We start from the raw sequence: 284,466 nt of genomic DNA, 5'->3' as shown, positions 1-284,466 counted from the left end.
GTCCCCACTGCCCATTCCTCTATACCACGGGGTGTCCCCACTGCCCATTCCTCTATACCACGGGGTGTCCCCACTGCCCATTCCTCTATACCACGGGGTGTCCCCACTGCCCATTCCTCTATACCACGGGATGTCCCCACTGCCTTCTCCTCTATGCCACGGGGTGTCCCCACTGCCCATTCCTCTATACCACGGGGTGTCCCCACTGCCCTTTCCTCTATACCACGGGGTGTCCCCCACTGCCTTCTCCTCTATACCACGGGGTGTCCCCACTGCCCATTCCTCTATACCACGGGATGTCCCCACTGCCTTCTCCTCTATACCACGGGGTGTCCCCACTGCCCTCTCCTCTATACCACAGGGTGTCCCCACTGCCCATTCCTCTATGCCACGGGGTGTCCCTACTGCCCTTTCCTCTATACCACGGGGTGTCCCCACTGCCTTCTCCTCTATACCACGGGGTGTCCCCACTGCCTGTTCCTCTATACCACGGGGTGTCCCCACTGCCCGTTCCTCTATACCATGGGGTGTCCCCACTGCCCATTCCTCTATACCACGGGGTGTCCCCACTGCCTTCTCCTCTATACCACGGGGTGTCCCCACTGCCTTCTCCTCTATACCACGGGGTGTCCCCACTGCCTTCTCCTCTATACCACGGGGTGTCCCCACTGCCCATTCCTCTATACCACGGGGTGTCCCTACTGCCCATTCCTCTGTACCACGGGGTGTCCCCACTGCCTTCTCCTCTATACCACGGGGTGTCCCCACCGCCTGTTCCTCTATACCGCGGGGTGTCCCCCACTCCCGTTCCTCCGGACCTTGGGGTCCCCCCCCCGTTCTTTCCAGACAGACCTGGGTTTCCTTCCACAGGACACAAGCATGTGCTTAATTTTACTTTTATTTGGACAATACTTTAGAAACACAAACCCCTCACCTGCCAGCTTCTCTTGGGGAGAACAGATCATTCTGATTGGAGTGGAGGCTGCTGTGCCCGCTCTCTGAGGAGGACGCACTGTGCGCCTCCGTTCCGGATCTGAGTGCTCTGAAGCCTCTGGGGAGGAGGACCTATGAAATATTCAGAACTGAAGTGCATAAGACAGAGAGGAGAAGGCCCATCTCACGACTCCTCCTTGGGACATTTGTTCAGTGAACCCGACGCTGAGTGTGGAGGTCGTGTTTGGTGCTGCAGTGTCCCTGATGGAGCGCGGCCTAGCCATGCCCGGCGCTGGCTCTCATGATACTGCATGCCACCCCTGCAGCTGGCCCCTGTGCAGCACAGCCCGGTGGAGGAGGCTGAACCCAGAGCAGCTCAGAGCCCACCCACCCCTCATTATTGAAGCCGAGTGTCAGTTAGGGGAAGGCATCATGCTACTTCCTTAAATGAGGCCAGCAAACTGTGCTGAAGCTGTGCCCTCCCTTCTGTAACCGGGCTGCACCTGTGGCTCTAGAGCCAACCCTCAGATAGCTGCCTTCCAGCAAGAGTGTCTAACTGCCCACCCCAGGCCATGCAAGCACTGCTGTCCTTCAGGCTCCCTGGGGAGGGCCTGGTACCGTGTCCTGTCCGGAGGACCTGTATCTCTCAGGACCTCTTCCTCGTCCTTCTGGATGTCTTGGAGTGGGTTGTAAAGCATCAGTGTGCTGCCAGTGGGAATGTTTCATGGATGGAGAGGCTGCTATTGGAGAATGCTTGTCTCTCAGTCAACAGGGCGTGCGTACCTGCAGACCCTCCCTCCTCCAGTGGCTGGAGTCCAGTGGGTAACACTGGTGTGGAGGGTGTGCCAGGTTTGCCTTTTGGCCCCCAACATCCCTTAGTCAATTTCAAATTCAGGGCCAGGACTAGAGCATGCAGGATGTAAAGAGCTATTTGCTGAAGGGTGCGACTTTACTCGGGATCCCTGCTGCTCTCCACCCCTGGGCCTTGGTGCTCCACTGACCTGGCCACAACCCAGCCATGTCCTTGTCCCTACACACACCCTTGTCAGTCTGTGTAAACTTAGGCATCCTGAGCAGCGACTTCTCGCTGTGATTCTAGCTTACGTCTCCCTGGTGAGCTATGATGTCATGCATCTTTTATACGCTCATTGGCCGTCTTGATGGTCCCTCTTGTGAAGTGCCTGCCCAAGTCTTTGCTGTTTTGTTGGTTTCTTTCATCTTTTCCTTTTTGTTTTCTTTCTGATACTGGGCTTGACTTTGGAGCCTTGTGTTTTCACTCGGCTTTTGCACTCACAGCTGGCACTCTACCACTTGAGCCAGCCTCTACTTCTGGCTTTTTTCTGGTTATTTGGAGATAAGCGTCACTTGGATTTGTCTGCCTGAGCTGGCTTTGAACTATGATCTTCAGGTGTCAGCCTCCTGAGTAACTAGGGATAGGCCTAAGACCCCTGGTGCCCGGCTGTCTTTATCATCATTTGCAGTTCTTTATTTTGGATAGAGGTTTGTTACAGATATCTCCAGCCCACAGCTTGATAACTACATTTGTCAGTGGTGATTATTATTATTTTTTGTTGGTCGTGGGGCTTGAACTCAGGGCCTGGGCACTGTCGCTGAGTGTTTTTGCTCAAGGATAGTGCTCTACCACTGAAGCCACAGTGCCACTTCTGGTTTTCTGGTGGTTAATTGGAGGTAGGAGTCTCATGGACTTTGCTTCTGGGTCTGGCTTCAAACTTGGATCCTCAGATCTCAGCCTCCCCAGTACCTAGGATTATAGGAGTGAGCCACTAGTGCTCAGCTAGTGGTATTTTTCGATCATCAGTTTTAGCACACATGTAAACCGTCATTTTGATACAGCCCAATGTATCAATTCAAAAAACTGTATTATTAGTATCATTTTATCCTGCACAAAGAAATCTCCACCAATGCTGAGCTCAGAAGACTTTCTCCTATGCTGCTTCTGAGGACTTGGGTTTGTGTACCTCCGCCCACGCTTTCAAATCTACGATGCTTCAGATCATCCTTTGATGTGCACTAAGGGCCTTGGCTCTCGCTCTCCTGCTTAACGTCAGCTGCTGCAGCAGCTGGTCAAAGGCCCCTGCTTTTTCCTGTTGAGTGACCGAGACTGTGCCCGTGCAGGGGCCGCTGTGGCTGCCTCAGAGCAGACATGCTGTCAGCTGCAGGTTTCCTAGAGAGACCCTGTGTCGGTGCGGGAAACTGCAGCTTTCGGTCTGCTGAGAACTTTTGGCACCAACAGATTAAACTTCGTAAAGTTTTCTGTCAATTTAGTTGACCGTTGTGGTTTCTCTTCTTTATTATGTCTGACATTGAGAGGTTGTCCATATGTTAAAACGTTCCATTCGTTCCTGGGAATGATGTATCCTTGCTGGCATTGTATTGAGGATTCCTGCGCAGAGTAGGTGATCAGCTCCAGCTGGTGGGTTTGGGGAGAAGGAGTGGTCGTGGACTCTGTCTGCTTTCTGAGTGAACATGGGCAGTGGTATGTAGAGCCTATCTTCATGGTAAGATTCCTTTTTTTATTTATCTTTTGTGCTATTCCTGGGGCTTGAACTCAGGGCCTGGACATTATCCCTTAGCTTTTTTGCTCAAGGCTGGTCCTCTATCACCTGAGCCACAGCTCCACTTCCCACTTTTTTAGTAATTAATTGGAGATAATGTTGTAAGGTAAATCATCCCAGAAGCCACATTTTGAAATATAGAATATTGGAGTCTTTACTATACAGTTAATAGGCTGCAGGCTGCCCATTGTTACAAAGGCCTGCAGCCCCTAAATACACATAACACAGCTAGGAAACATGCTACAGAGGAAAGAGAGAACAAAAACAATACCAACAAGCCAATTCAGCTTCAATGGAGAGCTGAGCTGGGACGCCATGATGACTGGAGACGAGCCAGGAGACAGGACACAGGACACGATCACAGAGACACATGTGGCATGGCCCTGGCGGCCAGGCTGGTCCGGGCCTAAATAGGTCCACGCAGGGGGCAGATCCTCAGGAAATTCCCAGTCCCAGGCACTGGACTGACAGAGTCAGTAACCTATCAGCCAAGTGCCCGTCCCTTGGGCACTCCTATTGCCTGGGAGGCAGGTCGTGGGCAGGGGTTTTCTTCCTCCAGCATGAAGACAAGACGCCAGACCCTCCCATCCATCATGTGGCCAGTATAGCACCGGCCAGACCTGACCTCCTTACTTCAATAAGAGTCTCATGGGGCCGGGCACTGGTGGCTCACACCTATAATCCTAGCTACTCAGGAGGCTGAGATCTGAGGATCGAGGTTCAAAGCCAGCCCGGGCAGGAAAGTCCGTGAGACTCTTATCTCCAATAAACCACTAGAAAACCGGAAGTGGTGCTGTGGCTCAAGTGGAGCGCTCGCCTTGAGCTGAGGAGCTGAGGGACAGAGCCCAGACCCAGAGTTCAAGCCCACGACCGACCAAAAAAAAAAAAAAGAATCTCATGGACTTTCCTGCTCAGGCTAGCTTTGAACAGTAAGCCTCAGTCTTGAGCCTTCTGAGTAGCTAGGACTATAGGTGTGAGCCCTTGGCTTCCGGCTCAAGATTTCCTTTCTGTAGCACCCAGGACCTTTCAGGCTTCTGCTGTCTCCAGGTCGCATGGCTTGTGTTCCTGGCAAAGTAGGTCCATTTTGTGTGTGACTGTGTTGGCTATGAGATCCTCGCCATGGTGCTCCAGTGCTCACACACCCGCAGGGATGGCCAGCGTCTCTCCGATAACAGCAGTACCTTGGGGTTTTCCCCTCTGTGCTGTTAGTCATCTCAAGAACCAAGTTTGGGTGTGGGTGACTCTGTCCATTGACCTTAGCCCACCCACCCGTTTCCTCCTGTTCCATTTTCCCTGGGCCTCACTCCACATCTTTCAGCCCTTCGAAGGGGTCCCATTCCTCTGACTCCCCTCCCAGACCCTTGTCACCTTACTGCCTCTTCACTCCACAAGTGATCTACAGTTGCCTCTGCACTCTTTTGGGATATGAAGGCTCCTGCCAGACCCCAGAAGAGGAGCCCAGAGCAGTCAGCAGTCCAAGTGTGTACTCAGGAGCAAATCAGCGGTGATGCTACATATTTGAAGTCAGGAGCCACACAGAAACAGCACAGTGCACAGCATTTCTGGGGAAGAGGGTGGACTTGCTGGTGCTGGTGACCCATCTGGGGGATGGAGATGGAGCGGGGAGGGGGGGCTGGTGCTGGTGACCCATCTGGGGGACGGAGATGGAGCGGGGAGGGGGGGCTGGTGCTGGTTACCCATCTGGGGGATGGGGACAGGGATGTGGAGGGGGCAGAAGCCTGTGTAGACTGGCAACACTGCAGCTTCTCTCAGACAACTTCCCACTGAGGGATCTAACGTCAAGCCGGAGGTGACTCACCGTCAGTCTGACAGGATCTGGCTCCTGAAACCCCAGGGTGAAAATGAACAGGGCATGAGTCAGGAATCTTCAGAACAGCAGGCCGCTCTGCCGTCTGGGTGCCCTCTGGGGCGTCCAGGGTGCAGGTGGTGGCACTGTGCAGATTCCATGGGCTTCTGCTCGGAGAAGGAGCAGATGCATTTTTTCCTCACTCACCTGGACAGACCTCCCCAGGTCCCCGCTTGGTGTGTGCGTGGGATGGGGAGACATGGGACCAGCTCCAAATGTGGAAATAGCAGGGTTTCTCCATAGCCATCCCAGCACGAGAAGTCCCAGACCTGCCCCAGCTTCCATGCGCATACCGGCAGGCTAGCGTGGCGCAGGCCTGTGATACATGGCACACGCCACACCTCCTAAGACCAGCAGAGTCTGGTGGGACAGGGGCTGGACAGTCTACCAGACCTACTGGGGTATTTATGGGTTCCTTCTTGTCACTCTCCCTGTATGTCACGCACAGGACAGGCCCTGGCCTTCAGATCCCAGAGAAAGGCAGGTGAGAAAGTATCAAGCAGGAGAGAATGGTAAAGATCCCGGCTGTGGAGGCAGGTGGCTGCACCCTCTGGAGTGGCTGCATGCTGGCCCCGCAGGAGCTGTGGTCCAGGAAGGCTGCCCGGCGCAGATCCCTGCTCGGCCTGGCCATCCACTCCACAGCAATGCTCTGCTCTGCTCTGTGATGGCTTTGCTTCCCTCCATATTTGTGTCTCTCAGGAAGAGATAGAAACTAAGGCTCAGTGAGTGAGTCCCTGGGTCAGGCAGCTGGAGGCAAAGCTGAGGGCAGACTCACCCCTCACCAGGGCACGCCTTGCCTTGGGAGAGGGCCCATGTGCTGGAGAGCAGGACAGACTGGAACGCACGGCAGTCATCTGACGGGATAATGTCACCTGACCTGGGATGCTGTCCTGTGACCCTAAGCAAAACAACGTAGTTATGCTCATGAAGTGAAGATTGTCCCGGGGTGGGCATCAGCTAGGTGGCCCTGGGCCCCGGGGCTCAGGGGCCTCATCGCACAACCCAGCTCTTCGTCCTTTAACTTTTCACATAAGCAGGTCACTCGGAGGGGGCCAGATTTCCAGGTCTCCGGAAATAAATATCTTTTCTTAGTAAAATCACTCTTGGGGTAGTGTATGAGCTGGACAGCTTAACGAGAAAAATAAGCTTAAGCCAAATACTTGGGTTTCAAATGACAGGCAGCAAGAAGCACAGTGTTTCATGTTCCTAGGAGTGAGGACTTTAATCTGAAGCTCTCCCTGTGCTGAGACATAAACTCCCAGAAAGGATCAGCCTCTTCATCCCTGTCAAAATCATCTGCAGATTTTTTCCCTTGAACATTTTAATGCTAGTTTTGTCCCAAGATGAGTGTCATCTTTTTTTATCGTGAGTGGAACACAGGGTGGCAGGCATTCAGAGGTTAGCAGGCTCTGATGATGGAGATCTGGGGTGGAGGGAATCTAGAAAGGAGTCACGGGTGTCTCAGGACTGTGGGGCTGTGATACTGAGCAGCTAATCTCAGGCTTATGGAGGCTTGTCCTGGCTCCACATGGTTAAGACCACTCTGACAGTGCTTAAAGCAGCAGGGACACAGCCAGCGCTGTGCTGCTTGTGTGTGTGTGTGTGTGTGTGTGTATTTAGTAAGTTGTGGTCTCTTGGAGGCTAGGCCCTCACCAGGTGACCTGGAATGATCAGGGGCCCTTGTAGGTGATGATGGGGGGGGGGCAAAGGAGGGGTTCCGCAGTCTAGCAGCATCCCTTCCTCAGGAGTCAAGGTCAAGAACCTCAGGTGTTACCGACTGATTCTCCTTTACACCGCAGGACCACAGGCCTGTGGGATGGGCTGGGCATCGGGCCGCTTGTCTCCTGTGGAGACAGAGACATGCTGGCACTGTCTGTGTGAACCGGGCCGCCCACTGGCTCTCCCGACAGCCCAGGGCACCCAGTTACTAGGGATGTGTTTTTCTTTCTGGTTTTGGAAGCCAGAGGAGCTGTTTTTAAATGCCATCCATGGAGTCCCTTTATGGGCAAAGCTTTGTTTCAGCTCCCCAGTGCTGACTCGGTTTCTAGTCTTCTTGTTTCGGTCCTGAGATTGGCCTGGCCCAGCCAAGCAGCGCTGGTCATCTCACCTCTGACCCTGCGCTGGGGCAGGGGGAGCGCTGAGAGCCTGCCCTCTGCACGGCCTCTCCAGCCTCGCAGTGCACATCAGTTCCCCAAGAGAAAGTGCAGCACCCATGTCTTTTTTAGCCAGGCCTCTGGGTCAGGACATCACCCTGCCATGGCCTGAGGGGAGCATTTACAGAAGCCCATCAGAGGGAGGGGGAAGCTCAGGCCTGGTGTCTTTAGGGGAGGATAGCAAATTCTGGAATGAAGTACGGGCAGGAAACAGCATCCTCACTTAAAAATCCAAGCTGCCACACTGACATCTTGGTGACTTGTTTCCTCACCTCCACAGCGCAAGGCTGACGGGCTGACGTGCAGGGGACATGGCTGAATGCTGGCCAGCTCGAGCAGTTCTACCTGGTGAAATAGCGGCATTCCCATGGTCATGACCATGTGCCAGAAACTGGCGAGTCCTGTCTGTGCACTGGATCCTCCCAGCAGCCCTGCGAGAAGACGGCTCCTTTGCCTGTTGGTCAGTTGAGGGGCTGAGGCAGAGCTGCTTCGTGTGCTGCTCAGGAGAATGGAGGTACTCATCTGCAGTCCCTGGCCACAGGCTCCAGAGGCCTGTTGGTCGTTTGTGTGTTTAACCTCAAACAATGAGGAGAAATACGGCCAAAGTGCCTGGCATGCATGGATAGACGTGCCCCAGCAAGAACCCCTTTGTACTTTAATGCATGCTAATAAACATTTATTTAAAATAATTTAAAATCCTTTAGCCTGATAGTCTTTAAACTCTCTTGATTAGCCAGCCCATAGCTGGAAAGCATCTGAACAAATTCCCCCATTTAATAGAAAATATTAAGTATACTGCTAAACATGCATAATGAAAAAGGATAAGATAAAGTGAAATAAACAATATTTCAAAAGGATTCATCTACTTTTAAAAGCACTGTGCAATAACTTAGGTGCAGGGCTCGAGCCTAGGCCCCGCTAGTCAGGAGGTAGAGATTGGAGAATGGTAGTTGGGAGCCAGCCCCAGCAAAAAGAAATTGTAGAGACTTTGTCTCAACCAACGATTGGGTGAGGTAGTAAGTACCTGTTGTCCCATCTTCACGGGGAGCACGGTGGCTGGGCACAGTCATGTGCATCTGCTTTCCCGGGGACCCAGGGAAGTACAGGCAGGAGACAACCCAGCCTGCTGGCCTGGGCATAAAGTGAGACCCTATCTTGAAAATGGGGTCAGAGGCATGGCTTAAGTGGAAGAATGCCTCTCTAGCAAGCACACAGCCCTGAGTTCAGTTCCCAGCACTGCAAACAAAGCAAAAGAAAAGACACTGTGCAACCAATTTAACACTATTACTAACCTAAGTTAGCAGTTTTAGTACTATTTAGGGAGGCTAGTGTGAATGGATATGCTCTATTATTTTAAACACCTCAGTTTAGTACATTGTGAAACTTGAGATTTCAAGGGTCTTGTCTGAGACAGTTGTTTCAATAGCTGCTGTCATAACTAAAAAGAATACCTCGGAAAAATGCAGATTCAAATTTTTAAAAGTGTTGGCTGCACTTGCCAAACCATGGTATTCTTTACTCCGTTCATCCATCAATTATGTAAAGGCTGTCACTGACATTTGGCTGGCAAATTTCCATCTTCCCCAACCCCAGTTACTATGCCACCAACTATTTGGATAGAATGAATTAGTGTATTTTTAACAAATGGATTTAAAACTCACTGAAAACTTTGATTTGAAGACCTTTTCCTAACAGATTGGAAAAGTGTTTGCATATTTTTAAAATGAGTGTTTTTATAGGTGACAGAGTTAACAGAGCTCCTGACATGACAAACAGCTCCACATGCCTGTTGTCAGGATACTGCTTGTATTTTTTGCTTCTTCTCAGGCCAGTTATTTTTCAGAGTGTTAAAAACTACATTTTACCTAAAAGACACAGATTATGTAAGATCTCTGCTTTTTGTTAAAAGTGCTGATGGCATTGGCTGCTCAGGCTGATGAGAATCGTGATTGTGTTAAAAGTGCTAGTCTGAAAATGCACTCCTATAATCCCAGCTGCTAAGGAGGCTGAGGCAGGAGGATCACAAGTTGGATGCTAGTCCACAGGATCTTTCTGGCAAGCTAAGCAAGACCTAAGCAAGGCTAAGGATGTGGCTCAAGTGGTAGAGCACTTGCCTACAGGGAGCGAGCCCTGGATTCCACCCTAGTATTACAGACCAGGCGCAAGCTGCCAGGCACCTTAGGGTATTGTTTCTGTCCTGGCATCTGATGGCCTGATAACCCTGACAAGTGCTGTTCTGTTGCTGTTGGACTGTGGGGTTGTGTGTGCGTGTGTACTCTGTGCTGCGGGGCTGTGTGTGCATGTGTAGTCAGTGTGCTGCGGGGTTGTGTGTGCGTGTGTACTCTGTGCTGTGAGGTTGTGTGTGCGTGTGTACTCTGTGCTGCGGGGTTGTGTGTGCGTGTGTACTCTGTGCTGCGGGGTTGTGTGTGCGTGTGTACACTGTGCTGCGGGGTTGTGTGTGCGTGTGTACTCTGTGCTGCGGGGTTGTGTGTGCGTGTGTACTCTGTGCTGCAGGGTTGTGTGTGCGTGTGTACTCAGTGTGCTGCGTGGATGTGTGTGCGTGTGTACTCTGTGCTGCGGGGTTGTGTGTGCGTGTGTACTCAGTGTGCTGCGGGGTTGTGTGTGCGTGTGTACTCTGTGCTGCGGGGTTGTGTGTGCGTGTGTACTCTGTGCTGCAGGGTTGTGTGTGCGTGTGTACTCAGTGTGCTGCGGGGTTGTGTGTGCGTGTGTTCTCAGTGTGCTGCGGGGTAGTGTGTGCGTGTGTACTCTGTGCTGCGGGGTTGTGTGTGCGTGTGTACTCTGTGCTGCGGGGTTGTGTGTGCGTGTGTACTCTGTGCTGCGGGGTTGTGTGTGCGTGTGTACTCTGTGCTGCGGGGTTGTGTGTGCGTGTGTACTCTGTGCTGCGGGGTTGTGTGTGCGTGTGTACTCTGTGCTGCGGGGTTGTGTGTGCGTGTGTACTCTGTGCTGCGGGGTTGTGTGTGCGTGTGTACTCAGTGTGCTGCGGGGTTGTGTGTGCGTGTGTACTCTGTGCTGCGGGGTTGTGTGTGCGTGTGTACTCAGTGCTGCGGGGTTGTGTGTGCGTGTGTACTCTGTGCTGCGGGGTTGTGTGTGCGTGTGTACTCTGTGCTGCGGGGTTGTGTGTGCGTGTGTACTCAGTGTGCTGCGTGGTTGTGTGTGCGTGTGTACTCTGTGCTGCAGGGTTGTGTGTGCGTGTGTACTCAGTGTGCTGCGTGGATGTGTGTGCGTGTGTACTCTGTGCTGCGGGGTTGTGTGTGCGTGTGTACTCAGTGTGCTGCAGGGTTGTGTGTGCGTGTGTACTCTGTGCTGCGGGGTTGTGTGTGCGTGTGTACTCTGTGCTGCGGGGTTGTGTGTGCGTGTGTACTCAGTGTGCTGCGGGGTTGTGTGTGCGTGTGTTCTCAGTGTGCTGCGGGGTTGTGTGTGCATGTGTACTCTGTGCTGCGGGGTTGTGTGTGCGTGTGTACTCAGTGCTGCGGGGTTGTGTGTGCGTGTGTAGTCAGTGTGCTGCGGGGTTGTGTGTGCGTGTATACTCTGTGCTGCAGGGTTGTGTGTGCGTGTGTACTCTGTGCTGCGGGGTTGTGTGTGCGTGTGTACTCTGTGCTGCAGGGTTGTGTGTGTGTGTACTCTGTGCTGCGGGGTTGTGTGTGCGTGTGTACTCTGTGCTGCAGGGTTGTGTGCGTGTGTACTCTGTGCTGCGGGGTTGTGTGTGCGTGTGTACTCAGTGTGCTGCAGGGTTGTGTGTGCATGTGTACTCTGTGCTGCAGGGTTGTGTGTGCGTGTGTACTCAGTGTGCTGCGGGGTTGTGTGTGCGTGTGTACTCTGTGCTGCGGGGTTGTGTGTGCGTGTGTACTCAGTGCTGCGGGGTTGTGTGTGCGTGTGTACTCTGTGCTGCGGGGTTGTGTGTGCGTGTGTACTCTGTGCTGCGGGGTTGTGTGTGCGTGTGTACTCAGTGTGCTGCAGGGTTGTGTGTGCGTGTGTACTCTGTGCTGCAGGGTTGTGTGTGCGTGTGTACTCAGTGTGCTGCGGGGTTGTGTGTGCGTGTGTACTCTGTGCTGCGGGGTTGTGTGTGCGTGTGTACTCAGTGCTGCGGGGTTGTGTGTGCGTGTGAACTCTGTGCTGCGGGGTTGTGTGTGCGTGTGTACTCAGTGTGCTGCGGGGTTGTGTGTGCGTGTGTACTCTGTGCTGCGGGGTTGTGTGTGCGTGTGTACTCAGTGCTGCGGGGTTGTGTGTGCGTGTGTACTCAGTGCTGCGGGGTTGTGTGTGCGTGTGTACTCTGTGCTGCGAGGTTGTGTGTGCGTGTGTACTCTGTGCTGCGGGGTTGTGTGTGCGTGTGTACTCAGTGTGCTGCGTCGTTGTGTGTGCGTGTGTACTCTGTGCTGCGGGGTTGTGTGTGCGTGTGTACTCAGTGTGCTGCGGGGTTGTGTGTGCGTGTGTACTCTGTGCTGCGGGGTTGTGTGTGCGTGTGTACTCTGTGCTGCGGGGTTGTGTGTGCGTGTGTTCTCAGTGTGCTGCGGGGTTGTGTGTGCGTGTGTACTCAGTGTGCTGCGGGGTTGTGTGTGCGTGTGTTCTCAGTGTGCTGCGGGGTTGTGTGTGCATGTGTACTCTGTGCTGCGGGGTTGTGTGTGCGTGTGTACTCAGTGCTGCGGGGTTGTGTGTGCGTGTGTAGTCAGTGTGCTGCGGGGTTGTGTGTGCGTGTATACTCTGTGCTGCAGGGTTGTGTGTGCGTGTGTACTCTGTGCTGCGGGGTTGTGTGTGCGTGTGTACTCTGTGCTGCAGGGTTGTGTGTGTGTGTACTCTGTGCTGCGGGGTTGTGTGTGCGTGTGTACTCAGTGTGCTGCAGGGTGGTGTGCGTGTGTACTCTGTGCTGCGGGGTTGTGTGTGCGTGTGTACTCAGTGTGCTGCAGGGTTGTGTGTGCATGTGTACTCTGTGCTGCAGGGTTGTGTGTGCGTGTGTACTCAGTGTGCTGCGGGGTTGTGTGTGCGTGTGTACTCTGTGCTGCGGGGTTGTGTGTGCGTGTGTACTCTGTGCTGCGGGGTTGTGTGTGCGTGTGTACTCTGTGCTGCGGGGTTGTGTGTGCGTGTGTACTCTGTGCTGCGGGGTTGTGTGTGCGTGTGTACTCAGTGTGCTGCAGGGTTGTGTGTGCGTGTGTACTCTGTGCTGCAGGGTTGTGTGTGCGTGTGTACTCAGTGTGCTGCGGGGTTGTGTGTGCGTGTGTACTCTGTGCTGCGGGGTTGTGTGTGCGTGTGTACTCAGTGCTGCGGGGTTGTGTGTGCGTGTGAACTCTGTGCTGCGGGGTTGTGTGTGCGTGTGTACTCAGTGTGCTGCGGGGTTGTGTGTGCGTGTGTACTCTGTGCTGCGGGGTTGTGTGTGCGTGTGTACTCAGTGCTGCGGGGTTGTGTGTGCGTGTGTACTCAGTGCTGCGGGGTTGTGTGTGCGTGTGTACTCTGTGCTGCGAGGTTGTGTGTGCGTGTGTACTCTGTGCTGCGGGGTTGTGTGTGCGTGTGTACTCAGTGTGCTGCGTCGTTGTGTGTGCGTGTGTACTCTGTGCTGCGGGGTTGTGTGTGCGTGTGTACTCAGTGTGCTGCGGGGTTGTGTGTGCGTGTGTACTCTGTGCTGCGGGGTTGTGTGTGCGTGTGTACTCAGTGTGCTGCGGGGTTGTGTGTACGTGTGTACTCTGTGCTGCGGGGTTGTGTGTGCGTGTGTACTCAGTGCTGCGGGGTTGTGTGTGCGTGTGAACTCTGTGCTGCGGGGTTGTGTGTGCGTGTGTACTCAGTGTGCTGCGGGGTTGTGTGTGCGTGTGTACTCTGTGCTGCAGGGTTGTGTGTGCGTGTGTACTCAGTGTGCTGCGTGGATGTGTGTGCGTGTGTACTCTGTGCTGCGGGGTTGTGTGTGCGTGTGTACTCAGTGTGCTGCAGGGTTGTGTGTGCGTGTGTACTCTGTGCTGCGGGGTTGTGTGTGCGTGTGTACTCTGTGCTGCGGGGTTGTGTGTGCGTGTGTACTCAGTGTGCTGCGGGGTTGTGTGTGCGTGTGTTCTCAGTGTGCTGCGGGGTTGTGTGTGCATGTGTACTCTGTGCTGCGGGGTTGTGTGTGCGTGTGTGCTCAGTGCTGCGGGGTTGTGTGTGCGTGTGTAGTCAGTGTGCTGCGGGGTTGTGTGTGCGTGTATACTCTGTGCTGCAGGGTTGTGTGTGCGTGTGTACTCTGTGCTGCGGGGTTGTGTGTGCGTGTGTACTCTGTGCTGCAGGGTTGTGTGTGTGTGTACTCTGTGCTGCGGGGTTGTGTGTGCGTGTGTACTCTGTGCTGCAGGGTTGTGTGCGTGTGTACTCTGTGCTGCGGGGTTGTGTGTGCGTGTGTACTCAGTGTGCTGCAGGGTTGTGTGTGCATGTGTACTCTGTGCTGCGGGGTTGTGTGTGCGTGTGTACTCAGTGTGCTGCGGGGTTGTGTGTGCGTGTGTACTCTGTGCTGCGGGGTTGTGTGTGCGTGTGTACTCAGTGCTGCGGGGTTGTGTGTGCGTGTGTACTCTGTGCTGCGGGGTTGTGTGTGCGTGTGTACTCTGTGCTGCGGGGTTGTGTGTGCGTGTGTACTCAGTGTGCTGCAGGGTTGTGTGTGCGTGTGTACTCTGTGCTGCAGGGTTGTGTGTGCGTGTGTACTCAGTGTGCTGCGGGGTTGTGTGTGCGTGTGTACTCTGTGCTGCGGGGTTGTGTGTGCGTGTGTACTCAGTGCTGCGGGGTTGTGTGTGCGTGTGAACTCTGTGCTGCGGGGTTGTGTGTGCGTGTGTACTCAGTGTGCTGCGGGGTTGTGTGTGCGTGTGTACTCTGTGCTGCGGGGTTGTGTGTGCGTGTGTACTCAGTGCTGCGGGGTTGTGTGTGCGTGTTTACTCAGTGCTGCGGGGTTGTGTGTGCGTGTGTACTCTGTGCTGCGGGGTTGTGTGTGCGTGTGTACTCTGTGCTGCGGGGTTGTGTGTGCGTGTGTACTCAGTGTGCTGCGGGGTTGTGTGTGCGTGTGTACTCTGTGCTGCGGGGTTGTGTGTGCGTGTGTACTCAGTGTGCTGCGGGGTTGTGTGTGCGTGTGTACTCTGTGCTGCGGGGTTGTGTGTGCGTGTGTACTCTGTGCTGCGGGGTTGTGTGTGCGTGTGTTCTCAGTGTGCTGCGGGGTTGTGTGTGCATGTGTACTCTGTGCTGCGGGGTTGTGTGTGCGTGTGTACTCAGTGCTGCGGGGTTGTGTGTGCGTGTGTAGTCAGTGTGCTGCGGGGTTGTGTGTGCGTGTATACTCTGTGCTGCAGGGTTGTGTGTGCGTGTGTACTCTGTGCTGCGGGGTTGTGTGTGCGTGTGTACTCTGTGCTGCAGGGTTGTGTGTGTGTGTCCTCTGTGCTGCGGGCTTGTGTGTGCGTGTGTACTCAGTGTGCTGCAGGGTGGTGTGCGTGTGTACTCTGTGCTGCGGGGTTGTGTGTGCGTGTGTACTCAGTGTGCTGCAGGGTTGTGTGTGCATGTGTACTCTGTGCTGCAGGGTTGTGTGTGCGTGTGTACTCAGTGTGCTGCGGGGTTGTGTGTGCGTGTGTACTCTGTGCTGCGGGGTTGTGTGTGCGTGTGTACTCAGTGCTGCGGGGTTGTGTGTGCGTGTGTACTCTGTGCTGCGGGGTTGTGTGTGCGTGTGTACTCTGTGCTGCGGGGTTGTGTGTGCGTGTGTACTCAGTGTGCTGCAGGGTTGTGTGTGCGTGTGTACTCTGTGCTGCAGGGTTGTGTGTGCGTGTGTACTCAGTGTGCTGCGGGGTTGTGTGTGCGTGTGTACTCTGTGCTGCGGGGTTGTGTGTGCGTGTGTACTCAGTGCTGCGGGGTTGTGTGTGCGTGTGAACTCTGTGCTGCGGGGTTGTGTGTGCGTGTGTACTCAGTGTGCTGCGGGGTTGTGTGTGCGTGTGTACTCTGTGCTGCGGGGTTGTGTGTGCGTGTGTACTCAGTGCTGCGGGGTTGTGTGTGCGTGTGTACTCAGTGCTGCGGGGTTGTGTGTGCGTGTGTACTCTGTGCTGCGAGGTTGTGTGTGCGTGTGTACTCTGTGCTGCGGGGTTGTGTGTGCGTGTGTACTCAGTGTGCTGCGTCGTTGTGTGTGCGTGTGTACTCTGTGCTGCGGGGTTGTGTGTGCGTGTGTACTCAGTGTGCTGCGGGGTTGTGTGTGCGTGTGTACTCTGTGCTGCGGGGTTGTGTGTGCGTGTGTACTCTGTGCTGCGGGGTTGTGTGTGCGTGTGTTCTCAGTGTGCTGCGGGGTTGTGTGTGCATGTGTACTCTGTGCTGCGGGGTTGTGTGTGCGTGTGTACTCAGTGCTGCGGGGTTGTGTGTGCGTGTGTAGTCAGTGTGCTGCGGGGTTGTGTGTGCGTGTATACTCTGTGCTGCAGGGTTGTGTGTGCGTGTGTACTCTGTGCTGCGGGGTTGTGTGTGCGTGTGTACTCTGTGCTGCAGGGTTGTGTGTGTGTGTACTCTGTGCTGCGGGGTTGTGTGTGCGTGTGTACTCAGTGTGCTGCAGGGTGGTGTGCGTGTGTACTCTGTGCTGCGGGGTTGTGTGTGCGTGTGTACTCAGTGTGCTGCAGGGTTGTGTGTGCATGTGTACTCTGTGCTGCAGGGTTGTGTGTGCGTGTGTACTCAGTGTGCTGCGGGGTTGTGTGTGCGTGTGTACTCTGTGCTGCGGGGTTGTGTGTGCGTGTGTACTCTGTGCTGCGGGGTTGTGTGTGCGTGTGTACTCAGTGTGCTGCAGGGTTGTGTGTGCGTGTGTACTCTGTGCTGCAGGGTTGTGTGTGCGTGTGTACTCAGTGTGCTGCGGGGTTGTGTGTACGTGTGTACTCTGTGCTGCGGGGTTGTGTGTGCGTGTGTACTCAGTGCTGCGGGGTTGTGTGTGCGTGTGAACTCTGTGCTGCGGGGTTGTGTGTGCGTGTGTACTCAGTGTGCTGCGGGGTTGTGTGTGCGTGTGTACTCTGTGCTGCGGGGTTGTGTGTGCGTGTGTACTCAGTGCTGCGGGGTTGTGTGTGCGTGTGTACTCAGTGCTGCGGGGTTGTGTGTGCGTGTGTACTCTGTGCTGCGGGGTTGTGTGTGCGTGTGTACTCAGTGTGCTGCGTGGTTGTGTGTGCGTGTGTACTCTGTGCTGCAGGGTTGTGTGTGCGTGTGTACTCAGTGTGCTGCGTGGATGTGTGTGCGTGTGTACTCTGTGCTGCGGGGTTGTGTGTGCGTGTGTACTCAGTGTGCTGCAGGGTTGTGTGTGCGTGTGTACTCTGTGCTGCGGGGTTGTGTGTGCGTGTGTACTCTGTGCTGCGGGGTTGTGTGTGCGTGTGTACTCAGTGTGCTGCGGGGTTGTGTGTGCGTGTGTTCTCAGTGTGCTGCGGGGTTGTGTGTGCATGTGTACTCTGTGCTGCGGGGTTGTGTGTGCGTGTGTACTCAGTGCTGCGGGGTTGTGTGTGCGTGTGTAGTCAGTGTGCTGCGGGGTTGTGTGTGCGTGTATACTCTGTGCTGCAGGGTTGTGTGTGCGTGTGTACTCTGTGCTGCGGGGTTGTGTGTGCGTGTGTACTCTGTGCTGCAGGGTTGTGTGTGTGTGTACTCTGTGCTGCGGGGTTGTGTGTGCGTGTGTACTCTGTGCTGCAGGGTTGTGTGCGTGTGTACTCTGTGCTGCGGGGTTGTGTGTGCGTGTGTACTCAGTGTGCTGCAGGGTTGTGTGTGCATGTGTACTCTGTGCTGCAGGGTTGTGTGTGCGTGTGTACTCAGTGTGCTGCGGGGTTGTGTGTGCGTGTGTACTCTGTGCTGCGGGGTTGTGTGTGCGTGTGTACTCAGTGCTGCGGGGTTGTGTGTGCGTGTGTACTCTGTGCTGCGGGGTTGTGTGTGCGTGTGTACTCTGTGCTGCGGGGTTGTGTGTGCGTGTGTACTCAGTGTGCTGCGGGGTTGTGTGTGCGTGTGTACTCTGTGCTGCAGGGTTGTGTGTGCGTGTGTACTCAGTGTGCTGCGGGGTTGTGTGTGCGTGTGTACTCTGTGCTGCGGGGTTGTGTGTGCGTGTGTACTCAGTGCTGCGGGGTTGTGTGTGCGTGTGAACTCTGTGCTGCGGGGTTGTGTGTGCGTGTGTACTCAGTGTGCTGCGGGGTTGTGTGTGCGTGTGTACTCTGTGCTGCGGGGTTGTGTGTGCGTGTGTACTCAGTGCTGCGGGATTGTGTGTGCGTGTGTACTCAGTGCTGCGGGGTTGTGTGTGCGTGTGTACTCTGTGCTGCGGGGTTGTGTGTGCGTGTGTACTCTGTGCTGCGGGGTTGTGTGTGCGTGTGTACTCAGTGTGCTGCGGGGTTGTGTGTGCGTGTGTACTCTGTGCTGCGGGGTTGTGTGTGCGTGTGTACTCAGTGTGCTGCGGGGTTGTGTGTGCGTGTGTACTCTGTGCTGCGGGGTTGTGTGTGCGTGTGTACTCTGTGCTGCGGGGTTGTGTGTGCGTGTGTTCTCAGTGTGCTGCGGGGTTGTGTGTGCATGTGTACTCTGTGCTGCGGGGTTGTGTGTGCGTGTGTACTCAGTGCTGCGGGGTTGTGTGTGCGTGTGTAGTCAGTGTGCTGCGGGGTTGTGTGTGCGTGTATACTCTGTGCTGCAGGGTTGTGTGTGCGTGTGTACTCTGTGCTGCGGGGTTGTGTGTGCGTGTGTACTCTGTGCTGCAGGGTTGTGTGTGTGTGTACTCTGTGCTGCGGGCTTGTGTGTGCGTGTGTACTCAGTGTGCTGCAGGGTGGTGTGCGTGTGTACTCTGTGCTGCGGGGTTGTGTGTGCGTGTGTACTCAGTGTGGTGCAGCGTTGTGTGTGCATGTGTACTCTGTGCTGCAGGGTTGTGTGTGCGTGTGTACTCAGTGTGCTGCGGGGTTGTGTGTGCGTGTGTACTCTGTGCTGCGGGGTTGTGTGTGCGTGTGTACTCTGTGCTGCGGGGTTGTGTGTGCGTGTGTACTCAGTGTGCTGCAGGGTTGTGTGTGCGTGTGTACTCTGTGCTGCAGGGTTGTGTGTGCGTGTGTACTCAGTGTGCTGCGGGGTTGTGTGTACGTGTGTACTCTGTGCTGCGGGGTTGTGTGTGCGTGTGTACTCAGTGCTGCGGGGTTGTGTGTGCGTGTGAACTCTGTGCTGCGGGGTTGTGTGTGCGTGTGTACTCAGTGTGCTGCGGGGTTGTGTGTGCGTGTGTACTCTGTGCTGCGGGGTTGTGTGTGCGTGTGTACTCAGTGCTGCGGGGTTGTGTGTGCGTGTGTACTCTGTGCTGCGGGGTTGTGTGTGCGTGTGTACTCTGTGCTGCGGGGTTGTGTGTGCGTGTGTACTCAGTGTGCTGCGGGGTTGTGTGTGCGTGTGTACTCTGTGCTGCGGGGTTGTGTGTGCGTGTGTACTCAGTGTGCTGCGGGGTTGTGTGTGCGTGTGTACTCTGTGCTGCGGGGTTGTGTGTGCGTGTGTACTCTGTGCTGCGGGGTTGTGTGTGCGTGTGTTCTCAGTGTGCTGCGGGGTTGTGTGTGCATGTGTACTCTGTGCTGCGGGGTTGTGTGTGCGTGTGTACTCAGTGCTGCGGGGTTGTGTGTGCGTGTGTAGTCAGTGTGCTGCGGGGTTGTGTGTGCGTGTATACTCTGTGCTGCAGGGTTGTGTGTGCGTGTGTACTCTGTGCTGCGGGGTTGTGTGTGCGTGTGTACTCTGTGCTGCAGGGTTGTGTGTGTGTGTACTCTGTGCTGCGGGCTTGTGTGTGCGTGTGTACTCAGTGTGCTGCAGGGTGGTGTGCGTGTGTACTCTGTGCTGCGGGGTTGTGTGTGCGTGTGTACTCAGTGTGGTGCAGGGTTGTGTGTGCATGTGTACTCTGTGCTGCAGGGTTGTGTGTGCGTGTGTACTCAGTGTGCTGCGGGGTTGTGTGTGCGTGTGTACTCTGTGCTGCGGGGTTGTGTGTGCGTGTGTACTCTGTGCTGCGGGGTTGTGTGTGCGTGTGTACTCAGTGTGCTGCAGGGTTGTGTGTGCGTGTGTACTCTGTGCTGCAGGGTTGTGTGTGCGTGTGTACTCAGTGTGCTGCGGGGTTGTGTGTACGTGTGTACTCTGTGCTGCGGGGTTGTGTGTGCGTGTGTACTCAGTGCTGCGGGGTTGTGTGTGCGTGTGAACTCTGTGCTGCGGGGTTGTGTGTGCGTGTGTACTCAGTGTGCTGCGGGGTTGTGTGTGCGTGTGTACTCTGTGCTGCGGTGTTGTGTGTGCGTGTGTACTCAGTGCTGCGGGGTTGTGTGTGCGTGTGTACTCAGTGCTGCGGGGTTGTGTGTGCGTGTGTACTCTGTGCTGCGGGGTTGTGTGTGCGTGTGTACTCAGTGTGCTGCGTGGTTGTGTGTGCGTGTGTACTCTGTGCTGCAGGGTTGTGTGTGCGTGTGTACTCAGTGTGCTGCGTGGATGTGTGTGCGTGTGTACTCTGTGCTGCGGGGTTGTGTGTGCGTGTGTACTCAGTGTGCTGCAGGGTTGTGTGTGCGTGTGTACTCTGTGCTGCGGGGTTGTGTGTGCGTGTGTACTCTGTGCTGCGGGGTTGTGTGTGCGTGTGTACTCAGTGTGCTGCGGGGTTGTGTGTGCGTGTGTTCTCAGTGTGCTGCGGGGTTGTGTGTGCATGTGTACTCTGTGCTGCGGGGTTGTGTGTGCGTGTGTACTCAGTGCTGCGGGGTTGTGTGTGCGTGTGTAGTCAGTGTGCTGCGGGGTTGTGTGTGCGTGTATACTCTGTGCTGCAGGGTTGTGTGTGCGTGTGTACTCTGTGCTGCGGGGTTGTGTGTGCGTGTGTACTCTGTGCTGCAGGGTTGTGTGTGTGTGTACTCTGTGCTGCGGGGTTGTGTGTGCGTGTGTACTCTGTGCTGCAGGGTTGTGTGCGTGTGTACTCTGTGCTGCGGGGTTGTGTGTGCGTGTGTACTCAGTGTGCTGCAGGGTTGTGTGTGCATGTGTACTCTGTGCTGCAGGGTTGTGTGTGCGTGTGTACTCAGTGTGCTGCGGGGTTGTGTGTGCGTGTGTACTCTGTGCTGCGGGGTTGTGTGTGCGTGTGTACTCAGTGCTGCGGGGTTGTGTGTGCGTGTGTACTCTGTGCTGCGGGGTTGTGTGTGCGTGTGTACTCTGTGCTGCGGGGTTGTGTGTGCGTGTGTACTCAGTGTGCTGCAGGGTTGTGTGTGCGTGTGTACTCTGTGCTGCGGGGTTGTGTGTGCGTGTGTACTCAGTGTGCTGCGGGGTTGTGTGTGCGTGTGTACTCTGTGCTGCGGGGTTGTGTGTGCGTGTGTACTCAGTGCTGCGGGGTTGTGTGTGCGTGTGAACTCTGTGCTGCGGGGTTGTGTGTGCGTGTGTACTCAGTGTGCTGCGGGGTTGTGTGTGCGTGTGTACTCTGTGCTGCGGGGTTGTGTGTGCGTGTGTACTCAGTGTGCTGCGGGGTTGTGTGTGCGTGTGTACTCTGTGCTGCGGGGTTGTGTGTGCGTGTGTACTCTGTGCTGCGGGGTTGTGTGTGCGTGTGTTCTCAGTGTGCTGCGGGGTTGTGTGTGCATGTGTACTCTGTGCTGCGGGGTTGTGTGTGCGTGTGTACTCAGTGCTGCGGGGTTGTGTGTGCGTGTGTAGTCAGTGTGCTGCGGGGTTGTGTGTGCGTGTATACTCTGTGCTGCAGGGTTGTGTGTGCGTGTGTACTCTGTGCTGCGGGGTTGTGTGTGCGTGTGTACTCTGTGCTGCAGGGTTGTGTGTGTGTGTACTCTGTGCTGCGGGCTTCTGTGTGCGTGTGTACTCAGTGTGCTGCAGGGTGGTGTGCGTGTGTACTCTGTGCTGCGGGGTTGTGTGTGCGTGTGTACTCAGTGTGCTGCAGGGTTGTGTGTGCATGTGTACTCTGTGCTGCAGGGTTGTGTGTGCGTGTGTACTCAGTGTGCTGCGGGGTTGTGTGTGCGTGTGTACTCTGTGCTGCGGGGTTGTGTGTGCGTGTGTACTCAGTGCTGCGGGGTTGTGTGTGCGTGTGTACTCTGTGCTGCGGGGTTGTGTGTGCGTGTGTACTCTGTGCTGCGGGGTTGTGTGTGCGTGTGTACTCAGTGTGCTGCAGGGTTGTGTGTGCGTGTGTACTCTGTGCTGCGGGGTTGTGTGTGCGTGTGTACTCAGTGTGCTGCGGGGTTGTGTGTGCGTGTGTACTCTGTGCTGCGGGGTTGTGTGTGCGTGTGTACTCAGTGCTGCGGGGTTGTGTGTGCGTGTGAACTCTGTGCTGCGGGGTTGTGTGTGCGTGTGTACTCAGTGTGCTGCGGGGTTGTGTGTGCGTGTGTACTCTGTGCTGCGGGGTTGTGTGTGCGTGTGTACTCAGTGCTGCGGGGTTGTGTGTGCGTGTGTACTCAGTGCTGCGGGGTTGTGTGTGCGTGTGTACTCTGTGCTGCGGGGTTGTGTGTGCGTGTGTACTCAGTGTGCTGCGGGGTTGTGTGTGCGTGTGTACTCTGTGCTGCGGGGTTGTGTGTGCGTGTGTACTCAGTGTGCTGCGGGGTTGTGTGTGCGTGTGTACTCTGTGCTGCGGGGTTGTGTGTGCGTGTGTACTCAGTGCTGCGGGGTTGTGTGTGCGTGTGAACTCTGTGCTGCGGGGTTGTGTGTGCGTGTGTACTCAGTGTGCTGCGGGGTTGTGTGTGCGTGTGTACTCTGTGCTGCGGGGTTGTGTGTGCGTGTGTACTCAGTGCTGCGGGGTTGTGTGTGCGTGTGTACTCAGTGCTGCGGGGTTGTGTGTGCGTGTGTACTCAGTGTGCTGCGGGGTTGTGTGTGCGTGTGTACTCTGTGCTGCAGGGTTGTGTGTGCGTGTGTACTCAGTGTGCTGCGTGGATGTGTGTGCGTGTGTACTCTGTGCTGCGGGGTTGTGTGTGCGTGTGTACTCAGTGTGCTGCAGGGTTGTGTGTGCGTGTGTACTCTGTGCTGCGGGGTTGTGTGTGCGTGTGTACTCTGTGCTGCGGGGTTGTGTGTGCGTGTGTACTCAGTGTGCTGCGGGGTTGTGTGTGCGTGTGTTCTCAGTGTGCTGCGGGGTTGTGTGTGCATGTGTACTCTGTGCTGCGGGGTTGTGTGTGCGTGTGTGCTCAGTGCTGCGGGGTTGTGTGTGCGTGTGTAGTCAGTGTGCTGCGGGGTTGTGTGTGCGTGTATACTCTGTGCTGCAGGGTTGTGTGTGCGTGTGTACTCTGTGCTGCGGGGTTGTGTGTGCGTGTGTACTCTGTGCTGCAGTGTTGTGTGTGTGTGTACTGTGTGCTGCGGGGTTGTGTGTGCGTGTGTACTCTGTGCTGCAGGGTTGTGTGCGTGTGTACTCTGTGCTGCGGGGTTGTGTGTGCGTGTGTACTCAGTGTGCTGCAGGGTTGTGTGTGCATGTGTACTCTGTGCTGCGGGGTTGTGTGTGCGTGTGTACTCAGTGTGCTGCGGGGTTGTGTGTGCGTGTGTACTCTGTGCTGCGGGGTTGTGTGTGCGTGTGTACTCAGTGCTGCGGGGTTGTGTGTGCGTGTGTACTCTGTGCTGCGGGGTTGTGTGTGCGTGTGTACTCTGTGCTGCGGGGTTGTGTGTGCGTGTGTACTCAGTGTGCTGCAGGGTTGTGTGTGCGTGTGTACTCTGTGCTGCAGGGTTGTGTGTGCGTGTGTACTCAGTGTGCTGCGGGGTTGTGTGTGCGTGTGTACTCTGTGCTGCGGGGTTGTGTGTGCGTGTGTACTCAGTGCTGCGGGGTTGTGTGTGCGTGTGAACTCTGTGCTGCGGGGTTGTGTGTGCGTGTGTACTCAGTGTGCTGCGGGGTTGTGTGTGCGTGTGTACTCTGTGCTGCGGGGTTGTGTGTGCGTGTGTACTCAGTGCTGCGGGGTTGTGTGTGCGTGTTTACTCAGTGCTGCGGGGTTGTGTGTGCGTGTGTACTCTGTGCTGCGGGGTTGTGTGTGCGTGTGTACTCTGTGCTGCGGGGTTGTGTGTGCGTGTGTACTCAGTGTGCTGCGGGGTTGTGTGTGCGTGTGTACTCTGTGCTGCGGGGTTGTGTGTGCGTGTGTACTCAGTGTGCTGCGGGGTTGTGTGTGCGTGTGTACTCTGTGCTGCGGGGTTGTGTGTGCGTGTGTACTCTGTGCTGCGGGGTTGTGTGTGCGTGTGTTCTCAGTGTGCTGCGGGGTTGTGTGTGCATGTGTACTCTGTGCTGCGGGGTTGTGTGTGCGTGTGTACTCAGTGCTGCGGGGTTGTGTGTGCGTGTGTAGTCAGTGTGCTGCGGGGTTGTGTGTGCGTGTATACTCTGTGCTGCAGGGTTGTGTGTGCGTGTGTACTCTGTGCTGCGGGGTTGTGTGTGCGTGTGTACTCTGTGCTGCAGGGTTGTGTGTGTGTGTCCTCTGTGCTGCGGGCTTGTGTGTGCGTGTGTACTCAGTGTGCTGCAGGGTGGTGTGCGTGTGTACTCTGTGCTGCGGGGTTGTGTGTGCGTGTGTACTCAGTGTGCTGCAGGGTTGTGTGTGCATGTGTACTCTGTGCTGCAGGGTTGTGTGTGCGTGTGTACTCAGTGTGCTGCGGGGTTGTGTGTGCGTGTGTACTCTGTGCTGCGGGGTTGTGTGTGCGTGTGTACTCAGTGCTGCGGGGTTGTGTGTGCGTGTGTACTCTGTGCTGCGGGGTTGTGTGTGCGTGTGTACTCTGTGCTGCGGGGTTGTGTGTGCGTGTGTACTCAGTGTGCTGCAGGGTTGTGTGTGCGTGTGTACTCTGTGCTGCAGGGTTGTGTGTGCGTGTGTACTCAGTGTGCTGCGGGGTTGTGTGTGCGTGTGTACTCTGTGCTGCGGGGTTGTGTGTGCGTGTGTACTCAGTGCTGCGGGGTTGTGTGTGCGTGTGAACTCTGTGCTGCGGGGTTGTGTGTGCGTGTGTACTCAGTGTGCTGCGGGGTTGTGTGTGCGTGTGTACTCTGTGCTGCGGGGTTGTGTGTGCGTGTGTACTCAGTGCTGCGGGGTTGTGTGTGCGTGTGTACTCAGTGCTGCGGGGTTGTGTGTGCGTGTGTACTCTGTGCTGCGAGGTTGTGTGTGCGTGTGTACTCTGTGCTGCGGGGTTGTGTGTGCGTGTGTACTCAGTGTGCTGCGTCGTTGTGTGTGCGTGTGTACTCTGTGCTGCGGGGTTGTGTGTGCGTGTGTACTCAGTGTGCTGCGGGGTTGTGTGTGCGTGTGTACTCTGTGCTGCGGGGTTGTGTGTGCGTGTGTACTCTGTGCTGCGGGGTTGTGTGTGCGTGTGTTCTCAGTGTGCTGCGGGGTTGTGTGTGCATGTGTACTCTGTGCTGCGGGGTTGTGTGTGCGTGTGTACTCAGTGCTGCGGGGTTGTGTGTGCGTGTGTAGTCAGTGTGCTGCGGGGTTGTGTGTGCGTGTATACTCTGTGCTGCAGGGTTGTGTGTGCGTGTGTACTCTGTGCTGCGGGGTTGTGTGTGCGTGTGTACTCTGTGCTGCAGGGTTGTGTGTGTGTGTACTCTGTGCTGCGGGGTTGTGTGTGCGTGTGTACTCAGTGTGCTGCAGGGTGGTGTGCGTGTGTACTCTGTGCTGCGGGGTTGTGTGTGCGTGTGTACTCAGTGTGCTGCAGGGTTGTGTGTGCATGTGTACTCTGTGCTGCAGGGTTGTGTGTGCGTGTGTACTCAGTGTGCTGCGGGGTTGTGTGTGCGTGTGTACTCTGTGCTGCGGGGTTGTGTGTGCGTGTGTACTCTGTGCTGCGGGGTTGTGTGTGCGTGTGTACTCAGTGTGCTGCAGGGTTGTGTGTGCGTGTGTACTCTGTGCTGCAGGGTTGTGTGTGCGTGTGTACTCAGTGTGCTGCGGGGTTGTGTGTACGTGTGTACTCTGTGCTGCGGGGTTGTGTGTGCGTGTGTACTCAGTGCTGCGGGGTTGTGTGTGCGTGTGAACTCTGTGCTGCGGGGTTGTGTGTGCGTGTGTACTCAGTGTGCTGCGGGGTTGTGTGTGCGTGTGTACTCTGTGCTGCGGGGTTGTGTGTGCGTGTGTACTCAGTGTGCTGCGGGGTTGTGTGTGCGTGTGTACTCAGTGCTGCGGGGTTGTGTGTGCGTGTGTACTCTGTGCTGCGGGGTTGTGTGTGCGTGTGTACTCAGTGTGCTGCGTGGTTGTGTGTGCGTGTGTACTCTGTGCTGCAGGGTTGTGTGTGCGTGTGTACTCAGTGTGCTGCGTGGATGTGTGTGCGTGTGTACTCTGTGCTGCGGGGTTGTGTGTGCGTGTGTACTCAGTGTGCTGCAGGGTTGTGTGTGCGTGTGTACTCTGTGCTGCGGGGTTGTGTGTGCGTGTGTACTCTGTGCTGCGGGGTTGTGTGTGCGTGTGTACTCAGTGTGCTGCGGGGTTGTGTGTGCGTGTGTTCTCAGTGTGCTGCGGGGTTGTGTGTGCATGTGTACTCTGTGCTGCGGGGTTGTGTGTGCGTGTGTACTCAGTGCTGCGGGGTTGTGTGTGCGTGTGTAGTCAGTGTGCTGCGGGGTTGTGTGTGCGTGTATACTCTGTGCTGCAGGGTTGTGTGTGCGTGTGTACTCTGTGCTGCGGGGTTGTGTGTGCGTGTGTACTCTGTGCTGCAGGGTTGTGTGTGTGTGTACTCTGTGCTGCGGGGTTGTGTGTGCGTGTGTACTCTGTGCTGCAGGGTTGTGTGCGTGTGTACTCTGTGCTGCGGGGTTGTGTGTGCGTGTGTACTCAGTGTGCTGCAGGGTTGTGTGTGCATGTGTACTCTGTGCTGCAGGGTTGTGTGTGCGTGTGTACTCAGTGTGCTGCGGGGTTGTGTGTGCGTGTGTACTCTGTGCTGCGGGGTTGTGTGTGCGTGTGTACTCAGTGCTGCGGGGTTGTGTGTGCGTGTGTACTCTGTGCTGCGGGGTTGTGTGTGCGTGTGTACTCTGTGCTGCGGGGTTGTGTGTGCGTGTGTACTCAGTGTGCTGCAGGGTTGTGTGTGCGTGTGTACTCTGTGCTGCAGGGTTGTGTGTGCGTGTGTACTCAGTGTGCTGCGGGGTTGTGTGTGCGTGTGTACTCTGTGCTGCGGGGTTGTGTGTGCGTGTGTACTCAGTGCTGCGGGGTTGTGTGTGCGTGTGAACTCTGTGCTGCGGGGTTGTGTGTGCGTGTGTACTCAGTGTGCTGCGGGGTTGTGTGTGCGTGTGTACTCTGTGCTGCGGGGTTGTGTGTGCGTGTGTACTCAGTGCTGCGGGGTTGTGTGTGCGTGTGTACTCAGTGCTGCGGGGTTGTGTGTGCGTGTGTACTCTGTGCTGCGGGGTTGTGTGTGCGTGTGTACTCTGTGCTGCGGGGTTGTGTGTGCGTGTGTACTCAGTGTGCTGCGGGGTTGTGTGTGCGTGTGTACTCTGTGCTGCGGGGTTGTGTGTGCGTGTGTACTCAGTGTGCTGCGGGGTTGTGTGTGCGTGTGTACTCTGTGCTGCGGGGTTGTGTGTGCGTGTGTACTCTGTGCTGCGGGGTTGTGTGTGCGTGTGTTCTCAGTGTGCTGCGGGGTTGTGTGTGCATGTGTACTCTGTGCTGCGGGGTTGTGTGTGCGTGTGTACTCAGTGCTGCGGGGTTGTGTGTGCGTGTGTAGTCAGTGTGCTGCGGGGTTGTGTGTGCGTGTATACTCTGTGCTGCAGGGTTGTGTGTGCGTGTGTACTCTGTGCTGCGGGGTTGTGTGTGCGTGTGTACTCTATGCTGCAGGGTTGTGTGTGTGTGTACTCTGTGCTGCGGGCTTGTGTGTGCGTGTGTACTCAGTGTGCTGCAGGGTGGTGTGCGTGTGTACTCTGTGCTGCGGGGTTGTGTGTGCGTGTGTACTCAGTGTGGTGCAGCGTTGTGTGTGCATGTGTACTCTGTGCTGCAGGGTTGTGTGTGCGTGTGTACTCAGTGTGCTGCGGGGTTGTGTGTGCGTGTGTACTCTGTGCTGCGGGGTTGTGTGTGCGTGTGTACTCTGTGCTGCGGGGTTGTGTGTGCGTGTGTACTCAGTGTGCTGCAGGGTTGTGTGTGCGTGTGTACTCTGTGCTGCAGGGTTGTGTGTGCGTGTGTACTCAGTGTGCTGCGGGGTTGTGTGTACGTGTGTACTCTGTGCTGCGGGGTTGTGTGTGCGTGTGTACTCAGTGCTGCGGGGTTGTGTGTGCGTGTGAACTCTGTGCTGCGGGGTTGTGTGTGCGTGTGTACTCAGTGTGCTGCGGGGTTGTGTGTGCGTGTGTACTCTGTGCTGCGGGGTTGTGTGTGCGTGTGTACTCAGTGCTGCGGGGTTGTGTGTGCGTGTGTACTCTGTGCTGCGGGGTTGTGTGTGCGTGTGTACTCTGTGCTGCGGGGTTGTGTGTGCGTGTGTACTCAGTGTGCTGCGGGGTTGTGTGTGCGTGTGTACTCTGTGCTGCGGGGTTGTGTGTGCGTGTGTACTCAGTGTGCTGCGGGGTTGTGTGTGCGTGTGTACTCTGTGCTGCGGGGTTGTGTGTGCGTGTGTACTCTGTGCTGCGGGGTTGTGTGTGCGTGTGTTCTCAGTGTGCTGCGGGGTTGTGTGTGCATGTGTACTCTGTGCTGCGGGGTTGTGTGTGCGTGTGTACTCAGTGCTGCGGGGTTGTGTGTGCGTGTGTAGTCAGTGTGCTGCGGGGTTGTGTGTGCGTGTATACTCTGTGCTGCAGGGTTGTGTGTGCGTGTGTACTCTGTGCTGCGGGGTTGTGTGTGCGTGTGTACTCTGTGCTGCAGGGTTGTGTGTGTGTGTACTCTGTGCTGCGGGCTTGTGTGTGCGTGTGTACTCAGTGTGCTGCAGGGTGGTGTGCGTGTGTACTCTGTGCTGCGGGGTTGTGTGTGCGTGTGTACTCATTGTGGTGCAGGGTTGTGTGTGCATGTGTACTCTGTGCTGCAGGGTTGTGTGTGCGTGTGTACTCAGTGTGCTGCGGGGTTGTGTGTGCGTGTGTACTCTGTGCTGCGGGGTTGTGTGTGCGTGTGTACTCTGTGCTGCGGGGTTGTGTGTGCGTGTGTACTCAGTGTGCTGCAGGGTTGTGTGTGCGTGTGTACTCTGTGCTGCAGGGTTGTGTGTGCGTGTGTACTCAGTGTGCTGCGGGGTTGTGTGTACGTGTGTACTCTGTGCTGCGGGGTTGTGTGTGCGTGTGTACTCAGTGCTGCGGGGTTGTGTGTGCGTGTGAACTCTGTGCTGCGGGGTTGTGTGTGCGTGTGTACTCAGTGTGCTGCGGGGTTGTGTGTGCGTGTGTACTCTGTGCTGCGGGGTTGTGTGTGCGTGTGTACTCAGTGCTGCGGGGTTGTGTGTGCGTGTGTACTCAGTGCTGCGGGGTTGTGTGTGCGTGTGTACTCTGTGCTGCGGGGTTGTGTGTGCGTGTGTACTCAGTGTGCTGCGTGGTTGTGTGTGCGTGTGTACTCTGTGCTGCAGGGTTGTGTGTGCGTGTGTACTCAGTGTGCTGCGTGGATGTGTGTGCGTGTGTACTCTGTGCTGCGGGGTTGTGTGTGCGTGTGTACTCAGTGTGCTGCAGGGTTGTGTGTGCGTGTGTACTCTGTGCTGCGGGGTTGTGTGTGCGTGTGTACTCTGTGCTGCGGGGTTGTGTGTGCGTGTGTACTCAGTGTGCTGCGGGGTTGTGTGTGCGTGTGTTCTCAGTGTGCTGCGGGGTTGTGTGTGCATGTGTACTCTGTGCTGCGGGGTTGTGTGTGCGTGTGTACTCAGTGCTGCGGGGTTGTGTGTGCGTGTGTAGTCAGTGTGCTGCGGGGTTGTGTGTGCGTGTATACTCTGTGCTGCAGGGTTGTGTGTGCGTGTGTACTCTGTGCTGCGGGGTTGTGTGTGCGTGTGTACTCTGTGCTGCAGGGTTGTGTGTGTGTGTACTCTGTGCTGCGGGGTTGTGTGTGCGTGTGTACTCTGTGCTGCAGGGTTGTGTGCGTGTGTACTCTGTGCTGCGGGGTTGTGTGTGCGTGTGTACTCAGTGTGCTGCAGGGTTGTGTGTGCATGTGTACTCTGTGCTGCAGGGTTGTGTGTGCGTGTGTACTCAGTGTGCTGCGGGGTTGTGTGTGCGTGTGTACTCTGTGCTGCGGGGTTGTGTGTGCGTGTGTACTCAGTGCTGCGGGGTTGTGTGTGCGTGTGTACTCTGTGCTGCGGGGTTGTGTGTGCGTGTGTACTCTGTGCTGCGGGGTTGTGTGTGCGTGTGTACTCAGTGTGCTGCAGGGTTGTGTGTGCGTGTGTACTCTGTGCTGCGGGGTTGTGTGTGCGTGTGTACTCAGTGTGCTGCGGGGTTGTGTGTGCGTGTGTACTCTGTGCTGCGGGGTTGTGTGTGCGTGTGTACTCAGTGCTGCGGGGTTGTGTGTGCGTGTGAACTCTGTGCTGCGGGGTTGTGTGTGCGTGTGTACTCAGTGTGCTGCGGGGTTGTGTGTGCGTGTGTACTCTGTGCTGCGGGGTTGTGTGTGCGTGTGTACTCAGTGTGCTGCGGGGTTGTGTGTGCGTGTGTACTCTGTGCTGCGGGGTTGTGTGTGCGTGTGTACTCTGTGCTGCGGGGTTGTGTGTGCGTGTGTTCTCAGTGTGCTGCGGGGTTGTGTGTGCATGTGTACTCTGTGCTGCGGGGTTGTGTGTGCGTGTGTACTCAGTGCTGCGGGGTTGTGTGTGCGTGTGTAGTCAGTGTGCTGCGGGGTTGTGTGTGCGTGTATACTCTGTGCTGCAGGGTTGTGTGTGCGTGTGTACTCTGTGCTGCGGGGTTGTGTGTGCGTGTGTACTCTGTGCTGCAGGGTTGTGTGTGTGTGTACTCTGTGCTGCGGGCTTCTGTGTGCGTGTGTACTCAGTGTGCTGCAGGGTGGTGTGCGTGTGTACTCTGTGCTGCGGGGTTGTGTGTGCGTGTGTACTCAGTGTGCTGCAGGGTTGTGTGTGCATGTGTACTCTGTGCTGCAGGGTTGTGTGTGCGTGTGTACTCAGTGTGCTGCGGGGTTGTGTGTGCGTGTGTACTCTGTGCTGCGGGGTTGTGTGTGCGTGTGTACTCAGTGCTGCGGGGTTGTGTGTGCGTGTGTACTCTGTGCTGCGGGGTTGTGTGTGCGTGTGTACTCTGTGCTGCGGGGTTGTGTGTGCGTGTGTACTCAGTGTGCTGCAGGGTTGTGTGTGCGTGTGTACTCTGTGCTGCGGGGTTGTGTGTGCGTGTGTACTCAGTGTGCTGCGGGGTTGTGTGTGCGTGTGTACTCTGTGCTGCGGGGTTGTGTGTGCGTGTGTACTCAGTGCTGCGGGGTTGTGTGTGCGTGTGAACTCTGTGCTGCGGGGTTGTGTGTGCGTGTGTACTCAGTGTGCTGCGGGGTTGTGTGTGCGTGTGTACTCTGTGCTGCGGGGTTGTGTGTGCGTGTGTACTCAGTGCTGCGGGGTTGTGTGTGCGTGTGTACTCAGTGCTGCGGGGTTGTGTGTGCGTGTGTACTCTGTGCTGCGGGGTTGTGTGTGCGTGTGTACTCAGTGTGCTGCGTCGTTGTGTGTGCGTGTGTACTCTGTGCTGCGGGGTTGTGTGTGCGTGTGTACTCAGTGTGCTGCGGGGTTGTGTGTGCGTGTGTACTCTGTGCTGCGGGGTTGTGTGTGCGTGTGTACTCAGTGCTGCGGGGTTGTGTGTGCGTGTGAACTCTGTGCTGCGGGGTTGTGTGTGCGTGTGTACTCAGTGTGCTGCGGGGTTGTGTGTGCGTGTGTACTCTGTGCTGCGGGGTTGTGTGTGCGTGTGTACTCAGTGCTGCGGGGTTGTGTGTGCGTGTGTACTCAGTGCTGCGGGGTTGTGTGTGCGTGTGTACTCTGTGCTGCGGGGTTGTGTGTGCGTGTGTACTCAGTGTGCTGCGGGGTTGTGTGTGCGTGTGTACTCTGTGCTGCGGGGTTGTGTGTGCGTGTGTACTCAGTGTGCTGCGGGGTTGTGTGTGCGTGTGTACTCTGTGCTGCGGGGTTGTGTGTGCGTGTGTTCTCCGTGTGCTGCGGGGTTGTGTGTGCGTGTGTACTCTGTGCTGCGGGGTTGTGTGTGCGTGTGTACTCTGTGCTGCAGGGTTGTGTGTGCGTGTGTACTCAGTGTGCTGCGGGGTTGTATGTGCGTGTGTAGTCAGTGTGCTGCGGGGTTGTGTGTGCGTGTGTACTCAGTGTGCTGCAGGGTTGTGTGTGCGTGTGTACTCAGTGTGCTGCGGGGTTGTATGTGCGTGTGTACTCAGTGTGCTACGGGGTTGTGTGTGCGTGTGTACTCTGTACTCCGGGGTTGTGTGTGCATGTGCAGTCAGTGTGCTGCGGGGTTGTGTGTGCGTGTGTACTCTGTGCTGCGGGGTTGTGTGTGCGTGTGTACTCAGTGTGCTGCGGGGTTGTGTGTGCATGTGCAGTCATTGTGCTGCGGGGTTGTGTGTACGCGTGTACTCAGTGCTGCGGGGTTGTGTGGGCATGTGCAGTCATTGTGCTAAGGGCTGTATGTGCGTGTGTACTCTGTGCTGCGGGGTTGTGTGTGCGTGTGTACTCAGTGTGCTGCGGCATTGTGTGTGCGTGTGGACACAGTGTTGCTGTGAGGTTGTGTGTGCGTGTGTACTCTGTGCTGCGGGGTTGTGTGTGCATGTGCAGTCATTGTGCTAAGGGCTGTATGTGCGTGTGTACTCTGTGCTGCGGGGTTGTGTGTGCGTGTGTACTCTGTGCTGCGGGGTTGTGTGTGCGTGTGTACTCTGTGCTGCGGGGTTGTGTGTGCGTGTGTACTCTGTGCTGCGGGGTTGTGTGTGCATGTGCAGTCATTGTGCTGCGGGGTTGTGTGTGCGTGTGTACTCTGTGCTGCGGGGTTGTGTGTGCGTGTGTACTCTGTGCTGCAGGGTTGTGTGTGCGTGTGTACTCTGTGCTGCAGGGTTGTGTGTGCGTGTGTACTCTGTGCTGCGGGGTTGTGTGTGCGTGTGTACTCTGTGCTGCGGGGTTGTGTGTGCATGTGCAGTCATTGTGCTGCGGGGTTGTGTGTGCGTGTGTACTCTGTGCTGCGGGGTTGTGTGTGCGTGTGTACTCTGTGCTGCGGGGTTGTGTGTGCGTGTGTACTCAGTGTGCTGCAGGGTTGTATGTGCGTGTGTACTCTGTGCTGCAGGGTTGTGTGTGCGTGTGTACTCTGTGCTGCGGGGTTGTGTGTGCATGTGCAGTCATTGTGCTGCAGGGTTGTGTGTGCGTGTGTACTCTGTGCTGCGGGGTTGTGTGTGCGTGTGTACTCTGTGCTGCGGGGTTGTGTGTACGTGTGTACTCTGTGCTGCGGGGTTGTGTGTGCGTGTGTACTCTGTGCTGCGGGGTTGTGTGTGCATGTGCAGTCATTGTGCTGCGGGGTTGTGTGTGCGTGTGTTCTCAGTGTGCTGCGGGGTTGTATGTGCGCGTGTACTCAGTGTGCTGCGGGGTTGTGTGTGCGTGTGTACTCTGTGCTGCGGGGTTGTGTGTACGTGTGTACTGTGTGCTGCGGGGTTGTATGTGCGTGTGTACTCAGTGTGCTGCGGGGTTGTGTGTGCGTGTGTACTTGGTGTGCAGTGGGTGTGTCTTCTACAGTCCCTTATTTACTTGGTGAGGGAAAGCTACTCAGAGCAGAATAGCAGTCTGTAAGTCCTCAGCACACACACTTGAGGGAGGCCCTCGGGGCCTCTACCCACACTCTGCCTCTTCCATAGGATAGGAAGTCTGTGGGGCTAAGAGGGTGTCCCACATCCTTCCCATGTGAACCCAGCCTGGGCCTCTGGACCTGGAATTCCTCACAGACTTCTGAAGGTCATGTGCAAAGCCTTGTCCCCAGGGCAGTCACCTTCCATGCACCTCATGACTATGGCTGGCCAAAAGGGGGCCGAAGAGGAGCGATGGGGATGGGAGGGCGAGGAGAGGAAGGACAGAGCTCATGTGGGACCAAGACCACCCCGGAGCGACACTGGCCCAGAGTGAGAGTGAGAGGGAGCTGGGGGTGGGGAGAGAGTGCACAGCCAGCCCCTCCACAGCTAGGAAGCCTGCTCATCCCCATGCCATGGTGGACGGCGTGGGTCTGCACACCGCTGTGGGCCTGTGGGGCTCATGGCTGAGGCCTCTCCTGGGACACATGTCCTCACCTGCACAGCAAAGCTCTGGGCCAGCTGTACACTGTCTGTCTGCTCACTGTCATTCTGTCTCTCCCTGTCTGCTCTGCCATGATCCAAGATCATGAAAACACTCAGCACACTGCTGGCTCTGGAGCCACGTCTGCTCTGTGGTCTCCACTCCGTCCCCCGCAGGCGGGGCCACTCCCCTTTCAGTCCTCGGTTCAGAGACGGCAGCAGATTTTCAGCCTCCGTGAAATGACAGTTTAGCTGGGTACACTTTCAGCTGGGCAGAAATTCAACCTCTGATGAATTATAGTTTCTCTGGGTATAAATCCAGCCAGCCACCTGATGGTTTGGCTGGGAACAAACCCTGAAGAGACTTATTTTCCTTTGAAACTAACAGATATTATTTTCTTCTCAGATGCTCTGCTGCACTTTTGTTTTTGGCTTCCTGGGGTTTTGAACTCTGGACCTCATGCTTGCTAAGCCGCTGCTCTACCACTTGAGATACCCTCTACTCCTATTTTTTCCCCCCGCTTATTTTTGAGATAGGGTCTTGCTTCCTGCTGGGAGCGTGCCTGAGCTTTGATCTGGATGCTTTGGGACTCTATTCTTGCTGTAATCCCTGTTTCCCTCTGTGGGGAGGTAATCTCCCGGATTTTTCTGCCAGGGCTGGGCTAGAACTATGATCCTTTCAGCCTCTCAGGTACCTAGGAACACAGGCATCAGCCATTGCACTCAGCTATGGAAGGACAAGGGGCCTTATGAACTGTTCTGCCTGGGATGTCCCGGAACTGTGATTCTCTTCTCAGCCTTCCAAGTACAAACAGTGTGTGGCATGAGCATTACATGCATGAGCAGCTGTGCCCAGCTCTGCATCTTTATGGATCTCACATTTGTTCACTTAAGCATCTACTTTTTCTCTCTAGATATTTTTAAAGTTGCTTTTCTATTTTGAGATTCTGTATTTTAGTTTGCTCAAGTCTGAACAAAAGTCTTGTCTTTCTCAATTTTCAATTATTTTCAGTTATGAGTTGAATTCTGCCTCTTACCTACCTCCCCAATTCCTGTGTTGAAATTCTAACTCCCGAACCTCAGAGTGTGTCTTTGTGGAGATAGGGCCCTTGAAAAGGTAATTAGTTTAAAATGAGGTTGTAGAAGTGGGTCCTAATTCAACATGACTGGTGTCCTTATGAAAGGAGGAGATCAGGACACAAACCACGGAGGGAGACCTGTGTGGGGACAGAGAAAATACATGGATTCCGTGAGGCTGAGGAAAGAAGCCACAAAGGAGCCGGTTCTTGACCTTGACTTCCAGAACCTAGGACTATGAAAGAATAAATTTGGTTCATTATCCACTGGTCTGTTTTGCTCTATGATGGCAACCTGAGAATACTTTTTTTTCCAACCTGAAAAGTTCCGAGTCATTACCTGTTTGAGCATTGTCTCTCATTCTCCTCTTGCTGCCTGCTCTGCTTTGAATATGTGTTATCTCTACATTATTAAAGGTGAAGGGTCAATTATACAAGTGGGATTGGTGCCTTTAGAAACCACCAGTAAGACACCCTTCTGTCTTCTGCCATGTGAGGACACAGCAACAAGATGCCATCTTGGGACAGAGACGGAATCTGCCAGCATGTCGATTGTGAATTTCCAGCCTCCAAAACCATGACCAATAAATTCAAGCTGCTTATAATTTCCTACTCTCAGCTACTTAGTTACAGTAGCAGAAACAGACTAACACTTTGCCTATGTTTTCTTCGTGGTCTGCATTTATTTTTGTGGTATTGGGGCTTGAACTCAGGACTTTGTGACTGCTAGGAAGGGCTGTACCACTACCTTAAATATATTTTTAATCTTTATGTGCTGTTCTCTAAATACTTTCATCATTATATTTTAGTTTGTTAATTTTTCTTTCCACTCATCTATTTTTACTTCTTCCTTGTTTCTGTGATTAGATTTTTCATATCTGGAGTTTCTAAACTATCTGCTTTTTAAAAATTATTCGTGCTGCCTTCCATTTTTCCATTGTTTTTATGCCTTTTTTCTGGTTTAATTATTCGTGTTGCCTCCCGTTTTTCCATTGTTTTTATGCCTTTTTCTGGTTTAATTATTCGTGTTGCCTTCCGTTTTTCCATTGTTTTTATGCCTTTTTCTGGTTTAATTATTCGTGTTGCCTTCCGTTTTTCCATTGTTTTTATGCCTTTTTCTGGTTTAATTATTTGTGCTGCCTTCCGTTTTTCCATTGTTTTTATGCCTTTTTTCTGGTTTAATTATTCGTGTTGCCTTCCGTTTTTCCATTGTTTTTATGCCTTTTTCTGGTTTAATTATTCGTGTTGCCTTCCGTTTTTCCATTGTTTTTATGCCTTTTTCTGGTTTAATTATTCGTGTTGCCTCCCATTTTTCCATTGTTTTTATGCCTTTTTTCTGGTTTTGGGGCCTGGCCCTGTTGCTCCTTCTGCCTGCCCATGCTTTCTGATGTTCGCTTTCCCTGGCATGGACTGAACACATTCAGTAGGAGCTCATCCTTCAGCCTGCAGAAACGCCCTTACAGGAAACATGTGCCTCTTTCTTCCCAGACGCTCTCTTCACATGAAGCAATTTTTTAGTTTAATTTTTTAGCTGAAATCCACACACTAAGAATGAGTAGAAATTCTTCCTTCCACCATTACATGTCTCACTCTCAGAGATTTCAGTTCCTTTGGGAGTCTTTGTTTTCCTATTTAGATCCCTAGACAGAGGGAAAACTTCCTTGCTGATTTCTCAGAAAAGTGGATAGCATCCATCTAGTCTTTAAACGGATGAGACAGCCCTTGAGGGTCTTGGCCTTCCCCAGGCTTGTCCAGGGAGGGCTGACCCAGGGTCCTATCTGATATTCCACTTCACACTGTCCCACCTGGCCCAACCCTCAGAGAACTATAGGCCCTCTGCTCCTCCCAGATCCACTCCCTGGTCAACTCTGGTATTGACTTCTCAGTCAATTTCCACTCTCGTAAAAACTGCCTCCTTCCCTCCCTCCCTCCCTCTCTTTCTTTCTCCCTTTCGTTCCCCCCCCCCCATCTTTCACCTGTTTAACTACAACTTTATTATTAATGCCCTTTATTCTTAGCCCAGGTTCTGTGCAAGCTGATTGCTCAGCTTCAAGATTTGTCTTCAGAGGCTTGGTGCAGCTTCTGCAACCGAAGAGCTCAGAGGATGGAATCATTCTACTTCCTGTTGCTCACTAACCACAGCTCCCCTCGCCCTGGCATTTAACCCCCCACACCTCCAGATTGCACCCTGTGTCTTAGGCGTTTTCCGAAGCATCACATCCCTCGCAGACAACAAGGTTCCACGGGGTTTGGACTGGCCAGGCTCAGCACCATGACAGTGGGAATGCTGATCTGAACGGAGGGGCACGCAGACTCTTTGTGAGCCAAGGCAGTTCCTGGATTCCTAGCGTGGGGGCCAGGGCAGAGTTTGGGTCCCCTTCCTCATTTAATTTACATTTTAACAATGTATTTCTCGTCATTTACACTCTTTGATTTTTACCTTAAGCCAGAGGTCCTTGTTTGCAAAAATGACTAAATGAACATGTATCCATTTCACAGTCCAATAAAACAGGAAGGCAGCGCAGTCACTAAATGACTTGGACACCAGGAAAACTAGTGATGGGCTGGCCAAGCTTTTTCTGCCAACCTCTCTTTTTCACAAAGGAAATCTTCTAAGCAGTCTTGCTCATTTAAATTGTGCAGTAGAGATGATTGTGACAATGGAAGGTTAAAGTGACTAATATAAAACAAGAAGCAGTTGAATGTAAAAGTCAATTTTAAAACCTTAATTGTATGTATGCATGAAGATCTCTCCTGTCTGCCTGCCTGTCCCCAGGACTTGGAAGCTTTGAGCTTCTCCACCAGTCTCTTCCCTCCTGCAGCCCAGCGGGGTTTGGAAGGGTGGAAGCTCACAACCAAAACGAAGAGTTGTTCTAATTTTAGAGTCTTAATGGTGCCCAGGGGGAGGGGTTCTGGCTGCCACTGCGCTGAAAGTCTTCCCAAAATAAAAGTTCAGGTGACCCGTGCGCTTCAGTTGCTTGTGTGACGTGCATTCAGACGTGGCTTTCCTCTGTTTACACAGAACATCAGAAACCTAGTGTAAGCCAAAGATGAAAGCTGAGCTGCTCCGATGGCAGCTGGGGAGCAAGCTCCTCCCCAAGAAGGGTGAGAATGGCCCTGCCTTGAGGGTGCTGTCCTCCCTGCTCTCTGCCTTTCGTCTTTTGTTGTCTTCTTCTATCATTCTCCTGTATCTGTCTGTGTGTCTGTGTCTGTCTGTCCTTCTCTGTCTTACCTTTCATCACGTCTAACATCCATCTGTATCATCTACCTTTCATTATCTCTCTGTCCCTTTCTATCTCTTTCTCTGCTGGCAGTGATAGGGACTCCAAGGCCAGACAGATCGGAGTTTTAGAGGTGCCACTTCAAGGCAGGCCTATGACTCACTTGCTTCTTGATGGGAGGGATGAGAACTTGTATGCAGTGGCCCTAATCAACTGCGCATGATGGGGTAAAAGGAGGAACAGAGCCATTATCAATGGGGCATGATGGGATAAATGCAGGACCAGGGCCATTGTCACCTGGGCATGATGGAGGTAAATGCAGGACTTGAGCCAGTCTCCACAACCAGATATTGGAAGCCCTACCAGAGTCCCTGCTTGGCTGGTCCATACTGGAATCCTTTTTACATCCAAGATATTTTGTGTTGTGGGATTTCACTCATGGTTTGAACCCAAGTTAGTGACATCTAGTTTGATAGCACAAATATCTGTCCACTCTTCCCACTTCAGAGCCACCTGCAGATAGGAAAGCAGGTGATGGACCTGTGGTCCCTGGTACTGTTGGTTTCCAGCAGTCAGATGGGGAGGCATTGGGAGGTGTGGCCTGGACAGGGTGTGGATGCTGAAGTCTGAGGAGATGCAGAGTGTGGTCTGGGAGAAGTTGCGGCGCTGAGTTGGCAGGCTCTGGGTTTAGGAGGCAGGGCAGAGGGGCACTGGCTACCGGGCCAGCTCTAAGTGAAGAGTGTGTGTGTGAAGACTGGATCTCCTGGAGTCCTTGGTCTTTCCACGGCATTCCTGCCATCACCCCAGCAGGCCTCGCTCGGTGCAGCGCTGCTGTCTCAGTGCAGGGGTCAGTCAGTCCCTCTCCCAGGACAATGGGGCTGTGAGTCTGGTGAGCAGGAGCTGCCCGTTAGGCAGGGCAACGGGGGATGGGGTGGCGCAAGGGACCTTTAGTGGCCTCATTCCATAAAGGCTCACCACACCCAACACAGGCCAGGTAAGTTAGGTCAGGTGCATATGATTCTGATGTCAAGAAGGAGAAAAGTAGACCTGAGCTTCATGCTTTGTGTTTCTGTATTTTTCTTGGGCATCCAATGGGGGCATTGGCTTCTTGTCCTCTGGCGTCCACTCCAGCTCGCTGGCTCTACAGTCTTAAGCACAGCAGGCCCACTGCAGGGAGCCTTTCCAGAGATGCTAGTGTCCAAGGGAAGGGAAGAAGTACTGGGAACAGCAGCTAGGTGTCCACTGGAGGTGTGGTCTTCTGAGAGGGGCTTCTCAGGGTGGTTCCCGAGGCCAGGAGTTCTTACCAGGCAGAGGTTCAGCCTGGAGGTGGAGTCCAGCTGGAGAACCGACTCCCCTTGTGGGCAGCCTGATCCCAAAGGCTTGCAGAGGAGGCAGGGAGAATGGAAGCCAGCAGCCTGGTGCAGGGAGGGGAAGTGGGGGAGGGCGGTCATCTATCTCAGAGGACTTGACATTAATTACCACCCTGGCTGCCTGTATGCAACTATTTTCCCAGCACTCTTAGCCATCTAATGTGGAGCTAAAGGAGGCTCCCGCCCCTTCCCCTCCAGATGTCCCGGCCTGCGGAAATGCAGCCACTTCCCAGCTCCCTGTGCAGGGATGTGTGTGACAGTCAGGAGGGCCAAGTGCTTGGAGACTTCCCAGGGCTTGGTCTGACATCATTCCAAGCAAATGATAATTACAAGGCTCCTTCCCTTCCCACTCCCCAACCCCCCACAAGACACATGGAGATATTTATAAATGCAAGCCCCTGGTGCCCTTCTCCTGGGAAGGCCAGTGCTGCTGGTGCTGCCAGCGCTAATGGAAGGAAGGCAGGAAGCCACACAGATGGATCAGCAGGAGCTTCACTGGGGAGGCCACTGCAGCCCCAGCAGCCGCGGCCTGGGGTGGCGGGGTGCCTGCCCTGGGCTCGCAGGGATCTGCTGAGAAGCAATGACATGTGAACACACTGGGATTGTCTTGTGTGTCAAGGGCGGGGCTGAGAGATGAACCTCTTCTCCCCCCCCCCCTTTCCTTTGCAGGGCTGGCAGGAACTAGAAATAATTGAAAGTTGTTAGGGTCCAACATGCTGTCCTGAAAACACTATTATTACTCTCCTAATGACTAAGTGTGTCTTCCAGGAGCAGATGCAGGCAGCCCAGAGGCCACAGGCTGGCATCGAGGCGGAGCCAGAGGAGGCTGGCAGCCTGTAATCTAGGATCTGGAGGGCGCTTCCCCAGACCCCTCCACAGCTCCGGCCTTCAGGGCTCCGCCCTGGGTCCCTCCAGACCCTTTGCCCTCAGTTGAAGCCGCAGACAATGTTGTGATCCGTTCAGACACGGACTCAGCCCCTGCCTGTGGGCCAAATCCTGCAGCAGGATGCACCTCCCTGCAGCAGGATGCACCTCCCTGCAGATCCCCGGCCGGTGTCTCTCCCGGAACTGCCAGTGGCAGTGCCTCCTCCAGGCCTCCCTCCCAGGGCACAGGGTCCCGGCTGGGATTCTGCCGCGTCCTGCCCGTGGCCTGCCCTGGGGCGGCAGCTCCTCGCCAAACGCCCCCCTTCCCTTCCTAAAGCCTGCTTCCGAATTTCACAGGTGGCACTTGAAGCACGCGAGTTTGCACGTCTCCTGACCCAGCTGACCGGTGACGCTGCCGGCCTTCCCTGCGGAGTCTAGAACTTTCTCCTGTGGGACCCAGGGACGCGGCCATCTGCTTGCCTTGGGGACTGTGGGAGGCCTCCAGGCCTCCGTCTCCGCGGCGGGCATGGGGGTGACTGGGGTGCCGGGACAGGACCCCGCCCGCCAGGAGGGGCCCGCCCGGCCGCCCGAAGGCGCGTCACCCCGTCACGGCGCCGGGGCGGGCACGGAGGAATCGGGCTGCCGAGCTGGCGCCTGCCGGTCCCGGTCGGCGGAGAGCCCGCTCGGGGCCTCGGGGCCACCTGCGGAGGCCAAGGCTGCCCTGGGGGCCCCCCCGGCCCGGCCCCGCGCCCGGAGCCACGCCGGCGCAGGCCGGGCGCCGTCGGCGGAGGCGGGGCCGGCCGGGGAAGGCCGCGGCGCCGTCCGCAGGTGCCCGGGGCCCACCGAGCAGGCCAGGCGCGCCATCTCGGCCCCGTCCCGCAGGCGGAGTGGCCGGGCCGGGCGGGGCGAGGGCGGCGCGGGGACCGGTCAGCCCGGGACCCCAGGCCCTTCGTCCCAAAGCCCGGTTCCCCGCCTCCCCCGTAGGAGGGCTCCGTGTCCCCCTCACACAGCCACGCCCGCGGCCCCGCCGTCGCTGCCCGCCCTCCGCTCCACCCTGGGCCGGCTTTTGGCTCCTCCCTACCCAGGTCCCGCCCCAGCTCTGGCTCTGCCCCGACCAGTGGCTAGCGTCCCCGGAGCCCCGCCTCCCCGGAGCCCCGCCTCCCCGGAGCCCCGCCTCCCGGAGCCCCGCCTCCCGAGGCCCCGCCCCCGTCTGTGGTAAGCCTTCCCGGAGCCCCGCCTCCCACAGCCCTGCACAAACCTGTGGCTAGCGTCCCCGGAGCCTCGCCTCCCGCGGCCCCGCCTCCCCGCCCTTCGATGCTTATTGGCTTTCTACCCAGAGCCTCCAGGCTCTGATTTGTCGCGTCGATTGCCGTCACGCCATTCAATTGGCCCGCGGTGCCCGCTTTTGAGGGCCCTGCCCCCGGGAGGGGGTGTGGCCAGGGGCAGCGGGCCGGGCGCGATTGGTTTGAGCCGCGGAGGGGGCGGGCCCGCGCCGCGCGCAACGCTCCAGCTGGAGCGCTCGGAGCCTCCGCCACCGCCTCGGCCGAGAGACGCGGTGGCCGCGCTCGCCTCAGGGTCCGCGAGACGCCGGGCCGCCGCCTCTGCCCCGCCCGGCGCTCCGCATCCCCCCCCGGCCGCCCGGCCCTGGCCACCCGCTCGGGAGCTCGCGGTCCGAGGCGGGGCAGGTGAGTGAGAGGCGGCGGGGAGGGTCGGAGTGAGGCCCCGGGGTGGCCGAGCCCGCGAGGGGCCGGGGACGGCGCGGCTCGCCGCGGCCAACTTCTCGGGCTGGGTGCGGCGGAGGTCTCGTCCGCGCGGGGGTCCCGGCCGAGGACCGGGCCGGGCCGGGGTCTGAGAGGGACCGCGCGGGGTCCCGGACCCGCACCGGGGCGGCCCAAGCCCAGCCGGGGCCGGGGAACCGGGCGCGCGGGCTCCGGGAGTTGTCTGCGGGACGCGAGCGCCGCCGACCGCGGGTCCGCTCGGGACGCGGCGGCTGCTCCCAGACCTCCCCTGAGGGGAGCACCGGCGGGGAGGACGGGCGGGCGGGGAGGACGGGCGGGAGGACGGGCGGGCGGGGAGGACGGGCGGGCGGGGAGGACGGGCGGGAGGACGGGCGGGCGGGGAGGACGGGCGGGCGGGGAGGACGGGCGGGGAGGACGGGCGGGCGGGGAGGACGGGCGGGCGGGGAGGACGGGCGGGCGGGGAGGACGGGCGGGGAGGACGAGCGGGGAGGACGGGCGGACGGACGGGGAGGGCGGGCGGGGAGGACGAGCAGGGAGGACGAGCGGGGAGGACGGACGGACGGACGGGGAGGACGGGCGGGGAGGACGGACGGACGGGGAGGACGGACGGACGGGGAGGACGGACGGACGGGGAGGACCGGCGGGGAGGACGGGCGGGCGGGGGAGGACGGACGGGGAGGACGGACGGGGAGGACGGACGGGGAGGACGGGCGGGGGAGGACGAGCGGGGAGGACGGGCGGGGGAGGACGGGCGGGGAGGACGGGCAGGCGGGAGCACCGGCGGGGAGGACGGGCGGGCGGGGAGGACGGGCGGGCGGGAGCACCGGCGGGGAGGACGGGCGGGCGGGGAGGACGGGCGGGCGGGAGCACCGGCGGGGAGGACGGACGAGGAGGACAGGAGGGGAGGACGGGCGGGAGGACGGGCGGGCGGGAGCACCGGCGGGGAGGACGGACGGGCGGGGAGGACAGGAGGGGAGGACGGGCGGGAGGACGGGAGGGCGGGGAGCACCGGCGGGGAGGACCGGCTCGGAGGACGGGCGCGGGGAGGACGGGCGCGGCGGGGCCTGCAGCCCGGGAGTCTGGCTCCTCGCCCCGCTTCCCTGCCCCGCTGACGTCGGAGCCGGAGCCGGCGCGGGGTGGGCGCGGGGAGGGCGCGGGGTGGGCGCGGGGTGGGCGCGGGGTGGGCGCGGGGTGGGCGCGGGGTGGGCGCGGGGAGGGCGCGGGGTGGGGCGCGGGGAGGGCGCGGGGTGGGCGCGGGGTGGGCGCGGGGTGGGCGCGGGGAGGGCGCGGGGTGGGCGCGGGGTGGGCGCGGGGTGGGCGCGGGGAGGGCGCGGGGAGGGCGCGGGGTGGGCGCGGGGTGGGCGCGGGGGTGGGCGCGGGGAGGGCGCGGGGTGGGCGCGGGGAGGGCGCGGGGTGGGCGCGGGGTGGGCGCGGGGAGGGCGCGGGGTGGGGCGCGGGGAGGGCGCGGGGTGGGCGCGGGGTGGGCGCGGGGTGGGCGCGGGGAGGGCGCGGGGAGGGCGCGGGGAGGGCGCGGGGTGGGCGCGGGGAGGGCGCGGGGAGGGCGCGGGGAGGGCGCGGGGTGGGCGCGGGGTGGGCGCGGGGAGGGCGCGGGGTGGGCGCGGGGTGGGCGCGGGGTGGGCGCGGGGAGGGCGCGGGGTGGGGCGCGGGGAGGGCGCGGGGTGGGCGCGGGGTGGGCGCGGGGAGGGCGCGGGGTGGGCGCGGGGTGGGCGCGGGGTGGGCGCGGGGAGGGCGCGGGGAGGGCGCGGGGTGGGCGCGGGGAGGGCGCGGGGTGGGCGCGGGGTGGGGCGCGGGGAGGGCGGGTGGGGAGGACCGGCGCGGGGAGGACGGGCGCGGGGTGGGCGCGGGGTGGGCGCGGGGAGGACGGGCGCGGGGAGGACGGGCGGGGAGGACCGGCGCGGGGTGGGGCGCGGGGTGGGCGCGGGGTGGGCGCGGGGTGGGCGCGGGGTGGGGCGCGGGGTGGGGCGCGGGGAGGGCGGGTGGGGAGGACCGGCGCGGGGAGGACGGGCGCGGGGTGGGCGCGGGGTGGGCGCGGGGAGGGCGGGTGGGAAGGACGGCGCGGGGTGGGGCGCGGGGTGGGCGCGGGGTGGGCGGGTGGGGAGGACGGGCGCGGGGAGGACGGGCGCGGGGAGGACGGGCGCGGGGAGGACGGGCGGGGAGGACCGGCGCGGGGTGGGGCGCGGGGTGGGCGCGGGGAGGACGGGCGGGGAGGACCGGCGCGGGGTGGGGCGCGGGGTGGGCGCGGGGAGGACGGGCGGGGAGGACCGGCGCGGGGTGGGGCGCGGGGTGGGCGCGGGGTGGGCGGGTGGGGAGGACGGGCGCGGGGAGGACGGGCGCGGGGAGGACGGGCGCGAGGAGGACGGGCGGGGAGGACCAGCGCGGGGTGGGCGCGGGGAGGGCGGGTGGGGAGGACGGGCGCGGGGAGGACGGGCGCGGGGAGGACGGGCGGGGAGGACGGGCGGGGAGGACCGGCGCGGGGTGGGCGCGGGGTGGGCGCGGGGAGGACGGGCGCGGGGAGGACGGGCGGGGAGGACCGGCGCGGGGTGGGCGCGGGGTGGGCGCGGGGAGGGCGGGTGGGGAGGACGGGCGCGGCGGGGCCTGCAGCCTGGGAGTCTGGCTCCTCGCCCTGCTTCCCTGCCCCGCCGACGTCGGGGCCGGAGCCGGCGCGGGGACCGGCGGCGACCTGGGCGCGGGTCCCCGCACGGCGTGCTGCGCTCCGGGCGGCGGTGCCCGCGGCCCGCGCCGCCGTCCCGCGCGTCCCCCGCGGGACCGGCCCTCCGCGCCTCGGTGGAGCCGGCCCGGCCCGAGGGGCCCGCGGGCTCCCGCCCCCGCCGCCCTGGCCGGCCGCCGCCCGGTGTCGGGCGGGATGGCCCGGGAGAGCCGCCGCGGCCGGCCTCGCGAGGGTGGGACGGGAGGCAGGGCACTTTTACTTTGAAGACAAGATCTCTGTGGTCTCGGCTGGTCTTGAACCCGCAGCCCTGCCTGTGCCCTGGGGCTGGGCCGCGGTCCCGGGGAGCCGGGCTGTCCGCGCCCCGCCGACGGCTAGCTCTGCGGCCGCTCCCCCCGGCCGAGCGGCTGCCGGCAGGCCCCCTGTCCATGGTGCTGATCTGGGATCGCCTGTTGTTCCCCCTCCCAAACTTCCTTTCCAGCGGGAGAGTAGTTTTTGGAGCATGTTTTAAAATCAGTTACAGTATTTATGGATTTTTTGCCAGTCCTGGGCCTGGGCGCTGTCCCTCATCTTCAGCTCAAGGCTAGCGCTCTTCCACTTGAGCCACAGCGCCACTTCTGGTTTTCTGGTGGTTTATTGGAGATCAGAGTCTCACGGACTTTCCTGCTTAGGCTGGTTTTGAACCGCGATCCTCAGATTAGCCTTCCGGAGTAGCTAAGATTATAGCCAAGGTTTGTGGAACTTGAATGAGAGTATATTTTTAAAACCAAACTGTTTATTGACTGATGGTGTTGGAGTTTGAACTCTGGGCCTTGCATTTACTAGGCAGTTGCTCTGCCACTTGAGCTACACTTCCAGCCTTTTAATTGCTTTTTCTTTTGGTCAGTCATGGGTCTTGAACTCTGGGCCTGGGCACATCAGCTCTTCAGCTCAAGGCGAGTGCTCTTCTACTTGAGCCACAGCACCACTTCTGGTTTTCTGGTGGTTTATTGGAGATAAGACTCTCATGGAGTTTGCTGCTTGGGCTGGCTTTGAACCAGGATCCTCAGATCTCAGCCTCCTGAGTAGCTAGGATGACAGGCGTGAGCCACCATGCTCAGCCAGCCTTTTACTTTCTAGTTTTTTTTTTTTTTTTTTTTTGTTTGTTTGTTTTTTAAGCAAGAGTCCCGTAGGACCATGTTCCTCCTGCGTATGTCTCCTGGGCTGTGGTTTTACTTGTCCAGATGTGGCATTGCTAACTTTTTGCCTTGGATGGCTTTGAACCACAACCTTTCTTATTTCTGCTTCCTGAGTAGTTGGGACTACAGATGTGAGCTGCGGTTCCAGACCTGATATCTCTTTTAAAAAATACTCAGATAATTGTGCTGACTCAGTATGGCCTTGTGGGCCTTATCCCACTTTTTTTTTTCTTTGTCTTTCTTCTCTCCAGATAGAGGTTTTGGTAGAATATGGACATCAAGTAACTAACATTGAAAGTAAATGAGATTCTGTTTTACAATAACTAACCTCTACCTAAAAGGAACCATTTATTCAATATGTACATGTATCTGTGTGTGGAGGATGTTCCTAAAACAATGTTTGTTCCTAAACAGTGCCAGCTGCAGCACTCTTCCACCCGCAGGCTCTCCTAGAGAGGGCTGAGAATGCAGTGGGTTTTGTAAGTTGCTAGGCATTCCTTATTCCTCTCGTGTGAGAGCAGCAGCTCCTCTCTCATGTACAATTTTGAGACATGTAAATCATTTTAGATAGATCCTTTATTTCTCCTGAGGTTAATTTTGTCAGTTACTCTAGATTTGCCTCACAGGTTAGCAATAAAAAAGTAATGATGGTTGTCATTTGTGTACAGAGATGCTTCCACATGATAGTAAATTGTGTATGAGGCTGAGTGGATAGTTGGGATATTTTATTTATTTTGTCTTCTTGACTGAGTGACTTCTTTCACCCATTTGTTGTACAGGGTTACTTGTGGCATGTCAAGAAAGCTTCTCTCCTCAGCCAATCTTTAGTGATATCTGAGTGCCTGCTCTTTGCTCTGTACCACAGTCTCTCAGCAAGTGAGGTTGAGTTCTTGTCACTGAAAGACTTGTCAGCTCAGGTTGAGGAAGGGGTGTATGGATATTGTTGTGGTAGTATACAGAGAAAGCCAGCTAGTGTGTGAGTATAGGTGGTCTGTTAGGCTAGGACTCAGAAATCTTAAGAGAGGAGAGAGCCTTTGTTCTGAGTTTATAGGATGAGTTAATTGGGCACAGCTGGGTATAATTTGATGAACAAAGATGAGAAGGTTGGTGGATTGGAGTGTATTGGTATGAAGATTGGAGGTGTCAGGACCTGTATGGATGCTGTAGGAGAGTGGAAAGGGATGTTTTGTAAGTAGAAGGATCATTTCCCAAGGTTTTCCATATCTTGAAGAGAGGCAACAGGTGAAACAAAGATTTCTCATCAGCTAATTTCAAATAGGAAGATGATCATCAGTTATCTGAGTGGGTTCAAATTCATCACAAGTTTCCTTAAAGATGGAGGAGAGTGAAGCACAGTGACATGAAGATTCTAGCTGCCGTGGCTAACTTTGAAAATGAAGGCAGTCTCTGGCTAAGGAATTTGGGCAGCCCCTGGAAAAGGCAAGAAGATGGGACTTCCTCTAGAGTCTCCAGAAAGGAATTCAGTCATTGCCTGGTGAGACACCTGTCTGACCATTGACCTCCAGAACTGTAAGATAATTAAGGGTGGTGTGTGAAGACTACAGAGCAATAGCAAGCTGGTGCAGGTTGGGACTCTGCTCTATGCAGCCTTAGCTGAAAGTTTAAAGAAGAAATTACACAACCAGGTTGCCTTTAGAAGAGAAAGGATCCAGTTGTTCTGGGTTTCCCCCAGGAATGGTTCTGAAATCCAGTCCCAGCTCCTGGGCACGACAGTATCTGATGCCGTCTTAAAGTGACCTGCATCTCACTTTGTCTCCCCAGTCCCCCTCTTCCCTACCCCTGTTGTTTGCCATCTTCCATTGGCTCACCTTTCCTTGGTTCTGGCCACCCAAAAGAGAGTGGGCCAGGAGCACGCTACCAAGGCTGTGCAATTACAACTGTCCAACAGTCTGATTCTTCACATTCTACCAATTCTTTGTATCTTTAGGTGTTTTAGTTGCTGTCAACAGACATGAAATTTCTCACTGTTTTAATGGTATTTCCTTGATTACTAGTGAGTTTAAGGATTTTTATCCATTTTGGCTGCTTGGGTTTCCTCTCCTATAACTTATGATTTTATATTGTTTGTACAGTGATATTCTGAGTTATTCTTTTAAATATCTCCTTAAAAGTTATTTACATTATTGGATTCTATTTGTGTCTCATTCTTTATTCTGTTAAAGATGCTGTTTTGTTGAAAAGATGCTTAATTTTAATGTCAAATTTATCAGTCTTTTCCTTATGGTTCGTGATATGAAGTCTTATTTAAGAAATCTTGTGTTACTTTAAGGTCATATGATATTGTCCTCTTTTTAAAAAGTCCATTTGCCTTTACGAGTTCTACTTGGAACTTGTTTTTGTATGGGGTATGAAGTAGAGATCCAATTTTAGAATTTTCTACATGCCAGTCCAGTTGTGTCATTACCATGATCGGTCCTACCCCTTCCTAGTGATCTGCAGTGACTACTTCTGAAGATACCAAATGGCCCAAACGGTGTGGAGCAGTTCCATATTTCTCTGTGTCCATAATGATGAATTAATTTCCTTTTTTGTAGTCCTTAAATCATTTATTTAATTTTTGGTCTTACTTTACCTGGACTACTAGACAAAGAAAATTTAATAGAAATTGAATAAGATTTTCCCTGCAGTATTTTTTTTTTTCACTTTAAAGTAGTTGTATTAAAGCCTTAACTCTGCTTTGGTGTTTTCCCATAGTTTAAGGGTGGTCTCATCTACTATCACTGTGACAGGGCCATTTTAAGAAAAGCCAGCTGGGTGTGACAGCGTGCAGGCGCACGCTGTGACCCCAGCACTCAGAAGGCTGAGGCGGGGGGATTGTGAATTGGGGCCAGCCCTGGCTATGAAAGACCTGTCTCAGAAAAACAGAATGAAACAAGGCAAACTCCATAGATACATTTTGATTTTTGTCAAATGCGTTTCTATTTAGATAATTTATGTTCCTTTTTTTTTTTTTTTGTTGGTTGTGGGGTTTGAACTCTGGGCTTGGGCGCTGTCCCTGAGCTCTTCAGCCCAAAGTGAGCAATCTACCACCTGAGCCACAGCCACTTCTGGTTTTCTGGTTTATTGGAGATTAGAATCTCACAGGCTTTCCTGCCCCGTCTGGCTTTGAACTGTGATCTTCAGATCACAGCCTCCTGAGCAGCTAGGGTGACTGGTGTGACCCACTGGTGCCTGGCTCTGTTTCCTTTTTTTTTTTGTTTTTTTGTCTTTTCAAACTGTGACAAAGATTTAATATTTTATTCCTTTTTTTTTCAGTTGTTGGCCTTGAACTCAGGGCCTGGACACTGTCCAGACTCAAGGCTAGCACTGTACCACATTGAGCCACAGCTCCATATTTTGGTAGTTTTTTGGTAGTTAATTGGAGATAAGAGTCTCATGGACTTTCCTGTTCAGGATGGCTTCAAACCATGATCTCAGATCTCAGTCTCCTGAGCAGCTAGGATTATAGTGTGAGCCACTGGCACCTGGCTGCATACCCAGATTTTTATTGGTTGAGATGGAAATTTCCTGAACTTTTTACTGAGGCTAGCCTCACAGCCTTCTAGTAGCTAGTGAGCCACTACACCCAGCTGCAGAATTCCTTCTTAAATGATCCGTGTTGCTCCCTTTTAGAACATGGAGCATTTGGAGAAGCAGTTACCTACTTTGGAGAGGTTGATGGCCCATCTGCTCACATATCACTGGTTGTTTTCAGATGAGTTCAGAGGTAGAATCGTCCATGTGGGCAAACTGAACATTGGTAAATATTGGCACTACTCATCCACTGGGAAGGAATTGATCTCAATGATTAGAGTGGGCTCAGACCTACCTGGGCTTAGACATAGGCTTTTCAGGTCTGTTTGTTGGCTATCAAGGGACCAGTTAGCAAGTCAGTATAGAGACAATAATTTGTTTTTGTTGTGAACAAAGTCTCTACCTGAGTTAGTGTTGCATCACTACGATAAAATATTTTATAGAAGCTAATTATGAAGTAAATGAAGAGGCACAGTTCCCTGTGTTGGGGCCTCTGGTTACAGGGGGCATGTGGCAAGAGTACATGTCCAAGTGCCCATGTTTTCAGCTAAGTCAGACCCAGCTTCTCCCAGGAGGTCCCGCCTCCCACAGCCCCTCCTAAGACCACGGCCCTGGTCACCAAGCCTTCACATTTGGACCTTTGCAGGACACCCATGCAAACCACAGCATCCTTCTTTCTCTCTCAGAATCCACCTCGGGAATTCTGCCCTCTGCTCCTATTTCACAAAAAACTTTCCCGTTTTCTTTCCTCACTAAAAATTTACCTGCATCTTAACCTTCCTTCAATGCTGATGTAGGTCCCACCCCAGCACTGCAATCTCTGTTAAGTTTGACCTTTAGCAAGATCTCCTTTCATTTCTTCCTACAGTACGGTCCTACCTGCAAGGCAGAAAGCAGCTTGTTTTGCTTGTGAGTGGTTGATTGATCAGAAGTCTTCAGATGCAAGTACACACTTCCCTCCTCTGCCTAGGCTCTGTGCTATAAGCTAGATATTGTGGACAACTCTGCTAAACCAGGCCCACCACGGTCCTCATCTCACAGTATTCATGACTCTGCAGAATCTCCTGTGGGTAGAACCTGTGTCAGGGTGGGGACTGTCCTGTCTTCAGGCTGTATAAGGCCCAGAAAGTCATTTGAACTGGCTTTGCCAAGGATGCTGCAGGCAGCACTCGGAGTTCAACAAGTCTAGGAGTAAACACCAATACTAGCTAGCCTCACATGCCAAATGGCCCTTGGCAGAGAAAGGTTCCCCAGTCTTGTTAGCAAAGTGACAGAATCACTTTCATGTTTGTAACAGAAATAGCAAATAGCATTTAAAAATTACTGAACTCGATTAGTAGTTATGTAACACAAATTAAAACAACGCGATACTATTTTCCGACTTACCAAAGTAATGCAGTGTTTTGTGTAGAAAAATTGGAGCAGACAGAGAAGTAGAAAGAAGACAAGTACAATTTAAAATCTTACCTCACAAAGGTATTTAGCTTTTTCTGTACATGTGTGTATACACATACACAATATACATATCTAAAAGATGGCATTCAATGAGACATTTTGTGAACAATTTTTTAACTTTGGGTTTGGGTTATAGCTCAGTGGTAGTTTGTTTAGTATTCATAGGTTCTGAGTTCAGTTCCTAGCAATAATTAAATAAATTAAAAGTAAAATTTTTATTAAATGATGAGCTTTTCTATCTGTCTTAATGCATTCTTCTCAAGTATGATTTTGAGTGTCTGTATAATATCCCAATTCACCAAACCACTTCCAGATAATTGGACTGTTCTAAAATGTTTACTATTATAACACTTTGGTCAATATTCTAGAAGCATCACACATGTATATTGCTGATTACTTCTAAAGGTTACATTTCTGAAGGCAGGACTATTAAGTCCAATCCTGAAAAATGTTCTTAAGCTTTTTGATGCTTAGCTGTCCAGCTCCCAACATTTCTAACACTTAACGTAAAACTTAGATGCCTGTTTCTGTTACTTGCCCGGTTGGGATAGGACAGGACTATTGATTTTTGAGCATTTAGGCTCCTGTTTTCTTAACCATTTGCAAAGTGCTCTTAAATTATTCATTGAAGGGCAATAGGGATTCTATTTATAGAATCTTTGTGTATGAGATCATTCCCTTAATGTTTAGGAAAAAGCTTACAAATTGTAGGCTGTGATCACTTCCTTATCTTTGTAAAATTTCTTCCTATTCTATCTACCCTTTCTTTGTTTTTGGTCAGTGAATTAGACACTAAGACACAGAAGGGTTGTGTACTTACTCAGACAAAATGGCTGTGTTATCAAGAGACCTCTTTTTATTAGCTTACATTAGATATAGTCTTTCTTTAAAATATTTCTCCTAGCCCTAAAGTAATGAGTGTTTATTTAGACAATTAGTAAAATATTGATTATCACCCAAATCAGAAATGTCTTGATAATAATACCACTCACCAATGACAACTGCAGAGACTTAAGTTGGCCATTCTTACAATGCATGGCTGAATTCCCAGGACTGATATTTGAGATTTTTTTGCATTCACATTTATGAGTAAAATTAGCTTATAATTTTCCTTTCTTGTACTTGTTTTTTTCTAATCTGACATTGTTTACTAATTGTAGCTTTTTTCTTTTTTTACTCTGCACACTCAAGATGACCTATTTCATGGTAGATAATACTTTATCCTACATTTTGATTTATTTCCATTATTGTTTAATGTGTTGTCTAATTTCTGTTATCATTTTTCCTTTGATTTTCATATGTAATTTAGAAGAATACTTAAAAAACTCCAGACACATGCATATTTTCTTATGATCTTACTGGTTTCTAGCATAATTACTTGCCAAAAGATCTTACTTTCAGTGATTTTTACTTCTTTGAAACTTGCTGTCCATTTTCTAGATGGTTTCAAAGTACAATATAATCTATTTAGTTAATTTGATAAGCATGTGACTCACATCTGTTTTCTTAAATTAGTTTAAGACTGGTTGTTATGCCCATTAAAAGACAATTATACCATTTCCTTGTGACTATGAATTGTCTTGTTTCTCCCAGTGTTTCTCTCAATTTTTATTCTGTGGTTCAAGGTCATGTTTCTAGGGGCATGCGAATTTTGAATTGAGTCTTCTTGATGAGCTGAGTCTTCCATTAGTGAGTCTTACCTCCATTGTTGTGTCTCACTTCTGTGGTGGGTATGTCTGCTGTTCATATAGCCAGCTCAGAGTATTTGGGGTCAATATTTGCAAAATGTCTTTTGTCATTTACTTTCAGCTTTACAGTGGTCTTATACTTTAGATAGCTATCTTGCAAGGAAGGAGCATATTAGATTTTAAAAATGTAGTGTGGCATTTTTTGTCCTTTTTTGGATCATTCGGCTTGTTTGCCTTAAATACAGTTACTGATGTTTTGGGTCTAAATTCGCAGTCCCATACGTATCTCTCGTCTCACATTTCTGTGTTTTTATCCTTTTTCTTTTCTTACATATTTTAAACTGATACTTTTTTTAAAAAAGCATTCAAATTTCCAACCTCTCCAGTAGAACAGAAGTTATGCTCTATATTTCTTTTACTGGTTATCATGAAATTATATAGTGTTATTAACTTATCTAGATAATGCAATCTAACCTTAATTTCATTCTGTAAAGTCAGAAACCAGTTTTTAGACTTGGTTCATGTCTTATAGCTATATATGTGCTTATTGTTGTATAATGTATTTCCTTACTTAAAACACTCAGTGAAATAATATCAACAGTCTTTTTTTTTTTTTTTGGCTCAACAGTCTTATAACACTAGTAATATTGGTACTAACAGTATTGTATTAGCAATGATATTAATATTCATAGTCATTTTATTTATATTTATTTCATTTTTATCCTTTCTTTGCTTTTCATTGTTTTCTGACATTTCTGACTTTTATTCTGGGGTCATTTCCCTTGTGCCCAGAGGGCCCTTTTATATTTTTAGAAATTCTCTTATTTCAGTTCACTTGGTACAAGACACTATTTCTATTCCTAAAAATATTTTTATTTCACCTTTAAACTTTTCTCCAATTAATTAAATTTTTGGATATAAACATATCACAAAATTAATCTTTATTGAAATGATATGATATTTAAACAACTGATAGCCTTTTTGGAAATAAAATGTTTGATGTACAACCTTGAAAAAGGTAACTTACTGCAAAATTCACCCTCTTAAAGTTTTTAGTGATTTTAGTATACTTACAGGGTTGTTCAACCATCATCACTACCTAAATACAGAACACTTTCATCATCTTAAAAACAAAGCTCATATACATTAGCAGTGACTTCTTGTTCTTCATTCCTCAGTTCTTGGCAGTCATTAATCTACTTTCCGTCTCTAAGAATTTGCCCAATATGGGTATTTGGCCTGAACAGAATCATGCCACATGGCTTTCTGTGTCTGGCTTCTTTCATATAACATAAAAATCTAAGTTCCAGCCATGTTGTAATGTGTCAGTATTTCTTTTTATGCCTGAGTAAAAGTAGTCCATTGGCTAGATAGATGACATTTTGTATATTCATTTATCAGTAGGTGAACATTTGGGTTATTTTCACTTCCCTTGGCTATTATGAGAAATGTGCTATGAATATATGTTTCATTTCTTTTGGTTTGTACTTAGGGGTAGCACTGTTAGGACATACAACTAGTCATTGTTTAACTTTTTAATTAACTGCCAAAGTATTTCTAAAGATTCCATGACATTTAAATTCCTACCAGCAACTTCTCTGTATCCTTTCTACAACTCCTTGTTTTCCACTTTTTTTTCCAGGTTTTAAAATTATAGCTATCTTAGTGGGTAGAAAGCAATATCTCCTGTGTTGATTAGTATGTTGCTAGTGACTAGCAACATGGAACATCTTTTATGTATTTATTGGACATTTGTATATCCTCTTTGGAGAAATAACTATTCAAATTCATTGCCTGCTACAAAATTGGAGCATTTGACTTCATTGAGTTGTAAGAATTCTTTATATGTTCCACTAGTCATTTACCAGATATATGGTTTACAAATAATTTTCCCTCCAACTGTGAGTAGTCTTTTCTCCTTTCCTATCCCTTGCCCCTTCCCCTTCCCTTTCCCTTTCCTTTTCTCTTCCTTCCTGTTCTTTGTGGTACAGAAGACTGATCCCAGAGCCTAGTGTATGTTAGGTAAGAGCTCTACGCTTGAACCATTCTCTGGGCCCTTTTATTCTGTATATATTTTTAATTTTTGGTTGTTATTATAAAGGTGATGTACAGAGAGATTACAGTTACATAAGTCAGGTAATGAATGTATTTCTTTTTGGACAATATCAGCCTTTCCATTGCTCTCTCTCAGCTTTTCCCTCTTGTTCCTACCCACAACTTGTATAATATATTTTCAACATCCTCTCTAGTAAATAACACTGCTGGTTTTGTTCACCCTTGTCTCTGCATTTCTGTGCTATTACCTTCCTGCTATTACCGTCCCAAAGATAGATAAATGAACAAACAAGATACAAAGAAAATACAACTAAAACAGCAACAAAGGAAAAAAACCTCTTGTTTCCATTTCTTGGAGTTCATTTTGGCAAATATCATTTTATATAATCAGACTGTATTTTGTGTTTGAGATAAGGTCTTGCTAACTTTGCCCAGGTTGGCCTGGAACTGTCGGTTGGCCTGGAACTGTCGGTTGGCCTAACCCAGTCTTCTGAGTAGCTGGTATTGCAGGTTACTTTCTTGATAGTATCCTTTGACACACTAAAGGTTTTAATTTTGATGAAGCCCAGCTTACTTAAGTTTTCTTTTGCTGCCTGTCTTTAAGTATTTAATATACTATTGAGCGGGGCACCAGTGGCTTATGCCTATAATTCTAGCTACTCAGGAGACTTAGATCTGAGGATTGTGTTTCAAAGTCAGGAAAGTCAGTGAGACTCATATAGTTAACCACAAAAAGCTGAAAGTGGAGCTGTAGCTCAAGTGATAGAGCAGTAGCCTTGAGCACAAAAGCTCAGGGACAGTGTTTAGGCCCAGAATTCAAGCTCTGGGACAGGCAAAAAATGAAAATAAAAATAAGGTACTATTGGTGGGCTGAAGGCATAGTGTAGTGGGTCCATGGGAGGTGATTAAGCCTTGAAGGCATTACCGATTTTCTTCCCAGAGCGCTCTCTCACACTTGCTGAAAGCACTTCAAGAACAGGTTGCTATCAGATCTCTGGACGTCTTCCTGAATCGCCCTTGCCTCACTACTCATGCATGTCTTCTGCATGTGTTCATTTCTTCTTCTGCTTCTCTACTGTGCTGGGAGCCCTAGCCAGGATACCGCCTTTTGCTTTTTGGGCTCTCTAGCCACTAGAATCTTTTTTTCTTTTAAATTAAATTTAGTTTTTTTTTTTTTTTTTTTTTATTGTGAAAATACTGTACAGAGGGGTTACAATTACACGGGCAAGGTAATGAGTACATTTCTTTTTTCTTTTTTTTTTTAACTGTAATTTTTTTTGTCTTTTCTTTTTTGGTACTGGGGATCTAACCCAGGACATTGCACTTGCTAGGCAAGCGCTTTGCCACTGAGCTACATCCCAGCCCATGAGTACATTTCTTATCAAGCATTGTTGCCTCCTCCTTTGTTTCCTCTTCCCATCACTTCCCATCTCCCGCCCCGGCCAAAGTTGTAAAGTTCATTTTTCTACATAACAACTTGTACATCTCATTGTTGCAATGGGTCCACCATCCCCGCCACAAATTATACCTACATCAAATACGGTGAAAGCAGGGGTTATACCGTGGGGGAGGGACATACAAAACTAGCCACTAGAATCTTGAACCAAATGACTCTCTTTATATGTTATCTAGGCCTAGGTCTTTTTTTTATTTTTAAATTTTTATTTTTTCCTTTTTTACTAGCAACATAAGTTGTGTTTTTCCAGGCCAGTACACGAGATTTATTAGTTATAAGTCCTTTTTTTTTGTAGATTCCTGATGATTTTTAACTCTTTAGATGTGGCTTACTTTTTTTTTTTAACATTTAAAGAAGATTATTTAAAATCATTATTTCATATACCAAACATTGTAACTTCCTTAGGAACAATTTGTTTTGATTCCCCTCCCCTCACCCCCCGTTGTTGAAAACTCTACATGTAAAATAATCTAAGTAGAAAGTCTGGATTTCAGATTCTTCTCCTTTTCTTGTAATTCTTTTGTTGTAGTCACTGCTTGTTAGAGTAGTTTTTGTTTGTATAGTAACCTTCCTAAACAATTCTATAAAGTCCATTCTTTGCCATACATGTCTGTTGACATCTCTACTTGCTGGCATAGTGGTCAGCCAATCATTCGATGGGGGTTTCCTTGGATGCCAGGCATCAATAAGTCCTTTACTCTTTCACAGAGGGTCTGTGTGTGTTTGGATATGCTTTAACCCTTAACCTACCAGTTTACAACTCTGACTTAGCCCTCTCTTCCTGCTTGTGCAGTCTCCCAGTCAGCCCAGGGTGAGAGTGCTCTCAACTTTTTCTCTGAGCAGTCTCATAACTTTGAACTCGTATGTATGCAATGCGCCTTTTAGATTTCCATGAATCTATCAGATTTCCAAATTTCATTCTTAGGAGGTTTCTCTCCTAAGCTTTTGGGTTAGTCTGTCATTTGCTCTCACTGTTGTTCAGTGTCTCTGCTAGTCACAGAATTAAGCAGTTGCCTCTAATCATTTTGACAGAAATGTCTTAGGAAAGTACTTTTCACGTTGGGCGAGCTTTGAGTCAGGCCTAACAAAGTCAGCCATATAAGTGCAAACTTTGAGTTGTCCCACATGACAGTTCTCTGGGAGTAAGGCTGGAAGGAGTGTCAACTTGTTCTGTTCCTGGGATGGCTTTTAGGCTGTTGGTTTTTAAGACTACTGTGGAATAGAGAGGTTGGGTGGGGAGAGTAAGAATAATAAGGAAAATTAAAACACTATAGATAATCCCTGGATATGCAACTATCTTTAACGCATGCTTCTCAGACTGTACAAAGCTTTCAGTCGTAGAGGAGGCATTTTAGTTGAGGAGTCCTGAGGCTGCTAGCTGAGTAGAACAAAGCTGTGGCACCCGGAAGGACTAGCTTGGTGGCTTCCCAGGACTCCTGCAGCTTCCGGGTTTCAGTGCAAAGGGAAGGATGGCTTCTCCTCATCTGGTTCACAGTCGGCATCTGTGTCAGGGAGAGAGAGAAGCCCTGTAGTGGTGTGACAGACCGAGCCATTCTTCAGCTGAGTCTTCACGGGCCTTTTTGTGTGTACACTTTGAGCCTTATGTCTTATTGTTGGGGTGCAGAAGGTGACTTGTCCTACTTGGTGAAGTCCATATGTCTACTTTCTCTAGATTCTTTATCGCTCTCGAGTTGTTTTTTCCCCTGTAAGCTTACATATTTATTTGATGCTCTGCTGAGCCGTGTGAATAACAGTCCTCTGACAGCTGGCACTCCTTTGTCTCTTCTTCCTGAGCTGGAGGTTGGATGTGCACTTGGATGCCCTCCTGTGACTGGGGTAACAGTTTCAAGTGCTTTACAGTACAGGAAGTAGGTCTTCCTCATTGCCAGCTGCCTGACAATGATTTCTATCCTGGTATCACCCCTCTTCAAAGAATCCACTCCTGTATTAATTCATCTCTGTTGAAATATGTATTTAATCATAGAAAAGTTTAAAAAAAAGAAATTTTCTGACCTGAAGTCTTTCTTTGGGAATTAATCTGACCCATTTTTTTTTTTTAAGTTTCTCTCTGCTTCGCCACTGCCTGGAAATGAAGCTGTATTTTCATGACAGTTTTCTGGGAAGGTCTTACAAAAGCAAGCATGGAAATCCATCTTTACATTTTTTGTTGTTGTTGTTGGTTGTAGGGCCTGAACTCTGGGCCTGGGCACTGTCCCTCAGCTCTTCAGCTCAAGGCTCGTTACTGCTCTATCACTTGAGCCATAGCATCACTTCCGGCTTTTTCTTTATGTGGTGCTGAGGAATCGAACCCAGGGCCTCATGCATGCAAGGCAAGCGCTCTACCACTGAGCCACCTTCCCAGCCCTATTTTTTTAAAACTAGGTTCATAGTTGAAAATTAAGCCTATCTTTTATAAGAAGAAGAAATGAAGAGGATGAGGCGGAGGAAGGGCCCTCGAGACTTCACTTTTCTCGGAATAAGGTAGAAGTAAATAAGATAAATGAAGTAGATGAAGAATCAGTTTTGTATCCAAGGTGCAGTGCTGAGGACAGCTTGGGGAGCCCCATGTCTGCCTGCATGGCTGGTGCTGGGCCCCTTGCTTTGCATCTGTTTCTTCTCTGAAGAAAGGCAGCTGGGAGCGTCTGGCTTGGGCTTCTCCCGGGCTGCTGTGGGAGTGAAGTAAGATGAGTAATGTGCAAACATGTTTAGAGCTGAAGCTCTCTGGGTAGATAAAGCATTATTATTTCATCCTGCAGTACTTTTAGGTATAAATAATTTATTTAGCTCACTAAGTTCATCCTCTGAGGACAGATGCTCCTACAATCAGGTGCCCAAACTGGCCCTGGGATCTGACGGCATTAAAGAGGAAGGGTTTCTGTGAGCACACCCTTCTGAATTGTGTGGCATTGGTGCTGTGTTAGTCAGCCTCACATTACTGTGTCACATACCCACGGCAATGAAAACTTCCAGAGAGTAAAGATTTATTTTAGTCGATAACTCTGGAGGTACAAGATTGGGTGAGCTCTACAGATTGAGGCTCGGGAGGAGGGCTGCGCATCCTATTAGAAGCATACAGTGGGGCCAGACGTCAGAGAAGAACTGAGAGACGTGGGTCTTACAACCTTCTTCAGGAGGAACCACCAGATGACCAAGGACAGCCCTCTAGGTCCGTTCCTTTAAGGTGCCACCAAATTCCAGTACTCCTACCTTGAGGATCCATTCTCAGCACTTGAACCTTCTGGAGATGCAATCCACATTCAAACCATGGAGGCCTTGATTCTTACTAATGTCTTCCATAACCTCCTTTGGTCACTCTGTCACTGAATTGTTTTGATTAAGTATAACTTTAGTTAAATAGATAGTAATGAATCAGGTTCTTTGCTTACTGAGGAATTGTTCATCTGGAAGTAGCAATAGTTCTCCAGGTTGCCTTATGAAGCTGAAGGTTTGGAGTTAATGGCTTTCCAAAGACAAGCTACATATTGTTCCTACAACTAGTGTGTAGGCAGACATTGCCGTAGTGCACTAGGATGGATTGTGGACCCTTGATGCCTCCAGTGGTCTGTGGCCCTGTCTTGTTCCCCTTCATTCTGAAGCTGTGCTGTAGTCCCCACATAGAATTACCTCTGCTCCTTGTTCATTTCATGTTAGTAAGGGCTTTGGACATGGACCCATTTCTGTTTCCCATGCCCTGGATGTTACTGCATCTCCTGAGCACAGCTTTTCCTGGGCCAGTTGGGATGTGCTAGAGCCTTGGGATATCCTGGGTGCCCTGTAGCAAGGGCCTGGGTTTGTAGGATTGAGAAAGTCAAGTTCGTGGCCATTCCTTTCTGGGAATCAGAGGGTGCATCAATTGAGACAGCATATAGCTTGGTGAGTCATTCTTTACTCCTGTGCCCAGCCAAGGCTGAGGTCTAGGCTGGTCTGTCTGCCCGGTGTCCTTGCTGCAAGGATGGTTTTGTCCAGGTATCTATGCCCCTATAGTCAGGCAGTGCACCGCAGGTAGTCACGGGTAATGCCCCACTTCTGTGCAGTGTCCAGTGGGCAGGGTGAGGATTGGAATCCCAAGCTGGAAAGAGCTTATGAGTGACTACTGAATAAAGATTAAAGTGCAACTCAGAGAGGACAGAGACATCGTGAAGGCTGTGGTTTTTGAGTGTTTGCTAAGGCTGGGCTTGAAATTGAGCGTGCTAATATCAGCACGCTGGAGGACTACCTTATTACCCTGTTTATTCCCTCTGTTACACCCATGGTCAGCCAGGAAAAGACTTTGATGTTATCTGGAAACCTTTTACGTGGCAGTTCAAAGCTGTTTTCTTAATGGCATCATAGCCTTCTGTTCTCTTTTGCTGCAGTAGTTTTTCATTGGTGACCTTTCACTGAAGATGCTAGTGAGGTGGCAGGGGCTTCAGACAAGACTGGAGTACCAGGGGGCTGGGAAGCTGGCTCAGTGGTAGAGCGCTTGCCTTGCATGCCTGAGGCCCTGGGTTCAATTCCTCAGCATCACATAAGCAAAAAGAAGAAAGCCAGAAGTGGCGCTATGGCTCAAGTGGTAGAGCGTTAGCCTTGAGCTGAAGAGCTGAGGGACAGCGCCCAGGCCCAGAGTTCAGGCCCCACGACCGGACCCAAAAAAAAAAAGACTGGAGTACCAGCCCCTACTTGCAGTCATATGCTCCTCACTGAAGTCAGCACCACTGAAGAATGTTCAGATGAAACAGAAAGAATTAATTTTGTTAAAGTTTGATGCTTGAGTACTAGTAGGCTTAGATGTTGTGTTCCTGAGGCTAGAGGCTTGATGTCTTGTTTGGTTGTGTAGGTGTGATGTGGAAGAGGCTCGTGGGTCATTGAGGACATGGTCTAGGAAGGACTTATAGGACAGTTCCAGTGAGACCCCTGAGGCATTTCTTGTGTTGTTTTGAAAGCTTGAGCCTGAGCCTGACTGATGAACCATTGTGTGGCTTTCTGGTTTTTTTTTGGGTCCGGTTGTGGGCCTGAACTCTGGGCCTGGGCACTGTCCCTCAGCTCTTCAGCTCAAGGCTAGCGCTCTATCACTTGAGCCACAGCGCCACTTCTGGCTTTTTCTGCTTATGTGGTGCTGAGGAATCAAACCCAGGACCTTATGCATGCAAGGCAAGCACTCTACCACTGAGCCACCTTCCCAGCCCCCCATTGTGTGGCTTTCTGTCCGGTGATGTGACTCTACATGTACTCCTGCCTTCATGGTGCCATTGCTGTTAGGTTGTCTGTCACTAGAACCTAAACTAATCTTGAACTTTCAACCTTCAAAACTACAAGTCAAACCTATTTTCTTTATGAGGTTACCTAGCTTTAGTTATTTTGTTCTAGTAATGAAAGTTGAATGTCTTTTATTTATTTAGTTTTGGTACTAGGGATTGAACTCAGGGCCGCACACTTGCTAGGCAGGCACTCTACCATTTGAGCCAGGCCTCTAGCCCATTTTTATGGGTACAGCCCATTTTAAGGGTAAAGTCTTGCTTCTTGCCTAGACTAGTCTGTGCTCCATGTTGCAGGAGATGACAGGCACACAGCACTGTGCTCAGCCATTGTGCCTCCTCTGTAGTTAGGATAACAAGCACATAGTACTGTGCCCAGCCATTGGTTAAGATGGAATCTTGCAAGCTTCTTTTTTCCTGGGCTGTCCTCAATCCATGACCACTCCTTTTTCTGTTCCCTAAGTAGCTATAATTATAGGTTTGAGCCATCATACCCAGCTCTGTGTGTGTGTGTGTGTGTGTGTGTGTGTGTGTGTGTGTGTGTGTGTGTGTGTGTGTGTGCATGCATGTGTGCACGTGCGCACATGCATGGGTGCACAAGCATATGTGTGCACTGGTATTGGGCCTCTTGTATGGCTTTTTTGTTTACAGCTGGTAGTCTACCACTTGAGCTGCATCCCTACTCCTGGCTTTTTGGTGGTTGACTGGAGTTAAGGGTCTGGGTCTTGGATTCATCATCTGGGCTGGCTGCAAACTTCAATCCTCAGATCTCAGCCTATTGAGTAGCTAGGGTTACAGGTCTGAGCCATCAGCTGTGAGTACTTTTTGTTTATCAATTTTTTATGATTATTATAATAAAGGTGGTGTACAGAGCTGTCACAGTTACATGAGTCAGGTAGAGTACATTTCTTTTTGGACAGCCACCCCTTCCCTCCCAGTTTTTCCTCCCTTCCTCACCCACAGGTTGTATAGTTCATTTTCAACAGTGTCTAGTGAGTATCACTGCTGCAATTTTTCACCCTTAGTCTCTCCATTTCTGTGCTTCCCCTTTCCTTCCCAAAGACATATAAATGAACAAATAAGACTAAAAGAAAAGAGAATGAAAACAGTAAAAAAGGAAAAAACCGCATTTCCATTTCTTGGAGTTCATCTCAATAAATATTATTTTATATGATCAGAGGCATAGAGGCATTGTGTTCCTCTCCTAAGAGTATTCTCATTTGGTCTGACTGTGTGTGAATGCCTGGAGTACTGTACTGTATAATTTATTATGACCCAGTGAATGTTAGATGTAGCTTCTACATATGAGAGAAAACATGCACCATTTTTCCCTCTGAGCTTTGCTTACCTCACTTAACATGATTTGTTCTAAGTCCATCATTTTCCTGCAAATGGCATAATATTCTTTCTAATGGCTGTGTTAAATTCCATTGTGTATAGGCACCACATTTTTTTGATCCACTCATCTATTGTAGGGCATTGGGTTGTTTCTATAGCTTGGCTGTTGTGAATAGTGCAGCAATGATCATGGATGTGTAAGTGTCTTTATGGTATCCTGACTCATGATGTTGAGGGCAGATGCCTAGGGGATGGTATGGCTGGGTTGTAGGGAAGATCTATATTTATTTTTTTTTTAATTTTTTTATTATAAAGATACTATACAGAGGGTTACAGTTACATGAGCAAGGTAATGAGTACACTTCCTATTGAGCATTGTTACCCCCTCCATTGTTTTCCCCCTACTATCCCTTCCCACCCTACCTTCCCCGAGGTTCTTTTTTATTTTAATTGTGATTAAGTGATTACATAATTTCCCGAATTTCACAGTATTGTGGATTAATGATGCTCATTTAAAGTCACAAGTTCATTCTAACTTTCCTGGAGCAAATTTTCTATCACAGTCTATAACAGGTAACGGTGAACACATATACACCATACATGTGATCAGCAGCATGGGGATATTTAGTAGTGATTCAACCAGCTGAGTGGGAGTTCTTTGTTTCTTAAGTCCTGTTAATTTTGTTGTATCACCTAACATTTTGGATTTAGCATCGACTTATCAGGGAGACCATGTACTGTTTGTCTCTTTGCTCTTGGCTTACCTCGCTCAACATGATTCCTTCTAGCTCCATCCATTTCCCTGCAAATGCCATTATTTTGTCATTTCTAATGGCTGCATAATATTCCATTGTGTATAGATACCACAATTTTTGGATCCATTCATCTGTGGTGGGGCATCTGGGTTGTTTCCATATCCTAGCTATTGTGAACAGTGTATATTTAGTTTTTTGAGGCACCTCCAGACCACTGTCCAGAGTGGTTGTAGTAGTTTACATTCCCACCAACAGTGCAGTAGAATTCCTTTTCTCCTACATCCCCACCTCCCCACAAATATTTGTTTAATTTCACAATGTTGGCCAATCTAATTGGGGTGAGATGAAATCTCAGAGTTGTTTTGATTTGCATTTCCTTTATGGCCAGGGATGATGATAATTTCCTCATATGTTTGCCATTCTTACCTCTTCTTCTGAGGAGTCTCTCTGTTTTTCCTTTGCCAGCTTAGTGATTGGTTTATCAGCTTTGGTTGGCATTGATTTCTTGAGCTTCTTGTATATGGAGACACCAAATGGTTGGGTTTTGTTTGGTGATCCAATCTGCTGCTCTGTGTCTTTTGTTTGGGGATTTGAGCCCATTGACATTTAATATTTCTATGGAGAAATATAACATGTTTCCTGCCATTTTATTGTTTTCCTTTTTGGCTTGCTTCTTTACATTTTTTGTATTTACTATTCTAATACTGTTTTTTGTTCAGTGTTGTGTTTCCTTGACTTTGGTTATTTTCTTCAGATTGTATGCTTCCCTTAGTATTCTTTGGTTTAGTGTTCATGAATTCCTTTAGTTTTTGTTTGTCATGAAAGGTTTTAATCTCACCATCAGTTGTGAATATTAGTTTTGCTGGCTACAGCAGTTGGTTTTGGCAATTGTCAGTCAAAGCTTAAATTATACCATTCCATGCTCTCCTTGCATCCAGAGTTTTTGTGTGGAGAAATCTGCAGTAATTCTAAACTTTCCATTATAATAAAGGTCCCTCTTTGATTTTGCTGCTTTAAAAAAGAATTCCTTACTTATTAAGTCCAAGGTTTTCACTACAGTGTGTCTAGAGGTATTCTTGGATCCTGTCTGCTTGGAGTTCCATATGCCTCTGTCAGGTGGGTCAGATTCTCCCTTGAGACTGGGGAAGTTTTATTATTTTGTTAAATAGGTTTTCAATGCTTTGGTTTTGAATTCTTCTCCCTCATCTATCCCAATTATATGTGGATTTGAGCTTTTGGCTGAAACTGCCAGTTCTTGAATGTTCCTTTGTTAGGTTCTGAATGTTTTTTTCTCATGTTCTAATTCCTATGCTTTGTCCTCAACTCCTGATACACTGTTTTCAACTTCACCTGTTGTATTGCTTATGCTTTCAACTGTGCTTTGCAATGGGGAGATGGAGCCTTTCAGGAGTCCTAGCTCTTTATTGATGTCAGTTCTCAGGGTGTTAATTTCATCTCTCATTTCCTTCTCCATTCCTTGCATTTTCTTGATCATTTCCTCCTTGAATTCTATAATTCTGTTTGGTTTTGGATCTATCTTTTTATTTCATCATCCAATTCTCTCACCATTGTCTTAATGGTTCATTTGTTCCCCATCTCTTCTTCTTTGCTTTCATTAGAGTCTTTCTCTGAGTTGTTGGTTTTTGAGAGTGGCATGTTGTCTTGCTTGCTCATGAGTTTTGTGACCTTTTGCTGTGATTTATGCATTTGAGTTCAGGGTTTGTAGAGGTTAAGACTAGTTATAGGTTGAGTGGTAATAGGTTGTGCTTTTCTGGTTTTCTTTGGGTGTGTGCAGTTGGTATACCCTAGGGAGGTGTGGGCAGGATTTTGGGTCTAGCTTAGTGCTCGCTCTGGTCAAGTTGTGTCTCGGAGTATCATGAGGCAAGGACACTAACTGTTGTGTTGTGGGATGTTATAAGCAGGCTTCTGGGGCTGGCTGGGTCTAGACCTTCCATGCAGTGTGTGAGGGTGTCCCATGAGGCAAAGCACTGATGGCTTTTGGAGGCTGGCTGGTCTCAGACCTTGGGTGCTATGGGTGGGGGTAGCCCATGTATGGATGCCCTGGCTAGCTTTTGAGGCTCTCTGGTCTGGGTGCAACCTTTGACACTGTGGGTGGGCACTTCCCACACAGGGGTGCACATGCAGGTTTGGGGTCTGGCTGGATGCAGACCCTGCGCCCTGACGCTGTTGGAGGCAGGTACATTCTGCTCAGGGATGTAAGTTGGGGCTTGGTGGGTTCTGCCCCCTGGGTGGTCAGCAGTGTCCCTCTGACCTGTGCCTGTGTGGGTTAGGCTGTCCACAGCCCACCCCCAAGGTTCTGGGCAGCATCACAGACCCACCGTGACATGTGACTATGGTTTGAATACTGGAATATTATGGAATCCAATCACCTCATGTACTTTGCAGATGGAAGCACAGTGAATGTTTGGGTGAAAAGTGTTTGTGCCTTTGTTGGGTTGGAAGCTAACCTTCCTTGCTTTCCATAGAACATTGTTTTTGCTTTTAAGAATTGCTGACAAACTGTGATTACTCAAACCTATATCTAGAACTGGAGCTAAGTCAGTCCTATATTTTAAAAAGAAATAGTTGTCTATAGTTGTAATCAATAATGAAATTTGAATTTTCAGGCAAAGCTAGAATTTTAGAAAACTTGTACATGTCATGATGATCTTGATAATGTCCTATTACTTCTATATGTTTCTAACAAGCTGTGTGCATGTGCATGTGTGTGTGTGTGTGTGTGTGTGCTGAAATGTATTAGCATTGGAAAACTTATGCCACTTTGCAAAACTGTGTCTTCTAAGTGACTGATGTTGACATAAAAATTGTGAATGGGTAAAATACAGAGCTAGCAATAGTAGCTTCTAATAGACTCTTTAGTTTATTGATAGGGCTTCAGATTACATAATCTTTAAGAAATGACTGCTTGAGGCTGGGTGCCAGTTGCTCATGCCTGTAATCCTAGTTACTTAGTAGGCTGAGCTCTGAGGATCATGGTTGGAAGACTGCGCAGGTGGACAAATCTGAAAGGATTTTATCTCTAACGACCTGGCATAAAACCAGAAGTGGAGGTGTGGCTCAGATAATAAAGTGTCAGCCGTGAGCAAAAAAGTAGAGTGTGAGGCCCTGAGTTTAAATAAGCCTCAGAACTTGTACAAAGAAAATAAAGAAGAAATGACTGAGTTTGATATTCTGTCAGATAAGAATGTCCACTATGATCTGATATGCTATTTGAATCTCTGCCTGTGTCCCATTACATGTCTGTGCAAAGGTGAATTTTTTCCACATTCTTAAAACTAAACAACATATCACAACAGATAGAATATAGAAGCAGGTGTCAGAATTAGTCTGTCTTTTATTAATCCTGACATTAAAAAGGTCCAGAAATTCTTCTCACTATTTTTGAGAAAATATATTTATAAGTACTTTAAAAAAGTTTTTATTGCTATGCAATGGATTTACCATTTGTTACAGATGAATTATTATTATTATTATTATTTTTTGCTTATGTGGTGCTGAGGAATCGAACCCAGGGCCTCTGGCATGCAAGGCAAGCGCTCTACCACTGAGCCACCTTCCCAGCCCCACAGATGAATTATTAAATAAATAATTTCAATAGTTAATTTTAAGAAGTGTAAATATCTATAGAGAGGACTTTTTTGTTGTTGGTCGTAGGTCTTGAGCTCTGGGTTGGGCGCTGTCCCTCAGCTCTTCAGCAAAAGGCGAGTGCTCTACCACTTGAGCCACAGCACCACTTCTGGCTTTCTGAGTGGTTCATTGGAGATAAGAGTCTCACGGACTTCCCTGCCCAGCCTGGCTTTGAACAGTGATCCTCAGCTCTCAGCCTCCCGAGTAGCTGGGATGACAGGTGTGAGCCCTGGCGCCCGGCAACAGGACTCATTTTAAGGAAGTTAGTTACGAGGAAAAGGATCCTGGTCCCTAAAAATTAACTCACTGGCCTAGGGTGTAGGGCACTGTGGTGTCTGGGGGAAGAGCAAGTGTGTGACACTGGGATCCATGGAGGTGGTGAGCTATCACCAAAGGTTCGCCCTTCCCCTCTGAATCCAGGGCGGGCAGTTCTAGCTTTCTGCTGGTGAAGTGGAGATATGAGTCTGTGGACTTATCTGCCTCAGCTGGTCATGAACAATGATCCTCAGATCTCAGCATTTTGAGTAGCTAGGATTACAGGTGGGATCTACCTGTGCCCAGCTGAGTTGTTTTTAGGTGAGGGTTTGTCATTGGAAAAGAAATGTCTGGGGGATTTATTTATTAATATCATAAGTAACTTTAGATATAGATGTCCAAATATGTCCAAAATGTGGGGCAAAAGCCCTGCCATTAATTCTGCTCTGTGTTGGGAGGTCTCGTCTGCATCCTTCTGTTATCTGAACACATTTATCTGTGCTGTGGGACACAGATGTTCACCAAATGCTGAGGCAGCATCACAGATATGTAGGTGTTTGTTCTGTTTCTTACTTCTTAGGATTTTGTTTTAGCATCATTATCTTCCGATAGTTGTATAAGAGGGTTTCAATTTAGCATGTCCTTTGGTGTGTACAGAGTCACCCTTCCATCGTTCCCTCTTACCCCACCTATCCCTACCCATGTCATCAAACTTCCTAGTTTCATTTCTACTGATGTACATTGTGTATTATGATTGTATTTACCTACAATTCCCCTTTCCAGTCATTCCTTAAGCATTTTTGTTGAGTACTCCAGAAGGAAAAGAATGTAGGGCAAATTTCTAACTAAAGAGCTTCCTAAGAATATACAAGATGGAGAGCAGGAGATAGCGGTTGATGCTGGGTGCAGCAGCTGCTGTACACCAGAGTTCTGAGCAAGAGCTGTGCCCAGCTGTTCTCCAGTCTTGAACAGTCTGGTAGATTAGAGGCCCTAGATGCCTACTGCTGGGAAGCAGAGCTCACTGACTGGCTCACTCACATTTACGGGTGCCTGTGGTCCTGTGAGAGGGAGACACAAAGGTAAAAGAGTCTTGTCTTGACACCACGGAGGCCATTGCACTGCGTGAGCCACTCTGGAAGGTGCGCCTCTGTGTGAAGTGCTTGGATGTGGTGCCGGTGCCCAGACCCATCGGGGCTGTCCAGCATCCCTGTGGAAATGCCGTCAAGCTTCTCCTGTGGGAGTCTGGGGCGTAAGGAATTCTATCCTGACCAAGTGCATTTCCCTCCCATCTCCCAGACCATCATTAGAAAAATCACCTAAACTATAAGGTTAAATATGAGTGAATCTTTCTAAAAGACATGGTTTTACAGAGCAATGACCAGGAAAGTTTTTCCTGATATTACAGTGCCTTCTGCTAGAATACAACAAACATAGCTACTCACTGGCATGAGTAGCTCTTGGTTTTTGTTTGTTTGTTTGTTTGTTTTGGGGGGCATTTCAAGGGTAGAAATGAAGTCAGAAAGCCAGAGTAAGGACAAGAGCCCCAGATATGGCAGCTCCATGTGACTTTGGACTATCTTACCTACCATGAGACTTGTGCTTCGCTTGTCGGAAGTGTCCTCTGTGGTTGAGATCTCTGTTGGGTACAGAGGAGGACAGAACTTGGCCTGACTTCTAAATTCCATAACCTTTTTTAAGAGTGAGCCTCACGCTGTGGCTCAAGTGGTAGAGCATGAGCCTTGAGCTGAATTGCTCAGGGACAGCTCCCAGGCCTAGAGCTCAAGCCCCATGACTGACCAAAAAAAAAAAAAGAGAGAGATCTTTCATGTGATTGTTTCTAACATATTTATAAGATTATGTCTTTGTTGCTTTGTATGTCCCTCCCCCATGGTATAACCCCTGCTTTCACTATAGATGATGTTGGTATATGTGGAGGGGAAGGGAAAAAACAAATAGTTAAAACAGGGATACAGGAGGACACATTGCAACAATGAGATGTACAAGTTGTTATGTTGAAAAACGAATTTTACAACTTTGGTTGGGGGAATGGGGGGAGGATGGGAAGGGGTGGGAAGGGGAAACAAAGGAGGAGGCTACAATGCTTGATAAGAAGTATACTCATTATCTTGCCCATGTAATTGTAACCCCTCTGTACAGTATTTTCACAATAAAAAAATACATTTATAAAAAAAAAAAAAAAGAGTGAGCCTCAGGAGCCTAAGCCTTCTGCTCAGGATCTTCAGCTGAAGAGTGACAGAAACGCTGACCCTGAGGGGAATCTCTTGCCCTGGGGCCATTTGGGAGCCTTTGACCACTCCCAACTGATTCCCTCCCCAACCTCCTCCCCCCAGCCCCTGGCCTGGATTTGGTGGTCTGTGCCTGCCCATTTATTTCCCTTCAATGTCTTTCCCTTCCTTGGTCTGTGAAGACCTCTGTTTGCGGGCCACATTTGAGACTCTACATGAAGCGCAGGGCTGTGGCCAGTGACGTGAATGATCTGGCTGGTCTTTAAATAGCACAGCTCCTATAAACAGAATCACCTGCTTTTTAGCCTGATTCTGAGGAAGAGTGCTCACAGAGGATCCAAATGGCTGCCACAACATTCAGAAGGCAGCGAGATGCCCCCCTGCTCCCCACCGTGAGGCGGCCAGCTGGAAAGCACACCTCACACCCGAGATCCTGGCTCTTTGGGAGTGGGACCAGAATCATCCATCATGATGCATTAAACTCAGGTTGCCTTGGAATGAAGAATGGCCATGCTAGACTTCTCTCTTTGATTATCAAAAGCTTAGTCATTTGTACTCTGAGTCAGCTTAATGGTGTATAATGCTCACATCACATTATTTCAGGGGTTGGGCCAAGAAGCTAGCACACTTGCCAGTGTTTCAGCAATGAGCTAATCAGTCCTTGGCTCCTACATTCCTGGCCAGAAGCTCTCCGGAATTAATGCTATCACTGCATTTGACAAGAGACCTCATGGAGATTGCTTTTTCTTTTCCTTCATGTCATATACTGGTCTTCACTTTCATCAGATCAGATGATGCCCCAGAAAATCTTTCTAGGCTGAGTTCAGACGTGATGGTAGGGATTTAGCCCATCAAATTACTGAAAATTCTTGTCCTAGTGACTTAGAGGTGAGCAGTGCCCTCCACTTGAAGGAGCGTGTCATCTGATGAGAGTGCAAGACAAGAACACATCAGTCCTCAGTGTTTGCAGTGTCAGATGAAGGAGCCACAGAACAAACAAAACAGATGTTTTGCAGGGAGGGAAGGCAGCCTTGAGGTGGGCACCTGTGGAATGGGGCTGGCACACACTTGGTGTCCAGTGAGAGATGGCTTTGTAATGTGTAAACTAGAAAACTCTTGTTTCCTACATCTCCTAGGGGTTGAATGACAGGATAGGACAGCTGGCAAGTCTGTGCGGGGAGGGGGCTGGCCGGGTGAGTACTCAGCGTCTGCACATGGCCACTGGCGTGTTTCATCATGACGGCCAATCGATTAGATTGAAAAACCCCTAGATTAGTAAAAACACGATTGGATAGGTCTGTGGGGATGTTTCTGGAGAGAATTAACTAGGGGACGAAGGCCCATCCTGGATATGGCCAGCACCATTTTGTAGGCTGGAGCCTGGGATGAAATAAAAAGGGAAAAGGGAGAAAGTCAGGCACAGGCATCTCTGCTTCGTGGCAGTTGTGATGTAAGCTGCTTTCCCGCTCTCCCTAAAATGATGAGCTGAAGCCTCTAAAACTAAACCAAAGAAATGATTTCTGTCATTTAACTGTTTTTCAGTTATTTGTGCACAGGGACAATAAGTCACTCATACAGTGCTCAGAGTACCCAGGTGTACATGGTAGAAGTCTTTGCCTGTTCTAGGTTCAGAGTGGGGAAAACCTTTGGAATTTTGATGATAGTAAGATATATCTGGCTTAAAGGTCAGCCATGGGCACAAGTTCTGCTTCTTTCATTGTATTTTCTTTCTTTTTATTGTTATTACAATGAACAGAGGGTTTCCATTTCAAAAGATAGGTAATGAGTATATTCCCTCCCATCCCTGCCCACAAGTTACATAGGGCTGGTTTTCTTTTGGGAAGTTTTACTTATGATGTTTCCAAAAGGTTCTGATACAAGATGACTTAATTCAAATTGTCATTGATGCTTTATTTTTATGTCCTTTTTTGTTCAAGGCTAGCACTCTACTATTTGAGCCACAGCAACACTTTTGGCTTTTTGGTGGTTAATTGGAGATTTTAGTGGTTAATTGGAGTTTTACACACTTCCTTTCCAGCCTGGTGGCTTCTAACCACAATCCCCAAATCTCAGCCCACTGAGTAGCTAGGATTATAGGTGTGAGCTGCCAGCACCCAGCTTCTCCCAGTTTTCCCCTCCCATCTCTATTGCCAATCTATATTGTATCTGGAAATCTGGGTTGCTTCCATAATTTGGCTCTTGTGAATAGTGCAGCAGTGAAGATGGGTGTGCACGTGACTTTCTTTATAGCAACCTGACTCAGGATGTTCTGGGTAGATGCCCGGGAATGCTATGGCTGGGTCATAGGGAAGATCTGTGTTTAGATTTTTGAGGAACCTCCAGACTGCTATCCAGAGTGGTTGTTGTAGTTTACATTCCCACCAACAATGGGTTTCTTTTTCGCACATCCCTATCAGCATTTGTTGTTTGAATTTATGATGTTGGCCACTCTAGCTAGCTTGGGATGGCCTCTCAGAGTTGTTTGTATTTGCATTTCTGTGCAGGTTCCCTCATGGTGGGGCACGACAGTCTAGTGTCTCGGCCCTACCCAGCCCGGGTGGGTTCCCCCAAGGCAGGGAATGGTGGTCTAGCACAATCATATTTTCTTATCAAATTTATTGGTAATTGATTTACCTAAAGTAAACAGTATTTATTTAAAGTATATAGTTTGGTGAGTCTGACAATTGTGTGTAGCCATGTGACAGCATTTGCTGACTCTTGAAGATTGCTGGTACCCTTCATAGCCCATTCCTTGTTTGGCTCTGGGTCCCAGGAAAATATGGATAAGGTTTTAGATTTATATGAATAGAGTCATACTTTGTGTACTCTTTTTATTCTTATGTCTCTCACTGAATGCAGTAATTTAGAGAGTCATTGTTGTGGTGTCTGTACAATGTAAAGTACAAGTGCTGAGCATGGCACCCTGCCTTGTTGATGGTTTTGGGAAGAACATATTCACCATTTCATCTTTGAGTTTGAAGTCAGTTGTCGCTGCCCTTTTTCAGGTTAAGAACATTTGTGTGCCTCGTTTGTCACTAGTATGTGTTGGATATTGTTACATGTTTTTCTGCATTTGACCATCTGGTTTTTCTCCTCTAATCTGCTGATATAATAAATTACATTGGATGATGATGGATATTAATTCAATTTTGTGTAATTGAGATAAACTCTGTTTTGTTGTGATGTTTTTCTGGATTTGATTTGACAGTATTTTAAGTATTTTAGTGTCTAATTACATGAGGAATATTGAATGTAGGCTTGTTTTCTCATAATACCTTTATGTAATTTTGGTATCTGGACAAAATAAGTTCAGGGGTGTTCCCATTCTTCTGTTTTCTGGGCCAGTTTGTGTAGAATCAATTTTCTTCCTATGTTAAATGTTTAGATTTCACTAGTATGTAACATACCTGGGTCTACAGGTTACTATTTCTTCCTGAATGAACGTTGGTAGTTTTACCTTTTAAGGAATTTGACCAGTTCTTCCAAGTTATTGGAAATGCTGGCTAAAGTTCTTAATGATATTCTCTTATTACACTTTTAGTATCTGCAGGAAGTGTAGAGATTATTCTTCTGCCCTACTCCTTTTCCTCCTTCTTTCTTCTTCATTTCTCTTGTAGCCCAGGCTGGTCTTGAACTTGTGATAGTCTTGTCTTTGTTTTCCTAGTGCTGAGATTGTAGGCAGGTGTGTACCACCCCTACCAGCTCATTTGTTTTGAGTGGCACTGGGGATTGAACTCAGGACCTCATGCTTCCAGCTATTTCTCCAGCCCCTTTTTGTCTTTATTATTTTTGAGGCAATGTCTTGGCCTATGCTTGGGCCAGCCTGTACTGTGATCCTCCGACTTGCGCTTTCCTATGCCACTGGAGATAACAGGTGCCCACTGTTGTCCCCCGCCATTGTAATTTCCCTGTATCTTGGGTAATTGGTGTATGCCTCTGTACCCAGCATTGGTTGAGATGGAGTCTCCTAAGCTTTTATGCTCAGGCTGACCTTGAGCCACAATCCAGTCCCCTGATCTTTGCCTTCAAGCAGCTGGGATGACAGGCTGAAACCACTGTTGCCAGGCCCCAGTTCATTTTTCATGCTTTGTGCTTTCTTTTTATTTACTTACTTATTTTTAATCTTGGTCATTCTAGCTGTAATTTTATAGATATGTTGCTATTTTCAAAGACCCAGCTTTTTTGGTTCTTGGCTAATATTTCTGTTTTAAATATTGTTGATTTCAGGTTTTTTAAATTTAATTTTTATCCTTTTAATTCACCATGGGTTTGCTTTATTGTTCTTTTCTTAGCTTTCTGAGGTGAGATCCAGGACTATTACATAGGAGCCCCTAGTTTTACATTGATCTTGATAATGGGTTCTTTCCTGAGATCCTTGCTGGTGCGTGTCTCCTCCATGCTGAATGTTAGTTAAAGGTTTTGAGCTGACCCTTTAGTATTTTGTGCCATAAGTTCCGGCAAGTGACTTAGGAGCGATGGATGGTGCAGGCCTCTCCTTTACTGTGACTTTCTCCACTGGACACTGGGAGATCGGGCGAGCTGTCATCTGTCTTACCCCATCCTAGCAGCTTCTTGTGTGCTCCCACAGCTCAGCAGTGTGCATGGGACAGTAGGATGGTGCTGGTACTGTTAGTTTCCAGTCTGCTGCCATAGAGCAGTTCTGGGGTTGCAGGAAAGTCTGCTGGTTTTGCGTTCTTCTTGTAGGATTTCTCAGCTTGGACCAAGCCTGGTTCTTAGGCAGTGTTCAGAATTAAGTGGCTTATTTTCAGGGTAACCAGAAGGACTCTTTTGAAAAGAATTGTAACTCTGTGTGTGTGTGTGTGTGTGTGTGTGTGTGTGTGTGTGTGGAGAGGGAGAGAGAGAGAGGGAGGAAGGGGGAGGAGGAGGGGGGAGGGGGAGGGGGAGGGGGAGGGGGGAGAGGCACAGAATATGAATGTGTACTGGTCCTGAACTCGGCTTCATGCTCTCACTTGGCTTCTTCACTCAAGGCTAGCACTCTACCACTTGAGCCACACCTCCACTTCTGGCTGGTCAGTTGGAGACAAGAGTCTCTGCAGTTTATTTGCCTGCACTGGCTTTGAACCACAGTCCTCAGATCTCAGCCTCCTGAGTAGCTAGAATTATAGATGTGAGCTATAATAAGAATTAAAAGAATTGGCAAGTGTTATTCTTATATATTCATTGCTTTGATGATTTTATAAATAACAGTTTTTACAATTTATCACTTAAAAAAGCATTCTTTTTCTATTGGTAGGTTGGACTTTTCTGACAACTACATTCTGATTGAATTTAGGATTCTTCCTCCCTCTGTCAAATAATGATCAAACACATGTTTAATTTTAAGTATACAGACTAATGAGTTTTGATTATTAAAAATGATTGTTGTTATTAAGGTGATGTACACAGGAGTTACTGTTTCAAAAGTCAGATAAGAACTACATTTCTTTTTGGGCAATGTCACCCCTTCTTTCATTCTCTCCCAATTTCTCCTGCCTGTCCCCACCCACAAATCATATAGTTCATTTTCAACAGTGTTTAGTGAGTACCACTGTTGCATTTGTTTACCTTAGTCTCTCCATTTCCATATACCCCTTACCTCTCCAAAGACAGATAAATGAACAAACAAAAAAACCCTCAGGAGACAACCTTCTCCCCCACTCTCCCCCACCGTTTCCATTTCCTGAAACTCATTTTGGCAAATATTATTTTAAATGTTTAGAGGCACAGAGGTATTGTGCCTTTTTATTCCTCCCCTAAGAGTCCTGTATAATTTATCTTGTCCTGGTGTATTTTAGATCTAGCTTCTGTGTATGAGAGAAAATATGCGCATTTGTCTCTTTGAGATAGGCTTACCTCACTTACATGATTTATTCTAAATCTGTTCATATCTCTGCAAGTGACATAATATTCTAATGGCTGTGTAATATTCCACTTGTGTATAGATACCACATTTTTTGATCCGCTTACCTATTGTAGGACATCTGGACTGTTTCCATAACTTGGCTATTGTGAGTAATGCAACAGTTAACGTGGAGGTAGAAGTGTCTTTATGGTCGTCTTGATGAATTTATGCTACTGTGGAACTGCCAACCCAAATTAGTTTAGACCCTCACTTACAGGTTATGGTGCCCCTTCCCATCCCATACCTAACTCTGACCATCTAGTTCTAGGAATTGTAGATATTCTGCCTTCTAAGTAGAATCATGCAGTATGTACTGGCATCTTTCTTTTGTGATTTTTTTTGTCAGTCATGGGGCTTGAACTCAGGGCCTAGGTGCTGTCCCTGAGCTCTTCTGCTCAAGGCTAGCACTGTATCACTTTGAGCTCCACTTCTGATTTTCTGGAGAGTCTCATGGACTTTACTGCTTGGGCTTGCTTTGAACTGTCATCCTCAAACCTCAGCCTCCTAAGTAGCAAGGATTACAGGCATGAGCATCAGCACCTGGCTCTTTTGTGATTTTTAAGATGCATGGATATAGATACACTTTCTTTCTTTGTGTTACTGAGGAGCCTCCCACTGCAGGGCATGCTTGTTTGCTTGCCTGGCAGTAGACACTGGGCTTCTCTGTGCACTGTGCATATAGTTTCACATGGGAATATGTTTTTATTTTTCTGGATCAATCCCTGGGAGTGCAATAGGTTTGCGGTACGGTAAGGTCTTTGGTAAGTGGCTTCATAGGAATATGTCAAACTGTTCAATGGGTTTATGTCAGAGTTTGCTGCCATTTGTATCAGCACTTACTGTCATTTTTTAGCTATGTTACTGGGAGTGTGTTAGTATTTTGCGGTTTTAGTTTTTATTTTTCTCACGACCAGTGATGGTGAACATCTTTTTTATGTGCTTCCTAGCTTTTTGTATGTCTTTTGTGATGTGTCTGCTAAAATATTTTGCTATGTTTTTATGTTTCCTTATTATTAAGTTACAAAAGGTCTTTGTATATTCTGAGTCTTTTATTCAGATGATTTTCCATTCTGTTATTTGCTTTTTCATTTTGTAAATGGTGTCTTTCAGAGAACAGTTTTAAAATTCCATAAAATATAAATGTTTTCTTAAACTGATATATTACATTATTTGTTAGTTGATGTTTGTAAGAAATTCTGAACTATCTTAATGTCAGGAAGCTTTTTCTCCTTGTTTTTTTTTTTAAAGCTTCATGGGTTTATATTTCATATTTAGGTTAAAGTTTAAACATGGTAGTAGGTAAGGATTGAGATTTTTTTTCTCTTTCATATTTATACTCAGTTCTGGAAATTTGTTGGGAATATTTTCCTTTCTCATTGAAATAAATGCTTTGACACCTTTGTTGAAAGTCAGTTGATCATACAAGCTTGAGTCTAAGTTTAGACTCTCTGATATACATACATACATGCTACATGCATACATATAAACACACATGCATCCTTATGCTAATACTACACTGTATTGGATACTGGATATTAGAAATAGGTAAACTAAGCCCTCCAGCTTTGTTCTTTTTCTAAATAAATATTCCTGTTTTTTTCCTTTAAAAGAATAAGGATCAGTTTATAAATTCTGTCAAAATACCTGCTATGGTTTTGATTGAGATGGCTTTGAATGTATAGATCAATAAAAGGAGAATTTGCATCTGAGTCTTTCAATCAGTGCATGTCACAGTCTTTCCATTTATTGTCTAATTTCTTTGAATATTGTTTTGAAGTTTTTTATATGTAAATCTTGAACATAGCTTGTTAACTGAATGTGGTAGCTAGCGTGCACTTGTAATCTCAGCTACTGGAGAGATGAAGATCTGGAAAGATCATGTTTGGAGCGCAGCGCAGGCCAAAAGTTAGTGGGACACCCTCATCTGCCAGCAGCTGGATGTGGTGTGCACCTGTCATCCTAATCATAATGGGAGCACTGGAAGCACAGGAAGACTGGAGTACAGGCTGGCCCCAGCAAAAACAACTAAAACAACTAAAGCAAAATGGGCTGGGGGGGTGGCTCACGTGGCACACTGAGCACACCTAGCAGGAGTGAGGCCCTGTGTTCAAACCCCAATAACACAAACAAATTCCTGGAATCGTTTATAGTTTGGATTCTGTTATAAATTAAAAAGGATTTTAAATTTCTTATTGTTAGCTAGTGACAGAAAGTTCGTTTTGCACATTTAATGTATATAATCAGTTTAAAGTTACTTATTAGCCTTAATACTTTTATTTATTATCTTGCCATCTGTGAGCATAGTTTTACTTATTTTTTTCTATTATTAAGTAGTTGTACAAAGAGGTTACAATTCTACAAGTCAGATTATTAGTACAGTGTGTTCTGTCAACCATTTCCTCCTCCTCCCCCATTTCCTCCTCCTCCCCCATTTCCTCCTCCTCCCCCATTTCCTCCTTCTCCCCCCTTTCCCCCTCCCCTCGCTGCCCTGCCCTCAAGTTAATAGTTCAATTTTTTTTTTTATCAAGTAGTCATACAAAGAGGTTATAATTCCATAAGTCAGTTTATAAGTACAGGGCTTCTGATCAGTGTCGCCCTTTCTATCCCTCTCTCCCATTTCCCCCTTCCATACCTGCCCTCAGTTTTTACACAATGTATATTGGAGTATAATGACTGCCTTTATTCATCTTACCTTTCTCCATTCATGTGCCCTCTTTTACTCTTCCCTCTCAAAACGTATTCCCACTTCCTGGTATTCACTTCAATAATCAGTACATTCGTTGTTCAGAGGAGTTACATCTTTGGACTCCTCCCCTCAGTATACCATCCTTTAGCCAGTTTGTCATAGAGCCCTATATGGTTATCATGCATAATGTGTTTTGTTTTGTTTTTGTGTGTGGGTTTTGTTTTTGCCGGTCCTGGCATTTGAACCCTGGGGCCTGGGTGCTGTCCTTGAGCCTCTTTGTGCTCAAGCTGACACTCTACCACTTGAGTCATAGCACCACTGCTAGCTTTTTCTGAGTAGTCTATTGGAGATAAGAGTCTCACAGACTTTCCTGCCCAGGCTGGCCTTGCACTGTGCTCCTCAGATCTCAGCCTCTTGAATTAGCGAGGATGACAGGTGTGAGCTACTGGTACCCAGCTTTAATTTTTCCTATTAAGTAGTTCTATAAAGGGGTTATGACTCCATAAGTCGTTATGAGTACTTTTTGGTCAGCTTCACTCCTTCCTTTATTCTCCCTATTTTCCCCTTCCCACCCTGCCATCAGGTAGCTTCCACAAATGAGAAGAAACATGAGTCGTTTGTCTCTCTTAGCCTGACTTACTCAGCTTAAACTAATTTTCTAGGTCCACTTATTTTCCTGCAAATGAAACTCTTTATAATGGGTGAGCAACATGATTCATATTTTGTAGGCATCTGGACTGTTTGCACAATTTGCTTATTGTGAACACTGTGTCAGTAAACATGGATGTTTTGGTTTTGAGGAATCTCCACACCATCTTCCAGAGTGTTTGTACTCATTTATTTTGATAGGGCTCCTTTTCTCCACATCCCTGCTGCAATTTGTTATTATTTATGGTCTCAATGTTGGGCCTTACTGTGGTGAGATCAATACTGCTTTGATTTGCGTCTCCTGAAGGGCCAGGGATGTTGAGCATTTTTAATTGGCCATTCTAACTTCTTCTGAGAAGTCTCTATACAGGTTCCTCCTTTCCTTTAGTTTCTTGAGCACCTTATATATTTTGGATATTAGGCCTTTGTCAAATGTGTAGCTGGTAAAAGTCTCCCAATCTGCAGGCTTTCTTTTTAGCTTTTAATAACTATGTCCCTTACTGTGCAGAAACTTTTTAGGTGGAGCAGTTCTGATAGTCATTTCTCTCTCCAATTTGATGAGTCTGTTCTACCCAGAAAGTTCCTGCCATGCCAATAAGTTCTAACATTGCTCTCCCTTCCTGCCGTAGTTTCAAAGTTTCAGGTCTGATATCAAAGTCTTGGATCCATTTTGATTGATATTAGTGCACCAAGACAAAGAGCCAACTGAGTCTTCTACTTATGGGTGTCCGGTTTTCCCAACACCATTTGTTGAAGAGGCTATCTTTTTTTTTTTTTTCCCCAATATACAATTTTGGCTTCCTTGTCAAATATCAGATGACTGTAAGTAGATGAGGTTTTTTTTTTTCTGGATCTATTCCTTTGATCTTCAGGCCTATTTTTATGCCAGTACCAAGCTCTCTCTCTCTCTCTCTCTCTCTCTCTCTCTCTCTCTGTATGTATGTATGTATGTGCCAATCCCTGGACACTGTCCCTAAGCTTCTTTTACTCAAGGTTAGCACTTTACCACTTGAGTTACAGTTCCACTTCAGGCTTCTTGGTAGTTAATTGGAGATAAGAGTCTCACAGACTTTCCTGCCCAGGCTGCCTTCAAACCACAATCCTCAGATCTCAGCTTCGTGAGTAACTAGGATTACAGGTGTGAGCCACTGGTGCATGACTTGTTTTCATTATGATAGCTCTGCAGTAAAGATCGAGGTCTGAAATTGTAATACTTTCAGCATTGTTTCTTTGTTTTATTGGATTCTTTTTTTGCCATATTTTCTTTGGCTATTGAGGGTCTTTTGTGGTTCCATAGGTTGTTTTGTTTGTTTGTTTTTTTGTTTCCTCTTATCTCCATGAAGAATGACATCAGAATTTTGATAGATATTTCATTGAATTTATAGATTGCCTTTGACAGTATGGCCATTTTCAAGATGTTAATTCTGCTGATCCATGAACATAGGGGGTCTTTCTACTTCCAGGTGTCTTCAGTTTCTTTCTTCAGAGTGTTATCATTTTCACTATAGAGGTTCTTCACTTCTTAGGTTAATTTCTAGAAATTTTTTTGAAGTTATTGCAAATAAAATTGTTTTCCTGATTTTCCTCTCTGCACATTGTTGTTACACAGAAAAGCTACTAATTTTTGTAGGTTAATTTTGTATTATGCTACTTTGCCAAAGTTATTGATCAACTCTAGGCACTTGGAGGTGTCTTCTAGAGGTAGGACTGTGTCATTTGCATTTGATATTTTCACTTTCTCTATTTATGTTAATCTCTTGCCATTGCTTGGGCTAGGAATTCCAGTACTATACTGAAAAGGAGTGGAGAAAACAGACATCTTTGTCTTGTTCTTGATTTTAGAGGAAATGAGGTTTTTTTTTTTTTTTTTTTTACATTTAGTATGATGTTTGCTGTAGGTTTTTTTACAGATAGCCTTTAGCTACTCCAGTGCTTTAATCATAAAAGGATATTAGATTTTGTCAAAGGCTTTTTCTGTATGTATTGAGATAATCATGTGATTCTTGTCATTGATTCTGTTAATGTGGTGTTTTTTTGTTTTTTGTTTTTTTGCTGGTCATGGGGCTTGAACTCTGGGCCTGGGTGCTGTGCCTCAGCTCTTCAGCTCAAGACGAGCACTCTATCACTTGAGCCACAGCACCACTTCTGGTTTTCTGAGTGGTTTATTGGAGATAAGAGTCTCACAGAGTTTCCTACCTGGGCTGGCTTTGAACCATGATCCTCAGATCTCAGCCTCCTGAGTAGCTAGTAGCTTAAGCTGAGTAGCCCAGCTTAATGTGGTGTATTATATTTATTGCTCTCTATATAATGAACCATCCTGATGCATCTTTGGAGTGATTAGCTGTTGAATTCTGTTAGCAAGTGTTTTATTAAAGAGATTGGTTATCGAAGAGATTGGTCTATAGTTCTCTCTCTATCTCTGTCTCTGTCTCTGTCTCCCTTTCTCTCTCTCTCTCTTTGGGTGGGAAGTCCCTGCCTGGTTTGGGGATGAGTTGTAATACTGACTTCATAGATTGATTTTGGTAGTGATGTTTCTATTTCTCCTTGGAAAATTTGAGAAGTACTGGTGTTAGTTTGTCTTTAAAGGTCTTTAGAATTCAGCTGTGAATGCGTTGGTTTACTTATTCTTATCTAATTTGAATTCCTGAATATATTTTCCTACCTTATTGCCTGGAATCTACAGTATAAGTGTTGAATAGAATTGATGAGAATAGATCTTACCTTATTCATTCACTTACCATTAAATGTAATGCTAATTGTAGGTTTTTCATTAATCCCTTTACTAGCTGTAGAAATTTCCCTTCTTGTTCCTGACTTTGAAGTTTATTCTCTATCAGAAATAGGTGTTGAAATTCTGTTCCAAGTATTTTTCTATACTTCTTGAGATTATCATAGAAGATGTTTTCTTTATTCTATCAGTTTGTTTTTCTTGCTTTCTTTTTCTTTTGGTGTTGGTCCTGGGTCTTGAACTCAGGAACCGGGCATTGTCCCTAGCAATTTTGCTCAAGGCAAGTATTCTACTACTTGAGCCACAGCTCACTACTGGCTTTGGATGATTAGTTGGAGATAAGAGTCTCACAAACTTTCCTACCTGGTTTGGATTCCATTTTCATGTATGTACATTGTATTTACCTGCCATTCCTCTCTTTATCCATTCCTTAGGCATTTTTTGTTAAGTACTCTAGAAGGGAAAAAGATGTAGGACAAACTTCCAACTGGCTTCAGATCTCAGCCTCATGAGCAGCTAGGATTACAGGGTTGATCCACTGGCACCCAGCTCATTTTTCTTTTTGAGACTGTGCCTTAACATGTATCCCAGACTGGCTAGTAACTCTGATATTCTAGGTGGCCTTGAACTCAGACTCCTCTTGCCTCTGCCTCCTTAGATGTGTCCACCACACTTGCTTCTGTCAGTATTTTGAATTTCATGTTTGAAGATTAAACCAACCTTGCATTCCTAAAGTGAATCCCATTTGGTCTTGATATTATCTATATCTATATTTGTGTATTAAATATTTAAAAGAATGATTTGCTGTGTCACCCCTTTCAAATGATCAAGATGCATTGTTTTCATAAACTGTTTTGTTAAATGGCAGCTCCTTTGTACAACTATTTAAAGATAATAAAAACCTTATCTGAAAATAAAAGAATGATTTGCTGGAGTAACTTTTCCTTTGGCCAGCCCTGAATCTTGGACAGGGTCTGGACTCTGTCCTTGAGCCTCTCTGCACTCAAGGCTAGCACTCCACTACTTGAATCACAGCTGCGCTTCCAGCTTGTTCTGGGTAGTTTATTGGTGGTAAGAGTCTCACAGACTTTCTTCCTGGGCTGACTTTGAACTGTGATCCTCAGATCTCAGCTGCCTGAGTAGCTAGGATTATAGGTGTGAGCCACTGACGCCTGGCTGGAGTAATTTTTTTTTTATGCTGAAGAGGCAACATTTATTGATGAGCTCAAAACCAATAGATAGAAAATGTAAGATCTCACTAAGTCAGTGGTCAGGATAAGAGGATAGTTAGAAGAGAAAGGTCATTTTTTCCCCCTTCATGTAGTTATTAAGCTGTTTCCCTTTGGGAAGGGCACCTGTGAGGCGTCCAGTGGTGCTGTAACGGTGAACAAGACAAGCGTAGTCCAGCCTTTGGAAATCTGTCTTGTGTTATGGGTTAATATACCTGATTGGCTGAAGTAATACAGGACCAGGGCTGCCTTACCCACTCAGGGCTGGCTGCGTCTTCATCAAGCAGCTGAAGTGGAGTAACTTTCTAAAGGATTTTATAACTGTGATCATGGAGGTGATTGGTAATTTTATTTTCCTCTAATATCTTTGCTGGATTTTGTGACAGAATAAAGCTGGAATAATTAGATGAAGTGTTCCTTTTTCTGTTTTCTTAAATAATCTGATTTGTACTATACTTTCTTATATTTTTGATTGATTTGTCTAGGGGTTTTCCTTTTGGGGAGCTTTTCTTTGTGGGAAGATTTATAAAGAAATAATTTAGCTTTGAAAAACTTTTCAGTTTTATGTCCTGGGGCAATTTAAATCATTTATACTTATCAGTGAACTATGTAGTTTAATGATACAAAGTGTCCCTTTGGTTTAATTGATTATCCTTTTCATTACTATTAAGTTCTGTAATGATGTCTTTCACTACTAATAATGTAACCTGTAGGGTTTCTATTTCTTTCATTAGTCTAATTAAGGTTTATTAATTTTATTGGCCTTTTCAGATATGTGAATTTTGCCTCTTGATTTGTCTTTGTTTCTGATTGTACTTGCATAAAGATTTCTGGCCTCGTCATTCTCTTCTACTTGCCCTAATGCACGTTGTTGCTTTTGTTTTCTAGCTTGTTATGGCAGACGTGAGAGATGATTCATTTCAAATCTTTCTTTCAGATTTTGATATCTGGATCCATAGATTTCTACCTCAGCACTGTTGTAGTTCAGTCTATATAACCTGTACAGTTTTGTTGTTGTTTTTTGAGATGGGGGCTTGACTCAGGCCCTTATGCTCTTGCTTGGCTTCCTTGCTCTTGACTGGCATCCTGCCACTTGAATCATGCCTCCATCTGGTGTTTTGTTAGTTAATTAGAGATGGAGTTTTGCAGACTTTTCTCCCTGGGATGTTTTCAGACCTTGGCCCGCCAGGTCTCAGCCTCCTGGGTAGATAGAATTCAAGTGTGAACCACCAACACCTGACTTTTTACAATCTTTTATTTTGAAGCAATTACAGACTCATAGGAAGTTTCAGAATAATAGACTCTCAGCCCTGCTTTCTTCAGTGGTAAGTTCTTGTATAACTTGTATATCATGTCAACATCAGGGTTTTGATGTTGGCATGCTGTTGTTGACTAGATCACAAATATGATTCAACTTTTACTGTTGTTCTAACCTGCACTGATATTTGTATGTGCGTGTTTCTGTGCATTTCTTTTCTGTGTGTGGACTTTTTATCACTACCACCACAGTCAACATACACAGTTGCTTACCACCACAACAAACTTCCTTTTGTTCTGCTCTGTATTCATATCTACTTTTCCTTTCACTCCCTGTTTGTGACTCTTAGAAATCATGCACCTGTTCTTCTGTAGTTCTTAATATATAACTGGAATCATATGGTGTACAGCCTTCTGAGATTAGTTTCTTTCCTCTAAACATAATGCTTTTAAGGCTCCTGCAGGTTGTTTTATGCATCGATAGTTTATTACTTTTTTGTTGCTGAGTGGTATTCTATTACATGAACGGCCCAGATTTTGTTTAGCAATTCACTTCTTAAAGGGTATTGGATTATTGCCAGTATTATCACTAAGAATAAAGTTGCTACGAGTATACATGCACATTTATACGTCCATCTTCTGTGAACATAATTTTCGTTATTTGTAATAAATGCCCATAAGTGAAATTTCTGGTTAAGTGCTAGTTGCCAGTTTATATATTTTCCTTTTGGAGATTTTTATTAGCATTCATTAATTTTATAAGGGGAATTTCTTTGTGATATTTCCATACATGTGAACATGTACTGTACTCCATCTACCGTACTCCATCTCTCACTTCCCTTTATTTCTCCTCTCCCTTCTTAAACAATTTCATTATCTTACATTATACATGCAGATAAGCTATTTAGACTATAGTCTCCCCCATCCACCCTATCTATTTAACCTCCCTAGTCCCTCTGATAGTTGCCCTCTGTTTTAGTTCGTTTTTTTTTCTCCTTTCATTTATTTTATGAACTATAATAAGGGATCTCACCGTGGTATTTCACACATGTATTTTAGTCAGAATAAGTTCCTCTATTGCTCCTCTCTCTTTCCTTGTCCCAGCTATTGTTTAAAAGCTTTCTGAGATTTCTTATTTCATCTTCACACATATATCTATGTATTAGATATATTGAATATAATCAATATTATTTTCCTACCATTCTTTTTTCTTCTTCTCGATCCTCTCACATACCCTATAGTTATAATATATGTTCTATCTACATTAATGATTCTGCAAAGTAGTGAAAACGTGGTATTTGGCTTCTTGAACTTGGCTTTTCTGTGTCAACGTGATGATCTCTAGTTCCAACCACTTTTTGAAGATGGCATAATTTCTTTTTTTCTTTATGATTCAGTAGTATACCATGGTATATATGTATCACATTTTCTTTATCCATTTATTTATTGTTGGGTTCCTCTACTGATTCCACCATTTGGCTATTATGAACGGCCCTACAATAAAATTGGTAGGTAGGTATCTTTCTTGTATATTAATTTAGTTTTCTTCGGATACATGGATAAGAGTATATGATGGGATCATATGGTGGATCTAATTTTAGTTTTTTGGGAAACTTCTACTAGTGGTTGCATTAGTTTATTTTCCCAACAGTATATGAGGCTGCTCTGCCCCTGTATTCTCTTATATGTCTTTATAGCATATATAATTGATATATAATATTGCTATTTGTACAGCATATATTTTTGGTTCCATTATCAAAAATTCCATCACTGTAGCTGTTTAATTTCTAGTATTTTGTTTCATTGGTCATCAGTTCTGTTTTTGTGCCATGCTGTGCCTCTTCTGTGGTTCTGTGGAGTACCTTTATGTCTGAGATTCTGACACCTCCTCTCCCGCATATGTTGCTGTTTCTTTCTTGATGGTTGCCATCCTGCCAGCAGTGAGATGGAGTCTTAGTGTAGTTTTTTATCTTAATTTCCTTTATGGCTGAAGATGTTGAATATTTCTTCATGTATCTATAGCCATATGTGTATTTCTTCTTCTTATAGTTATCTGTTCAATTCATTTGCCCATTTATTTTTATTTATTTATTTTTTTGGGTCCGGTCTTGGGGCCTGTACTCTGGGCCTGGGCGCTGTCCCTCAGCTCTTCAGCTCAAGGCTAGCGCTCTACCACTTGAGCCACAGCGCCACTTCCGGCTTTTTTCTTTTTACTTATGTGGTGCTGAGGAATTGAACCTAGGGCCTCATGCATGCAAGGCAAGCGCTCTACCACTGAGCCACCTTCTCAGCCCCATTTGCCCATTTATTAATTGTGTTATTTGTTTTTCTACTGTTTAATTTTTGAGCTCTTTATATATTCTGGATATTAATCCTCTGTCCATTGAATGGCTGGTGAATATTTTTCTCCCATTTTATGGATTGTCCCTTGGTTCTCCTAATTGCTTCTTTTATTTAGGTATACTTTTATTGTTATTAAGGTATTGTACAGAGCCATTGCAGTTACATAAGTCAAGTAAAGAATACCTTTCTTTTTGGACAATGTCACCCCTTCCTTTGCTTCCAGTTTTGTTACTGTGTTTTTGAGTTCAAAATTCAGTGTGTTGCAATTCAACATTTTATTCATAACTCAATTTTACTGAGAATTTTTATATCTGTGTTCATAAAAGAGATTGGTCTATAATTTTCATTGTGTGTATGTGTCCCTCCATTTATCCATCCATCTGTCCATCTGTCCATGTGTCCGTCCATTCGTCCGTCCACTCATCCATCCGTCTGTCTGTCTGTCTGTCTGTCTGTCTGTCTGTGTGTCTGTCTGACTGTCTGGTTTTGGGATGAGTATAATGCTAGGTTCATAGAATGAGTTTGGTAGCATTTTTTCCTTTCTATGTAGTGGAAAAAGTTAAGAATTATTGACATTAGTTCTTCTTTAAAGGTCTTGTGTATACCTGGGGACTGTAGCTCACACCTGTAATCCTAGCTACTCAGGAGGCTGAGATCTGAGGAATCTGCCAGCCTGGGCAGAAGAGTCTGTGAGACTCCATCTCCAAAATAACTAAAGGCCAGTCTGAGGCATGATTCAAGTGATAGGAAACTAGCCATGTAAGCAAGCTTAGCAAGTATGAGGCCGAGTTCAAATCCCAGAACTGGAAAGAAAAAAAGGCATTTAGCAGAGCCGGTTGAGTCTGATCTCACCCAAACAGTGTCCAGCTGCCTCCAGTGACACCTTTGCTAGGCATTTTGAGCCACCATTGTGCTCTTTCTGTAAGACCGGAGCAGCTGTGACACTGGTACTTCTGTGGTGTGCCTCCTCAGGGAGGAGCCAGACATCTTGAGCATCTGCCTTTGGCATATGAACTACCAATGCAGTCTCCCACAGTTTAACCTTCTCTGTGGGGTCCTGTCTGACCCTCTTCATCTCCTCCACCATCCTCTTGTGATCAGTTTATGTCCAATGGTGTGGCAAGGAGTACTGTGGCTCCTTGATCTGGGGTTGCCCCCTCTATCCAGGCCCCCAAAGTAAGCACTGATAGGAGGAGCCAGAGACTACCTTTTCACCAAGGCTGCCTTCCACACCAGCCCTATCACTTGAGTTTGTGTGTGGAACGCTATTGAACAAGGCCTTGAGCTACCACATCCCAGTGTACACGCTTTCTCTCTTTCTCCTCATGTGTGTATATGTACATGTGTATACACACGTGTGTATACATGTATACATATACATATGTAAGAAAAGACATTCTAATCTTCAACTCTAGGTTATTTACCTAAGTCTCAGTCCTTCATTTATCACCTCTAATTCCTTCTTTTTCTTTATTGAGTTGATTGCCACCTGTATTTTTTTTTAAGAGGTGGATGTTTTGGTTTGGTTTGGTTTGGTTTCATTTCATTTCTTTTTTTAATATATATTTTTATTGTAAAGATACTGTACTGAGGGGTTACAATTACATGAGTAAGGTGATGAGTGCACCCCCTCCTTTGTTTTCCCCTACTATTTCTTCCCTCCCCACCTTTCCAACTCCTCCCTCCCCCCCAAGTTGTAAAGGTCATTTTCAACATAGTGCCTTGTACATCTCATTGCTACAATGGGTCAACCTGTTTCCTTGTTTCAGCATTGCCACCTGTATTTTGTCCTATTATCCTACCAAAAACTTCGTCAGGATTGCCAGAGGCACCTTTGGTAGTTAATCTAGTGTTCAAGTCTCAGAACCGATCCTGTATTACCTGTCAACAGAATTTGAATCCACACCACGCCTGTTGAAACCCATTTTGTATGTGGCTTCTAGGATGCATCCATAGCCAGTTTTTCTTTTTGCCCTCTATTTCTTACTATCTAACATTTACAAAAGATTCTTCTTATCTTAGTCTTTGGAAAGCCTCAGACAGATTCTTGGCACTTTTAATCACTCCCCAATGATCTCATCTGGCTTCATGTCTTCAGATGCTACCTATGTCCTGATAAATTTCAGATATGTCCTTCCAGCTGGACCCCAGCCTCTCAACTCCAGGTTCATGTGACTGTGCCTTCCAATGCCTGCATTTGGTTATATGGTAGGCACCTATCACTTTACATTTGAAAACCATAATTCAGCTTGACTCTGTCTCAACCCGTTCTTCTGCAGCTTGCTCCTTCCTCAGCCCTTTCTGGGTTGGTTTATGCATTTAACCCACTTATCCGTCCAACCTGGAGCTAATTCGTAGCTCCCTCACGCTTCACATCTAACGAGTGGCAGATTCTGCTTGTGATTTTCTCACAGGATGCTCAGGATGTGTTCTTTCTTCCTCCCTCCCTGCTATTACCCTAGCCCAAAGCCACCATATCCATTACCTAGATAGCTACTTGAGCCTTTTAACAGGTCTGTCACCATTTGTCAGTTATAAGCTGTTGACCCCACAGGAGACAAGATGACCTATAGGTTGACTTCTGCCTCTGGAAAGATGGAATAGATACATTTTTCCATATATATATAATGAATATGTCCATTATATATAAAATGAACATATAATGGATTATTCTTTATATATCCATTTTATATATAATGTTTATATATATTCATTATATATAATATGCAATGTCATATAACAGTATAATGGTAACTATATATAATAAACACATTCTGAAAGATGGCAATAACAAGGCAGACCAGCTGTGGACATCAGGACCCAAGAAATGACACGATAATCAATCCTTTGGATTTTTCTCCCCTTATGTATCTCAGGCTTGGCCATGAGAAACTGGCAACTCATATATCAGTGGATGCAGGGAAAAAAAATCCCCACAAAGCATGCTCTTTATTTAGAAGACCAGGAAAAAGTCTAGCCCAACAGGACAGAAAACTTCTAGGTAATATTTTTGTGTATGTGTATCGGTTGTGGGGCTTGAACGTAGGGCCTGGGTATTGCCCCTGTTTTTTTTTTTTTTCTTTCTCAAGGCTAGCACTCTACCATGTTGAGCCATAGCACTACCCCTGGCTTTCTGGTGATTTATTGGAGATGAGAGTTTCATGGACTTTTTGCCCAGGCTGGCTTCTAAGTATGATCCTCAGATCTCAGCCCCCTGAGTAGCTAGGATTACAAGTGTGAGCCATCGGTGCCCAGCTAAATAATAATTTTTAATTCATACAAACAACACAGAAATTTATCTGTTATGCCTTCTAGTACTTTTTCAACCCCTCCCTATTTTCCCTCTTTCTCTGGAATTGTGATATGATTCTTAATGCCCTTTTCCCCAAAGCCTGCAGAGTTCCTAGCCATTGCTCATTTGTTTTCAGCCTGTTGCTTAGACTAGATCATTTTTATTGTTTTTTCATTTCATCTATTCTTTCCTCTGCATGATTATATAATATAGTACAGCTTCTCTGGACATCAGGTTGATAGGTGCTTATGAAACTAGCAATGACCACACAACTCAGTTTCTAAACTCCTGGGCATTTATTCCAGAGAAGCAAAAACTGTGTTCAGATGAAATCTATTCATAAAGTTTACAGTGGATTCATTGAAATGACCAGAAATGGAACACACCCGGATGATGTTCTTCAAGGTAAAGAAGACTGTAGTATATTCATGACATGAAGTAAATCCAGCACAGAAAAAGAGTGAAATTAAAACAGAGCACTTTAGGCTTACTCACAGAAGTAAGCTGAGTGAACATACTTAAGTCCAGAGGTTACATATTGTGCAATCCGATGTCGACAGCATTGTGGGAACAGGAAATTATAGCCAGGGAGGGTAGATTAGAGACCGCTGGGTGTTATGGAATGGAGTTGGGAAAGATGTGATTATGAATATCAAGAGAAACGCGAGGAGTCCTGGTGGTGGGGATGTTACCTGTTTTAGGTGTGCCAGTGTTAATATTTTGGCAGTGATACTGCATGATAATTTTGCAAGGTGTCACATTGAGGGGTATTTGGAGTATCTGTGCTATTTCTACAGCTACCTGTGAATCTACAGGTACCATAAAATCAAAACATTTAATTAGAAAATGAAAATCACATGACACCGCTCTTTCCAAGGTGCTCCATGTATCTTTCCTACCCAAAGTCACAAATGTGTAGAGGAGGGGGCTGACGACTTGAGAGTCAGCCAGTGTTCTAGTGGATGGGGCAGAGGAAGGAGCCTTCTTTATGGCCTTCCGTGAACCCGGAGAAGGTGGTGCGCTTCTTCCTGGCAGCCACGGGAGAGGTGGGGGGTGGGGTCAGGGTGTGGTTTGAGGCAGAGTTTACAAGGCCTGCTGGTAAATAGAGTGGCTTTGGGGCTGATGGCCTGGAAAGGTAGCCTCGCTGCTCTCATGAGCAAGGGGGCCTAGAGCCAAAGTCCACGGCCCCAAGGTTACTGTGGGGAACCTCACTTTGGAAATACGAATGACTGCTTCACGTGAGTTGGGGGGTGAGAGAGAGGGTGAGGATATGAGGTGGAGATTTGAGACTGATTTAGGTTTTGATGAATGTGTGGAGATCCACAAATGAAGACCCGGGAGGGAGACTGAGCAAGCTTCCACCAGGAGAGACTGAGTGTAGCCATCAAGCTGGAGAAGTCAGGACACTGCTTGTAGCCGAGTGGGTAGTAGTGAGAGTGTGTCAGACACTGGAGGTGGCTTTAAGGGACACAGAGCCCCTCCCACCCGTCCCTGTCTGTTGTGGCCGGTGCCATGAGGGGCCCCGAGGGAGTGCTGTGTGCTGCGGGGAGGCAACAGGATATGGGAAGCAGGCAGACTTGGAAACGTGAAAGAACCACTGTGTAAGTGAAGGGCAGTCGCATCTGAAGTAATTTGAAGATTGACAGGAAATTCATAAAGGGAACATGGAGCTCCGTTTGCAACAGCAGGAGAGCGCCTTGTCCATGGCTTCCTGACCTCAGGGACGGCCACCGTTGCTGCTGGCAGAGTTCCAACGCATGAGATGTGAAGTGGAATTGAATAATCTCTCCTAAATCAATTTTGTGAGCCAAATGACCTACAGAGTGATGTGATGCAGTGCAGGGGTGTGGCACGGAGCGCCACCGTCTGCTGAATACATGATGACAATTGATGTTGAAGGTAGCCAGCTCTCCTCTAGTTTCTGGAGCCTGGTCTCTAGTTAACCTCCACTGGGCTGTCTTGGGGAGGATGCCTCTCTTTCTGGTTTGAAGTGACTAACTGGCACAGCAGCAAGGTCCTTCCATGAGCACACAGCAGTGTGCTGGGCTCAGCATGGGTATGGCATGGCCACAGGTCCTGGGCTGCTTCCTCACAGTATGACTCCTTCCTAGGAGTATTTCCCATGCGTGCTGTGAACATGGGATGCCGTCCTGGAGCCTATTCTGGGAACACTTTGGCTAAGGGCTCCTTCCTGAGTAGGGGCCTTCGTGAAGAATTGTTTCAGGACTCAGACTGAGCACTAGGGTGCAGTAGGTAAGTGAGCACCAAGGAAGGGCCTGACCAGCTGAGAGGCCTCAGAAAGACTGCTGTTTCCTGAGCTTCACTTGTCTGGCTGTTCTCTGTGCACATGCAAGTAAGTGCTTCTAGTTTTCCTTAGGGACTGAGCAGTTAGCAGCGGAGGTTTTGGTTCTTAGGATGAAGAGCTTGTGTTTACCTGGCTTCATCTTTTGAGACATCTCACGGCGTCTTTTGTCTGTGAGTTAGCAGGAAGAGTGCTCACGAGGGTGGACCACTGCTGTGGCTGCCGGGAGCCAGGGCTCTGAAGTGGTTTTCGTATGTGTCACTTGTGGTTTTACATTCTTTTTTTTTTTTTGTCCTCTTTTTTTTGGTTGATTGTGGGGCTTGGGCTCAGCCTGGGTGCTGTCCCAGAACTCTTCTGCTCAAAGTTAGTGCTCTACCACGTTGAGCCACAGCTCCACTTCTGGTTAACTGGAGTCTTGCAGAGACTTTTTTGCCTGTGCTGGCTTTGAACCCCGATCCTCAGATCTCAACCTCCTGAATAACTAGGATTATAGGCGTGAGCCACTGGCACCTGGCTTTCCTCCATGTAAAAAATTTATAAGTTGCACTCACAGGTCTGTGAGTCATGTTTTACTGACCCCTGTCTTAAGCCCAGGAGGCAGAACTGAAATGCTGACCTTGCCTCAGTGTTCACTAACCCAGTCCTCCTGGAGGTGTGCACAATGGGATGGTCCCTCTGGTGCACGTGCATTGACCCCATTGTGAAATTCAGTTTCAGAAAGCATTCCGCCCAGTATTCAGGCCTCAAAATCACCAGATCACCATTGAAACAAGACTTATCCGGGCTGCATAGGAGAGCTACCTGGGGGCTTCTGCCCATGGCCCTTGACCTGCACAGGCAGAATCTCTGTTGGATAGTTCTAGTATGTCAGGGAGATCGCTCCTGGTTGGGACTGCAGTGTCTTGTTGCCACTGTCTCCTTGCCCGAGTGCACAGTGGGCTGGTCTGTGGTGGTCTCTAATGTGTTCACGCTGCTGCAGATGCAGGATTTCCTCTCCCAGCCACTCTGCATACCTCCCTCTTCTTTTTTTCTTTTCTTTTAAATCAACATTGAAAATACAGCAGCATTTTATTTATTTTTATTTATTTATTTTTATTTTTTGGGTCCTGTCGTGGGGCCTGAACTCTGGGCCTGGGCGCTGTCCCTCAGCTCTTCAGCTCAAGGCTAGCACTCTACCACTTGAGCCACAGCGCCACTTCTGGCTTTTTTGTTTTTTCTTATGTGGTGCTGAGGAATCGAACCCAGGGCCTCATGCATGCAAGGCAAGGCTCTACCACTGAGCCATCTTCCCAGCCCCACCACCCTCTTCTTCCAGATCCCTTTCTTTCCCCTCTTTAATGAAACTCCTCTTCCCCTCCCCTCCTCTTCCTCCTTTCTTCCCTTTCATATCACCATCCTATAAATGCTGTGGAGTGAGGGGGGTTTTGTTTAATCAGGGAGTGCTGGTCTAGTGAGCACACACATTCTGAGTGGTATGAGGAGGCCTCTGGAAGCTTAGCTTCACTTCCTCCTCTGTGAGGAAAGGTGCCGCTTTCCCCGGGAATCCCTGTTCTTTCCTTCAGCTTGATGTGTGATGGTTCCAGAAGGATGCGCATCCCTGCTGATTGCTTATCAAAACCAAGTCAGTATTGACCTCTGCAGCTTTCATCAGTTCAAGGACCTGCCTAGAGAGAGGCTGGTGAGAGAGCATAGGAAGTCTTGTGGCCGTGAGTGGTGGCAGATCTGCAGATCTTTGGCCATTCTCTATAGCTCTTGTGCCGGGGCCCAAGGCCCATCTCTAGTCACCGTCCACACTGCAAAGTGTGTATGTTCTATGGTAATGCATGCATGGAAGGATCAAACACCCTGCCTGAGATCCTTCTGGATAGAACCCTTGCAACTGAATGCATTTTTGCTGTCAACAGTCTAGGTCTGAGTTTTACGTCTACTCCACAGATAACCTGGTTTTAGATGCAGATCCCAACCCAGTATGTGTGCGGGGTTGGAGGCTGTACTTTGAGCAAGCTCCTCTGTCCACCCAGAGGCTCTGGGCCGGTGTGCGTGTCACCACCCCTCCCCACACGTGGAGAGGTGTGAGTAGATTGACTCGGTGACTGCCAAGAACAGGCTGTGTAGTTAGGAACACACATCCAAATGGAGAACGTCCTAGAGCTAGTGCTCCCTTACATAGCTCCTGCCCGTTGCCAGGCTCTTGGGAGTGGAGAAGGTATGGCTGCCACTGGCATGTGCAGGTGAAGAAGTGTTGAGTGTGGAGCTATCTGCTAGGCCCAGGGTGAGACCTTGTGTCATCCTGCTCCTGCAGCCCTGAGCATCTGGTCCCCACAGGTCAGATGAACAGTGAGGTTTAGAATGGCTGAAATGCTCACTTGTATCAGATTTCATCCCAGACTTTTCTGTGGCAAAACCCTCATCCTCTTCAGCAGTGAATGAAGCAGTAGGATCCCACTCAGAGAGGCTCTCCATAGCTTGTCCTCCATTCAGGCTTGTCCTGTGGGAAAGGAGCATATTTTCTGTGTGTGTGTGTGTGTGTGTGTGTACTGCAGCAGGTCACCTTACCAAGAGCACAGATGGTACCCTGGCTGCTCGGAAGACATCCCAGAGTCGGGTCACCTGATGGGATGAGCCCTGCTGGAAGGGGCAGCAGAGGGAGTCTGCAGCAGATCAGATAGATGACTTGTGAAACTCCTGGGACAAACTCAGATTCTGTGCTGGTCCAAAACCACAGGGGATACCACCACTGCTTTTGCTGCCTGAGGTTTGAGCATCAAAGGATTTTTGGAAGCTGACAATTTGTTTAGGAAATAAAGTGAAAAGCTTACTTGTAAAATAAAGCTCTCTACATTAAACCTAAGTCAGTGTCTCAGTTAAATAGGATAAGAAAATCCTCAGCTTTAGCATGCTGGGGAGAGTTTGATAAAGAAGGGTTAATCTGGCAGAGTCTGAGGAGCACTTCAGGGAAGTGCTGTCCAATACTAATGCATATTGATGACATGACTCATGAGCCTCCAGGAGGCTTTTAGGCCCTGGCTCTGATTCAGGGCCCAGACTCAGATACCTCCCAGTCTCCCTTTGTTCCCTACCAGAGCCTTTGCACTGGTCACAGAAATGGTCATTGTCAGACAGCTCTGTGCTCTGCTCTGCACGGGGCTGGATGGGCCGTCCGGCTGCCCTGCGCACATATCCTCAGCCACACGTGGGTGGGCAGAGGGATCCACAGAGGAGCTGGGAAGGTGAACTTCCCTGCGTGCTAGCTGTTGGAGTGTTTGGGCAGGCCGTGTTGCATTTCTGGGTGTTTCCTAGCCTGTGCAGGGGAAGCTGCAGTGTCCCCATCCTGCTGAGCGGTGTGAGGAGCAGAGTGTATGTGACGCTTCCGTGCTGACAGGAGGGCCTGCCCGTAGGCCACGAGCCACGAGTGTGGAAGGGGTTTCTGGTGTTCAGAATGGATAGACTTCCTTCTAGAATATTCAGTGTTCTAGTTGAGAAAGTTGACACTTTTGCTCTGCTTCTTTAATGAACAAGCTTATTCTATTCTTGTATCAAGAGATAACGAAGTCTTAAATACAACTTGGTGCCTCAAATGACACAGTATAATTTATTTCCTGCCAACCTGGACCATCCAGATTATTCTAAATATGCCTTTACCCCAGTGCTGGTGACATTTTTTTTTTCTGAATTTGACAGTACCATGAGAAAGTTTCTGTTTTCACCAGGAATAGAGTAATGATGATCTAAGTATTTTTCTTTTCTTTAATGCTGTTTTTTAAAACAAGTGTTTTTTTTAGGACAGTTTTAGGTTTACAGAATTGTTATGAAGTTAGTGAGATGCCTTTGTCCTGGTTCATGGCCAATACTGAGACACGGTTACTAGTGGAAGTCTGGGCTTTGGAGTTCCTGTGGCTCCTGCCACCTTTTTCTATTCCACAGCCTCCGCAGGAGACCAGGATAAAGTCATTGACACAGCTCTTCTTGGCTGTGACAGTGTTTCCCACCTGTCTTGTTTTTGCTGGCCTTGGCAGTCTTGAGGAGGCCTGGCTAGGTGTGTGGCAGACTGCCCCTTCAGTCGGAACTGCTGGGGTCTGATGAGTCCTTGTGCTGGACTGGGCTTATGGTGTTTGGGAGGAAGACCACGGAGAGGAGTCTTCCTCTTCATTTCATGTGCAGGAAGCACACAGTCAGCCTGACTGAGCGCTGGGATGCGGACCTGGACTGTCTCCCACTGTTCCTACAGCCTGGTGACTCTCTTTCCAAGGACATACTACTGAAAGAGCAAAGAGCTGTGCTTACTCATGGAGGAGAGCAGGTCTCTGAAGATACCTTGGAATTCGTTTTGGAGGTCTGTCTTTCTCTACCATTTATTTATCTACTCCTATGGACTCCTAGGTAGCTGATTTATACTTTGGTTAACAGTTCTGTATTATGATACTTATTATTGCCATTGTTGTTCAGATTACTCTATTTTTGGCCTGGGGAGCTCTTTTAGTTGGCTCTTGTGTCCCTTTGACATACCTCCATCGTGTGTGTTTGTGTGTGTGTGTGTGCGTGCGCGTGTGCACGCGTGTGCGTGTGTGTGTGCGTGTACGTGTTTTCAAGAAGCGTTTTTCCTTTCTTTTCATGGAGCACTACCCAGTACTCTAGGCTCCCTGCATTTCCTGCCTGTCTGAGGACCTAGTCATGTCTCCAAGGAACCCTGATTCCTTTCTCGTCAGCAAATATATTGTCTGTTAAGAAACCAATATCTGGGTGCTGAGCATACTTCTTGCTGCTGGGGTCTTGTTCCTTTGGGTCCTCTTAGCTAACAGAGCAAAGGAAGTGTATGGATATACTAACCTGTGCATACATATAATTTTTTATGTAGACAAAACCTTCTGTGTCTACAGTAAGCTAAGCCTTAGTTTATACTGACATTTTTAGTGGCTACCTGGGTCATTGTGGCTTCCTTTCCTTGTTATGTGTAACCTTTGAATTCAACAATTTACTCACCTGCATAGTGGTAACACTACCACCATCCTTAAACGCTCAGTTCCAGTGGGCATGCACAGCACCGTCTCAGTTGTTAATTGATATGTCCTGGTAGACAGCTTGTCCAGCCAGAGTGCCGTGCTTGCAGGTGGTTGTTCCACCCTATCTTCTACCCCTTCAGTGAGCTATTTCATGTACTCTTAGTGCATATAGATTGTGTTGTGACATTTCCACATCCTCTCAACCTCTGAGCTCTGAGTGTGTAAATGTGTGAACATACAGATGTATAGCTAAGATTTTATATAATTTTGTGACATAAAGTTCTGTACTTTTTGCTTCATGTCTTACAGTTACCATTACAGTGTCAGAGTAGTCCTCTCTGAGCCACCTCTTCCACACTTGCTGAGTTCCTGATGAACAGTCATCTGTTTGCTAATGCTGTTGTTCTGTCTTTTCAAGAATGTTGAGTAGCTGAAACCATATGTAGCTTTTTCAGACTGGGTTTGACTTAGTGATATGCATTTATGATTCATAGGTGTCTTCATAGCTTGACAACTCATTTATTTTTGTTGCTATATAATATTTAATCTTAGGAGTATGCCAGTTTGCTTACCCATTTACCTTTTGAAGGATGTGTTGGTTGCTTCCAACTTTTGACAGTCTAAATAAAGCTGCTGTAAACATTTACGTGTAGGTCTGTGGATATGTTTTCAACTTCTTTGGATAGATTGGGGTCTGTGATGGTAGCATGTTTAGTTTATGGGGAGCTATCTAGCAACTTCCAATGCTCCAACATTTTGCATCTTGCCCTACATCCTTGACAGCATAAATATTTTCAGGTCTTTGCATTTTAACAGTTCTATTAAGTATGCTGTAGTATCTCTTTATCTCTTTATTAATGTGCAGCTCCCTGACTTTGCTGGGTTCTGTGCACATGTGTGTGTGCATGTGCGTGCACATGTGTGCTGGTACTTGGCATGAATTTAGGGCCTGAGCACTGCCTTTTATGTCTTAGCTTCATTATTCAAGATAGGCACTTAACTACTTGAGCCACACTTCCATTTCCAGCTTTTTGGTGGTTAAATAGAGATAGGAGTTCAAGGACTTTCTTTCTTGTGTTGGCTTCAAATCTTGATCCTCAGCTCTCAGCCTCCTGAAAAGCTAGGATTACTGGCTTGGCTTGAGCCTGTAGTCCTAGCTGGTGTTTTTAGCTGCTGAACCAGTTTTAAAAACGGACTCTCTTAGACCTTTTCTTCCCTATATGACTTGTCTCTCAATCTCCCAATGACAGTGTAAACATTGGGTTATGGTTAGCAGCTTATTAGTTTGCACTGTTTTTGAAGTCTACATTCTTTTTTTTTTTTTTTGTTGGTTGTGGGGCCTGAACGCTGGGCCTGGGTGCTGTCCCTCAGCTCTTCAGCTGAAGGCTAGCACTCTACCACTTGAGCGTCAGCCCCACTTCCGGCTTTTTCTGCTTATGTGGTGCTGAGGAATCGAACCCAGGGCCTCATGCATGCAAGGCAAGCGCTCTACCACTGAGCCACCTTCCCAGCCCCTACATTCTTATGATTATGTATTTCTACTGAGGTGGTTTCTTTTGCATAATTTATAGCAAGCTATTTCTACCCTCACAGTGAACTACACAGGTCATTACCTTCGGTAGCCGCATGGGAATTTTAGAATAGATGTATCATCTGGACTTTAAGAAATTATTTCCAGTAGTAGTCTAGTTCTAGATTTCAGCATTTGATCATTGCTAAGAGGATGTCCTTGGCTTACTTTGGTCTTTTGGAGATAAACTCAGTCGAGACCAGATCTGAGATCTCACCTTCCAGGTCTCTGGTATCAGCTACTAGTCCACTGACCACTTCTCCCTGTGGTTTGGTGTGTGCTCCCGCCACGTGGAGCTGGGCCTGTGACCTTGCTCCTGTTTTTCTCTTGTCAGGCTGCATTCCTGGTACAGTACCTGTGGCCCATGCCAATGTCTTCTTGGAATCCATGTGGCGTTCTGCTTTACCTGATGGAAGCCATATCTTTTAACCGATAAAACCTTGGGAAGGCAGAGCAAATCTCTCCTTTACCTTGAACCAAGGTTATTCCTAACTGATTCCCTCTCTCCTCAGATGGTGTGAGCTCTGTGAAAAAGCCCTCACTCTGCTCACTCGGTGATGTCCAGGTCTGCTGCCTGTCAGGAGGACCAGCCTGTGTGACGGGAGCTGGGAGCACATGCCAGGCAGGACTCTTCTGTGTAGTCCTCTGTTCCTTCATTGCATGCAGCCCTCTAGATTTGGCCTTACCTCCATGGTGCGGGTGTGTGTGTGTGGGGAATACAGTGAGGAGACGCACCCGGGGCCTCTGGCAGTTATCTCTACTTGGGCTGGCAGGTTTGAGCTGCCCTGGGTCACAGGCAGATTCCTGTCTTGGGGGGAATCTTGGTCTTCTCTGCAGCACCAGCTACTTCAAGATCTTCCTTGAAGAGGAGCCAACTGTACTGTCTCCCCTGTCAGCTTTCCGTGGGGCTGATTCCTAGGCAGCAGCGGGTGAGATGGACGCACACAGAGCCGGTTGGTCAGACCCTGGCTGTGCTCCTCCTTCCTCTTAGGGTGGGGAGACCCTGGCTGTGCTCTTCCTTCCTCTTAGGGTGGGGCTAGGGTGATGGCAGTGCTGCTAGTCCTTGTTCTTGGTGTTCCTGCAGTATTTTGGTTTTCATACATGATTGCAGTGCACTACCTTTGCTTCTTGAGTTGCTCTTGATGGTGCCTCTATTTCTCTTATCCTCTTGGGGTTTTCCCTGTTCTTGGTTTAAAAAAAAACAAAACACAAAAAACTTTTGCTAAAAACAAAGACATGACCATTTCATTAGCCTGGGCCTACAGGGTCACGGTGACTCATGTCGCTACCATCTTGCCCTCAGGGCCAGTACCACCTGGGGAGTTGTCTCCCTCCCCAGGGGAAGGCCTTCATGCATGTGCCTGCCAGGACTGCTTTACAGTGCACTTCATTCTCCAAGTAGAAAAAAGGCAGTCTAAATCATAAAAAGTACAGGGTAATGAATATAGGAATGGATGATATAGTCCTTTGTTGTCATTATGAAGAACTGTGCACTTTATGCTAGTGTATGTGTCTTTTCTTGTATGACTGGTAAGCAGTGGGTTTGTTACACAGCACCAAACACACATCTACTCACACGCCCACGGCCTTGTGCTAGGACATAACACACATCTATTCACACACCCACGGCCTTGTGCTAGGACATAACACACATACACTCACACGCCCACGGCCTTGTGCTAGGACATAACACACATACACACCCACGGCCTTGTGCTAGGACATAACACACATATACTCACATACCCACGGCCTTGAGCTAGGACATAACACACATATACTCACACGTCCACGGCCTTGAGCTAGGACATAACACACATATACTCACACGCCCACGGCCTTGAGCTAGGACATAACACACATATACTCACACGTCCACGGCCTTGTGCTAGGACATAACACACATACACACCCACGGCCTTGTGCTAGGACATAACACACATCTATTCACACACCCACGGCCTTGTGCTAGGACATAACACACATATACTCACACGCCCACGGCCTTGTGCTAGGACATAACACACATACACACCCACGGCCTTGTGCTAGGACATAACACACATATACTCACATACCCACGGCCTTGTGCTAGGACATAACACACATACACACCCACGGCCTTGTGCTAGGACATAACACACATATACTCACACACCCACGGCCTTGTGCTAGGACATAACACACATACACACCCACGGCCTTGTGCTAGGACATAACACACACATACTCACACGCCCACGGCCTTGTGCTAGGACATAACACACATATACTCACACGCCCACGGCCTTGTGCTAGGACATAGCACACATACACTCACACACCCACGGCCTTGTGCTAGGACATAGCACACATAACACACATATACTCACATGCCTACAGCCTTGTGCTAGGGGATAATGACTGCCACCTTACGAACTTTTAGCTCTATTGTAATCTGTTTTTTTTTTTTTTAAGGTAGTCCTACTATGTTTCCCAGAACTCCTACACTCAAGTAATCCTCTTTCCTCAGTCTCCCAAGTAGATGAGACTCTATGTGCAAGTCTCTGTTCCTTACTTAGATCCATTATAATCTAATGGGATCACTGTTGTAATATATTGTTGATCTTTGATGGAAAGCATTGTTAGTTGGCTCATTATTGTCTAAAAACTAAACAGACTATGCAGAAAAAAATATATACTTTAGACTATAAAGTATATATGTATGCATACATATATACTTTAGATTATAGAATAAAATTGGCTGACTTTCAAGGAGAAATTGATAAATCAATAATCATATGAGCTAATTAATGTGAGCTATCTTAATCTGCCTTTTTTAGTAGTTGATAGAACACATTTACACACATAAGTAACAGTAAGATTTTAGTGATACATATTCAAGCTCTGGTCATTAAAAAATGCAGCCATATATATTCTCTTGAAACATGTGAAACATTTTCTGAAACTCTCCTTGTGTAAAGTAAGTCTCAGTTTTTTTCAGACTATGTTTTCTATTCAAATTAATTAACTCAGAAATCAATAAGCCTAGTGTATTGTTGTACACCTGTAGTCCCAGCACTTAGGAGGGAAAAACACTAAAAATCATGAAAATTAAAGCTGAAGTCACAATAGAAATATCTATAGTTGACAACTCTTAATGATATAAATGACTTGCGGAATATGCACTACTTGGAGGGAAATTTATATCCTTAGAGTTATGAATTTGAGAAAAAATAAAGGCTGAAAATCAATCATATGTTTCCAAGTCAAGAAACTATAGGGGGGCTGGGAAGGTGGCTCAGTGGTAGAGCGCTTGCCTTGCATGCATGAGGCCCTGGGTTCAATTCCTCAGCACCACATAAGCAAAAAGAAAAAAGCCAGAAGTGGCGCTGTGGCTCAAGGGGTAGAGCGCCTGCCTTGAGCTGAAGAGCTGAGGGACAGCGCCCAGGCCCAGAGTTCAGGCCCCACAACCGGACCCCCCCCCCCCAAAAAAAAAGAAACTATAGGAAGCAGTAAAACGTAAGGTTCAGAATGGAAATTTGCAAAATGGAGGAAAAAAAAGTATGTCTTCTATTAATAGGATATATTGCATTGACTTTTGGGGGGGGGGGGGGATGGTAGGGATTGAACCCAGGACCTTGACCTTGATAGCAAAATGCTCTACCTCTGAGTTATATCCCTAAGCCCTTAGTTATCAGACAAGTTGTCCTTGCCAAGTACCCTCTTGCCTTTGCCCCTCAAGTGCTAGGACTAAACACTCGGAAGCCCGTAAGGCATGTCCAGTGCACTAATAGATATTTTTCCGTAAGGCCCGTAAGGCATGTCCAGTGCACTAATAGATATTTTTCCGTAAGGCATTTCCAGTGCACTGGTAGATATTTTTTTTGAATGTTCAACCAACTTTGTGTTTTAAGCCAAATTCCACTTCCAGTTTTCTAGTGGTTAATTGGAGATAAGAGTTTCAAAGACTTTCCTGCATGGGTTAGCTTTGAACCAGGAATATTAGATCTCATTTTCCTGAGTAGTTAGGATTACAGGCATGAGCCATAGGTGCTTTGCTGGAAATTGTTTTGGTTATGAACTCGATCTCTTATTTTTGGTTAAGTGAGATTTTTCTATTTTTTTTTCCTTGAGTCAATTTCTATACACTATTCATGTTTATAAGAATTTGTTCATTTTATCTACTTTATCTAATTTGCTGATATAAAATTGTCTGTTGTGTTTCCGTATAGTCCTTTTCTATGTCTGTAATTTTGGTAATAATATTCTCTTACAAATTATTCTAACACTGAGTCTTTTTTTTTTTGACAGTTTAGGGAAAGGTTGTCAGCGAGTCCAACTTTTGGACTTGGTTTTCTGTTCTCCCATTTATTTTTGCTGTATGTTGGCGATTTTGTTCCTTCTGCTTGTTTTGGGTTAGTTTTGTCTTGATTTTCTAGTTTTGGAGGTAGAAGCTTCATTGGCTCAGCTGAGATCCTTCTTCTTTTTCAAGTGCAGGTGTTTTCGCTGTGGAGGACCCAGCTCTGTGCTCCTGCAGCTGGCGGCTGATTCCTGCTCCTGAGGCGTACAGGAAGCGGATGGGGCTGGGGTGAGTCAAAACACCACCAAACACTGCTTTTCTCGAGTCCAGTTCTCCTGGAATAAGTGACCCCTGCATTCCGGTAACTCGTGATTATTTCCACTTAATTAATATACTTGTTAATTTTGATAGTGGAAAGAGCTGTCAGCTGCTATCACTCTGCCATTCCCAGTGTTGTCAGCTACTTGTGTTTTATACTTAAAAGTTTTCAAAAACGGAATGTGACTGCTACAGAATATCTTATAAAAATTAACACATCTATATATCACAGGGACATAAGTTGTGTTAAGAGTAGCTAGCCATTTTAGTGCAGGGCTATGGTACTGATGCCAGAACATTCTAGAATGCTGAGAAATTAAAACATGTGACACTAGTGCAGAGAGCAAAGTGGTGTCAGAGCCACTGTTGAATCTGGAGCCCAGCTTCTGAATGAGTGATTGGCAAGAGACGGAAGACCATCCTGTGTTAGAGACAGCAAGGCTGACCAGGGGACCAGATGTGTTCCTGAAGTGTACCAGCTGTGTCTAGCTGAGTGTTGGCACACTTTTGCCCTGAGTACTGTTGGCCCTGGTGTGTGACTGAGGGTGTGGAGAGGAGGTGATAGCTCCTGGATGTTTGCAGTGGAGGTGGATGGAGGTCAGCGGGCCCATTGCTAGAGGACTGGCAAGCTGTACGCTGGTAGTAGAAAATACAAACAAACATTCTCAGGGTGGTTCCTGAGTCCTGAGTCCAAATCTAAAAGATCGCTAGATTTTTAAGACAGAGTTATCCTCTTCCAAGTTCAAAAGTTGGTAAGACAAAGTGGCACCATGTAATAGCTAAGTGATGACCCCTTCATACTGATATTAAGACCATCCGTAGCGGCACATGCCTATAATAGGAAGAGAGGTAGGAAGACTGACATTCAAGGGCAGCCTGGGCAAAGCCAGCTTGAGAACACTATCAAACTAAAAGCAAAACAACTGAGGGGTCAAGAGGCGAGCGTTTGCCTAGAATGCTTGAGGGCCCGAGTTCAGTCTTCAGTACTTCAAAAGATAAAAACATGTGGCAAGGGAAGGGCAGAGGTCTTTAATGCCTACAATACTTAAAACATATTTTTATTGTTATTATAAAGGTGATATACAGGGGGATTATGGTTACATAACTCAGGTAATGAGCACATTGCTTTTTGCACAATGTCACCCCTTCCCTGGCTCTCTCCCAGTTTTTCCTTCCTGTCCTCACCTACAAGTTTCATAGTTCATTTTCAGCATAGTTTCTAGTGAATACCATTGTGCATTTGTTCATTCTTTGTTCTTCCCACAGTACTTTTTATGCCAGAAGAATATTCACTGCTAGTTGTATTTTATTTTGGATTTACGTTATATAATATACTAACCTTTAAAAAAAACAACAATGTAAACTCTTACATTAGATGTAAAAGCAGGCAGATCTAGAGATCACAAAATATATGACTGCATTTAGGGTTTTTTTAAAAATGGCAGTCTTGGGGAACTCTGGGCCTGGGCAGTGTCCATGAGCATTTGGACTTAAGGCTAACACCCTGCCACTTAAGCCGCAGCTTCATTTCCAGCATCTTGGTGTTTAATTGGGGGCAAAAGTCTCATGGACTTTCCTGGTGGGACAGGCTTTGAACTTCTGTAGTCAGATCTCAGCCTTTTGAGTAGCTGGGATTACAGGGGGAGCAGCCGGCACCCTCCTGCATTGAACTCTTTTAGGACGTCAGCACCATAGTTTTAGTTCCCCGTCACTTCTGTGACTTTCCTAGGAGGCTCTTCAGCTGTGTGCAGCCAGTATGTCTTTGACCTTCGGTTTGCAGATAACCTCCATTTGCACCTCAGGCCAGGGAGAGCAGACTGTACAAGTTGAGCCAGCTGGTTGGTGAGATGGGCCACTGGTTGCACAATCTGAGATGATTTGGATTTTGAGTTCAGCCTGACTCCTTCTGTTTAGACTTGAACTAGATACTTATTCTTTTGAGTGACAAGATGGCTATACCTTCCTCACAACTTTGCTCAAGATCTCTGGAGGTGCTGCCTTGAGCAGTTAAGGACTACCTCCATAGAGTTAAATCCTCTTCCCCTGTGTGGAGAGTAATCAGAGTCTGATCCTTTGGCTCAAGAGAAGTATCTGTCCTTGGTGAGTATCTATGGAGACTGTGAGACAAATGAAGACAAACCTGTATGGTACTGAGTGCACAGTAATTTCCATCTCCTGCCCTAATTTAATTTTGTCATTATTAGGTTCATTTAAAATTTATTTCAGTAGGAGAACACCAGAATTTACAGAATCTTGGGCTAAATCATGACCTTTTCCTTCTGTACTCCTCATGTGCCTTGACTTCACCCGTCATTCCTCAGTCAGGTACTGAGCAGGCGTTTCACAGCAGGAGCGCTCATCATTCATGCCAGCAGGATGGGTGAGGGAAGCATTGCTCGTTGACCGTTGGCATTGGCATGTAGTTCAGAGAGTTTGTAACATGGAGTTTTGGCCAGGAATCCCAGAGCCTGAAAGTGAGAATTCCTGTGTCATCTCAGAGGGTGGCTGTAAGGAAACAGACTTCTGAAGGGCTCTTCATTCATACATGTGAGAAGCTCCAAAAATGCCGGGACATCTCACGTTTATGAATTTGTCTCCAGATGATTATCCGATAAGCACCAAATTTATGTACAGTAGATACTCATTACAGCATTTTTTTTTTAAAAAAAAAAAGAACAGTTGGAAGCAGCCCAAATGCCCAATAATAGATTTAGTAAATCAGTTACTGTCCATGTAAAAACAGACACTACAACGTAAGATGTAGGTTTACTTATGTGTGCATGTGTGCGTTCTCATGTATGCACTGCACATATGTGTACATGTGCATGATGTGCATATGCATGTGTATTTTAACAGTCTCAAGAAGTATCGCCAAAGCCTTCCAGTGTCTGCTCTGATTCTGGGATCACTGCTGATCCTCAATGAATATATCTCTCATATTTTCAAGGTAAGGAATATGTATTTTTACCACTATGAAAGACTTATTTGAAAGTCTCATCTTTGAGTTTCAGGAAAAATTTTCTAAGTATAAAGGAATACAAATTATCTAAAATTACAGATAATTTGATTTTTATAGACACATTTACTTGAATCTCAAACATTAAAAGGTAAAAAACAACTGGGTGCCAGTGGCTAATGCCTGTAATCCTATTTACTCAGGAGGTTGAGATCTGAGGTTTGCAGTCAAAGCTAGCCCTGATAGAAAAGTCCCTGTGAGACTCTTACCTCCAATAAACTACTCAAAAAAGCCAGAAGTGTTGCTGTGGCTCAAGTGGTACAGTGCTAGCCTTGAGCACAGAGAGGCTCAGGGACAGTGCCTAGGCCCTGAGTTCAAGCCCTACAACCAACTAAAAATAAAAATAAGAAAATGAAAGGTAAAAAAGCTAGATGAACATTTTCTACAAATATTATAGGCATAAGCATTCTAAATTATTAGGAAAGAACATGTAATTGATGTGTGTTTTTTAAAAAAACCTGATAGGTAGATACTATAGTGAGAAAATAAGAGAAAATGTACACAGTTGCTATTAGCACTTCTGTGTGGGGATGGGAGATGCTGTTAGATATAGCACTTGTGTTTTTTTGTGCTTTATAAGCTTTCTGCACAGAGGGCAGGCATGACTTCTACGACAGTAAGGTCACTTCCTGCCATCTTTGCTGGGTCTGCCCCCTGGAGGCCTGCTGGCTGGGAGGTTAGGGGCAGTACTCTGCAGAGCCATTCCTCAGTCCTTAGTGGATCACCATCGCTGGAGGGGCTCTCTGGAAGGTTCAGAAGATGTATTTTAGACACCTTCAATACACGGGTGAGAGGCAACACATACCCTGTATCTGATTCTGATGAGAGTAACTCACTCAGAAAAGTAGGAAAAGAAAGGGAATGCAAGCTTGAAAATGGTAACAAATACATGTACTGGTGTTGAAACAAAAAAATATTTAATAAATTATTTGCAAGTTGATCATACATAAATTCTATTGGTATAATTTAAAAAGATTAAAACATGGCTATGTGTATGGGTGCTTTCATCTACTTGAAACAACGGAATCTTTGTTATTAAATAGGAAAGTGAAACAAAAAAATGCACTGTCCCTGGAAGCAGACTGGTGTGTGTGTGTGTGTGTGTGTGTGTGCGCGCTCGCGCGCGTGCGTGTGTGTGCGTGTGCGTGCGTGTGTGCGTGCGCGCGTGCTTGCGTGTGTGTGTGTGTGTGTGTGTGTGTGTGTGTGTAAGGCACTGAGCAGCTAGGCTTCTGCATGCCCGGCAGGATGGAGGCCCGTGGGGTGATGTGGCTCGGGCCAGGTTAACTGGGTGTGCGTCCTCCGGCCTCCTCAGGTCAGAGGACATCAGTGTTGCAGAATGCTATCTTTTGAGGTAGAGAAGTAAAGACGCTCACTGCTGACTACTTTCTTTGTTTCTCCTCTTTCTGCTGAGGCCGCCACAGAGCATGATCGTTATTTAGAGTTGGTAATTGCAGTAGTGGATCTGTGGTAGGAATTGAGTTGAATCACCCTTGCCTGTCCTCCCCAGCACAGAAGCCCTTTTAAACCCAGTTACCCCACCTCCGCCTCTTGTCAGAACTGTGGGACTGTACTATTTAGAGAGAGTTAATGAGATGCTTGGTCCCAAGATCTGGAGAAAATCAGAGTCAAGGCCACCCTTCCCAGAAGTCAGATCCTTGCTGTGGCCTGCTTGGGTTTGGAATCTCTTCCTTCACAGAGACAGTCAAAGTCTGACTCCTGCAGACACCTATGAACAGGAGTGTCCAGCCACCGAACCTCCAGTGTAACCTCAGATCCCAACATGAGCTTGCAAGTGCTGTCCCTACTCCGCTGGCTTGCCACGGGGTAATGCTTGCTCATCCTCTCCCAGCCCGGCAGTTCCGGAAGCTCCCAGTGCATGTTGCAAGGAGCCCCAGGCCTACCCCTTCCCCAGCACAGACGGAAACTGGTCCTGTGGTAGTGGCATCATTACAAGTGTCACTGACAGCAGAGCATTCTCCTTTCCCAGCACAGATGGAAACTGGTCCTGTGGTAGTGGCATCACTGCAAGTGTGACTGACAGCGGAGCACTCTCCTTGGATGTGTGTAGGGTGCAGGGCAGGCAAGGTTGAGAAATTTGGTTCTGGGATTGGGCCTCTGGGTCTAGAACTCCCACTCTGCTTCCTCAGGTGCAGCAGTACTAGCTGCCATCTGTTGTAGGTTGGTGGGACGAAAGGATGGGTGGTGGGAAGGTAGAGCCGTCCCTCTATACCGTTCTATTGGTGTAGGCTCTGTATGGAACACTGCAGTATTCCACGAAATCCCATGTAACTGGAAGTAGGAAATTACAGATAATGCAGGAAAGACAGTGGGCTTGATAGCCTGCCTGTCTGTGCCACGCTGGAGCCCCACCTAATCAAGCCTGCCTGTCTGTGCCACGCTGGAGCCCCCCTAATCAAGCCTGCCTGTCTGTGCTGTGCTGGAGCCCCCCTAATCAAGCCTGCCTGTCTGTGCCATGCTGGAGCCCCCCTAATCAAGCCTGCCTGTCTGTGCCACGCTGGAGCCCCCCTAATCAAGCCTGCCTGTCTGTGCCACGCTGGAGCCCACCTAAACTTACTGCCACTTGTTTCTTTTGTCCTAGCACCAGTCATCTGTTTTTATTTTTATGTTTATTTTTTTGTCGGTTGTGGGGCTTGAACCCTGGTCCTGGGTGCTGTCCCTGCACTCCTCAGCTCAAGGCTAGTGCTCTACCACTTGAGCCACAGCGCCACTTCCAGTTTTCTGGTGGTTCATCGGAGATAAGAGTCTCATGGACTTTCCTGCCCCGGCTGGCTTTGAACCGTGATCCTCAGATCTCTGCCTCCTGAGTAGCTAGGATGACAGGCATGATCCAGCAGTGCCCAGCTGAGTTATCTATTTCTAAATACCATTCTAATGAAAATATTCTCTCATAGGTATGCGGTTTCACATCAGTGCTGGTGTGAGTTTGCAAACCATTCCAGTGTGCAAGTCTTATTCTGGGACTCACCTGGCTGGGTGCCATTGGCATCTCTCACATCTGGGTGCCTGTGCATGTTCAGTGCCTGGATCTAGACAGCTGGCATGTCTGTTGTGATTATGTATTTTCCTGTCTAATTGCATTGGTAAGCTCAGTGTCCTGCCCTGTCCCTCATCTAAACAGTTTACTTCGTTCTGTGATTGTATATGGATGAGTGGCATTGAGGTTTGAACTCAGGGACTCAAGTTTTCAAGGCAGGCACTGAATTACCCCTCCAAGCTCTTTTCTGCAATGTTTGTTTGTTTTGATGGTCTTAGGGCCTAAACTCTGGGTCTGGGCGCTGTCCCTCAGCTCTTCAGCTCAAGGCTAGCACTCTACCACTTGAGCCACAGCGCCGCTTCCAGCTTTTTCTGCTTATGTGTACTGAGGAATCGAACCCAGGGCCTCATGCATGCAAGGCAAGCGCTCTACCACTGAGCCACCTTCCTGGCTGCAATGTTTTTTGTTTTTTGTTTTTTTTTTGACATAGGGTCTTGCTTCAAGCCCAGGTATATTCCTAGGCACATGGTCATGATCTGTCCATTTTAGGTTTTTCCTTTTAGCTAGGATGACAGGCACAGCCATCCCGGTGTTCAGCTATCATTTGAGAGTGGGTTTGGTGAGCAGGGTGAGGATGGCCTGACCAAGATCTCAATCTCAGCCCTCCAAGCAGCTAGGATTACAGGCAAGAGCTACCAGTGCTCCAGCACATTCTATGATTATTTATTTACTTTATGATGAGTGTACCTGCAGCTGTGAAGGTATGCAGGTCCTGAGCCTCCCTGCAAGCTTCTTCCTAAAGTTCACTCAATCTGCTAGTGTCCTGCCCCTCAGGGAGAGGACTCCAACCTGTGTGCTGGCCCTTACTTGGGCAGCTGCCGGCCTGTTCCTCATCTATTTGTGTGTACCCCTGTCCAACATGTACTGAGATCTTCCCTCTCACAAGCCCTCTTCCAGAACCTTGGAGTGTGGCCTAGAGCACACAGACAAGTTCCTTGTCATCTTGAGGATTACTTTAATGGTGGATGAAGAATAATAGCCAAAGAAAATGATGTAGAAGTACTCTAATTGCTGTTCAGTGGATTAGAAGAGGACTACCTAAGAGTGAGTGAGGCGGCTTGGTAGGAGATCTTTGGGGAGCTGATGGTCTAGCAAGGTGACCAGGACCAGCTAGTATCCCCAGGAGGAAGAGTGACCCAAGCTAGGAGAGAATAGAGGGGCAGCTGGGGGCGCATGAGAAGGTCAGAACAAGACAACTAGACAGTGGCTGAGGAGGGCCAAACCTCTGTGCAGGAACATCTGTGTCTAGGCCCCGTCCCAAGGGCTTACTGCCCACAGGGAACGAAAGGGGCATTTGGTGCCCAGGCTGTCGGACTGCAGGGAGCCAATCTGCTGTGGAAGGGAGGATGTGGAGAGTGGGGTGTCCCAGTCGCTCTGTGCGTGGAACTCAGTGGAGGAAGGGCGGGGAGGACAGTGGGGACTGAGCAAATGTACTGTGCATGGAACTCAGTGGAGGAAGGGCGGGGGAGGAGGACGGGGAGGACAGTGGGGACTGAGCAAATGTACTGTGCATGGAACTCAGTGGAGGAAGGGCGGGGAGGACAGTGGGGACTGAGCAAATGTACTGTGCATGGAACTCAGTGGAGGAGGGCGGGGAGGACAGTGGGGACTGAGCAAATGTCTGCACGTGGAACTCAGTGGAGGAGGGCGGGGAGGAGGACAGTGGGGACTGAGCAAATGTACTGTGCATGGAACTCAGTGGAGGAAGGGAGGGGGAGGACAGTGGGGACTGAGCAAATGTCTGCACGTGGAACTCAGTGGAGGAGGACGGGGAGGACAGTGGGGACTGAGCAAATCAAATGGCATGATGAGTGAGGGTCAGGTTGGGGGGAGAGTGAGCTAAGGTTTTGGTCTTGGACTTAGGATAATACTTATCCAACCAGCTTGGTCAGCTAGGTAGTTGATATAGGAGCTGAGGGAAGGTTACAAGGATAGGGTACTAATTTAGGGATTATCAGTAGAGGAAGAGTATTTACACCTGTGGACTTGCAGTGAATATAACCAGTAGAGCTGTTCAGAGGACGCAGGTCCATATCCAGGGAGCCTGTGGCTGGAGCTGAGCAGAGGCTCCATAGATGGAAGAGGCCTCCTGCCTAGTGTGGTTAGAACCCCTGGGGCAAGCCTTGTACCCTTCCTTCCTGGACTGTGCTCTGGATCCAGCCACGTCTGTGTGCTCTGGAATGCTAGTGACATTCTGGCCCGCCTGACCACGCCCCTTCAAGGGGCACGCCGCCCCATCAGAGAGCATCTGCTCCTCCTGGCAGCCCCTAATAATAGTTGTGTCTGTCTTGAGGTTTCTCCTGCCATGACATTCAGGATTTGGAGGACGTGTCTCCATGTGTGACCTGTATGCTTTTACTTCTGTAGTTGGCTCTGGTTGATCCACACAGTTGTCTCTCTAGCTCCTTCCTTGCCAGACAGTTTTTGGTATACTTTGCTGAAGTATCTGATAAAGTGCTAATTTTCAAAATCATGCTGTTTTGTGTCTATGGTAGTTTCTATTTATTACTGTTGATATTGGTAGCTTTCATTTTCCTTTTTGTTTCTGATCAGTGTGGCTGAATGGTGATTATTTTTTATTATTGATTTGATTAAAGAACTAATGCTTAGTTTCATTAATATTTTGTTTTTTTTCAACCTCATTGATTTCTACTCTATTTCCTTTTGTTTACTTTGCTCTTTTTGTTAAGCTTACACAATTCATTTCTCTTTTTTCCTTAAATAGCTCCCAGCTTCTTTATTTTTTAAGCAAATTTTATGTAATGTATTTTAAAGATATTTAGCATGTGATATATGATTTTATAGGATCATATGGTTAGGAGAAAGGTAGGTTTTGTTTATTTGTTTGTTTTTGGTATCAGTCCTGGACCTGGGCATTGTCCTTGAGCTTTTTGCACAAGTTAGAGCTTTATCTCTTGAGCCACAGCTCCACTTCTGGCTTTTGGTGGTTAATTGGACATAAGAGTCTCACATACTTTTTTGCTTAGACTGGCTTCAACATGTGATCTTGAGAGCTCAGCCTCCCGAGTAGTTTAGGATTATAGGCTCGAGCCACCAGTGCCCCACAGAAAGCAAATGAGCACATCTGTCCTTTCACAGCCATCTTTTTATTTGTTTTTGTGGCAAGAACAGATAATGCATAGACTTTATTTTTTTTGGTGTTACTAGGGTTTGAACTCAGCCTTGTACTTGCAAGGCTGTCTTGTCTTTTACTGATTATTTTTGAAATAGGGCCTCAATGCCTTGCTGGCCATGTTCTTGAATATAGATCTGCCGATTTTAGTTGCTGGGATGACAGATGCATTCAGTTTCCATCCGCTGATATGGTCTTTTGGATTTTTCTGACTTAGAATCGTGGCCTTCCCAATTTCAGCCTCTTATGTAGCATAGGATGACAGGTATGTGCCACTACACCCAGGTATGGGTTGAAAAAGGGTCTTGAAAACTTTCCCATGTGGGCTAGCCTCTAGTGAGACTCCTGTTCTCACCCTCCCAAGCAGACAGAATTATATGCACAAGCCACCATGCCCGTCAGTATGTCTGTCTGTATGTTTATTTGTTTCTCTCTTTGTTTTTCTTTCTTTCTTTTTTGTTTCTGTAGCTAATTTTAATATTTCCTTTTTAAGTAGCCAGTTCTCAAATGTTGGTTTAATTTTCTGCCTATTTTCTTTTGGATCAGGATTATTAATTCTTAGATTTATGTATTAGTTTATAATTTTTACCAGTTTTGTGCCATGATTTCTTAAAGTGTGTTTTTGTCTTTTAGCCTTCTTCTTTTGGGCATCCAGTTACAATATATCACTTTCGGGGGGAGAGGGAAGTTTTATCTTTGTGCTTCATTTTAGATAAACAAATTATTCCATCTGTATGTCACCTCATCTTTTCTGTGGTGTCTAATGTGATGCTAATCCCACCCCATCCTTTTTTTTTTTTTTCTGGTGCTTGAATTCAGGGCCTGGGCACTTTCCTAGGGTTTCTTTTGCTCAAGGTTAGCCCCTTGTCACTGAGCCACAGTGCCACTTCCAGCTTTTTCTGAGTGGTTTATTGGAGAGAAGAGTCTCACGACTTTTCTGCTCAGGCTGGCTTTAAACCACGATCCTCAGATCTCAGTGTCCTGAGTAGCTCCCTACCACTTCCTGCAGACTCAAGGGTATTTGAGCATCGACTCCATCTCATGCTTCAGTGAGGTGGATTGTGGGTAAGGTTGGGGGAGTCTGACCCTCAGCTTTTATCAAGACTTTTATGTTTCATCGCTTGTTTTGGAAACGTTTTCTTTGGAAACCCACTTTTGACCTTCCAAATAATTGACTTATGAAAGCTTTCTTTCAATAAATTATTTTTGTGAAAAATTTTATATCTAGAGTGATAAATTATTATCACTTCTCTCTTTGGATTTTCTACCTGTGATTTCAAATTTTAATTATTTTTTCTTACACTATTTGCAGGATAGTCTACGGAGAGATTGTCATGTGGTCCTATAAGCAGTGATTTTTCACAGTTCCGTCTTAAAGATTGTATCGACACTAGGCAGTCTTCTTACTTACATCAATTTATTTTTGGGGGGGGGCTGGGGGTCAGTCATGGGGCTTGAACTCTGGGCCTGGGTGCTGTCCCTCAGCTTTTCAGCTCAAGGCGAGCATTCTACCACTTGAGGCACAGCACCACTTCCCGTTTTCTAGTGGTTCATTGGAGATAAGAGTTTTGCGGACTTTTCTGCCTGGGCTGGCTTTGAACCACAATCCTCAGATCTCAGCCTCCTGACTAGGATTACAGGCGTGAGCCACTGGTGCCCAGCTCAGTTGATTTTTTTTTTTTTTTTTGGTCCGGTCGTGGGGCCTGAACTCTGGGCCTGGACGTTGTCCCTCAGCTCTTCAGCTCAAGGCTAGCGCTCTACCACTTGAGCCACAGTGCCACTTCCGGCTTTTTTCTTTTTGCTTATGTGGTGCTGAGGAATTGAACCCAGGGCCTCAGGCATGCAAGGCAAACACTCCACCACTGAGCCACCTTCCCAGCCCTCAGTTGATTTTTTTAAGTCCTGCTTACACATGAAGCTGGCATCTTGCTGGCCTGATCTCAAGTGTGAAGCTGCCATCTCAGGATGAGCTTCTCATCATGGCATGTGAGGGTCCTGTGCTAGCCCAGTGGTGTGTGTTTTCCTTCCAGTTTCTGCAGAGCCAGGATTTAAATAGAGGCAGTTTCCTTCTTCTCTGTTTCCTTTCTTTTCAGAAGTCAACCTGACCACATGGTCCAGCAGGGGCTGGAGTGCCAGTGTTAGCTGGTCCCAGAAACCTTGTGCCTTCATACCTGTGATCCAACAGGCCTGCAGGTCTGATAGTGACGTGTGTGCCCAGTGACCGTGATGTATGCCCCTAGCCAGGGTGGCCAGTGGTAGATGTGGGGAGCATTGGCATCCAGAAGCACACTTGTCCCTGGGTGTGGCATTGTGCCCTTAACTCCAATTTTTCAAAATTACCTTGAGATAATTCCTTTCAAAATTACGTTAAGATAGTTTTGTTTTTCTAGGGCTAATAAATGTTATTTTCAAAGTTTTCAGCAGGACACTTCAAAAATACAACCTTGATTCTCTAGTGCATTAAAAAACTTTTATTATTATTAAGGTGTGGCACAGAGGGGTTACCGTTTCATAAGTCAGATAATGAGTACATTTCTTTCTTCAGACAAGGTCGTTCTTTTCTTTGCTTTTTCCTAGTTTCCTCCTCCTAAAGTTTCATGGGTCATTTCCCACATAATGTATACTGAATAACATGGTTTCATTTGTTCACCCTTCCTTCCTCCCTTTCTGTGTCTCCCTTCTATCCCTCCCCCCAAAAGGAAAAACCCCAAAGGAAAAACAAACGTTATCAACACCAATAACAACAAAAAAAACCCCCCATGTTTCCATTTTCTGAAGTTCATTTTGATAAATAGTAATTTAAATGTTCAGAGAAGTTACATCTTTGGATTCATCTCCTAAGGCTCTCTCCCTTTAGTCTGAATGTGAATGCCTAAGTCCTGTATAATTTATCATAGTTATATTTTAGATCTAGTTTCTACATAAGAGAGAAAACATGAGCCATTTGTCTCTTACCTCACTTAACATGATTTGTTCTAGGTCCATCCATTTCCCTGCAAATGACAAAATCTTATACTTTCTAATGGATGAGTAAAATTCCATTGTGTGTGTGTGTGTGTGTGTGTGTGTGTGTGTGTGTGTGTGTGTGTGTGTGTGTGTGTATCATGTATTATTGACCACTCATTTGTTGTAGGACCCCTGGGTTGTTTCCATAACTTAACTATTGTGAATAGTGCAGCAATGAACATGGATGTGCAAGTGTATTTACCATATGCTGACTTGTAGTGATCTGGGTAGATGCCAGGAGTGGTATGGCTGGGTCAAAGGGAAGTTCTTCTATGTTTTGTTTTTTGAGGAACCTCCGAACTGCCTTCCAGAGTGGTTGTACTAGTTTACATTCCCACCAACAGTGCCACAGGAATTCTTTTTCCCCACATCCCCGCCAACATTTGTTGTTTTAATTCTTGATGGTGGCCAATCTAACTGGAGTGAGATAGAAACTCAGTTGTTTTGATTTGCATTTCCTTTATGGCCAGGGATGTTGAGAATTTCCTCATGTGTTTATTTGCCATTCTTACTTCTGAGAAGTCTCTTTTTAGCTCCTTTGTCCATTTATTTATTGGTTTATTCATTTTGGGAGGTGTTAGTTTTTTGAGCTTGTATATTTTGGATATTAGGCCTTTGCTGAATATATTGCTAGTAAAGATTTTCTCCTGCTCTGTTGGCTGTCTTTCTAGTTTTGTAACTATATCCTTTGCTGTGCAGAAACTTTTTATTTTGATGTAATCCCATTTGTCAAGTCTCATTCCTAACTGCTGTGCCACTGGGACTCTTAAAAAAAGTTCCTACCTATTCTTATAAGTTCTAATGTTTCTCCTACTCCATCTTCCTGTCATTTCAAAGATTCAGTCTTTAATCCACTTTGATTGATACTTGTGTGTGGTGACAAACAGGGATTTTCTACATATTGATGTCCAGTTTTCCTTACACCAATTATTGAAGAGACTATTTTTTCTACTGTATATCTTGGGCTCCCTTGTCAAATATCATATAGCTGTAAGTATATGGCTTCATTTCTAGATTTATTCTGTTCCATTGATGTCTGGGCCTGTTTTCATGCCAGTTATCAAGCTGTTTTTTTTTTTTTTTTTGGGTCCGGTCATGGGGCCTGAACTCTGGGCCTGGGCGCTGTCCCTCAGTTCTTCAGCTCAAGGCTAGCGCTCTACCACTTGAGCCACAGCGCCACTTCCGGCTTTTTTCTTTTTGCTTATGTGGTGCTGAGGAATTGAACCCAGGGCCTCATGCATGCAAGGCAAGCACTCTACCACTGAGCCACCTTCCCAGCCCCATATCAAGCTGTTTTTGTATAATAACCCTGTAGTAGAGCTTGAAGTCTGGGATTATGATGCCACAAGAATTGCTTTTTGGCCTAAAATTGCTTTGGCTATTTGAAGTCTTTTGTGGTTCCATATAAAGTTTTGGATGTTTCCTCTATTTTGGTGAAAAATGTTATTGGAATTTTGATGGAGATTGTGTTAAATTTACAGATCACCTTTGGCAGGATGTCCATTTTCACAATATTAATTCTACCTATCCAGAACATGGGAAGCCTTTCCATTTCCTGATGTTGTCTTTGATTTCTTTTCTTTTCTTTTTTTTTTTTTTGGGGGGGGTCCGGTCGTGGGGCCTGAACTCTGGGCCTTGGCGCTGTCCCTCAGCTCTTCAGCTCAAGGCTAGCGCTCTACCACTTGAGCCACAGCGCCACTTCCGGCTTTTTTCTTTTTGCTTATGTGGTGCTGAGGAATCGAACCCAGGGTCTCAGGCATGCAAGGCAAGTGCTCTACCACTGAGCCACCTTCCCAGCCCCAGTCTTTGATTTCTTTATTCTGTAATTTTTACTATAGAGGTCTTTTGCTTCCTTGGTTAGGCTTATTCCTATTTTTTTTAAAGCTATTACAAATGGAATTGTTTTCCCAATTTCCCTTTCTCCTGTACATTATTGGTATATAGAAAGGTTAGTGATTTTGTGGGTTGATTTTGTATCTTATTACTTTGGCAAAGTTATTGATCAGCTTTAGATGCTTGAGGACAGGGTCTCTTGGGTTCTTTAGATATAGGATCATGTTTTCTACAAGTGGGAATAGTTGGACACTTCTTTCCTGATGTGAATCCTTTGTCTTTCTCTGGCTGTAATTGCTCTCAATAGGAGGCCCATATTATATTGAAAAGGCTTGAAGAAAGTGAACGTGGTGCCTTGTTCCTGATTTTAGAATGTTTAATATAATGATTTTAGAGTACTTTTAATATAATGTTGGCTGTTGGATTTTGTCAAAGTCTTTCTGTGATTCTTGTCTTTGGCCCTGTTAATGTGGTGTGTTGTGTTTATTGGTTTATGTGTATGAAACCAGCCTTGCATCTCTGGTATAAAACCCACTTGAATATAGTGTATAATTTTTTTGATTAGTTGTTGAATTTTGATGGTTAATATTTTATTACAGAGCTTTGCATTTATGCTCAGCAGAGAGGTTGGTATATAGTTTTCTTTATTTGTTGGGTCACTACCTGGTTTTGAGATGAGTATAATGCTGGCTTCATAAAATGTGTTTCTATTTCATGAAAAAGTTTGAGCTCTACTGGTGTTAGTTTGTCTTTAAAGGTCTTGTAGAATTCAGCTGTGAATCTGTTGGGACCTAGGCTTTTCATTGCTGGAAGACTGTCAATTCTGTTAACTTTTTCAAAGCACCAGCTTTAAAAATATTTTTTTTGTTGTTGATTCTATATATAGGTGGCTTTTTAAAGTCTCCAATGCACTGATTTTTCACTAATCTTTACTATTTCTCTCCCTCTAGAAGTTTTGGTTTTGTTTTGTTCCTGTTTTTCTAGAAGCTTTAGTTATATCATGAGGTTATTTACTTGAGCTATTTCTGTTTTCTTTACATATATGCTTAGAGCTATGACCTTTTTTTCTCAAAACTGCTCTTGCTGTATCCCAGGGGGTTTGGTTGGATATGTTTTCATTTTCACTGGATTGTAGTTACTTTCTGTTCCTTTATTCAGTGACCCACCTGTTACTCAGTCTTCATGTATTTCGGTGTTTTCTGTGGTATCTTTTGCTGTTGAGAGCTAGTCTAATTCCATTGTATTTGCTCAGGTTTGTTGAATGTCCTAGAATATGATATACTTCGGAAAAGGTTCCATGGGCTGCTGAGAAGAATGTGAATTGTGTGGTTGTGGGGTGCAATACTCTGTTGGATCACAGGCGTGAGCCACCAACGCCCAGCTTTGATCTGCCCATTCTTGAATGTCCTTTTGGTATGTTCTGAGTGTTTTTTCCATGCTTTTGACATTTTGTTCTAATTCCTCTGCTTTATCTTCAACTCCTGACACTCTGTTTTCTACTTCACGTGTTCTATTGCCTGCCTGTGCTTTCTGCCTCCGAGCTCTTTGTTAACATTAATTCTCATGCCCTTTATTGAAGTTTTCATGGTGTATATCTGCTTGTCAATTTCATTCATTAGGTGTGTAAAGTTCATGTCGTTTTGTTGATGTTGTCTTGGATATTGTTCATTTTCTTGATCATTTCTTCTCTCTCTTCTTCTAGTTGTTCATGACTCTACCCTTTTATTTCTTTGGCCAAATTCCTCATCATTTCTTTAATGATTCTTCTGCTTCTTCTTTGCTTCTTCTTCATTCTCACTAGAGTCCTCCCCTGGTTTATTGTTGGTTTTTGAGAGTGGCATGTTGTCTTGATCGTGAATTTTGTGATCTTTCACTGTGATGTAGACATATGGGTTCAGGGTTTGTACAGGCAGCTAAGATTAGGTTGAGTGGTAATGAGCTGTGGTTTCTGGGTTTCCCTTGTGATGGTGGGCAGGCTTTTGGGTCCAGCTGGGTGCTGTCCCCAGCACTGTGTGAGATGGTGTCACCTGTGGGGGTGTCCCCGCTGGGCACAAGCCTCGACACTGTAGGTAGCTGGCTGTGGCCCACCTAGAGATGCCCGGGCGGGCCCTTTGTACTCAACCCTGCTGCTGTGGGCGGCTGGTGGTGTCCCTCGCATGGGCAGGCTGAGGGGGGGGGCCCATGGTGGAGGTGGTGCATGCGTGGTGCCAGTGGTTTACTGGGGTCTGTTCAGTGGGGCACCCTTCCAGACAGCGTCACACAGGTTGGAGGGCGCAGGAAGGCTGCTGAGGCGCGCTGGGACGCCCTCTCTGGCTGCTGTCGGCGGGGGAGGGCGGGTGCGCCCGGCTGGGCATGCACTGCTCCTGGTGTTGGAAGGCCTGCTGAGTCTGGTAGCAACCATGGCAGCCTGTGGGGCTGCAGGAGGGGCAGGGGCACTCACTGGTCCCTCCGAGTCTGCTGCTGCGTTCTGTAGCAACCTCGCGGGGTCTTTGTCTCTGAAGATGGCGTTCCCAGTGTGCACGGCTGTGGCTACTTTTTCTAATTTTAAGACTCAGCTTCTGGATCACAGGTATGTCGTTGCTGTGTGCTGGGGAGGCTGGGCCACCCGTGGGTGGTGAGGGAAAACGGAGGAGGGAAGGAGGAAAAGTCACAAAGCTCTCTGGCAGGAGCCTGCGGCTGCGGCACAACCACACCGCGGCGTCACTTGCTCTGGTTCCCCTGTGTTTTCCCTTTTTGTAAATGCTTACATCTGAATCTTCTTGGTTAGTGTCAAGCTCTGATCAGTTACAGTTTGTTTGGTGTGCTCTGTGGAAGTGGAGTTCTGTGCTCAAGGCTTTATTTTTCTGTTTGATCAAAGGGAGCTCCTGTTCATTTCGGTTACTACTTTGCCATCTTGACTCTTATTCCTGGAAACTTGTTTTTAGCAGTCTTGGATGAAAAGCTAATGTAGCCATGATAGCTGCTAATTTTTTTTTTTTTTGGTCGGTCATGGGGCTTGAATGCTGTCCCTGTGCTCTTCAGCTCAAGGCAAGCACTCTACCACTTGAGCCACAGTGCCACTCCAGTTTTCTAAGTGGTTTATTGGAGATAAGAGTCTCACGGACTTTCCTGCCTGGGCTGACTTTGAACCATGATCCTCAGATCTCAGCCTCCTGAGTAGCTAGGATTACAGGCGTGAGCCACCGGTGCCTGGCCACTGCTGCTAATGTTTACAGAGTGCCTGTTTCTTACAGACAACCCTGATTTGAACAACTCCTATGCAGTTACCAGCTTGGTCTCCATAGTGACCTTTGAGATGCGTATTGGGCATGCCACTGCCTTCCTGAGTCTGGGGGAGCAGAGGAGCTTGTTCCAGTCACCTTGGTTCACACAGAGGCCATGTTTGACTCTAGAGTGCAGGACAAGAGGGAGCTGCTTGTGTGCAACACTGTTAGAGTTGCTGCGGTGAGCCTCCAGCAGGTTTCCTGGCAGCCTTGTGCCGCTGTGGGGTCGTAGGTCAACAAACCATACCAGGAAGTTCCGCAGGCCCAGCCCACTGACCTCCCAGAGTGGTCACCTGCCTCAGGGTGGCCACTGGCAAGGATCCAGTGTGGCTAGAGGAGAGGATGTGGTAGCAGTGACTGTTAGGGACCCTAGGGTTGTGTGAGACCAGCTCCCAGGCTGTGCGGGGTAGGGGTCCGTGGTGGACGCACATGGAGCAGTGAGCTGGCATCTCTTTTTCTCTGTGCTCGGTCCTTTTATTCCTTACAATTTCAAGCATTAATTGTTATATTGCTTCTTAGAAGACATCTTAATCTCTGCTGATTTGGGACTAACTTTATAATTGTACAAATCTGTATCTAATTTTCACAGAATTCTCAAAGGAAAGGCCTCCGATATATAAATAACACCTTCTATGTGTTGTACCGCTTTTCCCTGGAACTTGGGTGTTGTCTTCATCCTTCTAGACAGTTGGGGAACTTGAGTTCTGACCTTTATTTCCGTTTGCTGGGCTGGTGCTACCCAGGCTCCAGCTGCCTATGCTGCACAGCCGAGTGGGTTCCAAGCTCGTGCAGGCCCAAAGCAGCCAGGCTGGGAGGCAGAGATGAACCCTGGAATCTGAGCCTTGAGACTGCTGCACGCACATGTGTTCTGGAGCGTTGCAGAGGCAGAACTCAGAAGCCCCCACGGCCCCCGTCGAGTGAAGGCAGGAGCTCTGTGTAGGGCACCTGTGGCCTCCTCTGCAGGTGTGTGAGGGCCTCTTAGATGCCTGGAACAGGGCCTGGAAGATGTTGATTGGGCCTACGCTCATTTCCTGTGGGAGCCCGCCAGAACAGTGCTCAGCTCATCTGAACTGGGTGTTTCCCAGGGGAGTCAAGGACTTTGGAAGCACTTGGTTTACACCTCCACATTGCTGATTGTTCTCCACTTCCTTAGAGGGAGAGGAGCCCAGCTCCCCACAGAGATGCGCAGCTGGGCCCTTCTGCTTCCTGTGGTGTCCGATTTTACGGGCGGGCGAAGAAGGACTGCCCCCCGCTCCCTCCCAGGGCTGCTCTTCTACACGAAGGAAGAACTAGTGACAGTGAATTCTTAGTTCAGAGATTTTACTTGAGGCCTTTAAATATTGGTAATAATGAATTTCTGATTTGCTTTTTACATTTTTACGTCCAGATAACATAAAAACGATAGAATTGGACATTTTAGGCAGTATGAAACTCACCTCATTAGTACAGGTAAGAGTTTTGCTGACTGAAGAGGTCCCTCCCTTCCCTGGTCCAGTGTGGCAACACGCCTCACCTTGTCAGCCTGCAGCCGTTGCACACACACTGTTCACATTGCTGTGTCTGTCCGAGTGTCATTTGATAGCAGTGCAGTGTTGCTGGCTGGCCACGTGGTCCTGCTCCCTGCCTTGTAACCTTCTGTTCCAGGCCCTACTTGCCTCTGTCCTTCCCACATTCCCTGGCACATTGGCAATTTTAGAGCCTTCTATCAGGCCTGATATTTCCCTCTCCCCCCTCCCTATCTCCTCAGGTCATGGGGCTTGAAGTCAAGGCTTGGGCACTGTCCCTGAGCTTTTTTGTTCAAGTCTAGTGTTTTGCCACTATGAGCTACAGCACCACTTACAGTTTTCTAGAGGTTCATTAGAGATAAGAGTCTCATGGGCTTTCCTGCCCAGACTGGTTTCGAGCTGCAGTCCTGAGATCTCAGCCTCCTGAGCAGCTGGGACTACAAGGGTGAGCCCCGGCACCCGGCTCTCTCTCCTTTTTCAGATCTCCATCCAGTCAGCTGACGGGCCACGCCGCTATGGCTCTGCCAGCGCTCCCTGACGCTCTGCCCTACTTAACACAGACCACTTGTGCCAGCACACAGAATGGCTCGAGCTGCTCTTAAACAAAACAAAACTAAATTTCTTCCCTTAATGCTTTGTTTTCAGCCCAAAGGTAAATTGAATTCAGTGACCTCTGCTTTCTCTAAAAGCCACTAAAATGACGTATTTTTTTAAAGATACACACCGCTGAGAAATTGAGAGGAAATAAGAGAACTTTGAAAATTGAAAAGGAAATGGATCAACTGGTTGATGTAGCTGGTCTGAAAAACAAAAGGCTGAGAGGTTTATATGCATCTGCAGAGATATGTATGGTATATATGTGTGTGCCTAGTGCTAGCATGTGTGTCATGAGTGTAGTGTGTGCATGTGTATGAGTGGTATATATTTGGTACATGAATGTGTGAGTTGTGTTTCTGTTTATAATTGTGCTGTGCATGCATGAGAAGTGTGAGTGTGTGCTTTGTGTATGCTATGCGTATGGTTGTTCATGTGTATATATGTACTTTGGGTATGTATATGGTAAACCTATGTGCACCTGTGTGATACCTTTGTAGGTGTGGATATATGTGGGCACAGCTGTGACTGTGACGTGTGTACAGAGATGAAAAATTTCACTTGCATGCGTGTGTACAGTGGGGGTACATATGTACTCATGTGGCTTACATGTGTATTCATTATGTGTGTGTTGAAGGGGCTGATTGCCTCTACCCAAGTCTTGGTAATAGTATTACCATATTCCTCTGAGAATGGAGGTTGAAACTGAAATGAGACATTGCAAGAAGGAGCTCACCATTCCACCCCTCATGTCCTGGGGGCAGAGTTAGAGCCCTGTCTTGACGCTGACTTGGCGTTTGTGGGAACAGCAGGTGGGTGACTGAAGGGACTGAAAGTGGAGCTGCACTCGCCCAGGTTTCTCACGATGGCTGTAGGAGAGGGAACGGGCTTCCAGCATGGGTAAGCGGAGCATGAGTGGGCCATGGGAGCTGCCCATGAGTTCTAAGCATATTTCTAGTGTGTGAGCAGATCAGAGGGCTGCTGGCTGACTGACTGGAAGTTTGAGAGGAACTAGTAAGTATGTAGATGTTCTGTGGTTCTGGGAAGGTACAGCACTGGGCAAGGCTGATAGTTACATATTCATTCTTGAGAAGATGGGGGAGGGGGCAGAGGGACTCAGGAGAGTTAACTCATTCTAGCATTAAGTGAACAGGTGATACATACCACTGTAAAGTCAAGAATGACAGAGATCAGAACTGAGGGAAGGTCACGGTACAGAAGCAACATGCAGTAGGGAGGGCTATTTTTCATGATAAACTTTGTGGAATTATTTGATTTTAAAAACTGTACTTCTACCCTCTTTGAAGAATGAAAAGCTATTTAGCAAATATTGTTAGAAAATATAGCTGTGATCTTAGTGCCCCTGAGCGCCCTCCCTTTGCTTTTGCCAGAGCAGAGCTCGGTCTGGTCACCATTGCTTCTCCCCAGAGGGGTCTTGCCTCTCCCTGCACCTGTGCACCTATGCTCTGCCTCCACTGTACAGACAGAAGAGTATTGTTCTCCTTAGGCCAAAGCTCTGCAGCTCGGGTTGGGCCTGGCTTCCAACTGCAGACGCTCTCTCTCAGGCACCTTGACTGTGCTCTCCTGGCTTCAAGTTGTCCCTGCTTTGCTCCCCAACTCCATGTGTGAGGCCCTGCCCTTGCCGGTGCTCAGGTCTGTGTGTGTTTTGACATGGGGCGGTGCACATCACTGATCTAGCGTCCAGCAGTAGTACAGTCTGTTCTGATATGTCAGCATTTTTACATTGTTGCAGACATTTTGCCTTGTGTTATTTCTTTATTGTAATTGTATTTTTCCTTTTGTACTTACCAAATATAGGAAAACTACCGTTTTTTTATATATTTAGATGTGGCCATGTGTTCATATGGATTTCAGGTTTAACTTTGACCTAAATGAAGTCATGCTGCAGATGTCTGTTAAATATTCTTCACTGAATTGAAGAATTTTCCTGTTTTGCTATCAATTGTTTTCAAAAATTGAAAATGAGCCAGGTGCAGTGGCTCACGCCTGTAATCCTAGCTCCTTAGAAGCCTGAGATCTGAGAATTATTGTTCAAAGCTAGCCCAGGAAGAACAGTCCATGAGACTCTTTTTTTTTTTTTTTTGCCGGTCATGGGTCCTGAACTCTGGGTCTGGGCACTGTCCCTCAGCTCTTCATCTCAAGGCTAGTGCTCTACCACTGGAGCCACAGCGCCACTTTTGGCTTTTTCTGTTTATGTGGTGCTGAGGAATCGAACCCAGGGCCTCATGCTTGCAAGGCATGCACTCTACCGCTGAGCTACCTTCCCAGCCCCCAGTCCATGAGACTCTTATCTGCAGTTAACTAGCAAAAGGCCAAGTAAGAGCGTGAGAGCCTGAGTTCAAGCCCCAATCCTGGCACACACTCAAAAATAAGTTGAAAGTCAAAGTTACATCTTACTAAAGGTATAAATTGTAGCTATTTAAGGTGGTCACATGATTTTCTCCTTTTACCTCTTAATGTAGTGAATTCTAATGAGATTTCAAGTGTTGATTCTTAGAATGAATACTTTTAGTTTTTGGACATTCTCCCAATTATATGCCGCCTACTGGGGCTAGAATAAGGGGTAGGGATACAGTTAAACGTCAGCACTAGAGCTAGGGTTAAGGAGGTATTGGAGTGAATGTAAAGTTCAGGGTCTGGGTTATTGTCAGGGTTACCCTGAGGGTGAGGGCTAGCGCTAGGCCTACCACAGTTCTCTGCTTCCTTTAGCCTCTTACATTCCTTCTGTTCCTCCTTTACTTTGCCTTTCCCCTCTCACAGGGAGTTGGTGGACTGCTGTTTTCCCACAGATTTAGATCAGATGGCAGCCTGGCTCGGGGGACCGGTCATTTTTCATGGTGACTTGCCTGTGCCTCCACTGCACGCTGCCAGGCTGTCGGCTGGCAGCGATGAGTCTAGAGCATTATCCTGGCCCACGCATGTCTGGGGCAGCACGTGGTGGGAGAGAGAACAGCCACCTCTAAGAAGCATTGAGACAAGCAGGAGCTGCCTCCCCGATGCTTTTGTTCTGTGAGGGCCTGTCCACTGGGCGTGCACGTGCTGGGGCAGGTGGGCAGCACTGGTGTGTGAAGGCCTGTCCACTGGGCGTGCACGTGCTGGGCAGGTGGGCAGCACTGGTGTGTGAAGGCCTGTCCACTGGACGTGCACGTGCTGGGCAGGTGGGCAGCACTGTTCCTGGTGGGCTGTATCCCACCTTCAGCCTCAGCCCAGCCCTCAGGAAGGTCACTCAAGTCATGGGCTCAGGATGCTCCAGTTTCCTGGTTAAGCATTGCTTGCATTATTCAAGTGTGCATTTCCTTCTCCCACAGTGCAGCAGAACGTATCCAGTTACTCTATCCTGCTCAGGTCCTGGCCACCATAAAGTGTGACTGGGGAGTCTTGGAAGCTGTCATACGCTGCGCAGGGAGGGCAGCTGGTGACGTGTTTCAGAGCAGGGGACTGGAAGGAGACTTTCAGCATGTGTGCCTTTCCACAGTGCTCTGGCTGTTTTATTCTCTGAAGGTGCAAGACTTTCACCTACTGCTCTGTTCATCCTGTTACTGAGCACATGTGATTTTCCTACCTCTGTTACAGCTGGCACCTCGCAGCTGGTGAAGAGCCTGGGTGTCGGCAGATCCAGAGGGCTGGTTGTAGCTGGAGGGCAGCTGTCAATGGGAGTGCAGGTCTGCACCCTGCTCTCCATCCTGTAAGTCTGTCCAGAGTATGAGCAGAAATGATGTAAAGAGAGCTCACTGCCAGGAGTCCAGGTGGGCTAGTGGTGCCAGGTCCTGGCCTGGGGCTCCAGACGTTGCCTCCTACATCCCGCCTTTGTGGAACTGCTTTGTGACCCTGGCTACCTCATTTCCCCGCACTGCTGCTTTTCCATCTGTAAGTTAGGACCTCTCTACCTGTGCCTGTTCAGACCCAAAGTGGGAGGAGATTTAAGCACCTTCAGCTTCTACAAAGGCTTAGGACCTCATTATCTTTCCAGAGGTAAATTATGTGATTATGTGAGCAGATGGTTTCTGTAAGCATTATTATGTTCCAGGCAGAAGCTCTTCACTGAATCCCCTTAATTCTCCAAAATATTGATTCTCCTATTTGACCACCAGAGAAGCAGAAACGACAGCAAGTCAGCACCTGGCAGCTGTGCTGCAGAGCCACATCCGCCCCTCCCTCCATCACTATGAAGCATAAAAAGTGCAGAGGCAGGCGCTGACCGTTGGGCATTGTCATGGTGGTGTGTGGTTCCGTCCTGTGTCTTGGACAGCATCACGAGCGTTTTCCCTGTTCCCCAGCGCAGAGGGACAGAGGTCGGCGCCATCATGGCCAGGTGGTCTTGAGTCGATGGGAGTCCAGGAGGCATGAACTAGCTGAGGGCTGATGAGGAAGGAGATAGCTGTTGAAAATGCCTGACTCTGAAAGAATCTCAGAGAGAATGCTTCCTTGGTTTTAAAATAGAAGCTATTTGAGTGTGTTTAAAACCTGAAAAGGAGTTACTGGAAAGAGAAGCTGGAGTGCAGGCTGCGGGCAGTCAGGAGGGTAGGGGGCTGTGTGGTGGTTCCGCGGGGCGGGGCTGCCCCCTCCTGCAGCCTCCCGACCGCGTAGGCTGCCCCTGCCCCTACACCCAGGTTATCAGCTGTGATGCCTCCATTCCCCTTCCTTTGGAGGAAGATCCAGTCCGTGTGGGCTTTGCTGTATGGACGCGGTCCGTGTGGGCTCCGGCGCCATGTGAATGCAGTCTTTCTTAATCTGCAGTGGGTTCTACAGCTTTCCTGTTATTTTCATGTCATTGCCCTTTTTCAAGAATTCATTTTTGTGGTACTGAGCTTAAAGTCAGGGCCTCATGCTTGTGGAGCCAGCACCGTGCCACTGCTAGACTTCCAGGTGGGCGCTGTGGATGGGCTGTGCCCTTGTCAGGCCACCCTGGGCCAGCGCTGGACCTCCAGATGGGCGCTGTGGAGGGGCTGTGCCCTCCTGAGGCTCACCCTGGGCCAGCGCTGAAGCTCCAGACGGGTGCTGTGGAGGGGCTGTGCCCTCCTGAGGCTCACCCTGGGCCAGCGCTGGACCTCCAGATGGGCGCTGTGGACGGGAGAGGGGGGGCTGTGCCCTCCTGAGGCTCACCCTGGGCCAGCGCTGGACCTCCAGACGGGCGCTGTGGAGGGGCTGTGCCCTCCTGAGGCTCACCCTGGCCAGTGCTGGACCTCCAGATGGACGCTGTGGACGGGGCTGTGCCCTCCTGAGGCTCACCCTGGGCCAGCGCTGGACCTCCAGATGGGCGCTGTGGAGGGGCTGTGCCCTCCTGAGGCTCACCCTGGGCCAGCGCTGGGCCTCCAGACGGGCGCTGTGGAGGGGCTGTGCCCTCCTGAGGCTCACCCTGGGCCAGCGCTGGGCCTCCAGACGGGCGCTGTGGATGGGGGAGGGGGGGCTGTGCCCTTGTCAGGCTCCCACTGAGCCGCAGAATGTGCACTTGCCTCTCTTGGTAGGTCCGAGTTGCTTTCTGTGTCAGGACTTGTCTGTTCCTTCCCCTGTGGAATGCCGTGGCCCTTGAGACCCACGAGCTCTGATGGGCAGCTCTTTGGAAGCCTGTGGCCCTCCTCCTCCTCCTCCTCCTGAGTTTGGTGTCTGCGGTTCTGTGCCTGGACTAGTCCCTGCCAGAGTGTAGGCCCCTGCTGTTGTACAGTGCTAGCTCTCTCCACTTAAGCCTGCTGGACCGGGTGAACTTTTATGAGCAGGGGCCTACCCTTCCTCCCTGGTTGCTTACTTACTGTCAGTTTGTTGGATGGATTTCTGCTTTTGAATTCTCCACTATTCTAGTGTCTCACTCATCTTCATGCTTTGGGAGGTCAAGTGTTCAGACCTGGTGGAAAGCCTGTGTCTTTCCAAACTTTCCCCCACTTAAAAAGAGTTTATTTTTCTTTATTTCCCTACGTAATATTTCAGGCTCATCTTGTGCCTACAATCAGCCATTTCTTTGAAGTGCTCTGGTTCTTCGTAGTACTGAAATGTTCAAAGACCAAGACCTGGGTACTCAGTGTGCTTTTTTGCTACAGAATGTCCTTTCAGAGTTGGGAGAGGCATGTATATTTACATGTGTGTCAACATGCATGTGTGAGAGTACATATACAAACAACACATACATATATATAAAAACACGCATATGTAAAATAAATGACTCTGCAAGTTCTTTTCTCACTATCCCTACCCTCAGGTGTCAATGCTATTTCAAGGCTTGTCTCTTTTCTGCTTCTGCAAGCTGTTCTGCACTTATTTTTTTAATATTTTTAATTTTTTTGTTCTGTACTTTTTGAAGCATTTATCAATGGAATCATTTTCTTGATTACTTTCTGGTCAAAAATAACACATCTGATGCAGTAACTCAAGTGGTAGAACACTTACGTAGCACAGGGTCCTTACTTCAGTCCCCAGTAAAACACATGCAAAATACACATACAGAGAGAGAGAGAGAGAGACAGAGACAGAGACAGAGACAGACAGAGAGAGACAGAGAGATACAGGGAGAGACAGGGAGAGACAGACAGACAAAGAGACACAGAGAGAGAGAGAGAGAGGAGAGAGACAGAGACAGAGAGCACAAGAAAAATAGTACAGGAATAAATCCTAATGGCCTCTTAAAAAGACTTAAAAGACTTAAAAAGTAGAAAATAGGACATACAATGGTAAATAAAATCAGGTATTTAGAAGCATCTATAAATATTAAGGAGCCGCTGCCTTATATAAGTTCCATGCCTATAAAAGTTCCAGGAGAGAATCTTTGTCCAAACTTCATTTCCTTTAGCAGTCAGCACTGCGGTGCTAACTTCTTGCTGTTAGCCTGGACTGCCATGGGACTTGTGATCCTCTTGCCTCAAGCAACTGAGCACCAGATTACGGGGATCCACCGTACCTGGCTCCTAAGCTTTGGTCTCCTCGATCCCATCAGTTCTTTCACCCTCGAGACGCCTTCCATCCACACAGTGAATCCTGCCCTTCCGTGTGGCCCATCGCTGTTTTGTACCTGACCTTTGTGCTGTGCCATTGCTTTAGAACACAGGCTCTTCTCAGGGTCACCGCTGACTGTCTCATGTGCTTGTGTTCTGGAACTCCATGGCTCCGTCTTCTCCCCCTCCACTTTGCTCCAGAGATGCATCATTCTCATTGTAAGTTCCTGGTGGCCTTGATTTTGACAGAATTTTACATGTCCAAGTGCCGTGTGTAAGACTCTGGGGTCCAGACCTTGGACATACAATTAATTCTTACTTGCTTTCTATTTCTCCCAGTGGCCGTTTGTTGGTTGGCTGGTGTCGTTCTCAGCATGCTGATTTTCCTCAGATAGTTTCTCTGTTAGCTGGTAAAGACTGTTTTTGGTAGGGTCCAGCTCTTGTTGTGGCCTCTTGCTGAGCGTGGCACCGAGTACATGTGGTAGTCTGTCACTAGAAATGGTGAGTGTCTGCTGTGAGTGCTCAGTGTGCCCAGCTCCAGCCATGGCCAGAGGCTCTGCACTGTGCTGCCCTGTGGGGTGTCCCCACTGCCCTTCCTGGCTACCACACACTCAGGGCAGTGCCAGAGGGGGCTGCCCTCTGCTGCGCAGAGCCTTTCCCTTCATCCGCTCTCAGGTTGCATCTGGTTTCTCTTATTGACTTTTCCATGGAACTCAGTGTTCTTCCTGATACAGACTCCTTTCTTGCATTCCGCTTTCCTTTATAATTCTGTAGATTTCACTCATCTCTTTTCCTCCTAGACAATCTCTTGTCACTTAATGGCAGGGATAGATTCAGAGAAATGCATTGTTTGGTGATTTTGTCCTTCTGCATACCGCAAGATCTACCCAGATATCCTCTTAACTCAACAAGAGAAATGTAAATGTGAGATGAATGAGATTTCTGTTGGGTCCTCTGGCCGACTGCTTATAGCATACTGTCTTTATAAGTAATAGGAGCATATTCTGGGCTGAGTTTTGGTAGTAAATGTCTTATTGATGGTCAGAGGTTGGCCTTGGGCAAAAGCAATATGCTGCTTGACAAAAATAAAGCAAAAAGGGTTAGAGGGATGACTCAAGAGGTAGAGCATTTGCTTAGGAAGTGCAGTGCCTAAAATTCAGACCCCAGTATTGCTAAGTGGGGGGTACACTCTAAAATAACAATAAAAAGTCTAGTAGAAGGGAATACATAAACAGCAACCTCACTGTTTATTATCATGGGCAGATACTAGGTGCTGAACACAACTGCATGCCCGTCTTGCTATATGACTGGGCAGTAGGGCATTGTCAGCTCCACTATAATCTTCTGGGATGCAAATGCAAGTACAAATATGTATCATCTCACCATTTTCTTGGATTGGGAGCTGAGGTTGGGGTCCCTTGTGAGGGTACACTTGCTAGCCAAGGCTGCATCTCCAGAGGCCTCCAGGGAAGTGGGAGAGGAGGCTCAGACCTGACCAAGGCTCTGTAGGACTGTGTGAGTGTCCTCCTGTCATGGCCCCTCCCTTTGCTGAAGTGAGGAATCAGAAGAGAGTGTGGAGGAATCAAGGCTACCTGTTCTTGTCATGCAGTGTCTCTTCAATTATGCATTACCAAGTCTACCTGAGGGAGGGGGAATCACTCTGTACCTTTACAAGGTGAAGTATCAAAGAATATGTGCTCATTCTTAGCCAGGCGCTAGTGGCTCACACCTATAATCCTTGCTACTCAGGAGGCTGAGATCTGAGGATCTCTGTTCAGCTTGAGCAGGAAAGTCTGTGAGACTCTTATCTCCAATTAACCACTAGAAAACCTGAAGTGGTCACACACACACACACACACACACACACACACACACACACACACACAATATGTGCTCATTCTTTTTTTTTTTGGTCAGTCATGGGGCTTGAACTCTGGGCCTGGGCGCTGTCTCTGCACTCTTCAGCTCAAGGCAAGCGCTCTACTTCTTGAGCCACAGCGCCACTTCTGGTTTTCTAGTGGTTTATTGAAGATAAGAGTCTCATGGACTTTCCTGCCCGGGCTGGCTTTGAACCGATATCCTCAGGTCTCAGCCTTCTTAGCAGCTAGGATGACAGGCGTGAGCCACCAACGCCCGGCTGTGCTCATTCTTAAAGACTCTTCATGCTCAAAAAGGAATTCCTCAGGTCTTCTCACGGTACATCCCCTCATTTGCCATAGATTGGACCAACTGCAAACCTTCCAAGGGCCCATTTGGGCCCTTGCTTTTCCATTTCATAACTTTTGTGACTAGTGACTTATCTTTCATGATAGTGTTTCCTAAGTCATATAAAAAGGCAGAGTATAGTTAACTTATTTGGTGTTCTGTGCTCATCGTTATCTGACACATGTGCATAGCTGCGTACAGCAGGCAGCGGCAGCCTACATGTGTGGGGCAGCACCTCAGAGCTGAAACTGCGCAGCTCCCGCCACTGCGCAGTGGCATGTCCTTGTTTGTGACTCAGATGACCCATGTCATGGCACTTGTTTTGCAGCAGTGGCTAGGCCCTGGGGTACACAGGCCCACTGGCATGCTCGCCTGCAGTGTCAGAGGAGCCAGCAGGCACCTCCGCCATCATGCTGCGCACGCTGTGAGCAACGTGTGCATGTGCTGGGTGAGGGGCACCTTGGGGATGGCTTTGTTACCTTTTCCTTCCAGTTTTGTACTTCTCTGATCCTTTCTTCCCCGAAACTCTGTATGAGAGAATATTTGGAAGACAAATGGGTAGAAGGAGACAAAGTCACTCGCGTAGAGTTTGTTCTGTTGAATGCATATGTGACAGGAAGGGGAGGGAGGGGTATTTTCAGATAGGTGCTCTGATGGGAGAGTTGCTGCTCCAGGCCGGTGCTCTGCCAGGGGCCACTGGCCCTTGGTCTTCGGTGAAGGTGGCTGCGGAGTGTGGGCTGCCGTGGTGGACAGCTCAGGGCCACACAGATCCAACTACACAGCTGCCTCGTCCCTGGCTTCTCCCTTGGTCTCCCTGCCACTGGACATGCTGCCCCACCACTGGTTTATCTTGATCTGACGCCCTCTTACTCTGGATTCCTGCTAGGCTTGATTCTGTCAGCATTGAACAGTTACTACCTTGTAATAATATTGTGGGCATGATACGTGGCCTTTATTACTGAAATGATTGAAGAGAAAAGTAGCTGCATTATTTATTCTTTAGAGGTTCCTGCTAAGGTCACTGCTTTTGTGATACCGTTTCAGGAAAACCAGTTATGTCAACGCACACATGCAAGTGGCCCACTCTTGGCTTGTTTCTGTTGTTTTAGCTAACCTGATGCCCCGGTGGGCTGTGCTCACAAAACCAGATGAGGTGTCTGTATGTCTGTAGAGGGGAGGGATGGATAGGTGTTCCATGAAGGGATCAGCACAGCCAAGTCCAGGGTGTTTTCATGCTTTTTAACTTAATCAAAAATCATAGAAGGTAAAAAATAGCTTTAAAATGTTAATTTTCCATTTGTCACATTCTGAGAGGGAAAGAGCAGCGTCAGGTTTCTGTGTGCTTGCTAAGTGATAGTTACAGGTGTGGAGGCAGATGTGCACGCTGGGGCTGGCCAGGCCCAGACAGACATGCTTCCTCTTGGAGGGAGGTGGGAGGGAAGCTGGTTCTCTTGACTGGTTCAGTGGCCCCTAGGGCTTGGAGCTGGGCAGGAAGAGTCTGTGTTCTGGGTCCTGGCCCATGAATGGATGGGCACTAGGTCTGTGCCCTGAGAGACAGGTGCGTAATGCTGGGCCCTTGAGCAGTGCGATGGGCTTCTATGCTGACCTGGCACCAAGTGGGAGTGCAGAGTGCAGCTGTTCACAGAAGGTGATGCCCTTTTGAGGAGGAGGGACATGGGGTGCACAGAGAGGGGCAGGCAGGCGCCTCCCGTGGGCTGGAACTACCCGCACAGCAGTGACGGCCAGGTGAGGAGAAGGGACAGCGGGCCAGGACCTGAGAAGCCTTCTAGGAGCGTCTGCACGCTCTCGTTGGGCAGACTTCGGTGGGTTGGAAAAAGTGAGATGATGAAGATTTTTCTTTTTAAAGAAAAATTATAGCCCTGAAGTAACATTGTTAGAAATAGTAGCTTAAAAATAGAAGGACAGCTCAAATAAGTAGAGAAAAGTACTAAGGCTAAGCCTCATTAGCAACTCCAGATGAGCAGCATGAGGGTCTTCACAGCTCATGGGGCCCGTGTGCCTGGGTGGGCCCTGTCAGCTGGGGTGGGCCGTGTGCCCGGGTGGGTCCTGACAGCTGGTGGGGGGGGCATGTGCCCGGGTGGGTCCTGACAGCTGGTGGGGTGTGTGCCCGGGTGGGTCCTGACAGCTGGTGGGGCGTGTGCCCGGGTGGGTCCTGACAGCTGGTGGGGGGGGCATGTGCCCAGGTGGGTCCTGACAGCTGGTGGGGGGTGCGTGTGCCCGGGTGGGCCCTGTCAGCTGGGGGGGGGGGCGTGTGCCCGGGTGGGCCCTGTCAGCTGGGGGGGGGGGGCGTGTGCCCGGGGGGGCCCTGTCAGCTGGGGGGGGGGCGTGTGCCCGGGTGGGCCCTGTCAGCTGGGGGGGGGGGCGTGTGCCCGGGTGGGCCCTGTCAGCTGGGGGGCGTGTGCCCAGGTGGGTTCTGACAGCTGGGGGGGGGCGTGTGCCCGGGGGGGCCCTGTCAGCTGGGGGGCGTGTGCCCAGGTGGGCCCTGTCAGCTGGGGGGGGGGGGCGTGTGCCCGGGTGGGCCCTGTCAGCTGGGGGGCGTGTGCCCAGGTGGGTTCTGACAGCTGGGGGGGGGGGGCGTGTGCCCGGGTGGGCCCTGTCAGCTGGGGGGCGTGTGCCCAGGTGGGTCCTGTCAGCTGGGGGGGGGGCGTGTGCCCGGGTGGGCCTTGTCAGCTGGGGGCCCGTGTACCTGGGTGGGTCTTGTCAGCTGGGGGGGGCCGTGTGCCCGGGTGGGTCCTGACAGCTGGTGGGGGGGGGCGTGTGCCTGGGTGGGTCTTGTCAGCTGGGGGGGCGTGTGCCCAGGTGGGTTCTGACAGCTGGGGGGCCGTGTGCCCAGGTGGGCCCTGACGGCTGGGAGGGGCGTGTGCCCGGGTGGGCCTTGTCAGCTGGGGGCCCGTGTGCCTGGGTGGGTCTTGTCAGCTGGGGGGGGCCGTGTGCCCAGGTGGGTTCTGACAGCTGGGGGGCCGTGTGCCCAGGTGGGCCCTGACGGCTGGGGGGGGGCGTGTGCCCGGGTGGGCCTTGTCAGCTGGGGGGGTCGTGTGCCCAGGTGGGCCTTGTCAGCTTGGGGGGACGTGTGCCCAGGTGGGTCCTGTCAGCTGGGGGTGGGAAATGTGTGCCCAGGTGGGCCCTGTCAGCTGGGGGGGGAAACGTGTGCCCAGGTGGGCCTTGTCAGCTGGGGGGGCGTGTGCCCAGGTGGGCCTTGTCAGCTGGGGGGGGCCGTGTGCCCTGGTGGGCCTTGTCAGCTGGAGGGGCCGTATGCCCAGGTGGGTCCTGTCAGCTGGAGGGTGTGTGCCCGGGTGGGCCTTGTCAGCTGGGGGGGGGGCGTGTGCCCGGGTGGGTCCTGTCAGCTGGGGGGCCATGTGCCCAGGTGGGCCTTGTCAGCTAGAGGGGCGTGTGCCCGGATGGGCCTTGTCAGCTGGGGGGGGCATGTGCCCAGGTGGGCCTTGTCAGCTGGGGGCCTGTGTGCCCAGGTGGGCCCTGTCAGCTGGGGGGGGGGGGAAACGTGTGCCCAGGTGGGCCCTGTCAGCTGCGGGGGCCGTGTGCCTGGGTGGGCCTTGTCTGCTGGGGGGACCTGTCCCCGGGTGGGCCTTGTCAGCTAGGTGGGTGTGTGCCCTGGTGGGCCTTGTCTGCTGGGGGGTCGTGTGCCCGGGTGGGCCTTGTCAGCTGGGGGGGGGCGTGTGCCCAGGTGAGTCCTGTCAGCTGAAGGGGGGGCCGTGTGCCCTGTTGGGTCCTGTCAGCTAGAGGGGCATGTGCCCGGGTGGGCCTTGTCAGCTGGGGGGGGCGTGTGCCCAGGTGGGCCTTGTCAGCTGGGGGGGGCGTGTGCCCAGGTGGGCCTTGTCAGCTGGGGGCGGCGTGTGCCTGGGTGGGCCCTGTCAGCTGGGGGGCTGTGTGCCCGGGTGGGTCTTGTCAGCTGAGGGGGGGGGCGTGTGCCCGGGTGGGTCTTGTCAGCTAGAGGGGCGTGTGCCCGGGTGGGCCTTGTCAGCTGGGGGGGCGTGTGCCCAGGTGGGCCTTGTCAGCTGGGGGCGGCGTGTGCCCGGGTGGGCCCTGTCAGCTGGGGGGCTGTGTGCCCGGGTGGGTCTTGTCAGCTGAGGGGGGGGGCGTGTGCCCGGGTGGGTCTTGTCAGCTGAGGGGGGGGGCGTGTGCCTGGGTGGGTCTTGTCAGCTGGGGGGCTGTGTGCCTGGGTGGGCCTTGTCAGCTGGGGGGTCGTGTGCCCGGGTGAGTCCTGTCAGCTGGGGGGGGGCGTGTGCCCGGGTGGGCCTTGTCAGCTGGGGGAGGCGTGTGCCCGGGTGGGTCTTGTCAGCTGGGGGGGGGCGTGTGCCCGGGTGGGCCTTGTCTGCTGGGGGGGGGCGTGTGCCCGGGTGGGCCTTGTCAGCTGGGGGGGGGCGTATGCCCGGGTGGGCCTTGTCTGCTGGGGGGGGCGTGTGCCTGGGTAGGTCTTGTCAGCTGGGGGGCGTGTGCCCAGGTGGGCCTTGTCAGCTGGGGGGGGGGGGCGTGTGCCCGGTAGGCCTTGTCAGCGGGGGGCCGTGTGCCCGGGGGGGCCTTGTCAGCTGGGGGGCGTGTGCCTGGGTGGGTCTTGTCAGCTAGCTGGGGGGGGGGGGCGTATGCCCGGGTGGGCCCTGTCAGCTGGGGAGGGGGGCGTGTGCCCAGGTGGGCCCTGTCAGCTGGGGGGGGTGTGCCCGGGTGGGCCCTGTCAGCTGGGGGGGGGTGTGCCCAGGTGGGCCTTGTCAGCTGGGGGGGGCGTGTGCCCGGGTAGGTCTTGTCAGCTGGGGGGGCGTGTGCCTGAGTGGGTCCTGTCAGCTGGGGGGCGTGTGCCCGGGTGGGTCCTGTCAGCTGGGGGGCGTGTGCCTGGTGGGCCTTGTCAGCTGGGGTGGGGGGCTGTGTGCCTGGGTGGGCCTTGTCAGCTGGGGGGGGGGGGCGTGTGCCTGGGTGGGCCTTGTCAGCTGGGGGGTCGTGTGCCCGGGTGGGCCTTGTCAGCTGGGGGGGCGTGTGCCCGAGTGGGCCTTGTCAGCTGGGGGGTCGTGTGCCTGGTGGGCCTTGTCAGCTGGGGTGGGGGGCTGTGTGCCTGGGTGGGCCTTGTCAGCTGGAGGGGGGGGGCGTGTGCCCGGGTAGGTCTTGTCAGCTGGGGGGGCGTGTGCCTGGGTGGGCCTTGTCAGCTGGGGGGCCGTGTGCCTGGCGGCCTTGTCAGCTGGGGTGGGGGGCTGTGTGCCTGGGTGGGCCTTGTCAGCTGGGGGGGGGGCGTGTGCCCAGGTGGGCCTTATCAACTGGGGTAGGGGGCTGTGTGCCTGGGTGGGCCCTGCCAGCTGGGGGGCCGTGTGCCCGGGTGGGCCTTGTCAGCTGGGCCTCTGTATGAGGTGGCCTCTGTAAGGGAATGTGAACCCACAGCATTTCTTGCCCCAGACATGGATGCAGTGTGACCGGGGTAGTGGCCATGAGCTGGCCTCTGTGAGTGGCTGCCGAGGGCACACTGCTCAAGTTTTTGTGATGCATTCTATTTTGTCCTGGGATTCCTCTCTAAATGGGTGTTTTCATCTTCCTTAGTACCAAATACTACAGCTTGAATGTGGTCCCAAGTGTATACATTGAACCTCGAGTCACTGTCCTTAAAAGAGCCTCATTAAGGATCCATAAGATCACACGGGGCACCCAGACCTGTAGGCCCGTGGCTCTGTTGGTAAGAGCAGAGATACTGAGCAGACTCTCCTGTGGTGAAGACCCAGCCAGGAGGCCCCCTGCACACCTGGCCTCACCTCACCAGTCGGATTGGTTGGCCCCGTTCTGATTCCCGGCTGCTAGCCTGTCAGAAGCAAATGTCTGCTGTTTAAGCTGCTCAGTCTGTGATACTTCGTTGTGGTGGTTGGGCAGATTAGAATGGCCCTTACACACGTCCTGACGACAGGCTCTGGAGAGCAGAGCTTGCTGGGTAGGCACCTTAGCTGCAGGATAATGATGCTGCCCAGTCACGGGCAGGCCTTTGACAGTGGATGGAAAGGACCAACTTCTCTTCAACATGAAGGCCAGGGCCCTTCCTTCTTTTGGGCCCATTGTTAATTAATTGTGGGTTATTTAAGGCTGGTTCTTTTTAGAAAATTAAGCCAAATAGGAAGGTTAACACATAATTAACAATAGCAAAAATATCATTACTGTCAGGCACTGGTTAGAAAAACGTATACTAATCACACACACACACCTAAATTCTTTTGACTCTCATAGCAAGTGTTGGTCACATTTACCCCTCTATATTGAGATGTAGCTCACAGAGCATAAAATCACCATCTTACTTATATGTCTGTTCATTTATCACTTAGTTGCCTACTTAGGTTCTCGTTCTGTAGCCCAGGCTGGCCTGGAACTTGTGATCCTCCTGCCCAGGCCCCAAATGCACCATTTAAAGTGTTCAGTGGTGGTGAGTGCATTCACAGTGCTGTTCATCCCCTGCACCTGTCTCAATGTAGGACATAGCACCGACCCAGAGTGACACTGCCTCCGCTGGCAGCTGCACCCACCCTCAATCCTCACCTGACACCTCAGGCCCCGTCTGCCTCTGACCCTGGGCTTTGTCTCTTCTGGACATTTCATAGCAATAAAATGATAGGATCTTTGGCCTTTGCTGAGCCTGTACTTCCATCCCATTGTAGCATGTCTCAGATCTTTATCATTGATTATTTGTTCATTAGTGGTGCTGGCAATCAGACCTTGTACATGTATGCTAAGCTATATCCAATCCTCCATTGCTCTTTACAGCAGAATCTCTTCTACTGTAGGGCTGTTCCTGGCTTTCTAAGTCTGGTTTTCTGTTGATAGACATTTGTGCTTTTTCTTTACCTTTTGGCTGTTGGAAATAGTGCCACTATGAAAATTTTTATAAGAGTTTTTATTTGAGTGACTCAATTTCCTTGGTATGAAATTGTGGTAATTCCCTGTTTAGCTTACTGGGAACCACCAACTGCTCTCATAGCACTTACACGATGCTATCTTCCTCAAGTGAAACCTGTTGCTCTGCTTTAATGTGTGAAGGCACAGGGTTTGGAAAGATAGGTAGATTTAATGCTGGACCAGAACCTTCAGTGTATGTGTTCAGTCGAGTCCCCGCAAGGCACTACAGGCTCTCAGGCTGGTGCTCATCAGCAAGGGTACAAAGAGGAGGCTTACACAGGGCTTCACAGGGCAAGGCAGAGGGCAAGCAGCCGAGGGAGTAGGCTGTGAGGAACTTGCCTTTTGATGAAATGAGCTCTAGGAGTTTGGATTTGTGCCTGCGTGTTTGGTGAATGGCTGTGGTTTTCTAGGCTACGAGTCAGGGCACCTTTGTTCTTCCTGCCAGGTGTGCCAGCTTGTCTTGTGCTACTCACACCTTCCCTGCAGATCCACACCTGTGGTAAAGTGTCCTTCTCACCCTCTGTCAGGGAGATCCCTGGCTCACAGGCTGCCCTGTGGGGGTGGACGTTGTGGTGACTGGCAGAGGCTGGCCATGCTGTCGCCAGTGGCCATGTGTGGCCAGCCATTGCTGATTATGACCATGATCACCCTTGCCTTCTGAGCACAGACACTGACAAGATGGAGATTTCGTCCTGAGAGATTTTCATCTCCAGAAGCTAGTATTACTTGACTTCACCTTTCCTTGCCGGGCTGGTGTGGGCATTTCAATGATAAGGTAAGGTAATTAGCAGAGCCCTTTCTGATTGGCATCAGCTGCAAGACGTGATCCTGGCTTCTTACGGGTGGCAAACAGAGGGGGAGGGTGTATCATTATCACAGGCTAATGGGTGGGTGCCAGATTTAGTGCAGTGTGGCAGCACTGTGTTTATAAACTGTGGGACGTCACCTTACTTTGCAAAAGGCATACTGAAGCTTGCTCCAGCGGTCCTGAGCTGTTTTCCATGTGCTGACATGATCAGGTGGACTCCTGGGCATGTGCTTCATTGCCCCGGCACGATATCCTGCTAGAGGAGAGACTGTGGGTGGAGTTGTTGGAAGAGGATAGCTGCTCCTCCCTGTGGACAGGGAGCCAGGCATCCGTTAGCGGCCTACTCTTTGGACTTAGGAATACTGGAGCATCTTGGTGCTCTGCATGAGAACTCACCCGATTAGAACTTCACTGGAAGGGAGTGAGTTTACATAGGAATTCCAGAGAGCTCCCCTGCTCTACCAGGGCAGTAGGTGAGTTTTTGCACAAACATATGCCGAGCTCATGTGGTCAGCTTTTACCCTTTTCTGTCTGTTCTCTTATTCACTCCCTGCATTTGCTTATTCACTCATCCCTGGAGAGACCTAGCTGACTTCCAGGACCCCACAAGGTTCTTCTGGGGCATGAAATACCACTGGGTAGTGTTATCACAGCACATTCCTGCATGGATCCTGTGAACGGAGTTGAGTGGAAGTGTTTTTATACTGCAGAGAGGATGTACTCAGATACATTCCCAGTGTGTAAGCCTTCCATTCCATACCTGTACCTGGAGCTCAGCTCGCTGTGTGCTTGCCATTAAATGCGAGTGTTCCAAGACTGGAGTAGCTGTGGACACAGACAGGAAGTGTCTAGGCATCAGCAGTGTGGAGATGGAATGACGGTGTGACTTGCCACGTGGCACCTCCCAGCAGTGCTTTGTTTAGTTTTGTTCCTAGAACCATCTGTCCAGTAAGGAAGGGGTCACCTGTGGCACAAGACCCCATGTCCTCAGGGCCTGTGTTCTGTGTCACTTCATCTTTGGTGGCCAGTCTCTATACAACAGACTTTATGGAAATTGCCACTCACTGGGCAAGGGTGGTTAGTGTGAGATATCTCAGAAAAAGCTCACCACAGTGTGATGGCTCTGAAACTCTGCTTCCGTGAAATGCATATCTCTAGTTGGAAAGCACATCTTTTTATTAAGCACCAAAAGGAAAAAGTTCCACATGTATGGTCTCCTAAGACATACCTGAGCTCAGGGCACTCACTTAGCAGGGCTTAGCCGCACAGGGAAACTTCAGGGGCTCTGCAGGCTAGACACTGGAGGTAATCAAAGGAAGAGGACAGCACACCACCTCCTGTACATCCACCCACTGACAAAGTGCCCGAAGCCCGAGCCGGGCTAGGGGCCCTGGGTGTCACAAGATGGAAAGTGATTCTTGTAGCTGTTTCGTCTTGTGACTGTACATTTTTGCTTGGCTTTGTTAGAGCTCTTTTATATTGTTATGGTGCTTCCTTGAAATTACTGTCTCTGCTACTTAGATTGCCAGTTTTGAGGTTGGTTTCCTTTCCTGAAACCAACTGCAGGCTGTTGACTAAAATCAACTCATCTCCTTTTGTAAACATTTCTGATAGGTTCTTCTCTCTCCTGTTGAATTTTTGTACTTGTCTTTTTGTGACAGCATGTTTTACATGGTGTGTCTGTTTCTTTCTGCTTGTTTTGCCCTGAAGAAGTCAGTCCTGATCTTACCTTTGTCTCAATACATGTGGATATTTTCAGAATTTGTTTGTTTGTTTATTTTTGTGCTAATCCCGGGGCTTGGACTCAGGGCCTGGGTGCTGTCCCTGAGTTTTTTTTTGTTTTTTTTTGCTCAGGGCTGGCATTCTACCACTTGAGCCACAGCTCTACTTCCAACTTTTGAGTAGTTAATGGGGGATAAGAGTCATGGACTTTTCCTGACCAAGCTGGCTCCAAACCGCAATCCTTAAATCTCTTCTTCCCGAGTAGCCAGTGTTACTGGAGTGAGCCACCGGTGCCCAACTGGTGTGTTTGTTTTTTTGCCTGGATCCTCTTTTGTGGGTGTTCAGTTAGGCTCAGCCCAGTCCATGCCAGAGGCAGGGCTGCGGCGAGGAGGCTCCCGCGTGCATGCCCTAGTCTGGAAGCAGTGTTAGCTTGCGGCCTGCCGCCTCTCAGCATGTGCCTCCGGAGTGGCTTTACCACCCGTACCTCATGATCATGCTGCAGAGGGGTGTTTGCCTTCCGGATTGCTCTGTTCAGTTTGGTGGAAATTTGGGAAGGAGGGAGAATATAATAATGCATGTTTGGTCCAGCAGCTTCCCTGTGCTGGCTGTCACTAGATCTCTGGTCCTGGCTGGACGAACTTTTTATTCCTCTTGTACTCAGCCAGGACACAGAATGATCATCACTGCTCTTGTTGCCTTGAACAAGGATCAAATTTGTAACATTTCTTCCCTTGTTTAAGTGTAATACATTTCCTTGAGGCCAGACCAGTGCTAACTAATACTTCATTCAGGATCAATCTCATACTCACTAACTAAAATGGTAACTGAAGTTAAATATAGTTTTATAGTTGAGGACAAAATAAGACCATTACTTGAGGTGGAAGAGAGACTCTTTAAGAATTAAATAGGTGTTCTTGCTAAAAATAAAAGGTTCTCAAATTAGAAATTACAAATTCTCAAAATAGAATTAATTGCCCAAGGATTTCTTTCCTTTCTGTTCCTTCATTTTTTTTTTAAAGACTCTGTTGTAGACTTGAACTATTTAAGGTAAAGAAAAGGTTTTCCTTTTAAGTTTAGCATTGGTTTCCAAATATTAACTAAGTCTAAACTGTAGTTATTAGAGCAAGCAAGTTTCTTCCTGGGCCCAAAATGACCTGGTTTTCATGTTCTCTCTGAAAATATAACCTTTCTGGAAGGTATTATATACCCAGCCATCTTCTCCTCACACTCTTTGGATACCATTTTCCCAGTATGTCTGTGCTTTGGCTTATGTGGTCCATCCATTCCAGATTTTCCTCCCGTCTGTTTTCAGGAAATGGTAATATGAAGGATGAAGGAGCAAGGAGCTTAGTGGAGTTAGTCCCTTTTGAGATGTCTCTCCATCCTTTGACGTCCTCTTCTCTATCATAGGTATGCCAGACCTCTTCCTCTTTGATTTTGTGAATTAGAGTGCTGAGGTACACATTGTTTAGGCTTCTGTTCTAGATACACATGAAACATTTACTGTGATAGGACCTGTTTTGGACCATAAAATACATGTAAAGACTTCCACAGCACACCAAGCACATTCTTGAATAATGGTGGAATTAAATAAAAAATCAGTAGCATAAAGGTATTTGAAAAATCTTCAGATACTTCCAGTATGTGACATATTTATGAATAAACTATAGGTCAAGAAGAAATAAAAAGGAATGAAAATGATTTTGAAATGAACAAAAATGAAATATTTGTGTTTCAGATGAGGAAGAACCTAAAAGAAAATTATAGCATCAAACACCTATATTAGTAAAGAAGAAATGTCTCAAAGTAAAGAGTTCAGTTTCTACCATAAGAAACCAGAGAAAGAAAATCAAGTTAAACAAGCAGAATTTGGGAAGGAATAACAGTCAAAGCAGAAATATTTGAGTAGGAAAAAAAAATCATTTTTTTCTCAAAATACAGAATACTTTTGTGACCTCATATGTGCAGAGATTTTCCCACAAACACCAAAAGAGAAGCAAATTTTCAACAGTAGGCATCAGCTGAGTCGGCTCTGGTTTAAATTCTGACTCTCTGTGAACAGCCTCAGATCCTCAAGTTGATACCTCAGTTCTATGAGCGAGCCTCCATCTCATATGCCACTTCCAAGTCTTGGGTTGTGACATGTGCTCTTGACTGGCTGGCTGCAAGTCAGGGCTCCTCAAACTCCCTCCTTGCTTAGGTAAGTTTGAGTGACTCAGGGAAACACTTCACACTGATGGGCATTACAGAAGATACAGATAAAGGAGATGCATATGTGTGTGAAATAGAGCAATAACGTTTATTGAGCTTGGTTTGAGAAGGAGGAAGGGAGAACGGGGAGCTTGTCTGAGGAACTGCGTGTGGCCAGGGTGCCTTGGGCACACATATGGACATGCCACCGTGATTCCAAAGAGTGGGACTTGGAGTGTCTGAACTCGCCAGAAACCTCCGCCACACGTTCCGCTATCTGGAAGCTCCTTGCGTATAGTTTCTCTCTCCTTCTTCATTTTTAAATGGATACTTCATTATTTATGTATTACAGGTTAAATCGTTGACCACTGGTGATTAGTTCAACTTTCAACCCTTCTCCCCTAGAGGTTGGAGGTGGTAGTGAGAGAAGCAGGAACCTAAGAGTTACAGCTCTAGCCCTGTCCTGGTCTTCATAATCATCTCCATCAGGAAAACGCTAGGTGCCGCCAGTCATCATCCAATTCCTTAGCATTCAGAGCGCTTCCAGCGACATTAGGAGGTGAATGCCAGGCAAACAGAACAAGACCAAATACAAGTCTCATGATATCAAAGATAAAAAATAGGAAAAATACCCCCCTCCCCCCTCCCTACCACTGAAAATCAGTGAAAGTAAAAGGTCTTGGAGATCAGGAAAATCCATGACATTCTAGTCAAACATAGGATAGCAACAGAGGAACAATTAAGAATTAGGATTTCCTGGAGCTGGGAAGGTGGCTCAGTGGTAGAGCGCTTGCCTTGCATGCATGAGGCCCTGGGTTCGATTCCTCAGCACCACATAAGCAAAAAGAAAAAAGCCAGAAGTGGCCTGTGGCTCAAGTGGTAGAGTGCTAGCCTTGAGCTGAAGAGCTGAGGGACAGCACCCAGGCCCAGAATTCAGGCCCCACAACTGGACCCAAAGGGAACAAAAAAAGAATTAGAATTTCCTAAATCACTGAGAGATATTATAGAGATATTAGAAGAAAAAGTGAAAGAAATAATCATGAACTCATGAGACATACTCGTTATGAACATACCTGTACATGAAAACTCATACATGAAACTCACCATGAACATATGGGAAAACATTCTAACATGATTTTAACAAATGGAATTCAAATATAGAAAAAAATAATTTGACTTTATCCCAGGGCAAGTGTCTTTAACATTGTGAAAGTACTCAGTATATTTATTAGTATATACTGGTAGTATGAAAACCAAAATCAATGTCATCTTAGCACATATACTAAGAGCATTTGATGCAGTGCAGCATCATTCCAACCAGAGAGGTTCAGGGACCATTAACAGGAGACTTTTTATGAAAATTACACAGCTGACATCATATTTAAAAGCAAAAGATCAAAGATTTTCCACCAAGTTCAGGACTTAGACCAGGAAGCCTACTTTTACATCTTTGATTCAGTATTTTTCTGGAGGCTCTAGTAGATTCAATAAGATGACAAAAAAGATGCATCAGAATCAGAAAACAAGACGTAAAACTGTATACTTCATCAACATGTTTGTCTCTGTAAGACATTCTATAGAATCAAAAAACCCAGAACTGAGAATATTTATCAAGGTTAGAAGATACAAGATTAAGATAAAACTACAAAAATCAGTTGTATGTGTCTATTCTAGCAACAAATAATGATATTGGAAGGTAGTATTTTTAATAGCCTTGAAAATGACAGGACTTAGTGCTAAGTAGGATAAAAGATGTACAGCACTTGAACACTGAAAACCATAAAATATCGATGAGGGAAATATTTGAAGACATAAAAATTGAGAGATATACAGTGTTCATGGTTCAGAAGACAATATTATTAAGATGTTAATTTTCCTCCAGAACTAAGCAATAGAGCCTTGGAGCCTGATCAGAATTCCAGAAGACTCTGCAGAAATCTAGCAACTAGCACCACTTGAGTTTATGACTTACAATAAACTACAGTAGGCAGCGCAGTGTATGGTTTTAGGAAGGAAGTTGGTCAGAATAGAGTCCAGAGTGACCTTCACAAATATCATCAGTTACTTTTCAGCCCAGCAGAACATGGGTACGCACCCAGCAAGTGGGCAGCCCTGGACGGAAGGGCCCAGGCTTTCCCCGGAGCTACCCAGGCCACGGAAAGTTGTAGCAGGTGGGTTTAGAACAAGCAGGCCTGAGTCCCATAGGGTCATACTGAGACAAAGAGAGGGCCACGGAGACACATCTGGGGCTCCAGTCCATGTGGAGTCAGAGGGCTGGTGGGACAGCAGAGTGCGCTGCACCCAGCTATCACATAGGAGATGATCTCTGGTAGGGGGTCGTATAAAGCGGACTCCAGATCAGCCACCCTGAAGACGTGGTGGGATTTGTGATTGGAATGCTAAATCTCATTATGATTGGGGAAACGCAAATTAAAGGCACAGGGAGTCAGCTGCTTGGTTTAGCTGATCATGGAGGTGTTGGCAAAGGGACTCATCTCTCACATCCTGATGCTGGGAATGCAGCAGGGTACAACCCATTATTACATATATCCCACAAGCAGTCATGAAAGTGGGTATCATGCAAAACTTTGAACAGAGTGTGTAGCAGTTTGCTTTTTAATAGTTAAAATCCCAGGAACATCCTAACCCACCACTCACGCATGAGTGGGAGAATAAATTATGGTGTATGGAAACAAGGAAATGCCGAATGGGGCTATCAATGTGTAATGACATTGAGGAGTTGCAAGGGAGTTATGCTGTGTACGGGTATCAAGATCAAAAACTGTTTGTTACACCTATGAAAAGGCAAATATTATAGTATCAAAAAAGAACATCTGTGGTGGCCGTGGAGCCGAGGTGTTAGCCCTGAAAGAGTAAAGGGGTTCTGATGGCCTGAGGGAGCCGGGGGGTGGGCCTGTCCTGACGCTGTGGGAGTCTCGTGGGGAACGTGCTAAGACGTTCCATGTGTACGTTTAAAACATGTACAGCTCACTTATGTTAGCTAGATTTCAGAGCTATTTTTGTTTCTGTTGTCATTTTATTTTCTTGTTTCAAAAAAGCAAGCAGAACTCTCTTTAGAGAAAGGTCTAATTGTTCAGAGCCGCTGTCATTTTTCAACCAGTGTTGTGTGTTCAGTGAAAAATTCTGATGCATGCTGAAAACAGGAACAACAAACAATAGCCAAAACCCTGAGAAAACAAATCATAAATAAACCAAGAGATTGTATAGAATTGTGTTATTGTGTAAGAATTTAAGACAACCAAGATTCATATTAAAAAAGAGAAATTGATTTTTAAAATGTGAAAAGAAGCCAGGCACTGGTAGCTTTCACTTGTAATCCTAGCTACTCAGGAAGCTGAAGTCTGAGGGTCATGGTTTGAAGCCAGCCTGGTCTAGAAAGTCTGTGAGAGGGGTTGGGAAGGTGGCTCAGTGGTAGAGTGCTTGCCTTGCATGCATGAGGCCCTGGGTTCGATTCCTCAGCACCACATAAGCAAAAAGAAAAATGTTGGAAGTGGCGCTGTGGCTCAAGTGGTAGAGCGCTAGCCTTGAGCTGAAGAGCTGAGGGACAGCTCCCAGACCCAGAGTTCAGGCCCCACGACTGGACCCCCCCCCAAAAAAGTCTGTGAAATTCTTACCTCCAATTAACCAGAAAAAAAGCCAGAAGGAATGCTATGGCTCAAGTGGTAAAGTGCTATCTTTGAGCACTTAGGCCCTGAGTTCAAGCCCCAGTACTGACATATGTGGGTGTGTGTGCAAGTGCGTGCGCACACACACACACACACACACACACACACACACACAAAGATAAATAATTTCAATAGCTTCAAGTGTAACCAAAACCTATTAAAAGAATCAAATGGACATTCTAGAAATGAAGGGTTTGGTTCTGGCATTAGTAACTTACTGGTGTGTTTAGAAGATGGCTAATCATAGCAGAGCACAGGTGAGTGGATTGTTAGGCAATGCAGTGCAGCACAGCAAGATTGAAGCACGGGAAAAGAAAAGCAAGGGGAGAAAACGAAATAGAGTCTACAGATCTGTGAGGTGAGACCAGGGGTTTACTGTAACGTACGAGGTGAGAGCAACTCAGACACATGTTTGGAGGAATACAAACTGTGGATTTTTCCAAGCCATCATATACTCAGAGTCATCCTATAGTCTAGTCTAAAGTAAATGAAAAGGCAAGCGAACACGTGAAACAAATTTCTCAAATATGAGCACATCATTTGACACAACATCTCCACGGCCAGCAGGTTTTCAAAGGGCTTCTGAGAGAAGCCGGGTCTGTCTGCACCGAGGTGGAGGTGGGCACGCTCCTGCGTGGGATTGCTGTCTCACTGGTTACACGTACCTTCAGCTTCCTCGGCTGATGCAGTCTGCGTTTTTCATATAGTTTGCCCTCCCACCAACAAAATAAAGACTTCTCTCCAGTGACTATTTCTGTAACCACTTTTTAAAATCTGCAATTGCATTTGAAAAGCTATATACCTTGTCCCTCAAGTACATTGACTTCATATTTTAAAAAAAAGTGTCGTCTTATAACATTATAGTTTCAAAAACAAGACACTTGCAATGTTTTCCTTTCCTTTTTACAGTGCTGAGACAAATGCAAAGTATCAAGCTTGCTTGGCTTGCTTGCTCGGCTGGTGCTCTGCCACTTAAACCATGCCCCAGCCCTACTTTTTGCCTGATTCTTTGGGGGTGAACTTTCACAGACTTTTCTGGTTGGGCTTGTTTCAAGATCCTCTGGATCTTAGCTTTGCAAGTGTCTAGAATTGCAGGTGTGAGTGACTGATACGTGGCTACTTACAGCTTCTGTATGTAATCACTTCTGCCAGGAATGATGGAATGACGTTGTTCAGGTGAATGCCAGTCAGAACTGCTTTGTGAGAGGCAGGAAAGGGAGAGCCGCGCCCATAAATGATCAAAGTATTGCCATGCTTAGCTAATCATTCGTTCTAATGCTATCTGGCTGGGCTATAAATCTGTGCACTTAGCATCCAAAATATTCATGACCTTCAAAAAGGCTTATAAATTGATGTGGAGACTGGTGCACTCGTGGGCCTTGTCTTCCAAAGTGTGACTCCTCACGCTTTTCCTCTGGTGCCCCTCTGCCAGCCCCTCCCCCCACCCCAGGTGCCGCCGCCTGCCTTGGACCGCCTGTGCACATGCCTGCTCCTCTGATGGCCCCGGCTCAAAGCACAGCCTTTCTTGTATCACATGTTTGCACACTCGTTTGCTTTTGAATTATGGGTTACTTTTATCAGCTTGTTTTCACTGCCCAGTTTTCACTGCTCACTATGAAAATAATTTCTCTCTGGTTGGGAATGAATGTATCTCTGTCTTTCCATTGAAATTAGCGGGCATGTTTTTCTTTCATCGTAGAAGGGTTTTGGGGGCCAATCACAGTCTAAGCGATTCGAGGATATAAATAGTTCCTCTGCTCTCCCTCCCCGCGGGCACTTACAAGATATTGCCAGGCTCTCGTGTTTGAGGCAGTCTAGTGGGCATGCATCTATTTCTGGTCTTCAATTTGCATATTTCTGGTTACTAATGGGTTTGAGCACCTTTCCTGTGTGTATTGGCCATTTGGATCTCCTTGTTAGGGAAGTGCTTTTCTCAGCTTCTGTTTTCTATTTATGTCTATAGCATCTATAAGGGAAAGAGATCAGGCTTTTCTTAGATTTTCCACCACAATTTTCATGCGTAGAAAAAAGTAGCAAAGTATGTAGAATCTTCAGAGACTTTTCTCAATAAGAGATGAATCTTGTTAAAAGAGTACCTTGAAGATGGAACCTGGCCCCAAAAATAGAAATGGAGGGGGGAAAGGTCATGCGAAGAGAGGAGCGACCCCAGTGCAGGGGGGAAAGGTCATGCGAAGACAAGAGTGACCCCAGTGCAGGGGGGAAAGGTCACGCGAAGACAGGAGCGACCCCAGTGCAGGGGGGAAAGGTCATGGGAAGACAGGAGCGACCCCAGTGCAGGGGGGAAAGGTCATGGGAAGACAGGAGCGACCCCAGTGCAGGGGGGAAAGGTCATGCGAAGACAAGAGCGACCCCAGTGCAGGGGGGAAAGGTCATGCGAAGAGAGGAGCGACCCCAGTGCAGGGGGGAAAGGTCATGCGAAGAGAGGAGCAACCCCAGTGCAGGGGGGAAAGGTCATGCGAAGACAAGAGTGACCCCAGTGCAGGGGGGAAAGGTCATGCGAAGACAGGAGCAACCCCAGTGCAGGGGGGAAAGGTCGTGGGAAGACAGGAGCGACCCCAGTGCAGGGGGGAAAGGTCATGGGAAGACAGGAGCAACCCCAGTGCAGGGGGGAAAGGTCATGGGAAGACAGGAGCAACCCCAGTGCAGGGGGGAAAGGTCGTGGGAAGACAGGAGCGACCCCAGTGCAGGGGGGAAAGGTCATGCGAAGACAGGAGCAACCCCAGTGCAGGGGGGAAAGGTCATGGGAAGACAGGAGCGACCCCAGTGCAGGGGGGAAAGGTCATGGGAAGACAGGAGTGACCCCAGTGCAGGAGGGAAAGGTCGTGGGAAGACAGGAGTGACCTGGCCCGGGGGATGGCAGTGGGCAGGGCTGGGAGTCAGGTGATGGAAAGCTCTGGAGGCCACCAGGCTGGGGAGGACTGAGCGGGCATGGGATGTGAGCAGCGGTGGCTGTGGCCTCATGCTCTCTCACCGACGCCAGCTTGGGGCTTGAGTGTGAGCAGGCAGCACTCTTGCTGACAGTGCCACGCCAGGCTTCCGTGAACGGTATGAAGGGCCGGCCAGTGTAAACAGGCTTGAGATCACTCAAACTTTGTACAGTTTTAAAAACTCAAATAGTAGCCATCAGATTGGCTTTTGATTTGTTGAAGATGAGAACATCCAGGGGGCTAGTGTATGCCCTAGTATCTACAGCTCAGGCGGGACGCCTTGTCTGTGCCGCAGACTCTGAGTAAAACCAGTTGTGCACAACAGGTCTCTTCTTGTGCCGAGGTAGCTCTGAAGATGCGCACTCAAAACATTCTAAGGTGGCTTGTTTCTTAGGGATAACAGGCCAGGTATGCTCAGCTCCACAGGAAACTTCCGGATGGATGATGCCAGGTGCCTGCAGCAGGGGTGTCTCTTTTCATTGTCTGCGTACACTTGTTCTCTAGACTTCAATAGCTTTCATCCTGAAGAGCTATGAAACTCACCTGAGGTCAAGAAGACTTTCAGTAGTTATTATTCTTAATACAGTAGTTTACATACATGGGCACAGTCACTCGGCCTCATGGTGGTAATGTTACTTAGTAACTTAGAAACCTGACACGTGAAGTGAGGTAACTCCCCAAACTTAGAAGTATCCACAGACAGAGAATGTTCTGGCAAGAATACTGCTCCCACACAGCAGGAACACAGAATGGTAGTCATTAAAATGTTGTAAATAGCAACATGTCCTGAGTTTACCCCTCTTCCCCTCCCCTTCACGCAGAGTGTGCGCTGTCCTGACTGACTGACTGTTTACCCCTCTTCCCCTCCCCTTCACTCAGAGTGTGCGCTGTCCTGACTGACTGTTTACCCCTCTTCCCCTCCCCTTCACTCAGAGTGTGCGCTGTCCTGACTGGCTGTTTACCCCTCTTCCCCTCCCCTTCACTCAGAGTGTGCGCTGTCCTGACTGACTGTTTACCCCTCTTCCCCTCCCCTTCACTCAGAGTGTGTGCTGTCCTGATTGACTGTTTACCCCTCTTCCCCTCCCCTTCACTCAGAGTGTGCGCTGTCCTGACTGGCTGTTTACCCCTCTTCCCCTCCCCTTCACTCAGAGTGTGCGCTGTCCTGACTGACTGACTGTTTACCCCTCTTCCCCTCCCCTTCACTCAGAGTGTGCGCTGTCCTGACTGACTGTTTACCCCTCTTCCCCTACCCTTCACTCAGAGTGTGCGCTGTCCTGACTGACTGACTGTTTACCCCCTCTTCCCCTCCCCTTCACTCAGAGTGTACGCTGTCCTGACTGACTGACTGTTTACCCCTCTTCCCCTCCCCTTCACTCAGAGTGTGTGCTGTCCTGACTGACTGACTGTTTACCCCTCTTCCCCTCCCCTTCACTCAGAGTGTGCGCTGTCCTGACTGGCTGTTTACCCCTCTTCCCCTCCCCTTCACTCAGAGTGTGCGCTGTCCTGACTGACTGTTTACCCCTCTTCCCCTCCCCTTCACTCAGAGTGTGCGCTGTCCTGACTGGCTGTTTACCCCTCTTCCCCTCCCCTTCACTCAGAGTGTGCGCTGTCCTGACTGACTGTTTACCCCTCTTCCCCTCCCCTTCACTCAGAGTGTGTGCTGTCCTGATTGACTGTTTACCCCTCTTCCCCTCCCCTTCACTCAGAGTGTGCGCTGTCCTGACTGGCTGTTTACCCCTCTTCCCCTCCCCTTCACTCAGAGTGTGTGCTGTCCTGACTGGCTGTTTATCCCTCTTCCCCTCCCCTTCACTCAGAGTGTGCGCTGTCCAGACTGACTGGCTGTTTACCCCTCTTCCCCTCCCCTTCACTCAGAGTGTGCGCTGTCCTGACTGACTGTTTACCCCTCTTCCCCTCCCCTTCACTCAGAGTGTGCGCTGTCCTGACTGACTGACTGTTTACCCCCTCTTCCCCTCCCCTTCATTCAGAGTGTACGCTGTCCTGACTGAGAGACTGTTTACCCCTCTTCCCCTCCCCTTCACTCAGAGTGTGTGCTGTCCTGACTGACTGACTGTTTACCCCTCTTCCCCTCCCCTTCACTCAGAGTGTGCGCTGTCCTGACTGACTGACTGTTTACCCCTCTTCCCCTCCCCTTCACTCAGAGTGTGCGCTGTCCTGACTGACTGTTTACCCCTCTTCCCCTCCCCTTCACTCAGAGTGTGCGCTGTCCTGACTGGCTGTTTACCCCTCTTCCCCTCCCCTTCACTCAGAGTGTGTGCTGTCCTGACTGACTGGCTGTTTACCCCTCTTCCCCTCCCCTTCACTCAGAGTGTGTGCTTTCCTGACTGGCTGTTTACCCCTCTTCCCCTCCCCTTCACTCAGAGTGTGTGCTGTCCTGACTGACTGACTGTTTACCCCCACTTCCCCTCCCCTTCACTCAGAGTGTACGCTGTCCTGACTGACTGACTGTTTACCCCCTCTTCCCCTCCCCTTCACTCAGAGTGTGCGCTGTCCTGACTGACTGACTGTTTACCCCTCTTCCCCTCCCCTTCACTCAGAGTGTGTGCTGTCCTGACTGACTGGCTGTTTACCCCTCTTCCCCTCCCCTTCACTCAGAGTGTGTGCTGTCCTGACTGACTGGCTGTTTACCCCTCTTCCCCTCCCTTCACTCAGAGTGTGTGCTGTCCTGACTGGCTGTTTACCCCCTCTTCCCCTCCCCTTCACTCAGAGTGTGCGCTGTCCTGACTGACTGACTGTTTACCCCCTCTTCCCCTCCCCTTCACTCAGAGTGTGCGCTGTCCTGACTGACTGTTTACCCCTCTTCCCCTCCCCTTCACTCAGAGTGTGCGCTGTCCTGACTGACTGACTGTTTATCCCTCTTCCCCTCCATTCACTCAGAGTGTGTGCTGTCCTGACTGACTGACTGTTTATCCCTCTTCCCCTCCCCTTCACTCAGAGTGTGTGCTGTCCTGACTGACTGACTGTTTACCCCTCTTCCCCTCCCCTTCACTCAGAGTGTGTGCTGTCCTGACTGACTGTTTACCCCTCTTCCCCTCTCTTCACTCAGAGTGTGTGCTGTCCTGACTGGCTGTTTACCCCTCTTCCCCTCCCCTTCACTCAGAGTGTGTGCTGTCCTGACTGACTGTTTACCCCTCTTCCCCTCCCCTTCACTCAGAGTGTGTGCTGTCCTGACTGACTGACTGTTTACCCCTCTTCCCCTCCCCTTCACTCAGAGTGTGTGCTGTCCTGACTGGCTGTTTACCCCTCTCCCCCTCCCCTTCACTCAGAGTGTGTGCTGTCCTGACTGGCTGTTTACCCCTCTTCCCCTCCCTTCACTCAGAGTGTGCGCTGTCCTGACTGGCTGTTTTCCCCTCTTCCCCTCCCCTTCACTCAGAGTGTGCGCTGTCCTGACTGACTGACTGTTTACCCCTCTTCCCCTCCCCTTCGCTCAGAGTGTGCGCTGTCCTGACTGACTGACTGTTTACCCCTCTTCCCCTCCCCTTCACTCAGAGTGTGTGCTGTCCTGACTGGCTGTTTACCCCTCTTCCCCTCCCCTTCACTCAGAGTGTGTGCTGTCCTGACTGGCTGTTTACCCCTCTTCCCCTCCCTTCACTCAGAGTGTGCGCTGTCCTGACTGGCTGTTTACCCCTCTTCCCCTCCCCTTCACTCAGAGTGTGTGCTGTCCTGACTGACTGACTGTTTACCCCTCTTCCCCTCCCCTTCACTCAGAGTGTGCGCTGTCCTGACTGACTGTTTACCCCTCTTCCCCTCCCCTTCACTCAGAGTGTGCGCTGTCCTGACTGACTGGCTGTTTACCCCTCTTCCCCTCCCCTTCACTCAGAGTGTGCGCTGTCCTGACTGACTGACTGTTTACCCCTCTTCCCCTCCCCTTCACTCAGAGTGTGCGCTGTCCTGACTGGCTGTTTACCCCTCTTCCCCTCCCCTTCACTCAGAGTGTGTGCTGTCCTGACTGGCTGTTTATCCCTCTTCCCCTCCCCTTCACTCAGAGTGTGCGCTGTCCAGACTGACTGGCTGTTTACCCCTCTTCCCCTCCCCTTCACTCAGAGTGTGCGCTGTCCTGACTGACTGGCTGTTTGCCCCTCTTCCCCTCCCGTTCACTCAGAGTGTGTGCTGTCCTGACTGGCTGTTTACCCCTCTTCCCCTCCCCTTCACTCAGAGTGTGTGCTGTCCTGACTGGCTGTTTACCCCTCTTCCCCTCCCCTTCACTCAGAGTGTGTGCTGTCCTGACTGGCTGTTTATCCCTCTTCCCCTCCCCTTCACTCAGAGTGTGCGCTGTCCTGACTGACTGGCTGTTTACCCCTCTTCCCCTCCCCTTCACTCAGAGTGTGCGCTGTCCTGACTGACTGTTTACCCCTCTTCCCCTCCCCTTCACTCAGAGTGTGTGCTGTTCTGACTGACTGTTTACCCCTCTTCCCCTCCCCTTCACTCAGAGTGTGTGCTGTCCTGACTGACTGTTTACCCCTCTTCCCCTCCCTTCACTCAGAGTATGCGCTGTCCTGACTGGCTGTTTACCCCTCTTCCCCTCCCTTCACTCAGAGTGTGTGCTGTCCTGACTGACTGTTTACCCCTCTTCCCCTCCCCTTCACTCAGAGTGTGCGCTGTCCTGACTGGCTGTTTGCCCCTCTTCCCCTCCCCTTCACTCAGAGTGTGCGCTGTCCTGACTGACTGAGTGTTTACCCCTCTTCCCCTCCCCTTCACTCAGAGTGTGTGTTGTCCTGACTGGCTGACTGTTTACCCCTCTTCCCCTCCCCTTCACTCAGAGTGTGCGCTGTCCTGACTGGCTGTTTACCCCTCTTCCCCTCCCCTTCACTCAGAGTGTGTGCTGTCCTGACTGGCTGTTTACCCCTCTTCCCCTCCCCTTCACTCAGAGTGTGTGCTGTCCTGACTGACTGTTTACCCCTCTTCCCCTCCCTTCACTCAGAGTGTGTGCTGTCCTGACTGACTGTTTACCCCTCTTCCCCTCCCCTTCACTCAGAGTGTGTGCTGTCCTGACTGACTGTTTACCCCTCTTCCCCTCCCCTTCACTCAGAGTGTGTGCTGTCCTGACTGACTGTTTACCCCTCTTCCCCTCCCCTTCACTCAGAGTGTGCGCTGTCCTGACTGACTGTTTATCCCTCTTCCCCTCCCTTCACTCAGAGTGTGCGCTGTCCTGACTGACTGTTTACCCCTCTTCCCCTCCCCTTCACTCAGAGTGTGCGCTGTCCTGACTGACTGGCTGTTTACCCCTCTTCCCCTCCCCTTCACTCAGAGTGTGCGCTGTCCTGACTGACTGTTTACCCCTCTTCCCCTCCCCTTCACTCAGAGTGTGCGCTGTCCTGACTGACTGACTGTTTACCCCTCTTCCCCTCCCCTTCACTCAGAGTGTGTGCTGTCCTGACTGACTGGCTGTTTACCCCTCTTCCCCTCCCCTTCACTCAGAGTGTGCGCTGTCCTGACTCCTGTTTACCCCTCTTCCCCTCCCCTTCACTCAGAGTGTGCGCTGTCCTGACTGGCTGTTTGCCCCTCTTCCCCTTCCCTTCACTCAGAGTGTGCGCTGTCCTGACTGACTGTTTACCCCTCTTCCCCTCCCCTTCACTCAGAGTGTGCGCTGTCCTGACTGACTGACTGTTTACCCCTCTTCCCCTCCCCTTCACTCAGAGTGTGTGCTGTCCTGACTGACTGGCTGTTTACCCCTCTTCCCCTCCCCTTCACTCAGAGTGTGCGCTGTCCTGACTCCTGTTTACCCCTCTTCCCCTCCCCTTCACTCAGAGTGTGCGCTGTCCTGACTGGCTGTTTGCCCCTCTTCCCCTTCCCTTCACTCAGAGTGTGCGCTGTCCTGACTGACTGACTGTTTACCCCTCTTCCCCTCCCCTTCACTCAGAGTGTGCGCTCTCCTGACTGACTGACTGTTTACCCCTCTTCCCCTCCCTTCACTCAGAGTGTGTGCTGTCCTGACTGACTGACTGTTTACCCCTCTTCCCCTCCCCTTCACTCAGAGTGTGTGCTGTCCTGACTGACTGTTTACCCCTCTTCCCCTCCCCTTCACTCAGAGTGTTCGCTGTCCTGACTGGCTGTTTGCCCCTCTTCCCCTTCCCTTCACTCAGAGTGTGTGCTGTCCTGACTGGCTGTTTACCCCTCTTCCCCTCCCCTTCACTCAGAGTGTGTGCTGTCCTGACTGACTGACTGTTTACCCCCTCTTCCCCTCCCCTTCACTCAGAGTGTGCACTGTCCTGACTGTTTACCCCTCTTCCCCTCCCCTTCACTCAGAGTGTGCGCTGTCCTGACTGACTGTTTACCCCTCTTCCCCTCCCCTTCACTCAGAGTGTGCGCTCTCCTGACTGACTGACTGTTTACCCCTCTTCCCCTCCCCTTCACTCAGAGTGTGTGCTGTCCTGACTGACTGTTTACCCCTCGTCCCCTCCCCTTCACTCAGAGTGTTCGCTGTCCTGACTGGCTGTTTGCCCCTCTTCCCCTTCCCTTCACTCAGAGTGTGTGCTGTCCTGACTGGCTGTTTACCCCTCTTCCCCTCCCCTTCACTCAGAGTGTGCGCTGTCCTGACTGACTGTTTACCCCTCTTCCCCTCCCCTTCACTCAGAGTGTGTGCTGTCCTGACTGATTGTTTACCCCTCTACCCCTCCCTTCACTCAGAGTGTGTGCTGTCCTGACTGACTGACTGTTTACCCCTCTTCCCCTCCCCTTCACTCAGAGTGTGCGCTGTCCTGACTGGCTGTTTACCCCTCTTCCCCTCCCCTTCACTCAGAGTGTGCGCTGTCCTGACTGACTGTTTACCCCTCTTCCCCTCCCCTTCACTCAGAGTGTGCGCTGTCCTGACTGGCTGTTTACCCCTCTTCCCCTCCCCTTCACTCAGAGTGTGTGCTGTCCTGACTGACTGAGTGTTTATCCCTCTTCCCCTCCCCTTCACTCAGAGTGTGCGCTGTCCTGACTGACTGTTTATCCCTCTTCCCCTCCCCTTCACTCAGAGTGTGCGCTGTCCTGACTGACTGTTTACCCTCTTCCCCTCCCCTTCACTCAGAGTGTGTGCTGTCCTGACTGACTGACTGTTTATCCCTCTTCCCCTCCCCTTCACTCAGAGTGTGTGCTGTCCTGACTGACTGACTGTTTACCCCTCTTCCCCTCCCCTTCACTCAGAGTGTGCGCTGTCCTGACTGACTGACTGTTTACCCCTCTTCCCCTCCCCTTCACTCAGAGTGTGCGCTGTCCTGACTGACTGTTTACCCCTCTTCCCCTCCCCTTCACTCAGAGTGTGCGCTGTCCTGACTGGCTGTTTACCCCTCTTCCCCTCCCCTTCACTCAGAGTGTGTGCTGTCCTGACTGACTGTTTACCCCTCTACCCTCCCCTTCACTCAGAGTGTGCGCTGTCCTGACTGACTGTTTACCCCTCTTCCCCTCCCTTCACTCAGAGTGTGCGCTGTCCTGATTGACTGTTTACCCCTCTTCCCCTCCCCTTCACTCAGAGTGTGCGCTGTCCTGACTGACTGTTTACTCCTCTTCCCCTCCCCTTCACTCAGAGTGTGTGCTGTCCTGACTGATTGTTTACCCCTCTACCCCTCCCTTCACTCAGAGTGTGTGCTGTCCTGACTGACTGACTGTTTACCCCTCTTCCCCTCCCTTCACTCAGAGTGTTCGCTGTCCTGACTGAGTTTACCCCTCTTCCCCTCCCCTTCACTCAGAGTGTGCTGTCCTGACTGACTGGCTGTTTACCCCTCTTCCCCTCCCTTCACTCAGAGTGTGTGCTGTCCTGACTGACTGACTGTTTACCCCTCTTCCCCTCCCCTTCACTCAGAGTGTGTGCTGTCCTGACTGGCTGTTTACCCCTCTTCCCTTCCCCTTCACTCAGAGTGTGCGCTGTCCTGACTGGCTGTTTACCCCTCTTCCCCTCCCCTTCACTCAGAGTGTGTGCTGTCCTGACTGACTGACTGTTTACCCCTCTTCCCCTCCCTACACTCAGAGTGTGCGCTGTCCTGACTGACTGGCTGTTTACCCCTCTTCCCCTCCCCTTCACTCAGAGTGTGTGCTGTCCTGACTGACTGGCTGTTTACCCCTCTTCCCCTCCCCTTCACTGAGAGTGTGCGCTGTCCTGACTGACTGGCTGTTTACCCCTCTTCCCCTCCCCTTCACTCAGAGTGTGCGCTGTCCTGACTGACTGTTTACCCCTCTTCCCCTCCCTTCACTCAGAGTGTTCGCTGTCCTGACTGAGTTTACCCCTCTTCCCCTCCCCTTCACTCAGAGTGTGCTGTCCTGACTGACTGGCTGTTTACCCCTCTTCCCCTCCCTTCACTCAGAGTGTGTGCTGTCCTGACTGACTGACTGTTTACCCCTCTTCCCCTCCCCTTCACTCAGAGTGTGTGCTGTCCTGACTGGCTGTTTACCCCTCTTCCCTTCCCCTTCACTCAGAGTGTGCGCTGTCCTGACTGGCTGTTTACCCCTCTTCCCCTCCCCTTCACTCAGAGTGTGTGCTGTCCTGACTGACTGACTGTTTACCCCTCTTCCCCTCCCTACACTCAGAGTGTGCGCTGTCCTGACTGACTGGCTGTTTACCCCTCTTCCCCTCCCCTTCACTCAGAGTGTGTGCTGTCCTGACTGACTGGCTGTTTACCCCTCTTCCCCTCCCCTTCACTGAGAGTGTGCGCTGTCCTGACTGACTGGCTGTTTACCCCTCTTCCCCTCCCCTTCACTCAGAGTGTGTGCTGTCCTGACTGACTGTTTACCCCTCTTCCCCTCCCCTTCACTCAGAATGTGTGCTGTCCTGACTGGCTGTTTACCCCTCTTCCCCTCCCCTTCACTCAGAGTGTGCGCTGTCCTGACTGGCTGTTTACCCCTCTTCCCCTCACCTTCACTCAGAGTGTGTGCTGTCCTGACTGACTGGCTGTGTACCCCTCTTCCCCTCCCCTTCACTCAGAGTGTGCGCTGTCCTGACTGACTGTTTACCCCTCTTCCCCTCCCCTTCACTCAGAGTGTGCGCTGTCCTGACTGACTGTTTACCCCTCTTCCCCTCCCCTTCACTCAGAGTGTGTGCTGTCCTGACTGACTGTTTACCCCTCTTCCCCTCCCCTTCACTCAGAGTGTGCGCTGTCCTGACTGACTGTTTACCCCTCTTCCCCTCCCCTTCACTCAGAGTGTGCGCTGTCCTGACTGACTGTTTACCCCTCTTCCCCTCCCCTTCACTCAGAGTGTGTGCTGTCCTGACTGGCTGTTTACCCCTCTTCCCCTCCCCTTCACTCAGAGTGTGTGCTGTCCTGACTGGCTGTTTACCCCTCTTCCCCTCCCCTTCACTCAGAGTGTGTGCTGTCCTGACTGACTGGCTGTTTATCCCTCTTCCCCTCCCCTTCACTCAGAGTGTGTGCTGTCCTGACTGATTGTTTACCCCTCTTCCCCTCCCCTTCACTCAGAGTGTGCACTGTCCTGTCTGACTGTTTACCCCTCTTCCCCTCCCCTTCACTCAGAGTGTGTGCTGTCCTGACTGGCTGTTTACCCCTCTTCCCCTCCCCTTCACTCAGAGTGTGTGCTGTCCTGACTGACTGTTTACCCCTCTTCCCCTCCCCTTCACTCAGAGTGTGCGCTGTCCTGACTGACTGTTTACCCCTCTTCCCCTCCCCTTCACTCAGAGTGTGCGCTGTCCTGACTGACTGTTTACCCCTCTTCCCCTCCCCTTCACTCAGAGTGTGTGCTGTCCTGACTGGCTGTTTACCCCTCTTCCCCTCCCCTTCACTCAGAGTGTGTGCTGTCCTGACTGGCTGTTTACCCCTCTTCCCCTCCCCTTCACTCAGAGTGTGTGCTGTCCTGACTGACTGGCTGTTTATCCCTCTTCCCCTCCCCTTCACTCAGAGTGTGTGCTGTCCTGACTGATTGTTTACCCCTCTTCCCCTCCCCTTCACTCAGAGTGTGCACTGTCCTGTCTGACTGTTTACCCCTCTTCCCCTCCCCTTCACTCAGAGTGTGTGCTGTCCTGACTGGCTGTTTACCCCTCTTCCCCTCCCCTTCACTCAGAGTGTGTGCTGTCCTGACTGACTGTTTACCCCTCTTCCCCTCCCCTCCACTCAGAGTGTGCGCTGTCCTGACTGACTGTTTACCCCTCTTCCCCTCCCCTTCACTCAGAGTGTGCGCTGTCCTGACTGGCTGGCTGTTTACCCCTCTTCCCCTCCCCTTCACTCAGAGTGTGTGCTGTCCTGACTGACTGGCTGTTTACCCCTCTTCCCCTCCCCTTCACTCAGAGTGTGCGCTGTCCTGACTGGCTGGCTGTTTACCCCTCTTCCCCTCCCCTTCACTCAGAGTGTGCGCTGTCCTGACTGACTGACTGTTTACCCCTCTTCCCCTCCCCTTCACTCAGAGTGTGCGCTGTCCTGACTGACTGTTTTCCCCTCTTCCCCTCCCCTTCACTCAGAGTGTGCGCTGTCCTGACTGGCTGTTTACTCCTCTTCCCCTCCCCTTCACTCAGAGTGTGTGCTGTCCTGACTAACTGGCTGTTTACCCCTCTTCCCCTCCCCTTCACTCAGAGTGTGTGCTGTCCTGACTGACTGTTTTCCCCTCTTCCCCTCCCCTTCACTCAGAGTGTGCGCTGTCCTGACTGACTGTTTACCCCTTTTCCCCTCCCCTTCACTCAGAGTGTGTGCTGTCCTGACTGACTGTTTACCCCTCTTACCCTCCCCTTCACTCAGAGTGTGCGCTATCCTGACTGACTGACTGTTTACCCCCTCTTCCCCTCCCCTTCACTCAGAGTGTGTGCTGTCCTGACTGACTGGCTGTTTACCCCTCTTCCCCTCCCCTTCACTCAGAGTGTGCGCTGTCCTGACTGACTGTTTACCCCTCTTCCCCTCCCCTTCACTCAGAGTGTGCGCTATCCTGACTGACTGACTGTTTACCCCCTCTTCCTCTCCCCTTCACTCAGAGTGTGCGCTGTCCTGACTCACTGTTTACCCCTCTTCCCCTCCCCTTCACTCAGAGTGTGCGCTGTCCTGACTGACTTACTGTTTACCCCTCTTCCCCTCCCCTTCACTCAGAGTGTGTGCTGTCCTGACTGACTGACTGTTTACCCCTCTTCCCCTCCCCTTCACTCAGAGTGTGTGCTGTCCTGACTGACTGACTGTTTACCCCCTCTTCCCCTCCCCTTCACTCAGAGTGTGCGCTGTCCTGACTGGCTGTTTACCCCTCTTCCCCTCCCCTTCACTCAGAGTGTGCGCTGTCCTGACTGGCTGTTTACCCCTCTTCCCCTCCCCTTCACTCAGAGTGTGCGCTGTCCTGACTGACTGACTGTTTACCCCCTCTTCCCCTCCCCTTCACTCAGAGTGTGCGCTGTCCTGACTGACTGTTTACCCTTCTTCCCCTCCCCTTCACTCAGAGTGTGCGCTGTCCTGACTGACTGTTTACCCCTCTTCCCCTCCCCTTCACTCAGAGTGTGCGCTGTCCTGACTGACTGTTTACCCCTCTTCCCCTCCCCTTCACTCAGAGTGTGTGCTGTCCTGACTGACTGTTTACCCCTCTTCCCCTCCCCTTCACTCAGAGTGTGTGCTGTCCTGACTGACTGGCTGTTTACCCCTCTTCCCCTCCCCTTCACTCAGAGTGTGTGCTGTCCTGACTGACTGACTGTGTACCCCTCTTCCCCTCCCCTTCACTCAGAGTGTGCGCTGTCCTGACTGACTGTTTACCCCTCTTCCCCTCCCCTTCACTCAGAGTGTGTGCTGTCCTTATTGGCTGTTTACCCCTCTTCCCCTCCCCTTCACTCAGAGTGTGCGCTGTCCTGACTGACTGACTGTTTACCCCTCTTCCCCTCCCCTTCACTCAGAGTGTGCGCTGTCCTGACTGACTGTTTACCCCTCTTCCCCTCCCCTTCACTCAGAGTGTGTGCTGTCCTGACTGGCTGTTTACCCCTCTTCCCCTCCCTTCACTCAGAGTGTGCGCTGTCCTGACTGACTGTTTACCCCTCTTCCCCTCCCCTTCTCTCAGAGTGTGCACTGTCCTGACTGGCTGTTTATCCCTCTTCCCCCCCCCTTCACTCAGAGTGTGCGCTGTCCTGACTGGCTGTTTATCCCTCTTCCCCCCCCCCCTTCACTCAGAGTGTGCGCTGTCCTGACTGGCTGTTTACCCCTCTTCCCCTCCCCTTCACTCAGAGTGTGTGCTGTCCTGACTGACTGTTTACCCCTCTTCCCCTCCCCTTCACTCAGAGTGTGCGCTGTCCTGACTGACTGACTGTTTACCCCTCTTCCCCTCCCCTTCACTCAGAGTGTGTGCTGTCCTGACTGGCTGTTTTCTCTTGAGCCTGACCCTCTCCCATCAAAATTGTGCCAGCAGCGCCTGCTTCTTACTTTGATAAATATCAGCTATCGCATGATGAGCACAAAAGTCCTTAGAAATAATAAAGTACTTAAAATTGTTCTCCTTTTTAACATTTTTCACATTTCCACCATCCCGTGTCTGTCTATAGCACGTAACTGTCAAGTTTGATTTGGAGAACGACAAGATCTTATCTCTTCCTTAGTGTTTGGAAACATGTCCTACTGTCTAAGTTCTGTAGGGAAGTCTTCAGAGCACCAGGTGCTCCCTGGTGGCTGGTAGGAATTGGTGCCCCGGGTGGGGTCTAATAGCTGTCTGTGGGGGGAGGCCTCCACCAACAGTGGGCTGGCTAGCATACAGGACACCTGGGTACCTAATGTGTTATTGGGCTAGAACAGTGCATCCCTGCTGTGCCTGGAGGTCCTGATTTTTCTGAAGATAGTGGTCAGAACAGCAGGCTTAAAAAATTTTTTTTCAACACCAAGGTTTAGAACTCAGTATTTTATGCTTGCTAGACAGGTACTCCACTGCTTAAACCATGCCTCCAGCCCTTTTTGCTGTGGTTGTTTTTGAGATAACATCTTGCCTTTATGCCCAAGCAGCTTTCTCTTTCATGCTTCCCACAATAGTTGGGACAAAAGGCATGTACAACCACACCCAGCTTTTTCTGTTGAGGTGGAAGTCTAGCAAACTGTTTTGCTCAGGCTGTTCTGGAACTCTCAGCCTGCCATGTAGCTGGGATGAGAGGTATGTGACATTGTGCTCAGCTGTTGTGGAGGTGGGGGTCCTGTGAACCTTCTCCCTGGGTTGGCCTCCAGACTACAAGTCTCTAAATGTCTGACTAGATAGCTACAGATTACAGACGCAAGTCACCAGTACTTGGCCAGTTTTGAGGTCACCAAATAAAGAGCCAGGGAGGCTGGGCACAGAGGGAGGAGGTAGGGGCAGGGTGCAAGGACTCTGACTGGCTGGTCAGGAGGCCGCGTAGGGATACGTGCATCTGTTCCCCAGGGCATGCTGTGCCCTGATACGAGTGCTGGTGGATGCGGTACCACCCTCGAGTCACGGGTTCCCGTGAACCCAGAGTGAGGATGAGGAACCCAAGGGGTCAGGCCTCGCTGGGCCCGTGGGGTAACTGACAGTCTCCCTTGCTTTCTGGTAGGTGGACAGTGTCACCGCGGGGAGCAGGTGGGCTGGCAGGACAGACGTCCCAGGGCAGGAGGAGGCACCTTCAGGTACTCTCCACCCCACTCACCACCTGCCTGGTCCCCACTGAGCCAGACTGTGGCTACCTGCTCTGCCCCTCTGCCCGCCCATGCCTGCCTACATTTGACCTTGGCCCAGATCGCAGTCCTCCTCTTCTCACCCTCAGGCCTGATCCTGATGTCTGGTTCCCCTTACCTGTACCTGAGTTCCGCGTCACCCCTCCCGCTATGCTGGGTCCCACCAGAGAGACCGTGTTAAGAGCCTCTTAGACCATGTTGCCACTCCCCTCTCTTTACTCCTGTTGACAGGGTCATTGTTTATGAGATTAGAGAAATGCTGTTTTATTGCTTCAGCGATACAGACTGGAGTTTGTGCTGACCATTAATAGGTCTCTACTTGCCTATGATGATTCTCATTGGGTTAGCGCCATCGTGGAGGTAGGGAATGTTTCAGAGTCAGAACCGATCTGAGCTGTGATTCTAAGAGGGATGGGAAGTGCTGTGACCCTACTGGGACTAGCAGATTCACTCCACCCACGGCCACACAGCCCACACATGTGCAAGTGCAGTGAGCTCACCTTTCCCCAGAGACAGCCGTGCAGGTTAGCTTCGCATCGGAGAAAGCTCGGCAGACCAAGGGTCAGGAGTGAGGGCTTGCCTCTGAACGCACCAGTGCATGTCCATGTGAACATGTGCAAATCTGTGTGCCTATGTTCACACATGAGAGTGCATACACATGGACACATGTGTGTGTTTGTGGATACATGTGTGTACATGTGCTTGTCATGCTTATGTGTGCATGCATGTGGACTGTGTCTGTGTGAGCATATACATGGATGCGTGTATGCAAGGGAGTGTATCTGTGTAAGCATATACATGGATGTGTGCATGCATGTGGGGTGTCTGAGCGAGTGTATACATGGATGTGTGTGTGTGTGTGTGTGTGTGTGTGTGATGTGTTTGTGTGAGCATATACATGGATGTGTGCATGTGTGTGTGATGTGTCTGTGTGAGCATGTACATGGATGTGTGCATGTGTGTGATGTCTGTATGAGTGTATACATGGATGTGTGCATGTGTGTGATGTCTGTGTGAGTGTACACATGGATGTGTGCATGTGTGTGGGGTGTCTGAGCGTATACATGGATGTGTGCATGTGTGTGATATCTGTGTGAGTGTACACATGGATGTGTGCATGTGGGGGTGTCTGAGCATATACGTGGATGTGTGTGTGCATGTGGGATATCTGGGCGAGTGTATACATGAATGTGTGCGTGTGCGGGATGTGTCTGTGCAAGCATGTACACAAACGTGCATGTGTGTGGGATGTCTGTGGGCATGTACGTGGATGTGTGCATGTATGTGGGATGTGTCTGTGTGACCGTGTACATGAATGTTGCATGTGTGTGGAGTGTGTCTGTGGGCATGTACATGGATGTGTGCATGTATGTGGGATGTGTCTGTGTGACCATGTACATGAATGTTGCATGTGTGTGGGATGTCTGTGGGCATGTACGTGGATGTGTGCATGTATGTGGGATGTGTCTGTGACCGTGTACATGAATGTTGCATGTGTGTGGAGTGTGTCTGTGTACCTGGGTGGGTGTCACTGTCTGTGCTCATGTCTGCTCTCATCTGTATGTGTATGTGTGTGCATGCATAGAGGTGCACATGTACATTTGGGGTTTTCAAGGTTAGTCCCTTTGAGGAAATAATATTTTAGTAAAAGAGAGGGGATGAGCTGTAGATGAAGAACAGTCTGCAGAAGAAATGTCAGGCTGCAGAGCTGAGGCAGAAGCCCTCCAGGGGTCAGTGGGCCAGAGCAGGGTGAGCAGGGGACAGCTTAGCTCGGAGTGGGGGTTCATTGCTTGGTGTGGGCACAGGAGAGGCCTGAGCTGGTGGGGTGAGACCCCTTGGGAAGCTGGCCCAGATGAGAGGTGGTGGTGACTAGACTCGGTCATCCAGTCACCCCTTCCCTGGGGTTTGCTAGCATATATATCACCATCTGCTCTTCTCAGGAGTGAATAGACCAGCATTATCACTGGCCTACAGTCCACACTCAACTACCGGCTGCAGGCTGAGCGAACCTGCTGACCCTGAACAGCAGTCAGTCTTTCTCATCACTTCGGGCAGGGCAGGGCCTCTCGCAGTGGAGGAGTGGCCGGGGACGGAAGAGGTGAATGATGGTGGGGCTCTGGCCTGAAGAAGGAGAGAATCGTGTTGTCTCCAGCACTGGAAATAGGAAGCTGTCGTGAGATGCTGACCTTCAGGCTGAGCAGGAGCCTGGCCCCGCTCAGGAGATGTGACTGAGATGTGGAGTTAGGTTGATTGGAAGCCCAGCCACTGCTGGAGCGCGTACCCCTGCAGGCTGAGGTCAGGAACGACCAGGGCGAGGCCTAGCCATCCAGATGAGGGTCTGGCAGGAGAGTGCTGGATGTTAGCTGGGCGTCAGGCAATCTTGAGTTGTGTTAGATTCTGGGGGCCAAAGTGAGAAGGGCAGCAGGCCTGGGGCAGCTGCTCTCCAGTTTCCCTACAAAGGGAGAGAACGAGAAAGCAGGAAAAGCATCAGCTTGTCTCTGGTGGTGCTGTGTGCAGACAGGAAGGAGCAGGCAGCCTGGGGGGGGGGGGGGGGGGGCTAGGCCAGTAGGGTGTGGCTAGAAGCCGCTCCCTCATGGCCTCTTTGCCGTCTGAGTAGGCGCAGGGAGGTCTGAAGCCTGAGGAATCAGTATGGAATCTGCATACTTCACCCGCCTTGGACACATACTGAACCACAGCTTTCCTTGGTCTAACTTAAGGTTTTTATGGGATAGTTTGGAGGAGTTTTGAGAGTGGCCAGACCAGACGGGCAGGCGGGCCCACTGTGATAAGCGACTGTGTGCAGATGTGGTGTGCATAGAATTGACAGTGACATTTTGTCAGGACTGTGGCTTCCGGCCAGCAGGGAGGAGGAGGTAAGTGGGGTTTGCAGAGAGCCCGGCAGGGCTGTATCGAGGAGCTGACAGTGTGGTCTGGCAGGGGAACAAGAGCCACTGTGGGAGGTAGAGAGACAGCCGAAGGCCGATTGCCACACCTGGCTTCCCTTCCACTTGGTGGTGGTCGTAAGTTAATCACCACCAAAGTAAGAGTCAACCAAGAATTTAAAAAACACAACTGCCTTTTCAAGTTAAAGACAGTACTTGGTTTCCATAGTAACTACCAACCATTTAACTATACAGCAAGTGTTATATAGTGGCACAGGGTAATTACAGACAACATAGAAATTGCAGGGTAAGTCTAAAGTAAATACAGAGCAACTATGTGCTTCGGCTCCGCTACTGAAAGTGATGTGCAATCTGTTTCCAAGCCCGAGCCACGTGCAGCAGCTGGGCCCTAGGCCATCACCAGGCTGGGCTGTGCCTTCTGCTGGGCTTCAGGGAAGCTGCCCCAAGCCCTTCCAGCCTCTTTCCAGGTCTGGGCTGGGAAGCAGGTGCTGATTCTTCTGCCGGGAACTCCAGTCCATAGATGTCAGTCTTGTCAGCCAGGACTTCAGAAGGGATCCGTCTAGCCTAAAAGACAGTGCACGTGAGTCTTCTGGTGATGGTGTCAGGAAAGTTACTGAGAAAAGCCATCTGCTGTCACCCTGAGCCAGAACCCCAGAGAAGACAGAATTAAAACGGCAGCCACGGCATAAATCCATGGCATGGCTAGATAGGGATAACTGCCATTAGAGGACAGCCGTTTTAATTTTTAAGAGACAGAAACATAGAATGCTGTGGGAATAAAAGTGTGCGAAAGATGTGTATGTGAGCAAGAACTGGACACAGCCCCGGTTGGTGGCCTCGAGGGGAGAGGCAGCCCACCACCATGCAACTCGGTACAGGCTTCAGGGAAACTGGACAAGGACGTGCATGGAGAAGGGAGCATATGAGATTTGGCTGTGGGCAAACGTGGCAGCTACCACTCCAGAGCCACATTCTGAAGACATAGGCCATCCAAAAGCTGCACACAGCCTGACCGCCACTCATCAGGCCAGAGAGCTGAGACAGGCTCCGGATGAGCACAGCTGGGTACCTCCAAGAGCCACCCAACAGTTAAGTTCAACAAGAAGGGCGAGCAAGGAGTAGATTTAAAGGCACAATTAGAAGACGACTCAGGTAGAATAAGGCATAACTCCCTCAAAATAAACAACCAGAGACATTTGGAAAGCAAAAGTAAAATAACACCAGCACATTGACTTAAATGAGAGAATGGGCAGAAATGAAGAAGGAATCAAAGATTAGATGAGTAAGTCAATAACTTTTACAGTGGCAGACCTGTAAAAGTCAGAATTGACAGCTCTTGCAAAATGTACCTGGAGGACCCCTGGGACCAATAACTCCTTTGCAATGCAGATATGAAAGACCCATAACTATTCTGAATGCAGACCTCGAGGGCTGATAGGTGGAGAGAGTAAAAGAAGAGGCTGAGGCTGAGATGGGTTTTGAAAAGCTTTGTATCGTGCTAAGTACGCATCAGGAAAGGAGAGAGCAGAGAAGGCTGGGGGCTGTGGGAAGGGGAGGCGGAGAATGGAGTTGTACTAGAACATTTCCACAGCACCGAAAGCACCAGAAGATTGACTAGTGTTGAGCATGGGAAAGAGAAAACCCAACTGCAGGACTCACTAGGATAGAGTTTAAGGACACTCATGACAAGGGGAAAACTTCATTGTTCAGAACTGAACAAGTTGTTTGGCTTTCCTGAAAAGGCTTGGCTATCAATTGGCACCAAACTCAGGACAGTTAATATTCTAGATTTAATGGGAACAGTATTTTCAGAGTGCCTACAGGAGAGTAACTCTAATTCTGGGTGTGGCCAGACTAGATTATAATCAAAGGGCAAAAGAAAGGTGTCTTCACATAGCGAGAACACAGAGATTTCCAGCTTCATTCCCAACTGGCAAAGTGGGAAAAGAGATAATATCCACACAGAGGACAGTTTTTATTCTGTTAATTGTGGTGAGGAAAGCATCAGTGTGACATGCACTGGTCTAAATAGTTGTTGGTCCATATGGGCATGCCTGTGTTTATGTAGCAATAAGGAGAGAAGATCACTGGCTCAAGTTTAGATCCTCCCCAGATCTATGGGGAATGTATGGCATGGAAATGTGTGTATGTTCTGTCGAGGGTTTGCAGGGGCCACAGAGGGACGGGTACAGGCACATTACCACATGTCTCCTAGAGGAAAAAAGGGCTATGAAACAAAGAAAACCTGTCCAGTTTGTCAAAAGGGAAAAAAAGAAGGTAGAAATGTTGGAAATCATAGAAAATATTTAAGGAATGGCATTATATCGGCCTTAGTTCAAACCAGTTTTGTTTTAAAGGCAAAAGTCAGAAAGTCATAAAAATGACCCAGAAACAGAGTATGTGTTTGTGAGAAGGCTCCTCAACATTGCTAATCACCAGAAAGTAGACCTAGCAATGCTATTTTCAACAAAAAGTTGAAAGACAGTGAGGGACAAAGATTTCTATGATAAATTAAAATTCTGTAGAAAAATATCATTACTATGAAATTTATCTAGCTATGAAGTTTATTTAGGAAGAAATGCTCAGAACTGGAGGTGGATAGACCCAGTACCATGATAGGAAACTTGACAAATCAAGATGACCAAAAATCTCATATAAATACAAGTCCAGTACACTCCTAACAGACTGTTTCCAACAGAAAATCCATCTCCCTCACTCCCTTCATTTGCTCTTCAGACACACATGGAATCATTCACAAGCAAAATATTAATTTTTTAAAAATAAATCTGATGTGCAATAAAAACTGAAACTAACACAAAATGGTAGCTGAAAGCAACCCACACTTTCCTACATACTTAAAAATTTTGGAATGTTTTTAAATAAAGCATAAACTGTTTAAAACTAACGAAAACAAGAGATGTAGCATGTCAAAACATTAGGAATGTTGCCAAAGCAATTCTCAGAAGAAAATGTCAGGAAATTGAAAACACTTAAATTAACCAGCCATATGACTCTAAGTGCTGGAGAAAGACTTACCAAAAAACTCAAGACAAAATCCTGATGAGTACAGAATCCATGGAAATGGAAATGCCTGTTGGTACAGTGGTTTGGAAAAGCGTTGGATTAGTCTGTGTGGTGTCACTGTAGTGAAGCACCAGGCACAGGCTGCCTCGGAGCCAGGGAGAGCTTTCTTTCATTGCATGGTTCTGAAGATGCCTGTCTAAGCTCAGGTGATCCAGGAGCTTCGGGTCTCCGCCAGGCAGCATATCATGGTGGCAGCCTGAGTCAGAGTACTCACAGAGGCCCTTCGGGGGTACACCCCAGTGACCTCTTACCTCCTGCCTGGCCTTGCCCAGATGCTGGTCCCCAGCACCTCCCAGTACCGTTATTCTGGGGACCAGTCCTTCACATATGGGCCTTTTGGAGGATACCATACAAACCATATCAAGGACCGATCCAACACTGAGCCTGAAAACTTGGGATGCCAAAAGTAGACACAACTGTAGACAGAAAAGAAGTAGAAGGATGGACCTAGTGGCTCATGCCTATGAGCTAGGTGAGAGGATTAGGTAGAGGATCTCAGTCTAAGGTTAGCCTCAGGCCAAAAAGGAGGCCCCTATCTGAAAAATAAAGCAAAAAAGGCTTGAGGTGTGGGTGAAGGGGTAGAGCACTTGCCTAAAGAGTGCCCGGCCCTGATTTCAAACCCCAGGACCACACAACCAGTAACTTTAAGAGACTGCTGTGTACAACTGCTGAATGATTGACGGGTCTCTTTGATTGACCTGTCTCATGACAATTGTTTACTTCAGAGAGCTGCCTCAGTGTCACAGAAAATCCTATCACTTAACACTTGTAACTATGACCCAAGCACTCATATGCCTCTTTGTTTCTCTTTCGTTTATTATCTTCAAGTAGGGGTTGCCAGTTAACAAAGCAGTTTATGAGCACATGTATCTTGATCAGGGTCACCCAAAGGTCTTTATTCCTTTGTTCATTCATCAGCCTTCTGTGGATACAGGCCGCACAGGAAGCCTAAAAAAAATTCCATTTCAGATGTGTAAAGAAGGAGTACAGAGAAAAGCAAAACATTCCCCAAATCATCTCTGGAGCTCAGCAGTAATTGAAGTAAAAGATATGCAAATGATCTACCCTCTGAGAACAGAGTTGCTGTTGGGGATGAGTGTGAGCAGAGAGAGCCCGGGGGTTGAGCTCTGCTGTGGGCTCCGTTAAGAGGAGCTCTGCGGTGTGATGTCCCGCGGTGGCCTCTGCGCACGCTGCCTGTGTGCTGTTTCTGGTTTGTCCCCCGTGTATATTACTTTGTTTACATCTTGTTTGTTTTGGTTTTTAAATTTTTTCTATACTTTGTCTGCTTTCATCTTTATTGTTGAAACAGTCTCTTATTCTCCAGTCTGGTTCTGTGACCTTGTTTACAAGGTTTTTTCCCCCTAATTTTAATTTGTATTTCCTCACCTATTAGATCATTATCTTACTATCTTTCAATCCATTTACAAGTACTAGGTGGTAGGTTATGTAGTTTGTCACTACATCTCTGTGGTGTGTTTCTTGTTCCTGGGAGTATCGTTTTGCTTCTTACTTTCTTTTGTCTTATTTAAACAACCGTTTGTGTGGGATTTGATCACGCATGCACTTCAATGTCCCACACGTCTCAGAGTGCAGTGTTTCTTTTCATCATTTCAGTTCCGTGGCTCTGGGGCGCCCTCTTGTGTTACTCTCAGAAAGATTGAGTCATGAGTCCCCGTGAGTGAATTCAGAATGGCTCCTGGGAGTTTTGGGAAGCAGGTGTGCAGGAAGGAGGCGGTTTGTCAAATCAGTGGTAATGGTCTTATTTGGTCAGTGTGGTGTAACTATGTGAAGTTGTTTTTAGGAAACACACTGCAGTATTGTAGGAAAGAAGCATGACCCTTGCTAGTTACTCTCTACTGCTGGACCAGAGTGGGTACCGTTGCACCTGTATTTCCCCCAGTAAGGGAGATAGCAGTGTTCTTTGTGCACTTTTCTCAGGAATTAAGTTTGTATCTAATAAGTTGTCAAATGAATGTATAAATTAGGCTTCTTAGTGAAGGACATGATGACACCCCCCTCTGGACAGAGCTCCTGTAAGAACCTGGAGGAGGTGTGCTGGCAGCCAATCCCAGGGGCTTGAGACCCTGAGGGGCCAGATACTTGATCTTGCTGGAGCCCAAGGGTTCTGGTAACTAGGTTGCTTTGTTTCACTTCCTCAAGAACTGCTCCTTTTTTCCCTCTCCCTCTCTCCTTCCCTCCTTCCTTCCTTCTCTCCCTCCCTCCCTCTCTCCTACCCATCTTCCTTCCTTCCTTCTTTCCTTCCTTCCTTCCTTCCTTCCTTCCTTCCTTCTTTCCCTCCCTCCCTCCCTCCTTCCTTCCTTCTTTCCCTCCCTCCCTCCCTCCTTCCTTCCTTCTTTCCTTCCTTCCTTTCGATTCAAGACTGGGACTCATTGGCTAGTGCTCTATGAACTGAGCCATGCCTATAACCCCAAGGACTGTTCTCAAAGTGGAGATGGTTTTTGTTTGCATGTTTGTTTTTTTTTTCTTTTTGAAGTAGGGTATTGCTGTTATATCCCAGGCTTGCTGGACTCAATATCTTCATTTCCTAAGTGCTGGGATTATAGGCCTGAATCAACATCCCTAACCTTCAAAATGGAGTTTTAATTACAACATACGATAAAGAATACAATGAGCAGAGCACATGTCGCCCGTGGAGGTAACCTAGGCAGGGCAGTCTGCACCTCTGCCAGGCTAGTGCGGCCCGTTCCTGGCACAGGCTGGTGTTGTAGGCTGCATGCCGTTGGGGATGTGCAGCACCTCAGAGTGTCACCGTTGCTTCCCACCATCACGCGGAACTAGCAGTGGTTCTCACAATCCTCTTACAAGATCGTGGCTCATTCTCGGGGGTAATTTGTAAGATCATGGCTCATTCTCGGGGGTAATTTGTAAGATCGTGGCTCATTCTTGGGGGTAATTTGTAAGATCGTGGCTTGTACTCGGGGGTAATTTGTAAGATCGTGGCTCGTACTCGGGGGTAATTTGTAAGATCATGGCTCATCCTCGGGGGTAATTTGTAAGATCATGGCTCATTCTCGGGGTAATTTGTAAGATCGTGGCTTGTACTCGGGGGTAATTTGTAAGATCGTGGCTCATTCTCGGGGTAATTTGTAAGATTGTGGCTCGTTCTCGGGGTAATTTGTAAGATCGTGGCTCGTTCTCGGGGTAATTTGTAAGATTGTGGCTCGTTCTCGGGGTAATTTGTAAGATCGTGGCTCGTTCTCGGGGTAATTTGTAAGATCGTGGCTCGTTCTCGGGGGTAATTTTGCATGTGGCTGAAACACAAAGGCTGTGTGCGGTGTGGCCGAGGTAGAGGCAGAGTCCTTTCTGAAACGCAGACTGAGGTACGCAGCTGCTGCTCATTCAGAGCTTTCTGCCTGGAGCCTGGGCCAAGCCAGGTAAGTCAGGTATGGCCATAGGCACAGTTACCGGTCAAGCAGGTGTAGGAGCAGAGCATGATGGACTGCTTGCTAGAGGTGGCCTCGGATGAGGTCTTCTTCAAGGTGGCATCACGCTTTATAGATGGAGGTGTCGAGGATGAATGGAGCAGACCTGTGGGAGCCCTGAGCTCAGTGCCCCAGGGCTGGCCTTCATTATGCCTGTGTCCGGGTGCATGCTTGGCAGTGACCTTGAGGCCTCTTGCCCAGCACTGCCCCATGCAGCTGGCGCCGGCTGCTTCCCACTCACTTCTGTTGCCTGCCATGATCCCTGCCAGCCCCTGTGCTGTGTCCTTGCACACAGCATCCTGTGCTCCTCCGTTGTACCTAGGCCGGGTGAACCTCCTGCCTGCCCCAGCGCAAGGAAAGTCTGTCTTCTTCAGACGCTCACTGCCCTCAATATGCTTGGCCCATAGTGCTGAAGGCTCCAGCCAGCACTGTGCAGGTGAAGAGACGGCTGTGTGGAGGTCCCCTCTGCCTGATCCAGCGCCCGTTCTTCTCATTCTCACACGCTCTCTGCTGCGGCCATTCCCCAGCTCTGGCCATGGTGCAGATGATCATTTCAACACCCTTCCCCTCCACTTGCTTGCTCCCCTGCCCCCACCTGCAACCGTCCAGTCATTTGCCCATCCCTGGGGGTGCCAAGGAGGGGTCAGCAGTGTTCCCACACTGTCCCAGCCTGACTATCCATCCTGACATCCCCACGGCCAGCTTAGCAGTTGCACTCAGCTCTGATGGCTTACTTGCCTTTCTTGCTTACTATCCATGAAGAATCAGGATCATTAAGGGCCTCTGCTCTTTCCTGGGATCGATGGCCATCTGGAGAGTAGGGGTGACAAGGCTGGGTGGCCCAGATGATTCTGCAGAGAAGTGGGTTTTTTGTTGGTTATTATCATTATTTTTTGTCAGTCGTGGGGCTTGAACTCTAGGCCTGGGTGCTGTCCCTCAGCTCTTCAGCTCAAGGTGAGCACTCTACCACTTTGAGCCACAGCTCCACTTCGGTTTTCTGTTGGTTAAATGGAGAAAAGTCTCACAGACTTTCCTGCCAGGCTGGCTTTGAACCACGATCCTCAGATCTCAGCCTCCTGAGTAGCTAGGATGACAGGCGTGACACCAGTGTCTGGCTGCAGAGTTTTGTGAAATGGGTCCTGTGGGTGGGAATCAGAAGTGTTGGAAAAGGGGCAGCAGTCCTAGTAGGGAAGGAGAAGGGGAGGTGGCTTGGCTGGGCTGTTCTATTGTGAAGTGGGGTCCTTTGGCGTTGCTTCATAGGAGAGGCCCTAAGGGAAGTGGAAACACCTGACCACAGAACCCAGGCGGGTTTGGAGGTTTGGAAAGGGGTAGTGGGAATACAGCAAAGGAAAGTCTACTAGGCAAGGTGGAAGGCCGCACCAGGAATCCCCCGCAGGTCCCGTGAGAACAGCTAGATCTCTTACTATTTTATTTAGTATTCAGACTTTCTCATATATCCTCTACATTCTTTGTAACTATGCTTCTTGTTTCAACAAAGAATATACTTTCCAACTGCATTGGACAGTTATAACTTGAAAACAAGTCTTTATTACTGATCTCTTTCGTGCGGATTCTTTACCCTGATGGATGTAGGCATTGCAAGTCTCTGGCAGTGCCACGGCCGCCAGGAGCATCCTGGTTCTGAGCCTTCCTCCCTTGCTGGAAGACCGCATGCCATCCCAGGGTAGGTGGGCAGACAGTGTCTCTGCTCCCCTTGAGGGCTTGCAAATGAGCATATTAGCTTGGCAACGCCCACAGTTGTGTTTTTATTTTGAGGGTAACACTGTCTCTTAGAGTCCTATGGTCTGCTGGCTTTGTTCCCAGAGCCCAGGGAACAGGACTACAGGTACTCTCATCTTTTTTCAAGATGTCTCTGGCAAACATAGCTGTTTAGGGCAGGAGGTATGGGCCTGGGCTACCATCTTAGGTCACCAGCTCCCCCTGCTCTCGTGCACCTGTCATCTGATGGCATAGGAGCTGTCTGTCATCCTTTAAGGTCTGGCCAGGGCAGCAGGAGAGACCCAGAGCAACTTGGAGCAAGTTCAGGGCGGGGAGGGCCTGATTTTCTCCAGGGCCAGGAAAGAGGTTTTCTCACATCCTTGGCAGCTGTAGCTGTGACCGTGGTGGTGACACCCATGATGGTGCTGTCTCACCCCTCGGGGGCCTGTTTGCACTGTTGACCAACTTCATGCCGTCTCTAGCTTGGTGGCCGGCTGTGCCACAGAACAGCCTGGGTTGTTGGGTCTGTGCCGATAGATTGCCTTCTGTGACTGTGCTGTGCCTCTGTGATCGAAGCCCAGACGCCTGGGATGATGTGGTCTGGCTGGATGGGCCAGCCCTGTGCGGGCTGCTGTCTCCACCGCTGAGCTGAACCGGCATGGATGTGACATTTCCCCTGCCTCTCTGAACACATGGCAGTGGTCAGAGCAAGCAGTCCAGGAGGCCAACCATAGAGGTGGCAGGACAGTGACAGGTGGGACGGCCCACAGCCATCAGTCAAGACTCCAGTGGCACCACCACTTGAGACTAGAGAGATCTTTGGTTTTCAAGTCACCTTGGGCACAAGTAGGAGGAAGAGTCTGAGGGGAGGGTGCTCCACAGGGATGCTCGGTGGAGAATTTCTTCTTCAACTCCCTCCTCTTCCTGAGGACCAGCCATGAGTGGAAGGCTTGGCAGAGGTGCCCATTTCGGAGTCCGCCATCCCCGACAGAGCTGTGTGAGCCAGTGACCATCACTGATGCATGGGGTGGGCTGACTCTCGTTCCTATAGACAAGTACACTTCTACATGCAGGTGAGGGAAAGGCTAGCCCTCAACTCACAGACTGGGAAACGGAGGCAGGGTCCTGAGGCTGGTACCCAGAGGGCACCGTGTACATCCTCCTCGCCACCAGCAGATAGTGCAGTCCTGACGTCATTTGGAACTGATACCTTCAGAAATAAGATGATAAATGCTTTTGTCTACCCTTTTTCTGTCTTCTATTTTTACTTTAGAATTATACAGAGAAAATAAAGTTTAAACCACTTCTCATTTATATAGCACTTTGCAAATTACAGAGTACTTTCTACAGCCCTGAAAGGTGGGTATTTCATGGTTCCTATGTAGAGTGAGGAGTTGGAGCTGAGAGGAATTGAGTCACAGAATTAATTAGCTGGAGGGTGAGTGAGTGCAGGGCAGGCCTCCAGGGGCCTGGGTCTCCGGCTGTGGGCTCTGCAGACCCCAGAAAGCATCTCAAACCGGGCTCTACTCCTGTGTCTGTTCACCCAGAGCTGCGGTGCAGGCTCTGCTCTCTGAGACCCTCCTCTGGGTGGCCCTTGTTCTTGCTCCTCAGAAATGCCTATGACCAGCACTTCTACGCTGGGCTCCATGGAGACTCATGCTTTGGGGTCACAACACATTTTTGCAGTTGGTTCTTTGTGAATGTTATATTCATGTGCACTGCCTGTTTTCCTTTTGGAAAAGTCATCTTCTGAAAAAGTTGGCTTCTAAGAATGCCTTTCGTTTGTGACATTTTGCTTTTGTTCTCACTCGCAGATCTTCATCATTGCACAGTTCTATACATATTGCATGGTTTTTACAGAAATTTCTTTTTAAAATTTTTGGTCTCCAGGATTTTTTAAAATAACTTTGCAGGTCAGAGGTCAGTCAGCGAAACAGTTCCCACTTCAGTACTTCCAACAGAGAACTCCTCGGGCTGGGCCTTGGCAGGTAGGACAGCAGAGGGGTTAAAGGAGCGAGGACCAGGGAAGGACTCTCCTTGGTCAGAGTGGCTGTTGTCCTGGGCTAGAGCCTGCAAGCGCAGACCAGCCACTATCCCGTCAGAAATGCTATCTCCTTGACTCCGGGTCCTGAATGAGGGACTAGACCATCCAGAGAGAAGAGGTCCCTATCCCAGTGTCTTCTATCACTGCCACTACCCAGCCACTCAGCGCAGCTCTGCCACTACCCAGCCACTGGCTCAGTGCACCCCTTGCCGGTAGTTGTATTCCTTGCTCACCAGAGGCCCCCTCCAGTCTCCTGCTAAAGAGCCAGACAGAAAGTTCGCTGGTGAGGGGTGGTGGGCAAATTCTAGAGTGGCTTCCAACTTATCCACACTAGTGTGCTGGCCTCAAAGAATACAATGCTGGGAATTGGGAATGTCGGGAGTCTGTGGTTGTGTCCTGGGATGTGGCAAGGGCATTTTATATATGTTATTAAGGTTTCTAATCAGATGATCTTGAGTTCTTCAAAAAGGAGATTGTGAACCCGTCATGATCACAGGAGCTTGAGAGAGAGTCTCCACTGTTGGCTTAGAGATGGAAAGCCATGTGACAAGAAGCTGGGGTGGGAGAGGCTATCCTGTAGTATAGGAGTCAAAAGTACCACAGCAAGCTGGCGCGTGCAGCTGGGCTTCACGTCAGAGTGGTGCGGTGAGACCCTGTCTTACCAGAGTCTGGAGACCCCACGGCTGCACAGATGTGAGCACTAGGGTGCTGTGTTCAGCCCTTGGATTGGTGGCCGTTAGCTACCCAGAATCATAAGGGAGCATACAAATGAGCCCTGATAGTTCAGTGTGCAGACTGGTGGCCCCAGAGCACAGGAGAGCAGATAGAGGTGAGCCCTCAAAGATGGGACTCTGAACAGTGAGGACTTTTGTCTCTGGGTGCCATCTTATGATTAGTCAGCGTTTGTCTACTGATGAGAAGCACATTTATCGTAGAAACTATCATGTACTAACCTTTCTCGGAGTGTCTTCAGTTATTCTATTCAGTTATTCATTGGCATTTGTTCATTTCTAGAAAGAACTATGTTAAGACCCATCTCACCTTTTTGTCTCTAAAATTCTGGTTTCTTTCATGCCATTGCATTTGCAGTTTAATCTGAGAAGTGTTAGCTTTCTGTTACTGTAACAAGTACTTGAGATGATCAGCTTGTACACATAGAAGGTTTGCTTTGGGCCTGGTCTCAGGGTCTGTCTAGGGTCATTTGGCCCTATTGCTTTGGGTTTGTGGTGAGGCAGTGTGTCATGATAGAATCGCATTGTGTCGGAAACCACCCACGTACTGCTGCTCGCCTCAGGTACCCAGGAGCCAGAAAGCAAGGAAAGAGCCAGGTTCCCAGCACGTCCCCTCTCCTCCTTCCACTAGGTCTCACATCCTAAAAGTTCTACCTCTTCCCAGTAACTCCATAGGCTGATGACCAAGCTTTCAATACATGGGCTTTGGGAGGCTCGCATCCAAAATACAGCATAAGACACCTGCTGCTTCTTGGTTTTCCAAAGCCTTTTCAGTCCTGAATCAACCAAAAGATGGTTTCCCATCTTTTGTTCCTCAGCAGCCCGGATCTTTCTGTTGTGTAATATCATTCCATTGTCCGTAGGCACCACAGGATTTGCTCCTCCCCTCCGCCTGCCCCCCAACCCACCCCTCTTGGGGACTACCCATGGAGATGCTCTAAGGCAAACCAAGCTTCAGTGCCAACACTTCCACCATCCAGGTTGTAGTCTCTAAGCACTTTACTATTTTACTAAAAGAACAGGTTCTTGAAAAAAATAGCTAGGGCATAAACAAAATGAGCCTTGGATATCTTGTTTTGACTAAAAATAAAGAAGCAAAAACTAAGATAAGTAAGATGTTTTCAAAATCATATGTGATCTACTTTGATAGGGCTCCAGTGGCCAAAGATGTAGTATTTTAAACATCAAAAATAGTGAGCCTGCAATAGATTGGTACATAGCATAATGACCCATAAGTCACAATGAGCCTGTATGACCATCCTTTTCTCATAGCTGTTAAGACAAAGGAATAAACAACAGTGAGTGAATCCAGTATGTGCCCCTTCTTTTCTACATAGAATGTGTTTCAGCATCATAGAAGGTAGAATATTAGAGCAAATGGACAACATGAGCAGAGATGAAACTTCTACAAAATAATGAAGAAAGCCCCACTGAGTTTTATTTGTCTTAACAGACTGTGCAAGACTAAACGAGGAGACCCTGAGCTTAAGAATATACTCAGAGCCAGGCACCAGTGGTTGTATCTGTAACATTAGCTGCTCAGGAAGCTGAGATCTGAGGATCATGGTTTAAAGCCAGCTAAGCAGGGAAGTTCATGAGACTCTTATCTCCAATTAACCAACAAAATGGCGGAAGTAGAGCTGTGGCCCTAGTGGTGGAAGTTAATCTTGAGCAAATTCAAAACAATGCTTCAAACATTGAATCCAAGTCCCAGGACTGGCACAAAAAGAAAAGAAAAGATACCCAGTATCAGTGCAAACTTACAAAACTGAAGAGAAAGAAAAAAAAGAATGGAAAAAATACCTGCAGAATATGCAAGTACTGTGGGTCAACTAAAAAAAGTCATGTGAGGCATGCATTAAAAGGAATATTGGAAGAAGAAGAAAGAGAACAGAAATGTTTAAAACTGTAATGACTATTTTCTCAAGTGCATGTTAGACACTAAACCACAAATCCAACAAATGCAGTGACCACAGACAAGATAAATGATGGAACAAAACTAACAGTGGAAAAACTACACCTATGTATAAAAATGATGGCCAAAAAACCACAAAAAACCCCACACTACCTATAGAGGAAACATATTGGGTAAATGTTTGTTTGCAACCACTCCTGTGTGAGAAATTACACCTCAACCTTGCCATTATCCAGTCCTGGATATTGAAGATACTTTAACTGAAAGAATACAGGAGCCAGGTACCAGTGGCTCACACTTGTAATCCTAGCTACTCTGGAGGCTGAGATCTAAGGATCACAGTTCAAAGCCTGGGCAGAGAAGTCTGTGAGATGCTTATCTCCAATAAACCACTAGAAAACCGGAAGTGGCGCTGTGGCTCAAGTGGTAGAGCATTCACCTTGAGCTGAAGAGCTGAGAGACAGCATGCAGGCCCAGAGTTCAAGTCCCACGACCAGAAAAAAAAAAGAATACAGGAGAGTAACTATTTAGTCTCGTATGTAACAAATCTCAATACAGAAACACAACTTAAATGAAAAAGCACAGCAACATGACTACTCCAAGGTCAATAACTCCACAGTAATGAATATTATTGTCAGTAACACTCCAGAGAATTCAGAAGAATCCATATAAGAATGTAGTGATCAAAGAAATCAGAGTGCACAAATACCTAAATAAATTCAAATAGAATACAAATAACAGTGAAATTAGGAAGCCAGTGCAAGATGTGAAAGAATTCAATAAATAGAGATCCTTTGGAAAAAAAAGTAAAATAGAAAACTTAGAAATGAAAGTTCAGTAAGTCAGTTGAAATGCAATTGAAAGGTGGGAAAGAGGCTCAGAGCTAACCACTCAGGAGCCTGAGATGGGTTCCAGAACAGCCTGAGGGAAAGAAGTTTGCAAAACTCCATCTCAACAATAAGTGGGTGTGGTGGTATGTTCCTGTCATCCCAACTATGACAGGGAGCTCAAATGGGAAGATTGTGGTCCATGTGTGCACCTGGGCAAAAAGCAAGACCTATCTAAAACAACCAGTACAAAACATGCTGGAGATGGAGGTGGCTCATTTGTAGACCACCTGCCTAGCCAATGCAAGGACCTGATACCAATCCCCAGTAACACAAACCAAATGAAACAAACCTCAGCTGGAAACCTCACAAGTAGACTGGATCAATACCAGCACCTGAAGAAAAGGTAGTTGAATCAGAACATTTAGGCAATTAAAAAAAAAAAAAAGGAAATAAGAAATAAGAACCCTGTTACCTCTTAAAAAAAAACCCAAACCTACAAATCATGGGTATAGAAGGAGATGAGATGCAGACTAAAGGAATAAAGGACATATTCAACAATATAATAGTAGAAAATATCCCTAACCTGGAAAGATACCTTTCATGCATAGGAGACTTTTAGTACACCTAACAGACAAGACCAAAAAAGAACCTTCCCTGTAACAGAGCAATTAAAACACTAAGCATACACAACAAGGAAAGAATATTGAAAGTTTCAAGAGAGAAGTGCTGAGTCATCACATATAAAGGCAAATCTATTAGAATAATAGTTTTTTCCAACAGAAACTCTAAATATACAGAATAAAGTACTTCAAACCTTGAAAAAAAACACTCCCAACCTAGATTCCTCTTTAGATTGGATAACAAAGCTGTCCTTCATAGTTATTTGCATTCTGTTTGAATTTATTTAGGAGAAATGACAATTTTTCATGATGAACAAAAATTTCCATGATAAACAAAAAAAATATGACCACTAAACCAGGACTGCAGAAGATATTTAAAGGAATCATATATACAGAAGAGGAAGATAAAACACAACCAAAAGAATACCTGAAAGAATAAACCCTAGTAGAAAAGTAGATAAGCAACTGAGGGCCAGGAAATAATCAGACAACAAAATGACAAGAATAAATATAAAACAACAATATCACAAAAATAAGTACATTCCTTTCAGGGAATGCTCAATGGTTTCAAAAGACGCAGGCTGATGGATTGGATTAAAAAATTAAGGCCAGGGCTGGGAAGGTGGCTCAGTGGTAGAGTGCTTGCCTTGCATGCATGAGGCCCTGGGTTCGATTCCTCAGTACCCCATAAGCAAAAAGAGAAAAAAGCCGGAAGTGGATATGGGGATATGGGTTACCTCCATTTGCCATGAGCTATTGGGTCTAAGGACTCATGGAATTGTTCCCATGGGTTGAAGTGGTCCTAAGGGTAAAAGAGTTGCACAGGAGGAGCAGGATTGAATCATGTGCTTGCATTGCTGGTGTGTTAAATCAGGAAATAACTGCTTGATAGTAGCTGCGGATAAATGACAATGACCATGTAATGTTAGGGCCTGGTCCATGCACATATTGTTGAGTAGTATATTTGGTGTGACAGCGCAATCAATGGCTTTATTACCAGCAGCTAGGGGTTCAGGAAGGTTAGTCTGAGATCTAATGTGTTGAATGTACCAGGGTTGGACACAATTGTCTAATACATTTTGTAGTTTACACATTATTTGTGTTACATCATGAGCATCATCTTTTAATAAAGCTTCAGGAAGAATGGCAACAGTTTGTACAGTATATAAACTATCAGAAAAAATATTAAGAGGTTCTTTGGGAAAAGATGTAAGGGCAAGCAAAATTGCCAGTATTTCAGCAGCTTGACCAGACAGGGAAGGTTGTTGAAGCATATATTTTTTAGTATTGGCATTGTAAAATCCATAAACAGTTTGTTAGTACAATGGCTTGATGGATAAGTTGCCTATTGGAACAAGTACAACATTTCCATGAAAGTGAGAGTTCTTGGGTAACTTTTAAAAGGGGGGGGGGTTGGGGCATATGATTATCAATGTTAAAATAGTAGTGGGTGACTCGAGTGGTAGAGCGCTAGCTTTGAGCTGAAGAGCTGAGGGACAGCACCCAGGCCCAGAGTTCAGGCCCCACAACCGGACCCCCCCCCCAAAAAAAAAAATTAAGGCCAGAAATGTCTACTTTTTGTAACATCCATTTAATAACTGAAATATTATTTTTATTATAATTTTTATAAAGAGCAATGTAGGAAAGCTGGAGGTACTGCTCAGTGGTAGAGTGGTCCTGGGTTTCATCTCTAGCACTGAAAAACAAAAACCTTAGGTAGAGCCACTAATACAGAGTATTTTTGGGGAAGAAGTCATTCCTCATTTTAAACACTGAACTCAGTTAATTTCATTTTTTCATGGTATTCTTAGTATTCCAACACTTAATACATATCCTTGCATAGTAACATTTATCTTTAACTTTGCAATCATGTCTTTACACAGAGGCAGAATTGTCTTCACAGTTCTGTGGAAGTTGCACTCAGGGCCTTGTCCTTGCTGGCCAAGTGCTGCTCTGCTTGGAGCTTTTGCGTGGCGTGGCCTCTGTGTTCTTCCTGTGTAAGCCTCCCTTGCAGCTGGGATTGCGGGCACTTTCATCACCATGCTCAGCTTGCTGTTTGTTCTTAGAAATCTCACTTTTGCCCACGCTTTCCCTCAACTTCAGTTCACTTGATTTCTGCCTCCTGAGTAGCTAGGATCACAGATATGAACATTAAGTCTGGTTTATATTATTCTAGTTGTGAAAGTAATATAACCATATTAAACTATTGGAAGTAGAGGAGAAAATCATCTATAACTTGTTCCAATAATGGGCATTGATGTTACCTCATAGTGACGTTACCTAACTTGAAGACTTAAACTACAATAATCAAGCCAATGTGGTATTAGCAAAATAACAAACTAATGTAGCTGAGAAGATAGCCAGATGTGTATCCATGTACATATGGGCAACTGATCTTTGGCAAAAGAGCAAAGGCAATACAATGGAGCTGGAACAACTGGACAGCCCTAATCAAAAATAAAGATAAATCTAACCTGGGTGCTAGTGGCTCACACTTGTAATCCTAGCAACTCAGTAAATGGAGATCTGAGGATCGTGGTTTATCTCCATTAAATTATCCCTCCTCCCCCACAAAAAAAGCCAGAAATGGAACATTTGGTAGAGTTCTAGCTTTGAGCATAAAAGCTTAGGGATAGCAACCAAGTCCAGGATTCATGCCTCAGGAGCAGCAAAAACCAAAACCAAAACCACCCTAACACACTAAGGCTGGGTCAGGTGGCAGAGCACTTGTTGCTCTAGCACAAGTGAACTGGAATCCTTTTATTATTAACATGTTATACAGAGGACTACACTCTTGTAAGTCAGGTAGTAAGTACATTTCTTTTTTGGACATGTCACCCCTTGCTTGGCTTTCCCTCAGTTTCCCTCCCGTCCCTGCCCACAAGTTACATAGGTCATTTCCCACTCCCACACAGTGTATCCTGAATAGCATGATTGCATTTGTTTACCCTTCCTTTCTGCACCCCACTTTGTGCTCCCTAAAAGAAAGAAAACAAAGCAAAAGTAAACACCACTACCACCAATAACAACAACAAAAAGTCAAATCCCATAACTTGTAGAGGAGATGGGGAAAATCAAGTCGTTTAAGGATACAGATGGACCTGTTGCAACATTGAGAAGTACAAGTTGTCATGTCGAAAACGAGCTTTACAACGTTGGTGGGGGGGGGGGGAGAGGCAGGGAGGATTGGGTGGGGGGGGTGGGAGGGAGGCTGGGAAGGGATGTGAAGGGTAAACAAAGGAGGAGGCTGCAATGCTTGATAAGAAATGTACGCATTATCCTGCCCATGTAATTGTAACCCCTCTGTACAGTATGTTCACAAAACAAAATAAAAATAAAAAATAAAAAAGTCAAATCCCTTTTTCTGAATAAACAAAAGGTACATCTGATAACAGATTATTTTGTAAAATATAGGAAGAACTCCTAGAATTCAATAAGAGAAAAATAACCTGATTAAAAAATGGGGCCAAAGACTTTAACAATGTCACTTCACCAGAAAAGATACTTGTATGGTAAATAAGCAGATAAAAATATTTCCCATGTCATACCTTGTTTAGAAAATGCAAATTAAAATTAAAGCAATGATACCATTTCACTCTACATAACCAGCTATAATGGATGTTTGTAACAGCCTTATATATAGTTGCAAAGCTTGGAAGCAACCAAAATGTTCTTCAATAGATGAATTAATCAATAAATGAGGGGACCTCCAGATAACAGACTACTATTCAGTGCTAAAAAGAATTGAGATCTCAACCTTGGAAAGCAAGGGAGGGAAAAATGCATAGCAGTGAGTGAAATAAACCAGTTAGAAAAGACTACCACATAATTCCAATGATATCGGTGTACTGGAAGGTTCAGTGGTTACAAGGGCCAGGGGTAGTAGAGGATGACTGGGCAGATTCTGGAACTTCTCAGGATGAGTTTGTAATGGGGGATTTATAACTTTTGCTAAAAGATAACTCCTTACCAGGGCCCACAAATTAATAAACAGCAGAAAAAAAGCTAGACAACCCTCCTTCAGTCTGTATCTGTCTTTGTCTAATCCATTTAGCTTAAACTTACATTAAAATTTAGAGACTCAGACTTATTGATCACATGTTCACAAGACCTGGCACTGGAAGTGATTGTCTGGAAGCCGGCAAGCGTCTCCATCGCAGTGTGTACTCAGTCGAGCCAGTGGCTTACAAGTGCCCTGGCCTCCTCTAAGGAGGGCTCAGGCCAGAGCTCATTTGTTTCATGATGGCTTTTGGGTCCCGTGGACTGGGCGGCACTCATGCCTAGAACCCAGGGCCCCGCTGCCCTACCCTCCAGCCTGTTGTTCCAAGGCCTTGGGGGGCCATTAGAACACGCGCTCCACACTGGGGGCCGTTGCAGGGCCTCCTTCATAGGACCTAGTGACCCTTCCCGTCAGGGCTCTGATCAGCACACAGCTCATTCCTAGAGTCTGGCAAGGAGCCCCAGTTGACCTTGCAGGAGTTGATAGCAGCCTCTTCCTCTTGCCATAGTTGGAATCTTTCCACTCCTGGCAGGCGCCAGGCGCTGCAGTGAGGTGCACAGCACACACTGTGTGAGGTGCATTGCAGTAGCACCAGCACGCCAGGCACTGCAGTGAGGTGCACAGCACACACTGTGTGAGGTGCATTGGAGTAGCACCAGCATGCCACGCGCTGCAGTGAGGATGTACAGCAGCACACACACTGTGTGAGGTGCATTGGAGTAGCACCAGCATGCCACGCGCTGCAGTGAGGATGCACAGCAGCACACACTGTGTGAGGTGCATTGCAGTAGCACCAGCACGCCAGGCGCTGCAGTGAGGATGTACAGCAGCACACACTGTGTGAGGTGCATTGCAGTAGCACCAGCACGCCAGGCGCTGCAGTGAGGATGCACAGCACACACTGTGTGAGATGCATTGCAGTAGCACCAGCACGCCAGGCGCTGCAGTGAGGATGCACAGCACACACTGTGTGAGATGCATTGCAGTAGCACCAGCACGCCAGGCGCTGCAGTGAGGATGCACAGCACACACACTGTGTGAGGTGCATTGCAGTAGCATCAGCATGCCAGGCGCTGCAGTGAGGATGCACAGCACACACTGTGTGAGATGCATTGCAGTAGCACCAGCACGCCAGGCACTGCAGTGAGGTGCACAGCACACGCACTGTGTGAGATGCATTGGAGTAGCACCAGCATGCCACGCGCTGCAGTGAGGATGTACAGCAGCACACACTGTGTGAGGTGCATTGGAGTAGCACCAGCATGCCACGTGCTGCCGTGAGGATGCACAGCACACACTGTGTGAGGTGCATTGCAGTAGCACCAGCATGCCACGCGCTGCAGTGAGGATGCACAGCACACACTGTGTGAGGTGCATTGCAGTAGCACCAGCATGCCACGCGCTGCAGTGAGGATGCACAGCACACACTGTGTGAGGTGCATTGCAGTAGCACCAGCACGCCAGGCGCTGCAGTGAGGATGTACAGCAGCACACACTGTGTGAGGTGCATTGCAGTAGCACCAGCATGCCACGCGCTGCAGTGAGGATGTACAGCAGCACACACTGTGTGAGGTGCATTGCAGTAGCACCAGCATGCCAGGCACTGCAGTGAGGATGTACAGCACACACTGTGTGAGATGCATTGGAGTAGCACCAGCATGCACTTTCCTGTGGATTGGCCCAGAAGGAAGCTGTTTGCGTTTGCTGGCTCTCCAGTTTTGCAGCGCCATTCACTTCCCCTTGGGAGCTGGAAAGCCCCTGGGACACTAAGGAAGTAAGTAGGTGGCAGGCCAGCTTTGTCTGCAGACCTCTGTGTTACAGGTAAAGTCCAGTGCACTTTGTCTTTGAGGACATGTAGACTACGTCTGAGCTTCTGACAGGAGATCTCTCTTGCCACCTGGTGGTGGTAATTTAGCATAGTAAACTCACATTCTTTTATCCTCGAGGTTTGGCTTCACAGTGAGTCTTTGCTACTCCATTGTTGTCTTCTGGCCCTGCTTTCCACCCTACTTGCTCTTCCGTGGTACAGCTTCCTCATATAGCTGCTCTGGGGAGAGCAGGAGATTGCAGCCCCAGTACGTCCTGAGCACTGGAGTGTGAGAGGCTACTCTTCCCTGACCTTTCTGGGGAATGGGCATATGTGCACTTCAGAGAGCCTCTTCCCTCAGGGCAGAGTCGTCTGCTCCACACCACTCATGGTGGTTGCATTGCTGTGTGTCCCCTGTGCTTTCTTGAGCATGCAGTTGACGGGGCCACCGCTAGCATGCCACTGTGCGTGGACATAAGCCTCCATCCCTCTGGACAGCACATGCGTTCCGGGGGCATAGCTATGTGAAGACAGGAGCCACATGTGAGGACTGAAGAGTGGTACTGGAGAGGCTGTTCTGCCGTTCTTTCCACCCGTACACCCGCAAACCCCTAACCAGCTAGGGGAGGGCTCTTGCAAGAGGCATCAGTATGCTAGGGTATGAGCAGCCTCCTGAGTGAGGGGAAGCCAGCTGGAAGTCAGAGAACACCCCAGGGCAGGAACTCGGACCATTCACCCTGCCCACCTATGACATCAGGGAAGTGTGTGTGTGTGTGTGTGTGTGTGTGCGTGTGTGTGTGTGTGTGTGTGTGTATCAGACCTGAGGCTTGAACTCAGGACTTGGGTGCTATTCCTGAGCTTTTTTTTACCCAAGGCTAGCACTTTACCATTTGAGCCCATCTCCATTTCTGGCATTTTTGGCAGTTAACTGGAGATAAAGAGCCCCACAGACTTTCCTGCCTTGATCTTCAGTTCTCCTCCTCCTGAAGTTGCTAGGGTTACAGGTATGAGCCTCCAGCTCCTTCATCAGTCCTTAATGTAATGAGTAGTCATGAAGGTCTGGGAGCTTGGCGTAAAAATGCTTATAAGCTAACATGATACTGAACAGATTTCACAGCTGGGCTTTCTCCAGTGGGAGAGAACAAAAGAACACAGTCACCATCTGCTTTATCCCTGTTGTGTATAAATAAGCAGCTCTTGCCTTCCCTCTGCCCAACTGTGCTGGCCCTGGGCAGCTCCCCAAGCTAGCAGCGGTCCCTCACTGCCCCAAAGGGGACACCCTCACTGCCCCAAAGGGGACACCCTCACTGCCCCAAAGGGGACGCCCTCACTGCCCCAAAGGGGACGCCCTCACTGCCCCAAAGGGGACACCCTCACTGCCCCAAAGGGGACGCCCTCACTGCCCCAAAGGGGACGCCCTCACTGCCCCAAAGGGGACGCCCTCACTGCCCCAAAGGGGACGCCCTCACTGCCCCAAAGGGGACGCCCTCACTGCCCCAAAAGGGACACCCTCACTGCCCAAAGGGGACACCCTCACTGCCCCAAAGGGGACACCCTCACTGCCCAAAGGGGACGCCCTCACTGCCCCAAAGGGGACGCCCTCACTGCCCCAAAGGGGACGCCCTCACTGCCCCAAAGGGGATGCCCTCACTGCCCCAAAGGGGACGCCCTCACTGCCCCAAAGGGGACGCCCTCACTGCCCCAAAGGGGGCACCCTCACTGCCCCAAAGGGGACGCCCTCACTGCCCCAAAGGGGACGCCCAGCACCCTCAGCAGCCCCCGGTCTGCTTCATCAATGCCTCTAGAGTCCATTTGCCTTCCTTGCTATCTCATCACCCTCCCTGGCCTCATGGAGGCCACTTTAAGGTTTCTCTGCAGCCAGGCTTCCCGAGATTCTAGCCGCTGCCTCTCGGGACGTCCAGCCATGTCCTAAGTCTTACTGCTGGTGGCAGATTCCACACACTGTCTTTACAGAGCCTGGGCCTCTGCATGCTCCGTGCCACTGGGCCACAGGAGTCCTGGTACAGGAGGAAGCAGGACTCTCCTACACCCTCAACTTCCCTTAACTGTCCCTTGACCCGCGGTCTGCAAGGCTCCGGGGCTCTGGAGGCCCCAGCTCTTAGCCCTTCCACAGAAAACAGACTTGCCGTAATCTAAACAAGGGAAAAGTCGGAAGCACTGTGACTTCAGCTTCAATTGGAATGGGTGCTCAATGGACTTAAGTGATGAAAGTTAGGGTTGAAGTTCATGTTCTACTTTATCAAGTTTGTCACAAATGATTAGTAAGTTTACTGTCTAATTACTCAAATTTAAGAAATTAATTTAAGACATGTAAATGAGAGAAATACCTGTGTATATGTATATGTAGACAGAGAGAGAGAGGGAGAGAGAGGAAAGAGGAGAATGATCTGTTACTGAAAGCCTTCTCTGAGTCATATGGACATAATCACAGGTTTTGCTCTGAGTATGTGTTCTGTGAGTGTAACAGCACTGTGCTGATCAGGGCAGCTTTGGAGGATTCTCACTTTCTACTTTATTGCCAGGTCGTGTTCTTAAGTGAGCTATGGCTCTGGATTCTCTTTTCTGCTTTTTGCCATTGAGTAGGTCTAGGAGTAAGAGAAAGACTAATTTGTCTTAACTGAGCTTAACAAAAATAGCCATGCAGGGCTTGTGCGAGTAGACCTACGGAGCACCTAACATGCTGGCCTCCTCAGGATGCATAGTTTATAGACCACATTGCCCTCAGGGTGACCTTCCACATCCAGAAAGTAGACAAAGGACCAGACTAGCAGCCTAGAGTGAGGACACTAAATACCTTCATGATGATTCATCATGCCACAGTGGCACATACCTGTAAAAGGCAGAGATTAGGAGGATTGCAGTCTGAAGCCAGCTTGGGCAAAAAAGTTAGTGAAATCCAATCTCAAAGAACAAGCTGATGAGGGCTGGGAAGGTGGCTCAGTGGTAGAGCACTTGCCTTGCATGCTCGAGGCCCTGGGTTCGATTCCTCAGCACCACATAAGAAAAAAGCCGGAAGTGGCGCTGTGGCACAAGTGGTAGAGCGCTAGCCTTGAGCTGAAGAGCTGAGGGACAGCGCCCAGGCCCAGAGTTCAGGCCCCACGACCAGACCCCCCCCCCCCAAAAAAAAAAAAAAAAAAAGAACAAGCTGACGGCAAACCTACAATGCCAGCTATGAGGGAGGAGGTATACATAGGAGGATGAAGGTCCAGGCTGTCCCCAGGCAAAAATAAAAGGTATGAAGCCTACCTAAAAAATCGTTACAGTGAAAAAGACTTGGGGATATGGTTCAAGTGGTAGAACGCCTCCTCAGCAAGCACAGGCTATGAGTTCAAAATACTGGTAATGCCAAAAGTGGATTGGATGTTTTATTTATCAATACATGGTATATTTTTAAGAATCAAACAGTTTTGGACCTTTCTCATGAAAGACTATCATTTAATTTAAAGCTGAATGAAATCCTCTGGTCTAAACCAGGGTGTTTTCATACAGAATCAAAGAGGTGACGAGCTAAGGTTTATTTTCTAGGCCTTAAAACACTTCAACCTTAAAAACTTAGGCAGCAAAGGCCTTTAGCACACCCAACAGACAAGACCAGAAAGAAACCTGCCATACTGTGATCCAGACTGGTTCTGAAGTGGTAAGGAGAGGGTACTCAAAGCAGTCAGAGAGAATAGATTGATTACTTATAAAGGAAAAAGTATCAGAGCAGATTCTCAACCAAGACCCTAAAAGGCAAGAAGGGCTTGGTATGATGTATGCCAAACACTGCACGTAAACCACTACCAACCAAAAAGACTGTATCCAACCAAGCTTTCATTCATAACTGAAGGATAAATAAAAACAGAAAACTGAAACAATCTATTGCCTGTAAACCAACACTACAGAAGATACTAGATGTTCCACAAACAAAAAAATGGACACAAACATGAAATAGGCATAGAAAGCAGACCCTGGCAGAGGTGCAGGTAAAATACTCAGGGCAGAAGAGGTACAGTGAGTCCCCAAAAGGGAGCCCTGGCAGGCTTCTGCTAACACTCAGTATCTGTGGGCTCAGTTCTCCAGTCAGCAGACACAGAGTGGCTAGTTGGGTCAAACAGCAAGACTCATCCATCTGCTGCCCACAAGAGACATATCTGACAAAACCAAATACCTTCTCAGGGTGTGACGGGGCTCTTCTGAGGAAGAATAGGCTCTGCGATCACTGGACCTCATGGGGTAGGAAGGGCACAACACAAAGGTGTCCATGTGAAACAGGCTTTTCCATGCTCATTGTCAGTCAACACCCAAAGAAGAGCGAGCCATTCATTGCCTGGAGAGAAGCCATTCTGAAGAAGTTCGTGGGCCTTGGATTTGGGGGCTGCGTCCTCAGGTGTCTGTCATTCAGAACGGCCCTCTGTCCTTGTATGTCCTGTAGCCTGCAGGTCTGGCTGTCCCGCAGTCAGGCGGAGGTTTTCATCGTAGGCAGGAGCACAGTCTCGCTTCAGTGTTTAGCCTTCTCTCGCCCGCACTGGCTGCTCACGGTCCCATTGTTCCCCTCCCAGAGGCCAGGCCGGAGGGTCTGCGAGCGTGTGTGGCCGTGGCGATCACGGTTGGCATGATTGTTTGATTAGGGGTTGCAGAACAGTGACTCCTAGACATGTATTTCCTGCATGCAATTCTTCTGTACAGAATGATTTTTGTCTCATTCTCTAGGGCAACTTAGTTTCCTGAAGTGATTCATAGCAGAACAGCAGGGTAAATGCTTAATTCTCTGCAGGTAATTGTTTCCCAGGGGAGTGAGTTGGTGCTGGCGGCATCTGATGTTGTCAGATATGTTTTGTTTCTTTTTCTGATTTCCTTTATAAAGCACCATTGTTAATTTACCAATTATACATATGTAACCATTATGCTCTTGACTCAGATTGTTCTTTCTGGCTCCTGAATCTTTTTGACTTCATGTAGTTTCAGACATCAGAAAGATTCTGTCTGTTGCACATACATTCCTGCCGCGTCTTTGTGCTCCCTTCCTCGGCCCCGGAAGCGGGCAGCTCCTCTGGGTGCCCTGCCTGCCCCAGTTGGGGCACCGTTTAGAACCTACAGCCTGGGCAGCGGAGTGCTTGTTTCAATTGTGTTGTTACTGCTTTCTCTTCAATTTAGGTAAGAGAACTAATACTAATGTTTTTAAAAGAAGGGAAAGTTAATGAGTCAAATATAGTTTCTACTTAATACTTATGGTTGTATGATTTTTACTTAATCTTAAAAGTTCATGCTAGTTTCTCATTACCCCTACACACTCCCTTCTCCTTGTGGGAGCGGGGGAGTGGTCAGTACTGGGTCTTGAACTCAGGGTCTCAAGCTCTTGCTTGGCTTTTTCTGCTCACAAGAAGAGCCTTGAGCATTTGCCTAGGATGGGTTTGAACCTTGATCCTCAGATCTCAGCCTCCTGATTAGCTGGGATTACAGCCATGAGCCACTGGTTCCCAGGTTTTCTTATTAGCATGGGTACTCATTTGCTTTTTCATATGCATTTATAAACAAGTTTTGGCAATACTGGTAATAAATGATTGAATTAAGATTAACATCTTTCCTTGCAGTTTTTCTATCCTTATAAAATATCCCAAAGATATGCAGTCAGGTTCCTGCATTTAACAGTCAGTTCCTACAAGCCTTATTTCTAGAAGGTATACTATCAACCTGGATTTTACTTAGTTTTTTCCTAGCTTATAGAGACTTTTAAAAAATACTTGTTTTTGATTAAATACATTTTACTATATAATTCTATAGTCAAAATTTATTGTGAATTCTATTCAGAAAAATTCCTCTATCCCTTCTTTTGATAGATGCATTTAGCTTTTTAAAATATTTGTATTGCTTCTTGAAAAGATAAAAATATACATATAAGTGAGTTCCTTAACTTATTTTCTCTTTTTTTTCATATTTCCTTTGTGATTTTTCTTGGCTTTATGTTGTTACCTGTATAAATAATTCACATGAACCTCTCTTCTGATAGATTCCTCTTCCCTGGTATCTATTTTCTTGTCATATCAATTTGCTCTTTGTAGCTGTGGAACTTTCAGGAAACTTTATTCAATTTCAATTTCCTCTCTTCTTCTTACATTTTCCTGGATGTATATTTTAGATCATTTAATATTTCCATATTATTCTGTTGCTGTAAGTCCATCGTTCAGCACAGTTTCTTAGTTGAATTTCTCACCGTTATCCCCAGACCTATGACAAAACATCTCTGATACTTCCTGTTAGCCCAACCTATTATCTGCTAGATTTTTCAGGATGGGCTTGTGGGCAAAGCTTCCCGGTGTTCTTGCAGGCTCTTCCCTTTTTACCAGTGACTTTCATAGAAGAGGGTAGTTTGGCTTCTTAAATCCCTGGTTCATATCATGTTTTTTTCTCTAGTATCAATGGTGCCTCTGGGAGGGCATGAGGTCACGTGTATGCAGCTCTGGGGAAGAGGTTGGTGCTTTTGAACAGAGACCCTAAAATGATCTCTTTTCCTCTTCTGCCTTGTGAAGATACAAGAACGTGGCCGCCGGCCGCCCCCAGGGGCAGGGGCCTCAGGAGAGCAACCCATGGACCTGGCGCTCCCAGCTCCGGCGCTGGCTTTCGTAATGGCCGCTCTGTTCTTGTACCTAGTTATAGCAGTTGAACTGAAAAAGATGGTTGGTCTTTATTAAGCGGAGGTAATCACTTTCTGTCCTTAAATTGCTGTTTTTTTTAAATCTTGAATCAGTATTGAATTTTGTCAGATCTTTGTTGTACATCAGAATGATCACGTTTGATAATATGTGGATTGTATTGGTTGGTTCTTGAATACGGCACAGGCCATGAAGGCCTGATTAAATCCTTCTCGATCACAACTTAAGCATTTCTGTGCATTTCCGGACTTCTTTTGCTGGTTTTGCCTTGTTTGCACCTGTGTCCCTCTCTCTACACAGCCTTATCTCCGGTTTGGATGCAAGAGTAATAGAAGCTTAGAAAAGTAAGTTGGCAGGTGTTTTGTGTTACATTTTTCTTTAAACGTTATATGGACTTCTCTAGTGAAAGCTTGTAGTACTGTGGATTTCTATTTCTGGATCTGTTTATTATAAGTTTCGTTTCTTTAGTTGCTACAGGGATATCATGGTCATTTTGTCGTGTTTATTTATTTTTGGTAGCTTATTACTTGTGCATCATATCTCCTACTTATTGGAGGTTTTTTGAGAAATTTTGTATGTATTTATAGATGCTCATTGAACCATGCTTATGATAGCTGTTTTAACATCCTTGTGAAAGAATTCTGACATCTCTGCCCTCTTGGTGTCAGCCTTTGTCCGCTGATCATGCTGAGATATTCCTAGTTGTTTGTGACAAGTGACTTTGGTTTGTGTCCTGGAAGTTTTGATTCTGCACAAATGTTTCGGTGGTCTCTGCTGACAGTGAGGAAGGAGCTGGATGGATGCGCAGCCCTCCTTGCTCTGTGGCCAGCACGCCTGTTAGCAGACTGGTCCTTGTCTGTCCTGCAACCTTCACAAGAGTAGGCTGTGTGAGAAGGAGTCTGGAGAGCTTTAACGTTTCTGCTGTGTCCTTTGGCATTTTCAGGTTGTGGACTACCTGTGGGGGTTTCTTCCATAATTATATGACGCCAACAGAAAGGAAGGGAGACATGCGTCAGACCCTTTGCTTGCTGTGTCGTCCTGTCCTTGTGCCAGCTCCACAGTCCCTCTCTGGGCCTGTGTTCCTGAGGTTTAAAAAATATGTGTGTGTAACTTTAAAAATGTGAAAAAGGAAATCAAAGCAGAACTTAGAAAGTGGCAAAAACTCCCATGCTCCTGGATTGGAAAGATCAACATCGTGAAAATGGCAATACTTCCCAAGGCTATCTACAAATTCAGTGCGATACCTATCAAAATTCCAACCTCATTCTTCAAGGAAATAGAAGAGGCAATCCAAAAATTCATATGGAACAATAAAAGACCACAAAGAGCAAAAACGATCCTCAACAGAAAGAACAGTGCTGGAGGAATATCTATACCAGATTTCAAACTCTACTACAAAGCCATAGTAATCAAAACAGCTTGCTTGGTACTGGCACAAGAACAGACCTCAGGACCAATGGAATAGAATTGAAAACCCAGAAATGAACCTACAGACCTATAGCCATCTAATCTTCGATAAGGGAGCTAAAAAAATAGAATAGAATAAAGACAGCCTCTTCAGTAAATGGTGCTGGCAAAATTGGTTAATTACGTGTAGAAAACTAAAACTAGATCCTTATATATCACCCTGCACCAGAATCAACTCCAAATGGATCAAAGACCTCAGAGTTAAAACAGACACTGAAAACATTACAGGATGGAATAGAAGAAACCCTAGGTCTCCTTGGCACAGGCCAAAATTTTTTAATGGAGACCTAGAAACACAACAAATCAAAGAAAGGTTGGACATATGGGATTGCCTGAAATTACAGAGCTTCTGCATAGCAAAGGGCATAGCTAGCAAGATCTTCACTAGCCATACAACAGACAAGGGTCTCATATCTAAAATATACCTGGAACTCAAAAAATTAAATCCCCCAACAACAAATCCTCAAAGAAACAACTTCCCAATAAATAAGTGGGCTAAAGACTTAAAGAGAAACTTCTCTGAAGAGGAAAGAAGGATGGCCAATAGACACATGCAGAAATGCTCAACCTCCCTAGCCATAAAAGAAATGCAAATCAAAACAAAATTGAGATACCGACTCACCCCAGATAGAATGGCTATAATCAAAACTCTAATAACAACAGATGCTGGAGGGGATGCAGACAGAAAGGAACCTTAATGCATTGTTGGTGGGAGTGTAAACTTGTTCAACCACTTTGGAAAGCAGTATGGAGGTTCCTCAAAAGACTGCACATAGAGCTCCCCTATGATCCAGCAATCCCACTTTTGGGCATTTACCCAAATGATCACAAACAAGACCATACTAGCTTTAGTACAACTATGTTTATTGCAGTATTATTTACCATAGCTAAGATATGGAACCAACCCAGATGCCTCTCAGTAGATGAATGGATCAAGAAAATGTGGTATATATACACAATGGAATTCTATGCCTCCATCAGAAAGAATGACATTGCCCCATTTGTTAGGAAATGGAAAGACTTGGAAAAAATTATATTAAGTGAAGTAAGCCAGGCCCAAAGAAACATAGGTCCCAGGGTTTCCCTTATTTGCAATAACTAGTATTTGTCTGAGACAAGCAGTACAGGTCAGATAAGATGATGTCAGGTGAAATGAACCCCAAGATAAGGATTCAAATGTTTTTTCTTTCATGCGATTGTTTCTTTTTTTTGGGGGGGAGTCTGGTCGTGGGGCCTGAACTCTGGGCCTGGGCGCTGTCCCTCAGCTCTTCAGCTCAAGGCTAGCGCTCTACCACTTGAGCCACAGGACGACTTCCGGCATTTTTTCTTATATGGTGCTGAGGAATCAAACCCAGGGCCTAATGCATGCAAGGCAAGCGCTCTACCACTGAGCCACCTTCCCAGCTCCTCATGCGATTGTTTCTAACGTATTTATAAGATGATTTCTTTGTTGCTTTGTATGTACCTCCCCCACGGTATAACCCCTGCTTTCACTGTATTTGATGTTGGTATAATTTGTGGAGGGGAAGGGAAAAAACAAATCGTTTAACTAGGGATACAGGAGGACCCATTGCAACAATGAGATGTACAAGACGTTATGTCGAAAAATAAACTTTACAACTTTGGCGGAGTGGGGGGGAGGATATGGGAGGTTGGGAGGGGAGATGGGAAGGGACAGGAAGGGGAAACAAAGGAGGAGGCAACAATGCTTGATAAGAAATTACTCATTACCTTGCTCATGTAATTGTAACCCCTCTGTAGGTATTTTCACAATAAAAAAAAAAAAAAAAAGAACTGACTTTTGTACTTAATAGTTCATTCCACTGGCTATCTCTTTTTTTCTTTGCTTAACTTCTGAGCATTTCCTTATTAGTACTTTCTACTTTCTGTGATTTTTCTAGTTTCTTAAATTGGTTCTTTGACGCACTAATCCTCTACCTTTATTTATTCCTAATATAGGCTTTTTAAGCTATCAACTTTTCTGTAAGCTTGTAGCTGCTTGCTACCAATTTTATCATGCAGTAATTTTATTTTGGAAGTCTATTTTCTAACTTTGTTATGTTCTTCCTGTCTGTTTTTTATTTGAAAGCATAAAAATATTCTGAACAGGGAGTCATGAGGTTGTCCTTTGCCGGTGATGTTTTTATTATCTTAAGTAGTTGGATTCAGCCTGTCCGTTGATGTGTACAGCGTCCTGATCAGCGACCTCCCTCACTGTCCTCGCCGCTCTCGGTTCTACCCATCCCCTCAACTTTCCTAGTTCCATTTCTACCTAGATACAGTGCTCCCACCGGTCCTCTCTACCTCCCGCCCCCCACCTCCCCACCCCCCATTCCCTCACGCTCCAGCTTCCTGTAAATTAGTTGTTCAAAGGACTTACACCAGTCCAGGATATTTAATTCAACTCTCTAGTGAGTAGAAGTTTAGTCTGTGGATCCATATCTTCAGAATTTATGGAAACCTGCGTTATGAGCTAAAAATGGTTAACTTTTGCTTTATTCTCTGAGGGTTTTAGGTGAATGCATACCTTCTCATTGTCAGGTGCAGAGTTTGATAAAACCTATCATATTCTGTGCTGTTCATGTTTTCTGCATCTTTGCTTCTATGGACAGTAATTGGGAGGAGTTGAGCTCTCTAGCTTTTTCCTGGGACCTCTCCCCACACCGGCTCTCCCCGCAGTCCATACATACGTGTAGTTCTATATCCTTGGGTGACCTTTCCCCACACCGGCTCTCCCTGTAGTCCACACATACATGTGGTCCCGTGTTCCTGGGTGACCTCTCCCCACACCGGCTCTCCCCGCAGTCCACACAAACATGTGGTCCCGTGTTCCTGGGTGACCTCTCCTCACACCGGCTCTCCCCACAGTCCACATGCATGTGGTCCCGTGTTCCTGGGTGACCTCTCCCCACACCGGCTCTCCCCGCAGTCCATACATACGTGTAGTTCTATATCCTTGGGTGACCTCTCCCCACACCGGCTCTCCCCGCAGTCCACACAAACGTGTGGTCCCGTGTTCCTGGGTGACCTCTCCCCACACCGGCTCTCCCCGCAGTCCACACAAACGTGTGGTCCCGTGTTCCTGGGTGACCTCTCCCCACACCGGCTCTCCCCACAGTCCACATGCATGTGGTCCCGTGTTCCTGGGTGACCTCTCCCCACACCGGCTCTCCCTGTAGTCCACACATACATGTGGTCCCGTGTTCCTGGGTGACCTCTCCCCACACCGGCTCTCCCCACAGTCCACATGCATGTGGTCCCGTGTTCCTGGGTGACCTCTCCCCACACCGGCTCTCCCCGCAGTCCACACAAATGTGTGGTCCCGTGTTCCTGGGTGACCTCTCCCCACACCGGCTCTCCCCACAGTCCACATGCGTGTGGTCCCGTGTTCCTGGGTGACCTCTCCCCACACCGGCTCTCCCCGCAGTCCACACAAATGTGTGGTCCCGTGTTCCTGGGTGACCTCTCCCCACACCGGCTCTCCCCACAGTCCACATGTGTGTGGTCCCGTGTTCCAGGGTGACCTCTCCCCACACCGGCTCTCCCCACAGTCCACATGCGTGTGGTCCCGTGTTCCAGGGTGACCTCTCCCCACACCGACTCTCCCCACAGTCCACATGCGTGCGGTCCCGTGTTCCAGGGTGACCTCTCCCCACACCGACTCTCCCCACAGTCCACATGCGTGCGGTCCCATGTTCCTGGGTGACCTCTCCCCACACCGGCTCTCCCCACAGTCCACATGCGTGTGGTCCCGTGTTCCAGGGTGACCTCTCCCCACACCGACTCTCCCCACAGTCCACATGCGTGTGGTCCCGTGTTCCAGGGTGACCTCTCCCCACACCGACTCTCCCCACAGTCCACATGCGTGCGGTCCCGTGTTCCTGGGTGACCTCTCCCCACACCGGCTCTCCCCACAGTCCACATGCGTGTGGTCCCGTGTTCCTGGGTGACCTCTCCCCACACCGGCTCTCCACACAGTCCACACGAGCGTGGTTTGCTGTCCTTTCCTGTGTGCTCCAGGGACAGCACAGTTTCTTTCTCTTACATGGGGGAAGAGGCACCTCAGATGTCAGGGCACAGAAATGACTGTTCCTATCTCTTTAGCCAGATTTATAAGGAAAAGACTGGTCGTGTTAGCTTTTGGCATAAAGGTCAAAGAAAAGTTTGTGTGACGCAGAGGCTTCTTTTTGTGAATTTTTACTTTGGACAGCATGGGTTTAAATTGTTTCTTGAGGAGAGCCACCCCGTAGTTTGCAGGGAGTGGGACTAGGTGGAGTCACCAAGTTCAGATGCCTTCTGTTTTTTCTACTAAGTAGTACTTGACGTAGGTTAACTGCCAGATTATCACTAGTGAAGAGGGAACCTGCCCTGATACCCGAAAGGCAGAGAGGTCAGCTGGCTGAGCTCTACATTCTGATTGTTTTTCTCATGTCTTGTGGTGTAGCCCACATGCTTACTCAAAACCCAGGTGACAGAGCTGCTTTGCACACACGCATGAGTATGAGAGAGCGGATGTTTGTGTGTGTGTGTGTGTGTGTGTGTGAGAGAGAGAGAGAGAGAGATTCACAGCTGCGTATGCCTGGAGGAATGTGCCATCCTATGGAGCTGATCCACAGTGGACCTGCTCAGCCGGAGCATGGCACCTCTGCTCCTGTTGTTTCTAGTGGACGCAGAGCGACAAGCAGAGAGCGGTGTGCCTTGTGTGTCTTCTGCCTGTCTTGACTGAGCTTTCCCTCTGAGAAAGGAAGGCCAGTCCACAGGCCTCCTGTGCACTGGTGATGGTGGAGCAACTTCTAGGTTTTGGTCCCTGGGCATTCCTTGTCAGTCTATGACCATTTCCCTGTAGGTGTTCCTGGCGTGATATAAATTGCAAAGGCATATCTTTTGGCTGCTTCTCTCTCTCCTGCCTGAAGTACTTCTGTCTAGTCCTCAGTCTTTGGCCTTCATCGGACCATGTCCGTCTTTGTGTCTCTTACGCAGAGCAGAGTTCATATTGAGCCAGTCTGAATCTTTTATAGGTGGTAAGGTTCACTCATGTGTTGATGTAGCTGATTTTTTTTTACATAAACGATTTATTTTTCAACCTTCTGCCAAGACATCAAAGCTTTGTCTCAACTGTCAAAACTTATTCCTGTACTTGTAGTGTGTGGTACCTTTTGTTTATGATCTTCTTTTTTACTGTAGTTTGTCACCTTTGTTTTTTTTCTCTTCCTAATCCTTTTAACATTTAGGAGGGTTTATGTTTTTGTTCATAGGTACCTTCATACATATGCCTCTTGACATTTGTAGGAAATTGTTGTCAGAACCCAATGTGGATTCTGTGTAGATACTCATGTCCCTTATTGAAACGAACTATCATTTGCATAGAACCTGCAGACATCACTCCATATACTGGACAGCGTCTTTAGATGACCTAAGGTAATGTCAATGCCAAATGAATGTCTTAAGGAATATGGACAGTATAAAATGCCTGTATATGTTAAGTTTAGATGCAGTCCACCTTTTTTGTGTTTTAGTATTTTTAATCCACGGCTAGTTGAATCCACAGATTCAAAACAGGCAGACTCAGATGCTGACGTAATCTCTTTCATAAAGCCATAGTCTCTATTATTCTTCCTTTGACCTCTTTTTGGTCTGTCAGCTTTGAATGGTGTTCTTGTCTTCCAACTTGCCTGCTCCAGTCGGTGAACTTAACTCCACTTTTCCTGTTTCCCGGTTCACCTCTGTCTTACTCATTTATTGTATTTACTACTTCACAACAAAAAATAATTTCCATACTTCACCTTCAACGTTGCTCTTATTTTTGTTTTAGTCTTTGATCAGCAAACACTCCTTTATTTTTGTCTACACTAAATTTCCCAATTGATTTGAAATTGTCTTGAAAACACCACTTTGATTGAATTCTTGGATATTTAAGATTCTAATCTTGAGTGATTGGCAGAAGACCGTGCGTCACAGTTCATTTCTGCTAGGGTTTGTAAGGTGCTGTGTGCACTGTGCGGTGCCGAGGTCCAATGCTGTCTGACTTCTTCCCCATGCAGAGGGAGTTGGTACTCTCACCTGAAATCCGGGGCATCTTCTGTGCCTTACAGGCCACCATCCTGGCACAGATACATGAGAACTGCCTCAGTTCAGAGTCATTTTTTTCCTAATAACATTTCTAAGGGTTTAACTTTCAGTACAAGTTCTGCCTTACACTTTTGCTGTTCTTTTCAAGGAGTGCCAATGTCTTGGATCTATTTTAGCTTCTGTTCTGTATCTGTTAGATTTCCTCTGATCATTTTTATCTTTCTGTCTCTTTTTCTCCTGTGTTTTGCAGGCTTCCTTTATACATTCAATTTTGTTTATTCTCCTTTGGCCCCTTATAATAGTATTTCCAGGTTGATTTTACCTTTCTCTTTGATTTCTTTTCTACTTCATTCCACAGCTTCCTATCTTGGCCTATCTTAATGGTCTATTTGCATTCATCAGACTTAGTTCTGCATTTCTGGAGTCTTATATTTGCACTGTTAATGGTTTTAGCATGCTATGGAATGCTATAGAACCTCACATTGTAGATGGGAAGTAATTTCATCAGCTGAAAAGATTTGTGTTTCCTCTTGCCTCTCACAAGTCCCGAAGGACTCTACTGGTGTTTGTGTGTGTGTGTGGTGCGCGCACCTACCCACACCCACACCCACACCCTGTGGCTTGAATTAAGGGCCTTGCACTCAGCTTTTTCTTCTCAAGACTGGAGCTTCATCACGTGAGCCACATCTCCACTTCCAGCTTTTTGCTGATTAATTGGAAATAAGCATCTCTTGGATTTTTCTGCCATGGGCTGGCTTTGAACCATGGTCCCTAGCCTCCTGAGTAGTTAGGATTACAAGCATGAGCCAGCAGTACTTGGCTGGGCTTCAAGAGGCTAGCAATGTACTTAAGTTAATGTGCAGTTCAGGAAATGGCATTTTGAAATGAATACATAGACAGATACATAGACTAGCTACTACCAACAGAATGTTGATACGGGTTTGGCAGCCCCGTGGTGGCCTGCCCCACGCCTCATTGCCTTCACGGACGTCCCAAGGTCAGCTCTGCCGGTGCACACCTCTCCACATGGGCTTTGGACTTAAATGCTTCAGAAATGTTTACTTCCCTGTTGAATGCAGGAAACAATGCTGTGTGACCCCGTTCTGATGGCTAGGTCATGCGCTGGGAGCTCATGTGTCCTGTGTTCCTTTGTTTCAGGTAGGTGGGCTCCAGACAAGCCCAGATTGCTGCAGATCCTCGGTTCTGGTGATGACGCTCTGAGCCACTGTGCATCTTAGCACTCACATTTATGGACCTGGCCTGAACTGCAGAGCCTGCCTATGGGGGAAGGTGAGTTCTGTGTGTGTGCGCCCTTGCTCAGATACAGCCACAGAGCCACTCTCATCCTGGGGGAGTGTGTGTGTTGGAAATGCCCTGATCCTGAGGCCCACCCTCCTGAGGTTCTGCTGTACATGACTTTGGGGAAGCGGGCACGCCTGGCCCCAACATCCATGGCCGGTTGTGGTTGCATGCCCTAGGCCCAGTCCACTGGCCACCCTCACAGGCTTGTCCCTCTCCTGGAGCCAGCCCAGGGGCCAGGAGCAAAGCCGAGTTCTCGGAATGAGGAGCAGAGGCTGAGCTCGGGTGCTGGCGGCCATCGTGGGGTCTCTGCAAAGAGCAGGTCCTGCAGAGCAGCAGCAGAGACGGTGCGCTGGTGACGTTTGAAGCCAGCGGTACTTGCAGGGACAGAACTAGGGGGAGCTGTCTGAGGAGCTCTGTGCCCGGAGGCCGCAGTGCTGAACCGCCAGCACTCCGTGTCTGCAATATGTCTCACGTGAGGGCGAGCCCTCTGCACACTGAGCACATGAAGGCCACAGCGTGTTTGTGAGCGTATCTCCACCCTGAGGTGTGTGGAGGCTGCAGTGTGTTTGTGAGCATGTCTCCACCCACAAGGCGTGTGAAGGCCACAGCGTGTTTGTGAGCATGTCTCCACCCTGAGGCGTGTGGAGGCTGCAGTGTGTTTGTGAGCGTGTCTCCACCCACGAGGCATGTGGAGGCTGCAGTGTATTTGTGAGCATGTCTCCACCCACAAGGCGTGTGAAGGCCACAGCGTGTTTGTGAGCATGTCTCCACCCTGAGGCGTGTGGAGGCTGCAGCGTGTTTGTGAGCGTGTCTCCACCCTGAGGCGTGTGGAGGCTGCAGTGTGTTTGTGAGCATGTCTCCACCCTGAGGTGTGTGGAGGCTGCAGTGTGTTTGTGAGCATGTCTCCACCCACAAGGCGTGTGAAGGCCACAGCGTGTTTGTGAGCGTGTCTCCACCCTGAGGCGTGTGGAGGCCGCAGTGTGTTTGTGAGCATGTCTCCACCCTGAGGCGTGTGGAGGCCGCAGTGTGTTTGTGAGCATGTCTCCACCCTGAGGCGTGTGAAGGCCACAGCGTGTTTGTGAGCGTGTCTCCACCCATGAGGCTGTGGTGCTGAAGTCATAGCAGAGCAGTAACTCATATCATGATGTGCCATTTTAAAAGAATACCTCTGCATTGAGAACCATGGTCCCTAGCCTCCTGAGTAGTTAGGATTACAAGCATGAGCCAGCAGTACTTGGCTGGGCTTCAAGAGGCTAGCAATGTACTTAAGTTAATGTGCAGTTCAGGAAATGGCATTTTGAAATGAATACATAGACAGATACATAGACTAGCTACTACCAACAGAATGTTGATACGGGTTTGGCAGCCCCGTGGTGGCCTGCCCCACGCCTCATTGCCTTCACGGACGTCCCAAGGTCAGCTCTGCTGGTGCACAGAGTCAAAGATAAGCCAAGGAATGTTAGATCTGAATGATCATGAAATAGCTCTTGTCTAAATTAATGTGACACAGTTAAAGCTATGCTTACAATATTTGTAATCATAAATATGTGTGCTAAGAAACAGGAAAAATAAAAAAAAATGCCAAAATAAACCAATCCAAAATGGGGCAAGAGAACAAACCCAAGGATCCAAAGAGGCGCAGGAGAAAATCATAAAAAGGGAGTAGAGGATGGCTTGCGTGGCAGAGGGCTTGCCTCAGACACAGGAGGCCTTGGGCTCGTGCCCCAGAGTAATGACAACACAGCGAGAGAAAGAACACAGGGACACTCACAGAGCCAAAGACCTGCTCACTTGCTCGTTTGTTTAAGAGTAATTAGACCTCTGGAAAGGTGGGTTAAAGAAAATGAAGGGTGACAGCCCAAGGCACAAGAAAGGAAGATATAATTATAGATACCATTGAGAAGATCATGGATAATGTAAGCTAATATGTTTGAAATCTTACATAAAACTGATAACTTCCCAGGAAACTGAAGCACCAAAACAGAATAAAGAAGAATAGAGAGCCTGAGAGCAAAAGACAGGAAAGGTCGAGGTGTCACCGCAGCTGGAACGTTATAGAGCAGGTGTGTCAGGGTCTGCAAGAAGCATGCTGTTAAATACCCAAGTCAACACATGCATAGAAAACCAAATATTTGTATTTTACAAGAATACAGCAATGAGCCGGGTGCTGGTGGCTCATGCTTGTAATTCTAGCTACTCAGGAGGCTGAGATCTGAGGATTGTGGTTCAAAGCCAGCCTGGGCAGGAAAGTCTGTGAGACTCTTATCTCCAGTTAACCACCAGGAAAAAAACCAGAAGTGGTTCCGTAGCTCAAGTGGTAGAGCACTAGCCTTGAGCTGAAGAGCTGAGGGACAGCGCCTAGGCCCAGAGTTCAAGCCCCATGACCAACAACAACAACAAAAAGAATACAACAATGAAAATCAATCACTAGGCCAACCACTATGACTTGTGCCTGTAATCCCAGCTACTCAAGAGGCAGAGATCTGGAAGAGTGCAGTTTGAGGCCAGCCAGGCAGAGTAAGAAGCCCCTCCATTTCAACTGATAAAAGCTGTGCGTGGTACTGTGTGCCTGTCTTCTGAGCTCTGTGGGAGGTGCAGGTAGGAGGATTGCAATTCAGGCCTGCCCAAGTGAAAATGTGAGATCCTATTTTAAAAAAGTAGTAACAATAGCTGAAAAACAAAAAGGGTTGAAAGTATGGCTTGAGTAGTACAACTCTTGCCTAGCAAGCATGGGGCCCTGACTTCAAACCACAGTATCGCTAAAAACCAAGTCACATATGAACTTGTAGGCAGTTTCTAAGGCTGTGGCGGCTTGATACACTAATGAGCTGGTGAGAAAATAAAAAGTCCTAACAAGGAAAAAAGGAAAATGGTAAGAAAGGAGTACTTGTTACTGGAAGGTCTTCCAGAAAGAATGGAGGCGGAGGAGGTGTAAACCGAATATGAGTGGCACAGCACATGCACTCTGTGCATGAGGGCAAGAAGAAAAGAAATTTTAAAACACTCAGTGAACAGACAAATCCTTTTGAAGTTGGAACAAGCTATTTGTTTTACAGCCCAGTCAATGGAGGTCCATAGAGGCTGTGTAGTGTGTTAATACAAGGACTTGGAAAGCTCAAACAGGCTTCTTCTTTCCTGTCCTCTGCAGGTGCAGACTACCACAAACCTTTGTCAGCCTTTGACTGTGGTAAAATAGATGTGACTTAGATTTTCACATCTTAAGCATTTTGAATGCAGCTCAGCGGCATAAAGGACGTTCACTGCCTTGTGCAGCCTGCACCTCCGTCCATCTCCACACCTGTTTCACCTTATAAAACTGGAACTGAGCCCCATCAGACAGCTCCAGTGGGTCCACTCCAGGAACCTCATTGCACCGCATGTAGGCGATTATACATTAGCTTTCTTGACTGGCTTATTTCACTTACAAAAATGTTCTCAAGGCTCATTCGTATTGCAGCATAAATAAGAATTTCCTTACTCTTTTACAGTTGAGGATATATTCCCGTTTCACCATAGACTACATTTTGTTTTTCCATTCACCTGGTATTGCTTCTATCTCTTGACTACTGTGAACTATGTTATTATGAGCACGAGTACAAATACGCCTTCAAGACCACCAAAGTAGAATTACTGGATCATATGCACGTCTGTTTTTATTTTTTTTGAAGAATTCCTACGCCATTTTATATTCCTACCAGTGGTGCACAAGGCTTCCAGTTTCTTTTCTCATTGTTAGCAGTGTGTGTTGCTTTTGTTTTTAGACTGTAGACATGATATCTTAGCAGGTTTAAGGCAGTACCTCACTGGGACTTTGCTTTTTATTTACCTGATGATTAATGACTCTGTTTTCTGTTAGTATAATATTTGTGCCTAGATTCTTGATTTTAAAAAAGACACTTACTTAGCTCTGATTCTGGAAATTTAAAGGTCTGGTGCCCAATGTGTGCTTCATGGGGTGAGGCCTCAGGGTGCCTGGCCTGGCATTGGAGCCAGGGGAACCAGAGACAAGTGAGGTCTGTGCTAATCCCTAGTATTCTCTCCACCATCCCTGCTGCCCGCCCCCCACCTGCTTCTCTGAAAGGCCCACCGCCTCCCAACATTGCTACTCTAAGGACCAGCCTTCCACACTTGAACCTTTTGAGGGACAGACCACCAGACCACATCCAAACCAGCATGATGCTGCTCATCTTTTTATTTTTGCTGGCGAAATGTCTTTATCTGGAGAAATGTGTATTCAAGTGCTACCCTCACCCCTTTTGTGCTTTGTTCCTGCCAGGCTGACACTCTACCACTTGAGTCATACCTTTTCGCTGATTGTTTTTAGAGATTAAGTCTAGGGAAGTATTCTTCCTTGCTGGCCTTGAACTGCAATCCTCCCATTCTCAGCCTCTGAGTAGCTAGGAAGACAGGTGTGAGCCACTGACACCAGATTTTTTGCCCCTTTTCCCTTTTTGCCATACTAGGGTTTGAACTCAGGGCCTGTGCTTGCTCACTTAGTTGGCTCTGTACCACTTGAGTCATGCCTCTGACTCTACATTTTGCTTGTTATTTTGGGGGTCAAGTCTCATAGACTTTTCTGCCCTGGCAGGTTTCAAACTGTAGTCCTTTAAATCTCATCATCCTGAATGTGTTAAGATTACAGGCATGAGCTATCAGCATCTAGCCATTTTTTAATTGAGCTTGTTTGTTTCTCCCTTGTTTTATATCATATAATCTGTATCAGCCTCCTACTAGATTATTTACAAATAATTTGCCCTTTCACTTTGTGTCTCCTGAGCCACAGAAATTTTAAACTTTCATGTAGTGTAAATTAGCTGTTTTTACTTTATCATTTGTCCTTTTGGTGCCATAGTCAAGAAATTATTAACAAATCTATTGTCATGAAATTTTTTCTACATTTTTTGAGAGTTTCATAGCCTTAGTTCTTCTGTTCAGGTCTTTGGTTTTAGTTTAGTTTTATCTTTGTACTGAGTAAGAATCTAACTTCGTTCGTGTGCATGTGGTCCAGTGTTTGGGTGCAGAGGTAGCCCCTGCTGGTGGGGCGGCCCCTAGCACAGCACTCAGGAGATCGTGCCAGGGGGTTGTGGGTTTAAGGCTGGGCTGGGCTGCATAGCAAGACCCCGAGTGCAAAAAAATCAGGAGGCTAGGGTGAGGAGAAGAAACTTGCCCCATAGAATGTTTTCCAGTTTGAGGGAGGCATCAGAGAGAATCTCAGAGGCCTGTGACCAATGGGTGATCCTAGAGCCTTCCCTGCCTCGCTGCTCCCCACAGTGCTGCCTCCACCGGCGATCCCCACACTACCACCACTGCTCCTCAGCCCTTCTCTGCGCCTCCGTGGGGCCTGGCCAGCCAGCCACCCAGGAAACCTCTGGGCATCCTCCACTCGCGTCAGTCTTGCTCCCACCAACCTCAGTGACCTAGAAAGTGAGACTCCTGAGACTGGATCTGCTTGGGACTGACGGAGCACTGCACTGGCAGTCATCTGTGGGAATGCTCATGCTGAAGTGAGCAGCCACAGATCTCCATTAGCCGGAGATCTGTGGGAGCTGCTTGTGTGCTGTTTGTTGGGTTTTGGAGGCAAGAGTTGGGATGTGTTCATTGGCAGTGGTGCTGCCACGTTCTGTCTGAGTTGTTCAGTCGTAGAGAGCGTTTGTGATAAGCTTTGTTATAGATGCGTATGCGCACATTGGAAGTGGGCGCAGCATGCAGAAGGGCCAAGCAGCAGCAGAGTTAGCCAGCAAAACACGGGTCAAGGAAGAGAGAATTCAGAGAGAATAGAATACCATGTGGGCCCCAGCATGGCTGTGCATCGAGTGTGAAAACCCCCCACCCTCTGTGCAGGGTTGGCGCTGGTGCCCCGGTTGTCTGGCCTTCTGCCCTCCCTGCTCTCCGCACCGTCCCCGGGCAGGGTGGAGCTGGCTCTGCCTGGAGGAAGCCACGGCAGCAGTGATCCAATGCGTGCACTCTCCCTGCTCCCCGGTTCCCTGTTCAAGGCCCCAAAGCCTTCCGTGGGTGTGGAGTGACACTCCGGGAGGCTGAAGCGCCTGCTTCAGGAGGCCTTTCGATATCTACCTACAGTTCCACAGTGCTGTGCTAGCCTGTGGCAGTGGAAAAGCCAACCCTTCCCTCCACACAGGGTGTTTGGGAAGAGACTCGCATTCCCAGGTGAAGACTGGAGCCAGTGCCAGTGCTTCCGACTGCCCCTGTGGTGGCCAGGCCCAGGCTGACTGTCACCGTGTCTGACCCCCTGCGGGGCCTGGCACCTTGCTTGCCTTCTGCTGGCTTTAGAGAAAAGAACCAATGGAATGCTTCCTGTATTCACATATATATGTATGTATATTTGAATCCATTTTGGATCTCTGGTTTTTCACAGCACCACTGGGTTCTTGTTTGTATACACCAAAAACCAAACAATTGACAAGGAGCAAACAGTCTAACACCAGTTAACACTGTATACATCAACTCAATGAACACCCTTATTCCAAACTATTGTTATTCACATGTGTCAGCAAGACTTCTGTGCTTGTGGGCTTTTACCCTTTCTCCTCTGAAATGGCTCCGAAGTAGAAGGAGCAGGCTGCAGGGAAGGCCTGGTCTCAGGGCTGCTCAGGGGGTTTAGGGCTGTGGACCAGGGGAAGAGAGGGAAAACCACATACCTCCAAGCCAAAACCCAACTAAAGAAGCAGGAGCCAACTTGAAGAACGTCGCGCGTCCATAGAGAACAGGAGAGGGCGCTGGCCTGTGCCTGCGGTGCCCAGCGCACACTGGCTCACTGGCTGGGATGGCGGGTGGGAGAGAGGCAGCCTGCTTGAGAATACCACACTGAGGCAGCTCCTCCTCCAAGGCCGGTTCCCACGCATGGCCCCGGTGCCCTCGGAGGCGTAGCCTGAGAAGGGGCAGTGGAGCAGCAGCACAGCTCCTGGGAGCAGGTCAGCCACCAGCCTCTGAGCTGGGCTCTTCCTCGCTCTCTGTCTCTGTCCTTCCCAGCAGCTCTCAGCGGTAGCAATGCCGTGTGTCCCCACGCCCAGCGCCGCTGGAGGACTTGCCGCCTGGCCTCTGCCTTCGGACCCCGCCCGGACCCAGCAGAGCTGGGCCAGCACCTTCTGCACCTGCCTCCCATGCTGAGTGTCTCTCAGCAGCCTGAACTCCACATTGTGTGTGGCTCCTGCTGCTACAACTCTCAGAAGAGTAACTTCCCGTCCTTCCCACTGCAGGACCTGGCTCCTGCCATTGTCCCCTTCTGTTCCCGTGTTGACATCTTTTATTCCGCATCACTCACTGTAGTGGGGAGGGGCAGAGAGACCACTCAGCCCACAGTGAAAATGTAAAAAATTGTATTGAGCAAAAAGTACTGACGCACCAGGACCGCACCTGGAGTTGGGATCCCAGGAAACGGCCCCGAGGGCCAGCCCACATGGGCTTTTAAAAAAGCATTTGGGGCTAGGGTGGGAAAGGGGGGGGCTGGGTGTTGGTTTTAGCCAGTGATTGTTACAAGAAATGCGCACCTTAAATTTAAATTTCCCGCAAGGTTTTGCTGGTGGGAAGCAGGGGAATGGAACAAAGGGTGGTGATGGTTCTGCTCGGTTAGGGCTCCCATTGCTCAGAAAACAGCAGAAGCAGAGTTACAGAGTGACAGGGTTATGGAGTTACAGAGTTACAATTACAGTAATGAGTTACCAGGGAAGTCTTATCCACAGAACACTTACATTTATATCTTAAAATCATTCATTATCCATGTTACACAATCCCAGTCATGTTCCACCTTTACGTCCTCCACCGTATCATCACGGTGGGTCGGGATGCCACTGCTGCAGACCCTGTGGCTGCCCCAAGCCGGTGAGTCCTCCTGCCTGCTGCTGCCATCACCTCTGCCTACTCTCCACCAGGCTGCTCCATCGGTTGCCACAGACTCACCCGGGCCAGCCAGGGCAGTGCCCAGCACTCCTCGGACGCTCAGTAGCAACAGCCAGGTCCTTGATGGCCTGGGTCTGCCTGCTCCTCTGGCTTTGTGGCGCTGGGGCTGAGCAGCGCTGTGCTGCTGTCCTCTCTATCGGTGGCAGGCGCATCCGAGCCTCTGTCAGAGCCGCAGTAGACACAGCCAGCAGGGCAGAGGTGGTGAGGGGCTATGCACCGGAAGGCAGGGTCGTCTTTATGAATCCTGGGAGGGATTTCACCACTACATTTCCACACATGCGTACCCCTATCTCCGCAGTCTCAGCCCTCTGACACTCTCCCTCTCCCCTTCAGAACAATTTCTACAGATTTCATTGTTCTATTTTCAATTGTAAACAATCTATTTTCACATGATTTCTCTTTCATCCTCCTGGAATATATAACATCAGTCACAGAATGAAGTGCCACTGGGGAACTTGATCACTATTATGGAAATTACTTATATTAACAAAGAAAAATATTTAGTATGTAATGCTGGGTGTGAAACACAGGACACATGTGGGCATTGTGGTCCTGTTTTTAGAAAACGCTGTAATGGTACCAACAGGACAGGAGCCTGAAAAGGCAGAGACTGCCACCCATGCAGACAGTGGTCTGAACAGGCAGACTTCCACCCATGCAGACAGGGACCTGAACAGGCAGAGACTGCCACCCATGCAGACAAGGGCCTGAACAGGCAGAGACTGCCACCCATGCAGACAGGGGCCTGAACAGGCAGAGACTTCCACCCATGCAGACAGGGGCCTGAACAGGCAGAGACTGCCACCCATGCAGACAGGAGCCTGAACAGGCAGAGACTTCCACCCATGCAGACAGGGGCCTGAACAGGCAGAGACTGCCACCCATGCAGACAGGAGCCTGAACAGGCAGAGACTGCCACCCATGCAGACAGGGGCCTGAACAGGCAGAGACTGCCACCCATGCAGACAGGGGCCTGAACAGGCAGAGACTGCCACCCATGCAGACAGGGGCCTGAACAGGCAGACTGCCACCCATGCAGACAGGGGCCTGAACAGGCAGACTGCCACCCATGCAGACGGGCCTGAACAGGCAGACTGCCACCCATGCAGACAGGGGCCTGAACAGGCAGACTGCCACCCATGCAGACAGGGGCCTGAACAGGCAGAGACTACCACCCATGCAGACAGGGGCCTGAACAGGCAGACTGCCACCCATGCAGACAGGGGCCTGAACAGGCAGAGACTACCACCCATGCAGACAGGGGCCTGAACAGGCAGACTGCCACCCATGCAGACAGGCGGTCTGTGTGGTGGATGACTTCCTGTGAGTCATGAGTCACTTTTTCTATAATAGATGCTCCTGTTATTTACTTGGTGAGGCAGCAGGACTCCTCCTCCTCCTCTCTGTGCACCTTGGTTAGCTTCGGAAAGCTGCAAGCACCATTTCCCTCCACGCTAGCTATGTGCCATCCCACAAGACCCACGCCACTGAGCAGCATGCCATCCCACACAGCCGCGGAACTCTCATATGCATTTGCATGTGTTTTGATCTTGATCTCCTCTGACTTCTGTGTGAGGAGCTGGGATGCCCTATCACCCTGATGTAGTCGGAGGTAAACGTCTCCTGCCCGGAGGTGGATGTCCCCTGTTGGTGTGTGGCCCTCCTCTCAGGTCCCAAATGCCTGGACTTGGGGCTCTAGATTGTTTCCTGCATGCACCTAGGCAGACCATCACCCACAGGACTGCTGTCCAGAACATGGCACATTTTCCACTGCTGAGCTTATCTATGGACTTATTCATAGGAGTCTCCACAGTAGTTAAACACAGGAGAAGGACAGGACTTTCTGCCTGAGCCATCCGGTACCTCATCCTGACGAGGGATAGCTCCACGTGCAGTTCCAGGGGGACCTGCAGTGCACCTGCAGCCATACCCAGGACAACCCCGCCACGGATGGACAGGGACCGCCTCCTGCCGAAGCTGGACTCGGGCTCTGTGAGAAGCAGCGACCACAGCCTGAGACTGGAGAGTCGTGTGTGGATTAAGGCCGGCCCAGCCCCACCGCAGGCCGAGCGGCTGCACATATGTCCTGCAGGCATGCCGGTGCGCTCGGCTCTGTTGGGGGCAGGGGCCGTTGAAATGACAGCCATGAGTGTTGGGTGCTGCTCCAAGGGCACAGGGGGAGCTGGGCGAAAAGTAGGTCACATGTGCCTGGCCGCGTCACGCGGTCCCCACCCCAAGCCAATGGGATGGGTGGCTTCCTCTGGTGGAGAACAAAAACATCACTCTAATTTTTCTTCTTTAGCATTTCATCTTCTCTAAACAGGGAGCGTGGCCATCTGGTACCTACATCTAACCCGGTCATCCCGACCCCACGGGGTGCTTTGTTCCGAGGTAAGGGGATTCTGTGGGCTGGGTGAGCGCTCGCTGCGGCCGAACAGGAGACCCAGGCCGAGGACAGCAAAAGCAGACCCAGGTGTACGAGTGGGGCCCCACGCGACGGGGCTAGGCGGGCAGGGGTCGGGGTGGGGGTCAGGAAAGAGTGCCGAGGACAGCTGTCGTAGTGGTCACAGAGCCCTGTCATCGGTGGCGGGCGGAATGGGCTTCTTGTGCGCAGTGTGGGACGTCATTCTTGGTCTTCTGCTTTCACAGTGTGGCCCCTTTGGAAGGACCCATGTCCTTGCGTTGTGCTTTACTTTTAAAGCGACATCACTCGTAGAAAAATACTGTAACGTTATGTGTTTGCTGGTCAGCACCATCAGGTATGGACAGGAGTTTGTTCCGCAGGAGCCAGGACCCGGTGCCCGGCTTCACCTCTGGTGCCCCTTTCTGCGGATCTTGAACTCAGATTTGAGCGGGTGATCTGTTCACTTCTGTGGGCGAACACCAGAGCAAAGCTGACACACACAGGTTTTTAATGAGTGGGAACTTAGTACCTAGATTGAGAAACAGCTAATTCTCTTTATGTCCAGAAGGCCAGTGAATATAATTCCCACATGCTAAAGCATATGTGGGATAAAAGTGACTTTTACCACTTAGGCGTAAAGAAAATTCTCACATTTTTGTCTCTCCCATAAATAAGCTAACAGGTCATTAGCTGAGACCTTGGTGGGTGTTTTGCCGTGTGTGTGAGGTGTGTGAGTCCGCAGTCTCTAACCCGGAGTCCGAATCAGGTGGCCTGCTACTCTATGGCTGTGAGGAAGCGCTCCCAAAAATCATTTCCCAGAGCCAGAGGCATTTGATCGGAGTGTATCTCATTAGGGAACTGTCTGTCGCCTCTCAGGGGTAAGACATTTTCATCTGCTTCTCCAGGGAATGGGAATGTGTGGCCAGAATTACAGAAATAAAGCACTGGCACTTCCGATTAGAAACGGTCCACACCTCAGGTGCATGGTCAGCAGCTGTGGAAAGCTTGAGGACAGAAGTGGCCGCCCTCTTGCTATGGCAAGACCTGGGGGGAGCGTGCCTGGCCAGCAGCTGCCTCCCTCCTGGTCAGTCCCTGGCGTGCTCCGAAGGGGAAGCAGAACAGAAAAATGCAGGGCTTTCCAGACTTGGCCATAAATGCCTCTGGGAAAAGCCCCACTTACTAATGCAGTTTTAGTGGCATCTGCATCTTCAGCCCCTCTCAACTGGTATCCAAATAATAGGGCTCAGTGTGGACACTCAGCCAGGCGTGTGGTAGCAAGAGCAAGGGGTACAGTCGTGGTGACCACACATAACCATGTTAAATTATGAAATTATCCTTTCCTCCCCAGATATGCCTCCTGGGAAACAAAGGATATTGTCTCCAGAAAACAAAACATGTCTGTGGGGCCAGCTTTGCCGTTCTGTTCTCAGTTAGTTGACAGTGAAAGATAGGACACCAAAGAGCAGAGCTGCAGCCAGAGACTACAGGGGAATGGCAGCACAGGCCCCCACCCCGCCTTTCCCTGAGCTCCTCACAGTAGGAGGGCGCCTTCCACCCTGGGACCCCTCCTCTTACATGCCACCCTGACCCTGGGACCATGACTTGCTTGGGAACAGAAGCATCTCCACGGAGGGGGTCTGGTGATGCGGGCAGTCCCACACTCTGTGTGGGGGTCTGTGCTGGGCCCTCTCAGAAAGCCCAGGAGCCTCTACGAAGCGTTCTACTGTATGCAAGAGGCCGGGGGAGGAGGGCTTCCGCTAGCTTTACTCCAATAGAAGAGGCTTCGGAGGCCAGGAACACAAACCCAGGCGCTGAGACTGTTTGAGTAAGTCCCAGCAGCGGACAGTGCCATCCATGATGGAGCTGGAGGACCAACCTATTTCTGTTACCTATCCTAGCTGCTCTGAGCCCCGTCTGCCCTGCCCTTGGGTGAGCTGAGTCTGAATTGGGACAGGCTGCCCAGGCTTGTGCGTGGAGTTGGCTCTGAGGTGGAGAACCGCAGGTGCGGCTGTGCAGGGATCATTTAAATGCAGGCCACCCAGACCCCACTGCAGCGAGAGTTACACCTCAAGGGTCTGCACCTGAGTCCTAGTGTTGGGAGAGGGGTGCACACTGTCCAGTAGTCTTACAGGTCTGATGTGAGCAGAATGGCCAGGGAGGGGCACTCAGGCTACAGTCGTGTTGCTTTAGTTGTGTGCAGCTGGGACTTCACTAGCAAGGAAGAGGGACTCTTTCTTTCTGCTTGCTGGAGCTGGAGGCTACAGGAACTCAGGACCAGTGGCTAGGGAGGGAAGCTCAGCAGATGCCAAAGCCCCTTGTGATGCGGAGTACCCACAGGGCGGGCAGTAGAAAGGAAGGAACTATGGTAGCCATATTGTGTCTCTGACAAGGAACTGGGGTCAGATAATCTCAGGATGAAGAGAGCCTGTTGGGATGAGGTCCAGGCGATAGAAGACAAGCCTGGAGAGACTGAGGTGTGTACCCCCGGTGTGGCGTCTGCCTTCCTGTCTGCTGTGCGCAGGTGTGGAGAGGCATCTCCAGAGCCTCTCTGCGGCTCTGCGCCTGTCCTTCCCGCCCCTCCCTGTGCTTCCTGCCTGCTGCTCCTGGGTGTGCCCCCCACACCAAGCACGGTCAAGGAGAATACATTCAGGCAGAAATAGAGGGTTTGTCTTATTGTTTTGTTTTTGCTGTAACCAAAGAGACCTTTAAATCTTTAGGAATGGATAAAGTAGCCAGCAAGAGGTATTGAGTCAGACATCTTTATAAAACAGACACCTCGTTATAGAACATAGACACACACCAAATACGAATGTGCGTGCAATGGCATAATATACTAATGGCACAGAAATCCAGGGGGAAATGGGGGTATGGCTCAAGTGTTAGAGCACCACTCCAGTACCTGCACACACACACACGCACACAGTGCACACATACAGCACACATGCACGTGTGTGTGCGCACATGCACACCAGCACACACACATACTTGTGTATACATGCATGTGTACAACACATATGTGCCCATGCACACATGCAAATGCATGCACATATACACACTCAGACATGTCCGCACATACATGCAAGCATGTGCATAGTGTGCGCACATATGCACACATGCAACATGCATGCACACACATGTACACAGTACATGCATGAAACACGCATGTGCACAGTCACATGTGTATAGCATGCATGCACGCATGCACGTATGTTGCACACTGCGCGCGTGTACATGTGATGTGTGCGTGCGTATGCACATATGTACTGCGTGCATGCGCATACACACGTGCACATGTGCACAATGCATTGTACCATCACGTGTGTGCACATATGCATATACAGCATGCATGTGTGTGTGGGCACATGTACGTGTGCATATAAACATGTACACATGCACATGTTCATATGCCTGCGCACTCACACATACACACACACGCAGTCTTTTTCCTAGGAGGGCAGCACAGGGTTCACTCACAAGAAGGCTGGAGTGGGTGAACAAGGCAGCCCATCGCCCAGAGAGAGGAGCAGCACTTCCACGGGTTATGAATCAATGGTAGGAAATGCAGAACACGGATGAACGGACTGAAGTCCCCCACGGGAGTCAGGAGCCCAGGCCGCGCTCTCCCTGCGGGTACCCCACTCTGTGTGGAGGATGGAGGACCCACGTGCAGATGCCAACCCCTCCAAACACGCCTACACATGCAGGCCTCTGTGTCCGAGGGGTGTGACACTGTGGTTGACGGCCCTTGATGCCAGTGGTCAGGATGTGAGACTTCTTTGAAGGTAGGAAGTCACCCCAACGTGACTCGGCCCAGCCACATGGCTTGCAGGGCATCGCTTTGTTCCCCTCCCTAAACAAGAAGCCGTGTGGAGGGGCCGACCGTGGTCACGTGGTGGTGGTGCCGTGGAGTCCTGTTCACAGGGGGTTCATGATGGCTGGGCGCCACCCTCACAGATGAGAGGCGAAGGAGCATGGGTCACAAGCAGCAAGAAGGGCTGGCTGAGCACAGCAGCAACTGCCCAGCAGGGCCACAGGTGTTACACTGGGTGCCGAGGGATGTGGGCTGTGAGTTAGTGTCACTCAGCTAAGGTCACCTGGTTCACACTGGTGCCACTTACAGCCTCTAGACTATGCTTCTGCTCTGACCCAAGCCTCAGACACGTGCACTTTGAGGGCCAGTAGCTGTTCCTCTGGTGTGGCGTTTGCCACTCCGTGCTCTCCAGTGGTTCCCCCGGTTGGAATCTGGCATGCTCAGACTCACCCAGAATAGTGCTGCTGGCATCATGATGCCTCTCTCCCCCTCCTTCTCCCCCTTTCGTCCCCCCTCCCTCTCCCCATCTCTCTCTCCCCCTCCTGCCCCCCCCCCCCGGTTAGGTGACCTTAGAGAAGATTCTGTTGCTATAATCATCAAATCTTGAAAATCCCGTAGTCTTGGTGACCTAGAAAGAGACGTTTGACTTCTAAAACTGCTGTGGCTGGGCCCAGGAACAGCACCGCATCATGAGGACGGATGCAAGCTGGGTTTAGCTATGGAACCTGCAATTGACTGAGCATTCTTCCTTCTTCTTTTCTTTTGTTTTTTGTTGCCTCCGTGATATGTATTAAGAAAACCACCACATAAATGGTACTCAAATATAATTTTCATTATGATAAATATGTCGTTGTAAAAATTGTATTGTGGTTAAAAATATAGACACCGGGCTGGGAAGTTGGCTCAGTGGTAGAGTGCTTGCCTTGCATGCCTGAGGCCCTGGGTTCGATTCCTCAGCACCACATAAGCAAAAAGAAAAAAGCCGGAAGTGGTGCTGTGGCTCAAGTGGTAGAGCACTAGCCTTGAGCTGAAGAGCTGAGGGACAGCGCCCAGGCCCAGAGTTCAGGCCCCACGACCGGACCCAAAAAAAAATATAGACACCAACGCCTTATGGCTCACCATATTCCAGAGCACCCGCGTCCAAGGGCTGTTTTAGGTGTGATACCGTTACCTACTTTGGGTTCTCCCAAGTTGTTTGGCCAAGAACAATGTTCCCTTTTTAAGCTTCAAAGCAGCAGAACAAACTGACTTAGGCCTTTGTGCTGCTGCAAGAAAATACCAGAGACTGGGAATTTTATGAAGAATAGAAGTTCATTTCTCACAGTTCTGAAGGCTGGTTGTTTAAGAATAAGGTGCCAGTGGGTTTTCAGGGGCAAGCCTCTGCCTCTGAGACGGGGTGTTGTTGCTGCCTCCCTTGGTTGGGAGGAGCTCTGTGTCCTCACATGGCAAAAAAGCAAGAGCAAGAGAGGCAGGCTCTCGGAAGCGTCGTTCACAGAGGCATTAGTTCCTTCCTAAGGAACAGCTCTCATAACCTCATCGCTTCCCCTGGGCTTGGCATTTCTTCTGGGCTGGTATCTGGGATTGCTTTGAATGAGCTTCCAGAAGCATTGTGCCCCTTTCCTGTGAACAGCTCCAGTCACCAGGGCCCCCAGCCTCTGGGTGTGAGAAGAAATGGGGAGGCCTGGGGCTGAACCAAGGAGAGGCCATGACTTCCTGCCCTGGTTGTACTAACCATGGAGCCTCCTTGCGGGATCTCCTTCAGATCATGTCTAGGAGCAAGGTCTTTGGGGTTTTGGGTTTTGTTTTGTTGTCCTTGTTGTTTTATGAGCAAGTTTCTTTGAAAGTGAAAAGAAGGCAGCCAGATTCTCCCTTTGGAGAGGGGCTCCAGATTGGAGGACCCTTCCAAGGGACAAAGCTCATGCCACTCAGGTCTTTCTGGTATAACTTAGTAGCAACCACTTTGAGAATTTAGATATCAAACCTGAGGGCTTCCAAACTGGTTTTTACCTGGTGTTATTTATGAGTGTATTCGTACATCTGTATTTTACCTGGTGATATTTATGAGTGTGTTCGTACGTCTGTGTTTTGCGTGGTGATAGTTGCGTGTGTTCGTACATCTGTATTGGTGCTTTTGCAAACACCAAAGGAAGGCTTGTTTTTTGTAGACATCCCTGCCTCATCTTCCAACAGTCCACAGATCTAAAAACAAACCAAATGCATAGAAATACTAGAGGCAGGCAGGGATTATCAAGCCATCAGCAGATTACTGAAATCCCAGCACCTTGCCCGGAGGCTGCTGTTTTAGGGATTAAATCTAATCCCGGGGAGGAGGGAGGAAGTTCAGTGCAATCACGTGGCACACACACACACACACACACACACACACACACACACACACACACACACACACACACACACACACACACACACACACACACACACACACACAGAGCACAGTCTCCGGCTGAGCCTGCCCAGCCTGGACACTGCCAAGGCCCTCAGGTACCCAGGTTACCTGGTAAGTGTGAGGCCTCGGCACAGTGTGCGGTGTGCTGCTTCTGCTGTGGTGGCCCGCTGTCGACACTCCCAGGGCAGAACTGCGGGACACCCCCATGGCAGGCACACATGTGCGGTCCTCGGTGGCCGGGGGGGGGGGGCACAGCATGGGGGACGCCCTGGCTGGCCTCCACACCGTCCCCTCACAACCTCCTGCTTGGGTCTCCACACCCCAGGCCGTGGGGCGCCTGGGGTTCTGGGTGGCAGCGGCCCTCCATGGGGCCACAGAAACGGTGCCAAGCCAGCTCTCAGCACACCCCAATCTTTGCTTTTCAATCTGATTCTTGGTAGCTTTTTCATGTTTCTAAGGCTGCTGGGTTTTTTTCTTTAACATATTGATGATGATGTAGGCAGTACTCCTGATCCTATACTTCATGAAGACACTGGGCAGTATAGAATAAACTCCGTGGAGACACAGGGCAGTATAGAGTAAACTTCGTGGAGACACGGGGCAGTATAGAATAAACTCCGTGGAGACACGGGGCAGTATAGAGTAAACTCGGTGGAGACACGGGGCAGTATAGAATAAACTCGGTGGAGACACGGGGCAGTATAGAATAAACTCCGTGGAGACACGGGGCAGTATAGAGTAAACTCCGTGGAGACACGGGGCAGTATAGAATAAACTCGGTGGAGACACTGGGTTGTATATTGTTGCCCTGCTTGTTAACATTTGGTATAGAATTTTAGTGACAGTGTCTATACTCAGGCTGGGATGCTGGGTCTGAGCAGATGCATATGAACTCCCTCGTTGTTGCACAAAACGCCTTTCCCCAGCTGATACGCCAGCTGGCATGCAGGCAGTCTGCATGAGTGGTCCAGTTATGCTGCTGCTTTCCAGGGCTTTCTGTTCCATTTTTGTGGGATGCTGTAGCCATTCTGGTAGGCATTGGGGTTACACACTGTGACTTTTGCACTTCTGCTTGACTAATGCCGACACCTTTTGATCTATAATCACCCCTCTGCACCCACTGGAACATGCATTCCAGAACTCTACATGTGTGCCAGCATTCCTTAGAGAGAATGATGCAGTATGAGCATGCAGTTTCTGCAGTCCTCCACTCTTTAAATCATCATTAGATGACTTAATCTACAACAGAAATGCTTTGTTAGTAGTTTATACTATATTGTTCTAGAATGATGACAAGAAAAAGTTCTGTACATGTTTAATACAGTTGCGATCTTTTAAAAAATTATCTTCAAGTAATTACACAAAGCATACAGTTCTTTTTTTTCCAAATATGTTGAATCCATCGTGGATTGAACCTGAAGCCCCCAGATACAGAGGGTGGACGGTAGCCTTGTGGAGAGCAGCTTGGGATCTGCTGCCAAGTCCTGACCTCTCTTTCATGAGCAGCATAGAAGTGGTCCCTGAATAGGAGGACTTGGCAATCTAGTGAACTACAGGTGATTTCCTCTCTGTGGGCTGCTGACAGAAAATCTTAATTGTAAAGTGCTCCATCTTGAAACCTTTCCTTAGCTCTTAGTGCCTTTTTGTGTCTAAGGAATCTCCCTTCTTCTAGCTTGCGTGGAGGATGGCTGTGCTGTCTGCACACGGTTCCCTTACTACATGGACATACCTGGAAGTGGGCTGGGGATCGAGTCCCTAGGAACTGTTCAGGCCCCGTTTTCTGCCTTGCTTGTTCAGTTGACTGAGCAACATTCCCTGAGAGACGCATCCTCTGCTTTGCCAGGCCTGCCACACTGGCTTCCAATTGCTTTTCTCACAGTCTTCTTGTTTTTCCCCATGCCGCTATCACACGGACCAATTCACCTAATTCATCATAGCTTTGTACGTACACGTCTCTGGCAAAATGAGTCTTTTTGCTTTGTTCTCTTTCTTAGGCTGTTCTTGGTCTGATTAATTTTTCCACATACATTTAAGAATAAGCTTAAACTGCTTTGTTCAATGGCAACTCTGTTGCACAACTACTTAAAGATAATTGGAAATAAATAGATAAAATTAAATTTTAAACAAAAGCGTGTCTAAGTGTGAATCTGTAAGTCAATTTGGAAGAATTAGTGTCTGAAGTGTTCCGAGTTTGAGGTGGGGTGATCCCCTCCTCCAGCCCTCAGGGCCTGTTCATTCTCCACAACAGCGTTTGCTCGGTTGCCACGCCCAGGCTTTAGACACCTTGTGTTAGGTTTATCCCAACTCTGATTTTTTTTATGTTCTTATATGTAGGTTTTATTTCCTAACACTTGATGTGTAGACTCGTGTCAATCCAGCCACTGCTGGATCCCTGCTGTGACTGTCTGTCGTCTGTGGCTCATTGTAGACTCGTGTCAATCCAGCCACTGCTGGATCCCTGCTGTGACTGTCTGTCACCTGTGGCTCATTGTAGACTCGTGTCAATCCAGCCACTGCTGGATCCCTGCTGTGACTGTCTGTCGTCTGTGGCTCATTGTAGACTCGTGTCAATCCAGCCACTGCTGGATCCCTGCTGTGACTGTCGTCTGTGGCTCATTGTAGACTCGTGTCAATCCAGCCACTGCTGGATCCCTGCTGTGACTGTCTGTCACCTGTGGCTCATTGTAGACTCGTGTCAATCCAGCCACTGCTGGATCCCTGCTGTGACTGTCGTCTGTGGCTCATTGTAGACTCGTGTCAATCCAGCCACTGCTGGATCCCTGCTGTGACTGTCTGTCGTCTGTGGCTCATTGTAGACACGTGTCAATCCAGCCACTGCTGGATCCCTGCTGTGACTGTCGTCTGTGGCTCATTGTAGACTCGTGTCAATCCAGCCACTGCTGGATCCCTGCTGTGACTGTCTGTCGTCTGTGGCTCATTTGGGCTTTGTGTGCCTGCCATGCTTTCTGGCTGTTGTTCCTTCCTTGCGGCTTCTAGCCATGTGCAGAGTAGAGGCAGATCATGTGTACTCCAGAGGGGTCCCTTGGGCCCAGAAATAGGGAAAATGCAGACTTGGGATGGAGCGTCTCACTACCAGAAGTTGTGGGAACCCTACAGGTGTGCTTAGGGTATACCTGGTGCCTTCTGTTGGGGAAGGAAACCAATCACTTCCCTACCTGCCATCCGCTAGTCCCTAGACTAGGTCAGGGACAGCTCAGGAGACTGGACTGGTCCCATCCGGCCCTTGATGGCCCACAGTCCAGGAAGGTTTGTGCATCGGCTTGACTTGCCTCTTTACCTCATACCCTGGCTGGCTGTAGGGCCCTCTGCCACCATCCGCCATGCTCTCAGGTCCAGGGATCGAGGTGTCCATGAACCATGGGATCAGGACGCACAGGCTTTGGCTGTTGGTATCGGTAGGCTCTGTGCTTGTCACTGCTCTGTCCTTGGTCCTGCTTGCCTACTCTCTCCCCGTCCACGGGTCCCTCCCCATCCAGAGTGAGGGCAGAGTGATGAGTATACCAAATGCTGCTTCTAGGCCAGGTTGGCACTTGAAGGGCTGGCTCTTCCCAGCCTCCTCTTTACTCTCAGACACCCCAAGCCACGAGAATTCCACCTGTCACTCCTGGATCTCCTGCCTGTGTAGAGCATATGTTTGAGGGGCTGGGTGGGTGGCCTCACGTTGATTTTCAACTGTGCACTGTCAGCTCTCCCGGAGCAGTCTGATTTCCCCCACCAAATTGCTAGCACCTAGGAATGATCTCCATTCCTACCACCCTGCAAGCCTGGTGTCTACTACGGCTGCGGGAGGATGAGTGGAATGAAGACTGTCCCGATGACCTTCCTTGGGAGCCTGTGGAAGGCTCGGTGCTGGCCGGAGGCCTGTGCAGAAGATGTGCATGCAGACACACATCCCAGGCACTGGCAGGGCTGCGTCAAGACTTGGGTGGCACACAGCTCCAGCTGGGTGGTGTCAGAGGCAGGACTCAACTCTCAGGGAAGCCTGCCCTGTCGCCACATGAAAAGTGATGTTTATAATAGGCATGTGCTGACATAGGTTGCACTAGGCACTTTCTCCCAAAGGTAGAACCAAGAAACATCGGGGCCATGGCGGGGGGGGCCGGGGGTGTGAAGCCTGGCACGTCACCAGAGAGAGAGTGGCTCCGCGGGTGCCACATGAAGCCGGTGTGCTGACCCCAGAGAGGAGAGGAGCGATGAGGTCGCGGGCCTAGCCTGTCACTTTTTGTCTCGGCACTTGAGTGACAAGTGAGCGGGCTATTTAGAATGCTCACTGGAGTCTGGGCAGTCTGAGCCCTGGGTGTCTTTCTAAGGCTAACTCTAGCTGGCAAGAGCATTGAGTTGCAGAAATCTCCCCGAGCCCGGATGGCCTCAAGGATATAGATGCATTGTGTGTCTCTCAAGGAAGACGAAGCAGCTAATCAGCTCTGTCGGGTTTGCTGCCATGGCCCCATGTAGCCTGATGTGGGCACTGAGCTGTTAAACACGATAAATCAAGTCTGTGCTTGCCCCGCTCCATCCCACGTCCCTTCCAGACAGCTGAGGCCCCCGGCGCAGCCCTGGACGGCGCGCAGCTAACCGGGGCAGGCTGGCACCGCTGGGCTCTCCCCACAGCCACTGGAGGCAGATGGTGTCACGGCAGTGCTTTCTGGCCCTCTCCAGGCGAGAGTCCCATGCTGGGGACTCAGGAGGCGGCTGCAGCAGCGGGCAGGATGGCGGCCACAAGGTTCTGCACACACCCGGCAAGTCGTATGAGCCGACCTCAGTTGCTTTTGTTTTGGTTCTGACCAGCATGGGAATAGTGAATAATTTGCCTGTCTGAGGTCCGGCCTGGAGGAGGGCTTCTCCACTCCATGTGTAATGGCAGTGAGCGTGCCTGTCGATTAGGACAGCGAATGTGCACGCACAGACGCGTGTGCCGTGGGTGCTGGACTTGAGCTGCCACACGGCGCCTTGCGGTACTCAGGATTACAGCAATTGCTTTTCTAGCGGCTGTCAATTTGAATACTCTTTTTAAAAGACTGATTAGTTGCTTTATCAGAATGTTGTCATCGTGGTATTGGTTGTAAACAGACATTGTCAACTCAGTGATAGAAAAGCTGAGCAAGTGTCGTGTCTGGTCAAAAGGGAGTGCGCCTCTTGTCGTGGCATACCATGTGTGCACAGATTTGTGTAGGAACCGCCACGGGGCCTTCTAGACCAAAGGGCATGAAAGTCAGGGAACCAGCCCTCCACTCTCCATCCAAGCTTGGAGGTACGTGCCGAACGCAGGCAGGAAGCAGCTTTCCATCTGAGCCACGGCCAGGGCTCCCTGCAGGACGGAGTGGCGTTCTCTTCCTGTTTTTGTTTTTGTTGTTGTTTTGCATTCTCCCCAGCCCAACCTGTAGGACTGGGTGAGGCTCTAAAGGCTGTGGTATGTAACTGGTCTACCCGTGTGGAGAGGGGAGCAGGGCTTCGGGACGCAGGGCCACCCTGTCCCTTCTTCCTGTCTTTGCCATCTCACCACTGGCCTGAAGGAGACAGGAGGGTAAGGTCCCAGCTTCCCACCAGAAGGGCGAGAAGAAGATGCCGATGTCATGGGTGAGGGGCGCGTGAGGGCCCTCACAAGGGCGGGAGCTGAGAGAGCGACCCTGTCATGTCGTTGTGACTGCTGGGCACGGAGCGCCGGAGGTGTGGGTCTGACTGTGAGCAGCACAGCTAAGCTTTTGACAAGAGGACTCTGGGCTGCACAAGGAGGAGGTGCACAGGGCTCTCAGAGCTGCACCAACAGCGGGTCCACAGTCTGTGGGAGGCGGTGGGACCGACCAGCTAGAACTTCTGCTTAAGAGTGAGTCAATGTTGAGGGCCTATGGCAATGTCCAGGGTGCCCAGGGGGCACTCGTGTCATACTTGACATGAAGAACTGAGACGCTCAGCCTCTTGAAGGGAAAGATGACTGGGACCTCAGCAACTTAGAAGGCTCAATGCCAGGATGACCCAGACCTCAGCAACTTAGAAGGCTCTATGCCAGGATGACCCAGACTTCAGCAGCCCGGAAGGCTCTATGCCAGGGTGACCCAGAACTCAGCAGCCCAGAAGGCTCTATGCCAAGGTGACCCAGAACTAAGCAGCCTGGAAGGCTCTATGCCAGGGTGACCCAGAACTCAGCAGCCTGGAAGGCTCTATGCCAGGGTGACCCAGAACTCAGCAACTTAGAAGGCTCTATGCCAGGGTGACCCAGAACTCAGCAACTTAGAGGGCTCTATGCCAGGATGACCCAGACTTCAGCAGCCCGGAAGGCTCTATGCCAGGGTGACCCAGAACTCAGCAGCCCAGAAGGCTCTATGCCAGGGTGACCCAGAACTCAGCAGCCCGGAAGGCTCTATGCCAGGGTGACCCAGAACTCAGCAGCCTGGAAGGCTCTATGCCAGGGTGACCCAGAACTCAGCAACTTAGAAGGCTCTATGCCAGGGTGACCCAGAACTCAGCAACTTAGAAGGCTCTATGCCAGGGTGACCCAGACCTCAGCAGCCTGGAAGGCTCTATGCCAGGATGACCCAGACCTCAGCAGCCTGGAAGGCTCTATGCCAGGGTGACCCAGACCTCAGCAGCCTGGAAGGCTCTATGCCAGGGTGACCCAGACCTCAGCAGCCTGGAAGGCTCTATGCCAGGGTGACCCAGAACTCAGCAACTTAGAGGGCTCTATGCCAGGGTGACCCAGAACTCAGCAACTTAGAAGGCTCTATGCCAGGGTGACCCAGACCTCAGCAGCCTGGAAGGCTCTATGCCAGGGTGACCCAGACCTCAGCAGCCTGGAAGGCTCTATGCCAGGGTGACCCAGACCTCAGCAACTTAGAAGGCTCTATGCTAGGGTGACCCAGACCTCAGCAGCCTGGAAGGCTCTATGCCAGGATGACCCAGACCTCAGCAGCCTGGAAGGCTCTATGCCAGGGTGACCCAGACCTCAGCAGCCTGGAAGGCTCTATGCCAGGGTGACCCAGAACTCAGCAGCCCAGAAGGCTCTATGCCAGGGTGACCCAGAACTCAGCAGCCCAGAAGGCTCTATGCCAGGGTGACCCAGAACTCAGCAGCCCGGAAGGCTCTATACCAGGGTGACCCAGACCTCAGCAGCCCAGAAGGCTCTATGCCAGGGTGACCCAGACCTCAGCAACTTAGAGGGCTCTATGCCAGGGTGACCCAGAACTCAGCAACTTAGAAGGCTCTATGCCAGGGTGACTCAGAATTCAGCAGCCTGGAAGGCTCTATGCCAGGGTGACCGAGACTTGAACAGCCTGGAAGGCTCTATGCCAGGGTGACCCAGACCTCAGCAGCCCAGAAGGCTCTATGCCAGGGTGACCCAGACATCAGCAACTTAGAAGGCTCTATGCCAGGGTGACCCAGAACTCAGCAACTTAGAAGGCTCTATGCCAGGGTGACCCAGAACTCAACAGCCTAAAAGGTTCTACACCAGGGTGACCCAGAACTCAGCAGCCCGGAACGCTCTATGTCAGGGTAACCCAGAACTCAGCAGCCCAGAAGGCTCTATGCCAGGATGACCCAGACCTCAGCAGCCTGGAAGGTTCTATGCCAGGGTGACCCAGACCTCAGCAGCCTGGAAGGTCTGTGCCAGGGTGACCCAGACCTCAGCAGCCTGGAAGGCTCTATGCCAGGATGACCCAGACCTCAGCAGCCTGGAAGGCTCTATGCCAGGGTGACCCAGAACTCAGCAGCCCGGAAGGCTCTATGCCAGGGTGACCCAGACCTCAGCAACTTAGAAGGCTCTATGCCAGGGTGACCCAGACCTCAGCAGCCTGGAAGGCTCTATGCCAGGGTGACCCAGAACTCAGCAACTTAGAGGGCTCTATGCCAGGGTGACCCAGAACTCAGCAACTTAGAAGGCTCTATGCCAGGGTGACCCAGACCTCAGCAGCCTAAAAGGTTCTACACCAAGATGACCCAGACCTCAGCAGCCTGGAAGGCTCTAAGCCAGGGTGACTGAGACTTCAGAACAGCCTGGAAGGCTCTATGCCAGGGTGACCCAGAACTCAGCAGCCCGGAACGCTCTATGCCAGGGTGACCCAGACCTCAGCAGCCCGGAAGGCTCTATGTTAGGGTGACTGAGCAGCCACCCATGACCATAGCTAGGAACCAGAACTCACAGTTTTGAAAAGAATGGAAAGACAGAAGGTCCACCAGGAAGGGCCAGATGTAAAAAGCAAAGTGGAGAGTTTAAACTGGAACTCTAAAAACCAAAGTTAAACCATGTATTGTGCAGACTTGGTGGCAGAATGAGTGTGATGGGCATGTCCTAATATAGAGTGATGCCAGTGACCCAGACTGAGGAGAGGACCAGTGGGGACATGGAGGCAAGCCGGGACCCACGAAGTAACACACACAGCGCAGTGCACACCTCGCGGCACCAGCTCGACCGCATCCTGTGGGAGTGAGTAACCTTTTTACGTGTAACATTTAAGTAGCTGAAATCATACAAACTATTTTCTGGGCAGAGTAAATCAGTAAGCAAATATTACTAGATAGTATCTGAATACTTAAAAATCAAAACATACCGCTAAATAATACACTGGTCAAAGAATATCAAAGGAAGTTAGAAGATACTTTGGACAAAGAAAAATGAGGAAATTTATTAAAATTTATGAGATAAAAGTAAATTAAAGCCCCTAGAGAAACTTGAAAGTTTCCATTTACAAAGGAGGGAAAGAGGAAAGCCAGGTCTCATGGGCTTCTGCCTGTAATCCTAGTGCCTTGAGAAGTTGCGATCAGAGTATCTCAGCTTGAAGCCGGCCAGTCCCTAAGTTCACAAGACCCCATCTCAAAAGAACGAAGCTGCGGGGGGGGGGGGGGCAGAGGGGGTGACACCTGTCACCCAGCTACCTCGAAAAGCCTAAATAGGAGTAGCAAAGTCTGGGCAAAAACAACCACAGCAACCACTCCTGGCCTTTGACCAAAGTCAAAAGTAGCATCTGTTCTTACCAAGCTAGTACCTGATATGATGCCAGAAAATTAAAATAAAGGCTGTATATTACACATTACTATTTTGGGGGGAGGGAGTCCAGTCGTGGGGCCTGAACTCTGGGCCTGGGCGCTGTCCCTCAGCTCTTCAACTCAAGGCTAGCGCTCTACCACTTGAGCCACAGCACCACTTCCGGCTTTTTCTGTTTATGTGGTGCTGAGGAATTGAACCCAGGGCCTCCTGCATGCAAGGCAAGCGCTCTACCACTGAGCCACCTTCCCAGCCCACACATTACTATTTTTATCCTTTCTTATTCTCTTATTCTTTTAACTTCCTATCTCAGACTCAAGAAAAGCATGTCCTTTTTATTTTTTCAAACTGCTGCATGTTATTGAGATTCCAGGCCAAAATAAAGTAACCAGGGCAAAAGGGTTGGACATGCGGCTTAGTGGTAGAACACCGGCCTTGCAAAGGTACTGCCTAGAGGGAGGGGGGGAAGAGAAGGGTGGGAAGAGTCAAAACCGTTGTCTTACCTTCCTTCTGAGGAAGTAAAGAAAAAGCAAAGCCAAGCAAGCAGAAGAAAGGAAACCACTGGAGCAGCTCAAACAAAAGAAAGAAGAGTCCTGTATTTATAGAACGAGAAAGATCATGCCCAGCCTTTGTTGCTTGTTTTTATTTTAGGTTTGGGTCCAGTTCTGTTCTCGTAACTTTTCCTTATCCTTTTTACTGCTGTTATGACCATCCATTGCCTGAGAAAAGTGGGGAAGGGAAGATGAGGGAGAGAGGGCATTAGAAGGCTGGGAACATTGTAAATGTGTGAATGTAACAAATGTGTGCATCTGTGTAACCGATTATGCTCATAACTGCATTTTAAACCCACTGTCTTTCTGAGTGTGTCCCTCTGCCCTCCGGGGGGAGTCGGTGGCGGCGTGCGGCAGGTTGACCCTTGGGTGGAGAGGGCGGCCCTCTGGGGAGGTGGCACAGAGCACAGGCATGCTGTGGTGACATGCCCAGGCTTCAGAGGCTGGACCAGCCGGACCTCCACAGCGTCCCACGGCCCAGATCTGTCCTGTCTCCTCCGTGGGACCCTCCAGCAGGCTAGGGGACGAGGTGTGGGACACAGGTCCATAGCTTCTAGGAGGATCAGGAACTTTTTCATTTGTGTAAAGGGTTCTTACCTGTTCTTGAAAGCGCTTTCATGGTGGCTGTTTTACGTAGCTGCCAGCTAATGCTCACAGCTCTTTCATCTTAGGGTTGTATGTGTTGCCTCATTCACATTAGGATCTTCCTATTGAAACCTGGATATTAGGCGCATTATATAATGACTCTGGATCTTACTGAGGCCTGAGTTTTGGCAGGCTTCTGACAGAACTCCAGCTGGGAACAGAGGTTCCCGGGGTGGACCTGCAGGTCCAGCCCTCTGTGCCTTTCCTCAGGAGTGGGGAAGCTCCAAACGTTGACCTGGGCAGTTCTGTCTTCCATGGCTACACTGACACCACAAGCCAGGACATGTTGACACAGATTTGGGGGGGGAGGGGTCCTGTGCACCTGATGAGGACAGGAGGCTCCCGGAGCCAAAACAGGAGCTGCACCCCTGCCCCTTCCTGCTCTTTGGTGGAGCTGCTGCTTCTCCAGGGGAGCTAGCCTGTCCTCATCTGTCAGAATCTCCAGATTGCCACCTTCTGTGCCTCCAAGTCTGAGAGTCACAGGCAACCAGGAAGCCAAGGGCAATCACCCACCCCTTATGTCTGGGGCCCCTGCTCCCTGCTGGTCTTCCTCCTCCAAACAGTCTGTGCTGCTGTTAGGAGAAATCTGGAAACCCGGCTCAGCTTCTTCCCCAGAGCACACGGCCCCCTACTCAAGTGTGAATTCAAATCCCAGCTCTGTGCGCTCAGCTGCAGCCCCTGAGTCACCTAGCCTCTCCTCATCTTAAAGTGGGGTCCAGGAGTCTGGGGGGGAGTTCAGGGGAGAGGAGCTGTGCACAAACTTGTCTGCATCTCTGTGCTTTTGTATTTTCCTTTTTGGGGAGAGATTAATATAAATGAAATTTCTCAATTGGAGGGTATCGCTGTTTCTAGGGTGATTGGCATGCCATTCCTGATCACTTTCACTGATGACGCACTGTCCCCTGGAAGGGTCCTGAGGCAGGAGGGCCCTGGGCCCGGCAGGGACTTGGATGAGTTCTTGAGCTGGGGCTGTTTCTGTGGGGTTGACACCCCAGACTAGCAGCCAACAAGGAAGGGTTCCTGCGACTCCAGGCCTGTCCAGCACCTGGGGGCCGCCTCAGGCCGTGGGAGACCAGCTAGCCTGCTCTGAGGAGCACTCTTAGACCCTTCCCCATGCCTGCCCCACTCTGTCCGGCCACCCTTCACCACGCCCCCTCCCCGCCTTCTCCCCTTAGCCTATAGTTCCTGGTATAACTGTTGCTCTGCTTGTTGGTGAATATCTCTAGCCTGGGGCTGTGCTCCAGGACTGCTGTGCATGCCAATGGTGGCAGATCTGGGTGATGAGAGACAGAGCCCCCAGCCTGTGCTGTGGGAAGAGGGATAGCAGCGTAGAGACCTGCGGCAAGGCCCGGGAAGAAGGCCTGCGGCTTGGGGACGCGCCTCCTCGGGAACCCAGGAGCTGAGCCAGCGGCGTGGCCTTAGGGCAGACTCTGGGAGAGCAGGGGGTCCTGATGGAAGGCAGGGTGGTATTGCTGGCTGGAGCGCATGCTGCCTCCCGCTGCCCGTGGGAGCAGGCTATGAAGAGGCCCAGATTTGCTTCCACATCACAGGCTAGTGTAAGGCTTGTTGGTAGACGGTGTGGTGTGAAGGACCTGAGCAGCTGGGTGGCAGACACTACCCAGACCGCGATGGACAGCCTCGGAAGGCAGGAGTGTCCTGCTGCCCACAGAGCCCCTTTTGACAAGCACTTTAGTCTGTCTGCTCTGGTAGCCGCACAGCTGTGGGAGACGTGTCCCTGTGGTCTGAGACAAGGCCTGGGGTTCTGGGGGTCACCATGCCTGCCAAGGACAGCAGAGGACAAACTGGGAGCTTGCTCACCCCACAGCTAAGGGGACTGTGGCTCTTGAGCTGCAGCTGGAGAAAGGTGGGTTCTTCAAGACCACATCCTTAGTCCCCAGCACCCAGGCCAGCGCCACAGGAGAGCCACACACACCCAGACGCCCAGAGCTGTGTGCTTCCCCCTTCTCCCTCTGATGCTGAAAGGCACTGGCCTGTGCTACTGATTGCTACTGACAGCACAGAGCCGGAAGCACCGGGGCAGGCGCTGACCCACTTTCTCCTCCCTGGGCTGGAAACATTTATGTAACAAACAGCCACAGGGCCCTGCTGTCCTCCTGGCATGGCGAGGCCTTTAATTATAAAGGAGGCACCCAGCGCCAGACTGGCCACAGTGTGGCTGTTCATGGGGCGACAAACCAGTCTTAGCAGAGCAGTGAGAAGAGCTTTTCCAGAATTATCTGTGCAGACCCATATTTGATGCCACATCAATCTCATGGGCCAGACCCCATTCTCCTTCCAAGACCCTTCTCCCTGACACCCTCTGGAGGCTCAGCCTAGTGCTGCCGGCAGAACTTTCTAGTCCCTGCCTATGCTTTTCCACAGGGCAGGCCACAGCCACATGGAGCTGGTTAGCACGTAAAATAGAACCAGTGAAGAGTCGTGAACTGTTTCCTTCCAGGGCAGCAGGAAATGGCTCTTCTTCTTTTCTGTTGCTCCACTTGGACCTTACTATACTAAAGTTAACCTTGTTCAACTAAATACTAAAAGTTAAAAACAAAAAACCCGCAGCCAGTGAGTTTCTTATTTTAAATGTCAGTAGACAGATGTTGCTGGTATTGTACCAAAAAGACACAGAGCATTAATGGCAAGATTGGGTGTTAAAACTCTGTGCTGTGTAGAATCCTTATTAGGTGCTGTGTGAAAGTTTTGCTCATTGTGAGTGATGCTCGACACTAACAGTGTAGTCTGCTGATGAAGCATCTGTGAAGCCATTGCGTTTTGTCAATGTGTGGTGGTCCCGAGGCCTCCAGAGGCCTCCCCACACACCCCTCACAGCAACCGGGATATGCTGCTCTGTGCTTGATTTTGCATTTTCCCTTTTTGTGTATTTTTAGCAGAGATATTTTGTTGAAGAAAAAGAAGTTGTCCCAACTTTTAACCCATCGTCCTTCCTGGTGTGTTGTAGCTTGAGTGACCCTCTATCCAGGCTAAACCGAGGGTGTGTGTGGATGGGTGATGTCACATCACAGGACCGTTCCTGAGTGTGTGCGTAATGCTTGCCCACAGGCAAGTCTAACTGTGGGACTGTGTAGGAGGAACTTTCAGGGGAATCCTCGGCTCGTCCCAGAACACTATACTTCTTCCCTCCATCTTCCCAGTGACCCTACTCATCTCGCAGGTATGCTCCTAGATGAGCATGCAAGGCATGTCAGCTTCTTCGCCCCATGGGTCTCTAGGAACCCCATCCGGGGCCAGACATCTGCCCCACCCTACACCAGTGGCTCTCTCCCCACGCAGCCCGCTACCCCTGGAACCTGACCAGCTGGGCTCCAGGGCCCAGCGTCTCTTCCACGCTCATGCCCCATCCTCTGCCCCGTCCAGTTTCCCCTCTTTCCTGCTGTGGAAGCTTGCAGCCCCAAACCAGCACCACACACTGGCCGCTCAGGCCTCTCACCTTCCAGAGAGCTACCAAGCCCACACTGCCCCCAGACTCCTGGACCAGGGTCTCCCCGTCTTCTCCCAAGTCTGGCAGCCCTGGGACATCTCCCAGGCGTGAGCACCTCTCGCCCTCTGCGTCTAGATGCCTTGTAAGTGCCACTTCCTCCTCTGCCCACTCTCCCTGGTCTTCTCTGCCCATCCTCTCCACCCTTCCTGCAGCCTGAACTGGGGTATGGCCAGACAGTGGGTTGGCACCGTTCTGGTTGAGCTATCCTCACTCCTACAAGCTGTTCCCTGAGAGGGCACAGTTGGTGTCCATGGGAATCTCAGTGCTGGGGTCCAGCAGTACCGGTCACTCAGCGCTGGGGTCCAGCAGTACCGGTCACTCAGCGCTGGGGTCCAGCAGTACCAGTCACTCAGCGCTGGGGTCCAGCAGTACCGGTCACTCAGCACTGGGGTCCAGCAGTACACTCACTCAGCGCTGGGGTCCAGCAGTACCGTCACTCAGCGCTGGGGTCCAGCAGTACCGGTCACTCAGCGCTGGGGTCCAGCAGTACCGTCACTCAGCGCTGGGGTCCAGCAGTACACTCACTCAGCGCTGGGGTCCAGCAGTACACTCACTCAGCGCTGGGGTCCAGCAGTACACTCACTCAGCGCTGGGGTCCAGCAGTACCGGTCACTCACTCAGCGCTGGGGTCCAGCAGTACCGGTCACTCACTCAGCGCTGGGGTCCAGCAGTACACTCACTCAGCGCTGGGGTCCAGCAGTACACTCACTCAGCGCTGGGGTCCAGCAGTACAGTCACTCAGCGCTGGGGTCCAGCAGTACAGTCACTCAGCGCTGGGGTCCAGCAGTACCGTCACTCAGCGCTGGGGTCCAGCAGTACACTCACTCAGCGCTGGGGTACAGCAGTACACTCACTCAGCGCTGGGGTCCAGCAGTACAGTCACTCAGCGCTGGGGTCCAGCAGTACACTCACTCAGCGCTGGGGTCCAGCAGTACACTCACTCAGCGCTGGGGTCCAGCAGTACCGTCACTCAGCGCTGGGGTCCAGCAGTACCGTCACTCAGCGCTGGGGTCCAGCAGTACACTCACTCAGCGCTGGGGTACAGCAGTACCGGTCGCTCAGCGCTGGGGTCCAGCAGTACAGTCACTCAGCGCTGGGGTCCAGCAGTACACTCACTCAGCGCTGGGGTCCAGCAGTACCGGTCACTCACTCAGCGCTGGGGTCCAGCAGTACCGTCACTCACCAGAGAGGGGAGCCATCATCCTGTCACTCTTCCGTGAGCACTTCCCTGTCACTGCCTGTAACCTGTTTTTGTCTTTTTTTTTTTTAATTTTATTTTATTTTATTTGAGAACATACTGTACAGAGGGGTTACAATTACATGGGCAGGATAATGCATACATTTCTTACCCAGCATTGCAGCCTCCTCCTTTGTTTACCCTTCACCTCCCTTCCCAGCCTCCCCCCTCCCCCCACCCAAACCTTCCCCCCCCCCCCCCACATCGACATTGTAAAGCTGGTTTTGACATGACATTTTGTACTTCTCATTGTTGCAACAGGTCCACCTCTGTTTTTGTCTTTAATGACAACACGCAAAGGACACAGATGGCACTGGGACTTTGATTGGGGTAGAGTTTTAACAGTCCAGTAGCGAGTCTAGACTAGGGGAAGAAAGCTTCCAAGGACTGTTGATGTTAGCACAAGAGACACAAGTGGGATCTTCCTGGCTGGTGAGGACAAAGCCAGTTCCACAGGAAACTGAAGCCCTGTGACAGAAAAAGGGGAGCACTGGCACCAAGAGAAAAGCCAGGCTTCCAGGCCGAGGGAGCGGGCTCTGGTGCCCCTTGGCCCTCCGTATAGAGGAGGACACGCAGGTCAGAGGGCTTGCCTGCCCTGCCCCAAGTCATGTGGCTGATCAGCCTCAGAACCGTGGGAGGCTGGGACCCAGCCCTGTGGGCTTACCCCTACTCTCTCCTCCCCCGCCCCTGCACAGTGGGTGTTCCCCAGGTGACACCTTCCGTCTGTGGCAGTGACAGCAGTGTGTCCTCTCCACCGCAGGCCAGAAGGGACTTTCAGGACCACAGACATCCAGTGGCCATGGATGTTCCTCAGTGGCCACAGGCGTCCCCCGCCATTGCCACGAACATCTCCCAGTGGTCACGGACATCCTCAGTGGCCACGAACATCTCCCAGTGGCCACGAACATCTCCCAGTGCTCACGGACCTCCCCAGTGCTCACGGACATCCCCAGTGCTCACGGACATCCCCAGTGCTCACGGACATCCCCAGTGCTCACGGACATCCCCAGTGCTCACGGACATCCCCAGTGCTCACGGACCTCCCCAGTGCTCACGGACATCCCCAGTGCTCACAGACATCCCCAGTGCTCACAGACATCCCCAGTGCTCACGGACCTCCCCAGTGCTCACGGACCTCCCCAGTGCTCACGGACATCCCCAGTGCTCACGGACATCCCCCGAAGCCATGGACGTCCCCTGGGGCTCACAGCTGTGCTTTCTCGTTCCAGGAGACGCCATCTGGGTTCCATCCGTCCTTCCTCACAGTACCCTCGGCACCTTAAACCACCACCCTCAGCTGCATTTTGGGAGAAAGATGGAGTCGAAGGTCTCAGAAGGTGGACTCAATGTCACCCTTACCATCCGTCTGTTGATGCATGGAAAGGTAGATGCACACCCACAGCGGGGCCTGTACTGTCTGAGGGGACTGAGCTGTGGGGGGACTGGAAAGGCAGATGCACACCCACGGCAGGGACTGGGTTATCTAGGGGGGACTGTGTTGTCTGAGGGGACTGGACTGTCTGAGGGACTTGGATGACTGAGGGGACTGGACTGAGGGACTGGACTGTCTGAAGGACTGGACTGTCTGAGGGACTGGACTGTCTGAGGGACTGGACTGTCTGAGGGGACTGGGCTGTCTGGGGGGACTGGGCTGTCTGGGGGGACTGGACTGTCTGAGGGACTGGACGGTCTGGGGGGACTGGACTGTCTGAGGGGACTGGACTGTCTGAAGGACTGGACTGTCTGAGGGACTGGACTGTCTGAGGGGACTGGACTGTCTGAGGGACTTGGATGTCTGAGGGACTTGGATGTCTGAGGGGACTGGACTGAGGGACTGGACTGTCTGAAGGACTGGACTGTCTGAGGGACTGGGCTGTCTGGGGGCACTGGGCTGTCTGGGGGGACTGGACTGTCTGAGGGACTGGACGGTCTGGGGGGACTGGACTGTCTGAGGGGACTGGACTGAGGGACTAGACTGAAGGACTGGACTGTCTGAGGACTGGACTGTCTGAGGGGACTGGACTGTCTGAGGGACTGGACTGTCTGAGGGGACTGGGCTGTCTGGGGGGACTGGACTGAGGGACTGGACTGTCTGAAGGACTGGACTGTCTGAGGGACTGGACTGTCTGAGGGGACTGGACTGTCTGAGGGACTTGGATGTCTGAGGGGACTGGACTGAGGGACTGGACTGTCTGAAGGACTGGACTGTCTGAGGGACTGGACTGTCTGAGGGGACTGGACTGTCTGAGGGACTTGGATGTCTGAGGGGACTGGACTGAGGGACTGGACTGTCTGAAGGACTGGACTGTCTGAGGGACTGGGCTGTCTGGGGGCACTGGGCTGTCTGGGGGGACTGGACTGTCTGAGGGACTGGACGGTCTGGGGGGACTGGACTGTCTGAGGGGACTGGACTGAGGGACTAGACTGAAGGACTGGACTGTCTGAGGACTGGACTGTCTGAGGGGACTGGACTGTCTGAGGGACTGGACTGTCTGAGGGGACTGGGCTGTCTGGGGGGACTGGACTGAGGGACTGGACTGTCTGAAGGACTGGACTGTCTGAGGGACTGGACTGTCTGAGGGGACTGGACTGTCTGAGGGACTTGGATGTCTGAGGGGACTGGACTGAGGGACTGGACTGTCTGAAGGACTGGACTGTCTGAGGGACTGGACTGTCTGAGGGGACTGGACTGTCTGAGGGACTTGGATGTCTGAGGGGACTGGACTGAGGGACTGGACTGTCTGAGGGACTGGACTGTCTGAGGGACTGGACTGTCTGAGGGGACTGGGCTGTCTGGGGGCACTGGGCTGTCTGGGGGGACTGGACTGTCTGAGGGACTGGACGGTCTGGGGGGACTGGACTGTCTGAGGGGACTGGACTGAGGGACTAGACTGAAGGACTGGACTGTCTGAGGGACTGGACTGTCTGAGGGGACTGGACTGTCTGAGGGACTGGACTGTCTGAGGGGACTGGGCTGTCTGGGGGGACTGGACTGAGGGACTGGACTGTCTGAAGGACTGGACTGTCTGAGGGACTGGACTGTCTGAGGGGACTGGACTGTCTGAGGGACTTGGATGTCTGAGGGGACTGGACTGAGGGACTGGACTGTCTGAAGGACTGGACTGTCTGAGGGACTGGACTGTCTGAGGGACTGGACTGTCTGAGGGGACTGGACTGTCTGAGGGACTTGGATGTCTGAGGGGACTGGACTGAGGGACTGGACTGTCTGAAGGACTGGACTGTCTGAGGGACTGGACTGTCTGAGGGACTGGACTGTCTGAGGGGACTGGGCTGTCTGGGGGCACTGGGCTGTCTGGGGGGACTGGACTGTCTGAGGGACTGGACGGTCTGGGGGGACTGGACTGTCTGAGGGGACTGGACTGAGGGACTAGACTGAAGGACTGGACTGTCTGAGGGACTGGACTGTCTGAGGGGACTGGACTGTCTGAGGGACTGGACTGTCTGAGGGGACTGGGCTGTCTGGGGGGACTGGACTGAGGGACTGGACTGTCTGAGGGGACTGGGCTGTCTGGGGGGACTGGACTGAGGGACTGGACTGTCTGAAGGACTGGACTGTCTGAGGGACTGGACTGTCTGAGGGGACTGGACTGTCTGAGGGACTTGGATGTCTGAGGGGACTGGACTGAGGGACTGGACTGTCTGAAGGACTGGACTGTCTGAGGGACTGGACTGTCTGAGGGGACTGGACTGTCTGAGGGACTGGACTGTCTGAGGGGACTGGGCTGTCTGGGGGGACTGGGCTGTCTGAGGGACTGGACTGTCTGAGGGACTGGACTATCTGAGGGACTGGACTGTCTGAGGGACTGGACTGTCTGAGGGGACTGGACTGTCTGAGGGACTGGACTGTCTGAGTGGACTGGACTGTCTGAGGGGACTGGACTGTCTGAGGGGACTGGGCTGTCTGGGGGGACTGGGCTGTCTGAGGGACTGGACTGTCTGAGGGACTGGACTGTCTGAGGGACTGGACGGTCTGGGGGGACTGGACTATCTGAGGGACTGGATTGTCTGAGGGACTGGACTATCTGAGGGACTGGACTGTCTGAGGGACTGGACTGTCTGAGGGACTGGACTGTCTGAGGGGACTGGACTGTCTGAGGGACTGGACGGCATGAGGGGACTGGACTGTCTGGGGGGACTGGACTGTCTGAGGGGACTGGACTAAGGGACTGGACTGTCTGAAGGACTGGACTGTCTGAGGGGACTGGACTGTCTGAGGGACTTGGATGTCTGAGGGGACTGGACTGAGGGACTGGACTGTCTGAGGGGACTGGGCTGTCTGGGGGCACTGGGCTGTCTGGGGGGACTGGACTGTCTGAGGGACTGGACGGTCTGGGGGGACTGGACTGTCTGAGGGGACTGGACTGAGGGACTAGACTGAAGGACTGGACTGTCTGAGGGACTGGACTGTCTGAGGGACTGGACTGTCTGAGGACTGGACTGTCTGAGGGGACTGGACTGTCTGAGGGGACTGGGCTGTCTGAAGGACTGGATGGTCTGGGAGGACTGGACTGTCTGAGGGACTGGATGGTCTGGGAGGACTGGACTGTCTGAGGGACTGGATGGTCTGGGGGGACTGGACTGTCTGAGGGGACTGGACTGTCTGAAGGACTGGATGGTTTGGGGGGACTGGACTGTCTGAGGGGACTGGACTGTCTGAGGGACTGGATGGTCTGGGGGGACTGGACTGTCTGAGGGGACTGGGCTGTCTGAGGGACTGGATGGTCTGGGGGCCACTGGACTGTCTGAGGACTGGACTGTCTGAGGGGACTGGACTGTCTGAGGGACTGGATGGTCTGGGGGGACTGGGCTGTCTGAGGGACTGGATGGTCTGGGGGGACTGGACTGTCTGAGGGACTGGAAGGTCTGGGGGGACTGGGCTGTCTGAGGGACTGGATGGTCTGGGGGAACTGGACTGTCTGAGGGACTGGATGGTCTGGGGGGACTGGGTTGTCTGAGGGACTGGATGGTCTGGGGGGACTGGGCTGTCTGAGGGACTGGATGGTCTGGGGGGACTGGGCTGTGAGGGACTGGATGGTCTGGGGGGACTGGGCTGTCTGAGGACTGGATGGTCTGGGAGGACTGGGCTGCCTTAGGGTATTGGACTGTCTGAGGGACTGGATGGTCTGGGGGGACTGGGCTGTCTAAAGGGACTGGACTGGGGGGACTGGGCTGTCTGGGGGAACTGGGCTGTCTGAGGGGACTGGACTGCGGGAACTAGAGTTCTTGCCTAGCAACCATAAGGACTTGAATGCAAACTTGAGTACTGACAGAAACCTTTACTTCAAACTTACACAGCCATTGCAAGTACACACAAATGACAGTTCCCTGGAACCACATGATTGAGCAGCCAACCTCCTGCCTGTCCCTGAGCACTAGTGTACATCTCCTACATAGATGGCACACTGTCCCTGAGCACTAGTGTACATCTCCTACATAGATGGCACACTGTCCCTGAGCACTAGTGTACATCTACATAGATTGCACACTGTCCCTGAGCACTAATGTACATCTACATAGATGGCACACTCCTGTCCCTGAGCAGTAGTGTACGTGTCTTACAGACTGCCTAGTGGGGCCTCATCCTGGTGCCTGCTCCCTCTGGGCCTGAGAAACACGGCCCCCACAGTTCCCACAAAGCCCCTGCTGGGGAATCCAGCCTAGAACAGCCATGCTGCCACCCACCCCAGAGCACAGGTCCTCCTGCAGAGGTGCACATCCAGACCCCTTGGAGGAACGCCAGCCCCTGGTGTGCTGTGCTTCCTGAGCTCCTCACCTCCTGTGCACAGCCCTGCAGCGGTGCAGGCTTGCTAAGAGCATGGCTGTGTTGAGGGAAAACGGCAAATTTAAAAGGCACGGAGCTGGACGGCTGGGGGCGAGACTAGTCCTGTCTCAAGTGATGCGTGGAGCTGGCCCTGATGTGGGCTGACCAGCAGGCAGGGAGGTGCTGTCCCCACTGACCCTGCCAGAGTGCCCACCCTGCAGACACCTGGGCATGGCTGTGGACACTAGGAATGTCCACGCGAAACAAGCCACAGCAAAGGCAGTGTGGCTCCTGGTGGGTCTCAGCAGGGAGGGGTGTTTATCTCAGATTTCCTTGTGGTGTCTGTCTGAAAAGCAGCTGGCTGCCTGTGTCCTATCCTCCAGCACTTTGTCAGGCAGCCTTAGCCCGATGGCACGGAGGAAACATACAAGCCAGCCTGAAATGAACCCCCTCTCCTCCCCTTCCCCTTCCCCCGCCCTCTTCTTCCCCCTCTCCCTCCCCTTCACCTTCTCCCTCTCCTCTTGCAGTAATGGGGTTTGAACTCAGGGTCTAATGCTTGCTAGTTTGGTGTTCTACCATTTGTGCCACACTCCTATTCCATTTGTGCTTTATTTTTCAGATAGGGTCTCAGGTTTTGTGTCCAAGGCCAGCCTAAAGACAATGAATTCTTGCCTGTTCTTCCTGCATAGCTGAGATTAGAAACATACCCTCATGCCTGGATTATTGGCTGAGATGGGGTTTTATAACTCAAACCACAATTCTCCCAATCTCTCCCTCCTGAGTCACTGAGATTAGAAGTATGCATCACCTGTTAGTGGTGCCCAATTCCCCTTGGGCCTGGGTGGACTGTCTAGCATGCCTGTAGTTCTGGTTCCATCTGGCACCACAAAAGATAAATATTCCTCTCATGTTAAGAAGGTAGATGGCAGCATCTGACCCCAAACTGTGTTTTCTTCTGCTTTATGACATTCTCTTTCTGTGGCTTTGTTTCCCCACAGGAAGTTGGAAGCATCATTGGGAAGGTAATTATTACCTGTGCTCCGCTCCTCTTGGGATCTCTGAGGGGATGGCCCCTGCTTCTGGGTGTCCCTGGCAGGAGTGCTGCCCAGAAGCCCATTAACAACCCCTCCTGCTTCCAGATGCACTACCTTGAAGCAGACTCCCAGCTGTATGTGAGCCTTGGGGGCAGACATTTCCCTTGAGCCACCTCAACAGCCACCACTGCCCGCCACATTGGTGGTCTGTAGGGCTTGGAGGCTTGTGACCCTAGAAAGTTACTTTGCTTGTACTATGCAGCAGCCCTCATCGGAACAATCTCCCTAACAATAGTACAGCCATCTTATATCTCCATTCTAAGCGGGGCTGAAGGCCACGAGGGAGCCTCCCTCAGGCAAGGGAGTTGGTGCAGAGGTCCAGGCACACCGACCCTGCGTGCTACCTTGGCCCCTTCTCTGCATGGTATGCAGAGTACCGAGGAGCCTCACGGCCCATCACCCCAGCCCTTTCTTGCCCTTTGTCTTTAGAGACCGTGCGCAGCCCTGCTCGGCCTCCCCGGGCCCCCTTGTGATGCTGTGGCAGGAGCCTGCCTGGCTGGCCAGCAGGCACCCACCTTCCCAGAACTCATGTTTCTCATCGTAAAGTCTTGGGGATGTGGGAGATGAGGCCTCACTCATAGTGCAGGCAGGGCTGGACACTCACCGGGGACAGGCTGGGGTGGACAGGGCCCATCACCTGGCTGCACTGTCCACCAAGCCCGCAGAACAGCAGCAATTCCCAGCACCACGCCATGCCAGGCCATGCGCCCTCTGTCGAGCCGTCAGTGACTCTTCTCATCTGCGTCTCCATTCCAGAAAGGGGAGACAGTGAAGAAGATGCGTGAGGAGGTGCGTGTGACTTGCTGTGGACACCATCCCACCTACGCCAGGATGCCAAGGCCAGGAGGGTCTCGGGGCCCGGCGCGTGTCCATCTGGGCAGGGACGGCAGGGCCTTGCCCAAATGGGCGGGAGTGGTGTTCCCCCTGACTACAGCATGTGCACGGGGTGCAGACTACCCTGGGGAGCACTCAGACTCCTGCTAATCAAAATTCCACGCAAGGGGACTGTGGAAAAGAATTCTACTTGCCTATGTCTGCAGTGGGTCCTGTCTGGAGAGCTGGGCCTGTACTGTCTGGAGTCTGTTATTTGTTGCCAGACACATTTACTTCCTCTCACCCTAGAGTGGAGCCAGGATCAACATCTCAGAGGGAAACTGCCCAGAGAGAATTGTGACCATCACAGGGCCAACGGATGCCATCTTCAAGGCCTTCGCCATGATCGCATACAAGTTTGAGGAGGTGAGATCCCTCAGCTGGTTCCCTTACTCCCCTCTGCCAGGACAAGGTGGCAGTTCTGGCCCTCACAGGACACTGCTGGCCAGGGAGGCACCCTCCTGTGCTCCTGCCCACCTTCCTCCTCCTAAGACCAGCCGCGCCTGATGTGTGCATGTGGGAGAAGTCCATTTCCCACGTGCTTCCTCAGACGATGCGCCAGACCTAGCCTCAGGACATCCCCCCACCAGGCCCTGGCTGCCCAGATTCGAGCCCTGCCCGTGCCCCAGCACCCACTAGCTCTCCCACATTACCACAGCTTGCATTCATCCCCTCCACTGCTGCCTGCAGGTTATTGAGTTACATGGGAATCCCTGGTCCACAGACTGTAAGAGGAAAGGCAAGCCGTCAGGCTGAGGCTGACGGCAGTCTGCTGCCCCCGTCAGATGTGAGTGGAAGCACTCTATTCCCTACTGTCCCAGCTGACAAAATCAGACACACCAGGTACAGCCGCTCACACCTATAATCCCAGCTACTGGGGAAGAAGGACAGAGACCAGGAAGGATTGTGGTTTGAAGCAGGCCTAAGCTCAAAATAACCTATTTCACTAAACAAAGTAGCTGAGATCTCAACTGTGGGAGGCATAGGTAGGAAGATCCCAGTCACGTACTGGCCCTGGGCAGGCACCACAGGACCACCTAGAAATAATTATCTAATTGGAGGTGCTCCAATGGCAGAGCCCTTGCCAGCAAACACCATACCCCCAAAAAGGGCAGGGGGTGGGAATGATGTGTTGGCCAGCATCCTGTCACTGTAACAAATAGAGTAACAAATAGAAATAACTTATTTGTCAATCAATTGGCAAATAATTTATATAGGAAAAGGTTTGGTTTGGCTCAGTTTCCGCAGTTCAGTCTACAGCTGGGCAGAATCGTTGTTTTCACACCTCTGCTGGGGCTGGGCTGCACACATGGGGTGAGCTTGTTGGCATGCAGAACCATTCTCCTTGTGCCTGTGATCCGCTTTGGCCTGGAATCTCCCCTGTGCTCCACATCCGGTTTTTACCCCTCCCAAGAGTACCAAGCCAGGGGCCGAACCTGTAACACACGAGGCTCAGAGGATACTCCAGAGGAAACTAAGCACTTCACCAGAAGACTTACCTGTGCCAGTATGTGTCCAAAGTTCAAGTCCAGAGCTCCCCTGGAGACTCAAGACAAATTGCTAAAAAGCAGCAAAAATAAAAGTGCAAGCTCTGTGCAGTGACCCATTCTGAAAAAAAGAGACAGGATTGGCATGGAGGGACTGGACCCACGCCAGGCCAGACACAGGGGACCAGCGGGACTTCCTGTGGCTCCGTGTCCTGCTGCCTCGGGATGGCTTGGGCAGCCCCACCTCTAGCTCCACAGCTGCAGCCACATGGCCGCTCTCCTGGGCTGGCTTCCATGCTGCCTGAAGCTTCCGTGTTCCTGACGTCTGGTGAATTCCCCAAGTCACCGTCATGGCATTAGTGTTGTCCTTGGCTTGAGCGGCGCCCCATCAAGCTGCTCACACGGCACCTGGCCCTGTCTCACACTGCCCAGCTTCCCAGGCTTTCCTTCGAAATCTTAGCACACACTTCCATGACTCCACAGTTCTTGCATCCTGCCTGCCTTCAAAACGTCAGATGGCAGCAAGACTTGTTAGCAAGGCCCCCTTGGACCAGCTGTAGTGGCCTCTGCGTGGCTCTGAGGCTTACGTAGTCCCAGTGGGTGGGGCATGCTGGTGCCCTCACCCTAAAAGACAACCCTGCGCAGTCTTCAAGACAGACTTTCATTTGTCGGTCTCTCAGTCGGCCACGGGTGAGACCTTCCTGGTTCTGAGAATCATGCATGTATTTTCCTATTCCAGTAGGACCCACCGGGCTCCTCACTGCTCCTAATCCTTCAGCAACTGTACCATCCATGCCATCCCTTCAGACACTCTCCTTTGTGGAAAAATTCCAGGTGTTCAAAATTTTTTAACTAGATTAAACCCAGGGCCTCCCACATGCTAGATAAGCACTGTACCTCGGAGTTAAATCCCTAGCCCATCTTTCTGTGCCTGATTTGCACTGTAAATCAACTACAGACAGCCAGTAATACCCAAGGCAAGGGGCCCCCCGGACCAGGGCAGTGCTGGCGCTGAAGCCTGTCGGGCTTCCCACGTTAGCCAAAGACACTTGAGGTGAAGCAACTTTTAAACAAGAATCTCATTTGGAGACTTCAGATCAATCAAAAATTGGCACCCAATGGACCTGAAGTCTTATTCCCTTTCTTTTTTATAAGGTACCTCTTGGAAAGGCCAGGGTGGCCATTGGAGATCCTAGTCATGCTCGATGGGGAGGACACATTAGAAAGCGGCATGAGGATCAGGACTGAGGTAGGATAGTTCAGGCTGAGATTTCCAGGAAGGGGAGAGTTAGGTGGCCCCTAGGAGCTGGCCAGAGAAATGGGAACGCCATGCTGGCGTACTTCCAACACAGCCACCCCAGCAGGCGGGCCTGTTTGGGTCAAGTACCTGAGAGGAGAACGTCTTCATCAGCCTTCCCTGGAACCCCCAGCCACGCCTGGCCAGGTGGACACCAGTGCAGGAGGACGGCCAGTGCTCCAGGCTCTCAGCACAGACTGTCGTCTATGGTTGACCCCATGACCCTTCTCATGACAGGCAACACTTCAAGTCGCACAGCACAGCACACAGCAGCCATAAAAGCCACCAGCTGGGCAAAGGGCAGAGCATGTGTCCACCATGGATACAAGCAAGCAGGTAGCGCTGCCCCATGACTCCTGACCACGCAGCCTGGCACGTCTGGTGTGTGGCCCGCACGGGGTCCCCCTTCTGTCTGGTCTGCTGGTGTGTCCTCGTGCCTCCGAGCCCAACCTAGCTGTGAGTCGCAGTGACGACCAGGCCCGTCCTCTGCACGCTCTGCCATGGCCTCTGAGTGCCCAGCAATGCAGGTGCAAGCAGGGGCGCCCTGAAACAGGGGTGCCCACCGCCACAGGGCCAGCATGCTTGTCTTTCCTTCCCTAGGACATCATTAACTCCATGAGCAACAGCCCTGCCACCAGCAAGCCCCCGGTGACGCTGAGGCTGGTGGTCCCCGCCAGCCAGTGCGGGTCCCTGATCGGCAAAGGCGGCTCCAAGATCAAGGAGATCAGGGAGGTACCAAGACCTTCCCCGCCCAGGGTGGGAGGAACCGTCCCGGCAGCACGGTGACTAGGCTGCCATGTCACTGTGCTGCCTGCTCCCTGGGGAGTCCATAAGTCCTGGCACGGGGCACCACAGATTCCTGCCCTGAAGCTGATGTGTGACGGGGACAAACAGTCCAGTGGGCAAACAATAGGGAAGCCAACACGGTGGCCTGTGGGGGGGGGCCCTGCTGGGCAGGAGCGGCCACGAGGAGGTGTTCTTGAGATGAGCAGGTTAGAGCTCCCTAGTTCTGCAGCTCAAGGCTGCACCCAGACGCATCCCTGCTCCACGGGGTTGCCCCTCGGCAGGCAGGCCCCCGGGAGGGCACGCTTGACCTCCACAATGCCTGACTTCAGGGGCACCAAGCCCTCCCTTACCCAGAGGACAGCCACTGCCTCATAATTTCCTCCCATCTTCCCCTGTGACCCAGAACTCCACAGAGGAAGCAGAATTCCTGTCTTGGAGGGTGGGGCTTCCTGGCCAGTGTACCCGTGGGTGGGACAGCAATGGCCTGAGGCCTCACAGCTCCCTGAGCAGTGCGCAGAAGCAGGCGTGGAGGAGAGGCGGCACTGGGCGGGCGCAGGGTCGGACCCAGCAAGGCCCCGTTTCAGTGAAGGCTACTGTGTGCAGACTGCCCTGCCCTCATCCTGGATCTCCTGTCCTGTGTACACTGCTACCCGCTCTCTCTTGTCCTCTTCCAATGTCGTTTTCTTCAGTCCACAGGTGCCCAGGTCCAGGTAGCTGGGGACATGCTGCCCAACTCCACAGAGCGGGCAGTGACCATCTCAGGGACGCCGGACGCCATCATCCAGTGTGTCAAGCAGATCTGTGTGGTCATGCTGGAGGTACAGCCACCCAGCAGGCGCCAGCTTGCCTCTCGCTTGGCACTGGGTCCACTGCAAGCCTTGGCCAAGGCTCCAGAGCCTCACCGGTCCCCAGGGTTCACGGGGGTGGTCGTGGCTGAGGGGGGGCGGGGCATCAGGGCCGCCGTGCAGGTCGCAGGCCGGGTGAGCAGGCACTTGGGCAGAGCTGCTGCTGTCAGAGTCAGGCCGGCCTGGGACCACTGTCGGGAGGGAGAGTGAAGGAGGACGGGCTTCTCCTCCGCTAGAGCTCAGCGAGAAGCTCTGTGCTGCCCTGGCACTGGGCCCCCAGCACCTGCCCTAGGCAGGGGCAGTGCAGGCCAAGGGTGCCACCCTCGGCAGCAGAACTCCCTGCTCTGCGGATGGCATGCAAACTAGAACCAAGAACTGCCGCTGAGGTACCAGATGGGACTCGGGACAGACCCGGGAAAATGCCCAGTGTGAAACCAGAGATGAGCAGACAGAGAGAGGAAACAGGCCAGGGAAGCATCATCACACAGGCACGGAGAGTCCAGACCTGCACACTTAATCTAGTCAACACCCAAAGGAAGCAAAATTCAAGCAACATCAGTAGCTGTGTGTGCCCTTCTCCAAAGCCCCTGATGTGATCTGCCTCACATGAGCACCGGTACTGTGCCCTTCTCCAAAGCTCCTGATGTGATCTGCCTCACATGAGCACCGGTACTGTGCCCTTCTCCAAAGCTCCTGATGTGATCTGCCTCACACGAGCACCAGTACTGTGCCCTTCTCCAAAGCCCCTGATGCGCCTGCCTCACGTGAGCACTGTTAGTGCCCTTCTCCAAAGCTCCTGATGTGATCTGCCTCACATGAGCACCGGTACTGTGCCCTTCTCCAAAGCCCCTGATGTGATCTGCCTCACATGAGCACCGGTACTGTGCCCTTCTCCAAAGCCCCTGATGTGATCTGCCTCACATGAGCACCGGTACTGTGCCCTTCTCCAAAGCCCCTGATGTGATCTGCCTCACATGAGCACCGGTACTGTGCCCTTCTCCAAAGCCCCTGATGTGATCTGCCTCACATGAGCACCGGTACTGTGCCCTTCTCCAAAGCTCCTGATGTGATCTGCCTCACGTGAGCACCAGTACTGTGCCCTTCTCCAAAGCCCCTGATGCGCCTGCCTCACGTGAGCGCTGATAGTGCCCTTCTCCAAAGCCCCTGATGTGATCTGCCTCACACGAGCACCAGTACTGTGCCCTTCTCCAAAGTCCCTGATGTGATCTGCCTCACGTGAGCACCAGTACTGTGCCCTTCTCCAAAGCTCCTGTTGTGATCTGCCTCACACAAGCACCAGTACTGTCCCCTTCTCCAAAGTCCCTGATGTGATCTGCCTCACACGAGCACCAGTACTGTGCCCTTCTCCAAAGCTCCTGATGTGATCTGCCTCACACGAGCACCAGTACTGTGCCCTTCTCCAAAGCTCCTGATGTGATCTGCCTCACACGAGCACCAGTACTGTGCCCTTCTCCAAAGCTCCTGATGTGATCTGCCTCACACGAGCACCAGTACTGTGCCCTTCTCCAAAGCTCCTGATGTGATCTGCCTCACACGAGCACCGGTACTGTGCCCTTCTCCAAAGCCCCTGATGCACCTGCCTCACACGAGCACCGGTACTGTGCCCTTCTCCAAAGCTCCTGCTGTGATCTGCCTCACACGAGCACCAGTACTGTGCCCTTCTCCAAAGCTCCTGATGTGATCTGCCTCACACGAGCACCGGTACTGTGCCCTTCTCCAAAGCCCCTGATGCACCTGCCTCACACGAGCACCGGTACTGTGCCCTTCTCCAAAGCTCCTGCTGTGATCTGCCTCACACGAGCACCGGTACTGTGCCCTTCTCCAAAGCTCCTGATGTGATCTGCCTCACACGAGCACCGGTACTGTGCCCTTCTCCAAAGCTCCTGATGTGATCTGCCTCACACGAGCACCGGTACTGTGCCCTTCTCCAAAGCTCCTGATGTGATCTGCCTCACACGAGCACCGGTACTGTGCCCTTCTCCAAAGCTCCTGATGTGATCTGCCTCACGTGAGCACTGGTACTGTGCCCTTCTCCAAAGCTCCTGATGCACCTGCCTCACACGAGCACCGATAGTGCCTTCTCCAAAGCTCCTGATGCCACCCTGCAGGCAGGGCCCCTGGGCTATGGATCCATGCTAGGACTGCCCTTCTGAATGTACCACACACACACACACACACACACACACACACACACGGATGTCGGCAGTGGTGCTGGCTGGCAGAGACCCCCTTGCCTGCTCCCGTGATTCAGATCAGATCACTGGCCAGAAGGAAGGGGTGAGCCTCAACAGAAGAAATGGCCAGGGGTACTGTCCATGAAGAGGAGCTGGAGATCAGTCTAGAGATGGTTTGAAGTCTCTCCCAGAGGGGAGGCCTCGTAGGACCAGAGGACCAGATGCCTGGCAATAGGTGAACTTGGTGGTGTGGCCCTCAAGGGCTGCGTACCGCACCCAGCACTTCCCGCACCTGGTGAGACACGTCCAATGTGTCTGCCCCCTCCCAGGGAACACTGCCTGTGTCCAGAGGATGTGCCCTCCCTGGGTAAGAATGGGGTCGGGGCTCACTCACAGCCAGCTGGGCCTCAGGGCAAGTACAGAGGAGCTTCTCCTGGGATGAAGGGCTGGCCTCCGAGAGCCCCGTGAAACAGGGTGATGGCCAGGAGTCTGGAAGGGCCTGCAGGGCGGGGTCTTGGGGTAATTAGAAGCATTCCATAAGGACCTCAGAAATGTATGGGGTGGGCCTTCCCTGGGGACCTCTCAGAACCACCCCACCCCTTGGCCGTTCACTGCTCTGTGGGTTTCCAGTGCGGGGAGCCTGGACATCCTGCCCAGTGAGTCCAGAGGCCGCAGGTTCTGCAGGAGCCCTGGGGGGATGGACTGTGCCCTGCCGCCCAGCTGAGGCCCCAAGACCCCAGCTGGCCCGGGAGGCCGGCCAGCTCTCACGAGGCAGAGAGGGCCCGCAGGAAGTGCCGAGGACAGCCCCACCTGAGGCAGCAGAACCATCAAGGAGAGCTGTAACAGACCTCTTCGTGACTGGCGAACCTCTCACTTCTCTGCAGTTTTCTTATGACTCTGTTTCATGGTGAGGTTGGATTTCTCTTCACTTCGATGGCAGTCTCTACTCGTCATCACCACAGGCCAACCAGAGTCTTTGGAGTGCTGGACATCAGTTCCTGAGCCTGGTTATGCACACGGCTCAGATTCAGGAGCACTCCTGTGAGGATGCAGTCTGCACGCCTATCTAGAAGCCACTGCTGTGCTCATTGTAGTGCTCATGGGCCATCTGGGGGCTGCTCTGGGAGGGAGGGAGGGGCAGCAACACGAGAGCCCATCTGCCCCTGGCCAGAGCCCCACAGTAGGTGGCCCGGCCCCGCTGGCGGAGAGACACGCGCCTCACTGCCGACGGGCTGCTGCCACTCGCAGCCGGCTGTGGGGCAGGAGGCACACAGTGCAGCGTGAGAGAAGCCCCCTGTACAGAAGAAATGGGCGGCGCGGTGCAGGGTGCCGCCTGCTGGCCGCCTGCTCCGAAGGCCAGCTGAGCCCCGCTGCCCTTGCCGCGCTGCTGCAGCCTTGGGGCCCTCGCTGGCCACGTCTGGGGCTGGGAGGGTTTGCGCAGAAGGGCGGACGTGGGAAGGCGGCCCGAGGCCTAGCAGCAGGCTTCTCTAATGTCTCTCTCCCTCTCCTGTCCCTTCTCCTAGTCCCCACCGAAAGGTGCCACCATTCCCTACCGCCCAAAGCCCGCCTCCACCCCTGTCATTTTTGCAGGTGGTCAGGTAAGAGCCGACCCGCTCGCGGCCTCCACTGCCAACCTCAGCCTCTTACTGCAGCATCCGCCGCTGCCCGTTAGTGCACTCAGGTTTTCTCGCCTTCCCACTGCACGCCTCCCTCCCTGAGCCAGACACAGGGCTCTCCTGGCCCACACCAGGCTGGGGCGGGGGCAGGGGCACAGCTTCACCTCAGAGCCATGCCCCTCAGACACCTCTCCAAAGAGAGACCCCTGACCCAGACAGGAAGGACCCGAACATCCACAGCCCTGGGAGGCTCCTGCCAGGCCTCCGAGGGTCGTCCCAGAGCCCTGAGGCAGCTGGGCAGGGAGCAGTCCCAGTGGCATGATGGCCCCCGTGGGTTGTCAGGGAAGAGGAAGGGGGCCCGGCTTGCTCACCCGCCTCCGTCACCACCCAGCCCACCGTCAGCCCACCCATGCAATGGCTCGAACATGGTTAGCCAGGGGACGGCCCAGAAGGGCCCTGTGTCTGGCCGGCCGCGGTGTGTCTTTGTTCAAGGGAGTGTTAAGTCAGAGGCTACCAACAGGTGACCCAGCCACAGCAGGGCAGGCATGAGGTTTTAACCCTAAAAGGGAACGAAAGGCATGGGGACTTGACTCACAACGTAAAGAATCTTGTCAGGTCTGTGGGGCACCTGGCAGCCTGTGCACAGCCCCCACACAGACCAGCACACGGCATATTCTATTCACAGTCAGAAAACGAGGCCCAGCGCATGAGCGTCTTGCCAGGCTCGTGTGCTGGGGTACAGCTGCCCCTGCCTGCACCCTGCAGGGAGCCACCGCGACTGTCTGCAAGCCCTCACTGCTGCCCAGCCGTGGCTCTGGCAGGCAGCGACCCTCACGGGGAAGGAACCCTGGTCCGGAACAGTGCAGCTCCAGTTCAGGGCAGAGCCAGTGTGGGTGCCCAGGCTGAGGCCGCTCAGCCCGTTGCCTGCACACAGTCACTGTGCCATGGTGTTTGTCCCTAAACACTGCCCACACTATGAGCCTCCGGGGCTTACTGCCATGCCCCAGGGCAGCCTGATCTGCTGTCCTTGGCCAGGCCTTGGATACAGGTCCCTTCCCCACCCAGCCAACCAGGAGAGGCACCAAGCAAATCTGTGGGGTGGGGGTGTGGATCAGTCCTGAGCGGGCAGGTCTCCAGGTCCCCTGAGGACCCCCGCATGGACAGACCCCTGAGGACCCCTGTGTGTCCAGTGCAGGGTGTGGACAGACCCTTGAGGACCCCTGTGTGTCCAGTGCAGGGTGTGGACAGACCCCTGAGGATCCCCGTGTGTCCAGTGCAGGGTGTGGACAGACTCCTGAGGACTCCTGTGTGTCCACTGCAGGGTGTGGGCAAATCAGGTGTGGGTGCTGCAGGTGCTCAGCTCCCTCCTGGAGCTGGTGGCCCCAGGGCAGGCCCCAGGGCCATGGAGATGTACAGTCTGAGGCAGAAATGAAGTGTCCAAACAGTGGCCCCAGAGCAGCATCCCCGACCCGAGCTCATGAAATTCCACATAGACCACAGGGCAGGAGGGCAGCAGACTGCTAGCGTTGCTGCTGCAGGCCTGACGGGGAGCAGCATCACAGCATGTGGCCTCCAGACCTGCTCCTGGCAGGTCTGCCCGACTGCCCGACTGGTGATCTGATGAGATTCTTTCAGCTCCTCGGTCGTATCACGGGGCCCTCCCTTGCCACAACTGCATCGGTTCAGGGCTGGGCTGCGGCTGGGTCCCCTGTTGGGCAGTCGGTAGGCCTTGACCTCTCGGTTGGGTTATTGCTGATGGACACCTGAGGCATCCGTCACAGAGCCCACGGGCATTACATGTCACGCCTGCGCTCCGCCCATCCTGAGAGGCCTTGCTCTCCCTTGACTCCATGTGGTTGGTTGGTTGTCTGAGTCACTGGAGGTGTGTTATAGAAGAGACCTGTGGGGGTCACCGCCACCTATGGGGGCTTCACAGAGTAGCCAGGGTCGCCAGGGTCACTGCCACCCACAGGGCTTGGCAGAGAAGCCGGGGTCATGGGTCACTACCCACGAGGCTTCACAGAGTAGCCAGGGTCGCCAGGGTCACCGCCACCCACGGGGCTTGGCAGAGAAGCCGGGGTCATGGGTCACTACCCACGAGGCTTCACAGAGTAGCCAGGGTCGCCAGGGTCACCGCCACCCACGGGGCTTGGCAGAGAAGCCGGGGTCATGGGTCACTACCCACGAGGCTTCACAGAGTAGCCAGGGTCGCCAGGGTCACCACCCATGGGCCTTCACAGAGTAGCCAGGGTCGCCAGGGTCACCACCCATGGGGCTTGGCAGAGAAGCCGGGGTCACCAGGGTCACAGGTCACCACCCACGGGGCTTCGCCGAGAAGCCGGGCTCAGGAGTGTGCTGGCCACTGAGTCAGTTGCAGATCTGACACAGGGAAATCAAGAGACCTCAGAGACCCCACTGGGACTGAAGATTTGATCAGGAAGATGACAGATTGGGTCTTCCTGTGATTCATTAGATCCATTTCTTAACCCGTTTTTGGCAAAGCTGCTTTCGGTATCTTTTCGGCTGTCTCCAGTATAGTATTTAAATGACCAGGAGACCTCTTATGGATGGTTGAACAGATCCTCCTTAAGTTGTTTCCTTCTAGAGAAGTTTTGGGGTGTCTGGAGATTGGCCACGGGGCTTTCTGTGGCTCCCCTGGCTGCCACCAGGGGGAGGGTTTGCCACAGAGAGGGTGGAGATGTGCCTGTAGGGAGAGCTGTCACCCAGGGAAGGACCTCGGGCGGCGGCAAGCCCCACGCCCCCTGTGTTGTGAGCTGAAGGTCTCTCTCTCTCTTTCTCTCCAGGCCTACACGATCCAGGGACAGTACGCCATCCCTCACCCGGATGTGAGTTTTCACTCTGTCTCCCGTCCTCTTACTATTGTGTATCTACTTGCATGCTGCTGTTAATTGCTACCAATATTAATATTACACAATAATATTAATCGGTTTTCTCAGTGTCCCTCACCTGTGTTGTACCCATATAACCTTGAATAACCTTTCAGCCTCTTAGCACTAACTCTGCTTGTGTTGAGGACTTGGCCTGATGTCAAAATTGTTTTTGTTGCTGCAGTCCAGGGCTTCCCTCCTGTACCTGCTGAGGGCTCTGCAGTCCCTCCCGCTAGTCAGTGCCACAGTGAGTGGGCAGTGGCACTGACCGGCTGCAGCCAGGGTGCAGTGCTCTGTGCACCCAAGGAATCAGGCAGCATTATCAAAACAGACCTTCCGAGCTGCCCTGGAAAGGTGACGTGTGTGGAGAAGCCAAACCCCACACTGACATGCCCAGTCCTCCAGTGTACAAAGCCTGCAGGTCCCACTCTTCCTTCCAGAGTTAGTAAGATGCCACATGGGGTGCATGAGACCTGGGACTGGTGCCTCGGCCTCTGAGCCGGACCTGTGGTGCTACTGTGGGTGCCGAGTCCTCTCAGACATTCCTGGCAGCATGACAGTAAGGATATGTGTACCATAGAAGAGGGAGGCTCCCCCCGGGCCTGCGGGAGGCAACAGAGGCGCTCGGGGAGGGACCCTGAGCCTGAGGGGCCCAAAGATAGAAAGGGCATTTGTGCATATGTGTGTGTGCATACGTGTGCACATGCGCATGCCAGTCCTGGGGCTTGAACTCGGGGCCCTGAGCTCTTGCACTCAAGGCTGGCACTCTCCCATTTGAGCACACCTTCACTTTTGGCTTTTCAGTGGCTAATTGGAGATAAGAGTCTCACAGACTGCCTGAGCTGGCTATGAACCATGATCCTCCTATCTCCACCTTTTGAAGAGCTAGGGTTACAGGCGTGAGCCAGCTGCACCCAGCTAAAGGGCACTCTGGAGGGGACTTTAAGAGGATGGTCAGCAAGACCCTGTTGTTAGGTGTTACAAAAACTAAGGAGAGGGATAGGAGAGAGACGGCCGGCCTGTGGGAGCTGCAGCACCTTGCAGATAACTGAATTATCTTTTCTCGACCCATTTTGAACGCTGCCAGGCTTGTCAGCCCCTGGAGCGTGTCTGTGCATTCTGTGTGAGCCCTGCTGCTGGCCCTGACCGAGAGCAGAGCCGGCCAGGCCCTTCAGCCTCCTGCAGACGCTTCTTTGGACTCAGACACCTGTTTGGTTCAGACTTCCAGGCAGAGCAGGCAGGGGTTTCAGAATTCATTCACACTAAGTGTTTCAAGTATGGATTCAATTCCTTCTCATTGCAAGGCAGTTCCTTGAGCAGGAAATAAATTCTGTTGCTTTCTAACTTGAATAAAGCAACACACAATCAACCGGTAGAGAAGCGCTGACGGGAAAGGCCTCTTTAGATCCCAGGACACCATGACTCTGAACCCCCAGCGCCATGCTCCCAGGTCATCGGTGCAGACTTTGTCTGTGAGCACCGGAGGCCTGGAGCTCTACATGATGTGTCTGCTGTCCAGCGCCTACTGCTAAGGCCTTACGTGGCCTGGCAGCACTGAGCAGTCAGAGCAAGTGTTCTGCTCCCGGCACAGGGCAGGCCACTGGGGCAGGCCAATAGATAGACACTCGGAGGGCAGGGTCTGACCTTCAGGTGGCCCTGGCTTCCTGTGGTGCTGGGGTGGGCAGCCGCGCACATGCAGTGTATATAGAAGCAGCCTCAAAAGCTTAGCTTGTGTGAACTGGGTGAGTCTGTGGAACTCCAAGGTGCAGCATCATTGATGGATGTGGGTCATGCTTATGTCTTCATGCCAAATAATAAAGTCAGATGTTGGGGCCTGCAGGGTCTGATTGGCAAGTGCTTGCCAGTCTCTATGGCAGCGGGGTCTGAACCCTCCCCGCCCCTCCTGGGTGTGCCACGGATGTCTAGGGAAGCCTGTGTCCAGTCTGAGATGCGGCAGCTGTCCTGGGGGGCACAGATGTGACAGAGATGGTGGCTGGTGTGTTTTTCCTCTGTGGCTCCTCTCAGTATCTCTTACTCGGAAGTTTAGAGTGTTTCAGGTTAGCTTAGTGCCCACGGATGTTGTGGTTGTCTCTTGTGTATGGTGAGGTGCTGCGCTTTGGATGCATGTCCCGCTCCCTTCTTGTGCTGAAACCTGCTTGCCAGGTGGTGCTGTTAGGAGGCAGGCCTCTGTTAGATAACCCGGTGTGGAAGGCTCCTCCTCCCATCTTCTACCAAGTAAGAACAAAGCATTCATCCTGGAAACAGGGACAAGCAGTCACCAAACAGAACCTTCTGGCATCTTGATCTTGGACCTCTGGCCTCCGTAACTGTGAGCAGTAAATTCATGCTGTCTATAAACTACCCGGGCTAAGGCATTTTGTTAGAGCAGCAGATGAAGACCTTGGTTATTTTATCATGGAAAGCTTCCTGTGGATGTCATCCTGCTGTCCATACCAAACACGTGATTTGTGAGCAGAGTGGGGACTTAAAGCTGTCTTTCTTATAGGAACATAAAATTCAAGGCTTAGGCAATCACGCAAAAAGTTCACATTGAAGCACGAGTTTCATGACACGGAGGATAATGGTTGGGATGTGATTTTTATTTGTACTCAGTACTCTGTAGGAATATTTGTTTGTTTGTTTTGTTTAGTGTCAGCACCAGGGTTTGAACTCAGGGCTTCTTCACTCACAGCCATCAGAGCTGCATCTTTACTTCCTCTTAGTAGGAATGTTTAAAACTTCAGTTTTTTAGAATGAAAATGTAGTTTTAGGAAATGTTAACTGTTTTATTTTACAGTGTAACTGAATACAAGTTTATCTCAATCGAAATGGCTGGCTTGTGTGTGTATACATATATGTACAGATATGGGTACATGTGTGTATGTGTGTGCATATATACTGTAGCAACTTAATTCCTTATCTGAATACGTGGTCTCATAAGTCAGACACATAGACCATAGAGAGATTCATTCCTAAAATCTGAATATTCCTTACCTATAATGGAAGCATGCACATTTCAATACCTCATTTTAAGCCATGTTTTTAATCTGGCCCTTACTTAAATCATCCATGCTGAGGACTTTCAGTTTCCTCTGTTTATCCGCATGCTCCTTTACCCAGATCCTCTGGCACCTCTCCAGCTCTCCAGGCCTGGGTGTTATGAAGAGGTATAAAATGCTGCACTATGCATGGCCACATCCTCTGTGGTCCCATCCTGTTCTCTGGGACAGTAGCTCAGCAGCTGTGGAAAATATCCAGGAATTTTGGTATCCATTCCTCTGCTGAGTGTCTGAAATGGACACTCAGCAAGTGTAGAGAGTGACCACGCACCTTTGATCCAGTTCTCTGGATGACCGCTTAGCAACCATGGACAGTGACCATACATCTTTGTGTCCAGTTCTCTGGATGACCGCTCAGTGCGCATGGACAGTGACCACACATCTTTGTGTGCAGTTCTCTGGATGACCGCTCAGCGCGCATGGACAGTGACCACACATCTTTGTGTGCAGTTCTCTGGATGACCACTCAGAGGGCATGGACGGTGACCACGCACCTTTGTGTGCAGTTCTCTGGATGACCACTCAGCAGGTGTAGAGTGACCACACACCTTTGTGTGCAGTTCTCTGGATGACCACTCAGCGGGTGTAGAGTGACCACGCACCTTTGTGTGCAGTTCTCTGGATGACCACTCAGCAGGTGTAGAGTGACCACACACCTTTGTCCAGTTCTCTGGATGACCACTCAGCAGGTGTAGAGTGACCATGCACCTTTGTGTGCAGTTCTCTGGATGACCACTCAGCGGGTGTAGAGTGACCACGCACCTTTGTGTGCAGTTCTCTGGATGACCACTCAGCAGGTGTAGAGTGACCACACACCTTTGTCCAGTTCTGTGGATGACCACTCAGCAGGTGTAGAGTGACCACACACCTTTGTCCAGTTCTCTGGATGACCACTCAGCAGGTGTAGAGTGACCACACACCTTTGTCCAGTTCTCTGGATGACCACTCAGCAAGTGTAGAGTGACCACGCACCTTTGTCCAGTTCTCTGGATGACCACTCAGCAGGTGTAGAGTGACCACACACCTTTGTGTCCAGTTCTCTGGATGACCACTCTGCGGGTGTAGCGTGACCACGCACCTTTGTCCAGTTCTCTGGATGACCACTCTGCAGGCATGGATAGTGACCACACACCTTTGTGTCCAGTTCTCTGGATGACCACTCAGCGGGCGTGGAGAGTGACCACGCACCTTTGTGTCCAGTTCTCTGGATGACCACTCAGCGGGCGTGGAGAGTGACCACGCACCTTTGTGTCCAGTTCTCTGGATGACTGCTCAGCGCGCATGGACAGTGACCATGCACCTTTGTGTCCAGTTCTCTGGATGACTGCTCTGCGGGCATGGATAGTGACCACACATCTTTGTGTGCAGTTCTCTGGATGACCACTCTGCGGGCATGGATAGTGACCACACATCTTTGTGTGCAGTTCTCTGGATGACCACTCTGCGGGCATGGATAGTGACCACGCACCTTTGTGTGCAGTTCACTGGATGACCACTCAGCAGGTGTAGAGTGACCATGCACCTTTGTGTCCAGTTCTCTGGATGACCACTCTGTGGGCATGGACGGTGACCACGCACCTTTGTGTCCAGTTCACTGGATGACCGCTCAACACCCTGGAAAGCATCTGTATACCTCCACATCCCACCAGCATCACTGAGGCACAGGTTTGGAGATACAGAAAGGAAACTGCACCAAGTCCCAGGGCACTGGAATGACACAGAGCCCCGAGGCTCCAAGTCCCTGAGGGTTCAGCAGCCTTGGTGGGGCAGCTGCTAGGCCTCTCACCTGCATTTCTCTCTGTTTCTTCACGTCAGTGTCATCACATCAGGAGTTGCTTTTCTCTGGAGAATAGCCACACACAGTGGTAACTTGTGTGGGGCCATGACCTGATAAACTCAGTGTACCCAATCTGCTGAGCACCGCATCTGGCAGAACTGCACCTGTAGAATGTGGACTGCCCAGCCTTGCACCACGGGGCTGCCTGCCAGGCGCGAGAGCCCATTAATGCCATCTAGCAATGTCAGAGTAGTGAACACCAGCTGGGTGCTGGCGGCGCACACCTGTAACCCTACCTGAGATCTGAGGATTGTGGTATGAAGCCAGCCCAGGCAGCAAAGTCTGTGAGACTGTCTCCAGTGAACCACCATAAAACTGGAAGTGGAGCTGCGGCTCTAGCACTAGAGCACTAGCCATAAGCAAAAAAAGCTCAGGGACAGCAACTGGGCCCTGAGTTCAAGCCCCAGGACTGACACAAAAAGAGGGGGGGCAGCAGTGAAAACATAGCATTAGCCCAGAAAAATATCCAAATCCAAAGTGCATGCTGCATCAGAGCCTCATAAAGTTGGAACATTCTAAATCAGGGGCCATGTGAAGTAAACTTCAAAACAGCCTCACAATGTCTGAGTCTTTATGCTGGTCTTTGATTTCCGAATCATCCCTTATTTAGCATCCCTGTCATTTAGAGGGATGCTGAAAGCCAGCAAAAATAAAAGCAGCGCAGTAGTGTTGATAGAGAATCCAGCATCGCCACTCTTATTTGACCCAGTGCCCGCCATCCCCTGACCCTTGTTCTCCCCTGAGCTTCGCTTGGGGGTCTTGGGAGCATCCGTTGCACACTTGAAGAAGCAGATATTCTAAGAAGCTGCCTTGGCGGGGGTGAGCTAGCACGCTCATACAGCACAAGGGGCGTTAAGAAGGTGCCATGACCTACTGAGACACTTGTGCTTTGGTTCTGCATCTTGGGAAGTCACAGAGGCCTGTGTGGTAGTAGAAGTCCCGCAGGAGTAAGCATCAAGACGCTGCCTCGGACGTGCCTTAGTTTGACGCCTGTGTGCCCGGGGCCTCTGACAGGCCCCTCCAGGGCTCAGGAAGTGAGCAGAGCGGAGCTTGCTCATGCACGAAGACTGTCAGTGCTGTGTGCTGCACTGCGTTGGGCCCTTGCACTGGCTCAGTGTCTCCTTCTAGAACCCTGTACCGAGATAAGTGAGGGCACCTTTCCACTGAGAGTAAAGGAGAGGAAATCATTGATAGCTCCTGTGGCCACCACCTGGTGCCAGCACTCCTGGCTCTGAGCCCGACTCCTTCCCGGGTCCTGGAATGAGTGGGCTGAGAGGCAGGGCAGCTGCATTGTACCTCACAGAATAAGAGGCCCAGACTAACTGCTGCTGGCTGGAGAAGCCTTTCCCTCACTGTCCTGCTCCACGGCCGTCTCCCTCTGAGCTGTGGCCTGGCTCTGGACCCCTCCTTCACTGGCCCTTCTCAGCCGGCTGTGTGGGATCGCAGCCTGCTCTGTGACTTGTACATGTGCCAGGATCTGAGAAGCCCTGGATATGAGGACCAATATGAATACCGTGCATTCCCATAGAGCCCTGAGAAGCTAGGATGGAGAGAATTTTCTACAATTATTGACAGAAGCAAGTACACTCAAGTATCCCAACAAATTGCAAACAGGATAACAAAAAATCCATCTTAGACATAAATAAAACTACATAATACCAAAACCCAAAAGCAAGTACTAGAGGTAATCAGAGAGAATAAGAATATTACAAAAGAAGCTGGGCTCTGGTGGCTCACATCTTTAATCCTAGATACTCAGGAGACTGAGATCTGAGGATCACAGTTCAAAGCCAGCCCAGGCAAGAAAGTCCATGAAACTTATCTCCAATTAACCACCAGAAAACCGGGAGTGGCGCTGTGGCTCAAGTGGTAGAGAGCTCGAATTGAGCTGAAGAGCTGAAGGACAGCACCCAGGCCCAGAGTTCAAGCCCCACCACCGCCAAAAAAAAAAAAAAAAGAACATTACAAAGGAGCCAGGAAGTGGTTCATGCCTATAATCTTAGCTCTCCAGAGGAGGCTGAAGCAGAAGAATCTTGAGTTCAAGACCAGGGCTGGCCACATAGTAATATCCTATCTCAAAAAAGGAGAGAAAGAGGAGGAAGAGGAAAAGGAAACAAAGAAGGAAGCAGCAGCAGTAGCTGGGTGGCAGTGAGGAGGAGGAGGAGGCAGCTGCATGCTGGAGGGACATGCCTGTCTGACGTCCTGGGCTACAGTAGAGACTGGAACTGGGATGGCCATGTGCAAGCCAGGCCAGCCCAGCAGAAAAGTCCTCGAGACTATTTCCCTGGACGGAAGCTGGAGAGAGGTGTGAGCCTGTGATCCAGCAGTGATGTGAAGCTGAAAGAGTATGCAGTCACAGCCCGGGCGCCTGTTTGGTGGAAAGCGAGACCCTGCCCTAAAAAGAGCCGGTCAAGGGCAGGGCTGAAGGTGTGCTCGACAGGTATGGAGCCCTGGACAGCACCACCCGCAACAAGAGAGAGGAACAAGGAAGGAGAAATGCCATTGAGCCTTCACCAGCACAATGGCCATCCGGAGACAGTGACATAGTAGAGGAAGTGCTCTTCCGAGGACTTCAGTGTAGCTTCTGCAGACAAACAGCAAAGACCAAAAGGCCCACAGAAATCGCTTTCTAACGGATAGTCTTTTGAAAGGGAAAATTATGTCAAAAAGGAAGGCTAGACTTGAAAGAAAGAATGGTGGACAAAGAAAATTGTAGGCATTTCGGTAAATAAACAAAAACATAATGTGTTAAATCACTATTTCTGCTCTCTAATGGATGGAATTAATAGAAATAGATTAAAAAAAAAAGTACCCGTAGCCAGGTGCTGGTGGCTCATGCCTGTAATCCTAGCTACTCAGGAGGCTGAGATCTGAGGATCAAAGTTCAAAGCCAGCTAGGGAAGAAAAGCCCAAGAGACTCTTATCTGAAATGAACACCAGAAAACAGGAAGTGGTGCTGTGGTTCAAGTGGGATCTTTGAGCAAAGGAGCTCAGAGACAGCGCCCAAGCCCTGAGTTCTATCCCCATGACCAACAACAACCAAAAAAATTACATGTGGACTATTTTTATGCCCCAGTGTACTCTATGTATACTATGTATGTGTATGTATGCCTGTGTGTGCTCTGTGAGAGGCATAGACAGAAAGATTGCATCCTAAGGCCACAGAAAGAGAATTAACTAAAAGAAAAACAGCTGAGGATATAGCTCCATTAGTAGACCTACTGCCTAACACATTCAAGGCTCTGAGTTCAAACCTAGTACTACCCTCAAAAAAAACAAAATATGCAATGAAGAGATATACCATATCCATTAATAAAAACACTAATATTACAAAGATATTAGTTATTTCCCAATTGATACATTAATGCAATATTCCAAGCCAAATTTTGTAAGACTTTTTGAGGAAATTAAAATATTAAATTGATATGGGAAAGCACCATTCAAGAATCATCCATCTGTCCTTAAGAGTAATGGGAAGATTTTCCCTGGCAGATGCACAGATTTTCTGTGAGGTAATAACCGAGTGGGTGCAGTTTGGGTGCCAGGGAGACCACTACAGCAGAGGACTAGCTGGGAGCCAGCTGGGGTGAGCATGCTGCCCGGGCCTCCCGCGCAAACCCAAGAGAAGGGCCACCACAAATGTTGCTGGGCAATGAGTGGTCTCCGGGAAAGTATGTCTCGAGACAGTCAAACACCATCTGCACATACCGAGAGAAGTGGGTGTCGTGTGTGAGAGGCATCAGCGAGGAAAGTTTGTGAAACCCTGCCTCCCTGAACACAGTGAAGAGAGTGGGGGAAAGGTGTGCCTCTCCATCCCTGGAGCAGGGTCATGTCTAAACCACAACGGGTCTGGTGAGCTTAGGCAAGAGACATTGTCCAGAAATGCAGGCCTGGGCTGCTCCCAGGAGTGCTTTGTGCGGCTTCACTGACTGCACACAGACCTCAGCCCCTGTGTGTCACCTTCTGACGCAATGTCAGATGGAAAGAGCAAGGGGATTCCTGGGGCGGGACACCTTCCCTCCCCCCCACCTTCCCCCCCTCCCTTCCACCTGCTGCTCTCCTTCCCTCCCTTGCCCACCTCCATCCCTTCCCTCCTGATGATGTGGAGGAACTGGAGCTAACACTGGGAGTTGAGGACTTGTTTGCTTTCTCAGATGACAGAACTTTCACAAGAAGCAGAAAGCTGCTTGGTGCTCAGCCCTACTCCCTCTTTTAAAAAATGTAGAGTTCCAAAGGTACAGCAGCTTGATCAAGCAGGGCCCAGCAAACAAAATGTTCACCCACTCAGTGAGCAAATGCCTACCCAGCTTGGCCATGGCCTGCCAGCTTGTGTCTGTGCCGGCACGAGGCATAGGTGAGTGGGAACATCTCTTTGTTAAGAGCAGAATATGTATTGTGCTAGGAGGAGCCAGAGTCTGGGCCTTGCTGAGCTACTGAGGGCCAGTCTGGACATGAGTAGAGCCAACGACATAGATTGGTTTCTGTCCCCCATGGGCCGGGGTCTGGATGAGCCTCCCCAGGTGGTCTGAGGAGGGGCAGCAGCAGAGGTGTGGGCAGCCGGGAAGGTCGGCCGCTGCAGCCCACACTGGCATGCAGACAGCCCCCCATCCCTCACACCCCGTATTACAGACAAGGGAGCAGAGGCCTGGAGGGGGGGGCGCCTCTCCACACAGCCGTGATAGCCCCAAGCCCACTTTCGTTCTCATCCCTGGCCATCCTGACCCAGGGCCGCCAAGGAGAGGGCCTGCCCTGGAGCATGGTGGAGTGGCTGATGGCCCCTGGGGTGTGGGGACAGCAGAAACAGGCAGAGAGCCGCTGTCGGGACCTCTCAGAGGTCACCACACGGTGCTTCCCACGGGCCCGCTGTGCGCAGGCCCTGCAGGCTGACACGCCCTCGTGGAGGGCCCCGAAATCTCGTTCCCTCCTCAGACGCACAGCACGGCAGCCGCCCAGGCCTGCTGGCCTGGCATGGAGTAGGAGGCACCGTGCAGTCCCTGCAGCTCTGGCTGGTGCCAGGGATGGCTCCTGTCAGGTGGCTTAAATTCTGCCAGATTCAGGGCAGATCAGATGTGAGCCAGGTGGACCCCTGCCGTGTCTGCCTGGGACCCGCCTGGGACCCGCCAGGCCGCAGGTGACGGATAGCCTTCTGCCTGCCGTGGCCCTGCACCTGTCACCCGTTTGGGGGATTCCAGGGTTGAAGCTGACCCAGGTCACTGAGTCTCCTAGCCTGAGCTGCTGTGGTCTCCCCTGAACAGCCCAGCCCGGTGCAGAGGCTTATGGGGCCCAAGCAGCTGGGACTAGAGGGGTAGGGCTGCTTTTAGGACAGGCTAGTGTTGTGCCCACCTTTCTGGGGGAGGAGGTGCCAGGTGTGGGAAGGGCAAGTGTCCCAGGGGCCTTAGGAGCTGGACATAGTGCTAAGAAGCACCAGACAGACACAGGATCCTGGTGCTGCTTCCTGAAGGGAGAGGACCTCGTTCTCTCTAAAGCAGATATCCGATCAGCAGCTCATCCCGCTCACCTGGGGCAGCAGCTCCACGTCTTCAGTGCCCCTCTTCCCCCCCCTCCCCCGCCCACCAGCACCACTGCTGGCATTGCTGTCTGTCCCAGAACAGCACAAAGCCAGGCCCAACTCCACCTGCATCGATGGCACGCCCCACACAGACCTATTTGTGAGAGGTTTAGAGGAAGCCCAGAACCTTCTATTCCAGATCCCGGGCTCTGCAGAGGGTGAGAGGGTTCTGAGTATCCCACCTGCCCTCTCTCTCTAAGCGAAGCCAGTTCCGGCCACATTTCCCTTGCTCTTCTGCTGCCCTTAGTGAAGCTCAGATAAAATGCCTAGAGAAGCCATAAACCAAAGTTCCCCTTGAAAAGCCTTGTAGCTGACCAGCAGAGAAGCAGCCTCCGCGTGAGCGCAATGCCCTCCAGCCCCTCCCCATACCAGCCTCTGCTGCGAGGTAAGGGCCTGAGCACAAGGCCAGGACCAGGAGTACCTGAGGGCTTGCCTTGCTGTGCCCCACAGGTGCTAGCGTGAGTCTGCCAGTCTTGGGGTCCCAGCTGTCCCTGCTCTGTGTCCCTCAGATCCTCTCCTCAGGGGCCACACTGGCCTTCGCCAACCTCCCTCCCCACCCCGCTGGTGAGCAGGGAGGTGTGGCTGGTCCCTTGGCTACCAACATCCAGGCCCCTTGCTTCACCCAGGCCAAGTCCTTGAATCCTGCTGCGGTGTCTGCCATGTCCGCATGGCCCCTGAGCCTGTCTGTTCTGTTACTGCCGTTTTTAACTTGGTGTGACTGACTGTACTCGATAACAATAACCTTCTTAGCTCTCATGTCCCTCCTACCCCCAGCAGTTGACCAAGCTCCACCAGCTGGCCATGCAGCAAACCCCCTTTCCTCCCCTCGGACAGACCAACCCCGCTTTCCCCGGTACGTACCCAGCTGCCCTTTTCTGACCTTCTCTTCTCACCTGGGGCGTTTCTCTCTCTGTGAACTGTCTCTATCCAGCGCGGCACGCACGCATGCGCGGTCACAGCGCTTTGAAGCTGACTCCTGCAGCGGTAACAAAGCAGCTGCGGTGGCAGGGTCAGCCCAGCTCCACGCTGGGCTGTGTGACCTTTGGCTTCCTGTCCCTGCCCTCCCGTGGTCCGTGGGTGCACGGCCCGACGGGCCACCTTGGGCAACTCCCCTCACCCCGGAGCAAGTGCTTCCCGCTGCAGTGTGGCTGCCCTGCCCCGGGGTAGCGGGGTGCCCACGTCCCCCTTGCATACCCTGAAATAGCAGTGTCAGGAGCCGGCCGCTGCCCAGACCTGCTGTGAGGCAGTCAGAGCAGTCGGCCGTAGTCCAGCCAGGCGACTGAGCGAGCCTCCCCCACGGGCCAGCGAGAGCCACCGGCCGGGGGCGTCAGCTGTGCGCGCGCCGGTCATATTTTGAGCTTCCCTAATTGAAGGGAACTTGCTTATCTCCTTGAGGGCAAAACATTAAATCTGTCTCTCCTTTGCTCTCCAGGAGAAAAGCTGCCTTTACACTCCTCCGAAGAAGCTCAAAATCTGATGGGCCAGTCGCCAGGTAAAACAGGCCACAGTGCCATGGGACAGGCCAGGCCACATGCAGAGGGGAGGAACCCCCAGCCTGAGACCACTGCGCCACTGCCTAGTCAGCCAGCAGTTGGCAGCTGCCTGTGCTTCAGGCTGTGGTTGAGCCTCAGGCTCTGGGGGAGGCCAGGAGGTGGCTCTGTGGTCATGCTAGGGTCCCATGGCAGGTCTGGGTGTGTTGGGCGCCACTGCCTCAAGTCACCCATGCAGCCCAGGTGGGTGTGCTCACAAGAGGGGGCCCATCACGCTGTCAGTCACGCTGATGGTAGGGTGTGCTCACAAGAGGGGGCCCATCACGCTGTCAGTCACGCTGATGGTAGGGTGTGCTCACAAGAGGGGGCCCATCACGCTGTCAGTCACGCTGATGGTAGCGTGTGCTCACAAGAGGGGGCCCATCGTGCTGTCAGTCATGCTGATGGTAGGGTGTGCTCACAAGAGGGGGCCCATCACGCTGTCAGTCACGCTGATGGTAGGGTGTGCTCACAAGAGGGGGCCCATCGCGGTGTCAGTCACGCTGATGGTAGGGTGCGCTCACAAGAGGGAGCCCATCGCGCTGTCAGTCACGCTGATGGTAGGGTGTGCTTGTGAGAGGGGGTCCATCACGCTGTCAGTCACGCTGATGGTAGTGTGTGCTCACAAGAGGGGGCCCATCATGCTGTCAGTCACGCTGATGGTAGGGTGTGCTCACAAGAGGGGGCCCATCACGCTGTCAGTCACGCTGATGGTAGTGTGTGCTCACAAGAGGGGGCCCATCATGCTGTCAGTCACGCTGATGGTAGGGTGTGCTCACAAGGGGGGGCCCATCGCGCTGTCAGTCACGCTGATGGTAGGGTGTGCTCACAAGAGGGGGCCCATTGCGCTGTCAGTCACGCTGATGGTAGGGTGTGTTTGTGAGAGGGGGCCCATCAAGCTGTCAGTCACGCTGATGGTAGGGTGTGTTTGTGAGAGGGGGCCCATCACGCTGTCAGTCACGCTGATGGTAGGGTGTGCTCACAAGTGGGGGCCCATCACGCTGTCAGTCACCCTGATGGTAGGGTGTGCTTGTGAGAGGGGGCCCATCACGCTGTCAGTCACCCTGATGGTAGGGTGTGCTTGTGAGAGGGGGCCCATCACGCTGTCAGTCACCCTGATGGTAGCGTGTGCTCACAAGAGGGGGCCCATCGCGCTGTCAGTCACGCTGATGGTAGGGTGTGCTCACAAGGGGGCCTTCACGCTGTCAGTCACGCTGATAGTAGGGTGTGCTCGTGAGAGGGGGCCCATCGCGCTGTCAGTCACGCTGATGGTAGGGTGTGCTCACAAGTGGGGGCCCATCACGCTGTCAGTCACCCTGATGGTAGGGTGTGCTTGTGAGAGGGGGCCCATCACGCTGTCAGTCACCCTGATGGTAGGGTGTGCTTGTGAGAGGGGGCCCATCACGCTGTCAGTCACCCTGATGGTAGCGTGTGCTCACAAGAGGGGGCCCATCGCGCTGTCAGTCACGCTGATGGTAGGGTGTGCTCACAAGGGGGCCTTCACGCTGTCAGTCACGCTGATAGTAGGGTGTGCTCGTGAGAGGGGGCCCATCGCGCTGTCAGTCACGCTGATGGTAGGGTGTGCTCACAAGGGGGAGCCCATCGCGCTGTCAGTCACGCTGATGGTAGGGTGTGCTCGTGAGAGGGGCCCATCACACTGTCAGTCACACTGATGGTAGGGTGTGCTTACAAGAGGGGGCCCATCGCGGTGTCAGTCACGCTGATGGTAGGGTGTGCTCACAAGTGGGGGCCCATCACGCTGTCAGTCACGCTGATGGTAGGGTGTGTTTGTGAGAGAGGGCCTATCGCGCTGTCAGTCACCCTGATCTTAGGGTGTGCTCACAAGAGGGGGCCCATCATGCTGTCAGTCACGCTGATGGTAAGGTGTGCTTGTGAGAGGGGGCCCATCGCGCTGTCAGTCACGCTGATGGTAGGGTGTGCTCGTGAGAGGGGGCCCATCGCGCTGTCAGTCACGCTGATGGTAGGGTGTGCTCGTGAGAGGGGGCCCATCGTGCTGTCAGTCACGCTGATGGTAGGGTATGCTCACAAGAGGGGGCCCATCACGCTGTCAGTCACGCTGATGGTAGGGTGTGCTCCTGAGAGGGGGCCCATCGCGCTGTCAGTCACGCTGATGGCAGGGTGTGCTCACAAGAGGGGGCCCATCACGCTGTCAGTCACGCTGATGGCAGGGTGTGCTCACAAGAGGGGGCCCATCGCGCTGTCAGTCACGCTGATGGTAGCGTGTGCTCACAAGAGGGGCCCATCACACTGTCAGTCACGCTGATGGTAGGGTGTGCTCGTGAGAGGGGGCCCATCGTGCTGTCAGTCACGCTGATGGTAGGGTGTGCTCCTGAGAGGGGGCCCATCGCGCTGTCAGTCACGCTGATGGCAGGGTGTGCTCACAAGAGGGGGCCCATCACGCTGTCAGTCACGCTGATGGCAGGGTGTGCTCACAAGAGGGGGCCCATCGCGCTGTCAGTCACGCTGATGGTAGGGTGTGCTCACAAGAGGGCCTTCACGCTGTCAGTCACGCTGATGGTAGGGTGTGCTCACAAGAGGGGCCCATCGCGCTGTCAGTCACACTGATGGTAGGGTGTGCTCACAAGAGGGGCCCATCGCGCTGTCAGTCACGCTGATGGTAGGGTGTGCTCACAAGAGGGGGCCCATCTCTCTGTCAGTCACGCTGATGGTAGGGTGTGCTCGTGAGAGGGGGCCCATCGCGCTGTCAGTCACGCTGATGGTAGGGTGTGCTCACAAGAGGGGCCCATTGCGCTGTCAGTCACGCTGATGGTAGGGTGTGCTCGTGAGAGGGGCCCCATCACGCTGTCAGTCACCCTGATGGTAGTGTGTGCTCACAAGAGGGGGCCATCACGCTGTCAGTCACGCTGATGGTAGGGTGTGCTCACAAGAGGGGGCCCATCACACTGTCAGTCACGCTGATGGTAGGGTGTGCTCACAAGAGGGGGCCCATCACACTGTCAGTCACGCTGATGGTAGGGTGTGCTCACAAGAGGGGGCCCATCATGCTGTCAGTCACGCTGATGGTAGGGTGTGCTCACAAGAGGGGGCCCATCGCGGTGTCAGTCACGCTGATGGTAGGGTGTGCTCACAAGAGGGGGCCCATCGCGCTGTCAGTCACGCTGATGGTAGGGTGTGCTCGTGAGAGGGGGCCCATTGCGCTGTCAGTCACGCTGATGGTAGGGTGTGCTCACAAGAGGGGGCCCATCACACTGTCAGTCACGCTGATGGTAGGGTGTGCTCACAAGAGGGGGCCCATCACACTGTCAGTCACGCTGATGGTAGGGTGTGCTCACAAGAGGGGGCCCATCATGCTGTCAGTCACGCTGATGGTAGGGTGTGCTCACAAGAGGGGGCCCATCGCGCTGTCAGTCACGCTGATGGTAGGGTGTGCTCGTGAGAGGGGGCCATCACGCTGTCAGTCACGCTGATGGTAGGGTGTGCTCACAAGAGGGGGCCCATCGCGCTGTCAGTCACGCTGATGGTAGGGTGTGCTTGTTAGAGGGGGCCCATCGCGCTGTCAGTCACGCTGATGGTAGGGTGTGCTCACAAGAGGGGGCCCATCGTGCTGTCAGTCACGCTGATGGTAGGGCGTGCTCACAAGAGGGGGCCCATCGCGCTGTCAGTCATGCTGATGGTAGGGTGTGCTCGTGAGAGGGGGCCCATCGCGCTGTCAGTCACCCTGATGGTAGGGTGTGTCAGTGAGGAGAGCCGTGGTGCTGTCACTCATCCTCCGGGTAGCACAGCATGTGGAGCCTGTAGTTGGAATTGGAACTGTGGTAGCTAGGATACAGCTTTTTGGTGGTGTGTTTCCTAGAAGGTGGGTCTGGGCTCTGCCTGTCTGCGCTTCCTCCTGTTCTTTGGGGCTGGTTTCCAGCTGCAGGATGGAGGGCACTGAGGACAGGCTGGTGTGGGCAGAGCCCGGGGGTCGCCGTGAGTGGGAGGAGCGGACTCCTGGGCTGCCCCTGTGTCCGGGTGCAGCCGGCCCTCCGTGGGGGGCAGACACCCCGCGCCCCCAGCCAGCAGCAGAGGAAGGTGGCAGGCCTGACGGGAGTGGCCTCTCACCGCTGGCTTTGCCCCTGTGCCAAGGTGTGGGCTGACGAAAGCACTTCCCAGGGCACATGCTTCACACAGACTTGTTCCCGCTCAGCCCTTTCCCCACAGCGCCTCTCAGAAACAATGCTCACAGGCTCCTCCCTCAGCCAAAATATGCTGAAGTCCACCACTTTGTCGGCCACTCCTGACTTCCCCTTGGCGGTTCAGGGTCACCAGTCTAGGAGAGTGGGGCTTAGAAAGTGCTGGAATGATACTTCAGATGCTCCCAGTACAGAAGTAATCAAGTAACTTACTTAAAAGAAAATAAAGGATAGAAACTCCAAGAAAGATAGCAGTGTTTGGGGTAGGATGGTTCATTAAGCACCTAGCACGTGGCCCAACTGCCGGATGCCTGTGCTGCCCCTTAGACCTGGCAGGGAGCTTGCTGATGGACTGCTGAGAGAGGCCGGTGTGTGGGCTGTGCACCTGGGCCCCGGGGGAGAGTCATGACTGGAGCAGGAGCCGGGAGAGCGTGGCTCCCGGAGGAAGTGGGCGCTCACTGACAGTGAGGCAAGAACACCACGTAGGGAGGAGGCCTAGTTTCAGGGCCATTCTGAAGGCACAGCAGGGCCGGGCTGAGCAGAGCCAGCCTCAACTTGATACTTGTGGGAATGAAGTACACAGAGCCACAGAGACTCAGCGGTGACGGCTCCATCTCCGAGGCCTGTAGCTTTATTGTCACTATTTCTGAGGTAGGAGAAAGCTTCCCTTGGGCTTTGGGAAGCTATCTGTTATCTGGTGGTGCAAGCTGAGGTTTGCACACATGAAAACCTGGTCTTAGCTGCACATGACCAGGCTGTGATCCCAGCCCTCAGGGGGCTGAGGCTGGAAGATCTGGAAGGTTTCAGATTGACTTGAGCTAGACTCAGATTTGTCAAGAAAGAAAAGGAAGGAAGGGAGGAAGGAACCTGCAACCTGGGCTTCAGTCTTCAATGTAAGGAGGAGGATGGCGCTCCCGCTAGTGTAGCAGTGAAGCTCGGGTCTCCTTGCTCAGGTGAAAATCTGGATGGTGAGCTGAACTCCCCGGCCACTGTGTGATGGCCTTTGGTTAGTTATGTCAGAAGCAGCGTTAGTAGCTGGCTGCAGCAGCAGGGAGACAAAGGGGTTCTAAGCCAGCAGAGAGGGAGCAGGCCCTCCGTGTCAGCCCTGCCAGCGTGACCGGTGCGAGGTGCTCTGCCGAGACCTGAGGCCAGGTCGCGCTGGGCCGTCCCGAGGGATTCCACGCGCACAGTGGGGGTGAAATCACAAAGGAAAAAACATCACATTCTTGTCTTGTGTTCCTTTGAGAGAACTGAGGGCTTGGGGAGCTCCCTGCGGGGACCCGTGGGGGCCGTCACCAGGGGCAGCTGGGAGGGGTGAGGTCAGGCCTGGGTGGCTGGGGGCAGCCTTCCTGCTAGCCTAACCCTACCCCTTTGGTGTGCCCAGGTCTGGATGCCAGCTCCCCAGCCAGCACTCATGAGCTCACCATTCCCAATGATGTGAGTATTCCCCGCTTCCCGGCTTTGAGGGGCAGGTGGTGCACCCTGAGGTGCGCCCCGAGGCACGGCCCCGCCCGCCCACACTCCCCACTCCTCCAGCTGCTTCTTCCCTCAAGCTTGCCTAATGCCCAGCCATCCCTAGGATAGCCAGCGGGAAGGGAGCAGGGGTCCGCCGAGCTCCCCGAGGCCTGGGCGGACCCGGGCTGGGTGCCACGTCTCCACGCTGGCCCCAGCCTGGCTGGGTTGTGCGAGGAAGTCCCATATCATCAGAGGTTTGGGGTTCTCAGTAAAGTGGCTCCAACAGACCCCGAATGTGTGAGGTGTCTACATTTTAGCACCCCTGGTTCTGCTCTGCCTCGGGGAGGCCATGTGCTGTGGAAGTTTTCCAAATCAGTGGATTATCCCGGGACCCCAAAAGCAGGGAGAGTGAGAGACAGACCCCAAAGGTAGCTGCCAGCAGCAGCCCAGGCCCAGGGCCGCCTTCCACCCAACTTGTGTCTAGAGGCCGCCTCTGCTCTGGAGCTGGGCACTCCAAAGCCTCTACTCCTCTGCTGCTTGTGCCAGGCAGGCAGAAGGCTGGAGCCCTGCCTCTCCCTTCATGTAAGTAAACACAGCAAGCACAGATTCAGGAGGCAGGAGAGGGCAAGCAGGCCATCTGGAGGTCTCTGACCTCCATAGAGACCATCCTCCCACGGCCCACGCATGCAGGGAGCAGCGCCAGCCCTGACTGCTTCCCTGCCACATGGATCTCTATCCACCTTGAGGCCCCAACACAGAACCAGCCTCCAGGATGTGGGGCTGTGCTGCCTGCCCCCGCCTTGCGTGCCAGCCCTCCGGGCCCACCACCACCGCAGTCCTTCCGCCAGTGCCATAACCAGGCAGGCTCTCTCCTCGGAGGGCCGTGCCAAGCCACCACTTGCCAGCATCAGGAGATACACTCTTGCCATGCACATTCATTTTGAAACTGAGATGGTCGGTAGGAGCAACGGTAGGGATGTGTCGGAGAGCCGTGCACCCCTTAGCTGTGGCTCCTTTGGCCACCACACCCTGCTGGGAGTCTCTCTGGGGAGGGGAGCCTGCTCCTCAGAAGGGAGGCAGGGCCCTCTCACGCACTCAGAGCTCCCTGTCCACCCTGCATGGAGAGACCCTGGCCAGTCCTCAGGGCGATCCGGACAGGAGGAGAGGGCCCTGCCCCACCGCCTTTCGCTCCTCAGACACAGGAAGAAAGCTCGATGTATCCACCTAACACCCCTCACCACATCCTGGTTTACTCCTGGTCACAACCAGATTAGGCCAGGGTCCAACAGGCCACGCCAGTGACCGCCACGTCAGTGCTCACGTCTGAGCCTGCTCTCCAGCACAGAGACGTCCAGTGCTCACGTCTGAGCATGCTCTCTAGCACAGAGACGTCCAGTGCTCACGTCTGAGCCTGCTCTCCAGCACAGAGACGTCCAGTGCTCACGTCTGAGCATGCTCTTGATCATAGAGACGTCCAGTGCTCACGTCTGAACTTGCTCAGTCACAGAGACGTCCAGTCCCGGGCCACCTCTTCTCCATCTACCCATGAGGCTCAGGACCTTTCTCTGGTTCTGAGTAATGCCTCTCCCAGGGCTCCATCTAGAAAAGGAGTGAGGACCCCTGCACAGCTCCCGGAGGGGGCAGGCGGGAGGATTGCCACATGGCCGGAAGACTCCCTCATGCCTAAGCAGAAGGGCCACATGATTTCCACAGGCCTCCATAGCGGTGGAGCATGAGCGGAACTCCATGTCATTGAGGCCAGCATCCTGAGTGGAGCAGGCCGGGTGGACACGGAGGGAGCCAGCCAGGCTGGGGCTGCATGGCGGGCCTCTCCTCCCCACCTCCCCACATTTGAGCATGGTGCCTCTCCAGTGCCTGTGGCGGGACCCAGGAGGCCTGGCCAGCAGCAGCGGAGCGCATAAGTGGGAGGGAGGGGACGGGAGGAGAGTCTCCCACTGCCGGCCACAGGCCACTGACCCATCTTTGAACAGAGGCCACCCAGTAGCGAGGAAAGGAAGTTCAGGAGCATCCCCAGGTCATGAGTCAGGCCGTAGCAGCTCCACACGTCCCCAGGCTTGGCATTTGTGACCTTCCTCACCCTGCGGGTCAGCAGAGGTGCTGACCGGGGCCTGGCCTGTAATCAGCATGGAGGAGGCGTGATGCGATGAGGCCTTACGCCCAGTGATCCTCACGGGAGGGCGAGGAGGCAGACACAGCCTGTGACCTGGCCCAGCCAGAGGACCGGGCTTGTGGGCACAGTCACCCGCCTCAGCCGGAGAGCCGGGTTCGAGGGCATGGGCTGAGAACAAGGTTGGTGCTGGTCACTGTGAGTGCCACAAGCGTTCTTACAGGTGTCCTGGGCTTGTCTATTGACACAATCCCCCTGCTTTCCTCTAGCTAATAGGCTGCATAATTGGGCGTCAAGGAACCAAAATCAACGAAATTCGACAGATGTCTGGCGCTCAGATCAAGATTGCCAACGCCACTGAGGGGTCGTCGGAGCGCCAGATCACCATCACCGGCACCCCGGCTAACATCAGCCTTGCCCAGTATCTCATCAATGCCAGGTGAGCGTCTCCGCATCTCCGCGCCTCCGCTAGCGCGGCCCCAGGGCCCTGGGCCACACCGCAGGGTCCTTCCTCTGTCTGGAGCCCAGCCAGCCCCGCACTCACTCGGGGGAAGCGCTCCCCTCCTCCACGGTGGGAGTGTGGGCAGCACACGGGGCCGCAGGCCGCCACCCCAAGCCCAGCCGAGTCAGCCTCCTGTCTCTGCCGCCCAACAGCCCTCAGGGCTGTGCCCCTGAAGCTAGGCCCCCTTCCTCCCTGTGCCTGCCCTGCCTTGGGCTGGGCCAGGCAGGGTGCGTGTGGAGATGGCGGCCGCCCTGCCCTCCCGGCGCCATGCCCGCTCTGGCCCAGTCCCCGCGGCTCTGGTGACAGACCTCTGGGCTGACCTTCAGAGGGCTGTGCAGACCTTGCGGCTGCTCGGCTGCCGGCCGGGGCTAGAGCCCCGTAGGCTGGGATTGGGGCGGGACCGCAGGCTCTGGCGTCTGGCCTGACGCTCTCCCCCCTCCGCGCTCGCTGTGAGGAGCGGCTGGCGCCCTCATTCCTGCCTCTGTCTGTTGCAGGCTGACGTCGGAGGTCACGGGGATGGGCGGGCTCTAACCCTGCCGGCACCGGAGCCCGCGGCCCGTCGGTTCATGCTGCTTGACCGCCGGCCCTCTGCGCAGAGCTGAGTGGAGTGTTCTCTTTACCGACAGAGGCGCCCCTGCACAGCCACGCGCGGCGTGGCGCCGCGCTCCGTGTTAGTTTAGCTGTCTCCATGTGTGGGCATGCTCTTTACTTTAGTGCTCCTGTGTTCCCACCGAGACGTTTTAGAAGTTGGTCCCTCAGCGTCCGCGTGACAGTTTTGAGTTGGTTTGATGCTTACCTGCCCCTTGTGCTCTGAGACCCTCCTCTCTCACGCATCCTGACTCAGTTTCCCCTAGAACCTGTGGTCTTGGCTCCTGTTTCCACCCCTGGTCACACGCTGAAATCAGGGTGGTTGTTTTTTTGTTGTTGTTTTCCCCCGAAGCCCGTGGAGAGGGCCTTGAGCGTCGGGGCAGCAGGGTGGGGTGGGCCTGCCCGTGGCTCCGCCTCGTGCACGCGGGGCTAGCTGCGGATCCGGGGGTCGCCAGGACGCCCCTCTGTGCTGTCAGATTCAATAAATGTCGTGCGCTCCCTCCGGCTGTGGCTCCTCACTGCGCCCCCTGCTGGTAGAGTCTGGCGGCTCCTCTCACACAGGCAGGGCTTTGATCCCCGTGCTGCCGGGTGACCAAATGACACTTGAGCAGCCCAGGGTTGCGCAGCCACCAACACGTGGGCCCCAGCCTTGCCTGGCTTTCCTGCTACTGCCACTGCACCGGTGGCTGCGCGGTGCCGTGCGGCCCGGCCGGGCCCATCGCTGAGCTGTCCTCTTCCCGCCAGCGTGAGCCGCAAGCTGTGCAGCCCCTGGCAGTGACCCAGCCAGCCGGGGCCTGCACCTTTGCCTGCGTGCCCTTCTCCATGCCAGTCCCTCCTGCCCTTCCTCCACTTCAGCCGCCCCGCCCCCCGGGGTGTCCACTTCAGCCGCCCCGTCCCCCGGGGTGCCCACTTCAGCCGCCCCGTCCCCCGGGGTGCCCACTTCAGCCGCCCCATCCCCCGGGGTGCCCACTTCAGCCGCCCCGCCCCCCGGGGTGCCCACTTCAGCTGCCCCATCCCCCGGGGTGCCCACTTCAGCCGCCCCGTCCCCCGGGGTGCCCACTTCAGCTGCCCCGTCCCCCGGGGTGCCCACTTCAGCTGCGCCGTCCCCCGGGGTGTCCACTTCAGCCGCCCCGTCCCCCGGGGTGCCCACTTCAGCCGCCCCGCCCCCCGGGGTGTCCACTTCAGCCGCCCCGCCCCCCGGGGTGCCCACTTCAGCCGCCCCGCCCCCCGGGGTGCCCACTTCAGCTGCGCCGTCCCCCGGGGTGTCCACTTCAGCCGCCCCGCCCCCCGGGGTGCCCACTTCAGCCGCCCCGCCCCCCGGGGTGTCCACTTCAGCCGCCCCGCCCCCCGGGGTGCCCACTTCAGAAGTTCAGGGTTTTCTTTTAACTGACCTTGGACTTGGAAAATTTTCAATGCAGCTAATAATCATAGCCTTGTGAGTTTCTAGGTCTTTCTGTGGTGGTTCATTTTGATTTAGCCTCTCTATTTGCATCTTCCTCTTTGTTTTTGCTCCGTATTTTCACGGTTTATATGTGTATTGATGTTTTCTGAGTACTGCCTTTGGCTTTTGCTATTAATATGTACTGTCCTCTATCTTACTGACTTTTGCGGTACTTTTTCCACCTTTTTTCTCGTTGATCGCACTCGTCCAGGACAGTGTTCTTTCTTCGGTTACTAGACTTGTGTGACCACTTCTGTTCTCACCTGACTTGCCACCTGAGAAGCGAGTTCCTGTGCTGCCTCAGCTGTTCCGTGAGTCCCGACATGGGACATCATTCATTTTCTCCACTGTCTGCACAGGCAGAGGTTTCTAGTGGAGGTTCTGCGTGTGTGGCATTCCAGCCGGCGCGGCGCCCCGGCACACACCAGTGCCTCGGGATGGCTGGTGTCTCAGCAGCCGTCCGGCGCCACGTCCCCAACCTCAGCATTGTCACTGACCTGAGCTCTGAGGCAGGCTGGCGATGTCCAGAGATGTGCCATCCTGATCTCTGGCCAATCTCAGGACATGACACCGCCAGAGGTGTTGAGGCTGCAGGTTGTTGAAGGGCTTTACCCAACGGACTTTAAGGTGGTGATGCAGCTGGGCCCATTTCAACCACATGGGGCTGAAAGGGGGTGGGGCCAGCGGAGGGGCTTGCGCTCAGTGGATGGGCTGAATGCACAGCTCCCAGGCTGCCCTGTGACCCGAAACTGGCGGGACCATCCACGTTGGTTAAAGGCATGGGCAGTGAGGTGCTTGGCACAGTGTGGCATCCGCCCACAGCCCCAGAGCACAGGCCCTCTGGCCGGCTTACCCAGACAGGTGTGAGGACGTCAAAAACAGAGGAAGAGCTCTTGGTCACTGCCGGCTGCTCTTGGCTGTCACTGTCTGTGGCCTGTCCAGCCTGGGAGGCTCTGAGGCCCTTGGTGGTGAGCGGAGGACAGGGCCTGCAAACACAGCACCGGATGCTCACCCATCCCTGTAGCCAGCTGTGCACCCACAGCATCTGCTGCCCTAAATTCTGTCCCAGCAGACACTAGCGTTTGCATGCCTGACATTTCCAGGACTTTTGTCTGGTATGTTATTTCTCCATGTTTTTATTTTAAACGTTTTTCTGTTGTTTTTATCCATAGCTTATCGGGTTTTGTTGCCCAGTGATGATCAGATCAGGTCACAATTCTCTGTTTTAAAAGGGAAACTCTTAATATTTGTTCAAATTATAATCTTAGAATTTATTCTATTTTATTGCATACTTCTCATTATACTCCCTGTTTCTATTTTCACTGAAAATTTAAACTTCTTTTAAACAGGACACATTAAATGCATCCTTTTACACTGCTGTGCTTGTTTGTTCACTGATTGCTTCTGTTTGTATCTGTCTGGGAAAAGGCCATGCATCCAGCTCCCAAGGCCTCCAACACCCACCACGCCGAGGCTCTGCTCCTTTCTCTCGTTTCCAAGGCCCCGGCAGTGCCTGTCCCCTGCAGTCCCCGGTCACTCGCCAGGCCCGGGAATAGACTCCACGCATTTCCCGGTCCTGCCCCAGGGCTCTCTGTGGAAGGACACACCCAGAACCTCCCAACACCCTGCCTGGAGAGGGCTTTTGCTAGTGGGCCAGATGGGTAGGAGTCAGCTTTCTGTCACTATTGCAAATGCCTGAGATCAGCTTACCAAGAGGAACGGTCTCCTTTGGTCCCCAGCGGGGAGGTGACAGTCATGGTGGCTCTCTGTTGCTTTGATGTGGCAGCGCCTTGTATCAGGAGCCTGGGTAGAACGGACCCAAGACACCAGGGACACCTCCTGACCTGAAGACATCTGCCCCCCCGCCCAGCAGTGCCAGGCCGGGACCACGTCCCCCCCCCCCCCCCCCCAGCCTTTCAGACACATTTATCCCAACTGTAGGGATAAATGATAAATGCCTAGAGCATCCATTTTACCCCCGTATTTGTCTTGGAAGGAGTCAGGTACTCTGGCAATCCTTTCATTTCCTCTCTGCCCATGTTTATTTCCTCTTTTTCTTGGATTTGGTGTTTTCTTTTTCTCTAGATGGGATTATCTAGTATTTAATTTTTTTCAGCTTTTCTTCTTTTATTTTTTTTTTTTTTTGTCGCTTGTGGGGCTTGAACTCTGGGCCTGGGCGCTGTCCCTGGGCTCTTCAGCTCAAGGCTGGCGCTCTACCACTTGAGCCACAGCGCCACTTCTGGTTTTCTGGTGGTTTATTGGAGATAAGAGTTTCACGGACTTTTCTTGCCTGGGCTGGCTTTGAACCGTGATCCTCAGATATCAGCCTTGTAAGTAGCTAGGATTACAGGTGTGAGCCACCGGTGCCTGGCTTTCTTCTTTTTTAAATGTTTTCTTATTTGATTTGTTCATGTTCACCAGTTTTATCAGTTCTGGGTTTGAACTCAGGGTCTAGGTGCCGTCCCTGGGTTTGGACTCAAGAGTCTGGGCGCATCCCTGGGTTTGAACTCAAGGTCTGGGCGCCGTCCCTGGGTTTGAACTCAGGGCCTGGGCACCATCCCTGGGTTTGAACTCAGAGTCTAGGTGCTGTCCCTGGGTTTGAACTCAGGGCCTGGGCGCCATCCCTGGGTTTGAACTCAGGGCCTGGGCGCCGTCCCTGGGTTTGAACTCAGAGTCTAGTTGCCGTCCCTGGGTTTGAACTCAGGGCCTGGGCGCCGTCCCTGGGTTTGAACTCAGAGCCTGGGCGCCGTCCCTGGGTTTGAACTCAAGAGTCTAGTTGCCGTCCCTGGGTTTGAACTCAGGGCCTGGGCGCCGTCCCTGGGTTTGAACTTAGGGCCTGGGTGCTGTCCCTGGGTTTGAACTCAGGGCCTGGGTGCCGTCCCTGAGCTTCTTTTGTTCATTGCTAGCTCTCTACCACTTGAGGCAAAGCACCACTTCTGGATTTTTCTGAGTAGTTCAGTGGGTATGAAAGTCTCACAGACTTTTCTACCCAACCTGGCTTTGAACTATGATCCTCAGATCTGTCTCCTGAGTAGCTAGGATTACAGGTGTGAGCTGCCCTGTTTTATCTTTAGTGATGTATTCATGCCTTTTCTCTGCCATTGTGGCGTACCACAGGCCCTTGTGTATGTGACTGTGTGTAAGCATTTTCCAAAGGGTTTGTCTTTTACTGTCTCAGTTTCTTTTTAGCAGCAGAGACTTGTAGAGAGCACTCTTGGCAACTTTTTCTACTTTAATTGGTGCTTTAAAACATGTTTGCTCTTAAACTAGAGAAAGTGGTCTCTTTTTAAATTTGCTTTGTCTCATTTACCACTTAGGAAAAAACTTTCTTAGGAAAAAATTTCAAGGTTTTCTTAATGAATATTTCTAAAGTTTAATCTTTTCTTTAGGAAGCCAACTTGAAAGGGGTGGGGAAGCATATCATAACCTGCAGGACCCTGGGGAGCCTACGTGAGGGAAGGAGGGAGGGATACTCAGCCCTCGCTCAGCACTCCGGGAGGTGCTGTGGGTTCCTGCCCTCCTGGACCCTGCTCAGACCTCTGACCTGTGGGGTTTGCAACTCGGATCTTAGCTGTGGTCTTGAGATTTCTTTGCTGCTGCCCATTGAACAAAGATCTCCGTGTGTCTGTCTTTTCCCTGGTGAACGAGCAGATTGTGTGTGGGTCCCTCCCCATCCTTGCCCCAAGCACCCCACCCCTCCTAGCTCCTGCCCAGCCCCTCCCAGCCGAGCACCCAGACTGGCTCCAGAGACCCCCCTCCCCACCCCGCCCTGCCCCTCCCAGCCGAGCACCCAGAGGAGTCTGATGAAGCCGTGAGGGGCCCCTGCCACTTTCCCAGGGCCCAGCATGGCCGCTGGGCCACGCTCCTCTCTGCAGGCTGGAAGCAGAGCCAGGGCCAGAGCTGGCCAGGTGAGCAAAGGCTGTGGCCCTGCATCTCTTTCCTCATCTGCCCTTTCAACTCATAGGTCACGGCCGGGCTGCCATCCCGAGGACCTCCTTCAGCGGCAGCCGGAGGGCAGGCAAGAGTGTGCATCTGGGACTTCAAAAGGGTAGTGTTAGCCTGCCAGAGCCGCCATTAATCTAGCTGCGATGCCCCTGACATCTTCTGCAGGCCGTCGATCCTCTGTGACCGGTTACAAGGCCTCCTGGCTCCGGTGTGGTGTCTCTCCTGGCCTCTGGCTATGTTGATTCCACATCTGAGTGTCAGCAGCAGCTTCGCTCTGCTTGGTCTAGGGCTGTCGGGAACATGGTTGGCTGTACAGAGAGAAAGGGAGTAGGTGTCCAGCCGCCCTGGGCCAGCCTGCTGCCAGGAGCTGTGCTTGGCTCTGTCTGGCCTGCACGCTGGCCCACAGCTCCCTGCGCCAACTGCCACCCCTGGAATTCAGTCACTGCCGCCAGCCTGGACCAGTGCCGTCTGCAGATCTGCACTCTGGCTCTCCAGAACAGGCAAGAGCAGAGGAGCCAGGGTGGCCCCAGCCTCCTCCGAGCCTTACACCTGTATCGCCAAGGAGAGGGGCATGAGTTGCTCCCTGAAGGGGCATCTCGCAGGAAGCCAGACAGGCAGCCACCTGCTGCCCAGGCAGGATCTGAGAGGCCTGTGAGCCACGTGCTGGGCGCTGGGCCTGACGTGAGGGTTCCGGGGGCCTGCAGGCCACGTGCCGGGCGCTGGGCCTGATGTGGGGGCCTGTGGGGTCTGTGTCCACGTGCCGGGCACTGGGCCTGGCGTGGGGGCCTGTGGGGTCTGCAGGCCACGTGCCGGGCGCTGGGCCTGACGTGGGGGCCTGTGGGGTCTGTGTCCACATGCCAGGCGCAGGGCCTGACGTGAGGGTTCCAGGGGCCTGCAGGCCACGTGCCAGCCTGACGTGGGGGCCTGTGGGGTCTGTGTCCACGTGCCGGGCGCTGAGCCTGGCGTGGGGGCCTGTGGGGTCTGCAGGCCACGTGCCGGGCGCTGGGCCTGACGTGGGGGCCTGTGGGGTCTGTGTCCACATGCCAGGCGCAGGGCCTGACGTGAGGGTTCCGGGGGCCTGCAGGCCACGTGCCAGCCTGACGTGGGGGCCTGTGGGGTCTGTGTCCACGTGCCGGGCGCTGAGCCTGGCGTGGGGGCCTGTGGGGTCTGCAGGCCACGTGCCGGGCGCTGGGCCTGACGTGGGGGCCTGTGGGGTCTGTGTCCACGTGCCAGGCGCAGGGCCTGACGTGAGGGTTGTGGGGGCCTGTGGGGTCTGTGTCCACGTGCCGGGCGCTGGGCCTGGCGTGGGGGCCTGTGGGGTCTGCAGGCCACGTGCCGGGTGCTGGGCCTGACGTGGGGGCCTGTGGGGTCTGTGTCCACGTGCCAGGTGCAGGGCCTGACGTGAGGGTTCCGGGGGCCTGCAGGCCACGTGCCAGCTTGACGTGGGGGCCTGTGGGGTCTGTGTCCACGTGCCGGGCACTGGGCCTGACGTGGGGGCCTGTGGGGTCTGTGTCCACGTGCCGGGCACTGGGCCTGATGTGGGGGCCTGTGGGGTCTGTGTCCACGTGCCGGGCCTGACATGAGCTCTTTGGTGAGAATCTCCAGAACCAGCTGGGGTCAGAACCAGCTGGGATCTGATTCCAGTCCTGGGGGTCCCACAGGTGGTAGTCTAATGTCCCGCACCCCACCGGCTTCGAGGACAGCCCTAGAGCCACATGGCTGGGCGTGTTGTCTGGGAGATGGTGAGCCAGGATATGAGGGCTCAGGAAGGCTCAAGGGCTCATTTCCTCTCTGTACACAGTGACCGCCTCAGACAACTGGTTGGAAGCTTCTGGAGAGCTGAGCAGAGAGTGGGTGGAGCCGCTGGGTAAATGACCAGAGGTGAAGCTGCCCGTGCTCCTTCATGTGTGTATACCACTACTGGGGCTCCTTTGAACTTCCTCAAGGCTGGCACCTTACCACTTGAACCATACCTCCACTTCTGGATTTTGCCAGTTAAATGGAAGATGAGAGTCTTTCGGGTTTGTCTGCCTGGGCTGGCTTTGAACCTTGATCCTCAGATCTCCGACTCCACCCTCTGCCCATCCATTCTGTATCCAGAGTTGGGCCTGCTGACCACTGATCTCTGGCCTCCCAGATGACAGAGGCCAGCTTCCGGCAGGAGGTCCCCCAACTGAGGGTGCCTCCATGCCAGCCGCCCTGCGCTGTGGCAGGGCTGGGGCAGAGGTGCATCTCCAGTCTCCCATGGAGGCTGCATAGGCCTCTCTGTCCCGCGAGCAAGCTGGGCCCAGGTGCCCTGTGTGTCTGGGAGGCAGGCATGAGCATTAGGGTGCCTGCCCACACCCTGACCAGCAGCAGATGCCTTGGATGGACAGCAGAGGGCACCCATGTCCACCACACTGGCCCCCAGAACGCAGCTCAGCTTCCTGTCTCTAGAGTGGGCAGCCTGGTGGGGGTAAGGGGACGCAGAGTCCCCCAACCCCGCCCCGAGGCAGACATCCAGCCTCCCTGCCGCCTCCCCCTCCACTCCCTGACCACTTGTCTCAGGGGCCGGTTTGGGGGTCTGGGGCCTCAAGCAATTGATCCTGGGGACAGGCTCAAAGCCTGCCTTCGCGTGCCTCACTGATGGTCAAGGTTACTGCTGCCTGGCTCTGCTCCTCAAGTTTGCCGGTCACTGCGGGCCGGCCCTGACAGCCTGGTGCTGCTTGAACTCCAGGCTGGGACCCTGACAGCCAGGGCTTCCGGGTCACCCAGGGAGGCTGAAGAGGCTCCACAGCACACCTGAGCCCAGCAGCCCTCCTGGGTGCTGTAGGGGCTCCCGTGCCTGCCTGGTCCCCGTCCCCACTGCACCACCAGAAGCTGTGGCTACCGGGGAGGAAGCTGGCATGGCCAGGAGCCCCGGCCCCGCCCGGGGCTGCTGCTGAGGCAGACGAGGGGAGGGGGCTCCCCCAGGGCGGGTGGGCTATGCGGACCCCAGAACAAGGTGCAGCTGTGATCTCTCTCCCTGTGGGAGCTTTAACAAGAGTTCTGCTGCGTCTTACCGGCCCTCTTGCTCCCTGGGGCTGGGGCTGTGGAGCGAGGCCCCTTCCTCACACAGTGCGGTGTTGGAGGCATTCAGGGGTTGGATGGGAAGGGCGGGACCCCAGCAGGCTCCGGAGCAGGCTTGTGTGCCACTGTCCCCCGGGAAGCCCGTGAGGAACAGAACCAGCGGCAGGCGTGGGTCTGGGGAACCTCAGGACTTCCTGGGCCACTTTCTGGTGCCTGTCTGTACTGCCCCGTGTCTGCCTGTACTCCCCCATGTCTGCCTGTCCTGCCCTGTGTCTGCCTGTCCTCCCCCGTGTCCGCCTGTCCTCCCCCGTGTCCGCCTGTCCTCCCCCGTGTCCGCCTGTCCTCCCCCGTGTCTGCCTATCCTCCCCCGTGTCTGCCTGTCCTCCCCCGTGTCCGCCTGTCCTCCCCCGTGTCTGCCTGTCCTCCCCTGTGTCTGCCTGTCCTCCCCCGTGTCCGCCTGTACTGCCCCGTGTCTGCCTGTCCGACCCCGTGTCTGCCTGTACTCCCCCATGTCTGCCTGTACTGCCCCGTGTCTGCCTGTCCTCCCCCGTGTCTGCCTGTACTCCCCCGTGTCTGCCTGTCCTCCCCCATGTCCGCCTGTCCTCCCCCATGTCTGCCTGTACTGCCCCGTGTCTGCCTGTACTGCCCTGTGTCTCTCACACATCCCTGTCTGCCTGTCCTCCCGTGTCTGCCTGTCTGACCCCGTGTCTGCCTGTACTGCCCTGTGTCCGCCTGTCCTCCCCCGTGTCCGCCTGTCCTCCCCCGTGTCCGCCTGTCCTCCCCCGTGTCCGCCTGTCCTCCCCCGTGTCCGCCTGTCCTCCCCGTGTCCGCCTGTCCTCCCCCGTGTCTGCCTGTACTCCCCCCTTTCTGCCTGTACTCCCCCATGTCTGCCTGTACTGCCCTGTGTCTGCCTGTCCTCCCCCGTGTCCGCCTGTCCTCCCCCATGTCTGCCTGTACTGCCCCGTGTCTGCCTGTCCTCCCCTGTGTCTGCCTGTCTTCCCCCGTGTCTGCCTGTACTGCCCTGTGTCTCTCACACATCCCTGTCTGCCTGTACTGCCCTGTGTCTGCCTGTCCTCCCCCATGTCCGCCTGTCCTCCCCCATGTCTGCCTGTACTCCCCCGTGTCCGCCTGTACTCCCCCGTGTCCGCCTGTCCTCCCCCATGTCTGCCTGTACTGCCCCGTGTCTGCCTGTCCTCCCCCGTGTCTGCCTGTCCTCCCCCGTGTCCGCCTGTACTGCCCTGTGTCTCTCACACATCCCTGTCTGCCTGTCCTCCCGTGTCTGCCTGTCTGACCCCGTGTCTGCCTGTCCTCCCCCGTGTCTGCCTGTCCGACCCCGTGTCCGCCTGTCCTCCCCCGTGTCTGCCTGTACTCCCCCCTTTCTGCCTGTACTGCCTTGTGTCTCTCACACATCCCTGTCTGCCTGTACTGCCTGTGTCTGCCTGTCCTCCCCCATGTCTACCTGTACTCCTGTGTCTCTCCACACTTCCCTGTTTGCCTGTACCACATCTGTGTCTGCCTGTACTCCCCTGTGTCTGCCTGTACTTCCTGTGTCTGCCTGTCCTCCCCTGTGTCTCTCCACACTTCCCTGTTTGCCTGTACCACATCTGTGTCTGCCTGTACTCCCCTGTGTCTGCCTGTCCTCTTGTGTCTGCCTGTCCTCCCCTGTCTCTCTCCACACTTCCCTGTCTGCCTGTACAGCATCTGTGTCTGAACTTTGACCCTAGGAGCCCCTGGCAGCTGTCCTACCCAGATACTTCTGTTATAGCCTCCTCTTCCCCCCACCAGCAGCAGCAGCAGAGGGCTGTGCATCCCACGAGAGCCTCGTTTAGCTCATGTCCCATCTCCAGCCCGGCGCGCCTCTCCACCCACCCCCACCACGAAGTTCAGCCTCCTCCTGCACCCCAGCTGCTCTCTGGCTGCGACAGGAAATGACTCTTGTGCACAGGAATGCTCACTGCCCTGCTGGGCCCTCCGGACCCTTGGGGTGGGCTCTGAGGTCCAGGTGGCGAGATGCCGGCCCTGTCTGCCTCTCGCTGGCCCGGCCATTCCTGGCTGTGCCTGGGAAAGGAGCCAGCCCCCCACCCGGCCTCTGCTGAAGAACTATCGCTGCCAGATGTTCCCTTTCTCCAGAGCCAGAGCCGTGTGAGGTAATGGGAAAGACCAGTCCAGCAGGCCCCTCAGCATCCGGGCTGCGGCCAGCGTGGGGGGCTGGGGAGGCCAGATGGGTAGAATCTCCCCAGGAGATGTGGGGAGCACCAGTGTTCCAGTGTCCCCGCCTCTGAGAATGGCACTGAGTTCCCAAAGTTCCCAAGTCCTGGGCCCCTGCCCAGGTGGGTGGCCCTGTGGGTCTTGGTCCCCAGCTAGCACCCAAGTCTCCTTGTAGGACCTCTGGGCCAAAAGTTCCCAGTCCCTGAGCCCTTGTGTCCCCGAGGCAGAGCCCCTGCCTGCCCTAAGACCCTATCTCCACCCTGGACATGACACAGGCCTGTCTTCCAAGGGGCTATTCCCCCCACCCCCAAGGCAAAGGAGAACCTTCCTCGAGAACCCTGGGGTCTTTGATGAAACCGAAGGACCTCTGGGTGGGAGGTGGGGCGTGCCCTTCTCTCTCCCTCGCTTCTGACCCAGATGTGTGCTGCACACATGGAGTAGGTTCTGACAGCAGGGCCCATGCCTGGAGCCAGCGTTCCACAGGAACCAAGGGGGACGTCCGCCGCACGTGTGCACAGGCAAGCACACTCTGGGGATGGGCCCCTCCTCAGAGGAAGAGTCTGCATGGGTTTGCTCAGGTTTCGAGCCAGCCACAGCTCCCGGAATATCTACCCTCAGGTGCCTGGGCCGGGAGCCCACAGCAGGGGCCCCGTGTGTCCGCAGGCCCCAGTGACCTCGGCACGGCTGGAGCCTGGGCATTTCCTCCTGCCCTCTGCCGCCCGGCTGCACCCTGTCCACGCCTCTGGGTCCTCCTGCACGCTGACTCTGGCTTTGCAATGTCTGTGTGGAATGAGGGTGCACGAACCAGAGCCTCTATGTCTGTTCTCACCAGGAAATAAAATTCTCAGCCTTCAGGAAATAGAGCAAAAATAATTTAGGCCGATGTACAGCCCAGGAGG

At 50.9% G+C, this 284,466-nt stretch overlaps 1 protein-coding gene across 4 annotated transcripts; it reads left to right on the top strand.

Moving 5' to 3' along the window:
* Nucleotides 1-102,712: 102,712 nt before the first annotated feature.
* On the top strand, nucleotides 102,713-273,410 carry Pcbp3 (poly(rC) binding protein 3). Of its 4 annotated transcripts, none has more exons than XM_042695320.1 (15): nucleotides 102,713-102,788; nucleotides 201,626-201,757; nucleotides 234,471-234,625; nucleotides 240,022-240,045; nucleotides 240,874-240,906; nucleotides 241,240-241,356; nucleotides 244,375-244,506; nucleotides 245,250-245,378; nucleotides 249,124-249,198; nucleotides 252,021-252,062; nucleotides 263,347-263,422; nucleotides 264,002-264,061; nucleotides 269,637-269,689; nucleotides 272,105-272,274; nucleotides 272,832-273,410. In XM_042695320.1, the coding sequence occupies exons 2-15, from the start codon at nucleotides 201,748-201,750 to the stop codon at nucleotides 272,866-272,868; spliced, it is 1,113 nt and encodes a 370-aa protein (XP_042551254.1). In that variant the 5' UTR covers nucleotides 102,713-102,788; nucleotides 201,626-201,747; the 3' UTR covers nucleotides 272,869-273,410. The 4 variants fall into 4 exon arrangements, with proteins under 4 accessions (XP_042551254.1, XP_042551253.1, XP_042551255.1 ...); XM_042695319.1 differs by having other exon boundaries at nucleotides 263,344-263,422; XM_042695322.1 differs by lacking the exon at nucleotides 102,713-102,788 and adding an exon at nucleotides 212,007-212,074 and having other exon boundaries at nucleotides 201,735-201,757; nucleotides 263,344-263,422.
* The last annotated feature ends 11,056 nt before the right edge of the window (nucleotides 273,411-284,466 follow it).

Source organism: Dipodomys spectabilis, unplaced genomic scaffold (assembly GCF_019054845.1).
Source record: "Dipodomys spectabilis isolate Male_0828 unplaced genomic scaffold, ASM1905484v1 ptg000184l, whole genome shotgun sequence".
In the NCBI taxonomy this organism is placed as follows: Eukaryota; Metazoa; Chordata; class Mammalia; order Rodentia; family Heteromyidae; genus Dipodomys; species Dipodomys spectabilis.
This window is presented reverse-complemented; position numbering and strand designations above follow the sequence as displayed.

What these genes read in the sequence shown, in the direction of transcription:
- Pcbp3 (XM_042695319.1), top strand. An exon ending in GACCAACCCCGCTTTCCCCG is followed by an intron (nt 263,423 to 264,001) that starts GTACGTACCCAG and finishes TTTGCTCTCCAG; the next exon opens with GAGAAAAGCTGCCTTTACAC. An exon ending in AGCTCACCATTCCCAATGAT is followed by an intron (nt 269,690 to 272,104) that starts GTGAGTATTCCC and finishes GCTTTCCTCTAG; the next exon opens with CTAATAGGCTGCATAATTGG.